Source organism: Hemitrygon akajei, chromosome 5 (genome assembly GCF_048418815.1).
Source record: "Hemitrygon akajei chromosome 5, sHemAka1.3, whole genome shotgun sequence".
Lineage (NCBI taxonomy): Eukaryota > Metazoa > Chordata > Chondrichthyes > Myliobatiformes > Dasyatidae > Hemitrygon > Hemitrygon akajei.
The window spans coordinates 122,929,174-123,185,205 of NC_133128.1; the positions used below are offsets into that span (position 1 = coordinate 122,929,174).

At 42.4% G+C, this 256,032-nt stretch overlaps 1 protein-coding gene and 1 pseudogene across 3 annotated transcripts; one reads left to right on the top strand and one right to left on the bottom strand.

The window, feature by feature from the left end:
* Positions 1 to 63,617: 63,617 nt before the first annotated feature.
* LOC140727367 (large ribosomal subunit protein eL42-like) lies at positions 63,618 to 64,022 on the bottom strand (annotated as a pseudogene).
* A 12,047-nt stretch (positions 64,023 to 76,069) lies between these two features.
* On the top strand, positions 76,070 to 242,106 carry trpm2 (transient receptor potential cation channel, subfamily M, member 2). Of its 3 annotated transcripts, XM_073046350.1 has the most exons (35): positions 76,070 to 76,288; positions 82,410 to 82,649; positions 94,714 to 94,925; positions 98,980 to 99,068; positions 102,086 to 102,251; positions 104,065 to 104,245; positions 109,221 to 109,387; positions 110,066 to 110,246; positions 120,930 to 120,991; positions 124,142 to 124,342; positions 129,373 to 129,475; positions 132,510 to 132,631; positions 136,889 to 137,218; positions 146,572 to 146,688; positions 150,820 to 150,949; positions 157,566 to 157,711; positions 158,129 to 158,241; positions 160,495 to 160,587; positions 168,108 to 168,324; positions 176,511 to 176,629; positions 179,327 to 179,459; positions 185,268 to 185,439; positions 188,277 to 188,457; positions 189,708 to 189,889; positions 194,507 to 194,639; positions 195,128 to 195,218; positions 201,756 to 201,843; positions 205,444 to 205,592; positions 209,540 to 209,607; positions 215,980 to 216,054; positions 217,012 to 217,098; positions 223,973 to 224,072; positions 227,471 to 227,572; positions 233,883 to 233,984; positions 241,153 to 242,106. In XM_073046350.1, the coding sequence occupies exons 3-35, from the start codon at positions 94,758 to 94,760 to the stop codon at positions 241,330 to 241,332; spliced, it is 4,548 nt and encodes a 1,515-aa protein (XP_072902451.1). In that variant the 5' UTR covers positions 76,070 to 76,288; positions 82,410 to 82,649; positions 94,714 to 94,757; the 3' UTR covers positions 241,333 to 242,106. The 3 variants fall into 3 exon arrangements, with proteins under 3 accessions (XP_072902451.1, XP_072902452.1, XP_072902453.1); XM_073046351.1 differs by lacking the exon at positions 82,410 to 82,649; XM_073046352.1 differs by lacking the exons at positions 76,070 to 76,288; positions 82,410 to 82,649; positions 98,980 to 99,068 and having other exon boundaries at positions 94,809 to 94,925.
* Positions 242,107 to 256,032: the final 13,926 nt, after the last annotated feature.

Below are 256,032 nucleotides of genomic sequence, written 5' to 3' on the forward strand. Positions count from 1 at the left end.
CAACTAGTACATCTTTGGACTGTGGGAGAAAACTGGAGCACCCAGAGGAAATACACACTGTCACAGGGAGAACACACAAACTCCTTACAGGCAGTGACGGGAAATGAACCCGGGTCGCCTGTACTGTAAGCGTTATGTTAACCACTGCGATACCATGCCTTGCTGAGTTTTAGTCTTTGCAGGGCTGGTATTATATTTTATTTTGATCGCTAATGAACAATTTACTAAATCACTGGTTAATGGTTAAACCTTTATAGTGTCCTGCCAAAGGATTTCAGCCCGAAACATTGACTGTACTCCTTTCCATAGATGCTGCCCTGGCCTGCTGAGCTCCCCCAGCATTTTGTGTGTGTTGTTTAGATTTCCAGCATCTGCAGATTGTCTCTCGTTGTAGATATAACTTGGTGGGTTTGGAGTCTTAATTAACAAGAAGCTGCTTTGCTGCCATAAATGAGACAACAACTTAGCCCAAACTATTTTGCTTTGTGTACAAAAATGATGCACATCTCTGCAATACCTCTTTTTATGTTTTCATGTTACTTGTGTTTCTGTGGAGGTGGAGTGTGACTGCTAACATGGCTGGATTATCCGCCTCGGTATACTGCCTACATACAGTACCTGCTTTCCTAATTATCAATGGACATGTGTACCCAGAGATCCTCTCTGCTTGAATAATTGAAGGAAAATTATGTTCTTCCAACCACTTGATTGTTCAGTAACTCAGTAAAATGCAGTCCAATTTGTTAAGCTTGTGACAATCCGAAAGTTTTGAATATGAACATCAAAACAAGCAGAAGGCCCAAAACATCTTAACATTTCAGTCTGAAATATAGGTTCAGCTACAGACTGCCATTAATCTATTATTTCATCTAGGAATTTGATGGTTTTCCTTTACTCCAGCTCATAAGTTAAAAGAAAACCATGTTTGACTTCAGGTAGACAAAGGAAATGTCTCCTTAAGGGCAACAAAGAAAATTCAGCAGGCAGTATGTTATTCGGATGAAAATACCATTTATACATTGATGTTGTTGGTAATCTAAATGTCACTGCATTGTCTTCTACCTGCAAGCATTGAACTGAATAGAGTTTTCTAATGGAGTTCATTTACCAAATACCAGCTCAAAGTCAAAGATTAGGAAATAAAGTTTGAAGAGGTGTGTAGGAAAGTAAAGAGAGACACCCATCAGAATCAGTCCATCATGAAATCCTACTGATTTCATCAACAGCAAATCACCATCGTAGCAAAACACTTGGAAAAATATTTTAGATGACATTCATTTTTATGACTGATTTCTAAAAGTACAGACTAGGGCTTATAACTGAAACTGTTTTATACTACATATTATATAAGCATGAAGAACCTTGACTGTATGTTTGAGCATGTACTGTCTTATTTTCCCTGAAAGATTTGAGAACAAGTAGTTAAAAAGTGCTGCATGAAAAAAGCTGGCAAAACCCATGAAATGGATTGCTTTTGTATGTTAAACTACTTCCAACAATGCTTTCCACGCAAACATGAAAGATTGACAAAAGCCAAAGCTGATGGGATATTCCAGATGACTGACAGCAAGGTTGACCATTCCTTGTCCTAAGGGATTGCCTATCATGGGTTGTCAATCACTTATCAACCTGCACTGGACTTAGTCCAGGATGTTAGGGTGCATTCTCTTAATGGAGAACACCTGTGTGTGACTTTAACAAAGGGAGGCTGATGGGCAGGCAGCCACCACACGGTCCTTGACAAAATGGAGTCAGGGTCCAGTAGCATGGCTAGCAAGATGACTGGAGATCCTTCACTGCTGCAGCCTTACTCTGTCTTTATTTCCATTGTGATGTGTCACCAACTTCTGCCAGCTACACCGCAGAGGTCCTGGCTGGGTCGTTCCTTGTCTGGAGCCTCTCGCTTGATCTTACTGCCATAGGTGACCCTACCTGGAGCTAAGTGCCGTATAGCTAAACTCCAGATTGGCAGGCACCTCTCAGTCTCTACCCGGCTGACAGGAGTGACCTGTCACCACACACAAAACGTTGGAGGAGCTCAGGCAGCCTCCATGGAAAAGAGTGAACAGTCAGTGGTTGGGGCCAGGACCCTTCATCAGGACTTTCATGAGTCCTGTTGAAGAGTCTCGGCCCGAAACATCGACTGCACTGGAGAAAAAAAAACTGAGGAGTAGATTTTAAAGGTGAGGGGGAGGTGAGAGAGAAACACTAGGTGGTAGGTGAAACCTGAAAAGCGAGGTGGATGAAGTAAAGAGCTGGGAAGTAACTTGGTAAAAGAGACAGAAGGCCATGGAAGAAAGAAAAGGGAAGAGGAGCAGCAGAGGTCAGAGAGGGAAAGGGGGATGGGAAATCGTGAAGGAGAGGAGGGGTGGGGGGTATTACCAGAAGTTCGAGAAATTGATGTTTATGCCATCAGGTTGGAGGCTACCCAAATGGAATATAAGGTGTTGTTTCTCCAAACTAAGTGTGACCTCATCACAACAATGGAGGAGGCCATGGATGGACATATCAGAATGGGAATGGGAAGTGGAATTAAAATGAGTGGTCATAAGACTATAAGATATAGGAGCAGAAGTAGGCCATTTGGCCCATAGAGTCTGCTCCGCCATTCAATCATGGGCTATCCAAGTCTACCAGTCATCCATACTCCATTGCCTTCTCCCCATACCCTTTGATGCCCTGGCTAATCAAGAAGCTATCTATCTCTGCCTTAAATGCACCCAATGACGGCCTCCACAGCCACTCGTGGCAACAAATTCCACAGATTTACCACCCTCTTGACTAAAGTAATTTCGCTGCATCTCTGTTCTAAATGGCCGTCCTTCAATCCTGAAGTCGTGCACTCTTGTCCTAGACCCCCCTACCATGGGAAATAACTTTGCCATATTTAATCAGTTCAGGCCTTTTAACATTTGGAATGTTTCTATGAGATCCCCCCCTCCCACTCCATTCTCCTGAACTCCAGGGAATACAGCCCAAGAGCTGCCAGATGTTCCTTATACAGTACTCCTTTCATTCATGGAATAATTCTGGTGAATCTTCTCTGAACTCTCTCCAATATCAGTATATCCTTTCTAAAATAAGGAGCCCTGGGAGATCCCACTTTTTCAGGTGGATGGAGCATGTGTGCACAGTGAAGCAGCCTCCCAATCTATGTCGTGTCTCACCAATATACAGAAGGCCACTCCAGGAGCACCAGACACCAACAGACTCACAGATGAAGTGTTGCCTCACCTGGAAGGACTGTTTAGGGCCCTGAATGGTAGTGAGAGAGGAGATGTAGGGGCAGGTGTAGCACTTGTTCCGCTTGCAAGATTAAGTGCCAGGAGATAGATCAGTGAGGAGGGATGAATGTGTAGGGAGTTGTGTAGGGAGCGATCCCTGCAGAAAGTAGAAAGTGGGGGGGAAAGGAAAGATGTGCTTGGTGGTGGGATCCCGTTGGAGACAACAGAAATTTCAAGAGAATTATGTGCTAGACATGGAGGCTGGTAGGGTGGTAGATGAGGACAAAGAGGATAAGAGATTTTCTCTTGTTTGTGAGGAGTGACTTGCCATTTGTTTCTAAATTATCAGCTGAAGCCATTTAAACCCAACTCTCATCCACAGTCCTTGTTCAATCATATGAATCAGTCAACCTCAACCAGTTGCTCTTACAGTAGCTTTCAGTTACCTTGTTGTTTTAAGTATCTGTTCTCTCTTGTTTTGTTACTCCTCGTGGCTTTGTTAGTTTGCAGTTCATTATTAAAGTTATCGCCCACTGCTAAATTGTCTCTGCTGCTCTGCCTTTGTGCCAAGCTTCCTCTACATTTCCTGACAAGCTGAGTCAACCAATGATTGACCCAGCAGAGTTTGCTCTCCTAAAGGAAGTTATCCATTGGCATGAGCACATGATCCTGAAGCAGTAGAAAACCATTAACCATCTGCTTGCCACTCTGAACTGACTCCCCGTCTTGATACAGCGTCTCCATGCCAGCCAAACCTCCTCCCTTGGATCTCCGGATTCCAGTTCCCAAACACTTCGCCAGATCCTCACCCCAATGCACAACTTCCTGTTCCAGTGCATCTTACACTTTGAGCTCCAGCCATCTCTATATGTTACAGATTAAGCCAAAATTGTGTTTGTCATTTCCCTCTTGACTGGGTGAGCTCTGACCTGGGCCACTGCTATCTGGGACAGTGAAACCACCATTTGTTACAAGTATGAAGATTTTACTGCTGAGGTATGCCAGGTTTTCAACCATCCGGGAAATGGATGTGAGGCACCAGATACATCATCTGCATCAGGCTCATGCTTGGTGCTGGATTACACCTTGGAATTCAAAAATCTTTGATGGAGTGGAGATGAAAAGCTGGTCCATTATCATGGCCTCTCACAGCACTTGAAAGGCGATCTGTCTACCTGGGGGATGCCCACCAATTTCAAAAGCCTCTGGTCTTCCAAATTGACAAGCATCTTATGGAACAACCCTCCAGGTCATCAGCCAGAACCTCAGCTCCATTGTTAGAACTATTCCAGGTTGCAATACCCTCATCATTAATGACTCCAGAACACATTCAGTTAGGGAGGACTCCCTTAATCTCAAAGAGTGTGAGAAACAACTTGTGCGTTTACTGTGGAGCTGCCGATCACCTACACCTCAAATGCCCACTGCATCCAGGAAAATAGCATCACCAAGGGGACAACGGGTCTCCTATCTGGGAAGCTCCCTCCAGCCTCTTGTTCCAGCATCATAACCCAACTAATTCTCTCTGTTCTCCTCCACACCTCGATGGCTCTATGTGCCCAGGAGGCTCGGGTGGATTCCGGTGCAGAGGCATCTTTCTGGACCATACTCTGTGTGTGCAGCCTGGACTCCCTGCTGAGCCTACCTTTCACCCCTTTCTCATCACGGCCATTGATGGACGTCCGTTGGGGTCTAGGATGGTCAGAGCGTGCACACAACATGTGCATATGAGCATCGCAGAGCACTGCCAGGTCATCAAATTCCTCCTCGTCCAACCCTCCTCTCGTCTTGGGTTACCCCTGGCTCTCCACCAATGACCCTCACTTCACCTGGTCATCCCCCTCTTTGTTGAGTTGGGGACCCCCCTGTTGGACCACCTGCCTGCATCCTCAGATGACTTCATCCCATAAGCCTGAGGAGACGGAAGAAACCTGCCCTCACCAAACTCCTGCAGGAGTTCCATGACTTAGTCATTGAGTTCAATAAAAGGGAATACAGCAACCTGCCACTTCTCAGACCAGAAGACTGCACAATCGGCCTCCTCCTAGGCACTACCTTCCTCAAGGTAATCTGTTCTCCTTCTACCTTCCTGAGACCCAAGCCATGAATGACTACATCACTGAAATGCTATAGCATGGCTTAATTCGAACATCCCATTGCCAAGGTGAGGGTCTTCATCCTCGCATTGACTACCGTGAACTCAACAAAATTACAATTAAGAAACGCTACCCGCTCCCCTTGATGGATAGTGCATTTGAACCATTCTGCTGGCCCCAGATCTTCACCAGACTGGATCTATGCAGTATGTACAGCCTGATCTGCATCTGCTGGAGGGGCGAGGGGATGAGAGGAAGACGGCATTCACAACACCCACTGGCCACTACAAATACCTGGTGATGCCTTTCAGACTTTCCAACCTACAAGTATCTGGGAGTACAGTTAGATGAGAAGCTAGACTGGACTGCCAACACAGATGCCTTGTGCAGGAAGGCACAGAGTCGAATGTACTTCCTAAGAAGGTTGGCGTCATTCAATGTCTGTAGTGAGATGCTGAAGATGTTCTATAGGTCAGTTGTGGAGAGCGCCCTCTTCTTTGTGGTGGCGTGTTGGGGAGGAAGCATTAAGAAGAGGGATGCCTCACGTCTTAATAAGCTGGTAAGGAAGGCGGGCTCTGTCGTGGGCAAAGTACTGGAGAGTTTAACATCGGTAGCTGAGCGAAGGGCGCTGAGTAGGTTATGGTCAATTATGGATAACTCTGAACATCCTCTACATAGCACCATCCAGAGACAGAGAAGCAGTTTCAGCGACAGGTTACTATCGATGCAATGCTCCTCAGACAGGATGAAGAGGTCAATACTCCCCAATGCCATTAGGCTTTACAATTCTACCGCCAGGACTTAAGAACTTTTTAAAGCTATTATTAATGCTTTTTGAGATGGTGATTTAGATGCATATCATATTTTTTTTACTGAGTTAAGTATTGTATGTAATTAGTTTTGCTACAACAAGTGTATGGGACATTGGAAAAAAGTTGAATTTCCCCATGGGGATGAATAAAGTATCTATCTTTTTATCTATCTATCTAACAGTCCAGCTATTTTCCAAACCTTAAACATGAGAACCTGCAAGTCACACTATAGGTTCTGTGTTGGTCTACCTTGATGATATCTCCAAGGACCACCAAGACCACTTCTGTCACGTACATTCAGTCCTTCAGTGTCTCCTCAAAAACCAACTCCACTGCGAGTTAGAGAAATGCCATTTCCACACCCCAGTCATTTCCTTCCTGAATTGTGCCCTTGTGCCCTCTTGTCATGCAAGGTCAACTCCACAGTGCACCATTATGGAGTAGGAGACAGGGAGCTACTCACCATTAAATGGGTTTTGGATGAATGCAGACATTGGCTGATTGGAAACTCCGAGCCCTTCCTCCTTCCTGATCTAGACTGGCCACCAGAAATTCATACCCATACAAAAGATCTGCCAACTCAATCTATGCCAGGCTCATTGGACCCCCATCTTTGAGTAATTCATCTTCACCATTTCCTATTGATCTGACTCCAAGAACACTAAGGTGGACAATCTGTCTGGTCAGTTTGACCCAGCTGAAATGGAGATTGACCCTAGCTCCGATTGTCTGGGAGCTTAGGAACCAGATCCACCAGGCCCTAAAGCATGAGTCTTCTCTGGCCAACACATCTGACAACTGCATGTATGTGGTGGCAACAAGGCACTGTGAGGGACTCCTGTGGGCCCCTCCTCACCCTTCTCCAGTCATCCAGGTGCATGACAGACCCTGGATTTTCTGTGACACTGGTTCTGGTGGCCCACTATGATCACAGATGTATATCAGTTCATCACTGCCTGCCTTGAATGTTCCCAGTCCAATTCCTCCTGCCAGCATCCCCCTAGGCTACTGCAGCCCATACAGGCCCATTGTCCCACATCACCATGGATTTCACCATGGGTTTGCCACTTTATGATGGGGCCGTAGTGATCATGGCAGTGTACTTGTTCTCCAAGGTAGCCCACTTCATCGCCCTTCGCAAACTTCCATCAGCCACTGAGATGGCGGACCTGGTTCTCCAGCACGTAGTGTGCCTCCATAGCTTCCTGGACATTGTGTCAGACTGGGGCCCACAATTCATTTTCCACTTCTGCTCCCTCATACACACCTCGGTGAGCTTATCCTCTGTCTATCTTCCACAGACCAATGGACAGTCAGAAAGAGCCAATCAGCAAGTGGAGAAGTTTCTCCGAAGCTTTGCTGCCTCTAATCCTTCCACACAGAAGTGGCATCTGCTCTCGGAAAAGCTGTCATATCAACTCTGACTAAGGAACACATTTCTCTGAGAGTATTTGGCTGGAATTATGTCGAATGATGAACATCAAATGGTCTTTCCATTGTTCACAAGCACCCAGAATCATCAGGACAAGTTGAACAAGTGAATGAAACTATCAAACAACGATTGACTAAGTATCATAAGCAGGTGTACCATGGCCTATGGTTCTTCCTATGGTCTAGTGTAGTATCACAGCAATCCCAAACAAGAAAGCTAAACTAAGACCAATGGAGGTGGTAACAGGGCATCCTAAGTCATTGCTGGGAGCCCTTGATCTAAGAGAGGCTGATATGCACATCATGGCAGACAGTTTAGTTAATTATTGGGTGAAATTAACTCAAGCTGTACAATCTGCTTCTCAGCAGGTTTCTGTTGTCTGGTGTGATCCAACAGAAGGATGACACACCCTGATTCCTGGTGAGTGAACACGAATTAAGAAACTGCATAAGGAACCACGGGCAGTTGGATGGGAAGGTCCTTATCAAGTGCTGTTAATTACCACCTCGGCAGTGAAAGTAGAAGGTAAAAGTAAGTGGATATGCACTAGCCACTGCAAATGGACTAAAGTGGTACCCGATGAGGACAGCATGCACTGTGGTTAATGTGCTAGTAACATCTGACCCAGTGCCTACACTGCTGGATTACAGTGAGCAAATCACTAACCAGCCAGAAGACATCAAAGCTGAGAATGACTGGACATTATGGAGGTTTTTCTAATATTATTTGTTATTCTTTTGCCAATTTTCCTCACTCATAATGTATCAGCTGACCTTACTCATAACGTATTCTTGCACGAATTTGCTGATGACTGTTAATGATTCTAGCTGTTGAGTATGTCGACATATATTGCACACTTCAAAATATTCTCCAATGCCTGGCATTCCTGCAGTTCCAGAATGAACATGTTGATATTGCGCCTATGGTTCATTATTCTCAAGAGAGACATAAATATACAATGATCATGCACCCCACATACTGTCTTAACTGGATCATCTATGTAAATATAATCAGCATGATTTAGGGAATATCATATCTGACCCCATTCATTTCTTATCCTGGGATATATCCACATGTAATGTTCATGACAAAAATATAAAATCTTTTCATGTGTTCACTCTAAATGCTACTTTTTGCTTGATTTCAGGACGTAGTATTTCAGTAGGACGAAGTTCATGCAATTACATTCTACATTCTGTCCTAAACAGGGTAATGACTTTGGAATTTTCATTAATGTTCGGAAAAATATTACAAGTCAACAAAGCTTATGTCAAGATGGCAGCGAGCTTGCAGTGGCCACTCCGGAGATGATCATCTGTTATTTGTGAAGTGGGGTGCCGTGCGCAATCATAATCGATTGAAAACGGACGTGGGAGCATGGAGGAACATCGAGAAATCTTCAGGAAGACCTTCTTCATTGCTGCTGCTGCTGTGAGGGCTGGGACTCTGCTGGGAAGAACAGGTCCCAGTCCTCGGAGTCGCGTTGCCAATGGCCGTTGACGGGGCCATCTTAATACGCTCGGCAGAGGATGGTGCTCGGAGAAGCTGTGCCGGAGGGGATGGTCGGAGGCTCGGAGGTTCAATGGACTCGGAGTCAGCTGCGGTCAGGTCGCTTTCGGTGTGTGCTGCGTCTGCGAGGCTCGTTTCGACGGAGCTTTCATTGTGTGCCGCGTCTGCGAGGCTGAGTTGGGCGGTACCATGGAGGTCCATAGCGGGGGTATTCCCTTCTGCCGCCGGTGTGGGATGACGAGTCTATCGGGTCCCTGGAGACTTGTGGAAACTGTGGTGATTTCTTTTGAACTTATAGTCCTTTAACATTTTGGACTATTTTTACTGTGCCCATGGTCTGTTTTTTTTTATCAATTATGCTATTGTTTGCACTGTTGTAACTATGTGGTTTTGTGCAGGTCTTGTAGCTTTAGTTTTTGGTTTTGTTTGTCTGGTGGATTTGGAGTTCCTTTCCAGGGAACGCGCTAAGACGGTAACGCGATATTAATACGCAGCAGCCTCTCCGGACTCTGGATTGGAGATTGCCAAACATTATGTGGATTTTCTGGTGTAGTCTGTTTTGTCATATGCTTTTGTGATATCATTCACGTTGTCTCATTTTTTAACTGCATTGCATTTGTGGTTTCTAAATGACAATAAACTGAATCTGAATCTGAAATGGTCCAAGTACCGGGACCAATACGTACTTTATGTGTGGAAATTGAGCCTACACCTCTCTTCCACATACCCTTATTACTTAGGGTATGTTTTCCCTGCTCTAAGATGTAGAGACACTTTACCATTATTTCCTGAGTCTAGAAGTCAATGAAACATTTCAGAAAGAGATTATTTAGCATTGATGTTGTTGCCATTTTATGGTGTTGCAATGTGTATAAGAAAGATTAAATATGTTGCAGCAGCCTTAGAAAGATTAAGCAATGACACCATGGAAGCCTTGGGAAAAGTAACAATTGAAATTCTCACCATGTGTAAGATGGTCCTTCAAAATTATATGATATTATATATTCTCCCAACAATTGAGTGGGAAGCATGTGCAGTTATAGACAAGGAGTGTTATACTTACATGCCTGACATGTCTGAAGATATGACTAATTTGGCTGATCATATTTGTAAAGAAGCAGCTAAAAATTATCAGTCTGATGGATGGACTTCCTTTGACTGGATTCATTTAGGTTTTGGAAGCAATACCTTGACGATGGGTGGAATGGTAATGTAGCGGTTAGTGCTACATTATTACAGGGTCAGAGTTCAGAGATCAATTCTGGCATCCTCCGAAAAGAGTCTGTACAGGTACTTCTTCCCTGTGGAATGCATGGGTTTTCCCTGTGTGCTCCAGTTTCCTCCCAGAGTCCAAAGACATACCAGGTGGGTTAATTGGTCATTGTAAATTATCCTGTGTTTTAGCTATGGTTAAATCAGAAGTTGCCGGGCAGTGCAGCTCAAAGGACCAGAAGGGTCTATTCTGCACTGTATCTCAACAAATAAGTAAATAGATAGATAAATCAGTATGTAATATACCTTTCGATGTTTCATAACTTAAGTAGTTTTTCGATTATTTTAAGTTTAACATAGAGAACACAAGTTTTCCTGACTCTGAATTCTTCAGATGTTATGATTCTAAATGTGTGATTTAGAATCAAAGGGGGGGGGGGAATTGTTGGAACTGTTTAGATTAAAATATTTAATTGATATTTTCTTTGCAGTTTAACAATTAATTATCCGCTTGTATTTTAAGTAGTTCTTTTATATATATAACAGTTTAATATATGTACCTGTAGTGGTTAAACAATGTATAATTCTAGAAGACTCTAGAAGCTTTTTTGTACTGCATTATTTGAATAAGAACTTTCTAATTGATTAAGTCTCTTTAAAAAAAAACTCACCCAGCAGAAGGCAATGGCAAACCACTGCTGTAACTTGCCTTCTACACGATTTCCCAGTACGTCAGAGTGGAGTGGAAGGAAATGACCCGCTAACTGGAAAATTCTGGATGCGACATACCTTTCCTTTCCCTGTAGCTATCAGTGCTGCCACCAGGAGTGAATTAGTTTCTCTGTAACTGCACAGCAACAACAATAAGATCCTTTTGCACAGGGAAGCTACTTTGCCACATGCAGTGATCTACCGCAAAGCAGAATCTCACTGACTTTGGCTCAGTGCACTCAACACCCTGTCTGCCCTGTGTTCCGCTCCCAAGCCACAAAAAAGTATAAAATATCAACAATCAGAAACATCACCTCTCACGTTTCAATTTACCAAAATAATTTGTTGCAAAAATATAATGCTGTATATTGTAGCATTTTGATGAAAATAAAAAGAAAATGACACTGAATGAAGATGTTCAAAATGTTTTGATGTAATAAATAAGGAGTATGTCAATGATCATAAAGGTAATGTAACTGTCAAAATAATACAGAATTCAACACTAGTATACACTGAGGTTACTAAGTGCAATATAGTGCTCGTGGAACAGTAATAACTGGTAGGGACTCAGTAGCTCTGGAACTCCACAGCACTGAATCCAGACCTTGTAAAATCTCATGGCATTAGGACAGACAAAATAATAACCACCTAATGCCCACTCCAAGTGATGAGTTAGTACTTTCCCTGGTGGGTCATGATCTTGGAGAATCACTGAGAGTATCAAGGACTCAGACATCCATCACTATAACCTAGTTCATAAGCTTGCAGTTTAAAATCTGCTGAAATAAATACAATATTTAAAATTTGCAAAGTAAACCACTCATGATCCCAGGACACAGCCTCTAAGGAGGCTGAAGAGAGCTGGACCCTGCACATCAATACTCTTGTCCTTCTACTGATACACAGTAGGGAGCAACCTAACATTCTGCGTCACTGCATGGTTCAGAAACTGCACTGCGGCAGACAGGAAGACTCTGCAATGGGTAGTTAAAACTGCCCAATGCATCACCAGCACCAGCCTACCCACCATCAAGGACAGATATACAGAGGGGTGCTGGAAAAGGGCCAGTAACATCATGAAGGACCCCACCCACCCTGCTCATGGTCTGTTTGTCCCACTCCCATCAGGGAGGAGGCTATGTAGCAACCACACCAGTGTCAGCAGACTCAGAAATAGTTACTCCCCCCAAGTATTTATATTTATTGTTATTTTTAAAAATTATATTCTTCAGCTTATTATTTTTTTTTGCTGTTGCATCAGATCCACAGTAACAATGATTTCATTCCCCTTTACACTTGTGTACTGGAAATGAAATCTTAAAAAACTGAAATAATGAAATAGCATATAATTAAAACTCTTCTTACAATACAAACAAATAATTAAAAAATAAAGGTAACATAGATATATGAGGGGTGATTGATAAGCTTGTGGCCTAAGGTAAAAGAAGTCAATTTTAGAAAACCTACCACATTTATTTTTCAACATAGTCCCTTCCTACATTTACACACTTAGTCCAGTGGTTGTGGAGTATACAATCCCTTCTTTGAAAAAGTCAGCGTCTTGGACCTCCAGAAGTGGTCGACAGCAGGGACGATTGATAAGTTTGTGGCCTAAGGAGATGAGTTATTAACTTCAAACTTTCTGCATGATCACGCAAGACTCTGGAAGCTTCTTTGTACTGCATTATTTGAATAAGAACTTTCTAATTGGTTAAGTCTTATCTATAAAGCTGAATAGAATTTACCTTACTTATGGGTATAAAAGTAGCTGTTGTATGCTAGATGCCATCTTAGTTCCTTTGTCTTTTTCTTTGCTTAGTACTTATTAATCACTGTATGTTCAACTGTCCTTAGTTCTTTTTTTTCTTCTTAATTCTATTTTTCTGATTTTTTAAAATTAAATTTCACATAGGAAAATACAGAATTCATAAGGATACATATTATGAATCAAAAAAAGATAGAATAATACAAAATGCTCTATATTTAAATCATGCTATTGCAATCACAGTACCCCATATTCATAATCAAACCAATGAATTAAATTGAATTATAATAGTTTAATTATAATTCAGTTATAATAGTTATAATGTCCTGTCCTTTGTTCTATCAACTCTTAAAAAAAAACTATCATGAAGTACCAAGTTTTATGTCTCTTTCATGATGTCTGAAAGAAACTTGGACCAAAAACATCAAAATCCAACAAGGAAACATTGCGGTTACTAAGTGAAGCATGCACCTTGAAGCTCTGGAGCTTCATATTAGAAGGGAGACTGAATTTGTTGTACTACGGAAATCAAAGGAAAAGCAGGAGAAATAGCAAGCAGTGCAGCAACCTCGTGGAACTATTAACTCGTGGGAGGGAGGAGATCAGCAGGGAGTATGCTTTTCAGAGGTACCTCTCTACACGCAGAATGGGCAGGCAGAACTTAATCTTTACAGCTGAAGACTAATGTCACCAGAGGTTCAGCCAGGGATGGACATTAGCAGATAACTGTAATGTGGGTATGATTGCAAAAGTCAACTCTTTCAAATTTCTGACCACTGGAAGCATTCAGATTTCCCCCTGGAGAGATGCAAACACATGAATTAGAAGTAGTAGTAATTGGCCACTCAGTCTGCCATGCCTGCGCTGCCCCTCCACAAGTTCATGGCTAATCTGATTGTAATCTCTATTGCACATTCCTGTCTACCCATTATAACCTTACATTCCTTACAAGGTAGAAGGAGATGAGTTATTAACTTCAAGCTTTCTGCATGATCACGCAAGAGTTGAACTGCACGTGTATGTAACGAGAGCTGTATAACTCATCTCCTTCTACCTTAGGCCATGAACTTATCAATCACCCTTTCTGTGGACCACTTCTGCAGGTCCAAGATGCCAACTTCTACAAAGAAGGGATCCGTGTGCTCCACGACCGCTGGACTAAGTGTGTAAATGTAGGAGGGGACTATGTTGATAAATAAATGTGCTAGGTTTTCTAAAATTGATTCCTTCTACTTTAGGCCATGAACTTATCAATCACCGTTCGTAACTTAGACCACTTTTGGAATATGGTCATCTCTTGTCACTTTATAATAGCAAAGTTGTGGAAGCTTTAAAAAGGAGATACTGTACACTGTTCTGATCACCTTACTACAGGAAGGATGTGGAAACTATAGAAAGGGTGTAGAGGAGATTTACAAGGATGTTGCCTGGATTGGGGAGCATGCCTTATGAGAATAGGTTGAGTGAACTTGGCCTTTTCTCCTTGGAGTGACAGAGGATGAGAGATGACCTGATAGAGGTGTATAAGATGATGATAAACATCGATTGTGTGGATAGTCAGAGGTTTTTTCCCAGGGCTGAAATGGCTAAAATGAGAGGGTAGAGTTCCTAAGGTGCTTGGAAGCAGGTACAGAGGAGATGTCGGGGTAAGTTTTTTACACAGAGAGTGATGAGTGTGTGGAATGGGCTGCCGGTGACGGTGGTGGAGGTGGATATAATAGGGTCTTTTAAGAGACTCTTGGATAGATATATGGAGCTTAGAAAAATAGAGAGCTATAGGTAACCCGAGGTAATATCTAAAGTAAGTACATATTCAGCAACAGCATTTTGGGCCAAAGGGCCTGTCTTGTGCTGTAGATTTTCTATGTTTCTATGAGATTTACCGAGATGCTGCCTGGACTAGAGGGTGCATCTTATGAAGATAGGATGAGTGAACTGTGGTATTTCTCTTTGGACCAAAGGTGGATGAATGGTGATAGAGGTTATGTGCAAAGTGATAAAAGCCATAGATAGAATGGACTATGTGACAGGGTGCAAACTGAATGATACCCCTTGACAGGAAATATGTTATCTTACAAGAATAAGAAATCTTTCACAATGATTAAATCAAGAAAGAATGTAGTGTATTTAATATATCAGTAATATTTGAGTAATGTATGAGTAGGTTTTCAAAACTTGCAGAGAGATTTAGGCTAGTTAGAAGAGAGGGCTAAATGATGGCAGATGGAGTTTAATGCTGATAAGTGTGAGGTGCTACATTTTGGAAGGAATAATCAAAATAGGACATACATGGTAAATAGTAGGGCATTGAAGAATGCAGTAGAACACAGTGATCTAGGAATAATGGTGCATAGTTCCCTGAAGGTGGAATCTCATGTGGATAGGGTAGTGAAGAAAGCTTTTGGTATGCTGGCCTTTATAAATCAGAGCATTGAGTATAGGAGTTGGGATGTAATGTTAAAATTGTACAAGGCATTGGTAAGGCCAAATTTGGAGTATTGTGTACAGTTCTGGTCACTGAATTATAGGAAAGATGTCAACAAAATAGAGAGAGTACAGAGAAGATTTACTAGAATGTTACCTGGGTTTCAGCATCTAAGTTACAGAGAAAGGTTGAACAAGTTAGGTCTTTATTCTTTGGAGCATAGAAGGTTGAGGGGGGACTTGATAAAGGTATTTAAAATTATGAGGGGGATAGAGAGAGTTGACGTGGATAGGCTTTTTCCATTGAGAGTAGGGGGATTCAAACAAGAGGACATGAGTTGAGAGTTAGGGGGCAAAAGTTTAGGGGTAACACGAGGGGGAATTTTCTTTACTCAGAGAGTGATAGCTGTGTGGAACGAGCTTCCAGTAGTAGTGGTAGAGGCAGGTTCAATATTATCATTTAAAGTAAACTTGGATAGGTATATGGACAGGAAAGGAATAAAGGGTTATGGGCTGAGTGCAGGTCGGTGGGACTAGGTGAGGGTAAGCGTTTGGTACAGACTAGAAGGGCCGAGATGGCCTGTTTCTGTGCTGTAATTGTTATATGGTTATATATGGTTAATATTGTAAATATATTGTTTGATTAAGCATTCTTGTTCTTTTAAATAATGCACAATGGGTTATTTGTAAAAATATGTGAATTACATACTGCACACTACCATGTGATATGTGCATGCCTCAAAAAAGTTAAAAACCCTGTTAAACTTGCATTTCCACACCCATGTCTTACTTTTAATTGGTTTAATGTTACAAAACATAACAGAAATGGCTCATGCAGTGGGGGGGGGGAATGTTAAGGTGATTTGAGGAAAGTATAGGGGGGATGTGATAGGTTGGTTCTTTACAGAGTGTGGTGTATGTGGAATGCCCTTCAAAGGTGGTGCTGAAGGCAGGTTCTTAATGTATTTTTTAAAGCATCTTAAATAGAACATTTAAGGTACTCTGAGATAGGCACATGGATTACAGAAAATGAAAGGTTAGGCAGAAGGGGTGCGTGAGATTGATCTTAGAGTAGATTAAATGATTTACGTGTTGTGGGCCAAAGAGCTGTACTGTGTTCTGTAAACCATGCATTCACTTCTCTTTTCCCACAGTGTTGATGACCCCATTCAATACACTGGCCCGCTATGGTATAAACTAGAGGGCGGAATTCAAAGTAATCTTTTCCATAGTATTGTGTCCCCTGTCCACAAAGTTCAAAATAAAATTTATTATCAGAGTATATACGTGTCACCATATAAAATCCTGAGATTCTTATTTCTGCGGGCATACTCAGCAAATCTGTAGAACAGTAACTGCAAATAGAATCTGTAAACTGTAACCATCAGGAACTATAAACTGTAAACAAACTGTTACAGTTAAAGCAGTAAATAACGAGCATTTAGTAAAGAAACGTAAAGTGTCTTCATGTCAAAGATGAGTCTTTTGGAGGAAGAAAATTCGAGCTTTAAGTTTTTTTATATAGGCAAAGAACTTATTACGTTTCAAATGATTATTGAGAACTTTTACATTAAAACTAAGGATTTCAAAAGTGAAATCCATCATATAACATAAAAATAATCATACAAGAGAGTAATAACAAACATCTCTCGAGACAAGTTAGCGACATACACATAGTAGACCCCAATGACTTCGAAAAAAGTCCCCAACCCCTCTCCCTCCACCCAAAGATGAAAAAACAGCCAAGCGAGACTGCCTACTCACCCTATAATGCCTAACCCTAGCCATTGCTGGTTATGAATCAGTGTAAATAAAATATTGCTATTTCAACTGTCTTTTTTCAAAACAAAATGGAAAAAAAGAAAGAGAAAAAAAAATTAGAGGTAAAGAAACCATAAGGATACTGAGAAGTTATAAACAAACAAAAATATAGACATAGTAATTACATATGTAACCCGTAGCTAAATAGAAAGATAGTGGACTTCAACTCAATAGATAAAGAGTATAACCAAGTAATGTATCAAATTAACAGTTTAAAAAAATACAAAAACCTTAAGAGAATAGAAAAAATAGTGTGAAAATTACTCCAATATGAGAAATTCAAAAAAAATTTTTAAAAATAAGGTAAAAAAAACCCATGAGTATAGAATAATATTTGTAAACTAATTTAAAAGAAAGCTTCACAAAAAATACAAAGAAAAACCTTTAAAGGGCAGATAGTAACAGGAAGTACCCAGAATAAACCTGTATTAACAGAAGAGTTCGCCATTAAAAAGTTTCAGAAAAAAATTCAAACATAGTACTAAAGTGAAAAAAAAGGAGAAACATCAAAAACACATTTTAATAGTCATTAAGTCTGTCAAACTTGGTTTTTAGAAAAGGTTTCAGCTTTTTCGAGGGAATTGAACCACTTTTCTTCGCCGTCGGGAGAGGTAACTTTTAGCCGACGGGGATCTTTCAAAGTCGGTTTAAACCCTTTATGGTAGAGATCTTTCATCACATTTCGGAATTTCATGAGTGCCTTATAAACAGCCGGTGGATAGTCTTGGACAATTCTGAGTTTTTGATTTTTAAATTTGAGAATTCCAATCTTCCTGGCTTCACGAAGTATAAAATCTTTAGTTTGAAGATTAATAAAGTGAATTAAAATGGGTCTTGGAGTATTAGAGTTCGTATTAGTTGAGGCTCGATGCGCATGTTAAATAGCCTCTGGAGTTAACAGCGCAGTCAGGAAAAGTTCTTTCAGCATTTTGGTAAAAAATTCCAGAGAGGAACCAGTTTCTGAACCTTCCAAACCTTCAACAAGACATTTCTTTACTAAATGGAATGGAATGCAATTTCATTCCTCATTTCAAGTCAAATCAAGAGGGGTCTCTATTTTTATAGATGATAAGATCCCTTTTGCTGTACATGACCTAATTTCTGATAAAAATGGTCACTTTGTTATACTCTCAGGAAGTCTAGAGAATAAATCAATTATATTTGCCAATTTATATGCCCCTAATATAGACGATCCTATTTTATTTTCAACATTTTATCTACCTTCTTCCTGATTTAAATCGTTATTCCTTAATTATGGGGGGAGATTTTAACTTCTGTTTAGATTCACTATTAGACCATTCTCACCATAAAAACTCTGCTCTTAGTAAATCAGTTTCACTTTTTAATTCTTTTTTGAAAGAATGTGATATTGTGGATGTTTAGCATTTTCTTTACCAACAGAGAAAGGAATACTCGTTCTTCTCACATGTCCATCATACATACTCTAGAATTGATTACTTTTTTATTGATAGACACATGATGTCTTCAGTTAAATCCTGTGAATATAAAGAGATCGCATTGTCTGATCATGCTCCTGTTCTTCTTGTGTTAGCTTTACCTGTTAGATCGACAATAAATAGAACCTGGCGCTTTAACCCAACCTTATTATCAGATAAAGAATTTTTAGACATTTTGGAGAAGCAAATTAATTATTTTTTTCAGGAGAATATCCAGGAAGAGACTTCTATCTTGATTGTTTGGAAGGCCTTCAAAGCCTATATTCGAAGACAAATTATCTCTTATTCCTCTAGTGTTAAGAAAAAAGCTGATGGAGAAAGAGATGTATTAGCACGGAAATTGAAAGCTTTAGATTTAAAGTATGCTACCTCCCATGCCCCGCATATATATTAAGAATGTGTTGAAACTAAGGCTAAATATGACTGTCTTTTGACATATCCAGTTGAAAAAAAAATCCTGCTAAGTAATAAAAGTCAATTTTATATAATGGAGACAGATCAGGTAAATTGTTAGCCAATCAATTATAGTCTTCAATAGTTAGCAGACAAATTACAGAGGTTGTTAAGATTGACGGCTTCAAGACTTCAGATCTCTCTGAAATTAATGATACTTTTAGAGAATTTTATTCAAGGCTTTATAGTTCTGATTCCTTTTCAGATGACACAGAAATGTGCAGCTTCTTTAGTAAAATTGATATTCCAGTACTTTCTGATCCTACCTTGTCCCAACTTGATCAACCCATTTCATGTGCCAAAATTACCGAGGCTATTGCGGCTCTTCACTCTGGTAAAACTCCAGGACCAGACGGTTTTCCTTGTGAATTTTATAAAACCTTTTCTAAACTACTTATACCTCAATTATCCGCTGTTTTTTCTGAATCTTTTAAATTAGGTAAACTTCCGCAATCCTTTTATCAAGCAACTATTTCGCTTATTTTGAAGAAAGATAAAAATCCTGCTGAATGTTCCTCCTATAGACCAATCTCCTTACTTAATGTAGATAGTAAAATTCTGTCTAAAATTTTAGCCCGCAGGCTTGAAAATATTTTACCGTTCATTATACGAGAGGATCAGACTGGATTTATTAAAAACCACTATTCATATTTTAACATTCAGTGTTTATTAAATGTGATGCATTCCCCCTCTAACAAGGTTTCAGAATGTATATTATCTTTAGACGCAGAGAAAGCCTTCGATAGAGTGGAATGGAATTATCTATTCAAGACTTTATTAAAATTTAAATTTGGACTTAATTTTATTTGTTGGGTTAAACTATTATATCTCTCACCTACAGCTCAGGTTCTTACTAATTCTCAACTCTCTAAAGCATTTAACCTATATCGAGGTACTAGACAAGGGTGTCCCCTTAGTCCTCTATTGTTTGCTTTGGCTCTAGAACCTCTAGCCATAGCACTCTGTAATTTCAAGGATATTACAGGTATCACCCAAGGTAATACTATTCATAAAATATCTTTATATGCAGACGATATTTTACATTTTATTTCCAATGTGAATGACTCCTTCGCTTGCACTCTTTCTTTATTTTTTCAATTTAGTCAATTCTCAGGTTATAAGTTGAATTTATATAAAAGCAAATTATTTCCTTTAAACAACCTGATACCAATAAACACCAATCTTCCGTTTAAAATTATGACTAATCAGTTTACTTATCTTGGAATAACTAATACTAAAAATTTTAAACATTTGTATAAAGCTAATTTTCTTCCATTACTGAGTTACCTTAAAAGGCTATTTAGTAAATTGTCTCCTCTTTCTTTATCCTTGTTAGGGCGTATTAATTCTATTAAAATGAATGTGTTACCTAAATTCTTATATCTTTTCCAAGCATTGCCTATTTTTATTTTGAAGAGTTTTTTCAACTCTTTGGACTCAATTCTCTCTTCTTACATATGGAATAATAAACAACCCCAGCTGAACAAAGTCTTTCTTCAAAGGAAAAATAAAGATGGTGGTCTAGCTTTATCTAATTTCAGATTCTATTACTGGGCAACTAATATAAGGAATATCACGTCCTGGTCATATTATATCAAGAGGGACGACTGTCCACCATGGACTTTACTAGAAGCTCAATCGGTTAAAAATGCCTCAATTATTTCTCTTCTTGGATCTTCTCTTCCTTTACCCTTCAGTAAAATTACTGATAACGCAGTTCTTAAACATACTTTGAGAATCTGGTCACAATTTAGGAAGTTTTTTGGTTTGTCTCATTTTTCCCTTTCTAATCCTATTCTTTGTAATTATTTTTTTCTACCCTCTACTACTGATAAAGTTTTTATAGAATGGAACAAATTGGGTATTTGACAATTTTTGGATTTATTTGTTGATGGGAACTTAGCGTCGTTTGAGCAGTTGTCCATCAAATTTGGTTTACCCCAAACTCATTTTTATAGTTACCTTCAAATTAGAGATTTTCTGCGTTCTCAATAGGCTACCTTTCCTTCAAGTTCAGATAAGAATCTCTTAGATGATATTTTAAATTTGAAACCATTTTTTGATGGATCAATCCCTAATATATATAATAAACTGCTTATGTTTAAGCAGCTTTCCTTACATAATATTAGGCAAGCTTGGAAGCATGATCTGAATATGCAAATCTCTGATGAAGATTGGAATGCCATTTTGAAATTAGTGAATAAGTCATCTTTGTGCGCTTGCCATTCTTTGGTACAATTTAAAGTGGTACATAGAGCCTATTTGTCTAAAGAGAAATTATCCCATTTTTATTCTGATATTTCTCCAACTTGTGACAAATGTAATTCAGCCAATGCTTCATTAATTCATATGTTTTGGTTATGTCCCAGCTTAGAAAAATTTTGGAAAGATGTATATTTCTACTTTTTCTCAACTTTTTAACACTAACTTTGAACCTAATCCTCTTATTGCTCTCTTTGGTATTCTCGGAACTCAAGATATAACTTTAACTCTCTCAGACTTGTACGTTCTAGCTTTTATCTCACATATGGTGAGAAGACGGATTTTGCTCAAATGGAAAGAAGCAGTCTCTCCTACTCATATGCAGTGGTTAGAAGACATTATGACTCATCTTAGTTTGGAGAAGATTCGGTGTTCTGTTTCTAATTCAGTACAGTACTTTTAGACGACATGGGGTCCTTTTATGAACTACTACTCTAACTTGTGAAAGGTTTTTTTCTACGTAGATGTTATTAATTATGTTATTCTTTGTTAACAACTTAGCGATACTTTAAAAAAAATTTGTTTTCCTTGTTCTTTCCCATTGGCTTTCTTGGTAGGGGCTAGTTTTTTTATATATATAAAATTCCTAATGTATTCTCTTTATAAATTTGCAGTATTAGTAATCATTACCAGAGTTCTATATACACGTATGTTACTCAGTCCTTTACGTTCAATTTTTCTATTGTCTGTATTCTGTTAATAATTTTTTAATATATATACTCTGTATTTGTTATATATTCTTGTATACATTAATAAAAATATTGAAAGAGAATAAATAACAAGCATGAAATAACAAGATAAAAGAATACTTAAATGAGTCTAGTTATCTCCTTTCATTCAGGAGCCTAATGGTTGAGGGGTAGTAAGGGGTAGATATCTACAGGTACCCTCACTATAGGGAAGTTATACTGTATTCACCTACTCCTCAAGGATTACTTTACATCCCTGTTTGGCCTCTGCAGCAAGGTCTAGCTGCCAATGTCCATTGCTTGATAGTGGGTCCCTCGTCCCTACCAAGGAGGAGATACTTCCAACTCACCAAAGAGTTTAAATACAGTTTATTTTATTTTTAATGATACACATTTAAATTTAGACACATAGTTCTTAGCATACATTTAACACTGGCAAAGGATTCCTGGATTATATAAGATTTCTGAATTACAAAAGATTTGCTGGCTACAAAGGTTTTCCAAACATAGGTACAATTCTTATGAACTTACAGAAAGTTCATTGCAATGAGTTGCAGATGAACATGTCATCCATCGCCGAAGCTGAAGGCTGAGGAATGAATTCTAATTCTTCTTTCTGTCATCCCCTCTTCCATTAATTCTCTTTATCATTCCTAACAATATCTGATGTTTCTAAAACTTATAAATACAAAATATTCTGCAGATGTTGGACATCCAAAGCAATACACACAAAATGCTGGAGGAACTCACAGGTCAGGCAGCATCTATGAAAGTGAATAAACAGTCAACATTTTGGACTGGGACACTTCATTAGGACTGGAAATGAAGGGGGATGATGCTTGAATAAAAAGGTAGGGGAGGAGAAGGAGGAAAAGCTCATAGTTGATAGGTGAAGCCTGGTAGGTACAGCAGGGTGGATGAAGTAAGAAACTGGGAAGTGATAGTTAGAAAAGACAAAGGGCTGGAGAAGAAAGAATCTGATAGGAAAGTGGACCATGGGAGAAAGGGAAAGAGGAGAGGCACCTGGAGGAGGTGATAGGCAGGTGTGGGGAAGCCTTGACAGATAATAAGGGGAGGTGATAGGCAGGTGAGGAGAAGATGTAAGAGGATCTGGTATAGGGTCCTGCCACCAGATAACATGGTCTAAATGCTTCTCAGGACAGTGGTGCAATGTAGGCCAATTAACATAGCCCTTTGTCTTGCACTTGGCTAATCAGATGAGAAGTCTCATGGTCACTTTGTAAACTACATCTCTTAGCAGCCCAGGTATTCTGTGAATTTTAAACAGATTACTGTTTACAATTTATATTAAGAACTAAAGACTGGTTCTTGTTTACAACAAGAAGTTGAACAAGGAATATTTGTTAAAGTTTAACTTTGTCAGAGTTGTTTAACTCTGACCCTCTGAAAAGGCCATCTTGCTGTAATAGAAAAATCTCTCTCTCTCCCTCTCCCTCTCCCTTTCTCTCTCTCTCTCTTGTGAATACACCAGTCAAAGCCATCTCCTATGTGCCTGCTTTTATTTAATTGATATGTAGTTGTACAGACCCAACAAATTGACAACCAGTACAAACCTGACTGTCATAGAATAACACTAACTGCCCAATGTTTCAGAGGAAGAGAGAGACAGCAAGAGGAAAGAGTTAACAGTATGGAGTAGGCTGTCACAGATGCTAACAAAAGGACGTGTGAGTAACTACATAGTACACAGTGAAAGACGCACAACTAGCAAAGTTGAAGTGAAAATAAAGTGATGATGGCTTTTTTCAGGAAAGATGACAAATTTAATAGTGCTAATGAAGGCTGGGAGTTGTATGTTGAGGAGGTTGAACTGTACTGTAAGGTGAGCAACATAAATGAGGAAAAGACATCCCCCACCCTTCTTAGCTGAACGGGTGCTAAAATGTACAGGCTCTTACGCAACCTAGTAACTCCTGAGAAGCTAGCAAGCAAGACATTTGATGAAATTGTTGCAAATTTACAAAATCACTTGAGCCCTAAACCGCTAGTAATAGCTGAGAGATTTAGATTTCACAAAAGGAACCAAAGGATGAAAGCATTTCTGAATACATTGCAGAACTGTGCAAACTTTCCCAGTACTGTGACTTTAGAGATGGACTTGCTTATGCATTAAGGGACAGGCTTGTATGTGGCATGCAGCATCAAAGCACTCAGAAGAGGCTACTGTCAGAAAGAGACCTATTCTTAGAACAGACATTGACATTACAATATTATAAGAGACTGCAACAAAGGGTGCAGCAGAACTACAGAAAAAGAGTTTAGAATGTGAAATGCACAAATGTCCCTGAATGGAGCAAAAAGCCAAAAATGTTATTGATGTGAGAAATCTTTCTGTGATGCAAATGACTGTTGGTTCAAAGAAAAGTTGGCAGAAAGTGTCACAGACAAGGTCACATGGCAAGTGTGTGCAAGGCAGACAAAAAACACAATCAAAGAGAAAAACCACACCAAGTGAAAAGTTTCAAACACAAAACTAAGCAAATGCATAAAGTGACTGAATGTGAAACAGAACCAAACAACACAGAGTCTGACGAAGATGAGCTGTCATGCCTCGAACTGTATTACTGAACCAGATCACAAAATCATATGGTTCATGATAGGTGTGTCTGGTGTAAAACTGAAAGTGGAAAATTCAGAGGCTGACTACAACAGACTGTTTTCTAAGCTACCATTAGAGAAGACCTCAGTGATGCTGAAGTCCTACACAGGTGAGAAAGTGTCTCTGAAGGCAAACTGTTAGTGAACGTGACATATGGAGGCCAAACACAGCAGGTAGATCTTTATGTGTTGAAAAGTGGAGGGCTAGTACTTTTTGGATGTGAATGGTTGAGAAAAATCCAACTAGACTGGCACACTATTAAAGCTCTCAATGTGTCATCAACAGGCAACTGCAGCCCAAGTGGTAGCCCTAACCAGAGACTATCAGAGGTGTGTAATGCTAATGAGGTGTATGAGAAGGGTATTGGTAAACTCAAAGGATGAAGATCAGAATTGAATTTAATGAAGCAGCAACATCAAGATTCCATAAAGTGTGTCCAGTGCCTTAAGCACTATATCCTAGAGTGGATGCTAAACTGCAGAACTTGGAGGTTTCTGGAATTCCCTCCAAGATTGAGTGGAGTGTTTGGGCCATGCCCATTGTCCTGGTGATCAATAAAGTGAATGCCGGAGCAATTTGCATATGTGGGGATTTCAAACTGAGCATCACCCCAGTGCTGTATACTGTGCAGTATCCCCTGCCATGAATAGAAGACAATTTTGCATCTTTGGCAGTGGGAAAAGGTTTTCAAAGATTGACTTGTCATAATCCTGTCTGCAGATGGAAACTGAGGAGTCAAGCAGGAAGTTCCTCACAATCAGCACTCACAAAGGACTGTTCCAGTACAATCGTCTCGTCTTTGGCATCACATCAGCTCCAGCAATTTGGCAAAGAGCAATGGACCAAGTGCCCAGGAACACAATGTTACCTTGATGACATCATAGTGACTGGAAAAATGTTGAAGAGCACCTCCAGAGCCTTAGTAAAGTGCTTACCAGTCTGAGTAAGTATGGTCTGTGCACAAAGAGAGAGATATGTCAGGTTTTCAAGGTTGAAATCTCATATTGTGGACATATCATTGACAAGTCTAGCTAACAGTAGTCACAAGAGAAGACTAAGCAGTGCTGTAGGCACCCAAACTGTCACAACTCAGGTTACACTTGGGCCTTTTTAACCACTACCACCAGTTTCTCCCAAACACTGCTACAGTGCTGCACCCAATGAATGCATTGTTGCAAACAGGGGTAAAATGGAAATGGTCAGAAAGATGTGAAAGAGCATTCAAGAAAGCAAAGAGACTAAGAACATTAGACGAACTGCTCACACACTATGACCCATCCCTGCCCAGCAGACTGGAGAGTGTGGTGCATCCCCTTATGCTGTTGGTGCTGTTTTGTCACACATTGTGAGAGATGGACCTGAACACTTGATTGCATTTACTTCAAGATCACTGATGAGTGCAGAACCCAACTACGCACAGATTGACAGGGAGGCCCTTTGTCTAGTATGTAGTTTCACCACTATCTCTACGGATAAAAGTTTATGCTAGTGACAGATCACCAGCCCCTTCTGTCCATTTTCAATTCCAGGCAGACAATTCCAGTGATGTCTGCTACCTGGTTACAAGGTTGGACATTGTTCCAAGGAGCCCACTCTCATGACGTAGAGTTCAAGGGTACCAAACAGCACAGCAATGCTGACGGTTTGTCATGTCTTCCGCTGCTGGCAACTGAAGAAGAAAAGTCCGTGACCCAGCAGAAGTGTTCCACACAGCATTGGTGGACCAATTGCAGCTAACAAATCATGAAAGAGAAACAGGACATGACCCAACATTGTCATGAAATCACCATGCAAGGATGGCCAGCTCATGATAGCCCTATCTTTCCAGAGTTCTCAGTGAGAAGAGACCAACTGTCGGTACGTCAAAGAACGCTGACATGTAGATCTCGTGTTGTAGTTCCCTCTGAACAGTGCACCAGAGTGTTAGGGAATCTGCGTGAAGGACACCAGAGTGCAGTCAAGATGAAAAGTCTGGCCTGGAGCTATGTGTGGTGGCCGGGAATAGATAAACAGATTGAAGGCTTGGCTGAATGTTGTTTGAGATGGCAAAAAGTTCAAAGTGCACCCCCACAGACACCATTACACCTGTGTGAGTGGCCATTGTCACCATGGCAAAGAGCACATATTGACTTTGCTGGGCCATTCATGGGCTTCATGTTTCTGATTGTTGTGGATGCTCATTCGAAGGGGCCAGAGGTCATATGAATGAAGTCAACCACATCATAAAAGACTCTTTCTGCACTGAGGACTAACTTCTCCAGAAATGGCTTACCAGAACAAATTGTGAGTGATAACAGACCACAATACATGTCAGAAAAGTTTGGAATATTCATGAAGGACTTCCGGTAAGATGGCGACTGTTTAGCTGCTCCGAACTTTTGCTCCGTCATTCTCCCTTTCTTTGCACTAAATGTCTCCATTCTTAAACCTTAGTTAGGTATTTTATTAGGTTTCTTTTACTTGCCTGCGAACACATCTATCTTATAATGTCTACCAAAAGTACTAAAACCGGGAAAAAGGAAACTACGGCTTTGCCGGCTGACATTCTCTATCTATCTATCTATCTATCTTCTCGCTGCATTGGAACAGCATCGACAAGATATTTTAAAGGAATTTAGAACTTCTTTCAACCGGCTGGATGTCAAATTGGATCGGATCAACGCTAGAGTGGACAAACATGCTGAACATTTATCTCGCATCGACTCAACTTCTGAAGATTTAAAATGCCGTGTCCAATATCTGGAAACCCTCTGCTCCAGCCTAGAGGAGAAGAATTGTAAACTTTTTTCCAAAATGGTGGATCTTGAAAACCGGAGCAGACGTTGCAATCTACGAATTCTTGGTTTGGCAGAGACCACCGAACAGGGCTCTCCTGTGAAATTGTTTTCTGATTTTCTCTGTGAGATTTTTGGGAAAGAATTTCTTCCGACTCCACCTGAGCTTGAAAGGGCACACAGGATCTATGTTCCCCGTGTAATTCTGGGTTCCCGCCTACGGCCAGTAATTTTGTGCTTTCATCAATACCAGGTGAAAAACCGTTTGATTATGGAGGCACACCGCAGAGGTACTTTTGCCTTTCAAAATACAGTCATTCGTTTTGTGGAGGATTTTGCCCCCCAGGTTCTGAAGATGCGTGCTGAGTTTAAAGGTGTAATGAAAGTGCTTTTTGATCGTGGACTTAGACCCTCCCTTCGAAACCCAGCCGATCTTTGAATTACGCTTGCTACTGGAGAATATAAGTGATTTAAATCAGTGAAGGAGGCTGAGGCATTTGTTGGAAGTCTTCCAGCCAGTCCGTCTCATTAGGAACCCGGTCTGACCTTCTAAAATGGTGGATAAGTACCTCTCATAGTAAAGCTATTTTTTCCGGACTCAGACTTTACTTGAATAATTCAGTCATTATCTATTGAAACTCTAAGGGCTGTAGACAATCTCTCCCTGGACTTGGTGCGTTTTTTCTAAATGGATAATCCGAGTTTAATGTTTCCCTGCGGACATTTAGACTGTACTTGTGTAATCTATTTTATTCTTGTATAACTTTATTTATAGAGATCTACAATTGACTCTAACTTGTTTTGGAGGTTTGGAGTTTTTATTGAAGGCCTCCCTGTTGGTTGATTCATGGTTTAAGTTTTGCCTTTTTTTTCTGTAAATGGTTGATAAGTACTCTCTTCGAATCTATAATTTCCCCCTTTTCTCCCTCCCTTTTTTTTCTTTTAATCTTCTATAATCTTTCGCGGGTAGGTTAGTTTTGGCTTTCTTCTGATTTTCTTCGTATTAAGTTTTATACTTCTGTTGAAGTTGTTCCGATTTGTAATTATGTTTTCTAGTGCATAACCTAGTTACCATTTGCTATACTATTTATACGGAACTGTTGTTAACGACACAGAACTGGAAGTCATACTTGGGTTAATTTTTTTGGTAGAGCTAGCTGCTCTTTTTGGTAGCCGTCTAGTTTTGGGTTGCGAGGGTGGGGCGGGTTCTCCAGTTCCAACACTACTCACTGTTTCCTTTGCTTTCCTGTGTTACTCAGGACATGTTTCTGTTTTGATTCTACGAATCTATGTTTACATTTTTGCTCCCAGACTGTTATTGTACTGCTTGACTTTTTATATGCCTGCTGCCTTCTACACACTAACAATTGATAATGGTTAATACACTTAAATTTGTGAGCTGGAATGTAAAGGGATTGAATCACCTTGTTAAAAGAAGGAAGGTCTTCTCACATATTAAACAACTCAAAGCGGACATTGCTTTCCTTCAAGAAACTCATATTCGTTGTTTTGATAACTCCCAGCTTTTGTCAAAGTAGGCGGGTCAGCATTTTCATTCATCCTTTGCCGCCAAAGCTAGGGGGGGGGGGGGGTCTCCATCCTTATTAACTCAAATATTCCTTTTGAACTCCATAATAAGATATCTGATACAAATGGCCATTTTATTATTGTTTCTGGTAAACTATACAATACTAAAGTTGTACTAGCAAACCTGTATGCCCCCAATTTTGATGATGTTAATTTTTTTGAACGTTTTTTTTCCTCACTACCAGACTTAAACTCATACTCTCTTATACTGAGTGGTGATTTCAATTGTTGGTTAGATCCTAGTTTGGATCGATCGTCCTCTGTTACTAGACCACCTACTAAATCTGCCTTAGCTATTCAATCGTTTCTCTCTAATTATGGTATCTCTGATATATGGCGTTTCCTTCATCCTACTGAGAGAGATTATTCTTTTTTTTCATATGTTCACCATACCTTTACCAGAATTGACTACTTCTTACGCGATAATCAACTCATTCCATTTGTCTATTCTTGTGATTATCAGAGTATACTGATTTCTGACCATGCCCCAATTACTCTGTCTTTAAATTTTCCTGGTCTCCCTCAGAGGAATAAACACTGGCGGTTTGACTTGACTTTATTATCGGATGAGGATTTTCTAAAATTTATCAAGGATCAGATAACCTTTTATTTTAACACCAATACATCACCTGAAGTGTCATCCCAGATTGTCTGGGATGCCATGAAAGCATATTTGAGGGGTCAAATAATCTCCTATACAGCAAATCTTAATAGAAAGTCCTGTGCAGATCGATTAGACCTCATTAATCAGATTAAAGAATTGGATCAACTGTATGCTCAAACTAAGAATCCTGAACTATACAAGAAACGTGTAGAACTTCAAACTAAATTTAATCTTCTGTCTACTCAACTTGTCGAACGTCAACTTCTTGAAAGTAAGAGTCGCTTTTATATTCATGGTGACAAATCTGGTAAATTTCTAGCCAATCAGCTGAGGCGTTCCAAAGCCAAACAATATATTACAAGGATCCGGAAGGAGAATGGAGACTTTACATCGGATCACTTAGAAATCAATGACGCATTTTAAAATTTCTATTCTCGACTTTATTCCTCTGAATCTTTGAATGACAATATCTCTATTGATTATTTTTAAAATAATCTGAATATTCCTTTACTTTCATCTGATTTTAAAGCCAAACTTAATGCACCTATATCATCAGAAGAAATATCTTTTGCAATTTCTGCATTGTCCTCAGGGAAATCTCCTGGACCTGATGGGTTCCCCATAGAATTTTATAAATCATTCTCTTCACTTCTTTCTCCTCAGTTACTCTCAGTATTATCTGACTCGTTTAACTATGGCAAATTGCCACCCTCTTTTAATGAGGCATCTATTATTCTTTTATTACAAAAGGGTAAAGACCCAACAGAGTGTTCCTTGTATAGCCCGATTTCTTTGCTTAATGTTGATGTTAAAATCTTGGCCAAAGTTTTGGCTTATAGATTAGAAACTGTTTTTCCCTCTATTATTTCTGATGATCAAACTGGTTTTATTAAAAACCGTCTTCCTTTTTTTAACATTCGACGTTTATTCAACATTTTATATTCACCTCCAACTGGGATTCCTGAATGTGTTATTTCCCTCGATGCGGAGAAAGCATTTGATCGTATAGAGTGGAACTACCTTTTTGCAGTTTTAGAAAAATTTGACTTCGGTCAAAGTTTTATCTCTTGGATCAAATTGCTGTATTTGTGTCCTACTGCCTCTATTTTAACTAAAATTTCAGAAATCCCAGTTATTTAACCTCAAACGTGGCACCCATCAGGGATGCCCTTTAAGTCCATTTCTCTTTGATTTGACTATAGAACCTTGGGCGATAGCTTTTCGAAATTGTCCTAAACTGACCGGGATTTGGAGAGGGGGTGTTGAGCATAAAGTTTCTCTTTATGCTGATGACTTATTACTTTTTCTTTCAAATCCGTCTACATCCTTACCTCCAATGTTTTCACTTCTTGACCAGTTTAGCCAGTTCTCTGGATATAAACTTAATTTACATAAGAGCGAACTTTTCCCAATTAATAAAGAAGCACAAGAATTAACATTTCGTGATCTCCCTTTTAAAGTAGTCCACAATCAATTTACTTATCTTGGGATTACAGTCACAAGGAAGTTTAAAGATCTCTTTCGTGAAAATTTTGCCAATCTTTCATATACTATTAAACAGAGTCTGTTACAATGGTCACCTCTATCTATGTCTTTGGTAGGTCGTATTAATGTTGTTAAAATGTATGTTCTCCCTAAACTTTTATATTTATTTCAATCAATCCCAATTTTTATTCCTAAATCTTTTTTTGATTCCTTAGACTCTATTATTTTGTCATATCTGTGGAAGAATAAGCACTCTAGAATTAATAAAGTTTATCTCCAAAAATCTAAAAAAGAGGGTGGCATGGCTTTACCTAACTTTCATTTATATTATTGGGCAGCCAATATACGTTGTGCTACCTTTTGGTCTTTCTTCCATGGCCAACCCGAGTGCCCTAATTGGGTGGCAATGAAGTTGAGCTCCACTAAAGAATTATCTATCTCTGCACTTCTCAGCTCTGTACTCCCTAGTAGTTTGTCCAGATTAATAGTTAATCCTCTTGTTAGACACACTTTGCATATATGGGCTCAGTTTAGGAAATTTTATGGTTTCCATGGTTTTTCCTTTTCTAGCCCTATCTTACATAATCACCTTTTTTTTACCTACTACGTATGACTCAGCATTCCATGATTGGTATAGGAAGGGCATTAGACATTGTGAAGATCTTTTTATTGATTATCGCTTCGCTTCTTTTCAACAGCTCTCTGCTAAATTCAATCTGCCCAATGCTCATTTTTTTAGATATCTCCAAATTAGACACTTTATTACTCCTTTAATCCCTAACTTCCCTGAAATGCCTGAGAAAAATGTTATGGACTTATTTCTTTCTATTAATCCACTAGGTAAAGGTTTAATATCATTTATTTGTGATAAATTAGCAGCCTTACGACGTGCCCCTGTGGATAAAATTAAAATGGCATGGGAGCATGATTTAAATACCTCCTTATCTGATGAGACTTGGGACTCGATTCTCAAATCGGTTAATTCAACCTCTCTTTGTGCTCGCCATTGCCTTTTACAGTTTAAGATTGTTCATAGAGCCCATATGTCTAAATCTAAATTATCTCAATTTTATCCTAACATCAGTCCGCTTTGTGATAAATGCAAAAGGGGCGAGGCCTCTCTCATTCATATGTACTGGTTTTGTCCTAGCTTGGAGAAATTTTGGAAAGATGTCTTCATAACGTTATCGTATGTTCTGAATCACCACCTAGAACCTAACCCTTTAATTGCTTTGTTCGGTTTCTGGGGTGAGACAGATTTACGTCTGAGTTCGACTAAGTGTCAAATATTATCTTTTGCCTCTCTCCTGGCTAGACGTTTAATCCTCCTTAGATGGAGAGATGTTGCCCCACCCACGCATGCTCAATGGCTTAACGATATTATAGCCTGCTTAGACCTTGAAAAAATTCATTATTCAGTTCTTAATTCGGATATAAAGTTCCATAAGGTCTGGGGACCTTTTATTGAGTACTTTCATAACCTTCCTCTTAACTAAGGTTTTTTTTTGGTCCCTTGCTTTCAGCTCCTTTTTTTTTGGTAGTAGGCATTAATATCTTCTGTTGCTAAGTGTATTTACAGTTTTGGGGGTTTGATTGTCTTGATTTATATTCTCCATATTGTGTTGTGGTTGGTCTGGAGTTTTTTTTTGTTGCGGGGCTTGGGGAGGATACTAATTTTACATGTCTTCAATTTGGGTGCTTTCTCAATTATCTTTCTTTGTATCATATTATTATTGTATGTTTATTTTTGCACTGTATCAATGTTCTTCATTTTGATCTGGGTTTTTTTTTATCTGTAGCTATGTAGAAAATGTATTAAAAAAACTAATAAAAAGAATATTCATGAAGCACAATGGCATCAAACATTTCAAGTCAGCCCCTCACTACCCAGTAATAAATGGATTAGCTGGAAGATTTATATAAACCTTCAAAAATCCATTAAAGTGATGGACATGGAGGACATTTCTCTACAGCACAAGGTGGAAAACTTTATTTTTGTGTATCACATGATGACAAATCAAAATCTTGCAATGCTGTCCATGAGCAGAAATATGAGATCTCACATAGACCTCCTGAAACCAGATCTACAGAAGGAAGTGCAGAATAAACAGTTCAGCCAGTTGGCAAGGGAAGCAGCAAGGAGCTTCAAGATCGGATAGGTAGTCCTAGCATGTGATTACCAAGAAGACAAGTGGACAACCTGTAAGATAGCTACAAGAACTAGACCACTGATGTACACAGTGAATGTTGGAGATTATACATGAAGAGGTCATGTGGACCAAATACTGGATGCTCAACTGAAGAACACATTTGTTTTGACTGCATCCAACAAGACGTTAAAGCCACCAGACTTACTTCTCTGTGATGAACATGTCACTAACAGAAACATGACACAGGCAACCAAAAACATTGTCTTTGACAAGACACCTGTGACACCTGACAATAGGCTTTGACTGCTAGACTTAGGATCAACTTCTGGGCTTCAATATTCAGTACGTTGATGACGGGACCCCAAACTCCAGATGCAAACTTCAAGTTTGCCAACTGACTGCCCTTGTACCTCCTGCTTGCACAGATAACCAATCCCAGAACTTGTCATAGTTCCATTTGGCTGTTCCCCTTTAATGCTCCTTTCTTCCTGATTATGTCCTAATTTCAGTCATTAGATTTCCAATTACTGCTAGTTTACTTAATTACATTACACCTGGTTTTCATCAGAGACAGTGAAATAAGTACGATGGCGTCACTATCACAGGTTGCCAGTTTGTTGGTCTATTCTCGTGTGATACTTCGTTCCCTTGTCTGATTAGAACCGTTAGTTCTAAGTTCTGCTCTAGTTTCAAGATAGTCCCTGTAAATCCCGTCTCCTTGTCAAGATTCCTCCGGTTTGTTGTTCTACGTTCACATCTACGCCAGCATCCCCAACTCAGTCGATGTGTTGGTGTCCTGCACTTGGGTTCTCTTCCATTGCCCCATACAACAGAACCCGCCAGACCTAGGGTGGGTCCTAGTGTGGACGTGTACTGTACTTTATCACCCATCCACATCACTTCCCTTTGAGCACAGAGGGGAGGCTTATACTCTCAATGACTGTGACCTCTATTGTGTAATTGTTTCTTGTTGTTCCACAGTTTTGTAATTCTTCTTTAATCCTTTTCGCTCCTTATGGAGCATAGGGCCTCAACAAAAGTCCTCCACTTTCCACGATCTCTAGCAGATGTTTTTACAGACTCCGAAGTTTGGCCGGCGGCTTTCAGTTCATCCAAAAGCCTACGCCTCCAGGTTTGCTTTGGGCAAATTGTTACAGAAACCGTCAACAGTTCTGTAATATTGGGCTAGAAATTACCCCCATGGGTTTTCATTCCATTCATGCAGAAAGGGGGAGTCAAATTGTAAATTGCTCTTAATGTGAAGGTAAATGAATTGCAGGAAAGTTGGCAACAATAAACTAAGATTAGTCTAAATGATGGCTTGATAGATGTGGATCTGATGGGCTGAAGAACCAGTTTACACATTCTTTGACTCCATGACTCTTTGTGCTGACCCAGGACATGAAGACCAAAAGGAGAGAGTGTGATATCACCTCCTGGAATTAAATCTGCATTGTGGGAAGTTAGACCAGAGTAGGACATACACTGTCCCAGAGAGCACTGTTGAACCGATGACTTGGGATGCAAGTATATAGTTCCCTGAAAGAGGTGACAAAGATCAACAGGTTGGTGAAGAAAGCATATGGCACACTTGCCTTCATTGGCTGTGACATTAAGTACAGGAGTTGGGACTTCATGTTGTATAAAGCGTAGAATAAGCTACACTTGGAGTATTATGTACAGGTCTTGGTGGATGTACTATAGGAAAGATGGGATTAAGCTGGAGAAGATGTAGAAAAGATTCACAAAGACTGGAGAGACTGAGCTACAAGGACAGATTGGTTAGGCTGGGAGTGACCTTTCAGAGGTTCATAAAATCGTATAAGATGATAGTGACAATCTTTTTCTCGGGATAAGGGAGTCAAAAACTAAAGGCTTAAAGTAAGCGAGTAAAGACTTCAAGGCCCTGAGTGGCAATTTATACACAGTTGGGGATAAGTAGATGGACCGAACTACCAGAAAAAGCAGCAGAGGCAGGTACAATTATAACATTTATATGCAATTTCTAGTTATACAAATGAAATATGAAGAAATTGAACAAATGTTTCAGTAGGAATGGTATGTTGCCATACCTTTTCCTCCAAGTTCACAAGAAGCAGGATGGGGTTGAAATAAAGTGACAAGCCACCAAAGGTCAAAATGGACTTTGACAAATATCTTTGCCTGGGGTCTTCAAGTGGTCGGGGTCTGAAAGAATCACACACTGTTTAGTTTTACAAAGTCTCTAACGTGTGATTAAGCAATTGAGTTTTATTATTGAAAAACATTTATCCTTATTCCTTTGAACTTCACCACAATATTCTTCATGTCTATTAGGTATTTCATCAGAGAGACAGAAAATCATGCTCTTAAAATGTCCGTAGGTTACATTATGGTGCAGTGCAGATTTAAGTGAACTGGAGAATGCTATGAATGTGGTGAACATTCCTTTCCACACTGGTGAACTTCGGTTGAGAACAAAAAAACTGGAAGCCGTCTGCTTTGCTACTGGGAGTTATTAAAGTAATTATATTTGATAAGGCTGTTACAGTGCAGAAACAAGGTCTATATTGGGCTTAGATCGTATAAGGAAAGTGCCTAAAAGATATCGCAACAAAGGGACATACACGAATCAGTAGTTAGAGATGATGTCATGCAGGGACTTATTGAACTGCACTTCCATTTGGCAACAAGCACAGGTCACTTGAGCCATACAATGCGGTAGGCATCATGATGCAGTGTTGCTAATTGCTTTAATCTGACTCTTACTTAGATTTGCAACCCAGAAGCCAGGTATAGAATAACCCTGACCAAAGCAAGAGCTTTGATGGCCTGTGGAAGCTGCTTATTTTTTTGAAGACGTGCCAAAGTAAGGGCTCAGAATTGTGCTGACATTTATTACGTTGGAAGGAAAAGAAGTGCTTTTGTGGAAGTGTGAGCACTGTGCATTTCCCTTCTGGCTTTCACAAAGCAAAGTTCATGGTCAAGTTCACTTTCTAAAGATGCAGAACAAGAAGGAAGTCTTTCTGGGAAGATGTGAAATTTCAAGGCTTTTTGTAAGCCTTGTCATCTTGAAAGCAAGAAAACACCATGGAAATTTACAATTCACCACAATGTTGTGGGGTGCAGAAAAGATTGCACAAATCCTGTAGCTATGATGGGGATAGAAACAAGGGAATTGAAACTAAAGTTATGAAACATTTTTAAAAGAATTATTCCAAACCAAACCTTCAATTTATTCACCCTGGACAAAATATATTTAACCCTTATATTTATATAGTTGTGGACTGATAGAAAACTGAACATATTTAGCAGTGGTGCAATGTATTTTTGCAACCTTCCTCTAGTCTTTGTCAGACATCTGACTGTGTCCTGGAAGGCAGAATTTGTCTGGATATTGAATCTGCTGTACAGTGCACAGGTACAGCATAAGCCAGGTTTAAAGACAAATAAGAATTTAAAACAGAATTATTTTTCTCATATTTATACCAAAACAACAAGAATGAATCTAAAACTGTGGCTAGAAAACAATTTGAAAATCCCTAAGAGTTTAACGACATGAAAACATTGCAATCTCTCCTTTTACTGAAACTTCAAATCTCATTATTGTTTGCCTACCCTGCCAGTTATTTCTTCAAAGAATTCCAATAGATTTGTCAGGCAAGATTTCCCTGAGGTAACCGCGCTGACTTTGGCCTATTTTATCACATGCCTCCAAGTACACTGAATCCTCATCCTTACTAATGGACTCCAACATCTTCCTAACCACAGTTGTCAGGATAACTGGCCTGTAAATTCCTTTCTTCTGCCTCCCTCCCTTCTTAAAGAGTGGAGTGTAACTTTTGCAGTTTTCCAGTCCTCTGGAACTATTTCAGAATCTGGGGATCCTTGAAAGATCATTACTAATGTCTCCACAATCTCTTCAGCTACCTCTTTCAGAACCCTGGAGTATAATCCATCTGGTCCAGGTGACTTCAGACCTTTCTGCTTCCCAAATACCTTCTCCTTAGTAATAATATTAAATTGAATTAAATTGACTTTATTTCTTACATCCTTCACATACGTAAGTAAAAATGTTTACACTATGTCTCCATCTAAATGTGCAATGTGCAATCATAGTAATTTATGATAAATAGAACAGTCAATGCAATAAAGAGTACCCTCAAATCAGTGTGAGTTCATCAGACTGATGGCCTGGTGGAAGAAGCTGTCCCAGAGCCTGTTGGTCCTGGCTTTTAGGCTGCGGTACCACTTTCCAGATGGTAGCAGCTGGAATAGATTGTGGTTGGGATGGCTTGGGTCCCCAATGATCCTTTGGGCCTTTTTACAGACCTGACCTTGTAAATATCCTGAATCATGGGAAGTTCACAATTATAGATACACTGGGCTGTCCACATCACTCTCTCCAGAGTCCTGTGATTAAGAGAGGTACAGTTCCCCTACCAGGCAGTGATGCAGCCAGTCAGGATGCTCTCAATTGCAGCTACATTCAGTTCTGTCCCCGACTCTCTCAAAATTCTGGCATACTGCTTCCATGACAAAGTCTTTGACCGCCAGTTCTTTTATATTCTTGGCTAGCTTACTGTCATATTTTATCTTTTCTCTCCTTCTTTGTACCAGTACCAACATATCAGTCCATGGCTTCCTTTTGTGCCAAGATGAGGCCACCCTTATATTTTGTCTTGGTAGCCTCCAAACTGATGACATGAATATTGATTTCTCCTTCCAGTAAAAAAAAATTCCCTCCCCTCTCCTCTTCTTCTTTTCCCCACTCTGGCCTCTTACCTCTTCTCACCTGCCTATCACCTCCTCCTTTCCTTTCTCCTATAGTCTACTCGCCTCTCCTATCAGATTCCTGCCTCTCCAACCCTCTAGTTCTCCTACCCACTTGGCTTCACCTTACACTTTCTAGCTAGCTTCCTTCCCCTCCCCTCACCTTTTAATTCTGGCACCTTCCCCCTTCCTTTCCAATCCTGAAGAAGTGTCTCAGCCTGAAACGCTGTTTGTTTATTCATTTCCATATGTACTGCCTGAGTTCCTCCAGCATTTTGTGTGTGTTTTTGGTTTTCCAACATCTGCAGAATTTCTCATGTTTATGATTTAGTTGCCTTCTGTTGGTCTATAAAAGCTGCGCAATCTTCTAATCTCTCACTAATTGTTGCTCCATTATACGCCCTCACTTTTGCTTTTATGCTGTCATTGACATCCCTTGTCATCCACAGCTGCCTCATCTTCCCTGTAGAGTACTTCTTCATCTTTGGGATGTAACTATCCTACACCTCCTGAACTCAGTGATACCCACAACGTCATACCCGCCAATCTTTAACTGCACTACAAGATCATTTGCCTTATTGAATATACTACATGCGTTCAAATATGACACCTTCAGTCTTGTATTCATCACCCTTTTCCAATTTTCTCCCATTTCTCAGCCACACATTCAAAGCAATATAAAGAAACTGCTGGTAACATTAAGTTAAAATCAAAATAAGTCAGCCAATGTTGAAAATCTGAGATCAGAACAGAAAGTGCTGCAAACTCTCAGCAGTTCAGCCAGAATTTTTCAGAACAGAAATGATATTTCAGTCTGAAGTCCTTCTTTCCATAAATGCTGCCTGAGCTGCTGAGTGTTTCCTAAATTATATCACACTGCTGAAAGGGGCATTTTAAATTTTGTGCCTGTGCACGTGCAAGCAAATAGCCTTTAAAATATACACAAAATGCTGGTGGAACACAGCAGGCCAGGCAGCATCTATAGGGAGAAGCGCTGTCGATGTTTCGGGCCGAGACCCTTCATCAGGACACTTTAAAATATAACCTGATTCTTTGCTACATAATTTAACAGATACTGTAGTTGCTTTAAAAGAAGGTAAGCGTCTGGGGGGTCAATTTTTGGGGTTTTTTAAAGTAAAGAAAGATTTTCATTTTTATCACGGGTTGGAAATTCCAGTGACATTTTAGCATCAGGTTCAAGGTAAGCTTAGTTCATGCAGGCTGTTAAGTTATGGAGCAAAGATTCAGGCTATATCGTAAAGGCTATTTGCTTGCACACGCATTTAATCACTAACACCTACATGCACTTGTTTGCACAAGCAGGGTGTTTATTAAAATGTGGAGCTTATCTAAAGAACAGCCATAGTTTTCCCAGAAACATTAAAGATTGTGAAATTTGCTAGCGTCTTTTGGTATGTCAACAAAAGACTCCAGCAAATTTCTGCGGGTGCTTGTGGGGAGCATTCTCACTGGATGCATCACTGTCTGGTGTGGAGGCTCCAAAGCATAGATGTGGAGAAGTTGTAGACTCAGCTACCATGGGCATGATCCTTTCCAACAGTGAGGGTGCTGTGTAATAATACTTCAGTAATTTTGTAAACACATCATTGATTAAGCATTCTTTGTTTGTTTAAATAATTCTTTACGGATTATATGTAAAAGTGTATAAACAGAATACATCATCACTCCTCTGTGTCATATTTACACGCCTAATGAAGTTAGACTCACATTTCGGATTCACATCTTTTCCATTCTATTAATTTAATGTTTTGGAGTTAAAGCAGTGGTGATGAGCAAATTTTAAATGAACTCGAGACTACAACCTACCTATTGAAGGCAGTGGGACCTTCAAGTTTCTTTAAAAAAGTGTAGCATGGTTTCTTCAGAAAAGAAGATATAGTTGAGTTCAGAAAAAGGCAGAGAGAAGATAAATTCACACACTTGAGAACAGTGAGTACCAGATGATAACAATCATAAAAAATGGCTGGCTACATCTGTTGTTCATTTGCTCAACAGATAACTGGCCTGTTTGCTGAGCTAATTGAGCTATATTTTAAAGCAAGTGAAATAGACAATGAGAAGAAAGTGTTGAACGCATTGAGTTTAAAGTTTGCTTAGAAATTTAACTGCTCCAACCAAACCAACAGAAAAGAGCTTTCTGATATCATGAAAGTAATGCAGGAACAGTTAGAACCAAAATCTTGTTGATTGCAGAACACTGAGGGTTGGAATCAAAGGAAAATAGTCCGTTTCAGCATATGTGGCTGAAATGAAGAAGTTGCCTGAGCATTGTCAGTTTGATAATGGGCTTAATGACGCACTGAGTGATTGGTTAGTTTATGGGATCTTAGAAGGGAGCATTCAAAAATGGCTTGTAACTGAAGTACAACTTACATTAACTGGAAACAACAGATAGAAACACAATTGAGTTGCAATCAGGAATGAAAGTGAGCATGAACAAAATTGCAACATCCAATCAGAAACTGGCCTGACTGAACAAATTGTGTTACTGCTGTGACATCTTTAAACCAAGTCCTTAATTGAGGGATACACCAGATCATTTTGTCGATGAAGATAGGGATAAAAAACAAAATGAGTAAATAGTAAGGTAAGATGGTGTTAGTAACATGCACTAATACAATAAGTTGCATATTCCCATGTTGTGAATAGTAGTCTAGGCAAGATATAATCAATAATATTAATTATAATTAATGTGAAATGTTCATCTATATAATTCTTGATCAATAATCAATGATAATTTATAGATTTGTAAGTTACCTAGTAATTTCAGTGGTACACAGTAAAATACAAAGAATAATATTCAATATCGAAGATAATTTAATAAACTGGTAATTAAGTTGGGCAACTCTGATTTAAGAGAAAAAGCCTGTAATTTAACCAATTGTTATTATAAGCATGGGGTGTGTGGAATGTCCAGGGAGAGGTAGCACCTCTGGAAAAGGGGCTTGTCATATACCATTAGGTCAGCTCACTCACCTTTGATTCCCACTGTGGTTCCAAGCAGCTGTCTGCATGCGCCAGCACCCAGCCTCTGGTACACGGCTTCACAAGCATGCTAAGCCTAGTGAGGATAGCTGTCAGGCCTCATACCCTGGTGAAATAGGGACATGGGGAAATAGGGTCTGTCCTAGAATGTGAAGTCAGTTCTGGCGGACTGAGCAGATGAAATCAACAGTGGGATCCAACACCCAGGAAGGTGGTTCTGCAACACTTTGTGGAGAGCTAAAGGCATGACAGGGTACAAGAGAAGGCATGGATACGCAATGCAACCAAGGAAAACTCCTGTTCATGACAGTTATTCATTCCACTGGATCCAGACTTCTAAGGTGAAGATTGTGGAATTATTTCAGTGTCATTTTCCCATGAAAAAGCCTCCCAAACAGGTCTTCTCTCATGGTTGGACCTGACAGATAACCAGCAATTATCAGCAAGAAGAGCTTTTGAACTTTTCCTTCGAAAGTTTGGATTATGCAACCTAATCCTCAGACACAAATGGCTAAAGACCTGACAAATCCTTAAAGAAAATGAGGCATTAAAGTCATTTGATTTTTAGTTAAGCATAATCTGTTCTACCACTAAATTTATATGAAAAAGGTGAAATTGAAATTTGTGGCTCAATGAAACATAAAAGAAATATTCTATACTAAAACCTCAACTCATACGGGTTTGTAGTAAACCCATTCCAGGAAATTCTGACTTCCTGGACAGTTATCCTTCATATGTTCCGCTCACTAAACACAAAACTGAAATTGCCCTCATGTCACATTCGTAGACAGTGGAGACTGAGTCACTGGGGTGAGAGAGATTGAATTACAACATGATGAATGGATTTTTCTGACTATTATTTCCCATTGGTTTCATGTTGGTGGAGTAATCACCAAAAGACAACCCTAGCAACTTGTTCTCAAGTGCTTGAAAGACAGATGCCCGTGTCCTTGAAATAGTGTTGCTGCTTCTTCTGAGCTTCACTCTTGTGTCTAAATCAGGCAGTGTGTGATGGACAGTGTAGAGGGAATTTCACACTGTGTCTAAATCAGGCAGTGTGTGATGGACAGTGTAGAGAGAGTTTCATTCTGTGTCTAAATCAGGCAGTGTGTGATGGACAGTGTAGAGAGAGTTTCATTCTGTGTCTAAATCAGGCAGTGTGTGATGGACAGTGTAGAGGGAATTTCACACTGTGTCTAAATCAGGCAGTGTGTGATGGACAGTGTAGAGAGAGTTTCATTCTGTGTCTAAATCAGGCAGTGTGTGATGGACAGTGTAGAGAGAGTTTCATTCTGTGTCTAAATCAGGCAGTGTGTGATGGACAGTGTAGAGAGGGTGCCACTCTGGGCCTGATCCCTTTTTATCTCCTTGTCCAAAGGAGGTTTGCTCGGTGAATACAGCATCACATCATTACAATATTATAGTACACCACCACTGAAAACCTATAACCAAAATCTTATAAGCTGCCCATAAGTCCATATGACATAGGAACAGAATTACACCATTTGGCACATTGAATCTGCTCTGACATTTCATCATGGGTAATTTATTCTCCCTCTCAATACCATTCTTCTCCATTCTCTCTGTAATCTTTGGCACCCTGACTAATCAAGAACCTCTGTTTTGAATATACTGAATGACTTGGCCTCCACACATTCACTACCCACTGGCTAAAGAAATTCTAACTCATCTCTGTTCTAAATGGACATCTGTCTACTCGATGTACCCAATGTAGGAAATATCCACCTCATATCCTGTCATCCTTCTAAACTCCTGTGAGTACACATCCAGAGCCATCGAAAGCTCTTCATCCGTTAACTCTTTCAATCCCAGATCATTCTATGTGCACCTCCTCTGCTCCAAAGCCAACACATCTTTTGGATAAGGGGCCCAATACTCCAAGTGCAGTCTGACCAATTCCTTACATCCTTGCTCTTGTATTCCAGTCCTCTCAAAATCAATGCTAACATTGCATTTGCCTTCTTCACCACTGAATCAACCTGCCAAGTTAACCTTCAGGGAATCCTGCACAAGGACTTGCTCTTCAGATGTTTGAATTTTCTCCCCATTTAGAAAATAGTCTGTGCCTTTATTCCTTCCAACAACATACAAGGCCATACACTATATTCCATCTGCAACTTCTTTGCCCATTGTCCCAATCTGTCTGAATCCTTCTGCAGGGTTCCTCCTTCTTCACCATTCCCTGACCTCCACCTGTCTTCATATTGTCCACAAACCTGGCCGCCAAGCCATCGATTTCATCATCCAAATCATTTGCATATGACATGAAAAGAAGTGGTTATAACACCCACCCTACGGAACACCACTAGTCACCGGCAAGCAACCAGAAGAGCTCTTTATTCCCACCCTTTGCCATCTATGAGTCAGCCAATTTGCCACCCACTGTCTCTCCCAAAACACAGCCCCAAAACCTTGCAAATTTAAACCAAGCAGAAAACATTGCAGTCCACTGCCAAAAATGAAATCCTATCTCTCCCCACTTTCCCTATAGCTATTCCTTTGGATTTGTGATCCTGTAACTCCCTGCTCAACAGGACTGCTTCTCTCTGTATCTGACGGTGTAAGAGGGAGCTTACCTGCTGACTGGACTTGACCTCCTGAGCCGCAGTCCCCTTGAACTCCCGACTCAATCACACTCCTGTAATATCAGCCCTCCCCTCCACTGCTGCCACCTCTCTTTTCTAACTACCACTCTGGGGCATTCAGTTGCCTTCCTCACAGCCTCCCCCCGTAATGTTCATGTATTCATGAGATCATGTCCATTTCCTTTGACCACATGCCAGGAATGCACCTGAACTGCAAAAATGGTTTGTGCATTCAGGTAAGAAGCTGTTAATTTTAATGTTATATCTTCTCTCCAATGACCCTGTTCCACTCATTTCCACAAATTATTCACTTCCTTCTCTCTGCCATTCCCTCACTGCTTCCTCCCCTCATACCCATGTTACTTTCCCCTCTTCTTCTCCTGTTCCCTCACTGCTTTATTTTTTACTGTCTCACCCTCCCTCAGTGCCTCATGATCCAGGCCACTCACATGACCGCTCGCTGCTTCACCTCTGCCATTTATTGAAGAAGTGAATTCTGTAAACCATCTGACTGATCAGTCTCCCCATTGAATTCTGGAGAGGCCCAGCTCCTGACTGCTGTCACCTCTGCCTCACTCACAGGGAACATGTCTACTTGACAATTCTTTGCTGAGCTCGAACCAAATTTGATCCTTCCTTGTCTGCTGGTTCTCACCAGCTCACTTCTCATCATCGTCATGGTTTCCATTTTGATGCCACGTGACATCACTGCTGTTTAAATTTAAGTTCAATTCCAATTCCAATATTTGGAAAACAACCATGAATCACCATGGTAACAGAGACCAGGAAACAAGCGAACTGTGGTAAGAACAGGTCCCTCAGGAGATCTCCTGTCCTCACCCAGTCCAGATCATATGTGACTCTTGACATTCAAGAGTGTCAGAGAAGTGAAGTTTGTGCAGTGAAAATTATGACTGAGAAGGTGTTCAGGAAGTTTAGTGGTCTGAGGGTGAATAAATCTCCTGGACCTGATGATATGCACCCTTGGATTCTGAAGGAAGTAGCTGGAGAGATTGAAGAGGCATTAACGATGATCTTTCAAGAATCAATAGATTCTGGCATTGGACCATATGACTGGAAAATTGCAAATGTTACTCCGCTATTTAAGAAGGGTGGAAGGAAGCTATGGACCGGTTAGCCTGACATCAGTGGTTGAGAAGTTGTTGGATGTTAGGGATGTTAGCGATTGTTAGGGATGAAATTACAGAATACCTGGAGGTACATGACAAGATAGGCCAAAGCCTGACTAACTAACCTACTGCAATTTTTTGAGGAAATTACAAGCAGGGTAGACAAAGGAGACACAGTAGATGTGGTGTACTTGGATTTTCAGAAGGCCTTTGACAAGGTGCCGCACATGAGGCTGCTTAGCAAGATAAGAGCCCATGGAATTACAGGGGAGTTACTAACATGGGTGGAGCATTGATTGATCGGCAGAAAACAGAGAGTGGGAATAAAGGGATCTTATTCTGGCTGGCTGCTGGTTACCACTGGAGTTCCACAAGGGTCTGTGTTGCGATCACTGTTTTTTATGATGTATGTCAATGATTTGGACTATGGGATTAATAGATTTGTGGCTAAATTTGCCACAAGGAAGGTGGAGGAGCAGGCAGTGTTGAGGAAACATAGAGCCTGCAGAGAGACTTAGATAGTTTAGGGAAAAGGGCAAAGAAGTGGCAAATGAAATACAAGTGTATGGTCATGCACTTTGGAGAAAGAAATAAACGGGCAGACTATTATTTAGATGGGGAGAGAATTCAAAATGCAGAGATGCAAAGGGACTTGGGAGTCCTTGCGTAGGATACCCTAAATATTAACCTCCAGGTTGAGTCAGAGGTGAAGAAGGTGAATGCAATGTTGGCATTCATTTCTAGTGGTATAAAATATAAGAGCAAGGATGTGATGTTGAGTGTGGTCAAACACACTTGTGAGACCACACAAATTATTGCATGCAGTTTTGGGCTTCTTATATCAGAAAGGATATACTGACATTGGAGAGGGTTCACGCGAATGATTCCAGGAATGAAAGGGTTACTGTATGAAGACCATTTAGCAATTCCAAAGCTGTATTCACTGGAGTTCAGGATAATGAAGGGGGATCTCATAGAAACATTCTGAATGTTAAAAGGCCTGAACAGATTAGATATGGCAAAGATATCTCCCATGGTAGCAGAGTCCAGGACAAGAGAGCATAACTTCAGGATTGAAGGACATTGATTTAGAACAGAGGTGCAGAGAAATTACTTTAGTCAGAGGGTGGTAAATCTGTGCAATTTGTTGCCCATGATTGAATGATGGAGCAGATTTGATGGGCCAAATAGCCTACTTCTGCTCCTATATCTTATGGTCTTATGGACTCCAGACACAACAATCTTTTGACAACTTTAAAACTGGCCCAGCAAGATACTCTGCTATTCCATTACAGCATCATCCAAACAGGAACCTTTGAAAATTGTAATACACTCACTATATTTGTAGCTACTAAAGTTCAAGTTTACTGATATGAGTAGATATATCACGGTACAAGTCCCATGAAAATCATGACAAACATAAATTACATTAAACTGCCCTCTGTTCACCCACTCATTCACCCTGTCCACATTCCACAAAATCTCATAAACCACCTTTGAGTGAACTGATTCCAACTTCGACTATACACAGTACTTCAAGTGTGACCTTATGATAAACTTATGCAAAATAAAAGAAATTATAAGCTTTTACACAGATGTGATATCCATATGAGTTGGTGAGCCTTTCATTATGGTTAGGAAATTATTGGAAAAGATTCTTAGAGCAGAAATACATGGACTTATTGGGGAATGCATATAATGTGTGGTAATATCACGTGTCACGTGCAAGAACGTGATTGGACAGAGTTTGGAGCATGCGCAGAAATGACAATGATTGAGAAGCTTGTATGGTTAAAATGTGGTTGCTGTTTGCTGTTAAATAAAAATTCTAGTTTCAATTCTTCCAGAATATGTTTCTTTATGAGTACCCCACGGTACACAACATGGTGTCAGAAGTTGGTCTGGAAGAATAATACGTTTCACTAACATGGGAGAAGCGAAGATAATCAGAAAAAAAGAGCACAAACTGTTTTGGGTGTGCTAACAGTTTTAAAAATGGAAGTTTTGCAACCCCCATCGACAGTTCAGCTGACCAGTAATGCAGCAGAGAACTGGAGATTTAAACAGCGATTTGAGATTTATTTATTGGTGATCGGAGCAGATAAAAAATCAAAAACAATGAAAGCAGTAATCCTATTCCATGAAATAGGGAATGACACAATTGAGGTATATAACCATTTTAATTTTGAGAATGGAGATAGTTTGAATCTAAAAGCGATAATCGACAAGTTTGAAGCATTTTGTGTACCAAAGTGCAATGTGACGTATGAACGGTACTAATTCTTTACGTCCAAGCAGAAAGCTGGTCAAACGATTGATCAATTTGTTATGGAATTGAGAAACCACAGTAAAACATGTGAGTTTGCAGAGCTGATGGATTCTCTCATTAAAGACAATTGTTTGCGGCATTCTGGATAATGCTCTGAGAGAAAGACTCTTAAGAGAACCAGATGTAGATTTGGAAAAAGCTTTGATTCTTTGCAAAGCTTCAGAGACTGTAACATCTTCAGAGACTGTAAAGAGCTTTTTATTGAGAGATGCGTAGACACTGTGGAAAAGCTCGAACATGTTAGAAAATATAATAAAACGGCAACAAAACTAACAGAGAGCAAGACATCATCTAAAAGAAAAAAAAGCTTTGTGATCGCTGTGGGCAGGAGCACCAATCTAAAAAGTGTCCAGTGTATGGAAAATGTGCAATGACTGTGGTAAGAGTAATCATCTATCACACTGTTGCAGAAGTAGAAAAGAAATAAAACACGTAAATGCAGTGCTTGAAAATGAAAGTGAGGAGTTTTATATCGATGTGCTTTGTGAAAACAAACAAAGTAAGAATGATTGGACTATTCCTCTGCAAGTGAACCAAAACAATATTCTGTTTAAACTGGATACTGGAGCACAAGTAAATGTTCTTGCAAAATCTGAGTTAATGCATTAAAGCCAAGACCAAAGTTACATCAGACAAATATAAAAGTGACCGGGTATTCAGGTGCAGACATTCCAGTTAAAGGAACATGTGTGGCAAAGGTATCACACACAAATATTGAGCACACGCTTTCATTTGTGGTAGTGCCAAAGAATGTACAGTCAATACTGAGTTTATCTGCTTGTGAGAGACTGAATTTGGTAAAAAGAGTATTAATCCTGGACAGTGACACAGAGTCAGAATACAGTGACTTGATGAAAGAGCGAGAGAGAACAGAATTTGATTCCAATGCGGTAAAAGTAAAAGAAGTCATAAAGAAAAATCCCAGACCCATCCCTTTGTTACTGGCACCTGACAAAGCATTGCCACCAAATTCAAACTTGCCGGTACAGTATAATATGGATCTGAAGCCAAAGAGTGACAGGAATCAGGATCCAATTGAAGAAGTGAAAGCACAAGTGAAGGAATTGAAAGGTTTTATTGAAATGATGAAGTCTCAGCATAAAAAAGTGATTACACAGTTAATGAATGAACTGTGATCTCTTCATAAAGACCTCAAGAAAGAGCCAACTTCAGAGTTTCAGACAAAACATGAAATTAACACCAAAACACAAGAACTGTGTGAGCCACTGAGAAGGTCTACTCGTGTTCGTAAACCCCCAGAGAGACTGATAGAGACATGTTAAATTATGCATTTGTTTTGATTAATGTTGCTAATTGATTTTCTTTTTAAGGAAAGGAAGATGTGGTGAGATCACGTGCCACATGTAAGAACGTGATCGGACAGAGTTCGCAGCATGCACAGAAATGACAGAATGATCGAGAAGCTTGTATGGTTAAAACATGGTTGCTGTTTGCTGTTAAATAAAAGTTCTAGTTTTAATTCTTCCAGAATATGTTTCTTTATGAGTAACCCACGGTACATATAAAGAACACAACATAATGCATATGTCTTGTAAACTTGATTGTTTTTCTGGGGGGTGGTGACAAAGGTAATTGATGAGGGTGGGGCCATGCACATTGTCTACACAGGTTTTTCCAAGGCTTTTGACAAGCAACAATGGTGGTTTGTCTGACAGGGAGAAGGCGATGTGTCTGACGCCTGAGGGGGACTAGTCCACAAAGCTGGACTGTTCATGTCCAAAGTGAAATTGCTGCGTGCTCCCTCTCACAGTACGAGTCTCACCCATTGTTAATCCTGAGGAACCCCACCTCTCTTTAACCCTCTCACCTTCAGTCGGTCAGGTGTTGGTCCAAGCAAAGACAAGTTGCGTTCCCATTGTGACGTCTGGAGTTGGCTGGACTTTAGGAGCAGACAGACAGAGGATCTATGATGGTGCTCACTCTTTGGGCTCACCCCAGAACATCTGCCCTTACATCATCTCACCAACTGCTGCCAGGATTAGGAGCTCTGTGAAGTCACAGAGAGGAAAACGTCCAAAGATAATTCCCTTTGGTGGCTTGTGAGGGGGAAGGACAACATGAAAAAGGGGCCCAATTCTCTCTCCTTGAAATACAGGCTGGACCTGCCTCCTACCCACCACAAACCAACCCCTCCACAGATTGTCCACCTATCACATACAGATATTATTGTTCAATATGTGGTTGAGGAGCCCTTTTAGACCAAGTGGGGCCGACACAAGTCTGGAAGAGACCCTAGGCAGATTCACCTCAGGAAGGTTTAAACTAGGGTGGGAGGGGTTTGGGAAACAGTGCTGCAAGTCAGAAGGTGGACAGAATACAGAAGGTAAGAGTACGTCTAAGGGGAAAGACAGCTCAGGAAAGGTTCAGTAATATGGAGAGACTGATACGAGGAAGTAAGTTTATTTCAATGCAAGGTGTATTCCAGCTAAGGCAGATGAACTTAGTACATGGATCACTGCACAGATCCATGATGCTGTGTACATCACAGAGACATGGTTGTGGGGAACATGGATTGATAGCTCAACGTTCCAGATATCAAAGTTTCAGACATGATGAAAGCCAAGGTAAATGTGATGGAGTGTATTACTCACCAGAGAGTTTCAATCAGAGAAGATACACGGGGGGGGGGGGGGGGGCTCATCTGCTGAGTCAATATGGATAGTTTTAAAACAAGATTGTTACACTGGCTGACTTTCATTTCCCCAGTATTGCTTAGTGTAAGAGACTTAGATGAGACAAATAAATTAGATGCATTCAAGAGGATGGCTTGAAACAATTTGTGGATAGTCTGTACTGAACAAACCCGTCCTGAACATCGTCAGCTGGTTTTTAAATGCTTCCCAAATGTCTAGTGTGGACTTGCCCAACAATATCTCCTCTTAATTTACTCTCCCAAGCTCCTGCCTAATAATGCTGTCATTTGTACTACCCTGTACAATACATCCCTGAAGTCCAGATTTATCCTTATTCATAATTTTAAAACTTAAAAGTTTGTGCTCACTGCCTCCCACTAAAAAGTCAGTCTCCTGGACAGGTTCATTACACAATAAGTCCTCTTCTTATTGGACTATCCAGATACTGTTTCAAGAAATCCTCTTGGATGCATCTAACAAATTTTGCCCCATTTTAATTTTTACACAAAGCAAATCCCAGTCAATATTGGAGAAGTAAAGATCACCCACTATAACAACCCTGATGCTTTTAAGTCTTTCCACAATCTACCTACATATCTATTTCCCTGTCTCCAAGTACCTGTTGGGAGATGTATGGTATTATTCCATCAGAGTGAATGCACCTTTTGTATTTTGAGCTCTCTCCATATTGACTCAACGGATAAGCCCTCCAGTGTATCCTCTCTGATTGAAGCTGTGACAGCTTCCCTGGTGAGTAATACAACTGCTCCACCTCTTTTACCTCATTCTTCATCATGTCTGAAACATTGATATCTGGAACGTTGGCCTGTCAATCCCATCTCCCTCAGAACCATGTCTCTGTGATGCCTCCACCGTAATGGCACTGAGCCATGCACTGTTCATCTGCCTTGCCTGGAATACTCCTTGCATTGAAATAAACTTCCTTCCTCCCATCAGTCTCACCATGTTTCTTAACCTGTCCTAGGCTGTGTTTCCCCTTCAGACACAGAATGCAGAGCATAGAACTGTACTGCACAGGAGCAGGCTTTCCAGCCCAGAATCTTGTGCCAAACTAGCTAAAAAGCAAATCAAAAATGCCCAAACACTAATGCTTTTTTACTACAAGGCGTACTTATCCCTCCATCTTCCTCACGTTCATGTGACCATTTAAATGTCTCTTAAAAGTCTCCAATGTATTTGACTCTATCAGCATACCAGGCATCCACCACTCTCTGGGTAAAAAACGAAAGCCCCACATCCCTTCTGAACCTATCCCCTCTCACCTAAGATGGAGCTGAACGGCAACTCATTTGCTTGCATCTTCAGAAACAATTCTATTTCAATCTTTAATATCTTTATTTTTCCTTTTCAGGGTTCTTTTGAAGACCCTGACCTGGAGTTACACACTGACTTCGGTTCTTTGGGGGAATGGGACCCATTATCAGGGTTTCAGGACTGGCCGTTGTTCAGCACACCAAGGGTTTGGCCTGAGAATCCAGCTCAGATTTGGAAGCCTAAGATCTAGGGGCTCTGGAGACAGGTGGATTGAGGGTTGGTGTCACGGCAGGAGACCCGTGTGTCGTCAGGGGTGTCAGAAAATCTACTGCTGTATGCCCAAAGATCCGGGATCTTTGCAATCTTTGGGAACAGAACTTGGAAAAAGCGAGGAACGGATTTTTAACATCATAAACCAGCGAGCTGTTTGTTATGTCTCCCAGCTCGCTGGGAAATTGAAGGCACCTCCTTCTCTGTTATTAGGGAGAGACAGATTCTGTGGTATGTCGAATGCCAGGTGTAACGCAAAGTCTTTGGGGTAACTACAAGTCTGTGTCTTTGCTATTGCTTTGCTCATGTTTGAGTGCTTGGTGCTGGTACCGATTCTTTTTTTGCCGGTGGGGGGGAGGGGGGAATGTTGCTTGCTGCCGCTTACCCGCAGGTAGGAGGGGAGCTGTGAGGAACTTTGAGGTTGTTACATTTAACTGTCTGTCATTCTTTGGGGCAGTCCTCTGTTTTCATGAATGTTTGTGAAGAAAAAGCATTTTAGGATATAAATTGTATACATTTCTCTGACATTAAATGTACCTTTGAACCTTTGAATGCATGCCCTCTGGTATTAGACATTTCAACCCTGGGAAACAGATACACGCTGTCCACTCTATCTATGCCTCTCATCATCTTATAAACCTCTATTAGATCTCTGCTCAGCTTCCACTGTTCCAGAGAAAACAACCAAAGTTTATCTAAGTTCTTGTGATAGCACATGCTCTCTAACCAAGCAACTTCCTGTTAAACCTCATCTACACTCTCTTCAAACCCTAAACATCCTTCCTATACTGGGGTAACTAGAACTGTATGCAATACTCCAGATGTGGCCTAAGCAGAGCTTTAAAAAGTTGCAAAATAACGTCCTGGCTTTTGAACTCAATGCCTCGACTAATAAAAGCAAACAGTTCATAAGCCTTCTAAACCACCCTATTGATCTGTGTGGCCACTTTCAAGGAGCTATGAACTTGGATACCAAGATCTCTCCACTCATCAGTGTTTTGTCTCCTTGCACTTGTCCTACCAAGGTATGACTCCTCACATTTATCTGGTTTAAACTTCATCTGCCATTTCAATGGTTCAAGGGTTCAAAGGTTTATTTATTATTGAAGTATACAAATTTGAAATTCTTCTTCTCCAGATAGCCACAAAACTAAGAATGAAAAGAACAGCAACATGATCATCAACCCCCATATCTCCCCTCCCCCAAACAAAAAATTGAACAAATATGTAACAGGAACATTGATTCCCATGTTCCCCTCCCCCGCACAAAAATGAGAAAGATTGGGCAAAAAGCACAGAATATAAAAAAACTATAGGACTGGAAAAAAAAGTCCATAGTCCATAGTCCAAACCCATATCCACATCCAAAACACACAAAACCTTGGTTGCACCCTTCGGGCACAGCGGCAGGCCACAGAGTCTCCCCTCTCCAGCAACAGAGCCATCCCACCAGTGATCAAAAGGCAGGCAGCTGGTCCTCACTCCCCACATTTGCCTCGATGTTTCAATCTCCCTCATCGCTTTAATCAGCGAACAATGGAAGCTTTAATTGGTAAAGTGGAGTTGAAAATTGGCTCACGATCCCCACAGCCTCCTCGCCATGAGTCTAGTCTCTTGGAGACTGCAAAGTGCTGGATCACCCAAATAATCTCCAATCTGCAAATCACAGGCCCGCTTCTGCAACTGATCTATAACATGCTATATTTCTGCCAGTCTTCTACATTATCCACAACTCCACCCATCTTGATACCATTTGCAAACTTACTATCCCACCCATCTACATTTTCATCCAGGTCATTTATATACTGTACAACATCACAAACAACAGAGGTCACAGCACAGATCCCTGAAGAACAACACTAATTACAGACCTCCAGCTCAAATAAGTCCCTTCAACCACTACCCTCAGTCTTCTGTGTGCAAGTTAATTCTGAATCCACACAGCAAATTTGCTATGAACCAATGCACTTTAGTCTTCCAGATGTGCCTCCCATGAAGGACTTTATCAAATGTCTTATAAAAATCCATGTAGGCAGCATCCACTGCCCTACCTCATCAATCTCTCTCACCATCCTCTCAATGGGAAATGATAGTGGGTGATATATAGGTGGGAGATGGGGGAGAGGGAAATGATGGGGTGATATATACTGTAGATGGGAGATGGAGAGGGGGGAAATTGATGAGGGCGATATATGGATGGGAGATGGTGTTGATAGAGGGAAGGGACTAGGAGGTGAAAGGAAAATGATGTGGTTTATAGAGAGTTGGGTGACAGGGGAGTGAGGGAACTAATGCAAATGACAGAGAGCAGAGAGAGGGGAACGGGGAGAGAGGAAAATGATGGGGTGATTGGGAAGGGGTACGAGAAGAGAGGGAAATTATGAGAATGATAAAGAGAAGGGAGATGGGGAAAGAGGGAAATTATGGGTGTGATTGGGAGAGGGAGACAAGGTAGAGAGGGAAATGATGGGGAAGACAGGAGAGAGGGGATGGGGAAAATGGGAAATAATTGTGGAGAAAGAGTGAGGGTGTTGTGTATGTAATATCTCAGTAATATTTGTGCAATATTACATATTTATTACTTAAATAAGCATTCTTTGTTGTTTACATAATGCATTGCAGGTTATCTGTAAAAGTACGTAAATGGCATACATCATCATGGCACTATGTGAAATGTGCATGTCTCGCTGAAGTAAAGAACAAGCTGAGATTCCTTCATTCGCATCTCTTGGCTCTCTGGTTTCCCTTTCAATTTGTTTAATGTTTTCAAGTTACAAAACATAACAGTGGCGATGAGGTATTTTTAAAACTAACCCAAGATAACTACCCACCTGTTGAAGTGCACCAAGATGCTTGAGTTATAAAACAAAACCTCAGTGAAAGATGGTTGAGTTTTTTAAAAATACCTCAGCATTTCTTTTCCTCTTTGGAGCAAAATGTTTGCCTCACAAAAGGAATGATGATTGAGTAAAAGAAAGGCAGAAAATGTAAGAATTCATGGGTTCATAAACAGTGAGTACTGGGTCATAATAATCATAAAAAAGAGCAGAAATGGCTGGTTCTATTGAAAAGGTAGACACATTTAATTGCACAACAGATAAATGGATATCAACTATGGAGTGAATTGAGCAGAATTTTAAAGTAAATGTAATAGCCAATGAGAAATGAATGCCAGTTTTGTATATTGGGTTTGTGGGCATACGGTGTGCTTAGAAAATTAACTGCTCCAACCAAACCAGTTGAAATGAGCTTTGCTGATACTGTGAAAGTAATGCAGGAACATTTAGAACCAAAACCATTGCTAATTGCTGAATGCTTTAGGTTTCATAAGCAGAATTAAAAGGAAGGGGGTGCCCATTTTAGGTGTACATGGCTGAATTGAAGAGATTGTCTGAGCCTTGTCACTTAAATGATGGACGTAATGATGCACTGAGAGATCATCTAGCTTGTGGAATCTTACTAGAAAGCCTTCAAAAATGGCTCCTAACAACGCACCACTTATATTTTTAAAAAAAGTTGAAATAGTTGTATCAATGGAAACAGCAAATAGTGATGCAACTGAGTTACAATCAGGAAAGAAAGTGAGCATGAACAAAATTTCAACCTCTATACGGATACAGCCTGGTTGAATATATTGTGTTACTGTTGTGGCAGGGTGCACACGTACACCAAACCAATGGAGATCTAAAGGTGAAATTTACAGAAAATGCAACATAGTAGGACACGTATAAATAGCATTTCAGACAGAGAAAAATAAATTGACCGCACAGAAAAAGATAAAAAGTTAAGTTGCAGTTTTAAAAAGAGCGCTAATCTGCATGTTGCTGATGAAAAATTTGTTAATGATGAAAATGACACAGGACTGGATAGCCTTAAGATTTGCAGTGAGAAAATTAACAATATGACCTACACCAGAAGTGAACTGTAAATTATTTAAAATGGAATTGGACACTGGTTTGGCTGTTCCAGTCATTCCACAAAATGACTTTGAATGATATTTCTAAGAACTTATACTAGAAAAGGTAGCTCCTATGGGATTGACATTTATAACAGTGAAATACAACAACCAGCAACCACATTGGGCCAGCATTGTGGGGACATAAGTGGCTGAGACAACTACAGCTTGACTGGAGTTCTATCTACCATTTGAATGCCACATCCGCTGCAATAACGACAACTGAAAATAAATGATGTCACAACTATCCCCATGCTGTACACTGTGCACTGTTGCCCAACAGAAGACAGACAGTTGTTGGCGCCAACCTCTGCCTCTGGTTGGAAAGGTTATTGGACCAAGGAAAGACCATGCTGCTCTGGGGGTGTCATGAAAGATGTGTCCGACTACAACAGTTTTTGTAGGCAACATATCTGAGAAAGCTTCTGATACATTAATCAGGCAGTTACTTGCAAAGTGTGGCTTGATTTTAAGCTGGAAGATGGTTGAGGAGCTTCAGGATAGTTGCAAACATTTAGCATTTGTGAGTATAAAGAACCAGAATGTACTCTACATGAAGGTTTCTTCATGAATTTCAAGTAGGAGACAATGTAAAAGAAGATGCAAAGACCAAAGCCCAGCTGGGTGATTGGATGGTCAAAAAGAAGGAGTCAATGGAGATACAAAAACAGACAATTCATCATATGGTGTTCAGGATGAGGACACCAAGGGGAGAGATCAAATCGTAAAAGGAAGCAATAGAAGAATTACTAAGAGAATACTCCAGTGAACTAAATGCACCTTCCCAAGATCAAGATGTGCATCCTAGTCCTAGTTCGGCATGGACTAGTAGGGCCGAGATGGCCTGTTTCCGTGCTGTAATTGTTATATGGTTATATAGAAAGAAGGAAAAGGAAAGGAAAGAAGTGGATGATGTAAGTGCTATGGAAATGAAAGAGGATAAATGAGACCTCATTTCTCGAGAAAATAGCAAATTCAGAAATACAAAAAATAATCTAGATGAAGAAAAAGGAAGGTGAGAAAAAAAAAAGACAAGAAGTTGAAAAGCAGAGAAGGGGTAGAGAGAAAAGCTGAGAATGTGAGGAGAAAGGTGTCCAGAGCTGTCAGAACCACTTCCTGCAGTCTCAGAGGCAACTCCTACAACGACCACGGAGGATGCCCCAGAACCTGAAACTGTTTTACAGCCAAAGTCTCACCTGCCAAACAAAGTGATCTCCCTTGTCAGGAAAAATCTTATCCCTCAAGAGCAAGAAAGTCTCCACAGCAATTAAACCTTTAGGCCTGAATGGGACAATTTAAAATTTATTATGCGGCAGATGTCTCTATATATTAGTTGTATTACATTATAGTATATATGTATATAAATTGAGATTTGGTTAGGTGGAGCTCGTCAGCCTGGGAAGGCAGTCCATCTAAGAGAAGGAAAACTCTGATTTCAAACCTCCGCTGCCTTGTGGCCATACCCACTCATGGGAAAGGCTTCGGGAGTAAACCCTGAGGACAAATCCGGAGCTGGAGTCCCTAAGGCAGTCCAACATTGTCTTCAACCTCGTTCTGGCAACTCCTGCAACGTCACTGGTGCCGAGCTGTGTCGGCCCTTGCCCTTCCCTTGGACAACATCGGTGGCGTGGAGAGGGGAGACTCGCTGCATGGGCAACAGCCAGTCTTCCATACAACTTTGCCCAGGCCTGTGCCCTGGAGAAGACTTTCCAGGTGCAGATCCATGGTCTCGCGAGACTAACGGATGCCATATATAAGTTGAGATGCATCTATATTGAGTTGGAGTTTATAGCTAAGCAGGGAGGATTGTTTTGCATTTAATGTTTTAATAACATTGTAAATATATTCTTCGAATAACCTTTCTTTGTTGTTTACATAATGCATTGTGGATTAAGTATAAAAGTATGTAAATGGCATTCATCATTATGCCACCATGTGAAATACACATGCCTCACAAAAACAGTTGAAGTTAGACTCGCATTCCAGACTCTGCTTTTATTTTGATTAGTTTTATATTTTGGAGTTTTGATGTGTTTTGTACACAACATCACCCTCATCATTTCACTCTCTCTCCCTGTCACCCCCATGATTTCCCGCTATTCACAGTCTCCACTCTTTCTGTCACACCCCATCACCCTTCTCTCTATCTGCACCATCATTTTTGTCTCACCCTGGGTTCTTTTCTCTATGTTACCCATATCATTACCCTCCTTCCTCCATCTCCCCTATCTCTAGCATCACCATCAATTCCTTCTTTGCCCTTTCTCCCCTCTCTCTGCTAGGGCTCCTGCAATTTCTACACTTGCCTCTCACAGGGTCCGAGAGAACACCTCACTTTTATAGACTCTAGTCCGTTTCTCAACGAAATACATATGCAAAAATTCCCTGCCTCTTTTGGCTCCACATGTAGATTACCATTCTGATCTTCACAGGGCCAATTTTGTCCATTGAAATCCTTTTGCTCTTAATATATCGGTAGAATCCGTTAGAATTCTTCTTCACCTTGTCTGCTAGAGCAACCTCATGCCTTCTATTAGCCATCCTAATTTCTTTCTTAAGTATTCTCTTTCATTTCTTACACTCCTCAAGTACCTCATTTTTTCCTCCCTGCCTTTCCTTGCTATGCACCTCCAGTTTTTTCTTAACTAGGGGCTCAATATCTCTCAGAAACCAAGATTCCCGAAATCTGTTGTCCTTTCCTTTTATTCTGACCGGCACATTCAAGCTTTCTATTCTCAAAATTTCACTTCCCCTAACTAGTAATGCCACTCCTCCCCTTTTAATTTCATTCAACAAATGCACCTTTGCCAGAAAACAGCCTGTCCCAATCCACACTTTCCAGACCCTTTCTGGTACCATCAAAATTGGCTTCTCTCCAATTTAGAATCTCAACCTGAGGGCCAGACCTAACCTTCTCAATAATTACATTGAGCTTGAAAACGCAGCAAGTTTTTTGACGGGAATCGTTGATTAGAATACTGTGCAAATGCAACAGAAGTGTTCCCGCGCAAGTGTGACAAAGAACTTTTAAAAACCCAGTCTCTGTAAAAGACAGGATACCACTTGGCAGAGTGGTCATCATGAGAGTGGTCACCATCGGAGTAGTCTTGAGTCAGAGCAGTAAGGCTTTAGCTCAACAAGGCTTCGACGACAACAGATGAGGCATGGTAAGCTAATTCCTTATTTCTTATTTAACTCTAGAAAGAATAGGGAGCAAGTCTACAGAGCCAGTGTTCTGTTCCGTGTGTCAGATGTGGGATTTCCAGGAGACTCCCAACCTCCCCGATGGCCACATCTGTACCAGGTACATCAAGATGCAGCTCCTTAGAGACCATGTTAGGAAACTGGATCAGCAGCTTGATGACCTTCCGCTTGTTAGGGAAAGTGAAGCAGTGATGGACAGAAGCTACAGGGAGGTAGTCACCCCAAGGCTACAGGAGACAGATAAATGGGTGTCTGTCAGGAGAGGGAAGGGGGACATTAGATAGTGGAGAGTACCCCCTCAACATTAAATACTCCATTTTGAGTACTGTTGGGGGGGTGGGGACCTACCTGGGGGAAGCATGTCTCTGGCACTGAGTCTGGCCCTGTGTCTCAGAGGGGTAGGGAACTGAAGAGGATGGCAACAATAACAGGGGACTCTATAGTCCGGGGGGACAGATAGGTGATTCCGTGGACACAAAAAAGAAATATGGATAGTAGTTTGCCTCCCAGGTGCCAGTATCCATGATGTTTCTGAACACGTCCACAATATCCTGAAAAGGGAGAGTGAGCATCCAGAAGTCATGATACATATTGGTACCAATGACATAGAAAGAGAAAGGGAGGAGGTCCTGAAAAAGGAATAAGGGACTAAGGAAGGAAGCTGAGAAGCAGGACCTCAAAGGTAGAAATCTCGGGATCGCTGCCTGTGCTAGGTGACAGTGAGGATTGGGGTAGAATGAGATGGCAGATAAGTGTGTGGTTGAAGAATTGGAGCAAGAGGCAGGAATTCAGATTTCTGGATAATTGGGACCTCTTCTAGGACAGGTTGGACCTGTACAAAAGGGATGGGCTGCACTTGAAGCCAAGGGGGACCAATATTCTTGCAGGCAGATTCACTAGAGCTGTTGGGAGTGGTTTAAACTAATATGATAGGGGTTTGGGAACCAGGATGATAGAGCTGAGGATGAGCTAGCAGGTGTACAAGTAGATGATGAGTGTAACATGTATGTAAGGAAGAACAAGCCAATGTTTAGGTACAAATGCAGACAGAGCAAATAGTTAAATTGTACCACAGAGGCAAAATTCTAAAGAGCAAAGAATGTAGGACTGAAGGTGCTGTATTTAAATGCGCATAACATTCAGAATAAGGTGGATGAACTCGTGGCACAATTAGAGATGGGTCAGTATGATGTTGTGGGCATCACTGAGTCATGGCTGAAAGAACGCCATAGCTGGGAGCTTGACATCAAAGGATATACAAATGTTTGTACTTTGTATTGAAAGAACAGGCAGGAAGGCATAGGTGGTGGTGTGGCTCTGTTGGTAAGAAATTGAATTACATCTTTAGAAAGAGGTGAGTTACAGTCAGAGAATGTTGAATCTTTGTGGGTGGAGTTAAGAAATTGCAAGGGTAAAAAAAGCATATATAGCCCTCCAAATAGTAGCCAAGATGTGGAGTTGAAATTGCAAAGGGAGCTGGAAAAGGCATGTAATAACGGTAATAACACAATTGCAATAGGGGACTTCAATATGCAAAGGGACTGAGAAAATCAGGTTGGTGTCGAATCACATAAGAGGGAATCTATTGAATGCCTATGAGATAGCTTTTTAGAGCAGTTTGTGCTTGAGCCTGCTCAGCAAAAGGCTATCTTAGTTGGGTGTTGTGTAATAACCCAGATCTTATTAGGGAGCTTAATGTAAAGGAACCATTAGGAGGCAGTGATCATAATATGATTGAATTCATATTGCAATTTGAGAGTGAGAAATCTAACTCACATGTACCAGTATCACAGTGCAATAAAGGGAATTACAGAGGCGTGAGAGAGGAGCTTGCCCAGGTGGATTGGAGAAGGATACTGGTGGGGATGACGGCAGAGCAGAGATGGCTGAAGTTTCTGGGAATAGTTCACAATGCACATGGTAGATCTGTCCCACAGAGGAAGAAGTTCTTAAATGGCAGGGGTAGGCAATCATGGCTGACAAAGAAAGTTAAGGACTGTCTAAAAACCAAGGAAAGGGCATTTAAGGTAGCAAGCTGAGTGGGAAGTTGGATGATCGGGAAGCTTTTAAAATCCAGCAAAAGGCAATTTAAAAAGCTATAAGAAGGGAAAAGATGAAAGATGAGGGCAGACTAGCCAATAATATAAAGTAAGATACTAAAAGTTTTATCATTTTTTTAAGAGTAAAAGGGATATGAGAGTTGATATTGGACCCTTGGAAAATGATGCTGGTGAGGTAGTAATGAGGGACAAAGAAATGGCAGATGAACTTAATGGTACTTTGCATCTGTCTTCACTGTTGAAGACACTAGCAGGGTGCTAGAGGCCTGTGAGTGTCAGGGAGCAGGAGTGAGTGCCATTGCTATTATAAAGGTAAAAGTGCAAGGTATTAATGTGGATAAGTCACCTGGGCCAGATGGACTACATCGCAGAGTCCTGAGAGAGGTTGCTGAAGAAATAACGGATGCATTGGTCATGATCTTTCAAGAACCATTTGATTCTAGCATGGTCCCAGAGAACTGGAAGATTGCAAATGTCACTCCACTCTTGAAGAAGGAAGGAAAGCAAAAGAAAGGAAATTATAGACAAATTAGCCTAACATTAGTGATTGGGAAAGTGTTGGAGTCTATTAGTAAAGATGAGGTTTTGAGGTACTTGGAGACTAATGATAAAATAAAGCAAAGTCAGTATGGTTTCTTTAAAGGAAAATCTTGTCTGAAAAATCTGTTAAAGGGTGTACAAAGGAGAGGCAGTGGATGTTGTTTATTTAGATTTTCAGAAAACATTTGATAAGGTGCTATACATTAGCCTGCTTAACAAGATATAATCCTATGGTGCTACAAGAAAAATACTGGCATGGATAGCAGAATGGCTAACAGGCAGGTGGTAGCAAATGGGAATAAAAGGAGCCTTTTCTGCTTGGCTGCCAGTGACTAGTGGTGTTCCTCAGGGGTCAATATTGGGACCACTACTTTTTACATTTCTTGTCGATGATGTAGATAATGGAATTGATGGTTTTGCAGTAAAGTTTGCGGATGATATGAAGATATGTGGATGGGTAGGTAGTGTTGAGGAAGCAAAGCGATTGCAGTTTAAGACTTAAACAAATTTGAAGAACAGGAAAAAATGTGGCAGATGGAATACAGTGTTGGGAAATGCATGATAATGCATTTTGGTAAAAGGAACAATAGTGCAGACTATTATTTAAATGGGGAGAAGGTTCAAACATCAGAGGTGCCAGGACTTAGGAGTCCTTGTGCAAGACTCCCAGAAAGTTAATTTGCAGGTTGAGCCTGTGATAAGGAAGGCAAATGCAATGTTGGCATTTATTTCAAGGGAAATAGAATATAAAAACAAGGAGATAATGCTGATCCTTTATAAGACACTAGTCAGGCTGCACTTGGAGTATTGTCAACAGTTTTGGGCCCCATATCTCAGAAAGGATGTGTTAACAATGGAGAGAGCCCAGAGAAGGTTCACAAGGATGATTCTGGGAATGAAGGAGATGACATATGAGGAGCATTTGGCATCTTTGGGCCTGTACTCACTGGAATTTAGAAGAATGCAGGGATACCTCATTGAAACCTACTGAATGTTTAAAGGGCTAGATGTGGAGAGGATACTTCCTCTGGTGGGGGGTATCCTGATCTAGATGGCACATCCTCAAACTTGAAGGGTGACCCCTTAGAACAGAGGTAAGGAGGAAATATTTAGCCAGAGAGCAGTGAATCTGTGGAATGCTCTGCCACAAACTGCGGTGGAGACCAACTCAGGGCACCAAAGGATACGACAAGAAAGCAGGTGTATGGGTTTGGGTGGGATCCAGGATCAGCCATGATGGAATGGAGGAGCAGACTCGATGGGCTAAATGGCCTAAATCTGCTCCTATGTCTTATGAATTATGAACACCAGATGCAAAGCTTTCCCTTACACAAACTTCTGTCATCTACCCTGTAGGAGATAGTAGGAGATAAAATGTTGCACATTCTCTTTTTTGGGACTTCTATGTACTAGTTAAGGAAACTTTCCTGAGCATATTTGACAAACTCTATCCCATCTAGTCCTTTAACAGTATGGAAGTCTCAGTCAATGTGTGGAAAGTTAAAGTCACCTACTATCATAAATGTATGTTTCCTGCAACAGTCTGTGATTGCCCTAAAAATTTGTTTTTCTAAGTCCTGTGGATATTGGTTGGTCTATAAATAGCCATTCAGCCTCATTGGACAAGTTCTCAAGTCTGTCCTGACTGAACACCTCTATGTTATTTACCATGACTAGTAATGGCACACCTCCCCTTTTAATCCCTCCCACTCTATCACATGAAGGAAGGTTATTGGAGATTACAGGGGTTCTTTATCAATTAGGGAAGTGGGACAAGGAGTGGCAACTGAATTTCAACACAAATAAGTGTGAGATGATGCATTTTGAAAAGTCAAACCTGCATAGAACTTACCGTATGCTATGAACGTTCGGGGTCTCGGGAGTATAAGGGTACAGAGGGATCTAGGAATACAAGTAGCTGGTTTGTTGAAAGTGCCATCACAGAGTGACAGGATAGTGAAAAAGGTATTTAGTAATGACGATAGGTGTCGGGACATTGTGGAGTAGTGCATACAATTTTTGTTATCTTGTTCCAGGAAAGATGTGGTTAAACTGAAAAGAATGCAGAAAAGATGTATGAGGATGTTGCCAGACCTAGTGGGATTGTGGGCTTGAGTTCTAGGGAGAGGTTGGTCAAACTAGGTCTTTATGTTTTGAAAAGGAGAATGACCTGCAACCTTATAGAAGCGTTTATGAGAAGCACCAATAATGTGGAAGTCTATTCCAGAGGTGAGAGGACTTCAAAACTAGGGTGCATAGATTTAGGATGAAAGGGGAGCATCTTGAAAGGGTCCTGAGGGTGGTGAGTGTATGGAATGAGCTGCCAGAGAAAGTGATTGAGGCAGGTGCAATAGTCTCATTTAAAAAACACTTAGACAGGTGCATGTAGAGGCATGCTTCAGTCACTTTATACCTATGACTGTGAGGCTAAGTACAGCTCCAATGTCCTATTCAAGTTTGTTGATGACACCAGTCATGTTCACCAAATAAAAGGGTCAAAGGTGGTGATGAGTCACTATAAAGGAGGGAGATTGAAAATCTGATCGAATAGTATCACAACAATAGCCTCTCACTCAACGTCAGCAAAACCAAAGAGCTGATTAACAACTACAGAAGGCAGAAACCAGAGGACTATTAGGGGATCAGAACTGGAGAGGGTCAGTAAATTCCCTGGTGTTATCATCTCAGAGGATCTCTCCTGGGACCAGCATGTAAATGCCATTACAAAGACCTGCACCTGAACTTTTTTTTTTAAATGTGATAACTTTTATTGTGAAGTGAACTCCAAAAACCTATGTAGCTTAGAACTGGATGACTTGGCCCTTTCTCTTCTTGTCTCCTCCAAGCTCCATCTCTTGATGGCCAGCATTCTCTTGGAGCAACAGCCGGGGTCCACACACTCCAGTCTCAGCACAATCTTCTTTGTGGTCTTGGCCTTTTTACGAAAAATAGGTTTTGTCTGTCCACCATAACCACTCTGCTTTCTGTCATAACGCCTCTTACCCTGTGCAAATAAGGAATCCTTTCCCTTCTTGTACTGGGTCACCTTATGGGGCTGGTGCTTACGACATTTCTTGCAGTATGTCCTGCGGGTCTTTGGCACGTTAACCATCTTCTCCCGCTGCTGCCCTGCACCCGGCGAGAGGAGGAAAGGGCCACCTGAACTTTCTTAAGAAGTTAGTGCAGATTCGGCATGTCATCTAAAACTTTGACAAACTTCTATTGATGCACAATGGAGAGTATTCTGACTGGTTGCATCACGACCTGGTATGGAAATGCTAATGCCCATGAATGGCAAAGCCTACCAAAAGTGATGGATACAGGCCAGTTCATCACAGGAAAATCTATCCCCACAAATGAGCACACCCACAAGGAGAACTACCATAGGAAAGCAGCATCCATCATCAAGGACCCCAACCATCTATGCTCTCTTCTCACCATCAGGAAGCAGATAAGGTAGCCTTAAGGCCCACACCACCAGGTTCTGGAACAGTTATTACCCCCTCAACCATCCGGCTCCTGATCCAGAGTGGATAACTTCACTCACCTCAACAATGAACTGATTCCACAACCTATAGACTCACTTTCAGTATTTATTTATTTATTTGAGTCCCTTCTTGGTCAGGATTGACCATGGATGTCACATCCTAGCTGTCTACGAGATATGCAAGCCAGGGCAGAACAAGCAGGCTCCCCCTTTTCATGCGCTGATGAATCCAAAGGAATGGCAGAGATCGATACAGTTTTAAACAAGCAGTGTTGAACTGCTTTAGGGATTCCAGCTCCGGATATTTCCTTGGGATTTACTCTTGAAGCCTTCTTCATGAGTGGGTATAGCCAAAAAGCAGTGGAGGTTTGATCATGATTTTCCTCCTCCTAGATGAGCTGCCAACAATGGCTGACAAGCCTCATCTGCCGGAAGCCACTATCTTAAGGAACTGTTATTATTTTAATTTTTTCTCAGCTCAAGCTGGTAAAACCTGAGGTATGGGCATAGCCAAGCACACCGATTTCTCAACTGCTGGGAACATTCAGACTCTACTAGTGGTGTTTAATATTGTGGCTATCTGGAGATGTACATAAATATTGCTGTGTAGCCCTAATTGTAGTTACTTTGGAATGATACCAGTTGTAGGTATTACTATCGGGACATATTACTGTTCATGTTCCTTCAGTTTCCTCTTGATTTAGCAGACTCAGACTCTAAAACCAGATCAGCCTTGCGTTTATACTAAGGTATGGAGTCTTTTATGAGTTTTTATTTTAAGGCAAGATTTTGGTGAATTTTGTTTGCCACTTTATTGTGCCAGTGTAAGTAATCAGATTGACAAATAAACTTATTCGTCATATTTCCTCTTTTATTCAATTTTCGCTTTTAAATCAGCATACTTCTGGTGTTTTCCATTTATTGATTTCAGTATGTTATGTGTGTTTGAAATAGCTACATGTATTAAGCAAGTTGCTCTTGTTTATTTATCCTGTAATGTTATATCTGGACTGTTATTATGGGTTGTCCTATCTGTAATAATCAGTCATTTATATAATTGATAGGACTCTGACTGTAAAACTGGATCAGGCATGTATTTATAGTAAAGTAAGGTACTGTTTTGTGAGTTTGGAGTTTAAAGCAAGATTTTGAGGAATTATGCTTGCCACCTGATGGACTAGATGGGCCGAAGGACCTGTTTCTCTGCTGTACTGCTCTATACTTCCATGTCTTTATCTGAAACTAGGGTTGACTGGGACATTTGGGGTGTCTGTGATCAGGAATTTCTGGGCCTGGGACACTGGGTATGTCTGGGACACATGGAGTGTCTGGGACTGGAGACATCTGGGGTACTTGGACTGTCTGAGATGGGGGATATTGGAGATATATGAGCCTGGAACACTGAGCAACTGGGAATCATGATGTCTGGGCTGGGTCACAGGGTTGTCTAGGACAAGAAATGACTGACACTGTGATACAGGGGAACAGACATGAGGGATCTCGGGGACTGGGACAGCTTGATTATTTCTGACTGGGGCATGGAGTATGTCTGAACTGGGGACATCAGAGACTGGGACAAGGGATGTCTGGAACTGGAACTGGTATACCTAGGATATCTGGGACTGTAACACTAGGGTCATCTGTGATACTGGGGGTGCTTTTGACAGGGAATGTCTGGCATTGTGTTCCCAGGGACACCTGGGAATTGGGATGTCTGGTTCTGGCACACTGGGATTGTCTCAGACACTGAGTCTGATACTCCAAAGAGGTCGGGGCACATGATACCTAAGACAAACTGACTAGCAACATCTAGGACACTGACATCATCAGGGACTGGGGCACCGGGGTGTCTGGAACAGGGAATATCTGGCACTCTGACACTGGGGATGTCTGGGACTGGAGAGGTCTGGGACTTGAACATAAGGGACATCTGGGACTAGAACAGGTGGTGACTGGGATCTGGACACTGGGGATGTCTGGGACACGGGTGTCTGGAACAGAGAATGTCTGACACTCTGACATGTTTGGGAACGGGCGTGTCTTACTGCGGTGCACTAAGGATATCTGTGACACTGGCTATATCTGGAACATAGAAAATGAGGGCATGTAGGACTAGGAGACTAAGGCCATCTGGGACACGTGTGAGGTCTGTGTCCGGTGCACTGGGGATGTCTGGGACACTTGAGGATGTGTGGAACTAGGGCACTGGGAACACCTGGAGCTTGGGCACTGGGGCCGTCTGGGACTGGCACATCATGATTATTTTGACTTGTACCTGAGCGACGTCTGAGAATGGGACAACTTGGCCTCGTATCTCCTTGTGCAATTCGATCCTGGATTTCCACACTTGTAGACGCCAATCAGTTCAGATGGTGTAGCACCCGTGTAGTGCTTGTCTTATCTCATATGACTGGTCGTCACACTTTATGAGAAAAATCAAATTACATTGTTCTACACGAGGTGCTAGTGGACCATCAGAAGCTCTGGATATCGGAAGGAGGCAGTGAATAGAAAACACACACCACTGGACGTAAGTTTTGTTTATTTAAAAAAAACAAGATATACAAAATATCTGAGTAAGAACAATTCAAAATTCCAACATTCTCTTTAGATTCCAAATCTCAGGCATCAAACAAAAAGCAAATTCCTGTTTAATTAGAATCAGTGATATTCACTAGAATAACTCACACAAAATGCTGGTGGAACACAACAGGCCGGGCAGCATCTATAAGGAGAAGCAATGTCGACATTTCGGGCCGAGACCCTTCGTCAGGACTAACTGAAAGGAAAGATAGTAAGAGATTTGAAAGTAGTGGGGGGAGGGGGAAATGCGAATTTCGAATCTCTTACTATCTTTCCTTTCGGTTTGTCCTGACGAAGGGTCTCGGCCCAAAACGTCGACAGCGCTTCTCCCTATAGATGCTGCCTGGCCTGTTGTGTTCCACCAGCATTTTGTGTGTTGTTGTTTGAATTTCCAGCATCTGCAGATTTCCTCATGTTTGTTCACTAGAATAACCTCTGTTATTCCAATCTCTCTAACTAATTAGATCTAGTGTTATTCCCTATTTAAAGGTTTACAGACTAACCTTTGCTTTTTATTTATCCCTAGTTAATTAGAAAACTAATTGAATTCCTATTCTTGAGTATTATGGTTAACCTCAGTTTCAGTTCCAGGTCGGTATGTCTACAAATTCAAATTCAAAAATTACATATCTATACAGCTTAATTCCTCTCACAGCAATTCTCTAACATCACAACTTTTAAACAAAGTAAATCTCATTCAGTAACTTATCAAAGTTTTTAGAAAAATAGTCAGTTCTTGCAGCTAATCAAATTCAGATCCTTCGACTGAAAATAAACTTATACATCCAATTAAATCCTCTACATCATTAAATATTTCATTCCGGCACTGGTTCTTCCATCTTGGGTGGCTCATCATCTTGTTTCTTGTTTTGTTAGATGAAATAGTTGACCATCCACAGAAAGTCGATTCACAAACATAAACCAAAAAAAAACTGACCAAACACTTGGTATAATTTAATAGAACTAATTTGCAGTTTTACGTTCGAGATCTTGGACACTTGTCTCTGCTGATATTGTCTCGTTACAGCTGCTGCTTGTTATAGCTGTAGCTTCAATAACTCTTTTATCGCTATCATCTCTCATCCAGGGGTTTTCAATTAAGTAGGGTAGGGATACTCTCTACTAATTCTACTTTTAGCGGTTTTATATCCTTAGTATCTAATAGTTTGCTGTGTTTCTCTCACTTCCCCGCGCAGTGTCAGCCACGCAGCCATGCCTCGTTCTGGTATAGTTTCCCCACAGCCCCCCTCAAGTTCTTTATTTTAATTTGGCAAACCTCATCTTTATCCCTCCACAGGTGGAGCTTTCTAACATTACATCTTTAGGTTTAATTAACCTGAATTACATTGGCAAGAACATCCCCTCCACAATCTCCATCAGTGCAGGTGCACCAAAAGACTGTGTGTTCAGCCCTCTGCTCTACTTGCTTTACACTTAAGATTGCGTGGCTAAACATAATTCCTATATCATACTCCAGTTTGCTGATGACACCCCTGCCACAGGCTGAATCAAATATGGTGATGAATCAGCAGATATAGGAGGGAGATTGAAAACGTGGCTGAGTGGTGTTGTAAAAACAACCTTTTCCTCAATGTGAGCAAGACCAAGAAGCTAATTATAAACATCAGGAGAAGGAAACCAGAGGTCCATGAACTAGTCCTCTTCAGAGAATCAGAGTTGGAGAGGGTTACCAACTTTAAAATCCTAGGTGTTGTTATTTCAGAGAACCTGTCCTGGTTCCACACTTAAGTGCAATCACAAAGAAAGCACATCGGCAGCTCTACATCCTTAGGTGTTTGCGGAGATTCTACAAAAAGTATCATGGCCCAGTCCATCATGAGTAAAGCTCTCCCAACCATTGATCACATCTACATGAAACACTGTCGCAAGAACGTAGCATCCATCATCAGAGACCCGTGCCACCTAGAACATGATCCCTTATTGCTACCACCATCAGGAAGAAAGTACTAGAGACTCAAAACTCACACCACCAGGTTCAGGTCAGTAACCATCAACCAAAAGGCCCTTGAACCAAAGGGGATAACTTCACTCAACTTCACTTGCCCATCTTTGAACTGTTTCCATGACCAATGGACTCACTTTCAAGGACAATTCATATCATGTTCTTGATATTTATGTTTATTTAACCATTATTATTATTTCTTCTTTTGTTGATGCACAGTTTTCTGTCTTCTGCACTTTTGGTGGTCTGTCATTGACTCTGTTATGTTTATTATACTATAGATTTATTGAGTATGCCCACAAGGAAATAAATTTCAGGATTGTATATAGTGATAAATATGTATTTGGATAATAAAATTTACTTTGAACTTGGAGTATGGCATGACAGGTGTTTGGGACTGGGGCTGATGGTGTCTGGGATTGGGGCACGTGGGGATATTTGGGACACTGGTGGTGCCTGGGACTGAGGATGTCAATGACTGGCATACAGGGATATCTTGTCGTACCTGGACTGGGAATTGAGGTACATCTGGGACTGGGACATGAGGGATTTCTGAATGCAGGACACTGAAGTCATCTGGGACAGAGCCACTGGGGTATCTGGGACTGGGGCACTTGGTGACATCTGTGTCTAGAACAAGGGATGTCTGGGAATAGGGACGTCTGTGATTGGTGCACTGGGGATATCTGGGTCAGGGACACTGGGAATGTCTGAAACTGGGTCTTGGGGTTATCTGGCACTGAAACACTGTGCACATCGGTGAACTAGTACACTGAGGACTTCTGGGACTAGGACACTGGGAGTGCCTCGGACTGTGGCGTTATGGTCTGTAGTCTAGTGTAGTTGTTTTTTATGTAGTTCAGTCTAGTCTTTGCACTGTGTCATGTAACACCATGGTCCTGAAAAACGTTGTCTCATTTTTATTATGTACTATACATAGCAATTATGGTCAAAATGACAATAAAAGTGACTTGACTTGGCTTGCTACTGTGGCACTGGTGACGTCTAGGGCACAGGTGGTATCTTGGACAGGGCTATCTGAAACTGTGGTCTTGGGGACTTTTTTGAATGAGGATCTGGGATTGGGACACTGGAGAATTTCCCAGTTTGTAAGTTAATAGAAAAGATCATGAGAGGCAGAATTTATGAACTTTTGGAGAGGCATAATATGATTAAGAATAGTCAGCCTGGCTTTGTCAAAGTCACGTCGTGCCTTACGAGCCTGATTGAATTTCTTGAGGATGTGACTAAACATATTGATGAAGGAAGAGCAGTAGATGTAGTGTATATGGATTTCAGCAAGGCATTTGATAAGGTACCCCATGCAAGGCTTATTGAGAAAGTAAGGAGGCATGGGATCCAAGGGGACATTGCTTTGTGGTTTTGCTTTGCAGAACTGGCTTGCCTACAGAAGGCAAAGAGTGGTTGTAGAAGGGTATTATTCTGCATGGAGATTGGTGACCAGTGGTGTTCCTCAGGGATCTGTTCTGGGACCCCTACTCTTCATGGTTTTTATAAATGACCTGGATGAGGAAGTGGAGGGATGGGTTAGTAAATTTGCTGATGACACAAAGGTTGGGGGTGTTGGGGATAGTGTGGAGGGCTGTCAGAGGTTACAGCGGGAGTTTGATAGGATGCAAAACTGGGCTGAGAAGTGGCAGATGTTCAACTCAGTTAAGTGTGAGGTGGTTCATTTTTGGTCGGTCAAATATGATGACAGGATATAGTATTAATGGTAAGATTCTTGGCAGTGTGGAGGATCAGAGGGATCTTGGGGTCCGAGTTCATAGGACACTCAAAGCTGCTGTGCAGGTTGACTCTGTGGTTAAGAAGGCATATGGTGCATTGGCCTTCATCAACTGTGACATTGAGTTTAAGAGCCAAGAGGTAATGTTACAGCTAAACAGGACCCTGGTCAGACCCCACTTGAGATACTGTGCTCAGTTCTGGTCACCTCACTACAGGAAGGATGTGGAAACAGTCGAAGGGTTGCAGAGGAGATTTACAAGGATGTTGCCTGGATTGGAGAGCATGCCTTATGCGAACAGGTTAACTGAACTCGGCCTTTTCTCCTTGGAGCGACAGAGAATGAGAGGTGACCTGACAGAGGTGTATAAGATGATGAGAGGCATTGATTGTGTGGATAGTCAGAGGCTTTTTCCCAGGGCTGAAATGGCTAACATGAGAGGGCACAGTTTTAAGGTGTTTGGAAGTAGGTACAGAGGAGATGTCAGGGGTAAGTTTTTTACTCAGAGAGTGGTGAGTGCATGGAATGGGCTGCTGGCGACGGTGGTGGAGGCGGATATGATAGGGTCTTTTAAGAGACTCCTGGATAGGTACATGGAGCTTAGAAAAATAGAGGGCTATGGATAACCCTAGGTAATTTCTAAAGTAAATACATGTTCAGCACAGCATTGTGGGCCATATGGCCTGGATTGTGCTGTAGGTTTTCTATGTTCAATGTTTCTATGTTTCTAATGTTTAGCGCTGGAGATGTCTGGGTCACTGGGACTGAGTTGATAGATGTCTGGGTCACTGGAGATGCCTGGAACTGGAGATATCTAGAACTGTCTGGGTTTGAGACACTGGAGACTTCTGGGATACTGGGAACTTCTTGGACTGGTACACCGGAGAGGTCCAGAAGTGGGGCATCATGGACATCTGGGACTGGGAATGCTGATGTCTGTGAATGGGACACCGGGACAGTCGCAATTAGGCACTTCTGGGATTAGTGCACTTGGTATGCATTATTTCAGCACTAGCGGCGTATGGGATTGGAATGCTGAGGATGTCTGTGACATGAGGGATATCTGGAACAAGGGTACTGAGGATAGAGTCATCAAGTCAAAGAGCACTAGAGCACAGAAACAGACCCTTAGACTCATCTACTCTGCACTTCATACCACTTCCATCCATTTACCCATCCAAACTTCTTGGATGTCTTGGATTGGGACTCTTGGAGTACTTGGGACTGTGAAACTGGAGTTTCGTGGGACTCAGATACTAGGGTCATGTGGGAATGGGACACTGGGAGCAATTGGGTCTGGGATACCATGGGTGCCTGAAACTATGGATGTCTAGGACTGGGACCATGGGAATGTCCTGAAATGGGACACTAGTGCCATTTGGAACTGGACACTTTGGTGGTCTAGGACTGTGGTACAGGCTTGTCTGGGACCTGGGACATCTGGGACTGATATGTGTTGAACTTGAGCACTGGAAACATCTGTCACATGACGGACATCTGGGACTGAGTCACTGTGTGTTTCTAGAACCCTGGCACCAAGCCCATCTGGGACATGGGAGGGTGACTATAAAGACATGGAACAGGAGCCCTGTGGACATCTGGGACTGGGACACAGTGGTGGCTTCATGTTCCTATTTCTGCTTCTTTGCCCTTCCCTCACAATCCACATTCACAATGGCACTGGATGCAAAGAACAAGCAGCTGATATGCAGCTTTAAGCAATAATCCATCTGCAGTAATTCCAAATGCAAAGTGAAGTGAAATGGAAACCAATACTCCACGGGGATGAGCTTGCTTTTAAGTGTTCTGGCTGAGTAGCCAATAGGCTTCCTGTTTCCTGGAGGCCCTTGGGGCCCCGCACACCAGCAGACACTTCCAGTCAGACAGGCAGACTGCTCTCTCCCAGTCTCTGCCCGATCTGTCAGTGCAGCTCAGGACCGAGGGGTGGGCAGGCATCTCAGGATATACACTGGGGTACTGCTGAAAGGTAAGTATCAGCTGCCTGTACCCAATGTCTCTGTACACTGGAGTACATTTGCTGGGGTGCCAGCAGCTCTGAGAACATGGCTGGGACTGCAGACGCACTGCAGTCCTCCCTGGGCTGTGCACTGGGACTCACAGGGAGAAGGCCAGGGCAGCTGATAGACATGGTCCTGGAGCAAGGTAGCAGGAACATGGTGATGGATGGGAAGGGGATGGAAGGGGTAAAGGTCTGGAGAATGGGAAAGTGGGTTGGGACTCACACCACATGGAAGTAGCTACCAAAACTGGGACAGAATGACCTCAGTTAGCTTGCATGTTGGTCCAGCGTCTGGGGTAAATAAAGGTGGAGGGTGGAGGATTAGGGGAGGGGATTGGGAATGCCTGTTTGCATAGGGGAGTATGCAGGGTGTAGGAGAGGGTGTGTGGACATAGGGTTAGATGCAAGGGTGTAGGGAAGGTGTGGGGATGGGGGAAGTTTGTGGGGTATGAGGAGAGGTATTGGGATGTAGGGAGGATGTGAAGATATGGGAGGGGTTGTTGGAAAGTTGGGAGGGAGTGAAGGATAAGCTGTGAGGGGGAAAGTGTATCTGAGGGTGTTGACAAGGCTGGTCATGTGCAGGGAAAGGTGTGGGATTGTGGATCAGTGTGTGATGTAGTTGGGGAGGGTGTTGTGATGTCAGGAAAGGAGTGAGAGAAAAGAAGAGTGACTGAGAGCAACATAGTCAGGAGTGAAGGTGAACGATTGGATGACACAGCTGCAATCACTGATCGGGGCTCAATTCCCACTTTTGTAATTTTTTTCTGTGTGTGTTTCATCCGGGTGCCGTGGTTTCCTCCCACAGTCCAAAGGGCAGGGTTTATGGGGTTAGTGAGCTGTGGGCATGCCATGCTGGTGCCAGAACTGTGGTGACACTGACAGGCTGCCCTCAGCATATTTCGAGTGCGTTGACCGTTGCTGCAAATGACCTCCACTCCGAGTTTCAATGTACACGTGACAAACAAAGCTGATCTCTCTAAATGAGTGTAGGTCAAAGTGGAGTCAGTGGGGATGGAATGGACGAACAGCGTTCAGTCAGAAAGCGTCGGGATAAAAAGCAGAGCGAACATGTAAGGGGAGAGAAAGAGAATGGAATGAGGAGAGAGGCAATAGAGAGAGGGTGAAGTGTAGGGAGTGAAGCTGAAATGGAGGGAGTGAAGGTGAAGTGGAGGGAGTAAGAATCAGAATGGGAGCAAAGAGGAGTGAAAGCACAGAAAATGATCTTTAAAGGAGAGACGATGAAGCAGAGGGTGCAGGGGACATGGTGATAGTGACAGGGAGATGTTAGTCTGCAGTTATCCATTGGGGTGGAGGGCAATGCCTGGTTAAATCGTAGGCAGTGGGGGTCAAGGTGTATGGAGGAAATGAAGGTAAATGATGAGAGAGTGAGAGTGAAAGTGCAAAGTGTTAATGTGAGGAAGAGGGCAATGGTGAGATGTGATACTGGGGCAAAGTGTGGGTGCTGAAGGTGAAGGGGAAGGGAAGTTGAAGAAGAGGGAATGTAAGGTATAGGGAGTGAATGTGCTTCAAATGGAGTTGGAGTTCGAGGTTCCCAGTGCAGACTCCTCTACATTGTTGAGAACCAACGTTGATTGGGGTACTGCTTCATCAAATACCTTCACTTCGTCCACAACAGGCAGGATTACCCAGTGGCTAAACATTTTAATTCCACTCCCCACTCCCATTCTAACATGTCAGTCCACAGCCTCCTCTACTGCTACAATGACACCACTCTCAGGCTGGAGAAGCTGAAGCTCATCTCCAACTTGACAGCACAAACACCAACTTTACTGACCCGTTACTTTCTACCCCCTTCCTCTTCTCCCTTGTTCTGGCTCCCCTCCTACCTCATCTCTTCTCCCCACCTTTCTCTCCTTTGGTGCCTCTCCTCCTTCCCTCCTCCCAGAGTCCACTCTCCACTCCTATCAGATTCCTTCTCCTTCAGCCCTTTGCTTTCTCCACCTAGCACCTCCCAGCTTCTCACTTCATCCCCCCTCACCTACTTTGCCCCTCACTTGCCTTTACTTATCACCTTCCAACTTATACACCTTCCCCCTCCCTCTACCTTCTTATTCTGGCTTCTTCCCCCTTTATTTCCAGTCCTGATGAAATGTCGACTGCTTATTCCCCTCCATAGATGCTGCCCAACTTGCTGAGTTCCTCCAGCATTTTGTGTGTGTTACTCTGGGGATTTAAGGTCAATGTTTTGGAACTGAGAGGGAGCTGGAGGAAATGGGACAAATAGGAGGAGTGAAGGTGGGAAGAGGGAATGGGGATGAAGGAGTGGTGGTGAAAGGGGAAAGTGATTGTGATGAAGATGGATGAAGTAAGGGTGAAAATCAATGGAAAGCAGATGAAAGGGAGAGAAAATGGTGAATGCCAGGTGTTGGGGTAAAAGGAAAAGAGTGCAAGGAAAGTGACCATTAGACTTAAGCATTCCTATCTACACCTGCCTCCTCCTCCCTCACCCCAAACCCTTCTTCACTTCCTCCCTCCTTCTGCCTCACTTCACTCCCTCCTGAAATCTCTCTCTCCCACTCTACCCACTCATTCATTTCTCACCTCCATCCTCCTTCTGGCTCACAACAACCTCTCTCTCCCTCACACCACTCCATTCATCCATCCCCTCATGCGCCTCCTTCCTTCCTCACCTCACCACAACCTCTCCTCCCTCCCTTCCTTCTTCATTCCCTCATCCCCCACACCAGGATTTCCTCCCCTCACTCCCACACTGCCCTTCTCCCTCCCCTCTCACCTGCTCTTTCTCTTTCCCATAATTCACCACCCTTCTCCGTCCATTCCCCCATCTCCCTCCCTTCCACATTCTCCCTCCCCATAACTTTTCCTCCCATCCCATCTCCCCTTTGCTTCTCCCCTCTCCCCTTCTTCCTTCTCCCTCTTCCCCTCCCAGCTCTTTGTTTTCCTCCCCTCCCCATTTGCCTCCTTGCAAACCTCCTCTCCCTCCCTTTATCCCACTACATTTCTCCCTCATCTCACACCCTCCTCCATCTCCCTCCCCCTCCACTCAAGCCGCTCTCCTCTCTCGCTTCACTCTGCTCCCCTCTTTCCCCTCACACCCTTCTCCCTCTTCCTCCCTCCACACTGCTCCCCATCGCCCTCCCCTTTTCCATCTTTCCTTATCCCCTCCTTACCCTTCTGTCCATCTTCTCTTTCCTACATTCCCTCACACCCCTGCCCTTCTCCCTACCCCACCTTCCTCTCGTAGTGTAGAAGGACAGCGAGTCCTGGGAGGAAGTGTGCAGGAATATGTGAGAGAGAGCTCCAGGTGTAGATACCACTTGCTCTGTCACTATAGGAACTTCCGCAGCGTAGCATGTAGAACTGTCGCAACTGTGCTCCAGCCCGGCCGGCCCGCCCCAATTATTGCGCCAAGACGAAGGACTGCGAACTTCCCTATCTTGCGCGCTCCCAAAGAGGAGCATTCCCGGAACCTTCTGACGTCGTGACTTGGTCATGTTCTTTCAGCAAACGGTTCAATGTCTGTTTACCGGGTTAAGCAGGCCGAGCGGCGGGGTTGCTTTGGATAGCTGCGGACCTGGAGCGCTTCTTCATCCCGGCTTTCCGATGAGACCTGTTATATGACCGAGGAACTTCGAACGGTGAGTGACCTCCGGGCGGGCGTTGTAGTAGGGGTGATCCTCAGAGGCAATACGCAGGTTAACTTTGGACTTGGCCCCCGCCGGAGATAGCGTGGAAGCGGCTGGACTGCCGGTGAAGATTTTAAAGTGGAATGTCTGGGGCCAGCAGCACCTGCCCGGGATAACTGGGTTCAGTGTGTTCACTCAAGGACAGTCAGTACCCAGACAACCCTCGGAACCACATAGTGGAGCTGCAGACAGAGATAATGTTTTTGGGGTATCCAGCGACCCGTGGGACCCCTTCACGCTCACAGATGCTGGCTTTGCCGCGCTGTGGATCGCCAGGGTGTTCTGAACTGATCAGGTACCATCGGCGTGAACAGCTCCTTAGTAAAGCTCAGTTCACAGGATTACTAAGGCGAATAGCAAACGCGCGGAAAAAAAAGTGCTGGGTCCCTTCTCCAGATTACACTAGGAACAACTGCTCTGAGGCACTTAGCGGCGGTAAGGTGTCCGTGAGATACAGGGATGAGTGGCATCCTTCTAGGGACCGTGAGAAATTGAACAGTAGTTGGAGATTAACCAGTATATCCTGCAGGCAATCGTTGGTTCCCACTATTCACGGGGCGGACAAGTGAATATCCGTGGCCGACCCGGAGGAGAGGGAGCAACTTCCACCCACTCCCCGGAAAATCCAGGGATAGGCAGGCTAGTCTATGCCAACACCCAGTCTAGCCCATCAACTGCCTCCGTCTTTCTACAGCTGTGTTACACCACGGCGTGTCGTCGTCCACACGTGGCACCTGCCGCCGCATGAACCAACAACTGCTAGCTACGCTCCATGGCCATTGTATTAGGTACACTTGTACACCTGCTCGTTAATACAAATATCTTATCATGTGGCAGCAACTCAATGTATAAAAGCATGTATACATAGCACGTAGAACATAGAAATCTACAGCACATTACAGGCCCTTCGGCCCACAATGTTGTGCTGACCATGTAACCTACTATAGAAATCACCTAGAATTTCCCTACCGCATAGCCCTCTATTTTTGTAAGCTCCATGTAGCTATCTAAGAGTCTCTTAAAAGATCCTATAGTATTGGTCTCTACCACCATCACAGGTAGTACATTCCATGTGCCCACCACTCTCTGTGTGAAAAACTTAATCCTGAAATCCTGTGTGTACCTACTTCCAAGCACATTAAAACTATGCCCCCTCGTGTTAGCCATTTCAGCCCTGGGGGGAAAAATCTCTTGCTATCTACACAATCAATGCACCTCTCATCCTCCATTGCTCCAAGGAGAAAAGGCCAAGTTTACTGAACTTACTCTCATGAGGCCAGCTCTCCAATCCAGACAGCATACTTGTAAATCTCCTCTGCACTCGCTCTATAGTATCCACATCTTTCCTGTAGTGAGGTGACCAGAACTGAGCACAGTACTCCAAGTGGAGTCTAACTAAGGTTTAATATAGCTATAACATTACCAGACATAGTCAAGAGGTTTAGTTATTGTTCAGGCCAAACATCAGAATGGGGAAAATGTGATCTAAGTGACTTTGACCGTGGAGTGATCGCTGATGCCAGATGGTGTGGTTTGAGTATCTCAGAAACTGCTGATCTGCGATTTTCATGCACAACAATCTCTAGGTGTTTCCCAACCTTTTTTAGACCAATGCCCCCTTAAAGTACTTTCATATTTGCCGACATCCCTCTTAGGCACTTTGCAGTGCCCCCATAGTGTAAAAACATGTCTACCATAAACTAACATGAGAAAAAATATTCTGCTTTAAATTTTTATTTGTCTTTAAACCTAGCTTACACAGTACCTGTGCGCTGTACAGTAGCTTTGTCATCAATGTGATCCTTGAGCTTGATGGTTTTCAGCAAGAGCTGAGATATGTAGTTCATTGTGACAGCAAAAGCCTTAAGTCCCCATGTGTAACAATGTCCAAACAGTTTCTGCTTTTAGTGAGTTTGTGGTTCACTGCACTAAAGCCTCTTTCAACAAGTCAGGAGGATGGAAATGCAGTGAAGAACAGTTTGGCTCTTCTCCAAACATCAGGAAACTTCATATGACAGTGTAGCTACATAGCACAAAAGCTGACATTTTTGACAAGCATTTTTGCTTATTCATCATTCTGAATTTTGATAATTTCTTCTTTCAAGCTCTCTTCCTGTTCTTCCAACTTGCAAAGAAGTGGGTTAATTACCCAGTCTGGAATTTCCAGATCATTCAAATCCTTGAATTGATTCTGAAAATCCCTCTTCAGTGACAGCAGGTGTAAGCAGTATTCTTGCAAATTACCATCTGTGAAAGAGAGTGCCATACTTCCCATGCAGAGAAGATGTGAGAACATTCTCCTCCCAATGTTTTGCTTAAATATTTTCAAGTTTCCAATAAAAGTGGACAGTGCACTTTTTGCCTGGATTAAATGGAAATTCTCACCCTGCAGTTTCATATTTAGAATGTTCATTTTGTCATGGAGGTATGCCACATCTCCACGCAGAAGTTCAATCTTTCCAAGCCCTTGTCAACATTGAGCAAAAGTTCAACCACAGTGACAAAAAGATCAAAGAAACATTTTGAGCAGCAGCCCTTTGACAGCCAATGCACTTCAGTGTGAAGATGCAAGTATACAAACCCTTTATTGTTATCTTGGCATAACTGGTGAAATATTCTGCTATTTAATGGATGAGATTTAATTTTGTTGATATCAGGTATTACAAGAGTCATGCTTGAAAAAAGTCTCTGGCTGAGGTTTTTGGCTGTGAGATGTTGACAATGAATTACACAATTGATTGCAAACAGACTTGGAATTTCATTTCTCATAAACGCCACTAAACCAGCATAGCGACCTGTCATATATGATGCTTCATCAGTTGCACAAGAAATCATGTACCTATTCAGAATACTTTTACCTTCAATATTCCATTTGAGCTCTTCATACATTGATTCTCTACTGATTTTTGTTTTTAACTTTTTACAAAAGAGAATCTCTTCATAAACTGTTCCATTTTTGATAAACAGTACATATGCCAATAGCAATGCCTTGTTGTTTCACACAGTTGACTCAACCAGTTGTATCCCAAATTATGTTTTTGTAGCTCTGTGCATAGTTGATACTCAATCTATTCACTCATTTCAACAATACAATGAGCTATGGAGTTATTACTCAGAGGAGTTGATTTTAAAATACCAGTATCCATTTTGAGAACAGGGGTGAGCATTTCTGATACAGCAGGCATTATTACTCTTTCACCAATTGTGTGAGATTTTCCACGCTTTGCTATCATTAGGAACTGTTATAAAACGCAGTGAGACCACGATCAAGGTCATTTTTAGCTTTTCTGGCTTATGACTCAAGTGCAATACTTTTCTAAGGCTTTCATCTTCTGAAACTGAGTAATAACCATAAGTAGTCTATTCAGGGTGTCTTTTATGGAAGTGGTTCTGCAATCTTGATGGTTTCATGATTTCATTAGACAGTACAGTATTACAAATAAGACACATGGGGCATTGCTGATCTGATGGGAACAGAATAAAACTATACTCCAGACATGTAACATTGTATTGATGTTACAAGTAGTTTCTGTTTCTTAGCAGGATTAGAATTCAAGATTTCTCCACCTTCAGACTCATCGAGATCGTGCTGTACGTACTTATCTATTGTTAATGGGGCTAAATTAAAATGAAAAATCAGCACAAACTGGGAATGTCTATTGGATGTTGACGATATCAGTGAGTTGACATGGTTGGTCAGGTCTCATGCCTTGAGTTAGGGTGCTGCTTATTGTAGCCCTCCTAAGAATCTTGAATGCCCCTCAACAACTTCTATTTCCTGCAACATCCCCTTAGGACACATAACCGCCCCTGGTGGGAATCACTGCTCTAGAGTTTACAGAAAATGGTGCGATAAAATTTTAAAAATCCAGTGAGTTATTTGGGTGAAAACGCCTTGTAAATGAGAGAGTTCAGAGGAGAATGGCCAAACTGTTTCAAGCTGACAGGAAGAGGACAGTAACAAAAGTAAACACATGTTCCAAAAATGATGTGAGGAAGAGCATCTCAGAATGCACAACATGTTGAACCTTAATGTGGATGGGCTACTGCAGCAGAAGATACTGAACACATATTCAGTGGTGACTTTATTAAGTATAGTAGCCATTGAGTGTAAACTATGTGCCTTTGTTCAAGAAGAAAAATAGGTAACTTTAGTCCAGTGAGCTTCACATCAGTGGTAGGGAAGCTATTGGAGAGGATACTTAGGGAAAGGATTTCTACACATTCCGAAAGATATTGACTGCTCAGGGACAGTCAACATGGTTTTGGTCATGTCTTACAAATTTGATTGTGGTTTTTGAAAAGGCGACAGAAGGGGAAGAAAGTGGATGTTATCTACATGGACTATAGTGAGATATTTGATAAGATCCCCCATGGTAGGTTAATTCTGAAAATAAACATGAATGGAATCCAGGGTGAATTGCAAGTCTGGATTCGGTCTGGCTTGCCTATTGGAGACAGAGATGGGGTGAAAGGTTATTATTATGGGGAGTGTCTCACTGAAGACCTACCGAAGTTACACATAGGCTTAAGTACTTAGTGTAGAGTCATCAAGTTGTACATACAGAAGCAGGCACTTTAGCACACTAAAGTGTGTTCAATGTATCTATCTATACCAATCTCATTTGGCCATGTTAGACCCAAAACCTTCTCTGCCTTGCACCATAATCTCCGGACTTACAGTTCCACTCTTCTGCATTGCCTCACATCCTTTCTCACATACCTGTTAGCTTCCTCTGACTCTCCTGCTGCTGACCAACACTATTGGCATAATGCCAGCAGCCAGTTTACCTGCCAGCATATTTTTAGGGTATCTGAGCACCCGGGTGAAAACTCCCTTAGTCACAAGGAGTATCTGCAAACTTCATACCGACAGTACCTAAAGCCAGGATCGCACCTGGGTTGCTGCTGCTGGTGCTGTGTGGCTGCAGCACTACTTGCCAACTCTAAAAGTTGGGAGGTCATGGCACGCTTGTATAAGATGTTGGTGAGGCCACACTTGGAATATTGTTTTGAACTTTAGTTACTCTCTTATAGGAAAGATGTTATTAAACTGGGTAGAGAGCAAAAAGGATTGACGAGAAAGTTGCCAAGGTTTGAGGGACTGAGTTCTGGAGAGAGGTTGGATAGGCTAAGGCTTTATTCTCTGGAGTGTAGGCAAAAAGGGGTTGCTATTATAAAGGTATATAAAATCATTATGGGTATAGACAGAGTGAGTATACTCAGCCTTTTCTCCTAATGTTTGAGGAATCAAGAACTAGAGGGCATAGAGTGAAAAGATTTAATAGGAAATTGAGGGAAACATTTTTGACAAAAGGATGGTGTGTATGTGGAATAAATTGCCAGATAAAGTGATTGAGCCAGGTATAATAAAAGATAGTTTGACTGGTACAAGATTTGGAAGGTTTACAGGGATATGGCCAAAATCTGGCAAGTGAAACCAACTTGGATGGGGCACCCTGATTGGCAGGGAACAGTTGAGCCAAGGGTCTGTTTCTGTGCTGTAAAAGCCCATGACACTGTGCTATGTGATGCATGTGGTTTTTATGGGAAGCTGGGGAAGTGAAACACCAAGATCACTTGCATCAGTTCAGGCAAATAGCCATGGCTGCAACCAAAAAGAGTCAAAAACTGACAACTCAAGTTGAAGCAACAAATATTCTTAAAGGTAGACATGCTACTGGTGCCAAGGAACGTTGAAAGAAGGAGGGGACTATGAAGAAATTCCAGGGTCTGGCTCTAACTGTCACAGGCACTTGTCGCAGCTGGTGGAGAGAATGGGTCAGTGATAAAAACAATAAAACCAGATTAAAGAAATACAGAGAAATGCAAGGTTTGTAGGATTAGAGGTGGCCTGAGTAGCCATGGAGAGACATGAATACTTTAAGTTATTCGCTTGGTATCTCAATGTACCCTGAGTCCCAGGAACAAAGAATACAGGAAATAGTTAGGATGGCAGTCAGGATTATAACAAACCCAATCATGTAATGGAAGACAAGGAGGTTGTTTCAACAATGTCTAATTATACCTTGTGGAATATGTAGTATTTCCTTTCCTCTAACTCTGTTCCCAGGTGGATGTAACCAAGCAACTCAGGCACGCTCCAAGCTGTGACCATTCCACCGAGAGAATCTTAAGTGGAATCACAAGAAACACCACACTTTCTATATTGTGATTCAACAGTTCTGGCATTTCCTCAGCTCCAAGATGGATCACCAATATTCATTATAACAAGCAAGTCATAGAAGACAGAGAGCAGCTGAGTCTTAGAACACAAAGTCCTGCGACTGGAAATGACAGCTGGGATCTCTGCGTAAGTTTGACTAGACTATGTTGGAAATCCTTGTAAAGTGTGAGGCAGAGGCATCTCTGTGGCTGAGCTTTGTATCTTTTAAATCTTGTCTTTTTTGTCTGGAAGTGCAGGGATGAACCCAGCAGGCAGACACTGGGGTAAAGGGAAACATGAAAAAGTGAATGTTTAAAGCAAATAATTTATCATTGGCATCATGCTAAAGATACCAAAAACAAGAAGGTATGGGGTTAAGATGAGAGGAGTTTTCAAGGCAATCTGAGGGAAAAGTTTTAATACCAAAAGTAGTTGATATCTGGAACACACTGTCAAGGGAGGTGGAAGAGTCAGATAAAGTCACTGTTTAGGAGATACTTAGACAGCTGTTGAAAGAAGGAATGTATAGAAATATATGGACAATGAGGGCAAATGGGATTAGTGTGGATGGTAATAAAGAGAACCATGGACCAAGGTGGGCTGAAAGGCCCTTTTCTGTACAACTCTCCAACAGGAGCAAGGCATTTTGATATGTGATAGTAGTTAGATCCTGGACCATCTCTCTGTGTACTCTAATCCCTATTTACACTTGAGGATAGTCTGGTTCCAGTTTCAGGATGACTCACCTTTGTTTAGGCTCTTTCACCAGAGGAAATGGTCTCTCTTTCTCCATATTAACAAATCAGTTCTTAAACACTTCAATGAGAGATGAAGAGGAATTTATTTTGCAAGAGGGTGGTGAATCTGTGGAATTCATTTTTACAGAGACTGCGGAGGCCAAGTCATTGGATATATTTAAAGCAGAGGTCAATGGGTTCCTGATTAGTAAGGGTGTGAAAGGTTACAGGGAGAAGGCAGGAGAATGGGGTTGAGAGGAAAAACAAATAAGCCATGGTCGAATGACAGAGCAGAGTCGGTAGGCCAAAAGTCTAAATTCTGCTCCTGTGATCTTACTGTCTTATGGTCTTATGAAATCATGCCTTATAATCCTTTCCACTCAAAGCATTAGAACGTATATCTTCACAGCCTCTCTCTATAATTCATCCACTTTAGATAAAGTGCACTCCAGGGCTAAATTACCTTCCCTAAAGTGAGATGAGATTAAGTTCACTCAATACACAGAGTTGGTGTTTGCTGGATTCACTTGGAGGTGTAGCTGGGAAATGAAGCTGTACTTGGTTCCCTTGGTGGTGAGTTCAGCAGAACTGTTGTGGCTGGTGAGCTCCCCACAAAAACTTCTTAAAATTACTTTGCGATCTGCATGCCAAGGCCATTCTTAAGCACCCTTGAGGCAGTGGTGACAAGCTACCTTCTTAAACTACTGACCTTCACAGACTTTTCTATAGTGGCACTGGGAAGGTCTTCCAGGATTTAGATACAGGGACAATGAAGGACTAGTGATATACTACCAAGTAAGCACAGAGTGAGACGTCCAGTTTCAGACTAATCTACACCGAAGCATACAGTGTAATGTGGCATTTGCATTAATAGCCAACAGAAATTGGGAAGTGCTAGGGCCAGACCACAGGAGTTGCCACTCATTCTGAAAGCAACATAGCATGCCCGCAATGCCTAGCAGAACAACACAGAGCACAGCGGGCAACAAAACAGCAGTAAAGCAAGCCTCTTTCCCACTTCCCACCCAGATGCAGGGGAAGCTGCGGGTAGTGTGCTCCCACTCTGCTTTTGTCCTTCTGGGTAGTGGAGGTTGTGGATTTGGGTGGTGCCTAAGTGGTTAACTGGATGGCATTTTGTAGATGGTACCCACTGATGTGCCCTTGTAGTCGTAGTATTTACACGGCTGTTCCAGCACACTTGATGCTGCAAGATGTGGTATTGTAAATCCCACTGAATGTGAAGCAGATGGTCATTCCATTTCTTACTGGAAATGATTATTGATGAAGTAGCTGAGTGTGATTTGGCCAAGGGGATTTTCCTGATGACTTCCAACAACCTCAGCCATCTTCCTCTGTGCAAGTTACAATCCCAGCTTTAGATAGGAAAGGCTTAGAGGGATGTATGACAAATATAGGCAAGTAGGCTAGCACCTTCATCAGCATGGACCTTTGTAGACTAAAGGGCATGTTTCCATGTGGTAGAACTCTCTGCCTCATTCACTCTCTCTAAACATCAAAGCTACTAATGGTCCTTCCATTTAATATAGAGTTTTCTCTTACATCACTTCACAGTTCTCTGTATGTTTTTCACACGGAGGGTGTTTGGTATATGGAATGAGTTACCAATGAACGTGATAGATGTGCACGCAGTTACAGAAGTTAAAAGAACTTTGTGCAGGTACATGGATAGGAAAAATACAGATCTCATGCAGGCAAATGGGACAAGCTCTGGAAGGCAATTTGGTCAGCATGGGCCAAAGCATGCATTTCCATGCCGTATGACCAGCTGTCAGAGCATTTTCCTCGGATCCCCATTGACTTTTACTCAGGCTCCTTGGCGCCACACATACTTCAAGGGCAGCCACTGTCTCCTGAACTTTGGAATCTGTTCTTTTGTTCATGGCTTATAGAAAGCAATGTACAAAGGGATACTTAGAGATGAAATTAGGAGCACAGACACAGGGCATGAAGTATCACTGGTGAGCAAGATTAGACAAAAACCCAAAACACTGAAAAGCATATCGAGGGCAAAAGGGTGACCAAAGAAGGAGTGGGACCAATTACAGATAAAGATGACCAATGCATCGAGCCAGGGGATGAAAGCAAATGATAAATCAGTAGTGTTTGACTGTATCCCTTGTGGAAATCTTAGTAGTTAGAGAATTAATGGGTAGGGACATTCTTCAACATCTAGTATTCCATGGCATATGGCAGGAGTATTGGTTGTCTTAGCAGGCTTAGAAAGTGTTTTAGGGCGCTATGGTAATAGAAATTAGCACAAGGCTATTACAGCTTGGGACGGAGTTCGGAGTTTAATTGTGGTACTATCTATAAGAAGTTTGTATGTTCTTCCTGTGAGCTTGTGGGGTTTCCAGTGGATGCTACAGTTCCCCCCCCCCCCACCCCCCATCCAAAGAAGATACTGTGGTTAGTAGGTTAATTGGTCATTGTAAATTGACCTGTAATTAGGCTAGGGTCAAACTGTTGAATCGCTCAGAAACAACTCATTGAGCTGGAAGGACCTGTTATGTGCTGTATCTCAAAGTAAAAATAAACAAATAAATAGATAAATCACAGAAACAGTGGACATCTAAACCCCTAAGGCTGCCCACTATTTGGGTATGACCATGGCCAATCTGCCCAAAATCTCAACCACCTTGCTCTGCTGATTCCTGTAGTCTGGAACTCCCTGACTTGTTTTTTTTTCCTTCTCTTTTCTTTAAATATGTCATCTGCATTATCCTCTGGATTAGAGACTTCCATATACTACCCCCTTATATATCCACTAACCACTTTATTTAGTACCTCCTTTACCAAATAATGTGGCCACTGAGTGGATGTTTATGGCCTTCTGCTGCTGCAGCCTGTCTAAGGTTTAAGGTTTAATGTGTTGTGCATTCAAAGATGCCCATCTATTTACTAATGGTGTAATGTGTGGTTATGGTCACCTTCCTGTCAACTTGAACCAATCTGGCTATTCTCTTCCAACTTCTCTCATTAACAAGACACTTTCACCCACAGAACTGCTGCTCAGTGGATTTTTTGGTTTTGTTTTTTGTTTTTTCCACCACACTCCTTAAACTCTAGAGGTTGTTGTGTGTTAAAAGCTCGAGCGATCAACAGTTTCTGAATACTCAAACCACCCCTTCTGGTACTAACAATCATTCCACAGTCAAAGCCACTTAGATCAGATTTCTTCCTCATTTGATGGTTAGGCTGAAGAACCACTGAATCTCTTGACCATAGTTTGAATGCTTTTATGCTTTGAGTTGCTGCAACATGATTAGGTAACTAGATATTTGCATTAATGTGCAGATTTACAGGTGTACCAAGTAAGTCCCTTTGTATGAGATTGTCCTATTCGTAAAAGTGTCTTTACAGCTATCATGTCATGTCCCCTCATTTTCCAAAGCTTTTCTGCTTCTATGTGAAAACCTGTCTTCTATCCATGCACACTCACTTCCTCCATAACACATCTAATTCTGGTAGCTGCTTGGAATAAACAACTTTTTATACTCAGACATTAGCACAGTCAATCGCTCCTGGAATGTTTACAATGTGAGTATATCCTTTCTTAAATGAGGAGACCAAAAAATGTGCAGTCTCCAGGTGTGGCCTCACCTATGGGTTATTCAATTGCACCAATACCTCCCAATTTCCAAATGCCAATGCCTTTGTCATCTGCCTTCTTAACTACAGCAGCAGCCTGATCATTTCCTTTGTGATTCACACAGAGGGACACATTAATCCCTCTGATCTTGACTCGTGTGCAATTTCTCTCCATGAGATAATAGATTGTCTTTTGATTCCCCCACCTTCACATTTTTCCTCATTAACCTCAGTTTGCTAAATTACCCCAATTTATTAATGCTATCGCTCAACATGCACTCCCACCTGTTTTGATGTCATCAATAAACCGAGGTACCTTACAGCCTGTTCCCTCCTCCAGATCAGTAACATAACGGGTATATGATTAAGGCCTGAAGACTTGGATCCCTGGGTCACTCCATAATCCACATCTTTCTAACTCCAAATTAAACATATTTATTCTAATTCTCTGTTTCTATATGAAAACCTATCTTCAATTCAAGCTCACTTACTTCCACTGTAACAGTGTGCCCTTAGCACCAGCCTTTTATGTAGCAGCTTCCAAAAATTCAAATACACTACATCTACAGGTTTTCCTCAATTGAGTGAAGATCTGTCAAATGACAGTATCCTGGGAATTATAGGCTAGTTAGTCTGTTGTCCCTAGAAATCACTAGAGCAGAGAATTTCCCAAATTTAAAAAAATCAGATTCCATAGAAGAAAAATGAAAGTCAGCTACCCACATGTCCAGATCATTACAACGTCTTGTACAGAAGATCAACTAAAGAGCTATTGGATTGCTGGGGTTTGTGTAAGGAGGTGCCTCATAGCTCAAACAACCTAGGTTTGATACTCACCTCCACAGCTGCCTCAGAGTCTGTATACGCTCCCATATGCTGTGTTTGCCACCACATCCCAAATACATGCACCCTAATTTATCCCTGGTATAGAGGAGTGGGCATACTTCCTTAAGTGTTTGTGAAGAATAGACATGACATCTTTAGCTTTGACTAACTTCTATAGATATGTGGTGTAGAGTATATTGACTGGCTTCATCAGAGCCTGATATGGAAATACCAGTAACCTTGAATGGAAAGTGCAAAAAGTAGTGGACATGGCCCAGTCCATCATGGGTAAAGCACTCTGCACCACTGAGCACGCCTACACAAAATATTCTCACAGAAAAGCACTATCCATCGTCAGGGACACCCACAAACCAGATCATCGTTTCTTTTTGTTGCTGTCATCAGGAAAAAGGTACAGGAGCCTCAGGACTCACATCACCAGGTTCAGGAACAGTTATTACTTCTCAACCATCAGGCTCCTGAACTGGAGGGGATAACTTCACTTGCCCCCATCACTAAGCTGGTCCCACAACCTATGGACTCAAGGACTCTTCGTCTCATCTTCTCAATATTTATTGCCTATTAATTAATTAATTAGAACCGTAGAACATTACAGCACAGAAACAGGCCTTTTGGCCCTTCTTGGCTGTGCCGAACCATTTTTCTGCCTAGTCCCACTGACCTGCACCTGGCCCGTATCCCTCCATACACCTCTCATCCATGTACCTGTCCAAGTTTTTCTTAAATGTTAAAAGTGAGCCCACATTTACCACTTCATCTGGCAGCTCATTCCACACTCCCACCACTCTCTGTGTGAAGAAGCCCCCCCTAATCTCCCCTTCACCCTTAACCCATGTCCTCTGGTTTTTTTTCTCCCCTAGCCTCAGTGGAAAAAGCCTGCTTTCATTCACTCTATCTATACCCATCATAATTTTATATACCTCTATCAAGTCCCCCCTCATTCTTCTACGCTCAAGGGAATAAAGTCAGTTTATTTATTTATATTATTATTTTTTTAAAAGACTTTTTCTACTTTATTTTTGTATTTGCACAGTTTGTTGTCTTTTGTACAATGGCTGTCCGCCCTATTGGTGTGGTCTTTCATTTATTGGTGTGGTCTTTCATTGATTCTATTATGGTTATAGGATTTATTGAGTATGACCACAAGAAAATGAATCTCAGGGCTATATATGGTGACATATACATACTTTGATAATAAATTTACTTTGAACTTTGAACTTTTAAACTTTGATGAGGTAAGAGAGAAAAGATGGTGGACGGGATTAAGACTATAAGACCATGAGATATAGGAGCAGAAGTAGGCCATTCAGCCCATCGAGTCTGCTCCACCATTCAGTCATGGGCTGATCCAATTCTTCCCGTCATCCCCATTCCCCGCCTTCTCCCCATACCCTTTGATGCCCCAGCTAATCAAGAACCTATCTATCTCTGCCTTAAATGCACCCAATAATTTGGCCTCCACAGCCACTCATAGCAACAAGTTCCACAGGTTTGCGACCTTCTAACTAAAGTAATTTCTCTGCATCTCTGTTCTAAATTGACATTCTTCAATCCTGAAGTTGTGCCCTCTTGTCCTAGACTCCCCCTACCATGGGAAATAACTTTGCCATATCTAATCTGTTCAAGCCTTTTAACATTCGGAATGTTTCAATGAGATTTCCCCCTCCCACTCCATTCTCCTGAACTCCAGGGAGTACAGCCCAAAAGCTGCCAGATGTTCCTCATACAGTAACCCTTCCATTCCTGGAATCATTCTAGTGAATCTTCTCTGAACCTTCTCCAATGTCAGTATATCCTTTCTAAAATAAGAAGCCCAAAATTGCACACAATACTTCAAGTGTGGTCTCATGAGTGCATTTGACCACATTCAACATCACATCCATGCTCTTATATTCTGTACCGCTAGAAATGAATGCCAACATTGCTTTCGCCTTCTGCATCACTGACTCAACCTGGAGGTTAACCTTTAGGGTATCCTGCACAAGGAGCCCCAAGTTCTTTTGCATCTCTGCATTTTGAATTCTCTCCCCATCTAAATAATAGTCTGCTCATGTATTTCCTCCACTAAAGTGCCTGATTATACACTTTCCAACATTGTATTTCATTTGCCACTTCTTTGCCCATTCCCCTAATCTATCTAAGTCTCTCTGCAGGCTCTCTGTTTCCTCAACACTACCCGCTCCTCCACCTATCTTTGTATCATCAGCAAATTTAGCCACAAATCCATTAATACTAAATCATTGACATACATCGTAAAAAGTAGCGGTCCCAACACCAACCACTGTGGAACTCCACTGGTAACCGGCAGCAAGCCAGAATAGGATCCCTTTATTCCCACTCTCTGTTTTCTGCCAAACAGCCAATGCTCCACTACATATCTATAGAAGTTAGTCAAAGCTGAAGATGTCATGTCTATTCTTCACAGACACTTAGGGAAGTATGCAACCAGTCAGAATGCTGTCTATGATACTTCTGTAGAAATTTGCATGTCGTTGAGTATCTTCAGAAACTTCTAATGAATTATAGCTGCTGTTGTGCCTTTGTTTGTTGGGCCCAGGATAAATCCTCAGAGATGTTGACACCCAGGAACTTGAAACTGTTCACTCTTTCCACTTTTGATCCATTGATGAGGACTAGTGTGTGTTCCTTCAACTTTCCCTTCCTGAAGTCCATAATAAATTCTTTGGTCTTACTGACAGTGAGTGCAAGGTTGTAGCTGTGACACCACTCAACCAGCTGATCTATCTTGCTCCTGTACACCTCCTTGAAATTCTGGCAGCAATAGCTGTGTCATTGGCAAATTCATAGATGGCATTTGAGGTATGGCTAGCCACAAAATCGTGGCTGTAGAGTGTACAGCAGTGAGCTAGGTAATGCATCCTTGAGTGAAAAGGTCAATGATCCAGCTGCAGACAGAGGTGTACAGGCCCTGGCTTTGGAGTTTGTTGATTAGACTGTGTTGAACACTGAGCTGTGTTGAACAGCAGCCTGAGTTAGGTGTTTTTATTGTCCAGGTGATTCAAGGGTGAGCAGAGAGCTAATAAGATTGTGTCATTGTAAACCTAATGTGGCAATAGGCAAATCGCACTAGGACCAGGTACTTGCTTAGGCAGGAGTTGATACCCACCATGGCCAACCTTTCAAAGCATTTCATCACAGAAGATGTGAGTACCACTGGGTGATAGTCGCTGATACAGCTCACCCAGCACTGGTATGATAGTCACCCTTTTGAAGCAGGTTGGTTGGCACAGATTTTCAGAGCCCTATCAGGTGCATCAGGGCCTGACGCCTTGCGCCGGTTCGCCTTCATGAAAAATGTTCTAACATCGGCCTCTGAGACAGAGATCACAGGGATGCAGCAAAAATGTAGTTTTATTCTCCCTTTCAAAGTATGCCTAAAAGTTGTGGAGCTCATCTGGGAGTGAAGCACCACGGCCAATCATAGTGTTAGGTTTCACTTTGTAGGAAGTAATGGCCTGCAAATCCTGCCATGGCTGACATGCATTCAATTCATCTCTACTCTCAACTGGAATTGCTTCTTTGCCCTTAAAATAGCCTTCTGTAGGTCATACCTGGACTTGTATAATTCACCAGCCTTGAATGCCGCAAATCTAGCCCCAGCAGACTATGGTTCTCCTGGTTCATCCCCAGCTTTTGGTTTAAATATGTCTAGTATACACACATTTACACAGGTTTTGATGAAGTCAGTGACAACTGTGGCATATTTATTCAGACGCAAAGATGAATCCCTGAATATTGTCCAGTTCACTGACTCAAAGCAGTCTTGTAAACACTCCTCCACATCCATTGATCATATCTTCTTCATCCTCATCACTGGTGCTGCGGTTTTTAGTCTGGAATATACACTGAAAATAGAACAATAGCCAGGCACTCAGACTTTCCAAAGTGTGGGCATGGGATTGCACGGTACGCATTCTAGATGGTGGTATAACAGTGTGTTGGCTCCTCTGGTTCCATAGCTGATACGTTGGTGACAGTTGTTCAGAGACGTCTACAAACTGGCCTGGTTGAAATCCCCTGCACTGATAGGGAAGGCATCAGGGTGCACAGTTTGGTGCCTGCTGATTGTAATGCCCAGCTCCTCCAGTGGAATGTACACCACTACCGGGATAATGGTGTAAAACTCCCTCGGCAGATAAAGTAGATGACACTTGACATTTAGATGTTCCAGGTCAGGTGAGCGGGACTGAGACATGTTGTGCACCACAATGAGTTAATCATAAAGCATACTCCACCTCCTCTGCTTTTAAAAGACTGAGCTGTCCTGTCTTTGTGGAGAATACTGAAGCCAGCAAGCTGCAGCATTGTGTATGAAATGGCAGGGGAGAGCCACGTTTCTGTGAAGCAAAGTATACAGCAGTCCCTGATGTCCCTCTGGTACAGCAATCTTGCTCTGAGGTCTTCAATTTAATTCTCCAGAGACTGGACATTCTCCAGCAGAATAATTGGGAGTGGAAGTTTAAAGCCTCTGCATTTCAATTGAACTGGCAGACTGGTGCAGCTCCCCATTTCCATTTTCTTAAAGGAATGCTGCATTCATGACCCAAGTCTGCCATCCGAGCTTCGTCAATTTTGAGTATCGGTAGATCTTTTTTAAATGTCTTAAAATGTTGCTGCGTACCAATGTACCCATGGATATGACTATGGATTTCAGCAGTAGTAGTCCGTCATGGGAATATTTGATGATTCCCATTGGAGCTGCACTGAAACAGTCACTACATCTACTTAAAATAACTCTGATAAGAAATGATAAAGTCGTGGTGGAGGGGTTAATGAGTGCAGGTGATGATCAGCCTTACTGACTGGGGAAAGTCTTTGAGACTGGTGGTCCTGGCATAGTTGCTGTGTAGCCTTTTCCCAGATAGGAGTGGGACAAACAGTCCATGAGCAGGGTGGGTTACTTTGTTGTAAATCTTTTTTGCACTCTTTCCAGCTTGATAACATCTTTCCTATAAGAGAGTGACTAGAGCAATACTCTGTACATCTTACCAAGTGTGCAGCTCACAAGTATCTTGTACATCTGCAACAGCATTACAACTCAGTGCCTTGACTGATGTGCCATAGGCCTTCATCACTAAGCAATCTATTAGTGGTGTCACCTTAAGGGAACCAAGTACTTGCAATCCAAGGTTCCTCTGATCTACAACATTCCCTCAGACCCTACCATTGAACGTGAATGTCTTTCCCTGATTCACCTTTGCGAAATGCAACGCCTCATACTAATCTGGATTGAACGCAATTTGCCATTCCAAGTCCACTTACCTCACTGGTCTTCGTCAGTCAGGAACTGAAGATAGAAGTTGTAATGTTATATTACATTTTTGAAAGCCATATTTGGAATAATGTGTTCAGTTTTACTCATCTGCTCTGGAAAGAAAGATGCCACTAAGCTGGAAAGAGGGCAGAAAAAATGGCATGGATGTTGCCAGGACTTGAAAGAGAATCAGGGGTGAACCTATGGAGGTGTATAAAATCATGACAGGCATAGAAAGGGTAAATGTATGCAGGCCTTTTCCCAGGTTTGGGGAATCAGGAACGAGAGGGCTTGATTCCTCAGACCAGGTTGGGAGGGTTAACTTTTTCATCCGCTGGTGGTCTGTATACACAAGGAGTTGCCAGGGGAAGTGGACAGGTCAGGTACATTAACAACATTTAAAAGACACTTAGATGACTACATGGATAGGAAAGGTTTAGAAGGATATTGGTCAAGTGCAGGTAAATAACTGGGATGGTATTCAGCGCAATCAAAATGAACTATTTGGTCTAAAGGGCCTCTTTCTGTGCTGGGTGACTCTAGGACTCAAAAACAGGGAGTTTTTTTGATCCCTTATAATTACAAATAAGAATACATCATTTTAATCTATATATTGCACAGTTGTAGTGAACTACTTAACCATCTTTAATGTCTATAACAGATCTGGATAGAGTATGGTTCAATACAACCCTGTCAAGTTCATTCAACTACCATTTTCAGCTTCTAATTTCTGTCCATCTCTTGTATTATATTCCTCCTTAAGACCACATCTCAATGTAGATGCCTCTGTGAACGTTATTTTTGCCATTCCTGTACATTGATGAAATCATGGCTCTTTGAACACTTTGTTACTTTGTCATGATGGAGCGACTGTGAGTTCCTGAGAGTGATGCTGTCTGGAGTTTAGCTCCTGGTAAGGTCACCCATGGCAGTAAGGTCAAGGGAGAGGTTCCAGGCAAAGAGCAATACAACCAAGACCTCAGCAGTGAAGCTGGCGGAAGATGATGACACATCACAACCAATGTTCCCTTTAATTTGTAATGACTAGCATCTGTAAAAATCTTGTTCTGTACAATTTTTTGTCCGGTGACAACGGGTGTGCACTGAATAATTTCATCAATAAAAATGGTATAAATAAGCTGGATCTAAAATCTGCAGACCAATCATCAGAATCTCCACATTGTCAATATCTTCCGCATCAGAAATCGGAAAAGGAAATGTGATTGTGTACAATCGTGAAATATACTTATCATGCCAATGAGGTAGAGAGTGACAACCTTTTGCGAGCAGTTTAAATTCCTTTGTGTACTAGTAGAGAAGATGTGTGCTTGCACATATATTCACACTTTAGAAGAAACATTGATCACAACGGCAGTGAAGGTGGAGGAAGGCTGCAGCAGTGAAGAGTCCCAGTCATCTTGTATTCCATGCCACTGGACCCTGACTCTGATCAATAAAACTCGTGTGTTGGCTGCCTATACATCAGCTCCTCCATATTAAACAGGCATTCTCCATTCTCCAATAACCACTCATACTCAACTAGAGTCATTGCATTATGACTAAATGCTTTTATTTCTGGAGCTCCTCAAATACTAATCCCTTTTTTCTCCTTTCTGCAGTTGTAATTTTTCAAATCCTAGTGAACATTGTTTTTGTCCAATTACTTGTGTCCTGTAACAAAGGATTATCTCTTTACCATGCATAATTTTTGTCAACTGATCCAACATCCTGCTTCTTCCCACAGGTGTGACACCTGACAAGGACTACGAGGATAACAAAACTTACAGAATGTCTTCCAACGAGGTGCAAAATGTCAACAGGATTTCTCCCCTTGAGGGAGGCAATTATGTTCAACTCAAAACCTTGCAAAGCAATGAAATGTTGAAAGCCATTCAAAGAAGACCAAGCTCCATCAATAAGAGGGGATGTTCAGCAAAATTAGTCTCTGATGAAGAGGTATAGCCTTCAGCAAAGTGATCAGATGAAATGTCTCCTTTTCCCAATGTCTTGTGTAAAGTCACCAAAGAGATCTGTAGAAATGGTGAACACTCCATTCTGAGTGGTCACAATTGTACCCTACAGTTCCAGGGCAGGTGCTGTACATGATGAGACACAGGATTCAAATTTTCCACAGCATCCTATCAACACACACAGTTTCATTAAACAGCTTAGCCGTTCATGTCTTCGGATGTTCCTTGGAGCAGAGGATGATGCATTTCCAAGGTGGTTCTGTGGGTTCTGAAGTCAGTGTGGGACGTGCACAAGGCTTCCATTGGGTGAGGCAAGAGATGCTTGGTGGAATGGGCACATAGGTAGTTTGTGAGGAAAACCTCCTGCTGTTTACATTGGGAACACACCAAATTCCAGTGTAGGATCCTGAGTGCATTTACCACAGGAACACGGTACTAATGGGACGGGTTTCAAAGATGGTCAAGTGACTCACCTCGGCCACCTCCCCTCTATAACTAATGACTGTAACCTGGAATCAACAAGCCAGGGTCAGCATATGAACACAGCCCTGGAAGCTGGGAATGAGGTTAAGGCAGAATTCCACAAAATTCTGCATACTCAGAATGGAGATACATTGATTTTCCTGCTGACTTCCATATCAGAGTTGTGAATGACCAAGACTTCCAGAATTAGCAAGGGAGAAGATGGGAATACCCACTCCAGTAGAGCATGGTCTTGTGAGCCAAGTGTTCTATCAAATAAGACAGACCTCATGTCCAGGCTCTGGTGTCAAAGTTCAAAGTAAATTTAATATCAAAGTATATATATGTTGCCACCTTGAGATTCACTTTCTTGCAGGCATTCATGGGAAAAAGAAACACAATTGTATTTTATGAAAAACTATATATAAATGGACAAAAATTCACAAACAACCAATGTGCAAAAGAAGACAAGTTGCACAAGTAAAAATAGTGCTGAGGTGTTAAAAGTCCTTGAAAGTGAGTCTGGAGGTTGTGGAATCAGTTCAGAGTAGTGGTGAGTGAAGTTATCGTACCTGTTCAGGAGCCTGATGGTTGTAGGGTAATAACTGTTACAGAACCTGGTGGGGAGGAACCTAAAGCTTCTGAACCTCCTTCCTGATGGTAGTCGTGAGAAGAGGGCATGGCCTGGATGGTGGGGGGGGGGGGGTCTTTGATGATAGATACTGCTTTCTTGTGGCAGCACTCCATGCAAATGGACTCAGTGGCAGGGAGGCTTCACCTGTGCATTTAGAGATGCTCTTCTGCACACCACAGTTGTAACGTGTGGTTACTTGAGTTAACGTCACCTGCCTGTCAGATTGAACCAGTCTGGCCATTTCTCCTCTGCTGTCATTAACAAAGCATTTTTGCCTACAGAACTGCAGAACACGGGATGCTTTTGGGTTTTTTTTTGTACCGTTCTCGGTAAACTACAGTTTGTTGTGCATGAAAAATCCTGGAAATCAGCAGTTTCTGTGATACTCAAACCACTCTATTTGGCACTAACAATCATTCCATGGTCAAAGTCACTTACTTACATTTCTTCACCATTCCGATATTTGGTCTAAACAACAACTGAAACTTTTGACTATGTCTGTATGTTTTTATGCATTGAGCTGCTGCCACGTGATTGGTTGATTCGAAATTTGTGTTATCAAGCAGGTGCAAAGGTGAATCTTAAAACGTGGCCACTGAGTGTATATCAGCCATGGATATAACCATATAACAATTACAGCATGGAAACAGGCTATCTCGGCCCTTCTAGTCAGTGCCGTATGTTTACACTCACCTAGTCCCACCAACCTGCACTCAACCCATAACCCTTCATTCCTTTCCTGTCCATATACCAATCCAATTTTACTTTAAATGACAATATCGAACCTGCCTCTACCACTTTTACTGGAAGCTCGTTCCACACAGCTACCACTCTCTGAGTAAAGAAGTTCCCCCTCGTGTTACCCCTAAACTTTTGCCCCTTAACTCTCAACTCATGTCCTCTTGTTTGAATCTCCCCTACTCTCAATGGAAAAAGCCTATTCACTCTATCTATCCCCATCATAATTTTAAATACCTCTATCAAGTCCCCCCTCAACCTTCTACGCTCCAAAGAATAAAGACCTAACTTGTTCAACCTTTCCCTGTAACTTAGGTGCTGAAACCCAGGTAACATTCTAGTAAATCTCCTCTGTACTCTCTCTATTTTGTTGACATCTTTCCTATAATTCGGTGACCAGAACTGTACACAATACTCCAAATTTGGCCTCACCAATGCCTTGTACAATTTTAACATTAAATCCCAATTCCTATACTCAATGCTCTGATTTTTAAAGGCCAGCATACCAAAAGCTTTCTTCACCACCTTATCCACATGAGATTCCACCTTCAGTGAACTATGCAGCATTATTCCTAGATCACTAGATATGGGCAGAGAAATATCAGATGGAGCTTAATCCAGGCAAATTTGACCTGTTGCACTTCAGGAGATCAAATATAAAGGGAAGGTACCCAGATAATGATACTCTTAACAACACTGATGTGCAAAAAGATGTTGGGCTCCAAGTCCATTGCTACCTGAAAGTGCCACAAAGATGATAAAATGATAAAGAAGTATATAAACTGGGAAGTCATGTTGCAGCTATGTAGGTGGTTAGCTCTAGGCCATTTTTGGAATATTGTTTGCAGTTCTGGTTATTCAATCACAGGAAGTATAAAGGGGCATGGGAGGGTGCTGGTTTACCATGATGCTGCTTGGATTAGAGTGTATGATCCATAAGGAAAAAGTTGCTTATAAAATTATGGAGTCGTAGTTCCCCCATGGTCCCATGTTCACCTTGAGCCTTTCACTTTGCACCCTTTAAGTATCAGTGTTACAGGGGAGTCAAGGGTGTTAAAGAGGCATGAGAGAGGAGCTAGACGAAGTTGATTGGAAGGCCAGGGATGACGGCAGACAGCAACAGCTGGAGTTTCTGGGAGCAATTCGGAAGGTGCAGGATAGATACCTCCCAAAGAAGAAGTATTTTAAAGAGAAGATGACATAGCTGTGGCTGACAAGGGAAGTCAAGGACAGCATAAAAGGAAAATTGAGGGCATCTAATATAGCAACAATTAGTGGAAAGTTAGAGAATTAGGAAGCTTTTAAAAACACAACAGAAGACAACTAAAAGAGAAAAGAAGAAAAGGTCAACTCTTTGAGTGATTATGCAGAAAGATTGAAGTTAATAATTCATCAGTTAATAACTCATCAGGGTGATTGATAAGTCTGGGGCCTAAGGTAGAAGGAGATGAGTTATTAACTTCAGACTTTCTGAATAATCACTCAAAGAGTTGACCTGCATGTGCATGTAACGAGAGCTGTATAACTCATATCCTTCTACCTTAGGCCACAAACTTATCAATCACACATGCTGTGGACACTTTCTGGAGGTCCAAGATCCGTATGCTCCATGATCGCTGGACTAAGTGCATAAATGTAGGAGGAGATGATGTTGAAAAATAAATGTGTTAGGTTTTCTAAAATTGACTCCTTCTACCTTAGGCCACAAACTTACCGATCACCCCTCGTAAGATGAACTGACACCGAGGCAATGGGCCTTCTCCGTCTGCTCCGGGATTCGGGTCCACAGACTCAATTTGTTTCAGAAAGCTGCTGCTTGTTTCTATCGTTTGCATTATTTGTGTGTGTTTTCCCTCTTTCTCTGTGCATTGGGTGTTGGTCTTTGTTTAAACTGGGTTCTTTCTGGTGCCTGTAAGCAGACAAATCTCAAGGTTGTCTAATTTATACATACTTTGATAATAAATAATCTTTGAAACCTTTGAATATCAAGCCACTTCAGTACTAATTGGCCTTCATTACAGATCTGAAAAACTGAAAGACAGGGGAAGGGGAAAAGGGGAGGGAGAAGGACAGAGGCTGAGATTTGGGGAGAGGGTAGGTGAAGGAAGAAGAGCACGGTAATATGGGTAGGGCAGGAAGTGAGAGGAATCCACTGAGAACTCGTTTCATAGAGTTTGCTACATTCATTATTTTGTATTTTCTTCAGGGCTACTTCAGAAAATGGATTCAGGAAAACATCAGCAAGAAGTGTTGTACTCACTTTGTGAAGAGTGAGAGTGTCCTGAAAGACATGGGGTAAGAATGGTCTGTGATCCTGGGTCTGGGGTAAGATGGTTACAGTGCTCTCTGGAGTTTGATGGGCTGAGTTCATGTTAAGCTCTTGAATCATGGCCCCCTCTGGGTACAGCTGCTGCTTACCATCCCCTTGTCACGGTAGGTGGTCTCAGCAGCGGAAGACACTTGGGCAGCTCAATCACTTTGTGTCTATATTCACCCGTGAGCAGCAATCGCCATGATAAACTTCATCACGCCATATTACTTAGTACAACACACCAACTCATGAGTGCCACACATTAACATGCCAGCTCTGCTGAACATTCCTACGGCTTCCCTGCATCTGTGCTGAGAGTGTCCAAGCCTTAGATACTGCCTGTCGGTACTGGACTGACGTGCTCAGCCCCAGAACAACCCAACAGTCTCATTGTTGCTAGACTTACCTCAGTGTCGAACTTTATCAGGTTCACCTGTACACCTGCTCGTTTATGCAAATATCTAATCAGCCAATCAAGTGGCAGCAATTCAATGCATAAAAGGATGCAGACAGGGTCAAGAGGTTCATTTGTTGTTCATACCAAACATCGGAATGGGGAAGAAATATGATCTAAGTAGCTTTGACTGTAGAATGATAATTGGAGCCAGACGTGCTGGTTCACATATCTCTGAAACTGCTGATCTCCTGGAACTTTAATGCACAACAGTCTCTAGAATTTACAAAGAATGGCCCGAAAAAACAAAAGAACGTCCAATGAGGGCAGTTCTGTGGGCGGAAATGCCTTGTTAATGAAGGAGGTCAAAGGAGAATGGCCAGACTGGTTCAAGCTGACAGGAAGGCGACAGTAACTCAAACAACCACATTACAACAGTAGAGTGCAGAAGAGCATCTCTGAATGTGCAACACATCAAACTTTGAAATAGGCAGACTACAGCAGCAGGACATACACTCAGTGGCCACTTTACAGGAGATACTGAATAAAGTGGCCACTGAATGTATAGGAAAGATAAATGGCCCTCAGACACCTTTGACCTTTCACTAGCCCGCACTGTGAGTGGGGCTACACAGCTGTAACATCTTTGACTGGGATCAGAAAAACCTTAACATTTTCAAATAGAATCTGTGAATATCTGAGCCTGAGAGGTTGGGAAACGGTTAGGCCAAGAGTTAATTTGAGCTGCTGAACTGTGCCTGCTGAGTTCTCTGGGTAATTCTGGAAGGGGCCACTGTTCGGCACACAAGATGATGGCCTGTGAGACCAGGGGAACTGGGAGTTATAGAGTGATACAGCACAGAAAAAGTCCCTTTGGCCCATCTTGCCAATGCTGACCAAGTTGTCTACTTGTCTGTTTGGTTCACTTCTCCAGGTTTTTCCTACCCACGTACCTGTCTGAATGTCTTTTAAATATTGTAATTGTTCCTGCTTGTTCCATAAACTCTCTATGCTCTGCTTGAGAAACTTGTCCCTGAGATCTCCACTGGATCTTTCCCCTCCCGCCTTAAATAGAAACATAGAAAATAGGTGCAGGAGTAGGCTGTTTTAGACTCTAAAATCTGTTTTAGACTCCTCTACCCCAGGCCAAAAGCTGTTACCATCCCCCTTATCTATATCACTTATGATTTTACAAACATCTCTAATGTCATCCTTCAGTCCAGGGAAAACTGCCCCAGTCTAGCAATTCCCTCTTTGCAGATCAAACTCTCCAGCCCCAGTAACATTCTTGTGCATTGTTTCTGCACCCTTTCCATACTTGTGCACACTTGTACATACCTGTGCATACTTTCCATACTTGTGCATTGTTTCTGTACTTACACCCTTCCCAGCTTTAGAGTGGTACTTGAACGGTGAAAGTACAGCACAGGAAAAGGTCAAATAGCCCACAACGTTGCTGCCAACCCTGATGCCAATCTCTCTCATCCCATCTACCTGTACATGGTCCATATTCCTTCATTCCCTGCCTTTTGATGCTTGTCTAAATACTTCCTAAATGCCTCTATTGTGTCTGCATCCCCCACTTCCCCTGGCAGTGTGTTCTGGGCTCTGCCCACACTGCGCAAAAGGAAAGTTGCCTCATAAACTTCTTTAAACATTACCCCCCCCCCCCACCTTAAACCTATGCCTTCTAGTATTTGACATCTCCACCCTGGGGAAAAGGGTCTCGTTGTCTCTGCCTCTCAGAAGTGTATGATGATGCTGAGATAGTTGAATCATTGTCAGTAATGGGAGAAGTGCCGGAAGACTGGAGAGTGGCCACTGCTGTGTTTTTACATAAGCAGCATCAGAACTCCAGGAAAAGTGTTGCAGATTTTCACAGGCCTGCATCAGACTCCGTCCTCTCTACTCCCTTGGAGGAGGAGTATGGAATATCCTGGGATCATTCCCTGTCCTGTTCACTCCCCTAGAGAAGAGGTATAGGCTGTCCTGGGATCAGACCCTGCCTTTCCTCTCCCCATGTGTGGCTGGACCAGCTGCTTGTCAAAGTTTTCAGTGAAACTGTCAACTGCAAAAGTTGTGAAAGTAATTTCTCATCTGAAGTATATGAAACCTGGCCTTTGTAACCCCTTCATCACTAAAATCCAGGCCATGAGGAGTTTGATGTATTTAGGTTGATGTACCAACTAATCCAGTTGTTAAAATAAACACAAGAGATTCTGCAGATGCTGGATGTCCCAAGCAACACACACAAAACGTTGGAGGAACTCAGCAGGTCAAGCAGTGTCTATGGAAAGAGCTGACGTTTCGGGCCATGACCCTCCATCAGGGCTCAAAAGTAACGAGATAGATCTCAAAAAGGTCTCAGGTTGTAAAAATAATCCCTTTCTGAAGGAAGCCTTGGTGAGAGAGTTAGATTTAACCTGAGAGGATGAGCATCATGTGTGGAGGGACGTTTAGCACCAGCACTCCCAGTCTGGTTTAGAGCTCATGCTGGTTAAAGGGAGGGACTGGGCCAATGAAAATGCTGCTGCTTCCCTCCTCCAATACACTGAGCTACCATTTGATGGTAAGAGTGAGCAGTCTGCTTTGTGCCTCTCCTCACAGGCCAGTGTGTAACTGTGGATACCCGGAGATCTGCCACAGTGAAGAAGCCCTTAGAGCTGGCAGCCTACAGCATGAGAAATGGAGTTCCACAAAACACCTGCAGGAGCATCCAACCGATGCATTCGGAGACATTGCATTTGAAGGGCAAGGACAGAAGAGTGGGAAGGTACGTGGGTCTGCCAAGCTGTGTTAGAAGTCCTTTCATCAAGACCATGAGCTGGGATTGTTTTCTTTTCATTCCACTTGCATCTACATGGTGGAGAGGGTTAAAACCCGCACTTTGTCTGCAACTGCCAACACCTTCATTCAGTCTTCCTCATGACTGGATTCTTAGTGGCAAACACCACTCTTCTCTGGCTAGGTTTTAACTGTGCCTCTTTGGTTTACTCATGGCCTTGCTGGTTTGGATGGATTGTTCATACAGAAGGCATTCAGCCATCCAAATATTCCCAAACCCTGCCCCTGAAGAGCACTCTGTAAATGCCCAGTGGTACCCATCACCATCTGGTTGGTAAGAAGTGCTGCCAGTGTGGAGCACCCCAGGGATTGAATCGGGTACAGGGAATCTTGGTATAGACAACACATTGAGATCTCTCCACTATCCATTTTCGACATCAGATAAAAACCACTGATTCCCTAAGTATCGAGCTAACATTCCCAGCAATTAAAATAGAAGATGAAAGGGACTGCAGATGCTGGAAATCTGAAGCAGCTCACAAAGGAGCTAGTAGAACTGAATGGGCCAGTCAGCATCTATGGAGGGAAATGGCCAGTGAACGTTTGGGTTGTGACCCTTTCTCAGGTCTTGGTGAAGGATCCCAACCCAAATGTCAACTGCCCATATCCTTCCTGTGTAAGTCCCATATCTGCACATGCTGCAAGCACTCAGCACACGCAAAGGGAAACCCAATTATTATCTATGGGTTGGTGCACAAGAAAAGTGGAATGTAGAACAGAGAACATACAGCAGAGGAGCAGGCCCTTCAGCCCATGATATCTCACTGAAACATGCTGACCTCATCTGCCTGTACATGGTCTCCATCCCTGCAGTTCCCACCTCGCCATGCCCATGTCTAAACGCATTTTAGCCATTGCTATCATATCTACCTCCATCACTTCTCCTGAAAGCCCAGTCCTACTCTGAGTATATTTTTAAAAACTGTCTTGTAAGTATCCTTTAAACTTCCGTCCTCTCACTTTTAAGCTTTGTCCTCTAAGCACTTAACCTGGGAAAATGACTCTGTCATCTTTATCTCTGCTCCTCATAATTTTATGAACTTCTATCCAGTTGCCCTCAGTCTCCGATCACAGAGCTCTGGTAAGGAAAGCACCCTTCCACCACTTCCTTCTGTCTTCTATGGGCATGTCAAATCTCAATCCAATCTACTAAATCACTATGGATTCCCTGCATCTTAATTTTTTAGAGCCACCTACCGGGACGGAGCTGGTTGAAAGCTTTACTGAAGTCCATGCAAACAGAGTCACTGCCCTGTCATCATCCCTTCAAAAGACTTATTCACATTCCTTAGACATGATCTCTCCCACAGTATCATGCTGATAGTCTCTAAGTTCACAAATGTCCTAATACAAGCAAAGAATCCATTTTCGTTAGTAAAACAACGTGCCTCAATGATTTAGTTTCAGTTCAAAGGATCTGCCCTTTCCCTCATCACTGCTCCTCCTATCCCTACTGTATCTCCCATCCTCACAGCCTCTCCTTCACCAAAGTGAGGACATAATTTCTCTTTAGAAGCTTGGATCAGCACCTTCTTAAAAGGTTTGGTGAGACCACATTTGTTGAAGTGGTATATCTTTGGTCTCTGTACCTTTGTGGGGTGGGCACTTGGTATGACAGTGCTGGGGGGGGGGGTGGTGGGAAGGGACGTGGTAGTAGTGAGAGCTGGTCACCTTACTCTGCACCGTGCTCAGCAGCATTGATAATTGGTAACTATGTGGTCTCTGTTATTGGTCGTTTCCAGTATGTTCGAGTCTCAAATGACACATCACCAAATACAATATACCAGCTGATGACCAAGTACTGGGGCCTAAGTCCTCCGCACCTTCTCATTTCTGTTACTGGAGGGGCAAAAAACTTTCATCTGAAGCCAGACCTGAAATTCACATTCCGCAGAGGCCTCATCAAAGTGGCACAGTCAACAGGTAAGAAGAAACCGATGTTTTTGTGAGTGTGTGAGAAGATACTGCACAGAAACAGATCTGCCCCAGCTCCCCACTGCCCCTCAGTGAGTATTGATTCCTCTCTTTTACAGCTACTCAACCTCACAATCTAATTCTGTTGCTGTGATGACATTCCTCTTGAATTCCCTGTTGGATCTGCATGACCAACAGGTTTTCTGCATCTAGACTTGTATTTGCTGCAGATTTTCTTCTGTCTGTTCTACCAAACCTCTCTACAATTGTGAAAATCAATTTCAGGCCATTTAACCTTCTACGTATTATGCTTGTGATCCTTTGAAAAAAGAATGGATAACTTCTATTGTGAGACCAGGACCCAAAATTTTGTTGAATTCTGAACAGGAGAGTAAAATATATCTTTTGATGTTGGGGTAGCTGAGATACATGGAGAAATATTTTCTCTAGGGATTGAGAATCCTTGGAAATGTTCTACCATAGAAAGCTGTGGGCACAGAATCAGAATCAGAATCAAGTTTATTATTACCAGCAAGTGGCATGAAATTTGTTAACTTAGCAGCAGCAGTTCAATGCAATACGTAACCTAGCAGACAAAAAAATAATAAATAAACAAGTAAATCCATTGTGTTTATTGAATAGATTACAAAAAAAGACCAAAAACAGAAATACTGTATATTAAAAAAGTGAGGTAATGTCCAAAGATTCAATGTCCATTTAGGAATTAGATGGCAGAGGGGAAGAAGCTGTTCCTGAATCGCTGAGTGTGTGCCTTCAGGCTTCTGTATCTCCTACCTGATGGTAACAGTGAGAAAAGAGCATGCCCTGGGTACTGGAGGTCCTTAATAATGGATGCTGCCTTTCTAAGACACCACTTACTAAAGGCGTCCTAGGTACTTTATAGGCTAGTGCCTAAGATGGAGCTGACTAGATTTACAGTCCTCTGCAGCTTCTTTCAATCCTGTGCAGTACCAGACAGTGGTGCAGCCTGTCAGAATGCTCTCCATGATAGAGCCGCTGTCTTGCCTTCTTTATGACTACATCGATATGTTGGGACCAGGTTAGACCCCCAGAGATCTTGACACCCAGAAACTTGAAGCTGCTCACTCCCTCCACTTCTGATCCCTCTATGAGGATTGGTATGTGTTCCTTTGTCTTACCCTTCCTGAAGACCACAATCAGCTCTTTCGTCTTACTGACGTTGAGTGCCAGGTTGTTACTGCGGCACCACTCCACTAGTTGGCATATCTCACTCCTGTATGCCCTCTTGTCACCACCTGAGATTCTACCAACAATGGTTGTATTGTCAGCAAATTTATAGATGGTATTTGAGCTATGCCTATAGCTATGCTATGTGTATATAGAGAACAGAGCAGTGGGCTAAGCACACACCCCTGAGGTGCACCAGTGTTGATCATCAGCGAGGAGGAGATGTTTCAACAGTCACATTGAAAGCTGACATTTAAACCACAAAGTTCAAAGTAAATTTATTGTCAAAGTGCGTACATGTTACCATATAATACCCTGAGATTCATTTTCTTGCAGGCATTCAAAGTAGAACAAAGAAATACAATTGAATCAATGTAAAACGGTATACAAAACACTAACAATCAGTGTGAAAAAGGAGACAAACTGTGCAAATACATGAAAACAAATAATAATGCTATGTAATAAACAAACAAATAAACAATACTGAGAATGTGAGCTGTAGAGACCTTGAAAGTGAGTCCGTAGATTGTGGAATCAGTTCAGAGTTGAGGTGAGTGAAATTATCCACACTGGCTCAGGAACCTGATGTTTGAGGGGTAAAAGACTGTTCTTGCAGCTTGAATCCACAAGGGAGTTGGAGCAAAGAGGAGAGAGCGGGATGAGTTGTCGAGACCAAGATATCATTGACTGTCAGAGCAGGGGATGAGATTCCCTCTCCTGTTCCTGTTTGTTTTTCTATTTCCAATGATTTCTATTGTAACTGTTGAGATCATAATGCTTGTCTCCCTATAAGTGCATGAGTTACCATGGCTACAATGCATTAGTTGATCAAAACCATGCTGGCATTTGAAGTGTCAGTGTGATTCTCATTTAAAGTAAGATGGAGTGCCACCTTGGTGGGTTATTTTGTCACTGTTTCACATTATCCACCCTATCTGTGCCACTCATCATGTTATATATCAATCTCCTCTACTTCAAAGAAAACAAGCCCAGCCCATCCATCACTTCCCATCTGATACAAACATCTCACCAGTGCAAGCACATCCTTCCTCTTGCATGGTGACCAGAACTGCCCACAATAGCCTAAACATAGTTTTATATATTTGTATCACAACCTCCCTGCTCTTGTATTGTTTTCTCCTGTTTATGAAGGCCGGCTTCCCACATGCTCTTACCACTCTCATCTACATCTGCTGCCATCTCCATAGCCTCTGCAATCATACATCAAGGTCTCTTCAGAATAGATTTCAATTTTGCTCTGTGACCTAAGACTATCATCCCAACTATTGATAACACGGCCATTTTTTGTGTCATCTGCAAACTTCTGAATATACTTATCATATTCAAATCAGATTCCAGATTCAGATTATTTATCAGATGTACATTGAAAAATGCAGAGAAATGCATCATAAACACAAGAAAGTCTGCAGATGCTGGAAAACCAGAGCAACACACACAAAATGCTGAGGAATTCAGCAGGTCAGGCAGCATCTATGGAGTGGAATAAACAGTCAATGTTTCGGGCTGAGACTCTTCACTAGGACTGGACAGGAAGGGGGAAGAAGCCAGAATAAGAAGGTGGGGCAGAGTAAGGAGTACAATGCATCATTTAGATTAAAATCCAACTCAGCCAAGGATGTGCTGGGGCCAGCACACAAGTCTTGCCTTCATTCTGGCGCCAACATTGCATGCCCACAATGTTCAATAGAACTCCACAAGCAACAACATTCACAACGACTAAGCAAGACAACAGCAAAACAAGCCTTTTCCCACCCTCCTACCCACCTACCAACTCTCACACACAGGCCACCCTCCTACCCAGAACAAGCCACCTTCTGCCCTACAACCTCCAGTTCCTAGCCTGGACTCACTGAAGGGCCTCATCTGTTTTTTGTACTCTATTATAGCAACCATATGCTTTATATTTTCTCATAGAGCATACTGCACAGTGCAGGCTCTTGGCACACAGTGTTGTGCAAGCCTTTTATTCTGTTCCATACCCACTGTAACCCTTCCCTCCTGCGTAACCCTCCATTTTTTAATTATCCATGTGATTGTCTAAGATTCACTTAAATGTCTCCAATGTAGGTGCTTCTTCCGTTGCCCCCGGCAGTGCATTCCATGCACCTCTCACTCTCTAAAAGAAAACTACCTCTGACATCCCCACTATACTTTTCTCCAGTCAGCATAAAATTGAGCCCACTAGTATTGGCCATCCTTACACAGGCAGTGACAACTGTGGCATTTTCATTTTGGTCCACTGATAAATGTTTGAACATGATCCAGTCCATTCTCTCAAAGCAATTCCAAATTCGCTCCACCACTTCTGCTACCAGCTTTCCTTAGTCCTTTTCACTGGATCTGTGCTTTTTTGGCCAGTTTGTATGCAGGCAGAAGATGCACAGCCAGACGGTTAGATTTACCAAAGTTTGAGTGAGGGACAGAGTGATAAATGTTATTGTTGGTGGTAGAGCAGGGGGCAATCGTGTCTGGTCCTCTAGTATTGCAGGTGCTGAGCACCATGGTCCTCGTTGTCTCAGTTGCAGACATCTTCCCTGAAGTTTTAAATTTATACTTGTAAATGTGTCCTTAACTGCAAATAAAATCATTGTTTTTTACCTCTAATTATTAAAGCTTTTCGTGATCTTAAAGGGCTCAATTGTGTAAATACACTCACGGGAACAAACAGTGCACCCAGGTTAATTTGTCTTGAAAGATGTACTCCCCTATTCTACTGCATTGTTCCAGTGAAGTATTTTGCAATGCTCATTAATTCTTTCATTCTCTTCATGATACAGAGAACAAAATTGTTTTCAGTACTCCAAATAAACAAGGAATTGTGCAACATTTACTGAAACACATTCACTTCTGTACGCAGAGATTTTACTAATTCTTCTCTGTGCCTCCAACAACTTCACATTACATCCCTTTGTTTCACTTCCCTCTCTCTTTACTTCTACTTTATTCTCAAATCCTGATCTATTATATTCTCCTCTGTCTCAGCCACTCTCTCCTCCCTTTGGTACTTTGTCCTCCTTCAGAAGAAGGGTCTCGGTGAAGGGTCCTAGCCTAAAACATCGGCTGTTTATTCCTCTCCTTAGCTACTGCCCGAGTATCTCCAGCATGTTGTGTGTGTTAGTCTGGATTTCCACCATCTGTAGAATCTCCTGTGTTTTTGTTCTCCTTCTGTTTGTGTCCTTCTCCTCCTGTACCTCATGCCCATATCTCCTTTGGGCTCCTCTGTCTCTCTCCACTTCCTGCCATTCTTCCTTTATTTTGTTGTTGCTGCTTCATGCTCCCCTCGTTTCTTCATATTCTGCTCCTTGTCCTTGTCCCTCTCCTTTGTACTCCTCTGTTGTCGTATTTTCTGCTCATCTCTCCCCTCTTGATTGGTACTTTATTGACGTATTTTTTTCTGTTTTCTCTTCATTAAATGCTTTGTATTGGTCCTGTGTTACAGAAAGAAGTACCTTTGCATGGAGGATACAATTTTTCTTTGTTGTCTTTCTGAATATCCTGCTTAGCTCTTTCACTTTCCGCAGATATGTGTTTCTCCACCAAGAGCTCATCTGGAGCTGGGTGAGACTCAGAGAGTTGGAGAGTTGCGTTGGGACCAAAGAGTGAAGCAAGATGGGAGGAGGTGTGAGCAAATCTGTTTAAGACTACGGTGGTCCATGTCATTGCTTGGAACTTTGCTGTCTGTCCATGTGACTCAGCTTTTCATCCATATAATGTTTTAAATTATGGATTATATAAAACAAAATTTTTCTCCCAGGTGCATGGATTATCACCGGGGGTTCCTATGCTGGCGTGATGAAGTACGTTGGAGAGGCTGTCAGGCACTGTAACATGACCAGCAGCCAAAAGGAAAAGCAGATTGTCGCAATTGGCATCGCCAGCTGGGGCATCGTGCACAACCGTGAAAGCCTGGTTGATGCACAGGTGAGCTTTGGTCCTACACAAACCACAAGAGTTTGGTCAATGTACAGGTGAGCTTTGGTCCTACACAAACCACAAGAGTTTGGTCAATGTACAGGTGAGCTTTGGTCCTACACAAACTACAAGAGTTTGGTCAATGTACAGGTGAGCTTTGGTCCTACACAAACTACAAGAGTTTGGTCAATGTACAGGTGAGCTTTGGTCCTACACAAACTACAAGAGTTTGGTCAATGTACAGGTGAGCTTTGGTCCTACACAAACTACAAGAGTTTGGTCAATGTACAGGTGAGCTTTGGTCCTACACAAACTACAAGAGTTTGGTCAATGTACAGGTGAGCTTTGGTCCTACACAAACCACAAGAGCCTGGTCAGTAGACAGGTGAGCTATGGTCCTACATCAACTTAATTTTATAGTCAATAATTTCTTTTTCATGAGCAATCTACAGATCATCTCACAAAATCTCAATGAATCCCTGTTGCCAGAATTGTACCTGACGCCTTCAGGTTACAGTCTGACATTTTAATTTATGTCACACCCATGTTCCTCATGACATGGCAGCAACAGGAAATGTGTGCTGTCCTCAGTAGTGGTTTACTCTGAGGAGCTAGAGGGTGACAATGATGGATGAAACAAGCGCTAATGCTGCTTGTGGTTAACTAGGCTTATCTTTCCGAAAACAGGGCAAGTTTCCTGCAACATATTACTTGGATGAAGCAAATCAGGGCAGGTTAACTTGTTTGGACCACAACCACACCCATTTTATCCTGGTAGATGATGGGACCCATGGACGCTATGGTGTGGAGATTTCCCTGAGAACCCATTTAGAAAAGTACATCTCAAAGCAGCGAATTGGGACAGAAGGTAAGAGCTGGCCACTTGGCTGAAGACAGAGGGTTGGTGAGTAGTTGTGGAGAGAAGTTAGAAAGCTGGATTTTGAGGGGCTTCTTTTGTTTGAGGAAATAATGTGCTTAACCTGCACCCTGAATCTGGCTTCCATGTAGGGCCCAGTTGTCCTCTTTGTTATGGTTTAGAACAGGGTGGTACATGGAGAAAATCATGGTGAGTCCTCAGACAAGTCAGTTTATTTAGGTCCTGCTAGAGTAGACACTTGGAAGCACTTCAAGTGAGAGCTCAAAGATACAGTGACCCAAAAAGCATGCAGCAATTTATAGTATATGTTGCATGCTGGTCACATAATTTCATCTGTAATCCACATCTTTGCAGTATCTGATCTTCGTTTTGTCTCTAATGACCTGTTGAATGAAACTTTGTTGTCCTTTACCAGACAGCCATCCACCCCCACCCCCACCCCCAGACACACACATTCATTTTCCCTGCAACTGGGTTCTCTAGTTTATGGTCTTGTTCTTTCATCCTGACCCTGTTTATCATGTGATCAGTTCTCTGCACTTTGCTTATCTCTGCTCCAGCTAGATAATCCTTGTGACCTAAGCACTTTACTGATCTAATGACTACCTAGTTTCTGATCTCTAAGCCTCCTCCACTATCAGCCCTTTACTACCTCATCCCTTTCCCAATTTGTATGACACTTAAGTTGATCATATTGCAAACTTTCACTACTTCCTTATAATTGCAAGGATTCATTGCTCACATTCTCTGAGATTCTCTGAGATCTAGGCTCAAATTTGATACATAACAGCAAAGTGGAGATGAACGTGTATAATCTGATTATGGCTGTTAAACTTTGGTGTGTCCCATTGTTGGGAAGCATTTATTTCACCCCTTCTGTACCTGACTGTAACATCTTGGTAGAGAAAGCTGTACAAGAAGAAGCCTATGTTTAATAGGATAATGTGTCGATTGAACTCTTTGAAGAGACAACAAGGTATAGATCTGATTTGTGTGCACTTGAATAACACAAGTCCCACTTGGGAAACTGGTTCAGAACATAGTATTGAATGCATGTTGGCAAATTGAATCCAAAATTGTACTGGCAACAGTTTGAGACAGAGGGTAATAGGGAAGGGTTTCTGTTGTGATTGAATAGTTGTGACTTAGTGTTTCCCACAAAGATCAGTACTGTGACTCTTGATGTGAGTGATTAGAATGTGGATGTGGGAGTTTTTGGATGACACGAAAATCGGCAGAATTGTTGAAAGTAGTGTGAAATTGCAGAGAGTTGTTGATTTGTTCGTGAAATATACTGAAAAAAGTCAGATGGGCATTAATCCGGAAATGTAAGGTGATTCATCTTGGGAGGACTAATGAGACTCGGGCAAAACACCAGGACCTTAGGGAGATTTGAGGAACCGAGGAAATTTTACAGTACGAGTCCATAGATCATTGAAGGTGGCCATGCAGGTAGATAACATGGTTAGCAAGGCATTTGAGATACTAGCCCTAGTCAAAGCACCGATTACAGAGGTAGGGAGGGCCTGTTCCGACTTCATAAAAGCTTGATCAGGCCTCAGCTGGAGTACTGTTTGCAATTTCTGGTCACTGTGCTATAAGAAGGATGGGACAATGCTGGAAAGGATGAGCACTTGAATTACATAGGCACAGAGAACAGTGGATCAAGTGCTGGATGACTGAGGTAAGCAGAATGATACCTTCTGGCTAGTAAGGATAAGTTGGGCTGAATGGCCTGTTTCCAAGCTGTATGATCCGTTAACTGTGCTAGAAGGGTTTCATGGATCTCCTTGTCATGATGGAGAGACTTGTGAGTTCTTGAGATCCCAAGAGCAATGCTGTGTGGAGTTTTACCATCTGGAGTTTAGTTCCTGATCAAGTCATCCATGGTGGTAAGGTCAAGGCAGAGGTTCCAGACAAATAGCGATCAAACCAAGACCTCAGTGGTGGAGTTGGCGGAAGATGAAGACGCATCACAATGGCATTGAACGAGAAGGAAAGCTGTAGAAGTGAAGGATTCCCAGTCACCTTGCACTCCGTGCCTGTCTTGGGTGATGGGGGGGGGGGGGGGGGGGCCTTAATGATAGATGCCACCTTTTTGTGGCATCTCCTTTTGAAGGTGCCCTGGATGCTTTATTCTGTACTAAATCCCCACCGTAACTCTGCTGGATATGTCTGATGGCACAGTGTGCAGTGTTAAATTTGTGGCAGCACAGTGTACAACCAGTAGAGCCACTGCCTCACAGTGCCAGAGACCCAGGTGCTGTCTGTGTGGAGTTGCCATGTTTTTTTTTCTCTCTGTGACTCTACGATTTTCCTTCAAGTGCTCTATTTTCCTCCCATGTTCCAAAGATGTGCAGGTCGGTAGGTTGTTTGACCACTGTAAGCTATTGTAGCTTGCAAATGAGTGATGAATTCTGGGGGAACTGATGGGAATGTTGGGAGAATAAGATGTGATAAAGGATTCCACTATTCCAACAACATTAGGGTTAGTGTGAACGGATGGTTGGTGGCCAGCGTGTACTCAGTGGGGTGAATTCAGGATGCTCTTCATTAACCACAGATCAGCATTTAACACTATCATCCCCTCAAAACCAATTACCAAGCTCCAAGGTCTAAGCCTTGATATCTTCTTGTGCAACTGGATCCTCAATTTTCTTACTTACAAGCCTTCTCTCTCTGACTTGCTCTGATCTGCTGATTTCATACAGTAGCACTGTTAGAAATGTTTCAAGGTGCCCTGTTGAGGAAGCTTTATTCTTCGTTGATTTCATAGAGTAACTCTGCTAGAATTGCTCGTCGGGGCAGTATTGAATGATTCTGGTTTTGTATGTATTTCATGCTGTAACACAGTAACCATGATGGAATGTTTTAAGGATGGGCAAATTGGAGCTGGCTTTATTTGATAGATTTGATGTAGTGTTGTGCTAGAAGTATTTGCTTGGTTAACATTGAGCTGGTTGTATTCTGTATTGATTATGTATTGTACAGTCACTGATGGGACAGCGTGGAGCCAGTTTCATACTGTGGCTAATAGCGTGGTACAGTAAGCTGGTCCTCGTGATGCATATGCATCACACTGGGAAAAGGCCAGTAATATCGTGACGCATCCCACTCATCCTGCTCATGGATTGTTTACCTCACTCCCATCAGGAGCAGCATCCACACCAGGACCATAAATCAAAAATAGTTACTTGGCCCAAGCCATCAGGCTGTTCAACACTTTGACCTTTTAACCCACCCCACCATCACTACTTTATCATTTCCCATCAGTCACCTTATGTCCTGTGCCAAGCATCACTTCGTGTACATACAGTCAGTCTATGTATATAACCAGATCTTAACTATTTATGCTTATTGTATTCTTTCTGGCTTTTGTGTTTTTTTTATGCTGCATCAGTTCTGTATTTGATATAAACACAAGAAATCTGTAAATGGTGCATAGTTCCCTGAAGGTGAAATCTCATGTGGATAGAGTGGTGAAGAAAGCTTTTGGTATGCTGGCCTTTATAATCAGATCATTGAGTGTAGGAGTTGGGATGTAATGTTGAAATTGTATAAGGCATTGGTAAGGCCAAATTTGGAGTATTGTGACAGTTCTGGTCACTGAATTATAGGAAAGATAGAGAGAGTACAGAGAAGATTTACTAGAATGCTACCTGGGTTTCAACATCTAAGTTACAGAGAAAGGTTGAACAAGTTAGGTCTTTATTCTTTGGAGCATAGAAAGTTGAGGGGGGGACTTGATAGAGGTATTTAAAATTATGAGGGAGACAGATAGAGTTGACATGGATAGGCTTTTTCCTTCTAGAGTAGGGGAGATTCAAACAAGAGGACATGAGTTGAGAGTTAGGGGGCAAAAGTTTAGGGATAACACAAGGGGGAACTTCTTTACTCGGAGAGTGGTAGCTGTGTGGAACGAGCTTCCAGTAGAAGTGGTAGAGGCAGGTTCAATATTGTCATTTAAAATAAAATGGATAGGTATACGGACAGGAAAGGAATGGAAGGTTATCGGTTGAGTGCAGGTCGGTGGGACTAGGTGGGAGCAAGCGTTTGGCATGGACTAGAAGGGCCAAGATGGCCTGTTTCCGTGTTGTAATTGTTATATGGTTATAGATGCTGAAAATCCAAAGCAGCACACACAAATTGCAGGAGGAACTCACAATTTGAGTATGCAAGAAAGGACTGAAGAACTCACAGGACTGAAGAAAGATTTCAGCCCAAATTATTGACTGTTTGTTCATTTCCACGGATGCTGCCTAATCAGCTGAGTTTTTCCAGCACTGCTTTCAATTTCCTATATTGTCACTCTGCTGGAATCAAAACTAATACAGGAAATGTTGGAAACACAGTCAGGCAGCATGCGTGGGAAGAGAAGCAAAGTCAACGTTTCAGTTGAAGATCCTTGGTCAGAACTTGGAAACAGAAGAAAGGAGCTTCTTAAGCTGGAGGGAGGATGTCTCTGATGGGATAAAACCAGGGTGACCATGGGGATGAGCTGTAAACAAAGCTGACTGGTCAGTGAATGAATGGGAGCAGTTGGAGGCCGAGAACATAGTTAAAGGAATGCAGGAATTGCAAAGTACAGATGAAAAAGACAATGTGGAGTCATTTTGCAGGAAGACTGAGTTATGACAGTGTCTACAGTGTTGTGTAGAAAATATCCTTATCTGGCCAAGGTTGAGTCGGTGAGGCTCTAACTCTAACACAGGATGCATCAGCATTTAACTAAAGGTCCCAGGTCTACGTGGCATTATCCAGGTATGGTTCACATGTGCCTGGATTTTGGCCTATACATTATGTAGTGAGTCAGGCACCCCATATTCTCATCTCCACTCTCCTCCTCCCACCAGTCCAAATTCATGACCCCAGTATGAAGAACATTGAACGTTTCAAGTTCAGGTAACCCACATGTCCCCAACGCTCTTTCCTTTGTCTCTGACACTCACCTGTCCTCCTAGGTTTTTTCTCACTTTCTTCATTATTCCTATTTCCTGCCCCGACTGATTCCACCTACCCATCATTTCCCACACCCCCCCCCCACTGACACTGCTGTGTACGGGGGTCATGAATTTGGACTGGTGGGAGTCCAGATGCAGGGTCTCGGGTGCCTTTTGCTTCCACAGATGCTGCTTGACCCACACAGCTCCTTCAGCATTGCGCTTTTGTTCCACGACCCTCAACTTTATGACCTCTTCAATCTTAAAGACCCTAAGACATAAAGGCAGAATTTGCTCCTCCATTCCATCACATGATTCATTATCCCAGGGATTGCCTGCTGCCCCAGAACCCAGCGGAGCCCCCTGCACACATAGAGCCCCTTCCACTTCCCAGATGGTTAAAAATCCAGCAGTGAATCTTGGCTTGTTGAGTGGAGGAGTACAGAGAGAGTGAGTCAGGCGATGGTGCTGAAGGAAGGAACCTAGGGAACTTACTAGATAGAAGGCCCCTTGTCTGTACCTGGTGAAGCTGTTTCCTGGATGCAGTAGTTGTTTGTTGTATGGATGATCCAAGGCTCTGCAGAAAGCACACAGTTTGGTTCTCCATTGTGCTCATGCTCTCAGGCAGTTAAGGGTGCTTTCGTTAATTGCATGGGTTCTGGAGTCATTGATGATGAGGGTCCTGCATCCTGAACTGGTTTTGGGAATGGAGCTGGGCTTCTGGCTGATGATCTGGAGGCTCATTCCATGAGACGCTTGTCAATTTGTAAGGGGAGAGTGATGAGGCTTTTGAGGTCAGTGGGCATCTTCCAGTGACAGCTCATCTTTCAAGTGCTCCGAGAGGTCTTAATGGAAATGGGCCTGCAGCGCTTCCGCACAACATCTGCAGTCTTCCGCGAGTGTCCTGAATTCCATGTTTAATCCAGTACTGTGTGAGCCTTGACACAGGAAAAGTATCTGATCCGCTGCTTCTCCTTTCACTTCCCAAATCATCAAAAACCTGACACATCACAGCAGTGAATTCCTCATGTTGATTGCAAATGGTAGTTTTATTGTCCTGGTTAGCAGCAGCCCAGGTTAGAGCTCACCCTGTCAAGAGAGAAATGATGAAGGCAACCTTGTCTCAGTCTGCAGAATACAGAGATGGTTGGAGTTTGAAGTGTAAGATGCACTGAGACAAGAAGTTGCAGCATTGAGTTGGGGATCCATAGAAGAATTCAGGCACCAGAATGCAGAGGGAGGCGGATGACTGTTGCGAGGTAGTTGTATTGAGATGGAGAGCCAGAAGATAATCATAAGCAGATGGTCCATGGCTTTCTACTGCTTCTGGATCATTGCTCATATGAACAGACAACTTCCTTTAGACGAGCATACTCTGCTGGGTCAATCAAGGGTTGGCATCCTGTCGGGATATGTAGAGGAGGCTTGACCCAAAAGCAAAGCAGCAGAGACAGTTCAGTGGTGAGCAATAACTTTAATTGTCTACTTCAACACAACAAGCCATGAAGGGCCACGGAACAAGAGAGAACAGATACTAAACCCACAGGCAACAAGGTAACTGGAGACTAGAAGCAACTGGTTGAGTCCGGCTGAGTGAACAAGGACTGCGGCTGAGAGTAGGGTTTGAATAGGTTGCAGGTGATGAGTTGGAAATGAGTGGCAGGTAACTGCTGTTAGCTGGGTGGAGACTGGGAGGTGCCTGCCTATGTAGGTCTGACGCACTGAGTGTAGAACATAGAACAATACAGCACATCTGGTGCAAGACATTTTAACCCTGAGAAAAGGATACTGGCTGTCTACTCTGACTTTACCACCGCCCCCCATAATCTTGTAAAATTCTGTTAGATCTGTCCTAGCCTCCGCCCCTCCAGAGAAAACAACACAAATCTGTCCGATCTCTATTTATAGCCTATACCCTCTAATCCAGGGAGCATCCTGATAAACCTCGTCTGCACCCGGAGTCTCCACATTCTTCCTAAGATCTCTTTGTTCATCAAAAGATTTGACCTTTAGATTTGACCTCTCAAAGTGCAGCACCTCACATCTGGCCAAATGAAACTGCATTGGTCATTTCTCTGTCCATACCTGCAACTGATCCACACTGAGTGATCACCCTATAAGAGATCTCTGTACCCCTTGTACCTAATGAAGTGGCCACTGAGTGTGTGTTCATGACCTCCTGCTACTGTAGGAGGTCATGGTCAAGATTTGACGTGTTGTGCATTCAGAGTTGCTCTTCTGCACACCACTGTTGCAACCACAATTGAGTAACTGTTGCCCTCCTGTCAGCCTGAAGCAGCCTGGCCATTGTCCTCTGCCCTCTCTCATCAACAAAGCGTTTTCACCCACAGAACCACCTCTCACTGGATGTTTTTTGCTTTATGCACCATTCTCTGTAAACAATAGAGACAGTTGTGTGTTGAAATTTCAGCAGGTTTGGAGGGACTCAAACCACCCTGTCTAGCACCAACAATTATTCCATGGTCAAAGTCACTTGGATCACATTTCTTCCCCATTCTGATGTTTGGTCTGAACCTTTTGACCATGTCTGCATGCTTTTATGGATTGAGTTGCTGCCACATGATTGGCTGATTAGATGTTTGTATTAAGGAGCTGGTTTACAGGTGTACCTGATAAAGAGAGCACTGAGAGTTCAGATATGCCCTCTTCATTCTTCATGTATTGGGTATAGGTGTACCTAATAAAGTTCACCTAATGCAGTGGGAGTTGTTATCCTTCTGCATCCTTTTGCAATCTTCTACACCATCCACAATGTCAATAATCTCCATATTGTCTGCGAACTTATTAATTAACCATCAGCATTTATATCCAGATCCATTCATAGACCTACAAACACAGCAGTTGCAGTTCCTCTTTCTGAAGTTGGCTTCCTTCCAAAGGCTGCAAAGACACTTCCCTTATCTCCGATTCCTCACACAGCCGCTTTCCACTGCAGCTCCTCAAGTACCACACATCGTATGTCTGGGGCATAGAGATTCTTCATTCACCCAACTACTTTTATTCTATATATTTATTTTGTGTATATTTTTAAAAGATTTCTTTTAAACTACCTTCATTAAGAAGCAACAGCAAATGGCTTGCTACAGTGAAGGGGCATGGTGTTTCACACGTGGTCTCATCTCCAACATTTCTCCCAGTTAATACAGCACAGAGAAAGTCTGCTGGCACTCACAGGTCAGTGGCTCTTTGACCATGAGGAGTGTGCCATCAGTGCCCATCCACCTCTGAAGAAGACCAAGGAATAGGTCTGCATAGACAGAATAAGATGTAGAGATCATCCAGTTGATGGCTTAATGGGGCAGTTTGAGAGACAGAGTCTAAAAGGTTGAAAACTGCTGGGTAACAAGATGTGCCCAGTGTGTCTGGCTGTGCTGAAAGGGAGCTTTAGCCAGGGTTGGATGAGTTCTGGCAGGATGGGCAGTTCTGACAGACGCAGGGAGACCAAGTTGCCCAAAGTTGAGGCATTCCATCCTGAGACCAAAAAACTGCAACCAGCTGACAATGACAAGTTTCTGCCCCTCAAGCTTTCATTGGTGCTGGTTGTGATAGTGTAGGAGGCCACAGACCAAAAGACTGGTGCAGGAGTGAGATGCAGACTTAAAGCGGTAGGGAACAAGAACCTCTGGGCAAGTCCTGTGGACAGAGTGCAACTGCTCCACAACTTCTTTATTCTCCTCTTTCCCTTTGTCATAGTCAGGTGCTGAATCAGGACCCAACTGCAGGACACAGACACTGGAATCCCAGAAACAGGACGAGACGGAACCCAAGGACGGGACGGGATACAGTCTAGGCAGGGGAAGCAGGACCAGGATGAGGGATTGGGAACAAGGAGCCTTGGGTGGACTCTGAGCCCGAGACTGGACAAGGACCCAGAACCTGGGTTTTGCCTCGGGCTCGGACCCCCAAACCCAGGCGAGGACATGACGAGGCTTGGCTAGGCTAGGGGCTTGGGTCGAGCCTTGAGGCTTGAAGGTTGGGTCGAGGCTGGAGGCTGGAGGCTGCAGGCTTGGAGCTTGGGGAACTCGAAGGCTGGAGCCAGGGGCAGACTAGGAACTGTACATCAACATGGAGCCAGGACTTGTCCTCCGACAAGCCGGGACTCTTCTATAACTCCACACCAAGGTGGGGCAGGACCATCCATCAGGTAGCAGCAGAACGGCCTGACATACCCAACGGAGGCAAAGACAAGACAAGACAGATTCTCCCTGCTGGGCAACGACAGAACAGCCGGACTTACCCCACGGGGGCGAGGACAGGAAGAGACAAACACCAAGGAACGACAGACAGTTCCACCTCTGCATCGGGGTAGCTCCGAGTAGCTGTTACGACCGGCAGCCTTGGCTGGCTATGGAAGCAGCCGGATCCCTACCTAACTCAAAGTGGCTGACAGCCACCCAGTTGGCCCGGGAAACAGCTGAATCCATACCGCAATGTCCACTCTGACTACTACCAACAAGGCTCCCAGAAGCCATGGTTCTCCAACGCGGCCCCAAGGATGGCAAGAGTCCATTCTAGCCTTCCACCAGCCATCTGTGCCATCAGTTTCTTGATGACGACGACGACGACGATGACAACGACAATGACAACAACAACAACAACAACAACAACAACAACAACAACAACAACAACAACAACAACCCCCCTCCCCCAACCACACTCAATGCCAGGGCCACTTATATTCCCAGTTCCAATATGAGCCTCAGGTGTTTCCAGTTAAGTCCAACCGCAGCAAGGGACCACCAGAAAACCCGGAGTCCACGGACCGGACCACGGACTTCGGACTGAACCACCACACCCTATCATTATTTCTTCTCAAGAAGAGGAGGACATGCCTAATCTGACCTTCTAAGCTTGCCTTCCTGCTCTGTACTCTAGCTTTCTGTGGTCCATGTTCTCACCTGGCCTTCATACTATGTTATCTCCAGGCTGCGAGTGGGGGGAGATTAAGAACTGGAGAATGTAGGTTTAGGGTGAGAGGGGAGAGATTTAATAGGCACCTAAGCAAGCTGCTAGAGGACGTGTTGGATGCAGGTACATTAACTGTATGCGGACAAGTACGTGGATAGGAAAGTTCTGAGAAAGGCTCATCAATCCAACACATTAATTCTGTTTCTGACCTGCTGAGTATTTCCAGAATTTTCTGCTTTTTAAAATTTTTCACATTCCGCAGGATTTTTTTTTCATTTTCTATGATGTGTTTCTCCAGTGCAGAGGAAGCCAGATAGTGAACTTCAGGTGCAGTTCACTGGACTGGAAGGAGTGCAAGTGAATCACTGCCAAGGGAGTGTTTGGAACACTGGATGCTGAGAAGGGAAAGGTTGAAAGGACAGGTGGTAAATGAGGAAACAAGTTGGCTGCAAAGAGGGTGATGGATGGAGGGAGGGAGAATGCATAGCTGTCTGACAGGGTGAGGACAGCGCTGCAGGGAGACACCACTCTTCAATCTGGTTACCAGTTTACTGAGGGCAATGAAGGAGAGAGAGACAACAACCAAAGGGATTGCAAGGCTGTGGAATGCAGGCCAGTCAAAGCTGTTACCAAAACCTGAAGGCAAAGGACAAGTGTTGTAATTCCACACTAAGGCCAGATTTTAGGATATTATTTCAGGCTTTGAACTTATATTGAGAAAGTTTAAATCAAGGGTAATGTTTCAATGATGTTTTAAGAAGTTCCTATAAAATTGCATTCTGTGACATCAATATTTGATTTGCAGATGTTGGAATTGAGATTCCAATTGTATGCGTTGCCCTTGAAGGTGGTCCTGGAACATTGAATGTAAGTTAATCCACACTTATATTTTCCCTTTCTTGTTTTGGGACATCCTTATCAACTCTGTCCGTTATCTCATTAAACATTTTACCCAATTGCTTCAATACAATTTACCCTGTACAAATCTATGCAGGCTTTCTATGCCTCGATCCATTTTCCTGCAGATGACTATCAATGCCATCCTGGATCAATATTTCCAAAAACTCTGCACTGCTGAAATTAAATTACCTCAATCAGAATCAGGTTTATTATCACTGGGACACACATCATGTGAAATTTGTTGTTTTGAGACTGGCTTATTGCTGCAGGGTATTTCCCTACTTTCGTCCTTGAACAAGGGATGAATGCTCATCACTCTTGAGTTCTCCAACACCATTCACATATACAGTACATGATTTCATCCCAGTATCTGGTCCTGGTGACTTATGTTAAAATAAGAGGTCAATGAAGAGTCTTATACCTATAACATAGACTACAACACCATAAGATATAGGAGCAGAATTAGGCAATTTGGCCCATCAAGTCTGCTTTCACTGGCTCCAGTAAAATCCTTGCAATGGCCTAATCCGGTATAATTTGTTTTCCCTGTTCTGTTTCATATTTTGCCTTTAATTTGATCGTTCCATTTTCCTTTGCTAGTGTAGTCCAGCTTTCTCTCTTCCTCTTTCCAATACACCACCATTGACTGGGATCTTTGATCTCCTAACTAACACCTCATGCCTCCCTTCCAACTATTATTCCCTCAGGTTCTCAAATTAGTTTGACACCTACCTACCACCCCCACCCCACTCACGGTAACATTGCTGCTCTGCCTGTTAAGGTGAAACCTACCTGGCCAGTAGAGGTCCTACCTGCTTCAGAAATGGTCCCATTTCAGGATCTAAAGCACTCTCTCCTACCTGGCCAGTAGAGGTCCTACCTGCTTCAGAAATGGTCCCATTTCAGGATCTAAAGCACTCTCTCCTACACTGGTTACAAATGTGTGCATCCATCTTCTAGGGTCCTTCTTCTGTACTCACCTACACATGGCACCGAGCTGCTACTTTTTAACCCCTTTCTATGCTCCCAAAGCTCTATCCACAAGAACCCACCTCTTTCCTTACCCATATCCTTGGCATTGATACACACAACTTCTGGCCGTCACCCACCCACCCCTTTAAGATGTTCAGTGGCATCCTTGACCGAGCTGTACCATCTCAGAGACACATCTGTAAACACAGAAATGCTTTTCTATTCCTCCCTGATTACCAAAGACCTCTCTAGTTTCTACTTCTCCTGTGCAACCAAGGCACATTCCTACCTCTGGCTGTACTTTCCTTGCTTCCTCAGTTCTACCTGCAGGACCTCTTCGGTTGCTCAACCTCTGATGTTGGGGTTAAAACAACAGCTCTTCATTGTTTCTTAGAATCATAGAGTCACTGAACTCAACTTGTTAATGCCATGGATTCACAGAGCAATACACTACAGATTCAGGCCATTTGGCCCAACATGTCCATGTTGACCATGGTGCCCCCACATTTAGTCCCAATTTTGTGCATTCAACCCATAACCCTGTAATTCACCTCACTCCATGTATTTATCTCAGTGCTTCTTACATGATAATTATTTTACCTGCCTCTCACTTCCTCTGGCATGACTTTCCAAATATTTGCCACCCTCTGAGTGAAAATATTTCCCCTCAAGTACTTTTTAAATCTGTCTCCTCTCACCCTGAATCTGTGCCCCAAGTTTTTGATTAACCTACCCCTCGGAAAAGGATACTGCCATTACTTTATCTATGACCCTCATTTTATAAACCTCTATAAGACCACCCATCATTTTCCTCTGCTCTGAAGATAAAGACCTAGCTTATAACTCAGGTTCTCCAGTCCCAGCAACAACCTCATAAATCTTTCCTGCACTCTTTCCAGTTTAACCACATCTTTCCTATGACAGAATAAACAAAACTATACACAGTCCTCCATGTGTGGCCTCACTATCAACTTATACAACTGTTCAATGCCTTGATTGATGAAGACTATCGTGCTAAATGCCTTTTCCACCAACCATTCACATGTAACACCACTTTGACCAGACTGTAGGCTCGTACTCCTAGGTCCTCTGTTCCACTACACTCCCTAGACTGCAACCATTCATAGTACAAGACTCACACTGGTTTGATTTTCCAAAATGTATCACCTTACACTTAACTGTACTGAAATCTATTTGCAGCTCCTCAGCCCACTTCTTTAACTGAGCAAGGTCCCCCTGTAATCTGTGATAACAATCAGCAATACCAGTTAATCTTGTGTCTCCTGCAAGCTTACTGATCAAGCCGTGAGTATTCACACCTGCAACCAAGTTAAAGAAATAACCAATAACAAGGTTCACAACACTGACCCCAGCGGAGCACTACTAGTCACCAGCCTGAGTTGCAACCCTCCGCTTCGTATCTTACTGACAATTTTGAATCTACCTAACTAGCTCTGCCTGGATTCCAGGGGGTCTAAAGCTCCAGACCAGCCTACTATGTGGGACCTAACAGAAGGCCTCGCTAAAGTCCATATAAACAATATCCACTGCCCTAACTTCATCTACCTTTTTGGTTACATCTACACAAGATCCAAAAACATACATCAAGCTTGATCACTTAAAATAAATGTGTGATGCTTACTATTTTTCTATCTTGGGTATGAATCATGAACATTTGATGCTTGGATTGGGGAATGTGTAAAACATGTATAAATGTATAAATGAGCGAAGGGCGCTGAGTAGGCTACGGTCAATTATGGATAACTCTGAACATCCTCTACATAGCACCATCCAGAGACAGAGAAGCAGTTTCAGCGACAGGTTACTATCGATGCAATGCTCCTCAGACAGGATGAAGAGGTCAATACTCCCCAATGCCATTAGGCTTTACAATTCTACCGCCAGGACTTAAGAACTTTTTAAAAGCTATTATTAATGCTTTTTGAGATAGTGATTTAGATGCATATCATATTTTTTACTGAGTTAAGTATTGTATGTAATTAGTTTTGCTACAACAAGTGTATGGGACATTGGAAAAAAGTTGAATTTCCCCATGGGGATGAATAAAGTATCTATCTATCTATCTATCTATCTAAATGATCACCTCTTGTTTTTTGCTCTGTGATGGTCATTCTTGTCTTGCAGACAATACATAGCGCGATAAACAATGGGACTCCTTGTGTCATTGTGGAGGGTTCAGGCCGAGCGGCTGACGTACTGGCTGCAGCAGCCAATTTACCAATGACGCAGATTACCATCTCCTTCATTCAGAAGCAGCTGCGCACGTTCTTCGCTGACTGCTACAACATGTTCTCTGATCAAGATATAATACTATGGACCAAAAAGGTACAAGACTGGCCCCTCATTGGAGCCTCCCTCATCTCGTAGGAAGATCCGACACGCTGTATGTTTCCCCTTGTACTACATGTCTGAATGTTGTGTTTAATATGCCTTTGGAAAATTCAGATACGCAACATCCACCGCAATCCAGCAAACAACAAAATCAATTCGCAGTGACACCTGAACCAGTCTCAGATTTATGGTTCTTTTATGCATTCTGAATGCTAATTAATATCATGTATCATCAGCTTCCAGATATTTGATCTTTGATCCCTGACTCAAAGTCGCTAGCATATCATTCACTTCTTACTTGATACAGGTAGGTTTCTGTGCACAATTCATTTCAGAGATATTGCCAAGGCCCTTGGCCAGCACCAGTAAAGCTGTAAGTTCAGTTCATGCCATGAAATATGGATGTGGCGAAGTTCTTTCCCATGTTGGGGAAGTCTAGTACAAGAGGGCATGACTTGAGGATTGAAGGGCACCCATTCAGAACAGAGATGCGAAGTGATTGTTTTAGCCAGAGAGTGGTAAATCTGTGGAATTTGTTGCCACGGGCAGCAGTGGAAATCAAGTCATTGGGTATATTTAAGGCAGAGATTGATAGGTATCTGAGTAGCCAGGGTATCAAAGGTTATGGTGAGAAGGCAGGGGAATGGGACTAAATGGGAGAATGGATCAGCTCATGATAAAATGGCGGAGCAGACTCGATGGGCCAAATGGCCAACTTCTGCTCCTTTGTCTTATGGTCTTATGTTTAAATCTGCTCCTCCAACTTCCTTTTGCTAACGACATCAGACCTAGTCCTCTGATTGTGACACCAAACCCTACGTTCAAAGTTCAAGGTTTAAAGTAAATTATCAAAGTACATATATGTTACCACATACAAGCATGAGATTCATTTTCCTGTGGGCATACTTAGCAAATATATAGAATAGTAGTTATAACAGGATCAATGAAAGGTCAACCAGAGAGCAAAAGAAAGCAAACTGTGCAAATGAAAATATAAGTAAATTACAAGAACATGAGATAACAAGATAGAGTCCTTAAAGTGAGATCATTGGCTGTAGGAACATTTCAATGGATAGGCAAGTGAGTGTCGTTGTCCCCTTTTATTCAAGAGTCTGATGGTTGAGGGGTAGTAACTGTCCTTGACCCTGGTGGTGCAAGTCCTGTGGCTCTCGTTCCTTCTGCCTGATGGCAGCAGTGAGAAGAGAGCATGGCTTGGGTGGTTGGTATCTCAGATAATGGATGCTGCTTTCCTACGACAGCATGCTCAGTAGTCGGGAGGGATTTACCCATGATGTACTAGGCCAACTCCACTACCTTTTGTAGGATTTTCCATTCAAGGACGGTGGTATTTCCATACTAGGATGTGATGCAACCAGTCAATACACTCTTCACTACATATCTATAGAAGTTTGTCGAAGTTTTAGATGCCATGCCGAATCTCCATAGACTCATAAAGTAGAGGCACAGCTGTGCTTTTTTTGCAATTGCACTTACATGCTGGATCCCGGACAGACCCTCTGAAATAGTAGTTGCTGACCCTCTCCATCTCTGATCCTCCGATGAGGACTCACTCATGGAGATCTGGTTTTCCTCTCCTAAAGTCTACAATCAGTTCCTTGGTCTCGCTGACATCGAGGTTGTTGTTGTGACACCACTCAGCCAAATTTTCACTCTCCCTCCTATATGCTGATTCATCATCCCCTTCAATTCAGCTCACGGTGGTGTCATCAACAAACTTCAATGTGGCACTGGAGCTCTGCTGTGCCACACAATCATTGGAGAAAAGCAAGTAGTGCAGGAGGCTAAACACACAGCTCTGTGGTGTGTCTGTGCTGATAGTGCACCTATGTCCTCTGATTGTGACATCAAGCCTATGTCCTCCGATTGTTGATCCTTTTGCAAATGCAAACAAGTTTCTTCCTTATTAAACCCTTCACAACTTATTCAATCTCTGTCTAGTTCTGAAGTTGATCTGTATGACTGAACATCAAAAGTAGCAGGAGCTGGAGTCAATTTATCACGCCTTGCCTTCGTCTGCTGACCGGACTTGCCCTGGCGGTCCGTGTTACCATCTGGCAGCGGAGGAGGTCCCCAGTCAAAGCTTCTTTACGCCGGGGTGCTTCCCCTGCATACTGGGGTCCTGGAGTGGAAGGTGTTGCATTGGGCAGTCCCGTATAACAGATTCATGAGCAGGTTCACTGACACCCCGCCCAGCTGTCTATTCTGTGGCCGGAGGAGTCAGTGTACCACGCGTACACGGTATGTGAGAGGTTACAGCCACTTTTTGAGTTTCTCAGGGGGCTTTTGCTGAGGTTCTGGCTGCACTTCAGTCCCGTGCTCCTCATATACGGGTACCCAGTGCGGAAGGCGACTGGTCATGAGGAGGATCCCCTGGTAGGCTTGCTCCTGGGCCTGGAAGATGGCCACACATGGGTCTAGGCAGCAGAAAGTGGAGAGTACTGCCCGGGTTGACTGCCTGCCCCTTTCCTGAGGATATGTCCGTGCCCAGCTGCCCTTGGACAAGGAGCATGTGGTCATGGCAGGCTTATTGGGGGATTTCCGTGAGCAGTGGTCCCCCCGCAGTATAGACTGTTTTATAGATGGTAGTAATGGTATAGAAATTTGAGTGTAACTACTGTCTTATAAATATTGATTGTCTTGTGTCTATGTGTTGTAAATAAACTTTTAGAGTTTTGATTTTAAAAAACACCATTTTTCCAGCCATACTGACCCAGATTGGCCTCTGTGTAACACCACATCTCCACCCATACTGACCCAGATTGGCCTCTGTGTAACACCACATCTCCACCCATACTGACCCAGATTGGCCTCTGTGTAACACCACATCTCCAGCCATACTGACCCAGATTGGTCTCTGTGTAACACCACATCTCCATCCATACTGACCCAGATTGGCCTCTGTGTAACACTGACCCATAGGTACAGGTACTGAAAAAGGGATGCTTTGCCTTCAATGGCCATGGTATAGAATATGAGACCTGGAATGTAATGTTACAACTTTATACAACATTGATTTGGCCATTTTTGGAATATTGAGTGCAGTTCTAGAACATCTCAGGAAGCAGCACAACTCGCCCATGCCAACCAAGATGCACATCTATTCCAATCCCGTTTGCCTGTGTTTAACCCATATCCTTCCTATTCCTAAGCCAGTGCCCCTTCAAGTAATGTACCTGTCTCTGACAATTCATTCCATACACTGATCACAAGGCGAAAGTGGAAAGGACAGCTGAGGAGTAAGTTATGGAAAACTTGCCCCTCCCATTCCCTTTTCCTTCTCACCTTAAGGCTCTAGTTTTAGGTTCTCCTACCCTGGTAAAAAGACTGTTACCACCCAACTTATGTATACCCCTCATGATTTTATAAACCTCTTTAAAGACCTTCAGTTCCATGATCTCAATCCTGATGAAGTCCTGATGAAGGGTCTCGGCCCGAAATGTCGACTGTACTCTTTTCCATAGACATTGTGATCTTCTCTGTGTGAGCCCCAAACAGAGCTCTCACAATGCCTACCAAATTATGACACAGAGGGAACTCAAGCCACTACTGCAAGCAAGATGCTGGAAGAACTCAGCAGATCACGCACCATCTGTGGAAGGAAATGGGCAGGTGTCACTTGGGTCATTGTTATCTGGCAGACTAACCCTTACCTTGTAGAAATCCATCTGCACACTCGGATACTTCCCCTTACCTACTCTGGACCACCACCCCCTGATGATTATGAAGCCACTTTGTCCCTGACCAAATCACTTCCAGAGATCTCTCCTCCACGGCCTCCAGCCTGAAAGCTTCCCAACCCCACACTGTTTGTTTCCATCTCCACCCAGCCCAGATGAAGAGTCGTTACTGAAATGTCCACTGTCTATTTTCCTCCATAGATGGTGCCTAAACCACCAGGTTTCCCCAATGCAGTCACTTGTAATTCTGCCACGAGAGATGGATTTTACTGAGACCAGCTCTGCAAAGTGAAAGTCTATCTTTCCTCTTTTTAATATTGGCTTTTTTTCAAGCCAATTTTAAATTAAACTAGGTTGAAATTCTCTTTCAAGTTGCTTTAACAGTCACCTTACTGTGAATACCTACAAGAAAATGAATCTCAGGGTAGAACACGGTGACGTATACATGCTTTGATAATAGATTTACTTTGACATTGACATATCTATCCAGCAAGAGTTACTCACAAATGCCTAAACTCACTCAGCTGTAAACTCAGTGCAGGTGTGTTGGGATTGAGTTTCTGGTTCGAACCAGGATTGGCTGCAGGCTATCCCTATTCCTGCTGAGGACAACCATCACTCCACACTGTACAGGTTCCTGATGTTTGCCTGTCAGACCTGTTACCTGAACCCTTGTACGCAGGCTGTTTAAGTCATAAGGTAACAAAAGTTCATGGTGTTACCTTAAGAGCTGAGATGAAGACAGAGCCACAGTAGCTACACGGTTAATGTAATGCTATTACGGTACCAGCAACCTGCGTTCAGTTCCGCCACTGTCTGTAGGGAATTTGCATGTTCTCCCCATGACTGCAAACGTGGGTTTCCTCCTACGTTCCAAGGACACATGAATTAGTAGATTAATTGGCTGTAATTGGGCTCATTGGGCTGGAAGAGTCTGTTACTGTGCTGTATCTATAAATAAAATAAAAATAGAAATGAAAGCTGAGGTTTACTGAGCTATGGGGAAATGCAGATCGTCTTTTCTCTTAATGTGACATAATATGGAAAGGTTGTGGGGCGTGTGGTTTAGCCTCAGGTAGTGACGGAGGAGGGGTGTGGGGTCCGAAGGAACAGAGGGCAGGTCTCTGGTAAAGGGGAAAAGAACTGGTAGAAAACTAGTGATTCTGGTGGGTAACACAAAGGCAATTACAACACTCATTATTTTATATTCAGAGTTGGTCCTGGATTTTCCCTCAACCATAAAGCTGTTGTGCTCCCTGTTTTCGAATCTGTTACCAGTCCCTCTGGTGAAATTCACCATGCCTTGTCCCCCCCCCCCTTCCTCAGGTCCAAGACATCATCAGGATGCGGGATCTTCTGACTGTATTCCAAGCAGACGCATCAGGAAACAATGATTTGGATGTTGCCATTCTTCATGCCTTATTGAAAGGTGAGTGAATGTGGGGCTGAGAGGTAGAGTGGGCGAGGCACTGGGTGGGCTACTGGCTTCATGTTGTGCCTTTAGCTCTGTGATCTGAGCTTAGTGCAGTACTGAATGGCATAAAGACTCTCCTGTACTGAGCTAGTCCCATTGGCCCATCTTTCAATCATATCCCTCTAAACCTTTCCTATCTGTGTACCTGCTCAAATGTCTTTTAAATGTTGTTAATGTGACTGCTTCAACCACATCCTCTGGCAGCTCATTCCATATACTGATCACACTGGATGAAAAAATTGCCACTCATGTCCATTTTAAATCTTTCCCCTCTCAGCTTAAATCTATATAAGTGGCCACATTATTAGGTATCCCCTGCACCTAATAGAGTGGCCACTGGGTGTACGTCCATGGTCTTCTGCAGGTGTAGCTCATCTGCTCAAGGTTTGATATGCTGTGTGTTCAGAGATGCTCTTCTGCACACTATTGTTGTAACGCTTGGTTGTTTGAATTACTCTTGCCTTCCCGTCAAGTAGAATCAGTCTGACCTCTCTCATTAACGGGAGCTTTTGCCCGCAGAACTGCCGCTCACTGGATGCTTTTGTTTCGTCTTTCACACCTTTCTTTGTAAATTCTAGAGACTGCTTGGCATGAAAATCCCAGGAGATCAGCAGTTTCTGAGATACTCAAACCACCCTGTCTGGCACCAACAATCATTCCATGATCAAAGTCACTTAGATCACATTTCTTCCTCATTCTGGTGTTTGGTCTGAACAACAACTGAGCCTCCTGACCATGCCTGCATGCTTATCGCATTGAGTTCCTGCCGCATGATTGGCTGATTAGATATTTGCATTCATGTAGAGGTGTACCTTATAAAGTGGCCACTGTGTGTATACCCTCTAGTTTTAGATTCCCCTACCCTAGGAAAAATACTGTGACCTTAACCAATAGTACATCTGCAACATGATGTCCCAACTTTGTACTCAGTGCCCCAAATGATGAAGGCAAACATGCCTTACGCTTTCTTCACCACTCTGCCTACCTGCGTCACCACTTTTAGTTCTTGTTCTTGTACCCCTATGTTCTTGTTCACCTCGATCTCTCTGTTCTACAACGTCCCAGTGTGCTGCAATTTACTGTGTACGTTCTGGCCTGGTTTAACTTCACAAAACCAACACCTCATTTGGAGGCTGAAGACAAAACTGATAGAAGTTTACATTTTTAATTACAAAACTACATGTTATTCATAATAAAATACATAAAGAAAAATAATAAGCACAGTAAAGAAAAGCTCTTTACACACTTTTTTAGTATTCTCTGATCAGTGCATTCAGTAATGTTGAACAAAGCAGCTTTGCTACTCATGTGACCCCCAGGGTGATTCAGCCTCCGTTGTATGAGGGACTTCCCCATCCAACTCATCTCTGCAGAAGGACATTAGACTGTGGCCTTCCCCAATTGCTAGAAGTTTATAAAACCATAAGGTATAGATAGGGTAGTTAGAATCTTTCCCCAAGGATAGAACTGTCAAAGACACGAAGGTATAGGTTTCAATTGAGAGCGAGAGAATTTAAAGTAGATGTGCAGAACAGGGTTTTTTTTACTCAGAGAGAGTTACGTGCCTGGATTGTGCTACCACGGAAGGTGGCTGAAGCAGATATAATTGAGGCCTTTAAGAGGCATTTAGATAAATACCTGAATATGCAGTGAATGGAGGCATGTGTATCATGTTTCATCTCAGACAATGGGGAGGATAGACAGGAGCTACAGGGAGGTTGTCAGCCCTAAATTGCAGGAGGCAGGTACCTGGCAGACTGTCAGGAGAGGGAAAGGAAATAGGCAGCCTGTGCAGAGTACTCCTGTGACTATTCTCCTCAATAATAATTAGTATACCACTTTGGACACTGTTGGGGGGGGGGAGAGGAAATTGACCTACCCAGTAGAAAACTGTAGTGAGCAGGTCTCCTGCGCTGAGTCTGGATCTGTGACTCAGAAGGGAAGTGGAGGGGGGGTGGTGGAGAAGACGCGAGCTGTGGTAATAGAGGATTTGTTGATTAGAGGAACAGAGAAGAAGTTCTGTGGGCAAGAAAGAGATTCCCCGTCAGTTTGCCAGGGTCAGGGACATCTCGGATCGAGTCCACAGCATTGTCAAATGAGCGACCAGGGGCTGTGGTTCATGTCGGTACCAATGACATGGGTAGGATAGGTGACAAGATCTGCGAAGTGAATTCATGGAGTTAGGTGCTAAGTTGAAGGACAGGACTTCAAGGGTTGTGATTTCAGGATTGCTACCCGTGCCACATGCTAGTGAGGCCGGAAATAGGAAAATCATACAGTTTAATATGTGGCTAAGGAATTGATGCAAGAGGCAGGGCTTCAGATTTTTGGATCATTGAGCTCTCTTCCAGAGAAAGTGGGATCTGTACAGAAGGGACATTTTGCACTTGAAGGGGGAATAATATCCTACAGGAAAGGTTTGCTAGTGCTACACAGGGCTGTGGCTGGTTTAATCTAGAGATGCAGGTGGATGGGAACCAAAGTGCCAGAAGTGATAGTGGAGTGTTTGTGAAGAAAGAAGTTTTTAAGCCTACATTGTCAGAATAAAAGGTAAGGATAAGGATCTTGGCCTGAAACATTGACTGTTCATTTCCCTCCATGTCTGCTACTTGACCTGCTTAGTCACTGAAGAATGCTTTGCATGTACCACGGTAGCTCAGTGGATAGTGCGATGCTATTATATCTTGGGGTGTCAAAGTTCAGAGTTCAATTTGACGCCACCTGACGCAGACTGTACATCCTCCCCATGGAGTGTGTGGGTTTCCACCCACAGTCAAAAGAATTTCTGGTTGGTAGGTTAACTGTCATTGTAACTTGTTCTGTGATTCGGCTAGGGTTGAATCGGGGGCAGCTCAAAGAGCTAGAAGGGCCTGCTCTATGCGGCATCTCTAAATCAATAAATAAATTTCAACTCCCACCAAAACAGGCTTTTCCATGATGCATCAGCCAAAAACATTGTAAAATAAATATTTTCCTTTGTGATTTCCAGCTTCCAGCTCCAGTGGGCACCAATGGCAAGAGAACCTGGATCATCAACTGCAACTGGCTATAGCATGGAACAGACTTGACATTGCCAAGAGCCACATCTTTACTAATGACAAACAGTGGAAGGTGACCTGTTATTTGTTCCTTTCTCTGACCCGTTATTCACTCTGTCTCACATGTACTGTATACTCTCTCTTGTTCCCACATACAATTATCTCTCTTCCCCTCTCCCTCTCTCTCGCTTTCTCTGGATTCGCTGGATCCTCCCAGCAAGAACCTCTCCAAATAACTGCTGGAAAATCCTGTCCCTCAAAATTCCCTCCAGTAACTTCCCCACTATTGATGTCAGGCTGACCAGCCTATAGTTCCCTGGCTTGCCCTTCCTCACAAGATCACAAGATAAAGGAGCAGAAGTAGGCCATTGGGCCCATCGAGTCTGCTCTGCCACTCCACCATGAGCTAAACTATTCTCCCGTCTAGTTCCAATTTCTGGCTTTTTCCCCATAACCCTTGATACCCTGACTAATCAGATACCTGTCAATCTCCTCCTTAAACACCTTCAATGATTGGGCCTCCACAGCTGTATGTGGCAACGAATTCCATAAATCCACAACCCTCTAGCTAAAAAAAAATTCTCCTCATCTCTGTTTTAAATGGGTACCCTCTAATTCTAAGACTGTGACCTCTTGTCCTGGACTCACCCACCAAGGGAAACAGCTTTTCCACCTCTACTCTGGCCAAACCTTTCAAGATTTGAAATGTTTCTATGAGATCCCCTCTCATTCTTCTATACTCTAATGAATACAATCCAAGAGCTGACAAACACTCCTCATATGTTAGTCCCTGCATTCCAGGAATCATCCTGGTGAATCTTCTCTGAACTCTCTCCAACATCAGCACATCCTTTCTAAGATAGGGGGGCCCCAAAACTGCACACAGTATTCCAAATGAGGTCTCACCAGTGTCCCATAGAGCCTCATCAACACCTCCTTACTCTTATACACTATTCCTCTTGAAATGAATGCTAACATAGCATTCGCTTTCCTTACTGCCGAGCCAACCTGGTGGTTAACCTTTAGGGTATCCTGCACTAGGACCCCCAAGTCCCTTTGCACTTCCGATTTTTGAATTTTCTCCCCATCTAAATAATAATCTGCCCGATTGTTTCTTCTTCCAAAATGTACAACCATACATTTCTCAACATTGTATCTCATGTTCCATTTCTTTGCCCACTCTCCTAAACTGATCAAGTCTCTCTGCAACCTTTCCATTTCCTCAACACTTCCTGCTCCTCCACCTATCTTGGTGTCATCTGCAAACTTAGCCACAAAACCACCTAATCCATAATCTAAATCGTCGATATACAGTGTAAAAAGAAGAGGCCCCAACACCGACCCCTGTGGAACACCACTAGTAACCGGCAACCAACCAGAATAGGATCCCTGTATTCTCACTCTTTGCATTCTGCCTATCAGCCGATGTTCCACACATTCCAGTATCCTTCGTGTAATTCCACGGGCCCTCATTTTATTAAGCAGCCTCTTATGTGGCACCTTTCTGTAACGGGGATGACCAAAACTGTACACAGTACGCTAAACATGGCCAAACCAAAGTTTAATATAACTTCAACATGAAGTTCAAAGTTTTATTCTCATAGAATCATAGAGTAGTACAGTATGGAAACAGGACCTTCAGTCCTGTCTGTCCACGCTGACCAGGGTGCACATGTAAGCTAATCCCATTTGCCTGCATTTGGACCATACCCTTCTAAACCCCTTATCTATTTACTTACTCACTTGTCTTTTAATATTCTTAATGTACCTGCCTCAGCCGCCTCCTCTGTCAGCTCATTCCATATACCCAACACCCTCTGCATGAAGAGGTTGTCACCTTAACTCCCTTTTAAATCACTCCCCTCTCACCTCAAGCTGGGCCTGGGGGGAGAAACTGTGTGCAGTTACCCTCTCTAAGCCCCTTACGATTTCATACGTCTCTGCAAGGCTGCCCTTCATCTCCAGTGCTCCAAGGAATAAAGTCCTAGCCTGTCAAAGCTCCCGCTATAACTCAGGATTTCAAGCCCAGATAACATTCTTGTAAATTTTCTTTGCATTCTTTCCAGCTTAATGACATCATTCTTATGACAGTGTGATCAAAACTGTACACAATACTCCATTTTGTTCAATGGCCACATAACATCCAGCTTCTATCTTCAGTACCCTGACTGCTGAAGGCCAGTGAGACAAACACCTTTTTCACCTCACTGTCTTTCACTTGTATTGCAAGCTACCACCGTTCCACAGCACTTCCCAGGGCCTAAACGTTCACTGTGGAAGTACTCACGTAGTCTAGTGTAGTTTTGTGTCATTTCATGTAGCACCATGGTCCTGGAGGAACATTGTTTCATTTTTACTGTACCAGCAGTTTATGGTTGAGATGACAATAAAAAGCAACTCGACTTGACTTGACTTCTTTGACTTCTTAAAATCCAACGCCTCACACTTTTTTGGACTGAAATCCTTTGCCAGTCCTTAGCCCAATTACCCAGCTGATCAAGATTGTCCTGTAATCGTTGATAACTTTATTCTCTGTTTTTGTTACCACCTATTTAGTGTCATCCACAAGATTACTAATTGTGCCTTATACATTCTCCTCCAAATTGTTTATATAAATAACAATCAACTAAGGACCCTGCACGGACCATTTGGCACACCACGACTCACAGGCCTCCCGTTTGAGAAACAAACTTTAACCAAAAATTTTTTGCTTCTTACCACCAAGCAAATTAGGAATCTAGCTTGCTAACTCTCCACAAATCCTAGATTAGCTTATTATGAGCAACCCTGTCAAAGATCTTGTTAAGGTCCACTCTGGACTCATCATTACGTCTTTGATAAACATTAAGAAATTCATTATTTCCCAAGCACAGATCCATGCTGACCTTCCCTAATCAGTCCATTTAGTCTATGTCTATCCAAACGTTGAAAGGGCCTGTCCTTTAGAATGCCCTCCAGTGACTTACCACACCCCCACCCCATCCCCAACTGATGTAGACTTAAGAGCACATAGTTCCTGCTTTGGCTGTGAGGTCCTTATTAAATAACGGTGCCCAGTGTCTCAACCAGTGAAGGCAAGCATGCAGTGTACTTAACTATTCACATTTCTTGCAATAACAATGAAATGTATCAATAGAAATTGAGACTGAGCCACTTAAAGAAAATTTAGAATGGGGCATGCAAGTGTTAGTCCCAAGGTCATGTTTTAACATTAGGACAAGAGGTGGTTGAAATCTGGAGCTCAGGACACAGCAGACTGAAATGCAGAAATGTAGAATTGTCGGAGAGGGGTGGGGTGGGGGTGGTGCCAGTGTTGCACTCGCTCCCGTGTAGCTACTGATGAAACCCAGAGCATGGAGATAGACAGAGCCGGAACATAGAATAAACCTTTATTCAGCAAACCATACAGCCAAAAATTGTACAAAGCATTGGTAAGGCCGAATTTGGAATATTGTGTACAGTTCTGGTCACCGAATTATAGGAAAGTTATCAACAAAATAGAGAGAGTACAGAGAAGATTCACTAGAATGTTACCTGGGTTTCAGCACCTAAGTTACAGGGAAAGTTTGAACAAGTTAGGTCTTTATTCTTTGGAGCGTAGAAGGTTGAGGGAGGACTTGATAGAGGTATTTAAAATAATGAGGGGGATAGATCGAGTTGATGTGGATAGGCTTTTTCCATTGAGAGTAGGGGAGATTCAAACAAGAGGACATGATTTGAGAGTTAGGGGGCAAAAGTTTAAGGGGAACGCAAGGGGGAATTCCTTTCAACACACACAAAATGCTGGTGGAACACAGCAGGCCAGGCAGCATCTATAGGGAGAAGCACAGTCGACATTTCAGGCCGAGACCCTTCGTCAGGACTCAGAATTTCTTTACTCGGAGAGTGGTAGCTGTGTGGAATGAGCTTCCAGTAGAAGTGGTAGAGGTAGGTTCGGTATTGTCATTTAAAGTAAAATTGGATAGGCATATGGACAGGAAAGGAATGGAGGGTTATGGGCTGAGTGCAGGCCAGTGGGACTAGGTGAGTGTAAGCATCGGCATGGACTAGAAGGGCCGAGATGGCCTGTTTCCGCGCTGTAATTGTTATATGGTTATATCGTTAACAGTGAAACCAGAGCATGACTTTTTAAAGGTCACAAGGAATGAGACATTGTCAGGAACAGAGACCAATCAGAGAAAGTCAGCCTGGGATTATTCAGCCGACTATTAGGCATTGGTTGCCAAAACAGCAAACTCCAAAGCGTTTCACTGTTTTTTGGTACATGTGACAATGATCAACCACTACGCAATTAACTGATATTCTCTCACCTCTTTTCTTCATGTCACAGTCCTCCCACCTCCACCAAGCCATGTTTGCTGCTCTTGTTGGAAATAAACCTGGGTTTGTGGAACTCTTCTTAGAGAACGGAGTGAACTTGAGTGAATTTCTCTCACAGGAAATGCTTGTCCGACTTTACAACAATATTCCATATCACACTCACTTATACAAGAAACTGCGCAAAGTGGTAGACAGTGAGAAGCAGCCACAGACCAATGATATGCTGGAGAACAAGAGGAAAGTCTTCCTTCATCATATCTCCATAGTCCTGCAGGAGCTGCTTGGTGAATTCATGGAGCCACTCTATAAGACCTCAAATAACTCCCTTAGGAAATCATTGGTAAGTATCACATTGAGTTTTTTTGGGTTTCAGGTTCAGAATTGACTTGCCCACAGCAAATGGAGGGACCTAAAGGAGGGTGTTATTCTGGCTTGTGGCCTGTGACCAGCAGTGGAACCTCTGTTGATTGCAATATGTAAATGGGTTGATAGGTGATAAATGACTCAGTGAAAATTTGCCCCGTACATTGCTGTTATGTTCTGTAACTCCAAACCATAAAACTAATTGAAAAGGAAACAAGAAAGTCGAGAGAAGCGAGTCTTGGTTCATTTTTTACTTTATACGAGGCAAACGCATATCATGTGGTGGTGTAATGACGTATGCCATTTACATACCGTTACGGACAATCATAATGCATTATGTAAACAACAAAGAATGCTCAAACAAACAATATATTTACAATAGTGCTCGAATATTACTGAAGTATTAAATATACAACACTCTTCCCTACTTAGCTATAAACTCCAACTCAGTATAGAATACATCTTAAGTATACAGTATACTATATAATACAACTGCAATAGAGACATCCACAGCATAGTAAATTTTAAATTGTCCCATTCAGGCCTAAAGATTTAATCATTGTGGAGATTTTCTCACTCTTGTGGGTAACGTCTTTATTAACAAGAGAGGTCACTCTATGTGGCAGGTGAGAGATGTGGCTGTGAAAACAATCTCAGTTGTGGTGGTTTAGGAGTTGACTCTCAGACTGTAGAAATAGTTCTGACAGCTCTGGACACCTTTCTCCTATTTTTTAACTTCTTGTCTTTCTTTTTCTCACCTTCCCTTTTCTTCTCATTTCTTGTATCTCTGAATTTGCTGATTTCTCAAGAAATTAGGTCTTGTTTATCCTCTTCCATTTCCATAGCACTTATGTCCTCCTCTTTCTTTTCCTTTTTCTTCTTTCTAGGATGTGCATCTTGATCTTGAGAAGGTGAATTTAATTCACTGGAGTATTCTCCTATTAATCCTTCCATTGTTCCCTTTACAATCTGATCTCTTTTTGTGGTTTCCTCATCTCCAACATCATCTGACAAATCCTCTCTTTTTTTATCTCCAGCGACTCCTTTCTATTTTTATTTCTTCTTGACGTTCGTGCAATGACCTTAATGCTCGCAGAGCACACTCTGGTCCTCTGTATTCATAGAAGCAGAATGCTCCCAGCTTTCCTTAAGCTACTTGAACTCTCTCCCAACTTAAAACCAAGCCAAATTTCACAAGTAACTGCCTGATTAAAATCTCAGAAGCTTGCTCAGGTATGTTGCCCTCAAAAGCTGTTGTAGTTGGACCACTGCTTTCACCCCTTTCCCGACTCATCTGAACAGCATGGTCCTCATAATCCTTCATTGGTCCAATATACTTTCCAACCAGAGGCACAGAGCTTGGTACCAATGCCTGTTTGCCCTCTGTTGGACAACAATTCATGGTGTACAGCATGGAGATAGTTGAGGCATCATCCAGTAACTTCCTTAATTTGCTTTTGGTTGCAGGAGATGTGGCATGCAAATGGTGGATGGATCTCCAACCAAACTGTAATTGTCTCAACCACTGACAACACCACAATACTGGCCCTCTTGCCTTTACCACATACAAGCCCAATATGGCTTGTTGATTGTTGTATTTCACTGTTGTAAATGTCATTCCCATAGGAATTACCTTTTCTCCAGTGCAGTTTCTTACTTGCATATCTGCAGGGTTCCGTTCAGTATCTTTGAAATACTGTTCAAACTTATTTTATGGAATGACTGAAACAGCCAAGCCAGGGTCCAATTCCATTCTAATAAATTTTCCATTCACTTCTGGTGTAAGCCATATTGCTTGTCTATTGTTACTTTTCACATTTGTAAATCCGAAGGCCACCCAGTGCTGTGTCACTCTCATCATTATCAGAGTTTTTATCAACAGCCTGGAGATTAGTGCTCTTTCCGAAACTGCGTATTGACTTTTTAGCTTCTTTTCTTCCCTGCGCAGTCCATTTATTTTTGCAGTCCGACATGCTCTTTGTATGTGTCCTGCTTGTTGCATTTTTCATAAGTTTCATCTTTAAATCTGTATTGGTCTGGTGTATGGGAGCCAGCAGGCAGGTTTCTGTTAAGACATTGCAATTTTGTTCATACTCACATTGAATCCTGACATATTCTGTCTGCTATTTTCTTTGATACAGCAATTTTAACTGCTCGTTCAAATGTAAGCTATACTTCAGTTAGGAACCATCTTTCAATGCTTTCTTGTAAGATTCCAGAAACTAAACAATCTCTCAGTACATGATTAAGTCCATTATCCAACTGGCAATGCTCAGTCTCTTCAAATCAGCCTTGTATGCTGAAATGGACTCCCGTTCCTTTTGAATCCTCTTATGAAACCTGAAGTGTTTTGCCGTCAATAATGGTTTCAGTTCTAGATGTTCCTTTATTACTTTCATTCATTTTGACTGGTTTGATTGGAGCAGTTAAACTTCCAGCAAATTGAATGCCTTTACATCCAATGCACTCAGTAAAATTGGTATTTGTTTCTCATTGGCTATTACATTTAAAATACTGCTCAATCCATTAAGTGTACAAAATCCAGTTATCTTTGGTGTAATCAACCACATCAATCTTTCCAATGTAGCCAGCCACTTATGTTTTTTTTTATGATTACTATCACTGATTCTGAACTCACTGTTTATGAACCTGTGTATTCTTCCATTTTCTGCTATTTTTTTAACTTGACCATCTGTGTCTCCTGTTCTGCAGAGATATGCGCTGCACTGCTTTTTTTTTACTCAACTGTTTCTCACTGTGCTTTTATTTTAACTCGAACGTCTCGCTGTGCTTCAACAGGTAGGTAGTTATCTTGGGTTCATTTAAAACTTCCTCATCTTCACTGCTATGCTTTGTAATTCCAAAACCTAACTCAAAGGAAAACAAGAGAGAGGGAAGATGTGTCTAAGTTTGCTTTTCACTTTAGCAAGGCGAGCATATATCACATGGTGGCTCAATGACGTATGCTATTTACATACTTGTACAGATAACCCACAATACATTATATAAACAACAAAGAATGTTTAATCAAACAATATATTTACAATATTACTCAAATATTCCTGAAATATTAAATACACAACAACCTCTTTTAAATGCATTTCCTCTAGTACTAGACATTTTTGTTCTCTAGGAATAAGATTCAGGGTGTCTGCCCTATCTGTGCCTCTGATAATCTTAGATGTGTCAGGTACTAGAGCACACACATTTAAGCTGAGAGGGGTAAATTTAAATAGATGTGTGAAATAACATTTTGTACACAGAGTAGTTGGTGCCTGGAATGGGCAGTAAGTAGGTGGTAAGTGGAAACAGACATGAAAGTGATGTTTAAGAGGCTGTTAGATATATGAAAATGCAGGCGTATCAATCAGGTACAGGCGGAAGAGAGTTAGTTTAATTTGGCATTGTGTTCAGCACAGACATGGTGGGGTGAAGATCTAGCTCCCAACTGTACTTTTCTATGTTCATGTTTATATACCCCAGGGCCGGCATAGCACAAGTTATAACACAGAGTAAAGTTCCCGTTGCCTTATCCTACCAACTAAATCCAGGTCAGGGAGAAAAGAATGTAGCCATTACGTTCACGATCAATCGGAAGCAAATCTCTCCTATTTCTCATTGCATCTCCTGTGGTCCACATCTGAAGCCCCTGCAACTGGAAAGAACCGCTTCGAAATAGAATCAGCAACTTGGCTGACTCTTAAATCTCCCTGCTGCCTGTTGGTTGATGACATAAGGAGGTCTCTTGGAATACTCTAAGTAAATGGAATATTTCACAGATTTAGATTAATTTATCACATATATCATACATGGAAACACAACCTAAGGGGGGAGCAGCCTGCAAGTGTGTCCACACCATCACAGCATGCATACAGTGTTCAGCAGACTAACAGAACACAACAAAACAAAATACATCAAGTAAAAAAAACAACAGCAAAATGAACCCCTTTCCTCTCTCCCACTCACCCACACACACTTCAACTTCAGAACAGGCCTGCAGCCTCCAGTCTCCAGCCTCCAGCCTCAGGTTTTGGCCATCGGGCTTCAACTTCCAGATTTCTGATCAACCTTCAGACTCCAACACCTGGACTAATCAATGACAGAACCCTGAAATCCAGATGAATTCCATACTCGAACTCCAGACACAGCAACTGACTGGCCTTCGTGGGTACAGCTTGCATGGCCTTCTAGCGCAGAGCCAAGTCCTTAACTGCAGAAGTCCTTTATCACCCATCCACATGTTTGGCCTTTGAGCATGGAGTGAAGGCCTGGGCGGGATATGTCCTTTTTCACAAGTTCACCACTCTCTGGCGGTCCTGGACTCGCCAGCCACTGGAATTATCCTACCTGCATCTACTCTGTCCTATTCTGTTAAAATTTCATAATTTTCCTTGATCCCCTCTGATTCTTCCAAACTCCAGTGAATATAAGCCTCATTGTACCCCATGTCCCTCCATACCTCAGTTCCTGCTTTCTCTGGAATCAGTCTGGTGAACCTTTGCTAAACATCTCCATATCAAGGACATCCTCCATTGCATAAGGTGCAAATAATACCCAAAGTATAATCCCAATTATTGCAATTGCAGAAAGACGTCTCGGCTCCAGTACCTGAATCCTCTCATTATGAAGACCAGCACATCATTTGATTTCTTTATCACTTACTGAAACAGCAACTGGTACACAAGAACACTCAAGGCCCATTGTGCTTCCCCTTTTCCTAGTCAAGCACAACTTGGGTAGATTATATTAAAATATATTTGAATATAGAACAGCTCAGTACAGGACCTTCAGCCCACAACATTGTGTTGACACCTTAACCTGCTCTAAGATCAATCAAACCCTTCCTTCCATGTTTCCATCACCCTTGTACCTACCTAAGATTCTCTTAAATATCTCCAATATATCTGCCTCTATCACCACTCCAACACATGCTGTGTAATAAAGCCTATCTCTAAAACCCCCCTTATACCTTCCTCCAAACACTTCAAAGTTATGCCCCATCATGTGAGCCCTGGGAAAAAGTCTTTGGCCATATTAATGGGATTATCTTATAGACCTAATAGACAGGTGGAGTTTAGGAGCAAATTTGTAGTCAGATTGCAAACAGTTGTAAGATGCATATTGCTTAAAAGTAGGTGATTTTAACAATCCACATATTTACTGGGACTCCTTCTGGGCTGGTTGGAATAGAGCTTGTCAAATATGTTCAAGAACGTTTTCTTGATCCGCATATAGAGGTCCCAACCAAAGAGAGTGTGACATTGGATCTCCTACATGGGAATAAGAAAGTGCACGTGGCAGAAGTTTATGTAGGGGAGCACTTAGTATCCAGTGATGATAATTCCTTTAGTTTTAATATAGTTATGGAGAAGAATGGGTCTGGTCCTCAGGTTAAGGTTCTAAAGACAAGGCATCAGAAAGCATCTGGCAAGGTAGATTGCAAAAGGTTGTTCTCTGGCAAATGGATGCTTGGTAAGTGTGAGTCTTTCAAAAGTGAAGTGCTGAGAGTGCAGAGCTTGTATGTTCCTGTTATAACAAAAGGTTTGGGAGCACTGGTTTCTGAGGGGTATTAAGGCCCTATTTAAGAAGAGGAATTGCTTTTACAACTCCTCTGAGCGGCATGGTCATTCTTTTGCCCAATATGCTTTTCAACCAGAGGCACAGAGGTTGACACCAACATCTGTTTGCCCTCGGTTGGGCCATGGTTCATGGTGTTTGGCATGTGGACAGTTGTGGCATCATCCAGCATGTTTCTTAGTTTGCTTTCAGTTGACTCTATTACAGGGGCTGTGGCACACAAATGCTGGATGGACCTCTAGTCAAGTTGTAATTGTCTCAGCCAATCACTTCCCGACAATGCTGGCTCTCCTGTTTTTACTACATACAAGCTCACGCGACTTGTTAGTTGTTGTATTTCACTGTAACAACTGTCATCCCCACAGGAGTTATCTTCTCTCCAGTGTAGGTTCTTAGATGGATATCTGCAGGCTTCAGTTCAGTATCTTTGAAATACCATTCAAACTCATTTTGTGGAATGATTGAAACAGCCTAGCTAGTGTCCAATTCTGTTTTAGTTAATTTACTACTCACTTCTAGTGTAAGCCCTATTGTTTGTCGATTGTTAGTTTTCACATTGTGAATCTTAAGGCTAATCAGTCCTACGTCACTCATTATTATCAGATTTTTCATCAACAGCATGCAGATTAGTGCTCTTTTTGAAACTGCAATGATTTTTAAAATCTTTTTCTCTTCCCTGTGCAGTCCATTTATTTTTGTCTGCCCACCATGCTCTTTGTACGTGTCCTACTTTGTTGCATTTTCTTCAGGTTTCACTTTTAAACCTGCATTGGTCTGGTGTTAGTGAGCTCCTGCCACAACGGTAACACAATTTGTTCAGCCAGGTAGGTTTCTGTGTGGACATTGCAATTTTGCTCACGCTCTCTTTAATTCCTGACTGCAACTCAATTGGGTCTCTGCCTGTTGTTTCCATTGATACAGCTATTTCAACTGTTGTTTTAAACATAAGTTGTGCTTCAGTCAGGAGTCTCTTTTGAATGCTTTCCTGTAAGATTCCACAAGCTAAACAATCTCTCAGTGCATCATTAAGCAAATCACTGAACTGACAATATTCAAACAATCTCTTCAATTCAGCCACAAATGCTGAAATGGGCTCCCCTTCCTTTTGATTCTGCTTATGAAACCTAAAGCGTTCTGCAATCAACAGTGGTTTTGGTTTTAACTGTTCTTGTATTGGCTTCACAATATCAGCAAAACTCATTTCTGCTAGTTTGGTTCAAGGCAAACTGTATGGCTACAAACCCAACACACTCAGCAAAAGTGCTACTTGTTTCTCATTGGCTATTTAATTTGCTTTAAAATGCAGCTGAATCCATTCTGGATACATATTCCAGCTACATCTTGTGTAGTGGAGCACATCAAATGGCCAGCCATTTCTGTTTTTTTTTAAATGATGACTGTTTATGAACCCAAGAATTCTTCCCTTTTCTGCCTTTTCTTTAACTCAATCTGAAGAACATTTTTAACTGGATTGTTTCTTGTTGTGCTCTTTAAAAAACTCTAACATCTCACTGCATTTCAACAGGTAGGTAGTCATCTTCAGTTTTCATTCAAAAAATACCTCATCTTCGCTGTTAAGTTTTGTAACTCCTAAACATTGAACTAATTCAATTAATAAGACGTGAGTCTGGAGAATGTGAGTCTAGCTTGGTTTTTACTTTAAACGAAGTGCACATCACATGTATCATGTGGTAGTGTCATAACGTGTGCAATTCACTTTTTTTTTACATATAACCCATAGTAAATTATTTAAACAAATAAGAATGCTGAATCAAACAATAAGACTCAAATACTACTAAGAAATTTAATACACAGCATTGCCTAAGATGACAACAGGATGTAGCTGAAGTGTGCCAAAGAATAGCAGATGGAACTTAACTCAAATAAGTATGAAGTGATGCATTTTGGGATATTAAATTAGGGTGAAAGGTGGACAATGAATATCATCTGTTAGAAGTTAGTTTGGCCTGGTCAAACGAATGAAGGTGTAGACTGTTTTCTAAATGGGGAGTGAATTCAAAAATCAGAGGTGAAATAGGACTTAGGAGTCATAGAAACATAAAAAACCTACAGCACAATACAGACCCTTCGGTCCACAAAGCTGTGACAAACATGTCTTTACCTTAGAACTACCTAAGCTTACCCATAGCCCTCTATTTTTCTAGGCTCTTAGAAGACCCTATTGTTTACGCCTCCACCACTGCCGTTGGCAGCCCATTCCATGCAATCACAACTCACTGCACAACTCACTGCACCCCTGACATCCCCTCTGTACCTACTTCCAAGCACCTTAAAACTGTGCCCTCTCATGCTAGCCATTTCAGCCCTGGGAAAAAGTCTCTGACTATCCATATGATCCATGCCTCTCATTATCTTGTATACCTCTATCAGGTCACCTCTCATCCTCCATCACTCCAAGAAAAAAAGGTGGAGTTCATTGAATCTATTCTCATAAGACATGCTCCCCAATACAGGCAACATCCTTGTAAATCTCCTCTGCACCCTTTCTATGGTTTCCATGTCCTTCCTGTAGTGCAGGGGTGTCAAACTCATTTTAGGTCACGGGCCGGATTGAGCAAAATGCAGCTTCATGCGGGCCGGATCAGTCGGACACGTGCGAACGCAGCTTTCGTTGCCTCCGTTTTTTCAGCCTGCTCTCATGTGTCTCAGTCTCTGCTATAACTACAAAGTGTTTCACTTTACAAATTCCGTTTCTTATGAAGAAGACTGCCGAATAAACACTAAAAACCCTGAAAACCTGGTACCTGAATAAACTCAGCATTAGCCATATCATACGCCATAGGCGCTTCGATTACTGGGGCCAGCTTTAATAGTAGTTAGATATTATCTCCCGGGCCAAAGATAATTCCACCGCGGGCCGGATTTGGCCTGCAGGCCTTGAGTTTGACATATATGCTGTAGTGAGACGACCAGAACTGAGCACAGTACGCCCAGTGGGGTTTGACCAGGGTCCTATATAGCTGCAACATCACCTCTCGGCTCTTAAATTCAATCCCACGGTTGATGAAGGCCAATACACAGTTCGCCTTCTTAACCACAGAGTCAACCTGCGTAGCAACTTTGAGTGTCCTATGGACTCAGACCCCAAAATCCCTCTGATTCTCCAGACTGTCAAGAGTCTTACCATTAATGCTATATTCTGCCATCATATTTAATCTACCAAAATGAACCACCTCACACTTGTAAAGGCCAGCGTGCACAGTTGAGTCATTGGTAAGGAAGGCAAATGCAATGTTAGCAGTCAGTTTGGGAGGACTGGACTATAAAGTGAGGATGTAATGTTGAGGCTCTATAAGGTATTGGTCAGACCACATTTGGAGTTTTGTGAATGGCTTTGGGTTTAAAGAATTTCTTTCGCCAGAGGGTGGTGAATCTGTGGGATTCATTGCCACAGACGGCTGTAGAAGCCAAGTCATTGGGTATATTGAAAGCAGAGGTTGATAGGTTCATAATTTGTAAGGGAATCAAAGGTTTAACAAGGGAAGGCAGCAGAGTGAGGTTGAGAGGAATGATAAATCAGCCATGGTGGAGTGGCTGAGCAGATCCAATTGTCTGAATGGCCTAATTCTGCTCCTGTATATTAATCGACATATGGCTTGAATTGTGCATGGTGCCAGCTGCATCTCTGTGCCTTCAACTAATTTCATTTACTTGCACACAGCTTCAGTTGCTGGAGCAAGAAGATGCCAGTGAAGGGTCAACTAACATGAAACTCTCATGTTTTATTCCCAGAATGCGGCAAGTATTTACCAACAGCAGGAGGGAAAACTTGAAGATCCAGTGCGCGACCTCTTCATCTGGGCAATCTTAATGAAGCGCAAGTATCTGGCTTCCATCTTCTGGGAACAGGTAAGGGCGTAACCAAAGAGGGGCTCACTGGCTTCTGTCCAGACCCTCAAAGCTGGCCTCCTTTTGGAGAGCAGTGGTTTTATTCCATCGCATGGCACAGTGCGACTGACTCTGCAGCACTTACTGTCCACCCCTTCCTTGCCCAGCACTACGAAGGAAGTGAAGAGGCAATTATGTTTATGGGGCTGGAGTTACATGTAAGAACAGCACAGCTCCCCTTGAGACACAGTGTGATCCAGGTCATTTATCTGTGAGAAACATACGATTTGATTTACAGACTCAGTGTAAGCTTGGGGGGAATACAATGGAGTGGTGTTGCGGTCCTTGGGCCAAGGACTTCGACAATTTTTTGTGTATTTCCCCAGTTACCTAGAGTGCACTTGCTACAAACTTACATGTTCCTGCATATCCTCCACCACCAGCTGTCACGAATCATAACACTTCCCTCCCCTCTCCTCGCTCCAGTTGCCTCTCATTTTTCCTCTCTCTTTGTCTGCCTCTGTCTATTATGCACCTGCCACTGTTTCCCAACAGCATCCTTGCTCTCCTTCCCTAGCTTGCACAACCTTCCTGTCATCTTAAACCCTTTCCCAATTAACTAATCACCTTGGATGCCTGACTCACCACTCGCTCCCTTCCTCTCACTCGCTCCTTCCCTCTCTCTCAGTCTCTCCCTTCCTCTCCCTTTCTCTCACTTTCCCTCCATCTCTCTTCCTCCCTTCCCTCCTCACTCTCCCCTTCTCTCCCTCATCTCCCTCCCACTCTCTCTCTCCCTCCCTCTCCCTCCTTCCCTCTTCAACTCTTCTCTACCTCTCTCTTCCTCCCTCCCTTAACTCCCTCTCTCTCCTCTGCCTTTCTCTCCCTCCTTCTCCCTCCCTCTCCATTCTCCTCCCTTCTCTCTCTCTTCCTCCCTCTTTCTTTCTTTCCCTCACTCTCTCACTCACTCCGTAGTGTATTCAATATTTCAGTAATATTTGAATAACATTGTAAATGTATTGTTTGATTAAGCATTCTTTGTTGTCTGCAGAATTCATTATGGGTTATACAAGTATTTAAATGTACGTGAATGGCAAAACTCATTACACCACCGTGTCATAAGTGCGCGCCCCTCTAAAGTACAACTGAATCGTACATGTTATCTTGGGCTTCCATGTTTTTCTTTTAATTTGGTTTTTGGAGAACAAAATGTAACAGTAGCAACGAGTAAGTTTTAAAATGAACCCAAGATGATTGTCTACCTGTTGAAGTGCAGCAAGAGGTTCGAGTTTAAAAAAAAGTGTGCTATCTTGGTAAGCCGAGAGAAATCATTGAGTAAAAAAGCACAGCAGGTTTTCTTTCTTCACAAGGGGAGAGAGATGCTTGAATTTTTAAAAGACGCAGCATGAGTCTCTTCGGAATAGGCACAGAGACAGTCAAATTAACAAAAACTCAGAAAATGGATAAAATTCACAGGTTCATAGACAGTGAGTACCAGATGATAATAATCATAAATTGAATAAAGCTGAAATAGCTGACTACATTGGAAAGATAAACACGTTCAATTGATAGTTGGATATTGTATACAGAAAGAGCTGAGCAGTATTTTGAAGCAAATGAAATACCCATTGGGAAACAAGTGCCAGTTTTGCTGAGTGGAATTCATGGAAGAGCAAACACTTTGCTTAGGAGTTTGACTGCTCCAACCAAACCAGCCAAATTGAACTTGGCTGTTATTATAAAAGTAATGCAGGAACATTTAGAATCAAAACCATTGTTGGTTGCAGAACTCTTTAGGTTCATAAGTGGATTCAAAAGGAAAGGGTGTCAATTTCAGCTTATGTGGCTGAGTTGAAGAAATTGTCTGAGCATTGCCAGTTCAGTAATGGGCTTAATGATGCAGTGAGAGATTGTTTAGTTTGTGGAATCACACAAGAAACCATTAAAAAATAAAATGGCTCCTAACTGAAACACAACTTACATTTAAAAGAGCAGTTGAAATCACTGTATCAATGGAAAGAGCAGATGGAGGTACAATTGAGTTGCAGTCAGGAATAAAAATGAGCATGAACAAAATTGCAACATCTAATCAGACACCTGCATGAGCAAAGATGTTGTGTTACCATTGCGGTAGGAGCTCACATTCACCAGACAAATGCAGGTTGAAAGGCGAAACAAAGGACACGAAGAGCATTTCGGGCAGATGAAGGTAAATGGACTGCACATAGAAGAGGAAAAGAGAAGCAGTCAAGTTGCAGTTTCAAAAAAAACACTACCACCTTCATGTAGGAGCATCCAAAGCTGCACGGAAGTAAATTAAATCAGCTGAAAACACAAAGATGCAAATGGCATCATGCCCAATTCAGGCCATATGACCATAAGATACAGGAGTAGAATAGGACCATTCGGCTAATCGGATCTGCTCCACCACTCCACCATGGCTGATTCATCATTCCTTTCAACCTCACTCTCCCATCTTCTCCTCTTAAACCTTTGATGGCTTTACTACTCATGAACCTATCAACCTCTGCTTTAAATATACCCAGTGACTTGGCCTCTACAGCCATCTGGGGCAATGAATTCCACAGATTCACCACCCTCTGGCTAAAGAAATTCCTCTTCATACCCTCATCAACCAGAAGCATCCACTTCAATCCACAGAAGAGTATTCCATTGACAGCAGCAGCACAAATGCAGAGATGGGCTCTGTTTCTTGGAGGACATAATTACAAGATCGAATTCAAGAGGATGACTAATCATGAAATTGCTGACGGTTGTCCAGTTTATCCTTGGAAAAGGGACTACCTGAGGATTCTCCTCTTGACATACTCTCCCTAATGCAAATCAATAGTCTCTCTATCAGGGCAGAGATGATCCAAAGGGAAAGCAGAAAACACCCCATACTGTCTCAGGTCTACAGGGCCACCCAGAGTGGCTGAAATATGCAGTAGAAACACAATTCCCTCATTTTTACCAGGGCTGAGATGAACTTGCCCTTGACGGAGGTTGCCTTATTTGGCGATTGAGAGTTGTACTTTAGCTTAAGAGCTAAAGTGTTGGAAGACCTACATACTGATCATCTAGGCAAGGTCAAATGGAAAGAGTTGGTATAATTCATAAAGGTAAAAGTACATGAATGGCATACATCATTATGCCTCCACATCATAAACACTCGTCTCACTCAGGTAGAAAGGAAGCATACACATTACCTCAGGTTCCTGTGCTTATCTTTCTATTAGTTGCTCGGAGAACAAAACATAACACACTTCTTCCCTCTCTCTCCCTCCCTCTCTCTCTCCCTCAGTCCCTGTCTCTCACTCTCTCTCATTCTCTCCCTCTCCCTCCCTCCCCCTCTGTCTCTCCCTCTATCCTTCTCCCTCCCTTCCTCTCTCTCACTCTCCAGCTCTCCTTCCCTCCCACTTTCTCCCTCTTCCCTCACTACATCTCTCTCCCTGCATCCCCTCTCACTTTTCTCCCCTGTCTCTCTCCCTTCTTCTCTCCCTCTCTCACTCATTCACTCCCTTTCACTCTCTCTCCTCTCTCTCTCCCTCTCTCTTTTCCTCAATCCCCCTCCCTCCCATTCACACCCTCTCACTCTCTCCCTACCTTCTCTCTTTTTCTCTCTCCCCATCTGCCTCCCACCCTCCCTCCCACTCATTCTCCCCTCTCCCTCTCCTTCCCTCATTTTACTCCCTTTCACTCTTTGTCACTCCTTCCAGTTCCTTCTCTCTCCCTCTCCCTCGCACCCTGCCTCTCTCTCTACCTCCCACTCCCTCGCACCCTCTCCCTCCCTTTCCCTCACTCCTTCTACTTCTGTCCCCCATCTCTCTCTCTCTCCGTCTATCATATCTGCTTGTAGGACGACCCCACATACCTAGTATTCAGTATTTAAAAAACTTGCCTCACACGTCACTTTTAAACTTACCCTCTCTCGCCTTAAATGCATGTCTTACATGACCTAAATAGCTCACTCCTCTAACTGAGGCAGCAAACCTCTCCAAAACTTCCACCTTGTTCCTGCACAGAACTCTCCAAGTGTGGCTGAACCAAAGTTTTACATAACTGCAAATCGCCTCCCCTACTCTTACTCAATGCCTCGCTCATCGAAGGCGAGTGAGCATCCAGTCACCTAACAACTTTAATTTTGTTCTCTAGGGCATGGACAGTATTGCTGCCTCACTGGTTGCCTGTAAGCTTCTGAAGAAGATAAATTCAGATGAGAATGACACAGACCTGTACGATGAGATGGAAGATCTGGCTCAGGAGTACGAGGATCAAGCCATCGGTATGTCGGGCTGTCAGTAGTGATTGGGCTAGGGACAGTGTGAGTTTACTACAGCCCTGAGGTTGTCCCATTAAGGATCCATTTCCAGAATGCACAGAACAAAATCACAGACACAACTTCTCTTGGGATGACCAGAGCACAGAACATAGAACTACCGAACAGAAATAGGCCCCTCAGCACACAAGGTTGTGCCAGACTATTCAGATTTGTGTTTAAATGCCTAGCTAAACTAATCTCTTCTCACTACACAATGTCCATTTCTCCCTATTCTCTCACGGATGCTAAATCAGCCACGAGGGAATGGGCTGAATGGCCTATGTTTTATGATCCTATGCACACTCATGTGACTATCTTAAATGCCTCGATCAATAGTCACCCACCACTATCTGTGTAAAAAACCATGCCTCACACCCTTCCTTTGAATATTCTCCCTCTCACTGTAAACAACCTCTAGTATTAAACAACCCTGGGCAAAGGATACCTACTGTCTACTCTTCCTATGCCTCTAAAAATCTGAAAGTCATGTATCTGGTTGCCCTTCAGTCTCCACAACTCACATTTGTCCATGTGCACGCCCTTTAATCCTGGCAAGCCTCTTCAGCACCCTCTGCAAAACCCCCACACCCATTTTATAATGGGTCAACCAGGGCTGAGTGCAGTACTCCATACGGATGATTCAGGGTGTGCTGAGATGTGACAGGAGATGAGAGCCTGCACCAGACTCACCTGCCAGCAGTTGCCTAACCTTCACCTTCTCCTCTCGAGGACCAAGTCAAGTCAAGTCACTTTTTATTGTCATTTCGACCATAACTGCTGGCACAGTGCATAGTAAAAATGAGACATTTTTTCAGGACCATGGTGTTACATGACACAGTACAAAATCTAGACTGAACTACGTCAAAAACAACACAGAAAAAAAACTACACTAGACTACAGACCTACCCAGGACTGCATAAAGTGCACAAAACAGTGCAGGCATTACAATAAATAGTAAACAAGACAATAGGGCAGTAAGGTGTCAGTCCAGGCTCTGGGTATTGAGGAGTCTGATAGCTTGGGGGAAGAAACTGTTACATAGTCTGGTCATGAGAGCCCGAATGCCAGCGTAAGTATTCATGATCTGAATGGAATTCCAAAGAAAGTAGGAACACTTTGCCCTTGGAACCTGTCCAGCCATTCACCAACATCATTATGGTTACTTTTTTCGGTATAATTTCTCAGTCACCCTTCTCGGTCTTCATTTCTTGAAGATCAGGAGAATGAAGGATGACTTTATGGATGTTTATAAAATCATGAGAGGCATAGACAAGATGGATGGTAGCAGTCTTTTCCCTGGGTTGGGGATCCCAATACTAGAGGGCATAGATTTAGGGAAAGAGGAGAAATATTTAAAAGCTAGCTGAGGGACAAGGTGCCAGATGAAATAGCTGAGGCAGGTACAATAGCATAATTGAAACTTGGATAGCCCTTGGAGGGGAAGGGCTGAGAGGGATATGGGCCAAACACAGGAAATTGGGACAAGCTGGGCGGGCACTATGATCAGCATGAACTTGTTGGCTGAAGGGCCTGTACCCATACTGTATTGCTCTTTCACTCTACTGTTCTCGGACCCTTGTCTAGAAATCCATCTGTCACCTTCTTCAATAGATTCAGTGACTTGGCCTCTGCCTTCTTCCATTGGAGACAAAACCGCAATTACCCCACCTTCTCAGTGAAGCCATTTCACCTCTTTGCAGTTACCCCTTCAGCCTTCTCCTTCTTCCTGAAGATGTACACCCTTGTTGTAGAGTCCCCAACGAAAGGAAGCATCATCAAGACCTGTCATAATTTTAGATGTTTTAATGAGAAATCCTTTTGTTTCTCTTAATTCTCTTGAATACAAGCTAGTCAACATAATCTCTCTCTATATGACAACCCCAGGGATCCGGCGATGAATACTTGCTGCACTCTTTTTATAGCAAGAGAATTCTTTCTGAAGCAAGGAAACCAAAACTGCACACAGTGCTACAGCTATGGTCTCACCAAGGCCTGTTTAATTGTAGAAAAATGTACTCACTCCAGTGGATTTTCAAAGCCTCGTACAATGAAGATCAGTGTAATATTTTCCTTTTCTACTGCCTGCAGGACTTTCATGTTAGCTGACACTCCCCAACACACATGGATGGGCAGATCCTGTTGAACATCAATGTTTGAATTCAATAATTAATCAGCAGGGTTTCTTCAATCACTATATAGATAGTCCAACAAGAGGAGAGGCCATACTGGACACATCGGACAATGAACCTGGCGGGTGACTTACATTTCTGTGGTTGAACAGTTAGGGAACAGTGAGCACAATTATAGGATAGCTATAGATAAAGGTAAGTATGGATCATGCAGGATCTCCTGGTGGCACCCATTTCAGTTCAACTTCCCATTCCCATTCAGACATGCCTGTCCACCATCTCCTCTACTGCCCTGATGAGGCCAAACTCAGGTTGGAGGCACAACACATATTCTGTCTGGGTAGCCTCCAACCTGGTGGAATAAACATCAGTTTATCTAACTTCCAGTAACTACTCCACTCTGTTCCCAGCCCCCCCACTTCAATTCTCCATTCGAGTTATCCTCTCGCCCCTACTCTTCTCCTACCCCCTCATAACCTGCACATCACCTCCCTCTGGTTTCCATTTATTCCAAAGTCCGCTGTCCTTTCCTATTGGATTCCTCCAACCTCAGCCGTTTATCTCTCCTTGCTATCACCTCCCAGCTTCTTACATCACCCCCTTGCTCTACCTATCCGCCTTGTTCCTCACCTGATCTCACCTAACACCTGCCAGATTGTACTCTTCCTCTTCCTTCTCCACCTCCTGCAACCCTTCTCCTTCTGGCTTCTGCCCTCTTCCTCACCCCCCAAACCCCCGGTAAAGTGTATCATCCCAAAACGTTGACTGTTTATTCCCCTGCATAGATACTGCCTGACCTGCTGAAATCCTCCAGCATTTCAAAGTTCAACGTAAACTTACTATGAAAATATATATACTGTATGTCACCGTATACTATCTTGTGATTCATTTTCTTGTGGGCATTCACAATAGAACAAAGAAATACAATAGAATAGATGAATAAGTACACACAAAGACTGATAAACAGCCAATTTACAAAAGAAGACAAACTGCTCAATTACAATAAATAAATAAACAAATAAATAAATACATTCTGAGAACATTAGTTATAGAGTCCTTAAATGTGAGTCCATTGTGGAATCAGTTCAGAGTTGAGGTGAGTGAAGTTATCCACACTGGTTCAGGAACTTGATGGTTGAAGGGTAATAACTGTTCCTGAACCTGGTGGTGTGTGTCCTGAGGCTCCTGTACCTCCTTCCTGATGGCAGCAGTGAGAAGAGAGCATGGCTTGGATGGTGGGGGTCCCCGATGATGAATGGTGCAGGAGCACTCCATCTAGATGTGCTCATTGGTGGGGAGAGCTTTGCCTGGGATGGGCTGGACTGCATCCTCCACTCTTTGTAGGTTCTGCATGTGTTGCTCAAGATTTCTTGTGTCTATAACCAGAGAGAGGGTAGCACCACTCAACAGTAACTGAGGGAACATGTGTTTGGAGATGGAGCATGTAGGTGAGATCCTAAATGAATACTTTGTATCAGTGACAAGAAAATCTGCAAATGCTGGAAATCCAAGCAACACACATAAAATGCTGGAGGAACTCAGCAGGGAGCGAGGGAAACAGGAATAGGAATCCCTGCCTTTTTGTTGGCTATGTGGAACAGTCTATGTTCCAAGCATACATCGGTATCACTCCCCAACATTTCCTATGCTATGTCTACGTTGGGTCTCCACGATATACAGGAGGCCACACCGGGAGCATCGGATACAATAGGTGATTCCAACAGACTTACAGGGGAAGTGTCGCCTCATTGGAAGGGTTGTTTTGGGGCCCTGAATGATAGTGATGGAGGAGGTGTAGGGGTAGGTATGGCATTTGTTCCGCTTGCAAGGATATGTACCAGGAGAGAGATCAGTGGGGAGGAACGCTGCCCCAATGCAGTTGTTGATGTAGCCTAGGAAAAGTTGAGGGATACTACCAGTGTAGGCCTGGAACATGGACTGCTCCATGTAGCTAACCAAAAGGCATGGATTCCCATTCCAATTTCCCCCGTCACCTTATCTCCTTACCTGCCCACCACCTCCCACTGGTGCTCATCCCCCATCCCTTTCATCTGAGGAGTAAAAAAACTGAGTAGATTTGAAAGGTGGTGGGGGGGGGGGGGGGAAGAGAAACACCAGGTGAGGGGGTGGGATGAAGTAAAGAGCTGGGAAGTTGATTGGTGAAAGAGACAGAAGGCCCTGGAAGAAAGTTCAAAGGGAAGAGGAGCTCAAGAAGGAGGTGATGGGCAAGCAAGGAGAAAAGGTGAGGGAGGGAAAAGGAGGTGGGAAATGGTGAAGGTGGGGGGAGGTTTGAGAAATCGATGTTCATGCCGTCAGGTTGGAGGCTACCCAAACAGAAGATAAGATGTTGTTCCTCCAACCTAAGTGTGGCCTTATCACAACAATGAAGGAGGCCTTGGATGGACATATTGGAATAGGAAAGGGAAGTGGAACTAAAATGAGTGACCACTTGCCATGGATGGACATATCAGATTGGGATTGGGAAGTGGAATTAAAATGGGTGTTGCCATGGATAGACATTTCAGATTCATGCTGTTTATGCCCATCATGATTTCATACACCTTCATAATATCAGCACTTATTGTCCTACAATGCAATGTATAAAGTCACAGCCTGCTCAGACTCTCTCTACAACTCAGTATCTTGGTTCATAGCAACTTCTTTGTAATCATGTCTTCACTCTTTCCAGCTAAATGGCATCTTTCATATTTGTGACCTAAATTGAACACAATATTCCAAATGCGATCTCTTTCACTACTGTATCTACCTGCAGCACCACTTTCAGGGAACCATGTACTTGTACTCCCAGTTGCTCTGTTCTACAACACTCTCCAGGGTCCCACTCTCATTTGTCTTCCCAAAATGTAATGCCTCACACGTATCCAAATTAAACTTCATCTGCCATTCTTTGGCCCAATTAAACAGCTGATCAAGATCTCTCTGTAAATCTTGATAACCATCTTCACTGTCTAGAACACCTCCTATTTTAGTGTCATCCGCAAACTTACTAACCATGCCTTGCTGATTGTCGTCCATAGATTTCAAATGGCAGTGAGCCTGACGCTGATGCTTGGGGACCATCACTTGTCACCTGCCTTCTGTCAAAAAACAACCTTCCATAATCAACCACTGCTTCCTGCCATGCAGCCAGTTAGCTAGCTCTCTCTGCATCCCATGCAATCTAATGTTCCATAGCAGTCTACCGTGCAAGTCTAGATAGGTTATGTCTACCAGCCTTCTCTCATTGACCTTCTTGGTTACTTCTTCAAAGTGATCAGTCAAGTTGGTGAGATGGTGAGATCGTATCTCACATACACAAAGAAATACTAACTATTCCGAACCAACACATGCTTGTATATCTTATACCTCAGAATTTTGTCTAGTAACTTACCTACTATAGATGTCAGGCTTACAGGCCTATTGTTCCCAGGTTTATCTTTGCAGCCCTTCTTAAATAAAAACGTGGCATACCTTCCGTCATTTCATCCATCACTAACAATGATGCATATATCTCAGCCATAAGACTAAAAGACTTAGGAGCAGAATTAGGCCATTCAGCCCACTCCATCAATATTGATTTACTATCCCTCTCAACCACATTCTCCTGCCTTCTCCCCATAACCTTTGACACCCTTACTAATCAAGAACCTATCATCCCTACTTTAAATATACTCAAAAGACTTTTCCTGTACAGCCCAATTTCACAGATTCACCAGCGGCCGCTCCTGCAATTTCTTCTCTAGCTTCCAGTAGTGTTTTTGGATATTCCTGGTCATCCCCTAGTGAATTATCTATCTTCATATGTTTTAGAACTTCTAGTACCTCCTCCACAGTAATGCGGACTATCTCCAAGGAACCACCATTAAATAACTCATTTCAAAGTCTAGTTGTCTTTCTCCACAGTACAAAATAGGAAAAATATGCATTCTTCTAATCTCTCCCAAGTTACTTTTTTTTTCTTAATATAGAGTACTTAAAACATTTGTTTGGATTCTCCTTAATTTTCTCTGCCAAAACTATCCCCTGCTCCTTTTGTCCTTCCCCATTTATTCCACCTGGAATTCTTTTGATCCCAGGTACTCATACTTCCCCAAGGCCTTCTCTTTTTTTGTTCACCAGAGCACCAGTATCCCATGTCATCCTTGTGAAACCTGAAATAAAAATGCTTGTGTAAGCAAATGTGCCAAAGCCCAACTTTGCATCATTCTTTAAGACTCAACATCCTGGTGTTGGCTAGCCCTCTTCTGGAAATCACCAGTAAATGACAGATACAGCAACTGGTACATTTTTTAAAAAGTGCTGAGTCGAGAGCTCAAACCTGCCTTGTTGGAAGTATCCAATCTGATCTGACTGGACTATATTGCCATCAATCTCCGCATCAGGAATGACTATGATAGTCTCAGAATATTGTTCTCTGATTTGTGTAATTATTCTCCTCTCTTTGACCAAAGGGCTTTTCAGCAAATGCTACAAGAAACATGCCAAGCGTGCACAGAAGCTGCTGGTTCGGGTTTCTTCGACCTGGGGAAATGCCACATGCTTGCGCCTGGCATTGGAAGCTGACAGCAAGAAGTTCATGGCACATGGAGGTGTTCAGGTCTGACTTGCATCTGGCTCATTGAGTGGGTGCTGAGTTTGTGAAGCGGATCACGGTGGAAGTGCAGCAACTGATTGAAAGCTCCTATGGTCTGCGCTCAACGTGTTCACCCTAATGCTATCCAGAGCTCTGCTGTTCTTGTGTGAACTGGGAGAAGAGCAGTATCTTTGTGACGTGACTTTACTCGCCCCACTGCCCTGAAGCTGCTGCTCTCTATTTCTTTCTCAGCCTCCTCTTTCATTCTGCCCTCCCATCAATTAATTATTGGTTAATCAGTATTATTAATTAATAATTATCCCTATCATTGTTTTTGATAAATACTGCCAGTTGTCCCTGTGGCGTGGTGCTAACTCTTGTTGGTAGCTACACTTTTTCCACTTTAACAACACCTGATTGTTTTTCTCTCTCTCTCTGCAGGACTTACTGACCAAAATCTGGTGGGGGGAGCTTTCTGTAGACACACATACTTGGCAGGTGCTTCTATGCTTGGTACTCTGGCCCATCATCTACTCGAAGCTCATCACTTTCAGGTAAGAGTCTGATCACTCTTACAAATCTGCCTCTGCCTGTCTCAGTCCCTCCACATCATCTTCTCTGGCCTGGAGATCTGAGCAGAGCTGGTGATGGATAGGGTGCTCTTCTTGCTCTAAGGCCAGAAATGAAGATGCAGGAACTGGGAATAGCATTTGTGGGAGGGCGTGGCTACCTAATGAGATGCCAGATGGAGCTTGGCTAGCAGAGTGATGGGGCGATTCTCTCCCCTCCATAGTTCATAGCGTGGAGAGCATAAGCTGAAATAAAGACACAGTGATTCGTAGCAGGATGCCTATCCTTTAACTGAGAGAAACCTGACAGCTTAATTTAGACCATAAAATAGCGGAGCACAATCAGGCCATTCAGCCCATGAAGTCTAATCCACCATTCTATCATGGCTGATGTATTACCCCTCTCAACCCCATTTTCCTTCCATCTGCCCATAACCTTTGACACCCTGACTAATCAAGACCCTGTCAAATTTTGCTTTGAATATACCCAGTGCTTTAGGAATAATAGTCAATGGATAGACACAAGAAATTCTGCAGATGCTGGAAATCCAGAGTAACGCACACAAAATGCTGGAGGACTCAGCAGGACAGGCAGCATCTATAGAAAGCAATAAAGAGTTGATGTTCCGGGCAGAAAAACTATTCCTGGTTAATGTGAGCTGGAGTTGCCCCATTCCCTAGGAATGCTAATGCAGTGTTGACATATTCCCAGGGAATGCTAATAGGATGATATCCACCCCAAAGGAATGCTAATGAGGTGATAACACATTTCTGATGAGTGCTAATGGGATGTTGACCTATCTAGATGGAATGCTATTGGGTTGTCAATCCATTCTCAAGGAATGTTAATGGGGTGTTGACCCATTCCCAAGGAATACTTTTGGAGTGTTGACATAGTTCCAAGGAATGTTAATGGTGTATTGAACCATTCCCAAGGGGTATTAATGGGCAGTTGACCCATTTAGATGGAATGTTATTGGGGTGTCAATCCATTCTCAAGGAATGGTAATGGGGTGTCAATACATTCCCAATGAATACTAATGAGATGTTGAGCTATTTGCAAGGTATGCTAAGAGGGAGTTGTCCTATCCCCATGGTGTGTTAATGGGGATTTGAGCCATTTCCAATTAATGTTAACTCTCATATACTCTCTCACTCTCTCTCTCACTCTCTCTCTCACTCTCTCTCTCACTCTCTCTCTCACTCTCTCTCTCACACTCTCTCTCACACTCTCTCTCACACTCTCTCTCACACTCTCTCTCACACTCTCTCTCACACTCTCTCACACACTCTCTCACACACTCTCTCACACACTCTCTCTCTCACTCACTCTCTCACTCACTCTCTCTCTCACTCACTCACTCTCTCACTCACTCTCTCTCTCACTCACTCTCTCTCTCACTCACTCTCTCACTCACTCTCTCACTCACTCTCTCACTCACTCACTCTCTCACTCACTCTCTCACTCACTCTCTCACACACTCTCTCACTCACTCACACACACCCCCTATCTACCTACCTACAAGTGTACAATATCTCAGGAAACTACACTCTCTTCCCCTGCACAGACACACTCTGGAATGGTTCTACTGAAGGCACAGTCATGAGTCTAGAGCTTACCTAGTGCATCAGGTACAAGAGCTCGACATCATGGTACTAATGTGCAAGACATTGTTGAGAATACAGCCAGAATATTCCTATCACCCAGCTATTGGAAAGGCATGATTAAACTGGAAAATTTGCAGAAAAGAATCATGATAATGTTGCTAAAACTGGATGATTGGTGTTGTAAGGAGAGACTGGCTAGGTTGGGATTATTTTCTTTCAAGCAAAGTTGCCTGAGAGGGCATCTAAGAGGTGTTAATAAAACTATTGCAGTCATAAATGGTGAAAATATTTTTCCTAGGACAAGGGGATCTAAAACTGAAGTGCAGTAGCTTAAATTATGCAAGGAAAGATTTAAATCTTTCCACACAGAGAGTGGAATGAGCTGCCAGAGGAAGTGGCTGTGGTGGGTATAATTACAAATTTAAAAGATATTTAGACAGGTATGTGGATAGGAAAGCTTTAGAGGGAGAGGGGTCAAATGCAGCTGAGGTAGACAATTTTGTCAGCATGGAACAGTGTAACCCTATGACTCTAATGAGAGCAAGGCTGATGATGGGTAATCAATCTGACAAAGGTAGCTCCAGCCTCGGTCTAAATTCTGACTGACAATCTGTTTTTTTCTCTTTCCAGGCATGAAGAACAAAGGAAAAAGGCACCACAGAGCAAGGCTGAGCTGGTTGCTAAAACACTACCTCCGCACAGCTTACCGCCAGCCCTGATACAGTGAGTCCTGGCCATTGCTCAGTAATTCACTGTACATTTGCTGATTGACTCAGTGTTTTCTGTTTGTTTATTTCTGACACCAGATTCTCAAGGGGTTTGATAGATAGCATTTCCCCTGATAGGAGGTCTCAGACCAAAGCGACTTGGTTTTAGAATAATATTTTGCCCGCTCAAGTACCTTTGCTCTGTCCGAAAGAGGATACCCCAGTGACCAACTGTTTTAATTCGAATCAGAGGAACAGATAAGAGATTCTGTGGACGTGAACGGGACACCCAGAAGTTATGTTACCTTCCAGGTACAATGGTCAGGGTCGTCACAGATCGCGTCCACAGCATTTTGAAGGGAGAGAGAGAGCAGTCTGATGTCCTGATACATATTGGTACCAATGACATAGGAAGGAAAAGCAAAGAGATCCTGAGAAGAGAATTTAGAGAGCTGGGCAGAAAACTGAGAAGCAGGTCCTCCAGGGCATTAATTTCTGGATTGCTACCTGTGCCATGTGCCAGTGAGAGCAGAAACAGGATGATTTGGCAAATAAATGTGTGGCTGAGAGCTGGTGCATGGAGCGGGACTTCAGATTCTTGGATCATTGGGATCTCTTCTAGGAGAGGTATGTCCTGTACAAAAGTGACGGCTTGCACCTGAACCCAAGTGGGACTGATATTCTTGAGAGCAGTTGGAGAGGGTTTAAACTAATTTGGCAGGGGATATGGGAACCGGAGTGAAGGGACTCGGATAGGACGGATGGTAAAAAAGCAAAGATAGACTGTCAGGAAGGGTAGGCCGACTATAGGACAAAATTGAGCATCAGTGTATTAGGGATGCAGAATCAAATACAGTACTTGGAGTGTGGTATCTCAATGCATGGAGTATAAGAAATAAGGTGGATAATCTTGTTGCACTACTACAGATTGTTAGGAATGATGTTTTGGTTATCTCTGAATCGCGGCTGAAGGATGTTTGTAGTTGCAAGCTGAATGTCCAAGGTTACAGCAATATAGTACAACTGTGGCTGACCAGGGAAGTCAAAGCTAATGTAAAATCAAAAGAGGGGGCATTCAACAAAGCAAAAATTAGTGGGAAGATAGAGGACTGGGAAGCTTTTAAAAACCTACAGAGCAACAAAAATAATCACTAGAAGGGAAAAGAATGTAAAAAATAAGAGAAACAAGTATATAGGACCAGTAGAAAATGAGGCCGGAGAAATAATAACAGGGGACAAGGAGATGGCAGATGAACTAAATGAGTATTTTGCATCAGTTGTCACTGTGGAAGACACTAACAGTGTGCCAGATGTTTAATGGTGTGAGGGAAGAGAAGTGAGTGCAGTTACAGACAGACATACTTTACTGATCTCGAGGGAAATTGGGTTTCATTACAGCCACACCAAGAATAGTGAAGAAATATAGCAATACAAAAGCATAAATAATTAAATAATAATAAGTTAATCATGCCAAGTGGAAATAAGTCCAGGACCAGCCTATTGGCTCAGGGTGTCTGACACTCCAAGGGAGGAGTTGTAAAGTTTGATGGCCACAGGCAGGAATGACTTCCTATGACGCTCAGTGTTACATCTCGGTGGAATGAGTCTCTGGCTGAATGTACTCCTGTGCCTAACCAGTACATTATGGAGTGGATGGGAGTCATTGTCCAAGATGGCATGCAACTTGGACAGCATCCTCTTTTCAGACACCACCATCAGAGAGTCCAGTTCCACCCCCACAACATCACTGGCCTTACGAATGAGTTTGTTGATTCTGTTGGTGTCTGCTACCCTCAGCCTGCTGCCCCAGCACACAACAGCAAACATGATAGCACTGGCCACCACAGACTCGTAGAACATCCTCAGCATCGCCCGGCAGATGTTAAAGGACCTCAGTCTCCTCAGGAAATAGAGACGGCTCTGACCCTTCTTGTAGACAGCCTCAGTGTTCTTTGACCAGTCCAGTTTATTGTCAATTCGTATCCCCAGGTATTTGTAATCCTCCACCATGTCCACACTGACCCCTTGGATGGAAACAGGGGTCACTGGTGCCTTAGCCCTCCTCAGGTCCACCACCAGCTCCTTAGTCTTTTTCACATTAAGCTGCAGATGATTCTGCTCGCACCATGTGACAAAGTTTCCCACCGTAGTCCTGTACTCAGCCTCATCTTCCTTGCTGATGCATCCAACTATGGCAGAGTCATCAGAAAACTTCTGAAGATGGCAAGACTCTGTGCAGTAGTTGAAGTCCGAGGTGTAGATGGTGAAGAGAAAGGGAGACAGGACAGTCCCCTGTGGAGCCCCAGTGCTGCTGACCACTCTGTCTGACACACAGTGTTGCAAGCGCACGTACTGAGATCTGCCAGTCAGGTAATCAATAATCCATGACACCAGGGAAGCATCCACCTGCATCACTATCAGTTTCTCACCCAGCAGAGCAGGGCGGATGGTGTTGAACGCACTGGAGAAGTCAAAAAATATGACCCAGGTGGGCGTAGACACGGTTCAGCAGGTAGACTATGGCATCCTTAACTCCTAGTCGGGCCTGATCGGCAAACTGGAGGGGATCAAAGTGTGGCCTAACCATAGGCCTAGTACAAGGGAGAAGGTGCTCTGAAAACTGAAAGACCTGAGGGTACATAAGTCACCCAGGCACCCTAGGGTTCTGGAAGAGGTAGTGTGAGAGATTGTGGAGGCATTAGTAATGATTTTTCAAAAACCATTGGACTCTGGCTTGGTGCCAAAGGACTGGAAAATTACAAATGTCACTCCACTCTTCAAGAAAGGACGAAGACAGCAGAAAGGACATTTTAGACCAGTTAGTCTGATCTCAGGTTGGGAAGATGTTGGAGTCAATTGTTAAGGATGAGGTTACAGAGTGCTTGGTGACACAGGACAAGATAGTACAAAATCAGCATGGTTTCCTTTGGGGAAAATCTTGCCTGATGGAATTCTTTGAGAAGACCATAAGACGTAGGAGCAGAATTAGGCCATTCAGCCCATCGAGTGCCCTCTGCCATTTCATCATGGCTAATCGCGGATCCCACACAATCTCATACACCTGCCTATTACAAGGGAGAAGGTGCTCAAAAAGCTGAAAGATCTAAGGGTAGGTAAGTCACCCGGACCTGCATTTAGGGTTCTGAAAGAGAGGTAGAGGTTGTGAAGGTATTAGTAATGATCTTTCAAAAACCATTGGACTCTGGCATGGTGCCAGAGGCCTGGAAAATTACAAATGTCACAGCACTCTTTAAGAAAGGAGGAAGGCAGCAAAAAGGAAATTATAGACCAGTTAGCCTGGACACGGTGCTTGAAAAGATGTTGGAGTCAATTGTTAGGAATCAGGTTATGAAGTACTTGGTGACACAGGACAAGACAGGACAAAGTCAGTTTGATTCCCTTAAGGAAAAATCTTGCCTGACAAACCAGTTGGAATTCTTTGAGGAGATTACAAATAGGATAGAGAAAGGGGATGCAGTGGATGTTGTATATTTGGACTTTCAGAAGGCGTTTTACAAGGTGCCACACATGAGATTGCTTAGTAAGTAAAGAGCCCATGGTACTACAGGAAAGTTGGTTAGAACATTGGCTGATTGGTAGGAGGCAATGAGGTGGAATAAAAGGATCCTTTTCTGGTTTGGTGCCAGTGACTAGTGGTGTTCCACAGGGATCGGTGTTGGGACTGCTGCTTTTTATGGTGTGTATCAGTGATTTATGTGATGGAATAGGTGGCTTTGTTGCCAAGTTTGCAGATGATACAAAGATTGGTGGAGGCAGGTAGTGTTGAGGAAACAGGCAGGCTGCAGAAGGACTGAGTCAGATTAGGAGAATGGGCAAGAAAGTGGCAAATGAAATACAATGTTGGAAAGTGCACGATCATGCACCTTGGTAGTAGAAATAAATATACAGACTATTTTCTAAACAAGGAGAAAATCCAGAAATCTGAGATGCAAAGGGTCTTGGGAGTCCTTGTGCAGAACACCCTGAAGGTTAACTTGCAGGTAGAGTCAGTGGTGAAGAGGCAAATGTAACATTAGCACTCATTTCAAGAGGTCTAGAGTACAAGAGCAGGGATGTGATCCTGAGGCTTTATAAGGCACTGGTGAGGTCTCACCTTGAGTGAACAGTTTTGAGCTCATCTAAGAAAAGATGTACCAGCATTGGAGAGGGTTCAGAGGAGGTTCACAAGGATGATTCCAGGAATGAAAGGGTTATCATAAGAAGAATGTTTGATGGCTCTGGGCCTGTACTCGCTGGAATTTAGAAGGATGAGGAGGGATCTCATTGAAACCTTTTGAAAGGCCGAGACAGAGTAAATGTGGAAAGAATGTTTCCCATGGTGGGAGACTCTAGGACAAGAGGGCACAGCCTCAGGATAGAAGGGCATCCATTTAAACCAGAGATGTGGAGACATTTCTTTAGCCAGAGTGTGGTGAATTTGTGACATTTGTTACCACAGGCAGCTGTGGAGGCCAGGTTGTTGGGTGTATTTAAGGCAGTGATTGATAGGCTCTTGATCGCACATGGCATCAAAGGTTACAGGCAGAAGACCGGGGAGTGGGGTTGAGGAGGAGGATAAAGGATCAGCCATGATTGAATGAAGGAGTAGACTTGATGGGCCAAATGGCCTAATTCTACTCCTATGTCGTATGGTCTTATGGTCTAGTAACTGGATATAACTCCACCATCTCTGGGAACTAATGTAAAACAAACTTTCTTTTTAAATCCCACTACTTGAGTGGCATGTTACAGTACTATTTAGCGCAATCACTTTACAGCATCACCGAACACAGACTGGGGTTCAAATCCTGCTGCTGCCTGTAAGGGGTATGAATGTTCTCTCTGTGACTGAGTGCATTTCCTCCACGTCCTCCAGTTTGCTTGCATGTTCCAAAGGCGTACAGGTTAGGATGAGTGAGTTGCAGGTAAGCTATTTTGGCACCAGAACCATTGTGAGCCCTAGCTTAATTCTGCTGTGTTGGTCATTGATGCAAAACAACACGCTTCACTGTATGTTTTGATGTACACATTATAAATAAAACTAATCTTTTAATCTATTTTTAAGATTTTCCTCTCGCCTTAATCTTAAGCCATCTTCTTTTTGATACCATACCATGGGAAAAAGATTCTGAATATGTAACCCTTTTTCATTTGCTCCAGGGAAAACAAGCACAAGCATAACCAAAGTCCTTCATCCTCCTGTAGGGCAGTGACCAGAACTATACTCATTAGTCAGGTGCAGCTTAACAAGTGTTCTGTAACGTTGCAACATAACATCACAACTTCTAAATTCTATGATGCAGTCAAGCATGCCGTATGCCTTCACAACTTTTTCTATCTATGTTGCCACTTACAGGAAAATAAGGACTTGAATCCCAAGGTCCCTCCTTTATTATCCCAATCTTTCTGTTCCTCCAGAAGCCCTGGCATTCATTTTCTACATTTCTTTTCCACAGGAATGTAGTCAGACCCAGGAACATCGAATAGCACAGTACGCTCTGTGTTCTAGCTCTCATAACTTTCTGATAAAAGATGGGCAACCCCTAAAGAGCACATGGCTGGTTCTTGTCACTGGGAGCTGTGTGTAATTCCCAAGACAGTGCCCCTGGTTCTTTGCCAGTGCAGTTCGTCCTTGAGGATACTTTCTGTACTCTCACTGCAAAGTCTTCGTGCTCCCTAACTCCTCTCATTCCATGGACAGACTGCTCCCCGTGCCCCAAGGGTCTGTGCAGAGTTTGTGGCTTTTCTTTCAAACATATCCCACCTCCTTGTCACCATGCTCTGTCCCAGGTCTAAACGACATGGTAGGCTGTCATCTGTACTTCCAGCTCCTGCTCTCCACATGATAGCTGGTGGGAGGAGGAGAGGATTTTGGAGGCATCTTCCCCAAGGACTGAGAGTCCTCTGTGCTGTGGCCTCCAGAGAGTCCAGCAGCAGAATGGTCCCACCCACACTGAGCTGCTTGCTCAGTGCTGGGAGCATCACCTGCTTGGTCCTCAGGAAGAAGGCATCTTTCCTGTACATTGGCAACCGCAACAGTAGCCATAGGGCCAAAAAGGTCATCCATTACCTTTGCATGAGCCTCAGTAGTCATATTTGCAAATAGCTTGTTGCTCCACTCTTTGACGTCAGCTTCTTCAGTGGGAACAAGACCAAGAAACATCCAGTTTGCTGCAGCCACGTAACTATTCCACATCCAAGAAGGGTGGTTGGCCATTAGGTAAAAAGCCACACTGACCTCAGCAAAATCAACACCAGTACAAGTAAAAACAATGCCAAAAAGTCAACTTTATGGTTGTATGCACTGGTGTATTGAAAAAGCTGCATGCAGCATTATCACAGGCATATGGCATCAGATAAGCAGCATTCACTTATATATTCACTTAATATGGATTAAATACAAATTAAATATAGTTTTTACAAGATGGAAAGAACACAATAAGTACAATCCATTTTAGTTCCAAGTGATCACACTTTTCCTATACTAAGACAGTGATTAAGGTTGTGCTGCTTAGTTCAAGAACCGAATGGTTGAAGGGAATTAACTGTTCTTGAACATGATGATGTGGAACTTCAGGCTTCTGTGCCTCCTGTCTAATGGTGGCTATGAGAAGGTGGTGTTGCCTAAATGTTGAGCATCTTTGATGAAAGATGTTGCCTTTTTTTGAAGGACGTGACCATGATGCAACCATAAGTCCCGTTGAAGGGTCCTGGCCCAAAATGTAGACTGTTTACTCTTTTCCATAGCTGCTGCCCTGGGCTGCTGAGTTCCTCCAGGATTGTGTGATGCTTTAGATTTCCAGCATCTGCAGATTTTCTCAACTTTTTAAACTTAAATGTTAAAATCGAACCAGCATCCACCATTTCATCATGCAGTTCATTTCACACTTTCACCAGAAATTCCCCCTCAAATTCCTCCTCAACATTTCCCCTTTCACTTAACCCATGACCTCTAGTTCTAGTCTCACCCAATCTCAGTTTAAAAAAAAGCCTGCTTGCATTAGCCCTATCTATACAAAATTGAGTGGTATACCTCTATCAAATCTCTGCTTATTCTCCCATGCTGCCACGGATAAAGTCCTAACCTCTTCAGCCTTTTCCCTATAACTCAGGTCCTCAGGTACAGGCAGCATCCATGTAAATTTTATCTGTACACTTCCACTCACACCTCCAGCTTCAGGAACAGTTATTACCCCTCAACCATCAGGCTTATGAACCAAAGGTGATAATTTCACTCAATTTCACATGCCCCATCACTGAACTATTCCCACAACCTTTGCACTCACCTCAAGGACCCTTCATCTCATGAACTAGATATTTATTGCTTATTTCTTTATTATTATTTCTTTTTTTTGTATTTGCAGTTTTTTGTCTGGCCTGTTAGGTGTAGTCTTTCATTGATTCTATTATGGTTAATGGATTTATTGAGTATGCCTGCAGAAAAATGAATTTCAGGATTGTATATGGTGATGTAAATCTACTTTGATAATAAATTTACATTGATATTTGAACTTTGAAATTCTGGTTTGTTTGCAGCAATGAGCAGGACACAAAGCCTTTGTCCTGTTGGCAGCAGTTGACAGCATTCTACACAGCTCCAGTGGTGGTATTTTATTGGAATGTGCTGGCTTATTTTGGCTTCCTCTGGCTCTTCTCCTATGTTCTGCTGATTGATTTCCAGAGCAAGCCTTCCTTCAGGGAGTACCTTCTCTACATCTGGATCTCAACACTGGTGTTGGAAGAAGTAAGACAGGTGAGACCCATGCATCCAGAAAAAGGAGCACCTGAACATAGTGTCATAAGGGGGCAGGAGGCTGGACCCAAGTGCAGGATGCAGGCACTGAAGTACTGGGGGTAGGACGGGAACAACTAAACGATAGACAACATGTGGTGACCATGCGTGAGGGACGTGATGTTCAAGGTGATTCTGGGGTTCTGGGAGAGTCTTAGAGTTCAGGCAGGCAAGGAGGATCCCAGAGTTCAGGCAGGGTCTAAGAGTTCTCTGGGTGGGCTGCCTAACTCCTAGCCAGGGCCCAGACCTCCCAGGCAGGAACACGGGCCTGGGCAGGTCACGGGACACCTGGGTAGGTAGCGGGGCACAACCCATTGGCAGCGAGGGATAGGAAGGGAACTAGGTCCAGGGTGACTGCCAGACTTACTCGAAGAACTCATCTTTAACAAGGGGAACTCCAAGCCAGGGCAACCAGAGGAATAGGGTAAGCAAGATAGGCAGGACAACCCCCCCAACTCCACTCAGTAGCAGAGCCCCCTGTATACACTGCCAGCCGATGGGTATCAGATGTGCCTCCTTGAGCCCCAACAAGCCAGGATGATCCACAGGTGTGACTAATTGGACTCAAGGGTGAAAGGAGGGACAGCTACAAGACCCGGTGTCCGGAGTCCATGGACCAGATCAAGACCCGGAATGCGGGCTCCGGACCGGACCATAACACATAGTGATGGGGTGCTGATCCTGGGCTTAGAAAAGTATAAAATGATTCATTTTGGAAAGACAAATTTGAAGGCAGAATACAGGGGTAATGGCAGAATTCTTCATTGTGTGGACAAACAGAGAAATCTTGGAGTCCATGTTCATAGATCCCTCAAAGTTGCCCCGGAAGTTGATAAGGTTTTAAAGAAGGTGTATGGTGTGTTGGCTTTCATTAGTTGAGGGATTAAGTTCAAGGGCCACGAGATAAGTTTGCAGCTCTATAAGCTCTGGTTAGACCACATTTGGAATATTATTTTCAGTTCTGGTCGTCTCAATATAGTGAGGATACAGAACCTTTGAAGATTTACCAGGATGCTGTCTGGACTAGAGGTCATGTTTCATGAAGATAGGTTGAGCAAACTAGGGCTTTTCCCTTTGAAGTTACAGAGGCTAAGAAGTAACTTGATAGAGGCGCACAAGATGCTAAAAGGCATAGACAGAGTGGATAGTCAGAAACTTTTTCCCATAATTTTAAAGCTCTATAAAACTCTGGTTAGACCACACTTGGGATATTGTTTTCAGTTCCAACTAATACAATGGGATATAATTTTACAGTGATTGGACAAAAGGAAAGGGGAATGGCTGAGGTAAGTTCTTTATACAGAGAGAGTGGATGCGTGAAATGCCCCGCCAGGCTTCGTCCTAAAGGCAGATACATGAGTGGCATTTAATAAACTCCTAGACAGGCACATAAAAAATATTAAAAATTTGAGAGCTATATAGGAGGGTAGGGTTAAGCTGATCTTTGAAAAGGTTGGCACAACATTGAGGGCCAAAGAGCCTGTGCTGTAGTGTTTTGTGTTCAAGTGCACACATACTGTAACTGTATGCTAAGTACAGTTCCAATGCCACACTCAAAGTTGCTGATGACACCACTGTTGAAGGAATCACGGGTGGTCGTGAGTTAGCTTATTGGAGCAGGTCGGGTTACGTGGTTGAGTGGTGCTTTAACAACAATCTCTTGCTTATTGTCAGCGACACTAAAGAGCTGTTTGCTGATTTTGGGAAGGAGAATGTGGGTGAAAATGTACTGGTCTACACTGGGACACCAGCCGCTTTAAATTATTGGGCGTTAGTATATCAGATGAGTTGTCCTGGACTAGGTGTATTAATACAATCTTAATACATGCCAGTATATTTACTTTTTTATCAGGTTTGACTTGTCACTGAACACGCTAACAAACTTGTACAGGTATACTGTTGAAAGCATCCTGATCGGTTGCATCATGATCTGATATGGCAACTCGAATGCACGAGAATGTAAAAAGCTGTAGTGATGAGTGGAATCTGCTCAGTACATCAGGGCACATCCCTCCCCACCATTAGTAATGTCTACACGAGGCGCTGCATCAAGAAGGCAGCATCCATTATCAAAGACCTCCACCATCCAATCCATGCCATCCCTTCACTGCTACCATCAGGTAGGAGGTACAGAAGCCTGCAGTGCCACACTACCGGTTTCTGGAACAACTATCTTCCACCAGTCAGTTATTGAACCAACTGGTTTGACCCGTTCAGCAATATTATGATCACTTTGGTCTCTTTGCACTAAAATAAACTTTCTCTTTGCTTGAATTATGTTTTATTGTAATATAAGTATACAATTTATGTTTCTCTTGTGAGCAAGTAGGTTTCTTGAACATTTGGAAAGCCATGGCCTAATTAGGGAGAGCAAGCATGACTTTATACGGTGCAAGTTGTGTCTTACTAACTTGAGTGCATTTTTTGCTGAGGTGACAAGGGTGATTGATGAAGGCAGAGCTGTGGATGTTGTCTACATGGATTTTAGTGACACACACATGGGTTTTAGTCAGGTGTTTGACAAGATCCCTCATGGGAGGCTCATCCAGAAGATTAAGATGCTTGGGATCTGCGGTGAATTTGTCAATTAGATTCAGAACTAGCTTGCCCATAGAAGACAGAGGGTAGTAGTCCAAGGAACTTATTCTAGATGGAAATCCCTGATTAATGGTGTTCTGCACAGATCTGTGCTGAGCCCCTGCTGTTTGTTTTGTACATAAATGACCTGGATGAAAACGTAGATGGGTGGGTTAGTAAGTTTGCAGATAATACGAAATATGATGGTGTTGTGGATAGTGTAGAAGACTGGCAAAGAATAAAATGGAATATAGATCATTTGCAGATATAGGTTAAGAAATGGCAGATGGAGTTTAACCCGGCCACATGTGAAGTTTTGCATGTTGGGAGGTCAAATGTAAAGAGACAATACGCTGTTAAGGGCAAGATCCTTAACAGTATTGATGAGCAGAGGGATCTGGAGTCCAAGTTCATAACTTCCTGGAAGTGGCTGCACATGTTAAGAAGGCATATGGTATGCTTGCCTTTATTAGTCAAGGCACTGAGATTAAAAGTCAGGAAGTTATGTTGCAGCTTTACAAAACTGTAAATTGCTCAGGTACTGCCTTCTCCAAGAACAAACGAGACAATCCATCAGCATTTCCATGATTAGTTGCCATCTTGAATTCAGTCTTATAATTGTGTCACGGAAGAAGCAGAGCCTATCTCTGCATTCGTGCTGCTGCTGTTAGTGGAACACTCTTCTGTGGAGTCAAAATGGACACTACTGGTTGCTGATCAGTACTGAGGGTGAACTCCCTCTCACACAAGTGCTGGTTGAAATGTTTTACACCCCAAACCAGACTCAAGGCCTCTCTGGAAATCTGTGCATAATTATTCTCTGCAGCAATAAGGAAATGTGATGCAAAGGATATGGAGAATTCACTTTCATCACTCATAACATTTGACAATATTTGTCTATAACATAAGGTGAGGCATCACAGGCAAGCTTCACTGGATGATGTGAATCATAATGTGTGAGTACAGTGTCAGATTTCCTTCACCTTTTGGAAAGCCACCTGACACTGCTTTGTCCATTGCCATTTCTTCCTGATCTGTAGTAATAAGTTAAAAGGGTGGAGCACAGTGGCCAGGTTTGGCGGGAACCTGTTATAGTAATTGTCAAGTCCTAAAAAGGACAACAACTGTGACATTTCCTTTGGCCTTGGGGCATCCACCACTGCTTGAATTTAGTCAGTACATGTATGTAATACTTTTGCGTCAATGGTGTGACCACAGTAAGTGATGCTTGGTTGAAAGAATTCACACTTATTGTGTTATGCTCTGAGCTCATAATCTTCTAATCTTTTTAACACTGTCCTGAGATCTTGGAGATATTCCTTGTCCTCCTCACTAGTAACAATGATGTCATTGAGGTAGTATTGGGTGCCTGGGCAGCCTAGCCAAACCTGGTCCATACCTACCTGCCAGAGTGCAGGTGCGGTTGCTACTTAAAATAAGCTGAAACTATAGTGATAAAGCCTTTTGTGAGTGTTTACGATGAGAAACACTTTGGACTCTTCTTCCATCTTCATCTGTTGGTAGGCCTCAGCTAAGTCCACTTTGCTGAAGTGTTTCACTCCAGAAAGGTTTGTAAAGATATCCTCTATCCTGGGCAGAGGGTATTGATTTACTTTCAGTACTGAATTGATGGTGCCCTTAAAATTGCCAAAGATCCTAACAGATCCATTCTTCTTGACTACTGAGACCACTGACATCTCTACTCATCTAGGAAAGAATTCTTTCAGCCTCTATGCAATCTAGTTTACTGGCTATTTAATCATGGATGGCATAAGGAACTGGATGGGCTTTGTAAATCTTGGGTGTGGCATTTTCATTTAATACTACTTTACCCTTGATGTTTTTGGGCTTTCCAGTACCATCTTTGAACATTGCTCTGGCATCATCCAGCACCCTTCTTAATTCGCTTTTAGGTGATTCTATTGCAGGGGATGTGGCATGCAAATGGTGGATGAATCTCCAATCAGGTTGTCGTTGTCTCACCCAATCATCACCCCATAATGCTTTCCCTCCTGTTTTACCACATACAAGCCAGATGTTACGAATGTCATTCCCACAGGAGTTATCTTTTCTCCAGTATAAATTCTTCGTTGGATATTTGCAGGCTTCAGTTCAGTATCTTTGAAACGCCATTCAAACTTATTTTGCGGAATGACAGAAACAGTCAAGCCAGTGTCCAGTTCCATTTTATATAATTTCCCATTCACTTCTGGTGTAAGCCATATTGCTTTTCTCTTGCAAACACGAGGAAATCTGCAGATGCTGGAAATTCAAGCAACACACACATAATGCTGGTGGAACACAGCAGGCCAGGTAGCATCTATAGGAGAAGCACTGTCGACATTTTGGGCCGAGACCCTTCATCAAGACACTTTACTTTTGTTAGTTTTCACAGTGTAAATATCAAGGCTACTTAGTCTTGTGTCATTCAAGTTATTTCTTAACAACATGCAGATCAGTGCTCTTTTTGAAACTGTAACTTGACTTTTAATCTTTCCCTGGGCAGTCCATTTATTTTTGTCTCCCAGCATGCTCTTTATCTGTGTCCTACTTTGTTGCATTTTCTGCAAGTTTCACCTTTAAACCAGCATTGGTCTGGTGTATGTGATCCCCACTGCCACAATGATAACTGAATTTGTTCAGTGAAGCAGGCTTCTGTCTGGGCATTGTTGCTTTGTTTACACCCACTTTCATTCCTGCCTTTGCGACTCTATTGTATCTCTGGCTGCTGTTTCTATTGATACAGTGATTTCAACTGCTCATTTAAATGTGAGTGTGCTTCAGTAAGGAGCTGTTTTTGGAATACTTTCTTGCAAGATTCCACAAACCAAATGATCACTGAATGCAACATTAGGCCCATCACTGAACTGACAATGGTCAGAAAATTTCTTTAATTCAGCCACATAAGCTGAAGTGGACTCTCCTTCCTTTTGATTCCACTTATGGAACCTAAAACTTTCTGTAACCAACAATGTTAACAGTTCTAAATGCTCCTGCATTACATTCAGGATATCAGCAAAGCTCATTTCAGCTGGTTTGAACAGTTAAACTTCTGAGAAAATTGTGTGTTTTTCCACCTATTACATACAGTAACACTGGCACTTGCTTTTCATTGGCTATTTCATTTATTTCAAAATACTGTTCAATTTGCTCAGTATACATCATCCACTTATATGTTGTGCAATCAAACACATCTAATTTTTCGATGTAGCCAGCCATTTCTTCTTTTTAAAAATTTATAATTCTTATCATCTGGTACTGACTGTTTATAAATCTGTGGCTATACCCTTTGCTCATTCTTTTAGTCTGTTTTCTACTTTTTTTTAACGTGAACGTCCCTTTCACCTTCCAAAGAAACATGTACTGTGCTTTTTTTTTTATTTAAACATCCTTCTCCCCTTCCAAAGAAAAAAGTGTGCTGCACTTCAACAGATAGGTAGTCATCTTGGGCTCATTTTAAAACTTTCTAGTCATTATTACTATGCTTTGTAACTGGAGAATCTAATTGAAAGGTAAACAAAGGAGCCAGGAAAACTTGTCTACTGGTTCAGCACAACATTGTGGGTTGAATGGCCTGTTCTGTGCTGTACTGTTCAATAATACTGCTATTTGCCTCTACACTGCTGCAATTAATTGCTTGTTCCTGTGTAAATATGTACGTGTACCTATGACTATAAACTTGACTTTTGATTTTTGCCTTCCGATCTTCCCTTATACCCTCTGAAAATGTGTCCAGACTAAGAGTTTCATCTCCGGACCATTCCCAGACACCCTGACCCCATTGGATTTTGTGGGGTGTACATATTATCCTGCAGTTCTCTGATTGTGAACGGCTCAATAACCTCATCTTTCATCTTTCTATAAGCATTGTGTATAATTTATGTTTAATTTATATTTTTCTCATTAATGCTGCCTATAAAACTGCTATGTTCTGTGAAGCTGCTGCAAGTGGGTTTTTCACTGTATCTGGGCAGACTTGTGCCTGTGCATATAACAATGAACTTGACCAAGATGATTTGTTATTTTGTAGCAGCAGCACAGTGCAAAAACATATATTTACAAAAAACCTACAAAAATAAATAGAATCAGAATCAGGTTTATTATCACTGAAATGCGTTGTAAAACGTGTTAACTTAGTAGCAGCAGTTCAATGCAAAACATAACATAGAATAAAAAAAATAAATCAATCTATCAATTACAGTATACATATATTGATTAGTTAAAACAGTTTAAAAACAGAAACAATATATATTTAAAAATGTGAGGTAATGTTCTTGGGATCAATTTCCATTTAGGAATCAGATGGCAGAGGGGAAGAAGCTGTTCCTGAATCACTGAGTGTGTGCCTTCAGGCTTCTGTATCTCCTACCTGATGGTAACAGTGAGAAAAGGGCATGTCCTGGGTGCTGGGGGCTCTTAATAATGGATGCTGCCTTTCAATGGAGGCACCACTCCTTGAAGATTTCCTGGGTGCTTTGTAGACTAGTACCCAAGATGGAGCTGACAAAGTTTACGACCCTCTGCAGCTTCTTTTAGTCCTTTGCAGTAGCCCCCAACACCCTCCCCCATACCAGACAGTGATGCAGCCTGTCAGAATGCTCTCCATGGTACATCTATAGAAGTTTTTGAGTGTTTTTGTTGACATACAAAATCTCTTCAAACTCCTAATGAAGTATAGATGCTGTCTTGCCTTCTTTATAACTGCATCAATATGTTGTGGCCAGATTAGGTCCTCGGAGATCTTGACATGGTGCAAAAAGGAAATACTGTAAGTAATGAGAAAGGGTTCATGCATTATTGGGGAATCTGATAGCAGAGGGGAAAACACTGTTTTTGAATCATTGAGTTTGGGTTGCCAATGATGCTGATGGTCCTTAGTGATGGATACTGCCTTCTTGAGACACTGCTTTTTAAAGATACTGCCATCCACCTTGTCCATGTCACTTATGTAGTGGATAGAAGGTGTTCACCCTACTGGTGAGACCATTGCTCAGTGACACAGAAGTAGCCAGCTGGTCTAGATGATAAATGCACAGAAAGATGCTGGAGTTGAACTCTGAAACTTTTAGGCCTGATTGCTGAAGTTTACAGCAAGTTTGTCGAAGTTTACTGGTGACCTGATCGAAGTATTTGAAATTTTACAAGGAGATGGGGGGAACTATTTCTCCTTGGTGGGAGCGGAATCTTGTCAGATTTATATAATAATAGAATAGATTAACTTCAGAAGTGAAATTGGGACCTTTTTACACACACATCAATGGAACTCTGTAGAGAGCCACCTCAGACAACAACTGAGAGTAAAGGTAGGATCAGGAAATAACATTATAGTCCAGAAATGGAAAATGCATTCAGAATTTGCAGAGAGAGCTGGGATACATGTCAGATAGAGCTGAGAAATACATAAGATAGAGCTAGGATACACGTCAGATAATACTGAGATTCACATGTGCTGCGTTCTAATGAAGTAACAATCAGGTTCAATGCTCAATGGCCCCTTACTACTATAGTTTTAGTATTCCTGCTTTAGTCTGCCTTGGGCCTTATTTAACAAGTGTTAATCTGGTTCACAGTTCTTCTACGATCCAGGCAGCTTCGGGGTCCGTAAGAAGGCACTGCTTTATATCAACAGTGTTTGGAATAAGATGGACATAGCTGCCATTTTCATCTTTATCTTGGGTCTCCTTTGCAGGTTTGTGTATGTTCTGTTCATTTCTGTAGCCTCTCATAGTTTTCTCACGTCCCTCGCCCCAAATAGGATGCACCTCTGGTACAAGCTTTGTAAGCCTTTTTGAACTCAGTCACAATGATGCAAATAATTTAACCGGTTTTTGATGTAAGCCAATTAACATAACCCTATTTTCTTACATGGATAAAATATGGGCCTACAAATCCTCATTGGGCCTACAAGTCCTCATTGTTTATATGTGTTCATCAAGAAGATGAGCAAGGAATATTGATTAGAAAGTTAACTTTGTCTGAAATAATTGTGACTGTTTGGAAAGGTCACGCTGCTATGCTAGAAAGCTAAGGTTGCCAATAACCCTCTGAGCCCCTGGAAACAGCCCGTACTTCCCTGGTAGAAAATTGTTACCTGGGGTTTGATATCCATCCTGTGGTGCACCGCCCTCTTTTGCACACTGTTCTTGCCAGTCATTAATGATTGTACTCTGTGCAGACATTATAACGTTATATGTCACATACAGGATTATTATTGTAGTCTCAATGCCAGCCACCCAAATATTCATCTTTCCAAATACATCACGTTCCACTCCCATGAATTCAGCTTTTATCGCTGTCCATTTCATGAGTTTGTTGTTAGAATGTAGGACAATATATAGCACAAGAATAGGCCCTTCAGCCCAAGCCATCTGTGCTGATCATGGTGTCAATCTCAACTAATCCTACCTGCCTGCAAATGGTCCATATCCCTCCATCCCCTGCCTATTCATGTGTCAATATAAATGCCTCTTCAATGTTCCTGTGGTATCGGTAATTCCAGCAGCACATTTCAAACAACCACTACCACTTGTGTAAAAATAAATAAATAAATAAATTTTAAAATCTTGCCCTACACAAGTCCTATAAAGCTTCCTCCTTCTCTCTCACCTTAAGCCTATTCCCTCCAGAATTTGCTATGTCCACCCTGGGATAAAGATTCTGACTATTTACCCTATCTAGGCCACTAATGATTTTATAAGCATTTATCAGGTCTCGCCTCAGTTTCCAACAATCCAGAGAAAACAACCCAAGTTAGTCCAATCGCTCCTTACAGTTCATACTCTAACCCAGGGAACATTCTAGTAAATATCTACTACACACTTTACAAAACTTAATGGGGTGACCAGAACTTCAATTTTCATTTGTGAATAACCTTCTCAAGTTTCCATGTTTCTTATTGTATCTCATCCATTAACTTCCAAACTTTTCCTGGTATCCTAAGCATAAGCTGTGAATAAATAATAAACACAAGGTTTACTGCAGATGCTGTGGTCAAATCAACACGTACAAACACGCTGGAGGAACTCAGCAGGTTGGACAGCATACGTGGAAACGAGCAGTCGACGTTTCGGGCCGAGACCCTTCATCAGGACTGCAGAGGGAGGGGGCAGGGGCCCTTTAAAGAAGGTGGGGGGAGGGTGGGAAGGAGAAGTCTGGTAGGTGCCAGGTGAAAAACCAATCAGAGGAAAGATCAAGGGGTGGGGGAGGGGAAGCAGGGAGGGGATAGGCAGGAATGGTGAAGAAGGAATGTAAGGGGAAAGCACTATGGGTAGTAGAAGATGACAGAAGACAGAATCATGAGAGAGGTGATAGGCAGCTGGAAGAGGAGGCAGAGTGAGGGTGCGATGGGGGAAGGGAGAGGGAGGGAATTACTGGAAGTTGGAGAATTCGATGTTCATACCAAGGGGCTGGAGACTACCCCTCCCTGCTCCCTGCTCCCTGCGTGTTTGTACGTGTTGAATAAATAATAACTCCTCCTGAATGTCAGAGAATCTTCAGAGTAATTCAGTGAATGGGAGGTCCCTCTCTGGCTCTGTTTCTCACTTCATCAGTTCGAAATGCTCCACTTTGTTGCTCGCTCTTCTTTATTGGGAAATAGTCCTCTGATCTTATGCTGAGGCAAGGGATCCCTCCAGTCCCTGTCCTCACACTGGGATTCTGGAGAAATGCTGTAAACTCCCAGTGCAAGTCCAACTGGAAGTAAGAGATCCCACTGCTCCACTCATTTACCCACCCCACCGTGCAAGAGTTTGTTGATTTGGGACTTCGGATATAAACAACCTCTTTCACATTTCTTTGAGGAAAAGAGCGTTTTTATCTGATTGTTAATGCTGTTTTCTGGAGAACGCCTGCCACTGCCACATGGAGAACTTCCTGCTGATGTTGTGCAGAAAGACAGTGTGGAATTTCGAGATTCAAGATTATTTACCGTTCTTCTTCAGTACACGAGTGCAAAGAAGAATAAAATGATTGTTACACTGGAACCAATGCAGCATAAAAAACGCAATAAACTTAAAGAAAAGCAATAAAAAGTACCCATAATATAAAAATAATTCTATACGGCACTATGTACAGGTGAATGCTCTGTGCGTGTACACTTCAAATGCATAGGTGTTGCTAGGTGATATACATGTAATGGTGTTCGGGTGAGTTAAAGGGTCAAGGTGTTGATCAACCTTGCTGCTTGGGGGAAGTAACTGCTGCTGAGGCTGGTGGTCCTGGCGTAGATGTTGTGTAGCCTCTTCCCTGATGGAGTGGGACAAACAAACCATGAGCAGGATGGGTGGGATTTTTCATTATATTGCAGGCCTTTTTCCTGCACCTTTCTGTGTGTGTGTGTGTGTGTGTGTGCGTGTGTGTATATACTTGAACATTTTTGCCATTTCAGGTTATTTCCTGCAACATTTTACCACGGGCGGATTATTTTGGCCTTGGACTTCATCATTTACTGTCTGCGGTTGATGCACATCTTCACTGTCAGTAAGACGCTTGGGCCAAAGATTATCATGTTGGAGATGATGGTGAGCTCTTGTTGAACATTGCCTTTCTTACTTGCGTATGAACCATGAGAAGAGCAGCTTCCCCCTGCATCTGGACAAAACGGAAACCCCACATGGTCCTCTTGCATGAGGATATGCTCACTACCTCCACACCTCCGGGAGCAGAGCAATGAGGCTCCGAGCCTTGTTCAAATCTCAAGCAATGAGAACAAGACTCGGGACCACATACCATGCCCTGCCCACAAAAATTCCGCCAAAACCTCTGCCCACTGGCAATCTTGTCAAGGTGTATCATCGCCTGAGAATTTCCAGAAATGATTCAGATTGAACAAGACTGAAATGAGCCTATATAATCTCTAAATATTTGTCAAAATATTTTTACATGATCAGAAGTAGTACAGTAAATCCAAATAGTTTAAATGACAGAATTCTGTTCCCTATCCATTTTGCTTATCACTGTGAAATACCTATCAGACTCTATAAACTGTCCTGGGATTGCCACTGTTCAAATCTCTCTGGATGCTATCACAGCTCTCACCTATCCTGGGATTGAGCTTTTCTGCTTCATACCTCAACTCCACCTTTTCTTGTCCCTTCCTATCTACATCTCAGACACCTCCCTTTCAATTCCCTGGTCCCCTTTGCCTCTGCTTCACCAGGGATATCCAGTCCCACCTCTAGTTCCAATGGGGGTTGACTTATGGTACCTCTGACACCTCTCTTCCTTTTCATGAACCACTGACGTCCACTACAGACCCACAGATTCACATAGCTACTTCAACGGCATCTGTCACGTGTAAGGACAACATGCCAGGCTCTCATTTCCTCTGTTCTCAAGATGAGGTCTTCCATTCCAGGACATCGGCAATCCCTCCATTTCCCTCACCCCACCCCACCCTGATGCAGAACAGGGATAGAGCTCCCCTCATCCTCACCTACTACTCTGCCAGCCTCTGCATCCAAAACATCATTCCTTGGCATTTCCACCAGCAACAATGTGTTCCTACCACCAGCCAAATCTTTCCCTCCCCACCCCCTTCTGTTTTCCACATACCTCCATAACTGGTCCATCCATCCCTCCCCCTCCCCAGACATCTTCCCCGTAAGTGTGGGAGGTGTAACCCCTGTACCCACACTCTCACCATCATCCAAAAACCTGAAATGTTCTTCCAAGTGAGGCCAACATTCACATGCAAATCCCCTGCTGTTATTTATTCAAGATTCAAGAAATGTTTAAGATGTAAAAGAGAATGAAGTGATTGTTACTTCAGATTTGATGAAGGATGAAATATTGCAATAAGCAGAAAAAATACACAATAAATATAATTATAAAAGCAATCCAATGTACAAGTAAATGTATATACATGGACTGATTGTATGTAGTGCATATATGATTTTATATATGTCTGTGTGTATGATTGATTATATGGCCTCTGAACCTCCAATGTAATTCCTTCTACATCAGTGAGACTGGACAAACTAGAATGCAGATTTGGCTGAGAACATACAAGGTATGGATAGTAAGCTTGTAGACGACACTAGAATAGGTAATGTTGCAGGCAGTGACAAAGTTCATCAGGATTACCAGAGGGATCTTGATCAGCTGGGCAAATGTGCTCAGCAATAGCAAATGAAGTTAGTTCAGAGAAGTGTGTGGAGTTACACTGTGGGAATGAGGTAGGACTGTCACAGTGAATGGTAGGCCCTGGGAGTGCAGTAGAACAGAAAGACCTACAACTACTTCAAGTACATTGTTCACTGAGCATAGCATCACAGGTACAGTAGATGAAGAAGGACGGTGAAGAACACTAGTCTTCATCAATCAGTGCTCTGAGTCTAAAATTGGGATATTATGTTGCAGTTGTACAAACATTGGTAAGGCTGCATTTCAAATATTGCTTTCAGTTTTGGCTATCCTACTATAGGAAAAATGCTATTAACTGGGAAAAGCTCCAAAGAGCTTATCAAGGTTTTGCCAGGACCCGGGTGACTGAGCTATGGAGAGAGCTTGAGTATATTGGAACTTTTCTCATTAGAATGTCGGAGAGTCTTATAGAGGTGCCTAAAATTATGAGGCCATAGATAGGGTGAGACTTTATCAAAGCATTGATCAGACCACATTTGGAGTATCGCTAACAGTTTTGGGCCCCTTATCCAAGAAAGGGTGTGCTGGCATTGGAGAGGGTCCAGAGAAGGTCCACGAAAATAATTCCAGGAATGAATGGGGTTAATGTATGAGGAGTGTTTGATGGCTCTAGGCCTATACTCGCTGGAGTTTAGAAAAATAAGGGGGGGGGGGGAGTCTCTCATTGAAGCTGATTAAATACTTAAAGGGCTAGACAGAGTGGACACCATTCCTATATCTGGGGAGTCAAGGACCAGAGGGCATAGCCTCATAATAGAAGAACATCCATTTAGAACAGAGATTAGAAGGAATTTCTTTAGCCAGAGGATGGTGAATCCGTAGAATTCATTGGTACAGATATCTGTGGAGGCCAAGTCATTGGATATATTTAAAGCAGAGGTTGATAGGTTCTTGATTAGTAAGGCCATCAAAGGTTACGGGGAGAAGGGAGGATAATGGAGTTGAGAAGAATAATAAATCAGCCAAGATGGAATGGCAGAGCAGACTCAATAGTCCACATGGCCTAATTCTGCTCCTGTCTTATGGTCTTATGATGGGTGAAGGTGCAAAGTATTTTTCCTTGGGTTGGGGAATCAAGAACTGGAAAGCGTAAGCTTAAAGTGAGAGGGGGGAAGATTTGATAGGAGCCTGAGGGATAACTTTTTCACCCAGACTGTAGTCAATATATTAAATGAGCTGACAGAGGAAGTGACTGAGGCAGGTGCATTAATGTAATTTAAAAGTTACTTGGATAGGTACGTGGATAGTAAAGGAGGTATATGAGTAGCTTGGTTAGGAGGGACCAGTAGGGCAGAAGGGCCTGTCTCTGTCCTGTGTAACTCTATGATTAGTCAGCACAAGCTCTCCATCAACTATGAGCTACAACTTGCCAGCAATTTTAATTCCCCTTCACATTCCCACACCAATATCTTTGTCCTCGGGCTTCTCCACTGCCAGGGTAAGGTCAAATGCAAACTGGAGGAAGCAACACCTCAGATTCTGCCTGGTGGGAATGATGAATTCTCCAACTTTCACTGAAGTCTGTCCCCTTTCTCTCTCTCTTCCTAATCTCCCCAGTTCTTCCTGTACCCTCCCCAGATCCCTTTGCCCTGATTCTCTCCTCTGCCCCATCCCATCCACCTGCCCATTACCCACACACTGCATCCCCTCCCATTTCCCCCTCCCTTTATTCCATGCTCCACCTTTCTCTCCTGTCAGATTCCATTACCTTCAGCCCTTTGTCACATCCCCCCTGTCACCTCCCAACTTTTGATATCATTCTTACTCTCCCATACCTACTTACATTTCCCTCACCTGGATCCACCTATCTGTCAGCTCTTGTTCAACCCCTTCCTTCCACCATTTTATACTGGCTACTCCCCCTCAATCTTTTCCACTCCCAGTGAAGGGTCTCAGCCGGAAGTGCTGACTGTTGATTGCCTTCCTCAAATGCCTCCTGGCCTGATGAGACCCTTCAACGGTTTTTTTTTGCCCTGTTGCTGAAGGTTTAAACTAATTTGGCAGGATAATGAAACAGAGCATAAATATGCAGCTGGGAGGAGTATGCAGTCAAACAGGGAAGGAGAACTGAGAGTCCTATGGATGGAGCAAACATGGGAGTGAGAAGGGCCATGGCAGAATGCAAGGCTAAACAGCGTCCATTTTAGACTCAGTGGTAAGTGGATAAATTTGCGGTATTAATCAGCAATGTGGAATATGATACTGTTTTCTTTCATGAGACATGACTGAAGGAAATACAGTACGGGCAGCTCCACATCCAGAGTACAGTATATTCTGATGTGATGGGGAAAAGAGGGGGCAGCATTGCAAAACTGGTTCAGGGATCCATCACCAGAGTAATAAAGGAGGAGGATAAGAGTAAGAAAGTCATGCTACAGCTATATAAAACTTTAGTCAGACCATAAGCTGGAGCGTTGTTTGCAGTTCTGGTCACGCCATGGTAGGAAGGATGTGAAGATTGTGGAAAAGATGCTGAAGAGCTTTAGCAGGCTGCTGCTAGCATTAGGTGTGAACTATAAGAGCAGGCTGAACAACATTAGTTTGTTCTCCTTGGAGCATTGTTGGCTGAGGAGAGACCTGATAGAGGTTATGAAAATGATGAGGGGCAAAGATAAGGTAAGTAATCAGAATCTTGCCCCCAGGTAAAATGTTAAACAGTAGAGCACATGATTTTAAGGTTGTAGGGAGAAAGTTGAAAGGTGATGTGAGGGGCAGGTACTTTTAACACAGAATGGTAGGTGTTTGGAATGGGTTACCAGAGTATTAGTGGAATTGGGCAGTTTGGTGGAGTTAAAGAGGCTTTTAGAGAGACACATAAATATGAAGGCAATGGAGGGATGTGGATGATACACAGGGAGAGAATAGTTAGTATAGATTGGCAGCAAGATCAGCAATGGATAGGACAGTTGTGTAGGTAAATTACAGAGAGGTGTAAGAGTATCATGGTAGAGGATTTCATCTTCCCAATATTCACAGAAGTTATAAAAGGTGCATCCAAGTTGGAAAGAGCAGGCAGAAAGGATGGGGCAGACTAGATAGTCCTGTCAGTGGATCTCGGAAATGGGCCTTTTCTCCTGAGAATATTTCCATTAAAGTAGACAACAATGATGGTTATTTTCTTCAGGAGAACTCTCACCACTGGTGGCACAGCAGTGGTAAGTGCAAGTGGTTTCGAACTTTTGGGAGTGCTCATCACACACTCCCTCTCATGTCCCAGAACACATCCTACACAATCAAGGAGGCTCACCAATGCCTCTGCTTTCTGAGGATGCTGAAGAGAGCTGTACTTTGCACACCCATACCCATGTCATTCTGTAGATGCACAGTAGCGAGCATCCTGACAAGCTGTATCATTGCTTGCACTGCGGCAGACAGGAAGCCTCTACAACAGGTAATCAAAACTACCCAACTCATCACCAGCAGCAGCCTACATGCCATCAGAAGTAAATATATAAAGGGCCAGTAACATCATAAAGGACCCCACCCACCCTGCTCATGGTCTGTTTGTCCCACTCCCATCAGGGAAGAAGCCATGCAGCATCCACGCCAGGATCACCAGACTCACTTTCCCCAGGCAGTATGGCTGATCAACACCTCCGCCCACTGCTTCATTATTTCCTGTCAATCACCTTGCATACAGCCTAGCATCACTTCATGGGCATGCAATCATTCTAGGTATATAAGCTATCTTATGTATTTATATTCATCGTTATAATTATTATTGTGTTCTTTATCTTTTGTGGGTTTTTTTGTGCTGCATCAGATCTGGAGTAACAATTATTCTGTTCTTCTTTACACTTGTGTACAAGAAAAGGCATTAAATAGTCTTGACTCTTGAATCATCCTCACAGCATCCAGCATTCCAGCCCTGTCAGAATTCTGCATGTGTCAATGAGATCCCCTCTCATTCTTCTAAGCTCCACTGAATACAGGTTTGGTTGACTGACATTTTGTCTGCCACTCCAAGAGTCAGCCAGGTGAATGTTTACCTTTCCCAGGCATGGTGACCAAGACTGCACATAAATCCCCAGGTGTCGTCTGGTTTCATTTTTTTGTTCACAGAAACAATAATTTTATCTTTAACTTGTTTGAGATGCATCTTGGGAACCTGACAGATGCTCCGGAACCTGTCTGTAATGCTGTGCGTTGGTCATGAAATCCTGATGAGTCATTTCTTTCCACAGGTGAAGGATATCTTCTTCTTTCTGTTCCTGCTGGCAGTGACGATAGTGGCCTATGGTGTCGCAAATCATGCCATCCTTATTCACAATGAAAAACGGCTAAACTGGATATTCCAGGGAGTTGTCTACAAGCCTTACCTGATGATCTATGGAGATATCCCGACTGACATCAGCTGTAAGCCCTGTCTTCAATTCAGTCCACTGCTCAAAGAAAAGTCTTGGTCTTTTATATAGCCCCATTCACAATACAGGGAATGACCAAAGGGATTTGCCTCCATGTTATAATGCAGAAAACAGTGATAAACTTGCACCAAAAAATGCCAAAGTATCATTCTCATGTGTATGGACATTGCAGAAAACAACAGGGAGAATGTCCTATTCTTGTTTGATATTCCCAAGTTACTGTCTGTGTCCAGCTGAGGGAGCAGTGCCACCCCACACAAAGCAAACATTCTGACAGTGCACCATTGAGAATGACCAGCCAGGCAGTACTCAAATGCATGAGCCCATCCTGTAATATCTCAAAGGCACGTATAACACTCAGTCATGGCTGACACATGGCTAGATCTGGTAGACTTGTCAACCTGTCAGCTCGGTGGCTCTGAAGCAGAATGCCACAGATGTGGAGAAATGGAAATAAAAACTGCACCTTGCAAACACATCAGACAGCATGTGTCATGAGAGAAGCGGGCTTGATCGAAGGGCTTTTCTATAAATGAAATAAACTAAGTTGCGGGTTTCATTGGTGAACAGACTGTGTGTAAAACAATGCATTTCATTGTATGCTCCAGTGTTTCAATGTACATGTGAAAAGTAAAGCTGACCTTTAAATCTTTGAAGGAAATGTCTGAAAGGAGACAGACTGACACAACTGGTAACCCAACCCATCTCTGCCTGGAGACTCAACTTGGTCTCACATTGAATACTTCTCTCTTATCTCCACCTCTTTGTTCCAAATCAAAGTTGTGATTATGTATCTTGCATTGGTGTGCCAGTGATGCCTCCACCCCGTGACATTATGTCAGTACTACCCCTACCTGCCACTCCCCTCCTCACATTTACCTCAATTCATTGTTGTCGCTATTCCTGTCCTCAAATGGCCTGACATCTTGATTGCTAACTTTCACAGTGCTCTCTCTTCCAAATGGTCCATTTCTGCTCTTGCCCATCTCCTCAATTTCCATCCCAGGGAACATCAGTTCCAAGCCACAGGTTCCCACAGTTATCCTTATCTCCTCCCACCTGCTTCCTGTAAGGATTCCATTCCATTCTCCCAGTTTCTGTGACACCTTCCTTTCTGCTGTCAGTGCAGGTGGTTCATTTCCTCTTAGCCACAGTTGGTAGGGCTCTCTGCAATGTCTAGCTCAATACCTCTAGCCCACTCTCACCCCCAGAACAGAGGTAGAGTTCACTTGCCCTCATCTTCCACCTCATCAGATTCACACAACAGCTAAGTTCCACAATTTCCATTCCAAGACACCTCACCAGCATGATGAAGGGCCCATATCTCACCAATCATCACTTATTCCTCTTCTAGTACCCCTACCCATTCACCTGGTCATTTCCTGATAGACTAGGACCTAAACAATCCCCGGAGGTGAAGCATCATGTACTAAGAACATAGAACACTACAACACTGTAAAGGCCCTTTGGCCCACAATGTTGGGCTGAAATTTTAACCTACTCTAAGATCATTCTAAACCTTCCCTCCTACACAGCCCTCCATTTTTCTATCATCCAAGTTCAAGTTTTATTGTCATTCAAATCTACATGGATACCCATGAATACAGCCCGTTACTCTGGGGCCAAGATGTAAAACTCAGTACCAACAGTCACACACAGCACAAAGCATGCATAACACATATAAGGTATCAGTAAAATACAGTCACACAAAAAATATATAGTCCAAAATCCTGAGTCAATGAATGTTACAGAAATCTGCTGCCAACCACAATACAGCTTGTCTTCTGCAGAGCGAACACTGGAGGGCAGCACCAACTCCAGCTTGGACACTGTGCCACACTTCCTTTATCTGCCTCCACCACCACCCCTGATGGCACGTCTCATGCACCTACCACTCTCCGTGTAAATAACCCACCTCTGACATCCCTTCTCTAAATTCTTCCAAATATTATGCACCCTCGCATTAGCCATTCAGGTCCCCAAGGTCTCCTCCACTCAAAGAAACATCTTGTCAAATCTCCTTTGCACCCACTCTGGTACTTTTACATCCTTGCTATAGTGTGGCAACCAAAATTGTAGACGGTACTCCAGATTTGGCCTAAACATTATCATAGAATCATAAAAGCATGGAAGTGAGACTTTTCAGTCCACAGGGTCCATGATGCACATCTACAACAATCCCCGTTGCCTGTATCAGGATCACGCTTCTATGCCTCTTCTATACAAAGACCTGTGACCTCAAATGTGGACTCACTTCCAAGGACTCCACCACATGTTCTTAATGTTATTTTTTATTTATTCACATTATTTTTACGGTTTAGTACTTGCACAGTTTCTCTTCTTTTGCACATTGGTCGTTTATCAGTCTTTGTGCGTATTTTTTATTAATTATATTGTATTTCTTTGTTCTACTGTGAATACCCACAAGAAAATGAATCTTGGCGTAGTATCTGGTGATATACTGTAGTCCTACTTTGATAACAAATTTACTTTGAATTTTGAAATTTGAAAGTACCTTTACAATATTGTAGATTTGTTTCCACAACCTTTTCTAGCAATTCATTTGAGGTATTCGCCATCCCCCGTATCAGAAAACCTAGTCCTCAGACCTCCATTAACTCTCACCCTTCATCTGTGCAGTCTGGCTCATAACACTTACATTCCCATCAAAATCACTGTAGCTAAACCACATTCTACTAAAACACAGATATTTACTTTTAAACAGGAAAGACGAAGAAATGCACGAAACAGATTGCACTTTTGTGAATGTGCTGATTACATTTATCAACTAACTCTGGTAAAAATCTTGTTTACTCTTTGAAAAAAAAGATTCAGGCTTTGACCTGAGTCAGTGCACCGTGAATGGCACTGACCCATACCAGCCGAAGTGTGCTGAACATGACAGCCTGGACCAGCCCATCTTCCCCGAGTGGCTGACCATCATCCTGCTCTGCCTCTACCTGCTCTTCACCAACATCCTGCTGCTCAACCTGCTGATTGCAATGTTCAAGTAAGTGACCTCGCCCTCAGTGGGTTTGGGATGGTGTGGGATACTGGGAGGAGCATGGGAAACTAAGCAGATGGGGGCCAAGTTCAGTGGGAATCTGAGCCAGGTGCACCATGGGCCATGGCGGGCATCACGTGGAGGATGTTGGCTGACTTAAGCTTCCCACTATGAGGGGTTATGAAAGGGTAAAGTGATTGGGCAGTGCACTGGGTTTAGACAAGTCAGAGGAGGCTGGAGATTGAGGTGGAGAGTGGAAATGATTTAATAAAGTAAGAGCACCAACAAGTAAAGTTAGACCATTGAATATTACAGCACAGTGCAGGCCATTCAGCCCACAATGTTGTGCCAGCCTTTTAATCTACTCTGACGTTAATCTAACCCTTCTACATAGCCCTCCATTTTTATATCATCCATGTGTCTATCTAAGATCATGCCTAATGTATCTGTCTCTATCACCACTCCTAGTAATGTGTTCTCTCTCTCTCACTCACACACACACACACACACACACACACACACACACACACACACACACACACACACACACACACACACACACACACACACACACACACACACACACACACCTCTGTGTAAAATAATTACCTCTGAGATATCTGCCCTATACTTTACCCCAGTCACCTTAAAGGTATGCTCTCTGAGAACCTGGGAAAGGGTCTTTTGCTGTACACTTGATCCATACCCTTATCATCTTTTACATCTCTCATCCTCCTTCAGTCCAAAGAGAAAACCCTGGCTCGTTCAACCTATCCTCAGAAGAAATGTCTTCCAATCCAGGCAGCGTTGTGGTAAATCTCCTCTGCAACCTCTCCAAAGCATCCACGTCCTTCCTGTAATGAGTTCCCAGTTTTGAAAGTGGTGTTTGCTGTGGTGCACTGTGTGGATTGCACTGCCAGAGGTGGTGACAGAGGCAGAGAGCATAGGAACATTTGAAAGATTCTTGAATATGCAGAGAAGATAAGGATATGAGCGAGCTGCAGGAACGGGATTAGGTTAATTAGAAGTCTTTCATTGAATTAGATCAGGACAATATTGTGAACCAGAAAGCCTGTCCTGTGCTGTAGTGCTTTATGTTCCGAGTTCTGTGTTGGATGTTGGACCTCCGATACCTAGTCCAAGGAGAAAGTGGATTTATGGAGTTTCAGACAACTAGACTTCTGCGTCTTTGGGAGAATGGAAAATATCAAAGACTGTGCTCACATCTGTCCATTCTCTGGTCATTCTCTCTTCAGCTATACCTTTCAAGTGATTCAAGAAAATACAGATAAGATCTGGAAGTTCCAGAGGTACTCGTTGATTGAGGAGTACTACACCCGTCCGCCTGCACCTCCTCCCTTCATTATATTTAGTCACGTATTCTTACTGATTGAGTGTGTAACCTGCAGGAAATCAAAACGGAAGCACAAGAAATTCAGTAAGTCTCCTCTTACATTCCCTTTTGAAGTTCAACTTCAAGTTTATTTTCATTCATCCATATTCTTAAATAGCTCCAAACAAAACAATGTTCCTCCAGACTAAGGTGCACAACACAGTACGTATAACTCACACACACAACACATAAAGTAATATTATCACAAATAAACTAACAAATAATAAGATGCATTTATGACACAAGTCAAACAGAAAATAGAATACGCTGCTGGTGCTTCGTACGTGATGAGGCCTGGGTGGTGGAAGGGAGTTCAGTAGCCTCTCAGCCTGGGGAAAGAAGCAATTTCCCATCCTGAAGGTCCTTCTCCTAATGCTCGGTAATTCCTGCCTCGTGGTTGGGGTCAAAGAGATTGTTGGATGGAGGGATGAAATGAATCAAAGTTCAAAGTACAAACTAAATTTATTATCAAAGTAATATACGACACCATATGCAACTCTGAGATTCATTTTCTTGCAAGTATACTCAATAAATTAATTATAGAGTAATAAACTTAATAGAGTCAATGAAAGACCGCACCAACTTGGGTGTTCAACCAGTGTTCAAAAGATTAAAAAACTGTACAAGTACCAAAAGCAAGAAATAATAACAATAAATAAATAAGCAATTAATATCAAGAACATGAGATGAACTGTCCTTGAAGGTGAGTCCATAGGTTGTGGGAACATTTAAGTGATGGGGCAAGTGAATATCCCCTTTGGTTCAAGAGCCTGATGGTTGAGGGGTAGTAACTGTTCCTGAACCTGGTGGTGTGAGTCCTGAGGCTCCTCACTTCCTTTTGTTATCATCTTGCACTTATTATAATTATAAAATTCTCCTAGGTTATTTATTACTCTTTGCTTACCCTTCTAATTTGACTTTTAAAGTATCGCCTACAGCTTCTCTACTCCTAAAGTTTTCAATTCTCTATACCTACCATATGTTTCCTTCATCAATCTCCAATATCTCTTAACATCTAGGGCTATTTGAACTTGCACACCACATTTTCGCCGTTATGATCACTAGGTTCTTATTATTTCACTTTTGAATGACTCTTACTGGTCTGATGAGACCTACCTGTAAGTATCTGCTCCCAGTATACTTTTGCCATGTGCTGTTTGTTAATTTTGAAACCAGCCTTTCCTCAATTCAGAACCTTCATTTCCAGATCATCCATCTCTCTTTCTATAACTACCATAAAATCTACAGGGTTATGGCCACAGTCTCCAAAGTTCTCTCATTGGATATCTCCCACTTACCCTAAGATTAGGACCAGTATTTCCTCTTCTCTGATTGGACTATTTACACTCTGTTCTGGAGGTACTTTAAAAAATCCACCCTTTCTATGTCTTTCACATGATAATAATCTTCAACCACTGTGATCCAACTAGTCTGCATTCATGATGAGTCTTAAGGTCAAAAATATCGATGTATTCTTCACAAAGTGGAAAAGCAGCTAAAGCGATGATGGAGATGATGGGATTATGGACAAAAAAGCCACAGGCCAATGCACGATCAAAAAGCAACACGAGAACGAGTGCGGAAAAACCTTTTCACCCGGAGAGTGGTGGATATGTGGAATGCTCTGCCCCAGAAGGCAGTGGAGGCCAAGTCTCTGGATGCATTCAAGAGAGAGTTAGATAGAACTCTTATAGATAGCGGGGTCAAGGGATATGGGGAGAGGGCAGGAACGGGGTACTGATTTGTGTATGATCAGCCATGATCACAGTGAATGGTGATGCTGGCTAGAAGGGCCGAATGGCCTACTCCTGCACCTACTGTCTACTGTCTATTGTCTATTGATGGCAACAGCGAGCGGACAGCATGTCCTGGGTGATGGGGGTCCCGATGATGGATGCTGCTTTCCTGCAACAACGCTCCGTGTTGAGGTGTTCAATGCTGGGGAGGGCTTTACCCATGACTGATAGGGCCATATCCATTATATTTTGTAGGATTTTCCATTCAGGGGATTGGTGCTTCCATATCAGGATGTGATGCAGCCAGACAAAATACTTCCCATGACAGATCTATAAAAGTTGTATAAATTTTAGATGTCATGCTGAATCTTCCCAAACTCCGAAGGAAGTAAAGGCATGCTGTGCTTTCTTCATAATTGCAATTATGTGCTGGGCTTAGGTCAGATCCTCTGAAATGATAACGCTGAGGAATTTAAATTTGCTGACCCACTCTACCTCTGACCTTTCGATGAGAACTGGCTCATGGGCCTCTGATTTCCCCTTCCTGATGTCAATAATCAGCTCCTTGGTCTTGCTGACATTGAGCTGTTGTTGTGACACCACTCAGCCAGATTGTCAGTCTCTCTCCTGTTTGCTAATTCGTCACCACCTTTGATTTAGCCTATGACAGTGGTGTCATCAGCAAATGACTATGGCATTGGAGCTGTGCTCAGCCACACAGTCATAAATGTAAAGCACGTAGAGCAGGGGGCTCAGCACACAGCCTTGTGGAGTACCTGTGCTGATGGAGATGTTGTTTCCAATCCAAGCTGACTGGGGTCTGCAAGTGAGGAAATCCAGGATCCAACTGCACGAGGAGGTCTTGAAGCTTGGCAAATAACAGTGTTAAAGGTCCTGCATATGCATCCTCTGGATAACCATTCCAAATAGGTGGAAGTTTCACTGGGAATAATCCACCTTACTGGGAGGAATGGAGAGGGCATCCAAAGATGATTACTAAGCAACAGAAGGTGCAGCTAACAAAGGATGGGTACTGGGTAGGCCAACAGCACATAAAATCACTTGCTCAATATAGAGTATAATCCAGGAACGGAAATAGATAGAATATCTCAGGGGCTTTGGCCATAATCTCCCAAATATCTTTAGATCGGGGAGCTAACTGAGGGACAGAATACTTCAAAACATTCAGGAAGTGTGTAGAGATAAACCCAGTGTTTACAGACCAGTCAGTTTAACCTTGGTGCCGAGGAAAATTAGTTCCATACAGAAAAAAGTTGAGTTTATTTTCATATGCACAAGCAATGAAAAGTTTACTTGCAGCTGCATCACAGGCACTTAGCATCAGATACACAACATTTATAAGAGAAACATAGATTATACAAAATTATACAAGCAAGAACACAATCAGAACAGAAATATACAATGTCCATTGCAGTGCAACGTGACCAGAGTGTTGCTGAGGTAGTGATTAGAGTTGTGCAGGTTGCACCGGGAACCAGATGGTTGGAGGGAAGTAGCTGTTACACATTGAAATGTAAGTTGACCAGAGAATTTGCAGCGTACATTTGTTTAATGTAAAGAAAAAGAGTGTTCAGTAGAGTCGAGATTTCTTTGATAACCCTGGAATTAAGTAGGCTGAGGGTTGAGCTAATGGTAGTTTGGATGGTAGTGAATCAGTGAAATTCATTGCCACAGACAGTTGTGGAAGCCAAGTCATTGGGTGTATTTAAAGCTGAGGTTGCTAGGCTCTTGATCAGTAAGAGTGTCAAAGGTTATTGGGAGAAGGCTGGAAAATGGGGTTGAGAAGGGAAAATAAGCCAGCAAAGATGGAATGGCAGAGCAGACCTGATGGGCTGAATGGCATAATCCCGTTCGTATGTCTTATGCTCTTTATAAAATCATGCAGGGCATAGGTAAGGTGAATCCTCCCAGTCATTCTCAGGGTAAGGTAGTCTAAAACTAGAGAGTTTAAGGTGAGAGGGGAAAGATTTGAAGGGATTGTGAAAGGCAAGGTTTCACATAGAGGATGGTGGGTATATGCAGCGAGCTACCTGAGGAAGTCATAGAGGTGAATATGTTTACAGCATTTAAATGACACTTAAATAAGTATGTGGGCAGATAGGGTTCAGGGAGTTTGAAAATGGAATTGCTTATTGTCAAATACACTGAGGCACAGTGAACAGATGGTCTTGTGTACTGCTCAGACAAATAAAGGCATTACTTAACACATTGAATTAGAAATATAATGGATTCCAATTCAGATTTATTTATCCATGTACATGAAAACATACAGTGAAATGTGTCTTTTGCTTCAACAGCTAACATGCCTTAAGGATGTTCTACAGCACACAAGTATCTCCACACATCAGGTACCAACATAGTATGCCCACCATCCTCAGCAGAACAACACAGAACACAATAAAACAAGCCCGCTTTCCCACCCACCTCCACACACGGACAGTCCTCCAGTTTCCAAGCTTCGTCCTTCAGGCTTGAACTTCCAGATTTCCAATCGATCTTTGGTATTGACCAAATGGGTGTAGCTCAGATAACTTGGTCAGCATGGATGAGCTGGGCTGAAGGGCCTATTTGCACACTGTATTACTTCATGACTCAGTGATACATGATGAATGAGGCAGAGCTGACGTGGCCTTCCAAAAGGCACCAACATATCGCAAAAAAATACAGGAGTGTAAAAGAGAGCCTGCTGGAAACACCCATCAGGTCAGGCAGCATCTGTAGAGGTAAAAACAAGGGCAATATTTCAGGCTGCAAATCTTACGTCAGAAGCATTGCAGAGAGATAACAGTGCAACCAATGAACCGTCATCAACCTAGCTCATTATCTTTTGTTCTTTTCACAGATGTTACCGAGTTGCCGTGTTTACTGTTGCAATTTACCATTGCTCTGCACCCATCTTTTTCAGAGAAGCAGCTAGAAGAGAAGGAGGAAGATGAAATTTTAACCTGGGAGGCTATAATTAAAGAGAATTACATTGACAAGCAGAAACGGAACGAGAGCCAGAGTCTAAATGAGCAGGTCAAGTGCACCTTGGAAAGGTGAGTACATATGCTCCTAACACCTCATCTGTTCCCCGCCCCCCCCCCCCCCCGCAACTCCCAACCCCACCCTGTCCGCAGCTTACAGCCACACACTCCGTCTCCTCCTCACTCCCTCGTTAACCATTCTCCTTACCGTCACCTCCTGCTTCCATTCACCCACCACTCGTTTGACTTATCAGCAGGCAGTCTCTTCCTCACTCCGTAAAACCAAGAGATACTGCCGATGCTGGAAATCCAGTCCCAATGAAAGTTTTTTTACCTTTCCATAGATGCTGCCATCTCTGCTGAGTTCCTCCAGGCCTGTGTTACTCTACCTCACTTCTCTTTCCCACTCTCCACACCTAGTCCTGGTGTGCGGCCTCATCCCAAAACATTGCCCAACTCCCTGCCTCCATAGGTATTGTCTGACCTGCTGTGGAGTAACCCCTGCAGCCTCTGTAGCTGCACTGCACTTCTTTGAGACCCTGTCCAATTGTATTTTTCAGGGTGGAGATGATAGCAGAGGTGCTGGACGTGAACCGAGAGAGGAACAAATTTGAGTCAGTGGAGCAGAACATCAATCACCTGGAGGCACAGGTAAATTGCAGGGACACGTAGGAGGAAGACATGGTTGGGGTGATAGCACACACCAGCTGGCAGGGGAGAAGGACATCCACTAGGTCCCCTAATCTCACCACCAGATAGAAGGGCTGAGAGGAACCTTCAGCCAGACAGGAGGTAGGAACAGAACTAGTCCAGGACTCTTTGCCAGTCATTATCAAAACTTGCTTCGACTACTCTATCCAGGCCGATCCGGTATCAGACCAGGATGGCAGTGGGCTGGAAATGGGGTAACACTCCACCAGGGCACTCCATTTGGGGTGCCACAGTAGTGTAGTGGTTAGCATAACACTAGTACAGCAGCAGTGACCAGGGTTTGGAGACCGCCTCTGTCTGTCGATGGAGTAGCAGTAATTTTGTGCTGCTCTTAGTTTTCTCTCTCTCCCCCCAGTTTAAATTTTGAATTTAACATTTTTATTTGCTGATTCTTGAAGGGGAGTAATATGCCTATGTCTACGAGAAGTGGGAAGAATCTGTCTGAACCTACTGATAAAGGTAATGGGAAAGGAAAAATGCCAAAGGAAAGATCTGATGAAATGCCATCATGGGCTGAAGATATCATTTGGATACTGAATTCAATTCAAGATCAGAATAGGTCAATTAAAGACCAACTGGAAAAGAATAATAATGAAATTAAGTCATTTCTGGGAAAACTTGAAGACCTGGAAACTCAAGTTATCACACATGAAGAAGAATTGAAGCTAACTAAGCAAAAATTGTCTGAAACTACAACCCGTTTGGAAAGATATCAAAATAAGATTATAGACCTGGAAACTTGAAAGAATATATGAATTGCTGGATTGCAAGAAGGAGCTGAAGATGGAGATTTAACTGTTTACTTTGGTGAGCTCTTTCATACTCTATTTCCTATTATTTTATCACAGCCACCTGCGATAGAAAGAGCACATAGAGCATTTACTTCGAAATTTAAGGATTCAAGTAGACCAAGATCTATTCTGGTTCGTTTTCATCACTTTAAAATTAAAGATCAAATAATACAACAGGCAAGAAAACAGAGAGGTTTTAGATTCAAGGAGTCTGAGCTCCGTTTTTATGAAGATTATCCAAAAGAAGTAATGGAACAAAGATCAAGATTTGCTTTGGTAATGAAACAAGCATACAATAAGAAACTGCTTCCCTCTTTGCGTTACCTGACAAGAGTTAAAGTTTTTCCTCCTAATTCTCCTCCTCGTACATTCTTTGATCCAAAAGCCACACTGGACTTCGTTCAGACTAAACCCACTGCCGCTACCGAATGAACTACCTGAAGAGTTGTTTGATTAGCTGTATATTATTCACATTTCGAAAAGAAGATATATGAAGGTTATTTGGAGATTTCATTGAGAGATTAATAAAAGAAGATAAGAAGACTTGTTCATTATTGCATATTATTCGATTTTTTTTGGAAAGAAGACTTACGGTTCAAGTTTGACTGTTTAAATGGCTATTCAGATATTTGACTGAGATAAGAGGATAAAGGGATTTGTTCCTTTCCTCTAATATTTGATCGGATTTTTTTTTGTTGTTTCTTAATTAACTAATTGGTAGTTTTCTCCTACTAATAGGGTTTCTTTATATATATATAGATATATGTACAAGTACACGTATCTGGGAGGGTCTAATTACTTATGATATTATTAATTAATATCTTTGTAAATTTAGTTTGGTTAAATATACTATTAACCTTCTTTTTCTCTGTTTTATTATAGTGTCTTATAACCGAATTTAAAGTTTTTTTTTAGAGATTTAAGGTTAAACTTAAGATGGCGCAGGTTTTTCTCTCTAAGAGATTATATTATTTTGGTTCTTTTTTGTTTAATAGATGATGGAATGTAAGTACTTTCCTTTGCTGAGACTTTACCGTCTTTCTTGCAAGGTCATTTTATTTTTTTTGTGTTGGCTGGGGGGAAGGGAGAGAGGAGACCAATAGAGCAGTCCTTGGCTTTGTATTCTATCTTAGTTCGCTTGCCTTTTTTTGGGCTTTTGGGAGGGTGGGTGGGTTTAGAGTTAGGAGTTTTTTCCCATTGGGTGGTTCCGGAGCATGCGTATTTTTTATGTGGTTGGAATCATCCTATCAAACGAAAACAGACTTTTAAAATTATTAATCGATTCCAACCTGATATAATTTTTGCTCAGGAGACGCATATCAGGGCGGGAGATCAAAATAGGTTTTTTTGGATGGTGGAATTGATTGCAGTTCCACTCTACTTCTCAGAGTAAAACTAAAGGCCTGTCTATCTTTATTAAATCTAATATATATATTTAAGAGGATATTGAATTAGATTCTAATGGTAGATTTCTAATTGTTAAAGGAGTGATTTGTAATAGAAAAGTTGTTTTGGTCAATTTGTATGGTCCTAATTTAGATGATCCTTTTTTTAAAAAAGGTATTTGCGTTATTGCCTGATTTAAATGAGTATGTGTTGATAATGGGTGGGGATTTTAACTGTTGTTTAAATCCTATGGTTGACAACAGCTTAACTAATCAGCGACTTCCAAATCCTTCCGTGTCACTTATTAACTCCTTTTTGATCGATTTTGGGTTTTTCGAATTATGGAGGCATTTGCCCCCCCGATAACAGAGAATATTCCTTTTTTTTGCATGTCTATAAAAAATATTCGAGGATTGATTATATTATAATTGATCCCCACTTTTTGCCTAGTATTAAAAACTGTGAATATGACGCTATTTCTATATCTGATCATGCGCCTTTGAGTTTGTCCTTTGAATTTGATGATGTCATTCTTGCTCATCATGCATGTCTCAGACTTTATTGCAAGACTCTGATTTTGTTAGTTTTATTGAAAACCAGATAAAAGAATTTTTTTCTTTTTAATGATATAGGGGGTACATCCAAATTAATTATATGGGATACATTTAAAGCATTTTTACATGGTCAGATTATTTCTTATTCAGCTAAACTTAAAAAACAGACTAAAGTAGAACTAGATAAAATTTCAAAACAAATTAAAGATTTAGATATCTATGCGACTTCCCCTAGTATTGATTTATTTAAACAAAGGGTGGAACTTCAATCACAATATAACCTATTATTAACCCATCCAATTGAAGGCTATTTGCTTAAGTTAAAGAGCCAATTTTATATGTTTGGAGATAAAAATAATAAACTACTTGCATCTCAATTAGAATTGGTTGGAGCCAAAAGGTAAATTTTGAAAATCCGTAGAAAGGATGGTACCCTGGCTCGGGAATATGAAGAAATTAATAAGATTTTTCAAGATTTTTATACTGAAATTTATAAATCTCAATGACCAGTAGATTCTTCTGAAATGAATGCTTTTTTATGAAAGATTGCTTTTCCTAAAATTTCTGCTGAGGATCAAAAAACTCTTGATGCCCAAATTACTGAATCCAAAATTCATAAAGCTATTTTTTCAATGCAGTCTGGTAAGGCTCCGGGACTTGATGGTTATCCTGTAGAATTTTATTAAAAAATTGGAAAATTGCTTTCTCCATATATGTTGGAGATGTTCAAAGATTCTTTTGTGAAAGGTGATTTACCCTCTACTTTTTATGAGGCTTCTATTTCTTTAATTCTCAAAAAGGATAAAGATCCTACTGATTGAGCCACATACAGACCTATTTCATCATTGAATGTTGATGCTAAGATTCGGTCAAAGATAATGGCCAATCGGTTGGAGAGTTTTTGGGCAAAATAATTTTTAAAAATCAAACAGGCTTTATAAAGGATCACTATTCTTTTTCAAATGTTCAGATACTATTTAACATTATATATTTGCCCTCTTCTAAAACTCCACAATGCATATCTTTGGATGCTGAAAAAGCATTTGATCGGGTCAAATGGAAATATTTATTTAATGTTTTAGAAAAATTTGGTTTTGATGTTAATTTTAATAATTGGATTTAAATGATATATAAAGCTCCTATTGCTACTGTTGTCACTAACAACTGTAGGTCTCCTTTTTTTCAGCTATCATGGGGGACAAGACAAGGTTGTCCATTAAGTCCTTTGTCATTTAATTTAATATTAGAACCCCTTGCTATTGCTCTTTGTGAAGCCAAAAATATTCATGAGATTTTTGTGAATGAGACCTTGCACAAAATCTCTCTTTACACTGATGATTTATTGTTTTATATATCTAAGCCTGATGAATCTATTCCTGCTTTGCTAAAATTATTTAACAAATTTGAAGATTTTTCAGGATATAAAATAAATTTTAGTAAAAGTGAATTGCTTCCTTTAAATGAATCTGTCTCTATATATGATAATATTCCCTTTAAAGTTACAGATTCTTTTAGATATTTAGGTGTTATAATTACTAAAAAAAAAATAAGGATCTTTATAAAGTCAATCTTGTTCCCTTAGTGGACTTTATGAAGTATTCATTTAGTAGATAGAGTCCACTTACATTTTCACTTGTTGGTCATATTCATATAGTTAAAATGATGATTTTACCAAAATTTTAATTTTTTTTCAGAATATTCCTGTTTTTTGACCAAGAAGTTTTTTGATCAGATTGATTCTATTAATCTATCTTTTATTTGGAATAATAAAAGACCAAGAATTAGTAAATGTCATTTACAAAAGTTGAAAGAGGATGGAGATCTTGCTTTGCCTACTGGGCTGTTAACTTGCGATACATGTCTTTTTGGTTATATTGGGTTGATAGGAATGATCAGCCAATTTGGATAGACCTGGAACTGAGAGCTGTGAAACAGTTTTATTTAACCTCATTATTGGGAGTTGCTTTACCTATACAATTAGCTAAAGTTGTTATTTTAAACCTATATCTGGTGATTAAGCACTCTTTACGAATTTGGCTCCAGTTCCGCAATTTTTTTTGATCTTAAAAGATTTAAACTTTGTAGCTTAATTTATCGTAATTACTTTTTTAAACCTTCTTTGAGTGATCCAATTTTTTTACTTTGGAAAAATAAAGGTATTAGTTCTTTTTTGGATTTATTTAAAGAAGGCAGATTGATGTCTTTTGAACAATTAGTCAATAAATATTCTCTCTCATATTCATACTTTTTACAATATCTTCAAGTTAGACATTTTTTACAAAAATATTTAAGTAATTTTCCTTACATATTGGAGGCTGACCTGTTAGATACTATTATGAGTATGAACCCTTCAATGGCGGGTTCTATTGGAAGAATTTATAATTTATTATTACAATGGTATAAGCGTCCTTTGTTTAAGATTAAACAGGATTGGGAAAAGGAACTTAATTTGACTTTTATATGGGAGGATTGGACACGGATTCTGAAGTTGGTTAACTCTTCTTCGATCAGTGCTAGTCATTCACTGATTCAATTTAAAATTGTACATCATTACCATTTGACGAAGGAGAGACTCTCTAAAATATTTCCCAATATTGATAGTTATTGTGATAGATGTAAAACTGAGATAGCTACATTGACACATATGTTCTATACTCGAACAGTTCTGGAAGTCAGTCTTCTCGACAATTTCTAAAGCACTCAGAATTAACCTACAACCTAATAAATTGACTGCGCTTTTTTGAATAATTCCTCAAAATATCCATGATATTTCTGTGTCTGACCAACATGTTACATTTGTTACATTGATAGCTAGGAGGGCCATTTTGTTGAAGTGGAAGGATATATCTGCTCCTACTTTGTCACAATGGTTCTGTCAAGTGATGCTGTGTCTTAGTCTGGAGAAAATTAGAAGTCGAACCTTTGAACCTTCATGTGACTTTGAGAAAAGATGGGGCTCATTTGCTCGCTATTATCATTTGAGCTAATTGATAGATCTTCTCCATGATCTAATTGTAAAATTTTTTGATATATTTTTCTTTCTTGTTGGCGGTTTGATGTTTATTTTTAGAAGCTTTTTGTATGACGCAAGGCTCCAGGTTGTACCCCTAATGGGTTTTCTCCCCCACTTTTTTGCTTAGTAGGGTTTTTGTTTTATTCACAAAATTTTCCAATGTTTAAGATAATTTCTTTATTTTTCCTTGAGGCATTGTAAGTGTTGTTACTTTGACGTACTTGTGTTATTCTTGAATAATATAATAACTAATAAAAAGATTTGAAAAGAAAGCAGTGACCAGGGTTCAATTCAGTTCCTGCTGCTGCCTGTAAGGACTTTGTACGTTGTCCCTATGACCGCATGGGTTTCCTCCCAGTGCTCTGGTTTCCTCCCACTTTCCAAAGGTGTACAGTTTAGCAGGTTAATTGGTCACATGGGTGTAATTGGATGGCGCTGACTCGTGGGTGAGAAGGGTCTGTTACTGTGCTGTACTTCTAAATGAATGAATTATTCAGTTCCGGGCTTTCCCCTTACTGAGGGGGGAAGGGGGTCTGAATGCTCCCCAGACCCTGCTCTCCCAGGCAGTGTCTGGATTCCAGCACTTGGATCTGCTGAGCTGGACGACTGATGTGGCAGCTCCCACTGAGTCAGGGCTTTAGAAACCCATGTCCCACCACAGGAACCTCGTTCCTACTCATTATTAAACAACAGCTGGGCCCGGCTCACAGATCCTCACCTCTTATTTCTCTAGATGCTGCAGAGTATGCGGGCCTTAAACTGGATCATGAACGCTCTGATAAGCAAAGACTTTGGGCCTCGGGACAGTGCACCAGCTCTTGGTACGTATCTGCCTCAGTCTGCACACACAGGGAAAAGCTCATCAGGACAGGTTTATTCTAAACCATCCCAGGCGGTGGGAGATTAACGGATCCCATTTAAGACTGGATGCTGGTGGAGTTGGAAGGGGTGGGGGGGATGGAAGGGAGCATGAACCAACAGCAGCAGATGAGATAGCTCCTGTTGGACTGATGGGACTGAGTACCAGGGTGCAGCTCGATCTATGGTTACCTTTTTGAGCCTTGTACCATGTCCTTGTAGCCCCACATGCAAGTGCGGGGAGATGCCAACAAATTTAACTCAAATTCAGCAGCAGTGTTGAAGTAATTGTTACCACACATCACTCAACCAGCTGCCTTATCTCCTTCCTGTGCACTGCCTTGTCAACTACCATATTTCTGTCAGCAACAGTGGTGTCATCAGCAAATGTGTAGGTAGCATTGGAGCTGTGCATGGCCACACAGTATTATGTTCAGAGAGAGTATGGCAGGAAGCAAGATATACCACCTGGAGGTGCACTAGTGTTGATGGTCAGTGAGGGGGAGATGAGGGCTTCCAGTGAGGAAGCTGAGTATCCAATTGCAGAGGGAGCTACAGAGAGCCAGGACTTGGAGACTGATGATACATTTGGACAGAATGATGGTGATGAACACCTAGCTGTGGTCAATGAACAGTTGTACAGGTGATCCTAAGTAGGCTTATAGTAAAAGTATCTGCTGTCAGTCTCTGTGGTGATAGGGGAAATAAATGTGTCCAGATCCTTCCTGAGGCCAGAGGCTTTTCCAGTGACCAGCCATTTTAATTCCAATCCCCATCCCCATTCCAACATGTCAGTCCATGGCCTCCTCTACTGCCATGATGAGGCCACTCTCAGGGTGGAGGAGCAACACCTCATATTCCGTCTGGGTAACCTCCAACCTGATGGCATGAACACCAATTGAACTAACCTTACCCCTCACCCTTCTCTCTCCTTCCGTTCACTATTCTGGCTCACTCTTACCTCTTCTCTTCTCACCTGTTTATCACCTCACCTGATGTCCCTCCTCCTTCCCTTTCTCCCATGGTCCACTCTCCTCTCCTGTCAGACTCCTTTTTCTTCAGCACTTTACCTTTTCCACCTTTCAGATCCCAGCCTCTTACTTCATCCCACCTACCTTCCTCCTTACCTGACTTCACCTGCCACCAGCCAGATTGTACTCCTTCCCCTCCCCCACCATTTTATTCAGCAGTCTTCTTCTTTCCTTTCCAGTCCTAATGAAGGAGCTTAGCCCAAACCATCAACTCTTTATCTCTCCCCATAGATGCTGTCTGACCTGCTGAGTTCCTCTAGCATTTTGCGTGTGTTACTCTGTATTTCCAGGATCTTTTGTATCAGGGTTGATTTGCACCATAAACAATCTCTGGAAGGACATTGTTTGAGACTGCCTAGGACAACATAATGCATTTGTATGAGGACTCCTGCCTGGCTGAGTTAGGGTCTACATATGGGTGCCACGTGCAGCATATCAATAACAAAGTCATTCACATGCTGGAACTCAGACATGAGCAGGAGCATTCAGAGATTCTACTGGAGATGGAGATCAGAAGCTACTGTGGCCTTTCACCCAGTCAAAGAGAAGAACCCTTTCTCCACATCTGAACCTTTGCTGAGATCTCTATTCCTTGTCTATCCCAATCTTTTTTACTCAATTACTTTGCAATATACAGTTATGGTCACTAAAACCAAAATGGTTCCCATGGACACTCCCTCCACTTCACCAGCTACCCAGCTACACTCCCCATGACAAAGATCAGTAATGCTGCTTTCCTCATTGGGGGCTTATCAATTTACTGTGTCTTCTGGACTCACCTGAAGCATTCCGCCCCCTCTGAGCAATCCCATTAATACTTGAGAAACTGATATCCCCAAGTACCTCGGGGTCCACATTCATAGATCCTCCAAAGTTGCCAGAGAAGTTGATAGGTCTGTTATCAAACTTATGGTGTGTTGGCCTTCATTAGTCAGGGATTGAGTTCAAAAACCACAAGGTAATATACAAGCTTTATATAACTGGTTATCCCACTCTTGAAATATTGTGCTCAGTTCTGGTCACCTCATTATAGGAAGGATGTAGAAAGCTTTAGAGAGGGTGCAGAGAAGATTTGTCAGGGTTCAGGCTGAACTAGAGGGCATGTCTAATGAGGATAGGTTCCCACTATGCACTTGCCAATAGGTGTTCCTAATCTACATTTGGCTGATTGAGTATCATGAGGTAGTGGCCGAGGGGACTGATGTGGGCCTGCAGACTTGGTGGGTGGATGTTGATATGCACTATGTTCCATGTAGGTGTGCTGTAAGTGGAAGCTTGTTTCCAGAACATCTCCAGGGTGCCCAATAGTTGAGCCATTGCTTCCGTAACTTATGTTAATGATTTCTGATTTGCATGCAAGGGGCAAAATAAAGGTCTCGGCCAATGATAAAGTGATCATGTGTTGAGTGTACGAAGGAAGAGTTGGGCAGAAGAGTAACAGACAAAATTTAATCCTGAAAATAGGAGGGTGAGGGGTGACTTGATAGAGGTTTACAAGAGAAGGGAAATAGTTTGAGTGGGCAGCAGAGACTTTTTCCCAGGGCAGAAATGGCTAATATAAGGGGATGTAAATTTTGAGGTGATTGGAGGACAGTATAGGAGGGATGTCAGAGGTAGGCTTTTTTTACATGGAGCGTGGTGAGTGCATGGATCAAGCTGATGGGGTGGTGGTGTAGATTGATACACTAGGGGCACTTAAGAAACTCTTAGGTATACACATGGAATTTAAAAAGATGGAAGGCTACGTAGGAGAGAACTGTGAAAGAGGTTGAAGGATCAGCACATCGTGGAGCGAAGGGTTTGGACTGTGCAGTAATGTTCTATGCTCTAGAAATAAAAGAATGAAGAATGTACAACAAATTGTGAGATATTGAGTAAGAGATTTTGGAGTTAATTTCTACTGATCAAGAAGCAGCAGAGCTGGTCAGTTGGGGTGGTTAGAAAGATGTGGGGTGTCCTTGCTAGGCAATGACCGGGACACCAGAGCAGGGAGGGAAGGCAACAGTATATAGATCCAATTAGGCCACAGCTGGACAACCGTGGACAGTTCTGGGCACCGCATTACAGGAGCAGTGTGACTCACTGGAGAGGGCTCAGAAGAAGACTCCTTGGGCTGGAATGTTGTAACTTAAGGGGAAAATTAAAGGCTGCAATGATTTTTCTTTGGTACAAAGAAAACTGTGGGAAGACTTAATTGAGGTGAATAAAGTTCTGATGGACTCTGATAGATGTAATAGCAAGAAGCTATTTCCCTAAAAAAAAACAGAGGGTAGAGATTAGAAGTCATGGGTTGAAGGGCTGGAACAAAGAGGATGATTTTATTTTTCTCTTGAGAAGATACTGGAACTGGCAGTCTGTTGAGGGTGGTGGGGGGAAGAATCCCCCAACACATCTAAACAGGCTTGGTTGTGTACTTGTGGAGCTGTGATCTGCAGTGCCCTGTCATGGACACTATGGGATGGGTGACCTCCTGGGTGCTAGCCTTCCTGCAACATTCCTGATGTTGTTCACTGTTGTCTACTTCTGCTACAGTAATTACTGACCATAGAAACATAGAAGAAGAAGCTGTTGATGAAGAGAAGGAATTGAAGCCCCTGTACCACATTAAAGCTCGCGACTTGATCTATCCAGACAGCAACGTTCAACGCTTCCCTGTGCCTGATGAGATGGTCCCCTGGCAGGTAAGGAACAAGTCTGAGATTAAGACTGCCTTCATTCCTCTTTCCAGACATTGTTGTATTTGAACGATTCAATTTTAGAAATGGGGAATACTCGAAATACTCAGCAGGTCAGGCAGCAACTGTGAGGAGAGAGGCAGAACTCTAGCAAGAGGGCATGTGCTATATAGAGAGAGGTTGAGCAAACTTTGGTTGTTTTCTCTGGAACGCTGGCGGCTGCAGGAAGACAGTAAGGCCATAAGGCCATAAGACATAGGAGCAGAATTAGGCCATTCAGTCCATCAAGACTGCTCTATCATGCTATCATGGCTGATTTATTATCCCTCTCAACCCTATTCTCTTGCCTCCTCCTTTTGATGCCCTTACCAATCAAGAACCTACCAAACTTCATTTTAAAAATACCCAATGCCTTGGCTTCCACCACCATCTGTGGCAAAGAATTCTCCAGATTCACAACATTCTAGCTAAAGAAATTCCTCCTCATCTTTGTTATAAATTACGTCTTTCTATTCTGAGGCAGTATCCTCTGGTCCTAGAGTCTCTCACTAAAGGAATCATCCTCTCCACTCCACTCTATCTAGGCCTTTCAGTATTCAATAACCCCATAGAGGTTTATATCTTCTCTGTAGTTATCTATAAGATTCAAACTAGTGTGGCAGGGAGATGAGAACCAGAGCACCAGCTCAGAAAGTGGAGGTATGGTGAAGAAGGTCAAGGCCAGTAAAAGCAAGCAGCAAGAAATTAATAGACATGCTGGGACAGATAGCTTAAAGTGTGTGTATTATGGGTAAAGGTGATGAACTTAGAGCATGGATCAGTACATATAAATATGATGTTGTAGCCATTACAGAGACTTGGTTGAGAGTGGTGCAGAAATGGGTGCTTAATGTCCCGGGATTTTGATGTTTTAGGAAAGATAGAAAAGGAGGTAAAAGAGTGGAGAGGTGCATAGCTGCACTACTAATCAGGGACAATATCACAGCTACACTCAAATGGGACATAATGGAGGGCTTGTCCACTGAGTCTATACAGGTAGAACTCAAAAATAGGAAAGATACAATCACTCAATGGGATTGTACGACAGACACCCCACCCACCCCAATAGCAACTGGGACATCGAGGAACATTGCAAGCAACTAGAGGGATATGTAAGCAGTTTAAGGAAAGGTGTAAAAACAACCATATTGTTGTCATGGGGACTTCCAATTCCCTACTATAAACTGGAACCTTCATATTGGATGAGTTTTAGATGGGGAAGAATGAGTTAGATGCATTCAAGAGGGTTTCTTCATTCAATATGTAGATGGTCAACAACGGGAGGGCTGTACAGGACCGGTAATGGGTAAGGAGCCTGGCCAAGCGACTGACCTGTCAGTGGGTGAGCAGTTAGGAACTGTGACCAGAACTCCTTAAGCTTTACCATTGCTAGAGATAAGGATAAGTATGGACCTTTCAGCAGAGTATTAAACTGGAGCAGGGCAAATTGTGAGAGCATTAGGCAGGAGCTTGGGAAAGCTAATTGTTTCTGGGCAAGTCCACATCTGACATGAAAAGGGTGTTTAAAGACCAACTGCAGAAAGTACAGGACAGATATGTTCCAGTCAAAAGGAGGGGCAAGGATGACAAGGTAAGAGAACCCTGGATGTCCAGAGAGGTGAAGAGTTTAGTCAAGAAGAGGAAGGAAAAGTGTGTAAAACTTAGGAAGTTAGAGCCCTTGAGGATTATAAAGAAACTGGAAAAGAACTCAAGAGAGGAATTAGAAAAGCCAGAAGGGGCCACAAGAAGTCCTTGGCAGGTAGGATTAAAGAGAATCCAAAGGCATTCTATGCATACATCATGAGCAACTAAGGAGAGGGTAGGATCGCTCAAGGATAAAGAGGGAGCATTTGTTTGGATGCGGATGATGTGAGTGAGGTCCTTAATGAGTACTTTGCATTGTCATTTACCAAGGAGAAGGACATGGAGGATAATGTGATCAGTGCTGAATGGATTAATATGCTAGGGCATTTTGAGGTAAAGGAGGAGGTAGTCTTAAAGAGTAGTTAGGTGGATAAGTCCTCAAGACATGATAGGATATACCCCAGATTATTGAGAAAGGCAAGAGATGAGATTGCTGGGTCCTTTGTGTCCTCTTTAGCCATAGGCGAGGTCCTGGAGAACTGGCAATTAGCCAATGTTGTTCCACTATTCAAGAATGGAACCAGGGATAATCCTGGAAACTAGAGTCACATGTCAGTGGCATGGAATTTACTGGAGAGAATTCCTAGGGATAGTATTTATGAGCATTTGGCCTACAGTAATTAGGGGGACCGAGCATGGCTTTGTGCAGGGCAAGTCGTGTCTTAGTAACTTGATAAAAGTTTTTTGATGAGATGATGAGGGTGACTGATGAAGGAAGAGTTGTGGAGATGTTGCTTATTTGGATTTTAATAAGGTGTTTGACAAGGTCCCTCTTGGGAAGCTCATGCAGAAGATAAATGTGCATGGGATCAGTGGTGGATTGACCAGTTGAATTCAAAACTAGCTTGTCCATAGAAGATAGAGTAGTGGTTGAAGGGACTTACTCTAGTTGGAGGTCTATGATCAGCAGTGTTCTGCAGAGATCTATACTTGGACTTCTGCTGTTTGTGATGTATGTAAATGACCTGAATGAAAATGTTGTAACTTTATAGATGATACAAAGATTGGTGGTCTTGTGGATAGTGTAGAAAATTGGCAAAGAATACAGCAGGATATAGATCAGTTGCAGAAATGGGTGGAGAAATGACAACTAGAGCTTAACCCAGTCAAATGTGAAGTGTTACACCCTGGTAGGTCAAATGTAAAGAGACCATACATTGTTGAAGGCAATATCGTTAACAGTGTTGATGAGCAGAGAGATCTTAAGATCCAAGTTCATCGCTCCCTGAAAGTGGCTGCACAGTTAATGAGACCTATGGCATGCTTGCTTTTATTGGTCAAGGTATTGGGTTCAAAACTTAGAAAGTTATGTTGCAGCTTTATAAAACTTCAGTTAGGCTGCATCTGGAATATTTTCTGGTCACTTCATTAGAGGAAGGATGGCAAGACTTTGGAGAAAGGGCTGAAGAGGTTTACTACGATGTTGCCTGCGTTAGAGAGCATGTGCTTTAACAAGAAGACGTACAAACCTGGGTTGTTCACTCTGGAGCAGCGGGAGGCAGAGGGGAGATCTGAAAGAGGTTTATAAGATTATGGGAGGCATAGATAGACAAACAGTGTATTTTAATCCAGGGTTGAAATGTCTAGAGGGCATGCATTGAAGGTGAGAGGGGGTAAGTTCATTGAACATGTGAGGAGCAACTTTTTGACACAGAGTGGTGGGTGCCTGGAATAAGCCTCCTGGGGTGGTGGTAGAGGCAGATACATTAGGGATTTTTAAGAAACATTTAGATAGAGAGGTGAATGTGTGGGAAATGCAAGGATCTAGTCAATGTGTTGGGCAGTGGGTTGAATTTAGTCAGCCATTGGCTCAGCACAATATTGCGGGCCGAAGAGGCTGTTCTAGTGTTGTACTCTTCTGTGTTCTATGTTCTTTTTCTCAGGGTTGAAATGTTTCTTTTAAGGTGAGAGGGGGAATGTTCGAAGGAGGTATATGGGGCAAGTGTTTTTTGAGAGAGGAGGATGTCTGGAATGTGCTGCAAGGATGGAGATGGAAGCAGATGGATAACAATGTGTAAACAGACACGTGAGATAGATAGGGAAGAGAGAGATGTCAATCATATGCAGGCAGGTGAAATTTGTTTAGACTGGTGCTATGCTCAGCATAGACATGGTGGGATGAGGGGCCAGTTCCATGCTGTACTGTTCTCTGTTCTACAGGTACACCATATGGAGATAACTGATGAATCAAATTTAACCCTTAGTTCAATATTGGCAACATTCCTATAATTCTGGAAATTCCATAATCATTCCATGAATTCCTTTTGCAGGTTCATTTTCCTGAGTACAGTCCACCTTCTTACACGGCAGAAATGGCAGAAGGCAATTGGCCGAGAAGGTAAAGTGGAAATGAATGTAATTTCTCCTGTGGATTATGGTTGTGGGTGCACAGAAACCTCATGGAGGATATTGTTTGAACTGGGAATCTCCTTCGGCAGGACAGGCACAAAATCAGGCCAGTTCAGCTCAGGGTTGCCAAGCTCACCAGGGATGGTGTGGTGGATTGCAGGGTAGACGGCAAAGGTCGTGACTGCCCTTGGGATTTGTGGTTGACAATTGGGCAAAGACAATGGGAAGAGTTCTCTTCACCTAGACTTTTGCTGAGGGAGTTGTACTCTGCATCCAACTGGGATTTGTTTTGCCTTTACCTCAAGGCTCCCATTTTGTGTCTTTGTTTATTTTTATATAAAAAATAATTTTATTTACCATTGAATGGGAAAGCAGTTAAATAAAACCATTGCCCTCCTTATCTAGATGCCTTTTTTTATATCCTTAGTTATCCAAGGCTGCATTTCCTCACCTTTCCTGTCGCTTTTAACTGGAATATACTTTTGTATATTCCATAAAAAAATTTATTTGAATGTCTTCCACTGTTTCTCAACTGCCCCACGTGTAGCCTGTGTTCCCAGTCTCCTCCCCTCCTTCACCCTGTTACAGACTCTCTTGTTTCGGCATTATACACTGGTTTTAAATTAAACTATTGCACCCTCTCTTTGTATGAGAAATTCATTCATACCTCATACTGTGATCACTCTTTTCAAGAGGATCCCTAACCTCAAGATTATTGATTTTATCTGGTTCATTGCACGATAGCATTTTCCCTTGTAGCTTCACTCTCTTGCTGCTCAAGAAGGCTATCATGTATGCATTCTATGAAGTGCTCCTCAAAGCAGACTTGATCAACCTGATTCACCCATCAATGTGCAATTTAAAGACCCCCCTGGCAACTGCTGTTCCATTCTTATGTGCATCTTGGTTTCGTAATCATGCCAGTGTAATGTTAATATTAGATGGCCCATAGACAACTCCCGTCAGTGATGTTTTTCTCTTTGATATTCCTAATTTCTACCCAGATGGACTCAACATTCTGCTCCTCTCACTATCATCCTGATCTCATTCTGAATTAAGAGTGCCACCCCTCTGCCCTTACCTTACCTTCTATCCTTCTGAATTACCCGATATGCTGGGATATTTAAATCTCAGTAATCTCCAACTTGCAATCACGTTTCTGTAGTGGCCACTAAATCATACCCCTTTGTAATGATTTTTGTCACAAATTCGCTGACGTTGTTTTGAATACATTTGGGAATACAAGGTGGCACTAGTGATCGTCAGTGATGTTCTGTGGGCTACAGCCAATTGTTCCAAAATTCTTTTAAATATATCTTTTTTGAATTACTCTCACCACAGCTTTCAGCATGTAACTTCCGTCAAAGCAATGTACTTTAAAATCAGTTTAATAATCTTCAGATCTCAGGACCTTCTGAAGGGCACTGTGGGCCATCCAGGTAACCCACTTTTAAGAGAACAAAGGTCATCCCCATGGCCGGAAGAGAGGTGGGGAGGGGGAGGACTGCAAGCCAGGTTGAAATGCAGAGAGATGACGCCTCCTCTACCCAGCATCTTGTTGGCATATGTGCTGTTGCTAGAGAACAAAATTGAGGACCTGAGGGCAAGACTGATGTATCAGGGAAAAATGAGATCCTGTTGTATTCTATGTCTGATCGAGATGTGGACTTCTCCAGATATGCGATATAAGGTGATCAGACTCAAAGGTTTCTTGATTTACAGAATGGACAGAACCGCTGATTCAGAAAAGGAGGAGATTGTGTTTTAAGATAAACTCCCATTGGTGTTCCAAAGTGACGTTTTTTTCCAACATGGAACACCTTATGATCAAATGCCATCCATTCTGTTTATCTAGGGAGTTCTCATTCATGATCTGACTGCAGTTTACATACCACCAGCGGTCGCCTATACTGCATGATGCCGTCCCCAAACAAGAAACAGTTTACCCCAACACATTTCAAATCATAGTCAGAGACTTCAACCAGGCTTGTTTGAAGGAAGCCCTGCCTAATTACCATCAGCATATAACCTGTACACCAGATGTCCCAACATACTAGGGTTGCCTACTGTTCCATACCCAGACCACATCTCAGGAAATCTGATCACTCGGCTGTCCTTCTTCTACCTGCATACAGGCAGAGGTTAAAGAGTAAAGCTCCAGAGATTAGGACAACAAAGAGGTTCTCACAGGAGGCAGAAGATGAGCGATGGGATTGCTTCAATTGGTGGATGGAGCTGTGTTCAAGGACTCATCCAAGGATCTGAATGAATGCACCATAGTTGTAACATACTTCATTAAAACAGCTCCCCACAAAATCATTCAGAGTCTTCCCCAATCAGAAGCCCAAGATGAACCATATGATCCAAAATCTGCAGAGCTAGATCAGAGGCATTCAAGTCTGGTGACCGAGAAAGTTATGAAAGGTCCAGGTACGATCTCCAGAAAGCCATTTTACAGGCGAAGTGGAAATTCAAAACCAAACTTGAATCAACAAAGGATGCTCCACGGTTGTGTCGGGGCTTCAATACTATCACCTCTATAAGGTTAAATAAACCAAAATAGGATACAGCAGATCTTCACCTCCAAATGAGCTGAATGCCCTCTATATTTGCTTTGACAGGGAGGAACCATGGCAAACTCCCACATCCCCCGATGATCCTATGATCAGTCTCTGAAGCAGACGTGTGAGCTGCCTTTAGGAGGGTGAACCCATGAAAAGCATCCGGCCACGTACTAAAGACCTGTGCTGATCAACTGGCTGGTGTGTTCACTAATATCTTTAACCTCTCACTTTGGTACCCACCCACAGCAATAAGGCTTCAATTATACTGGTGCTCAAGAAGAGAGTGGTGATCTACCTCAATGACTATCGTCCGGTAGCACTTACATCCACAGTGATAAAGTGTTTCGAGAGGTTGGTGATGAAACATATCAATTCCTGCCTGAGAAGTGATTTAGATCCCTTCCAATTTACCTACCAGAGCAACAGGTTCACAGCAGATGCCATCTCATTGGCTCTTTGCTCAACTCTAGAACATCTGGACAGCAAAGATGCATACACCAGGATGCTCTTTATTGTCTGGAGCTCAGTATTCAATACCATCATCCCCACAAAACTAAACAATAAGATCCAAGATATTGGCCTCAATACCTCCTTGTGCAATTGGATCCTGGATTTCAGTCAGTTTGGATTGGCAACATCTCCTCATGAGCTCCATCAACACAGGTTCACCACAAGACCTAGCACCCCGCCCCCCCCCCCCCACCCATTCTACTCGCTTTACACTTACGACTGTGAGGCTAAGCACAGCTCCAATGCCATATTCAAGTTTGCCGATGACATCACTGTCATAGGCTGAATCAAAGGTAGTGCTGAATCAGTGTAGAGCAGGGAGATTGAAATTCTAGCTGAATGGTGTCATAACAACAACCTCTCGCTCAATGTCAGCAAGGCCAAGGAGTTAATTATAGATTTCAGGAAAAGGAAACCAGAGATCCATGAGCCAATCCTCCTTGGAGGATCAGCGGTGGAGAGGATTAGCAACTTTAAATTCCTAGATGGTATTTTTCAGAGGATCTGTCCTGTGCCCAGCACATAAGTGCAATTACGATGAAAGCACGCCAGCATCTCTATTTCCTCAGGAGTTTCCAGAGTTTTGGCATGACATCCAAAACTTTAACAAACTTCTATAGATGTGAGGTAGAGAGTATATTGCTGGCTTCACCACAGCTTTAGATGGAAACACCAATGTTTTGAATGAAAAATTAGTGGATACAGCCCAGTCCATCATGAGTCCCAAGTGCAGAGCACGTCTACATAGAGTGTTGTTACAGGAAAGCAATTTCCATCATCAGGGACCCCCGCCACCCAGGACATGCTGTCTTCTCACTGCTGCCATCAGGAAGTAGGTATAAGAGCCTCAGGACTCACACCACCAGGTACAGGAACAGTTGCTACCCCTCAACCATCAGGATGTTGAACTAAAGAGGATAACTTCATTCAACTTCACTTGCCCCATCTTTGAGCTGTGCCCACAATCAAAATGGACAGACTTTCAAGGACTCTTCATCTCATGTTAATAATACTCATTGCTAATTTAGTTATTATTATTGTTTCTTCTTTTAGCATTTATAGTTTGTTGTCTTCTGCACTTTGATTGTACACTCTAGTTGGGTGGCCTTTTGTTGATTCTGTTATAGTTATTATTCTATAGATTTGTTGAGTTTGACTACACTTCTGTCACGCTCCCACTCCCAAGATCCATTGTAGGCAATCTCCCCTCATCTCTTCTTGTGAGTTAGCAGCAATGAGACAGAATCCCTCCCCTTACCTGTTCTCTGGCTAGTGGCCAGTCTTGCCATTACCAACTCTGGAAATCCAAACAGCCTGGGCCTGAGCCAAAGATGACAAGCCTCCCCTACCGCACCACCACCCACAGATCCAAAATGTGGAGAGCAATGTACCAAGGGAGTAAAAACAACACAAGCCCCCTGTGGGTTCACCATCTCCCAGAGATTTGTGTCAGAAAGAAGGACCTGACCTTTACAGGCCTCGGCCTCCTCCTCTTCTCCCAAGACACACAACCCAGAAGCAGTGGGAGAGATAGCTCCAGGAAAGACAGACAGACAGACATACTTTATTGATCCCCAGGGAAACTGGGTTTTGTTACAGCCACACCAACCAAGAATAGTGAAGAAATATAGCAATATAAAACCATAAATAATTAAATAATAATAATAAGTTAATCATGCCAAGTGGAAATAAGTCCAGGACCAGCCTATTGGCTCAGGGTGTCTGACACTCTGAGGGAGGAGTTGTAAAGTTTAATGGCCACAGGTAGGAATGACTTCCTGTACTGCTCAGTGTAACATCTCAGTGGATGTAAGTTCCCAGCCTTCCCAACAAAGGGGAACCCTCACTAGACACATGGAAGGGGTTCATCTGAAGGTGAACCCCTTTTGGCCTCCATGTTGCTGAGAGTGGATGAAGCCAAACTGCGCAGTGTTTGCTGATCCAGCCAATTCAGCCCATCCTGTTTTATCCTCTATCCTGTTATGCCAAGAAGGAGACAATGTTGGTCCTTACATTCAGTGGTGGCCAGGGCTTATGTTCACAGAGAAAGATTGGAGTTAGTTGGTGTATTCTCTGCGAAAATGTGTCTAAATGTCAATCTTTTGGAATATATTCTATTATTTGTTAATTATTTGTGGTAATACAGTGGATGTCAGTTAATTGGGGCAGCTACTTATTTAAGACAACTTTTAAGGAGCAAAGACTAATTGAGGAAGTAGCTGGATATCCCTTTGTTTATGTGGGACACTGTGTCACTTAACTGGGACAGGAGAATGTTGCTGAACAGCTTCTAACTAGTGACAGTCACATGCACTTGTGTGGCCATCAGACACCTCACCATGCTTAGAGCAAACAGTTTTTAAATAGCACCAGCTGTGGGTGTTTATGTTCAAAAAGCAGTGATTTTTGTCACTGATAGTTGGCAAGTAATATGCAGTGAGACAGTTCAGAACCGTTTTACTCACTGCAGTTTCAAGCATTCAGACTTGAGATGCCAGAAATGACTGGGTGTGAAAATGAAACAGACTTGTGACTTCAACAAGTTAGGAACTGTGAAGAATTTAAGGGTATCAACAATCATCTCGAATGTTACAATAACATTGAAGATTTGGAAGATGTAATCATCAAATGCATTGTATGAAGGCAGTCCATTATCCACACTAGGTACCTATGCTGATTTTGGTCATTTACAGTCAATCAAAAGAAGGCAGCAGCATACACTGGATGAATTCCTGTCACTATTAGGAAACAATATACAGTTTTATAATGCCATAGAGGTATTGGTAGTGTTCTAATTTATTCTGTATTTCATTTAAATATACAATTTGTTACTCAGATAAATGATACCTTTTTAACTATTTCCATGAAACATCAGCTAATTGGAGCAGTCGCTTAATTGGGCCAAATGTACCTGGTTAATGTGTTCTAATTAACCAGAATCCACCACATTCCCTTATGTGATGTGTGAGTTATCTGTACTGTGTTGTGCACCTTGATCCAGGGGAAAGTTGCTTCATTTGCAGTATACATGTATACGGTTGAATGACAATAAACCAGTAAGTTTACCATCATCGTTGCCTGTCCAAGATGTTGTATAAGGGTAACCATTTCTCTGAGCTGGAGTTAGGTACCTATGACGAGCAAAGAAAATATTACCACGTTGCTCTCGATTATAACCTTGAGTATGCCTGACATCACTGGGGTACCTACTATCACTCCCTTCTCTGTCCTCAGTGCTCTTCCTACCACACACCTACAGAGCCTCACAGAGTTCTTCTCTTTTTCAGGAAAACTGCTCCAATAGTGAAGTTTCCGGACAGTGGATTGGACAACAACTCTGACCCCGCTGAGGAACGCTGCCAGTAAGTCTCTTTCATCATGTTTGCTCCAGATCAGGGGTTCCCAGTCTGGGATCCGTGGCCCCTATGGTTAATGGTAGGGGTCCATGGCATAAGAAAAGTTGGGGACCCCCTGCTCTAGATTATAGCCATTGGCACTTCCGTGTATGGTTTGACTTGACAGAGGCACGTAGAGCACAGGATCGGTCCCTACAGCCCACAGTGTCCATGCTGACCATGCAACAAGGTATGTTCACAGTTACTGTCTGGAATCATGGAGCACTTTCCAAAATTACTCGATGACTTCTTGTGCCTAGCTTACAGCTGCAAACCCAGCATTAAAGAAACACATGAAGAGGCTGGGAATAGAGGGATACAGTGCAGCCAGTTTAAGTTGGCATCAAGGATTGCACTAGAAAGGTGGGCCAAATGGCCTGTTTCTGTCCTGTACTGTTCTATTCAATGTATTATGTAACTTGGGAATGCTGGCATAAACGTAGACGTGTGAGTAAATATATACCTTTCTTTACACTGCACTTGAAATTCAGTGTTGATACCATTGGATACCAGAGACTCATCATGGACCTTTTGTTTCCATATTCTGTGTGTCTTTCCTACTCTTGCCAATTCTCTGGCCCTTTATTCAATATTTCCATCCTTCTGGAGTGTGTTCTGCAGGTCACTGTTCACTATGTAGAAAGTCCCCTCTCTGGTTACCATCTTTCATACTCAAAGATTATTATTGCTAGTTGATTTTGTCAGAGCCCTTCATCTTCCAGTTTTCAGGAGGTCTGCACCAAATTAGCCAACCTCCATATCACTGAGAAGCCGTTAGCTGGTCCCATTGTGTGTGCTTCCCCCCCCCCCCGCCCCCACCAGTAGAGCCAGGCATATTACATTGTCAGGTTTTTGTGTAAGTCTGGCCCACCCTGTGAGGGGTGTTCCAGTGATCATTGTCCTGACTCTTTATGATCATTTCAGGAATCCAGTGGGAAGGACTGGGCTGACTGGAAGAGGGAGCCTGCACCATTTCGGATGCAACCGTGCAATGGAACCTATCATAACTCGGTGAGAAGACTTCTCTTCTTGTAGTAAGAAGTCAACACTCCCTTATCACAGGCCAACGTAAGTCAGCTCATTGAGTCACAAGGAACTGGACTACCAGAGCATTGTGTGAAGGTCTGGTTACCTACCTACAGGAAAGATATCAACAAGGTTGAAAGAATACAGAGAAAATTTACAACGATGTTGCCAGGACTGGAGGACTTGAGTTATAGGGAAAGTTTGAATAGATTAGGACATTAATCCCTGAAGCATAGGAGAATGAGGGGAGATTTGATAGAAGTATACAAAATTATGAGGGGTATGCATTTTCCATTGAGGATGGGTGAGACTTCACAGGTTAAGAGAGAAAGGTGAAATATTTAAGGGGAACTTGTGGAGAACTTCTTCACTTCTTCACTCAGAGTAGTGAGAGTAAGCAACGAGCTGTCAGTGGAAGTGGTGGGTATGATTGCAACATTTAAGGGAGATTTGGATAAGTACATGGGTAGGAGGGATATGGAGGGCAATAGTCCAGGTGCAGGTCAACGGAATTAGGCCAAATAAGCCCAGATGAGCTGAAGTGCCTGTTTCTGTACAGTAGTGTCCTATGCCTATGATTCTTTGGACTACCAACAACTCACTTACTGTCTCCTTTCCATTTCTGTTAGAATCTCAATTTGGTCATCTCTGATGATGTGGGCATACCGTGCTGAGGGTCTCATATCTGACCACAGTTGTATCTAACTGTAAAAGTGTTTTCTCTGCACTTTTCAGCTATTGTTCTCCCAATCACTCACATTTGGGCTTTGCATCTTCCTGTGAGTTTTGAAGATGTCCTTATTAACCCTGTTTTCCTGCTAAACTTTGCCCATGGCAAAGTAGTGCAGAAGGTTGATCTGTGGTCTGTTGGTGAGCTCCCGTGCTGCACTGTAGGTTTCCTTCCACGTCCCAAAGACATGCAGACCGGTGAGGTACAATGGCTCTGTAAGATAGTAGAAGTGGGAGAATCGTTGTGGGGTTAGTAGACATGTGACTGAGAGTAGTTACCAGGGAACGTGGGAGGATGGAATTATTCAGTTTGCTCGATAGAGTTATGATAGACTTACTACATCTTGTAAGGAACAAGTCTGTCCCTTTGGTCCACGCTGTGTGCACTAAACACATTTTCGAATTAAACAGAATACATGATGGATATGTGCAAACTCCCTATCCCTCCATTTCATGCATATTCATGTCTCTGTCTAACAAGTTCAAGATCAAATTTAATTCCATTCAACTATAAACATGTATAGAGCTAAACAAAACATCATTCCTCCTGGGCCAAGGTGCAAAACACAGTAAATGCAGTCACATAGAACACACAGCACATATAATTACAATAGAACATACAGTTACAAAATAATAACAGCAAATGTCCCTGGGTGTCATGGTCTGAAGGCTGATGGTTCACAGGTTCTTAAATGGCACTATCATATCTGCTTCCATGACACTTCCTGGCAGTGATTTCCAGGCACCACCACTCTCAGTGTAAAGCAAAAACCTCATCTTTGAGACCAGCCAACCTTGCCAAAGACCTTGCTGAAGTCCATGCTGACAACATCTACTGCCATCTGCCACGCAGTATCAACCAGAAGTATCCTGGTCACCCCATAATTTTATAAACTTCAATCAGGTCCCCGCTCAGCCTCCGCCAGTCCAGAGAAAACAATCCAGGTTTGTCCAATCTTTTCTTATAACTCTCTCTATCTATCTTTCTATCTCTCTCTAAACTCTATTTCTATCCACCTCTCTCTGTCTCTATCTCAGACTCTATTTAAACCATCTGATGCAACAATAGACACAAAAAAATTATTTTTTTTCACAAAAACTGTAAAAGTTTATTCACACAAAGTACAAACATTAAGCATTTACAAGACTGAATAAATTCAAATTAAAATATGATTACTACTGCCTATAGAACAGTCAGTTCTCTGGGGGAGGGCCCAGTGCTCCCGGAAACCCCCCACTGTACCCACTGTGACCGCATGCTCCCTCTCCAAGGACAGCCGGGCATGAACACATCCTCGGGCAGGCGATCAGCCCAGGCAGAGCCCTTGACTTTCCACCACCTAGACCCATGAATGGCCATCTTGGCCAGGCCCAGGAGCAATCCCACCTCTCCCGCCCCACCCCCTTCCATACTCGGTGTGCAGGGCTGAAATGTAAACAGAACCTGAGCAGCAGCCCCTTCAGATACTCAAACAGGGGCTGTAACCTCTCACACACCATATAAGCGTGGGACACTGACTCCTGCCAGCCACAAAATGGACAGGTGGACAGGGTGTCAAGCATCGAGAGCAAGGATAGAAATCATTTCATTTCAGTTGAAGGTGAAATACATGTGCTTATCTCAAGTTCAACCCAGAATTGAAAAATTTATTATGTTTGCCCTATGAGTTATTAAAATTTATGAAAGAGAAAGAAAAAGTAATTTCAAGAAATGTAAGCTAAGCTTAACTGTCTGTTTTTTTCAAGAAAGATTGGCTAAAAATTCATTCTCTACTCAAATTATTATATCTACAACTTACTGATTATGCTAACATACCAATAGCTAAGATACAATAATTAATTTTATGCAGGGGTTCCCTGAGACCTAAAAAGTACTTCAAAGGTTCCTCCAGGGCAAGAAGGTTGAGAAAAGCTGCTCTAAATGCTATCCATCACCATATATCTCTGTCGATCTCCATCTATCTAGCTCCCTATATTTATCTCTATCTCTATCTCATTTCAAAGTAAATTTATTATCAAAGTACATCTTGTATATGTCACCATTTGCAACCTGGAGATTCATTTTCTTACAAGCATACACAATAAATCCAAGAAACACAATAGAATGAAAGAAAGATTAACTGCACCCAATAGGACAGACAAGCAGCCAATGTACAAAAAACAACCAACTGTGCAACTACAAAAGAAAAAGAATAATTTAATAATAAATAAGCAATAAATACTGAGAATATGAGATAAAGAGTCCTTGAAAGTGAGTCCTTAGGTTATGGGAACAGTTCAGTGACAGGGGAGTGATGTTGAGTGAAGTTATCCCCTCTGGTTCAAGAGCCTGATGGATGAGGGTCAATAACTGTTCCTCAACCCGGTGGTGTGAGTCCTGAGGCTTTTGTACCTTCTTCATGATGGCAACAGCAACAAAAGAGTATGGGCTGGGTGGCGGAGGTCCTTGATGATGGATGCTGCTTTCCTGTGACAGCATTCCATGTAGATGTGCTCAGTGTTGGGGAGGGATTTACCCATGATGGACTGGGCTATACCCACTACTTTTTGTGGGAGTTTCCATACAAGGGTGTTGATGTTACCTTCCCAGGCCATGCTGAAACCAGTCAAAATATTCTGCATCTATAAAAGTTTGTCAAAGTTTTAGATGTTATGCCATATTTTTGCAAACTTCTAAGGAAGTAGAGGCGCTGTCATGCTTTATTCATAATGGCATTTATGTTCTGGCCCCAGGAGAGATCCTCTGAAATGATGAAGTAGCTGACCCTCTCTATCTGTGATCCAACAATGAGGACTGGTTCATGGGTCTCCAGTTTCCTCCTCCTGTTAATAATCAGCTCCTTGGTCTTGGTGACGTTGAGTGAGGGGTTGTTGTTGTGGAACCACTCAGGCATATTTTCAAACTCCCTCCTATAGGCTGGTTTGTCAGGAACTTTGATTCAGCCAACAACAGTGGTGTCATCAACAAACTTAAAATATGGCTGTGTTTAACCTCAAAGTCATAACTATAAAGCAAGTAGAGCATGGGGCTAAGCACACAACCTTGTGGTGCACCTGGGCAAATGGAGTTCGTGGAAGAGACATTGTTGCCCATTTGAACTGACTGGGGTGTGCATGGATCCAATTGCACAAGGAAATCTAGAAGCTTATTGATTAGTTTTAAGGGGATGATAGTATTGAATGCCAAGCTGTAGTTGATAAAGAGCATCTTTGCTGTCCAGATTTTCTAGGGTTGAGTGAAAAACCAGTGAGATGGCATCTGCTGTAGACCTGTTGAGATGGTAGGCAAATTGGAGCAGATCCAAGTCACTACTCAAGCAGAAGGTTATATATTCCATCACCAACCTCTCAAAGTACTTCAGCACAGTGGATGTAAGTGCTACTGGATGATAGTTATTGAGTCTGGCCACAACGTTCTTCTTAGGCACTGGTATAATTGAAGCCTGCTTGAAGCAGGTGGGTATCTCAGACTGCCGAAGTGAGGGGTCAGAGATATCTATGAACACTCCAACCAGTTGAGCAGAACAGGTCTTTAGTACTCACCCAAGTACCCCATCTTAACTGGATATTTTCCATGGGTTCACCATCCTGAAGAATGCTCTCATGTCAACCTCAGAAACTGAGATCACAGGGTCATTGGGGGCTGTGGGAGTTGGTAAAGGGGAGTCCAGTTTGATCTGGAATTGCCACTTGGTACATGCAGTGGCTTTCAGGAGACCACACTTGGCCTCTTGAATTTTACTTGGTTTCCAGACATGAATGCCACTGATCTGACCAACTGCAGATTATGGATCTCATGGTTCATCCAGAGCTTTTGGGTGGGGAAGACTCTGAATCATTTTGTGGTGACCCACTCATCTACAACTGTTTTTATAGAGTTTGTGATAAGTGTGATGCATCCATTCAGATCCTCTGAAGAGTGCTTGAAAATGGCCCAGTCCACTGACTCAAAGCAATCCCTTGACCACGCCTTTGCCTCCTGCGACCATCGCTTTGCTGTCCTTACTTCTGGATCCTTGCTGTTTAGCCCCTACCTGTATGCAGGTAGGAGGAAGACAGCCAAGTGATCAAATTTGCATAAGTGCAGACGAGACATGGAATGGTAGGCATTCCTATTCATAATACAGTAGTGGTTGAGTGCGTTAGGCCCTGCTGCTACAAGTTATACGCTGGTGATAGTTGGGCAGAGATTTCTTCACACAAGCCTGATTGAAGTCCCCAAATGATTTGGGGCGTGCTGTTTATTGTTTGGTGATGGCAGCATTCAATATATCAAGTGCCTGATTAACATCAGCCTTTGACAGTATGTAAACTGTGGTCAAGATCGCAGAAGAGAATTCTCTTGGTAAGTAGAACAGTTTGGCAGGTCAATGAAACAAGGGTGCAACAAAACCTCTGCATCTGAGCACTAGAGAGATTTTATCATGAAACATGGGCCCCACATTTTGTCTTCTCCGAATCAGTAGTTCAGTCAGCATCATGAAGGTATGCTTGCCAAATTCAGCATGTTCAGAGCAAGCCATGTCTCCATGAAACACAGAATACAGCAATTCCTCATTTCCCTCTGATACAGCAATCTTGCCCTTAGGTCCTCAATCTTGTTCTCTAGCAACTGTACATTTGCTAGCAAGATGCTGGATAGAGGAGATCCCATTACTAGGCATTTCAGTCTGGCTTGGAGTCCTCCCCTCCTCCAGCCATGGTAATGTGCCTTCGTCCACTTAAAAGGGTCATACCTACATGCTTGAAAGTTAATTCCATCGAGTCCTTCAGAACATCATTAAGATGCTTCAAAAGTACATTGCTTAATTGGAAGTTACAGGCTGCAGCTTGCAGTAAGAGTAATTCAGAAGAGGTATATTTAGAAGTTTTATATGCAACCCACAACACGTTGCCATGGTTCACTGGTGCTCTCTTGCCAAATGCCCCATCTTGCCTGATACCTATTGCTCCTTCTCTGTCTATCTCTCTATGTCTCTCTAACCTCTATCTATCTATCTATCTCTCTCTCTAATATATATATGTTTGTATGTATATGTGTTTTATATATATATATATATATATATATATATATATATATATATATATATATATATATATATTCTATATATATATGTGTGTGTGTGTATGTGATTTTATATATATAATCAGAGAGAGAGAGAGATAGACAGATATATATATGTGAAACCCCCTGGTTTCCTTGGCTGCATAAGTCTAGGGAAGACAACCTTCTGCCCCGCCAAACTTGTGAGATTGAGGCGCAGTCTCACCCCAAACCCCAGTTTGTGTGGATGCTGTGTAATCCACTACCCTGTTACAAATTGGTACCACAAAATAACAAACAGTACACAATTAAAGGAATTATATTTATGAATCTTAACTTAACTAGAGGGTTAGTAAAGAATAACAAAAGGAAAAGGGCCCATTCTAACTAAACAGTCGAATATGCACCAATTAGAGCTCATCTTGAAATTCTCTGTCACTCACACGCTGGGCTCTCATCAGCATGAACACCCACACCAGCTTCCGAATGTCGCTTGCAATCCATCTTGAACAATTGTATGCTCCGACCGGTTCTCCCCAGCATCTTCTCTCTTCATCTCCCGACAAACAAAAAAAAGCCCAAACCCAACCTTGTTGTCCCTCACCAAGAAAACCTCCCACTAATTGAATGGCACACTTTCCGCACCATCCCTTATCCTTCAAGTGTAACCCAAACAAGCTGCTCTTACAGAACTGCCAAAATGAAATACATACAGTGTAACAGTAAAAATATGAACCAGGCCATTATATATATTTATCTGTCTTGCTATCTCTATCTGTCTCTATATCTATCTTAATCTCTCTCTCTCTATCTCTCTCTCGATCCTATCTATATCCTGTGTAAACACTCAGTGAGTCAGGCAGCATCTGTGGAGAGGTTAAAAAGTTTATGTTCCAGATCAACCATACGTCAATACTCATGGTGCTTAGATTTATTGATTATAGCCTTTGTTTTCCCATGAAGAAGGGTCAGTTGTGCTCCTGCTTTCACAATTTACAGTACAATAGAGGAGTGCATGGTTTAAAGACAGGGGGCTCTAACATTTTTTTAACATTCTTTCAGTCCAATGCTTTTTTTCTGTTGCAGCTTTAAGATGATTGATAATTCGGTGGTAATGAAAGGTTCCAAGTATGTATTGGAGTTACTGGTCGTTCAATATCCAGGTGAAGACTGGGCCCTGCCCACGGTAGGTGATGATCATGAAAAGTACAGTTGGAATTCACATAATTGTACACAGATGGGAGACATGACAGCTCGGTGTTTATATGGGACAATACAGTCCAGTGTATATGCAGGCATGTGACAGTCGTGTTTGTGTGCGCGTGCATGTGTGTGTGTGCGTGTGTGTGTGTGTGCGTGCGTGCATAGGATGAGATAGTCTTCCACGAGTCATGCAGCCAGATGCTGGAATCTTGAACAGCCAACAGAAGACAGGAAGAACTCAATGGGACAGGTAGCATCTGTGGACGGAAATTATGTAAATCAGTGTCTTAGGTTGAGAATCTGCAGCTGGACTGAGGAGGAGCAGTGTATAGCAGTATGTGTGTTGGGGGGTGTGGGGGAAAGTGTTTGGGAGGAATAGAGGCTGGTATTTGATAGGTGGACACAAGGTGGGGGGGAGTAGCACAAAGATTTTGTTTATCTCTCTACACTACTTGGTTTCATCTATCACCTACAAGCCACTGTTCCACTGCCACCACACATACTGTCAAAGAATTTTTAAAGTTAAGCCTGATACCAGACCAAGTGGCAAATCGTTTATTTTATCATGATATTATGGAGAGTGCACATGTGTGTAACTTGGAGGTACGAGGAAAGAGTTTGTGTTTAAATCTAGTAGCAGACAAGTGAGAAAATCCAGCACCCCCCCTTAGATGTCAAAGGCTTGACAGTCCATTGAGACTCTTCATGATTTGCAGCTCCTTCGTCTGCACATACCTTGTTTATGCAGCTGTGTTATAGCTCTAAGTATTAGTGCCTCACACCATAATCTTAGTCATGTAGATTTGCAACTTAATTAAAAGAAAATACAGGATGTCCACAAGGTCATCTTAGCAACATGCAGATTTTTTAACCCTATATTTTCTTCCACACATATAGAACTGTTCCCTCTCCGTCCTAGTGCAGTCAAAATACTGTACTATCACTAAACACTGACTTACACCTTTTTCAACCATAGATCCTGTGAGTGTGAGTATGATCCAATGAGTTCTTCCGCTGCCCTTTTTGATGAAGGAAATACAGTAGCCTGGTGTGTACACATACGCGAAACTCGATAGCCTAGCATGTACACAGATAGGACACCTGGTAGCCTGGTGTGCACGTAGATAGGAAACTTGGAAGCCTGGCAAGTACACAGTTAGGATAAGTAGCCTGCCGTGTTTACAGGTAAGCCATACAGTATCCAGGTGTGTACAACAGATAGCCTGACGTATACACAGATAACAAGATTATCCAGATTCCCCTTTACTTGTAGAATAGCGCAGCTGGAAGATGTCAGTAAACCTCTCTGCTGTGGGACATTTTGCATCTTCTGAGAGGCGTTATGCCTGATTAGAGAAAAACACTTGATTGCCTGATTATCACTTTGCATAGACTGGGACCTCCAGCTTCTGACAAGCCTCACACACAAAATGCTGGTGGAGCACAGCAGGCCAGGCATCATCTATAGGGATCCTGTAGATGCTGCCTGGCCTGCTGCGTTCCACCAGCATTTTGTGTGTGTTACTCTTGAGGTTAGGCAGTTTTTACTGATGTTTGTTCGGCACTGATCGAGCTATCTTTGCTGACAGAAGTCCAGATCTGACCGCTGGGGTTATGTTCAAAGATGACATAGATGGAGAGAGAAAGGGAAAAATGAGAAAGTGAGGGGAAATGAAAAGCAGAACTAAATGAGCATGACTGAGAGTGTGAGAGAGATGGTGGAGTGAGTGAGAGAGAGAGGGGACAGGGAAAGAGACACTATGAGAGGGAAAGGTGGAGAAAGGGTAAATTTTCAATTTATTTATTATTGTCACAAGTACTGAGGTACAGTGAAATACTTTGTTTTGCAAGCCATCCTTACATTCATCACATTGGTACCTCAAGATATTACTAGGGTGTTACAGATAGTGTGAAAGAGCAGTGCAAGTAGACAATAATGTGCAAAGCAAAGATGAGATAGATTCTGGAGTCAAGAGTCCACCTTGTCATACTAGGGTGGTTTGTGCTTTCAGACTTTTGTATCTCCTGCCCAGAGAGAGAGCAGTCCTTGATTATATTGGCTGATTTGCTGAGACTGTAGGAGTGTAGAGAAAGTCCATGGAGGGAAATCCGGTTTCTGTGATGGGCTGAGCTGAGCTCACAACTCCCTGTAGTTTCTTGCAGTCTTGGGCAGAGAAATTGCCATAAGAAGCCATGATGGTTCCAAATGGAAAGCTTTCAGTGGAGCTTCTATAAAAGTTGGTGAGGGTCAAAGGACACTTTTCAAATTTCTTTCGACTCCTGAGGAAGTCAAGGTGCTTGTGAGCTTTCTTGGCTATGGCCTCTACATGGTTGGACCAAGACAGGCTATTGGTGATGTTCACACCTAGGAACATGAAGCTATCAACATCTTGATCTCAGCACCAGTGAAGTAGACGGAAGCATGTGCAGCCACCCCACTTCTGAAGTCAATGACCAGTCCTTTTGTTTTGCTGACAATAAGGGAAATGTTGTTGTCATGACAACATGTTATTAAGCTCTCTGTCTCCCTCCTCTACTCCGATGCTTCTTTATTTGAGGTATGACTCACTGTGGTGGTGCCATTTACAAAGACAAAGATGGAGTTAGAGCAGAATTTGGCCACACAGTCATAAGTGCACAGGAAGTGGAGTGGAGGGCTGAGGACACAGCCTTGTGGAGCTCCAGTGTTTAGAATAATCATGGTGGAGGTGCTACTGCCTGTCCTTACTGGTGTGGTTTGTTGGTCAGGAGCTTAAGGATCCAGTTGCAGAGGGAGGTGTTGAGTCCTAGGTCTAGGAGTTTGAAGATTAGTTTTCTTGGAATTTTGGCATTGAAAATGCAGCGATAGTCATGCTCATCTCTGGAACATATAAACGGTAGGGCCACCTGCGTGAGTGGAGGCCCCAGGGAGATGGCATCTGCCTGAGAGTGAGAGAGTGAAGGGGGAGATGGAAACGGTACACTGAAAGTGAGGAAGAGTGAGATCCTGGGAAAGCTACACTGAGAGTGAAAGAGAAAGGGGGAGACAGGGAATGGGAAACTGAAGGTGAGGAAGGGAGAGAGTGATGTGGAACAGGACACTGAGGGCATTGGTGTTGCTCTAAAGCAGACAGCCTACTGTCACAGGCTTGCATCAGAATGAGTTGCAGAGAATTCCAATCAAGATTTCAGAATTCAAGTTTATTTATTATGAGTACATCAAAACATACAGCGAAATGCATCATTTGCGTTAACAACCAACACACCCGAGGGTGTGCTGGGGGCAGCCTGCAAGTGTTGCCATGCGTTCCGAAATCAGAAATTCGGCAGATAAAGGGGAGAATTTGGGAAAATGTATCTGCAATTAATTTCCAGTAAACAATTCTTTATTTTACCACTCAGGGTATTCTGGATCCTGGAGAGAAATTCCCGAAGAAGCTGAAGCTTATATTAACCACAAAGATGATGAACATGTTTCAGAACCTACTGAAGAAAGCTGAAGAGGTGGGAATTAAACTTTGTAGTTACTGATTGTATGGAGGAGACGCGGTCACAATCCTATGTGGAGTTCTGTGATGCAAATTCACCCCTCGATGTTTCTATGGCCTCGTTGTAGCGTCACTCCTGTCTTCTGAGGTATCACGAGTGAATTCCTTCCAGTGTCTATGTCGCAAAGGTGAATGAACCATCAGCACATGCTTGGCAGCAGGTCACCTCCTGTTGTGTTGTTACCAGAGAAGTGATTCCCACACACTGTGGAATGGAGATTGGAGTTCCTCCAGACAAAACTAACATTGACAGGCCTACCTGGTGACACAGAATGACCTGTATGCCAAAGCAAAACAGGAAATGGATAGCAACACACACAAAATGCTGGTGGAATGCAGCAGGCCAGGCAGCATCTATAGGGATAAGTACAGTCGACGTTTCGGGCCGAGACCCTTCATCAGGACTAACTGAAAGAAGAGATAGTAAGAGATTTGAAAGTGGGAGGGAGAGAGGGAGATCCGAAATGATAGGAGAATACATCTTGACAGTAGAGGAAGCCATGGTTAGACATATCAGAATATGAATGGGATGTGGGATTAAAATGTGTGGCCTCCTCTACTGTCAAGATGAAGCCACACTCAGGTTGGAGGAACAACACCTTATATACTGTCTGGGTAGCCTCCAACCTGATGGCATGAACATTGACTTCTCTAACTTCCGTTAATGCCCCCCTCCCCTTCTTACCCCATCCCTTATTTATTTATTTATTTCCCCCCTCTTTTTTTCTTCTTTTCTCTCTCTCTTTTTTCTCTTTCTGCCCCCCTCACAATCACTCCTTGCCTGTTCTCCATCTCCCTCTGGTGCTCTCCTCCCCCCTTCTTTCTCCCTAGGCCTCCCATCCCATGATCCTTTCCCTTCTCCAGCTCTGTATCCCTTTTGTCAATCACCTTTCCAGCTCTTAACTTCATCCCTCTCCCTCCCGTCTTCTCCTATCTTTTTGGATCTCCTCCTCCCCCTCCCACTTTCAAATCTCTTACTATCTCTTCTTTCAGTTAGTCCTGACGAAGGGTCTCGGCCCAAAACGTCGACTGTACTTCTTCCTATAGATGCTGCCTGGCCTGCTGAGTTCCTCCAGCATTTTGTGTGAGTTGCTTGAATTTCCAGCATCTGCAAATTTCCTCATGCTTGCGAGGAAATGGATAGGACCAGGTCATCCCAGAGCAGGTAGTCAAGTGGTCATGAATAAGGGTGGACAGTTAAACAGCTGCCAGAAGAAGACAGCTTCAAGAATATCCCCATCCACAACAATGGCTGGGCCCTCAGGTTAACCTTTATTTTTTAGAGATACAATCTGGTAACAGGCCATTCCAACCCAATGAGCCTGCACCACCCAATTACACCCATTGATTAATTAATGTACTAACATATATACCTTTGGAATAGGAGATGAGACCACAGCACCCAGAGGAAAACCACACACACAGGGAGAATGTACAAATTTCTTACAATAATGGCAGGAGTTGAACCCAGATCATTGGCACGGTAAAGCTAACCAGTATGCTATCATGCTGCCTTATTGCTTTACATTAGTCACCCACAGTACATCTTGTTCTTGCATGAAAAATTTCAGTGCTTCATATCTTACCATCCTCAAATCTCTTCACACTGCAATATTTTGTAGTTTCACTCCAGTCAAATAATCAATTGCTATCCATTCTTCCTTCCAAAATCTATACCGTCATTATTCCCAATCTGCCAACTTCTTGCTCACTTACCTACCCTATCCATAACCCCTTCCCACACTGTTCTACCTACCAGATGTGTTCAGTGTTGCCAGCTATCAACATGTCTTGCAAATTTAGTTACCATCCCCTCTGTAAGTATGAAGTTTAGTAACATCAAGTTTAGAGTCGTGGGCAAATTTTGAATTCCACCCTGCACACGCTTAATCATTTCCTTCCTCTGGTCTGACAATCCATTTGTTACCGTGTCTGTGTTTTCTAACCTTACCTAAATTCATTTTTTCTAAATTCTGCTGCTTGAATCTGAACTTTTCATTTACGTTAACTGGCCTTTGATGTTAAGCATCCTCTCACTGACCATGTTAGTGACACAGACTCACAGAGCAATGCAGTAGGGAAACAGATTCTTAAGCCCACCTGGTCCATACAAACCAAAATTCCCATCTAAACAAGTCCTATTTCCCCTGAAAACTTCCCCTATCCATGTACCTGTCCAAGTACTTTTTAAATGTTGTTAATGTATCTGCCTTAACTACTTCCTCTGGAGGCACATTCCATATTATAGGCCATGTTTCAGTTGAAAAAGTTGCTCCTGGGGTATCTATTAAATTTCTCCCCTCTCACCTTAAACCTATGTCCTTTTTTCTTAATTCACCAACTTTGGGGAAAAGACTACTCATTTTCCTTATCTATGCTCCCTTATAATTAAAAAAAAAAACCTGTATAGAAACACTACTATGTTCCTCCTAGGTTCTAATGAATAAAGTTGCAGTCTGTTCAATCTCTCTCTAGAACTCCACCCCTCATGTCCCAACAACCTCTCGGAAATCTCTTTATTTCTAGATTAATGGCATTTTTCATATAGTCATCATCATCACGTGCCATACTCTGCCAGAGCCTCGGTGACCACTTTCTTCCATTGCGATCTGTCGGCAGTCAAACCTCTTGCATCTCTGGCGGTGAGGCTGGTCCACTTCTTGATGTTGTCGATCCAGGTTGTCCTCTGTCTGCCTTGGGAGTGGCTTCCTTCTACTCTGCCTTCAAGCACAGTGCGTTCCAGTGTGTCATCAGTACTTGAGAAGCATCCAAAACAATGAAGTTTCATTTGGATAACAGTTTCCAGAAGTATTGATTTCATGCCAATCTTTTCTAGGATGAAATTGTTGGATCTCCCTTCAATGTATGATACCCTGAGGATCTGTCTGTATGTCCACATTTCAAATGCTGTCAACTTCTTTTCATCAGCTGCTTTTAGGGTCCATGTTTCACAGCCATATAGGGTTACTGGCCAGACGAGACTCTTGAGGAGGCATATCTTGGTGTCAGTGTTCACAGATCTATCCTTCCAGATGTTCCAGAGTTTGGTAGTGCTTGTGTGCCCAATACTGAATGGAGCACTCCAATATTCCATCAGTGGCCTCACTAACATCTTGTGCAACTGCTACATAACATCACAACCTCTTTACTCAGTGCCCTGATTGATGAAGACCAGCATGCCAAAAGCCTTCATTGCACCCAGTCTATCTGTGTCACTTCACACAGTGAGCTATGTACTTCTCGATCCCTTTGTTCTGCACCAATCATCCACTGTAAATGCCCTAACTGTATTTGTCTTTCCAAAATGCAACATCCCCCTTTATATGAATTAAACTCCAATTCTCATCCCACAGCCCACTCACCTGGCTGGTTAAGTTTCTGCTGTAATTCTTGATAACCTTCTTCACCGTCTACAATACCATTCAGTTTAGAGTCATCTGCAGACTCACTAACCATGCCTTATAGATTCTCATCCAAGTTTTTGATATACACACAGTGGTCACTTTATTGGGTATAGGAGTGGAACCTGGTGTGTTCTTCTGCTGCTGTAGCCCGTCCACTTCAAGGTTCGATGTGTTGTGCGTTCGAAGATGCTCTTCTGCACACCAATGCTGTAATGTGGTTATCAGAGTCACCGTTGCCTTCCTGTCAGCTTGAACCAGTCTGGCCATTCACCTCTGACCTCTCGTTGCAAGGCATTTTTGCCCACAGAACTGCTGCTCACAAGATGTTTTTCACACCACTCTCTGCAAACTCTAGGGAATGTTGTGTGTGAAAATCCCAGAAGAGATCAGCAGTTTCAGGGATACTCAGAACACCCCATCTTGCACCAATAATCATTCCATGGTCAAAATCATTTGGAATCACACTTCTTGCCCATTCTGATATCTGGCCTGAATAACAACTGAACCCCTTGAGCACATCTGCATGTTTTTAGGTGATCAGTTGATTGGCTGATTAGATATTTGCATTAACAAGCAATTGTACAGATGTACCTAATAAAGTGGCTTTTAGGTGTAGATGACAAATAGCAATGGAACCACATCGACCCCTCAGGCCGTCAATATTCAGGGCCTCCGGTCCAAAAACAAACCTTCCACCACCTTCTTCCACCTACCAGCAAGTTAATTGTTTATCCAACTAGTTGACTATCCCTGGATCCCATGTCATCTAACTATCCATCTTAACTTCATCTACCATCCTGCCCTCATTGATCTTGACTACTTCTTTAAAAAAAATTCAGTCAAGTTTGTGGAATATGATCTCTCATGCATGAAGCCATGCTAACTGTTCCTAATCATCCCTTGTTTCTCCAAATGCTTCTCCAACTTACCCTCAGAATTCCCTCGAGTAACTTACCTACCACAGATATCAGACTTGCTGGTCTATAGTTTCCAGGTTTTTCTTTGCAGTCTTTTTTTTTAAATAAAAGCACATCAACGACATTTCCTTAATGAATAAATATTCAAAAAGGTTAGTCAATCACAATTTGCCTTTGAGAAGTCCATGCTGCTTTGTCTTCCATTTAAATTTCCTCAATTTCACATCCAGTCTAAGTGATTTATAACTTAAAGCAGAGTATCATGGATTCCCCAACTACTTTTGGGGTTTTCTTCCTGCAGTCTTGCCTCCCTAATTGCTCCTCAATTGACTCCATCTGTCACCTGACTATCTGCCTAAGAGATGCATATTGTTGGGAGTGTTTTGCTGTTGTCAGTTTTTAAATTTGGACACATGTGATACACATAGAGTCACAGAGTGATAGAGCATAGAAACAGACCCTTGGCCCAACTGGTCAAACTGACCAAGATGCCCGCCTAAACCAGGCCCACATCCCTTGAAATGATATCCTATCTACAGTGTGTCACTGTCCAAATACAGCCGGCCCTCCTTATCCACGAGTTCCGCATCCGCGAATTCAACCAACCGCGAATCGAGAAAATCCGGAAGTGCTCTTCCAGCACTTGTTGTTCGAGCATGTGGAGAATTTTTTTTTCTTGTCATTATTCCCTAAACAATGCAGTATAACAACTATTTACATAGCATTTACATTGTATTAGGTATTATAAGTAATCTAGAGATAATTTAAAGTATACGGGAGGATGTGCGTGGGTTATCGTGGATCGGGATCGAAAAAGATCGTAAGTTCTCTTACTAACTAAGTCGGAACAGGTACATTCAGTATTATTTAGCATCACTTAGTCAAACATTTGTCTTAGTATATAGTATATATTTTATCTTTCTATGCATATAAAACACTTAAGAACGTATGTTTCAGCGCCGAGCTCAGGAACAGAAGTTCCCGAGTTCGATCCAGTGACAGATCGTTCCGAGTGCGCTCTCCGTCCGTGCCTGGTTGATGTGGAGGATCAAAAACCCAAACCGCAAAACCCAATAATTAAACCACTGCGTTGCTTAGTAATAATTGTAGCTTTCATCGGGGCAGGGCCTTTCTCACTTTATCCTTTAAAATTGTTCCGATCATTGACCGACTGTAGCCTAATGCTTTTCCAATGACCGATGGCGTTTCACCTCTTTCCAATCGCTTTATTATTTCCACTTTATTTTCAATCATGATCGTGATTATTTTCGTGAACAGAAACACTGCGGATTCAGAGCTCTACCGCCAGGTCCTAATGTCCACTGCACTGAGACAGGTTAAATAAGGTCTGGGGTTCTGCTGGGTCCTAAGATCCACCGTATTGAAACAGATTAAAAAAGGGACTTGAGCATCTGCGTTTTTTGGTATCCACGAGGAGTCCCGGAACCGATCCCTTGCGGATAAGGAGGGCCGACTGTGCCTATTAAATGTTTATTAATATACCTGCCTCATTGGCAGATCATTCCATAAGCTATACACCTGTGTGGAAAAAATGTCCCTCAGGCTCCTACTAAATCTCTCCTGTTACCTTAAATCTGTGCCCCCTGTTCTTCATTCCCAATCCTTGGGATAAAGACTGAGTGCATTCACCCTAACTATGCCCCTCATGATTTTACCTACCTCAGTCTATAAGATCACCATCATGCTCTTACGCTCCAGTGAAGTCCCAGCCTGCTCAACCACTTTCCATAACTCAGTCCCTCAAGTTCCAGCAAAATCCTCAAAAAGCTCCCGTTCACTCTATCCAACTTAATGGCATCTTTCCTTTAGCTAGTAATGAAAACCGAATACAGATGTGGCCTCACTGACATGTTGCAGGTATCTGCTGCAGAGCATTGAAGCTCAGGCCAATTATACTGAAATCAGAGTACATTGTGTGTTTCAGATTCACACTGGATATGTGGATGACCCAAGGAACACAGATAATGCATGGATCGAAACTCAGGCCCTCAACTTTCATCTGGATAAAGACAATCCGTTCATAAATGTGAGTTGTTTATACCACAGTAATATTGTGTCCATGTGTTTCCAGTTGGTTTAGCTGCTCGGTCAGGGGTCTGGAGGCACTGCTTACAGTTAGTCTGCCCCACATGGCAGGTTAGCTGAATATCTTAGAAGTCAAGGAGTCAAAAAGCACAGAAACCATTCCTCTATTGTCGCCAGTACAATCTTCTGTGTTTTGGTGTGCTGGGACAATGGCATCAATACGGCTGATGCCAAAAGGGTCAATAAACTGATTAGAAAGGCTGGCTCTGTTATAGGAGTCAAACTGGACATACTAGAGGCTGCGGTAGAACAAAGAACCCTACGAAAAATCCTGGCGATTCTGGACAATGTTTCTCCCCTTTGCACACCACCTTGGCTGAACAGAGGAGCACTTTCAGTAATAGACTAAGACAACTGCGCTGCTCCAAAGAGCGCTACATGAGGTCATTCTTACCCTCGGCCACTAGGCTCTATAATGAGTCAACCTAAAACCAGGGAAGTGATGTCCCCCTCCTGTTAGACTGTTTGAGGTAACTTATTTTTTATTCTTTCTACTTCTCTTCTAATATTTATATCTGTGCACTTCTAATGTGACTGTGACACTGTAATTTCATTTGGGATAAATAAAGTATATCTGTCTATCTTCACTCAAACTCATCCATGCTGAGTTAATCCCATTCACCGACGTTTGTCCCATATCCCTCTAGATATTTTCTATCCTGTCCAAATGCCTCCTAAGAATTTGTAATTGTACCCAGTTCTGCCACTTCTTCTGGCACTTGTTCCATATGCCAACCACATATGGTTGCACCCTTAATATCCAAGGAAGGATGAACCCTTTCTCCTTAACTCTATTCCCTCTAGTTTTAGATCCCCCCTACCCTGAGAAAAAGACTGTAACTATCCAGCTTACCAATGTCCCTCATGATTTTATGAACCTCTATAAGGCTACAACTCAGCCTCTTTCACTCCAGGGGAAATAGTCCCAGCGTTTCTAGTCTATTCTGATTACTTAAGTCTCCCGGTAACATTGTTGTATGTTGTTTCTGCACCCTGTCTAGTTTAGGCACACTGTTCCTACAGGATGGCAATCACAACTACACACAATATTTCAGGCACGGTCTCACCACTGTCTTTGAAAGCTGTAACATGATGTCGCAATTCTTGCACTCGGTGCCCAATCCAATGAAGGCAAGTTTTCTTCACCAATATGTATCACCACTCTGCTTGTACCCTGAGGTCTCCCTGTTCTACCACACTCCCCAGAGCCCTATCATTCACTACCTTAGTCCTTCACTCAATGCAACACTTTGCACTTGTCTGAGTTAAGTTCCACCTCCCTTTACTTGGCCTAGTTTGCTGAACGGTCCAGATCCCAGTGTAACCATAGACAACCACCTTCACTATCCTCTTCATATCACCTATTTTGGTGTGATCCATAGACTTAATAACCATATCACCTAAGTTGTCATCCAAATCATTAAAATATATGATAAACAACAGTGGACCCAGTGTTGAGCCCTGAAGCATGCCACTGGTCACAGGCCTGCATTAAAAAACCTTGCTAAAGTCTTTGTAGGTACCGTTCTCCACCCCTTCCCCAACAGCATCACCACCAACCCCTTCGTCTTCTCTTCGTCACCTCTTTAAAAAACTCAGATTTGTGAAGAATGATTCCCTATCTACACACCTATGCTGACTATTCCTATCAGTACTTGTAGATCAATCCTGTGTCTCAAAATGCCCTGCAGTGACTTTCCCATCACTGATGTTCAGCTCACCAGCTTATAGTTCCCTGTCTTGTCCTTGTAGCTGTTCTTAAATAAAGGAACAGTGTTAGCCATCATCAGTCTTCTCTACCTCACCCATGGCTAAGGAAAATACTAGTATCACACACAAAATGCTGGTGGAACACAGCAGGCCAGGCAGCATCTATAGGGAGAAGCACAGTCGACGTTTTGGGCCAAGACCCTTCCTGTGGAGTCCTGACGAAGGGTCTCGGCCCGAAATGTCGACTGTACTTCTTCCTATAGATGCTGCCTGGCCTGCTGTGTTCCACCAGAATTTTGTGTGTTGCTTGAATTTCCAGCATCTGCAGATTTCCTTGTGCTTGCGAAAATACTGGTATCTCTGCCAAGGCCTCTGCAATTTCTTCCTTAACTTCCCACAATGTGCTGGGGTAAACTTGGTGAAATCCCCAGGGTTTATGCATCTTTATGTGCTTCAAGACTGTCTGCATAGTATCAATATGTTTCAGGATATCACTGATTTCTACATTAAACTCTATCGCTTCCATGATTTCCATGGTAATTACAGATGAGAAACATTCATTTAAGACTTCACCTGACTCCCGTGCTCCACACATTGATCCCTTAGGGATCTGATTTTCTTCCTGGTTACCCTTTGGATAGATGGATAATAATAATAGGTACTTCACTGATCCTGAGTGGGAAATTATATCATTATAAATTATTATAGATAAGTAGATACTTTATTGATCCCAAAGGAAATTACAGTGTCACAGTAGCATTACAAGTGCACAGATATACAAATATTAGAAGAGAAGTAAGAAAGAATAAAAAAATAAGTTACCTCAAAACAGTCAAACAGGATGGGGTCATCATTTCCCTGGCTATAGTTTGATTCATTATAGAGCCTAAAGGCTGAGGGTAAGAATGACCTCAAAGCATTATCAAGGATGCATCTCACCCTAACCATGGGCTTTCTACTCTCCTCCCATCCAGTAGGCACTACAGGAGCCTCTGCTCCCACACCAGCAGGCACAGGAAGAGCTTAGCAGATTTATTAGTTAAGGGAATGGACAGGAGGTTCTGTGGCCGAGAATGAGATTCTCGGATGGTATGTTGCCAGGACAGTTAGTAGAGGGGTTGTGGAGGCAGATGTTGGTAAAGCTCAGACAAAGTTAGGAATCAAAAGGTTGAACATGGTGTGACAAAATTGAAAAGGGTGAACATAGGATTGAAGGTGTTATATCTGAATGTGTGCAGTACACAGAATAAAGTAGATGAACTTGCAGTACAGATGCAGACTGGCAAGCATGATGTTGTAGGCATCACGGAATCATGGCTGAAAGATTACTGTATAACTAGGAGCTTAATGTCCAAGGATGCACATTGTATCGAAAGGATAGTCAGGAAGGCAGAAGAAATGGTGTTGCTCTTTTCGTAGAAAAAATGAAATCAGATCATTAGAAGGAGGTGACATAAGATCGAAAAGTATTGAATTATTGTGGATAAAGCTGACGAAATGCAAGGGTAAAAAGACCCTGATGGGATGTGGCCTACAAATTACAATGGGAGATAGAAAATGCATGCTAAAAGGGCAACGTTACAATTGTCATGGGGGACTTCAATATGTAGGTAGATTGGGAAAATCAGTTTGGTGCTGGATTACAGGAGAATTTCTAGAATGCCTATGAGATGGCTTTTTTGAGCAGCGTGGTTGAGCCCACTAAAGGATCAGTTATTCTGGATTGGGTGTTGTGCAATGAACCAGAATTGATTAGAGACCTTAAGGTTAAAAAACCCTTAGGGGCAAGTGACCATAATATGATCAAATTCACTCTGAAATTTGAAAAGGAGAAGCTAAAGTCAGATGTATCAATATTACAGTGGAGTAAAGGGAATTACAGAGGCATGAGAGAAGAGCTGGTCAGAACTGATCGGAAAACAACACTGGCAAGGATGATGGCAGAGCAGCTATGGCTGGAATTTATGGAAGCAATTCAGAAGGCACAGATTATATGCATACCAAAGAGAAAGAAGTATTCTAAAGGAAAGATGACACAACCATGGCTAATAAGAGAAGTCAAAGACAATATAAAAGCAGAAGAGCAAAAATTAGTGGGAAGTTAGAAGATTGGGAAGCTTTGAAAAACCAACAGAAGGCAACAAGTAAATAGTCATTAAGAAGGTAAAGGTGGAATACAAAACTAAGTGAGCCAATAATATTAAAGAGGATACCAAAAGTTTCTTCTGGTACATAAAGTGTGAAAGAGAGGCAAGAGTGAATATTGGACTGCTAAAAAAAGATGCTGGTGAGGTAGTAATGGGGGACAATGACAATGAAATGGCGGACAAACTGTTTAAGTATTTTGCTTCAGTCTTCACTGTGGAGACACTAACAGTATTATGGAAGTTCCAGATGTCAGGGTCATGAAATGTGTGAAGTTACTATAACTAGAAAGTTCTTGGGAAATGGAATGATCTATAAGTGAATAAGTCACCTGGACCAAGTGATATACACCCCAGAGTTCTGAAAGAGGTAGCTGAAGAGATCATGGAGGCATTAGTAATGATCAAAAATTCCTACATTCTAGGAAACTGGAAAATTACAAATATCTCTCCGCTCTTCAAGAAAGAGGAGAGGCAGAAGAAAGGATACTATAGACCAGTTGGCCTTAGTGGTTGGAAAGATGTTGGAGTTGATTATTAAGGTTGAGGTCTCAGGGTACTTGGAAATACATGATAAAATAGGCCATAGTCAGCATGGTTTCCTAAAGGGAATATCTTGCCTGACAAATCTGTTGGAATTCTTTGAAGAGGTAGCAAGCAGGATAGACAAAGGAGAATCAGTTGATGTTGTGTACTTGGATTTTCAGAAGGCCTTTGACAAGGTCCCGCACATGAGGCTGCTTAACAAGCAACAAGCCCATGATATTACAGGAAAGATTCTAGCATGGATAAAGCAGTGGCTAATTGGCAGGCTGCAAGGAGTGGGAATAAAGAGAGCCTTTCTGACTGGCTGCCAGTAAACAGAGGTATTCCACAGGGGTCTGTGTTGAGACCGATTCTTTTTATGTTATACGTCAATGATTTGGATGATGGAATTGATGGCTTTGCTGCAAATTTTGCGGACAAGATGAACATAGGTGGAGGGGCAGGTGGTTTTGAGGAAATAGAGAGGCTACAGAAGGACAGACAGATTAGGAGAATGGGCAAAGAAAAGGAATATAGTGTTGGTAAGTGTATGATCACACACTTCCATAGAAGAAATGAAGAGGTTGACTATTTTCTAAATGAAGAGAAAATACAAACAACTGAGGCACAAAGGGACTTGGGACTCCTTGTGCAGAATTCTCTAGTGGTTAATTTGCAGGTTGAGTCTATGGTGAGGAAGGCATTCATTTAGCATTCATTTCAAGAGGACTAGAATATAAAAGCAAGGATGTAATGATGGAACTTTATAAAGCCCTGGTGAGGCCTCACTTAGAGTACTGTGAGCAGGTTTGATCCTCTTTTCTTAGAAAAGATGTGCTGAAACTGGAGGGGGTTCAAAGGAGGTTCATGAAAATGATTCAAAGATTGAATGACTTGTCATATGAACAGCGTCTATTGGCTCTGGGCCTGTATTCACTAGAATTCAGAAAAATGAGAGGTGACCTCATTGAAACCTATCGAATGGTGAAAGGCCTTGATAGAGTTGATGTGGAGAGGATGTTTCCTATGATGGGAGAGTCTAAGACCAGAAGACACAGCCTCAGAATAGAGAGGCGTCCTTTTAGAATGGAAATGAGGAGGAATTTCTTTAGCCAGAGGGTCGTGAATCTGTGGAATTCTTTGCCACAGACAGCTGTGGAGGCTGTCTTTATGTACGTATATTTAAGGCAGATGTTGATAGATCATTGCTTGGTCAGGACATTAAGGGATACGGGGAGAAGGCAGTAGATTGGAGCTGAGTAGAAAATTGAATCAGCCGTGATGAACTGGCGGAACAGACTCGATGGGCCAAATAGCCTAACTCTGTTCCTATATCTTATGGTTTTATGGTCTTGTGGTCTTACATTGGAGCATCCATACCAGGTGGTGAGTCAAACTACTCTCCATTGTACATATGTAGAAATTTTACTAAAGTCTTTGGTGACACAACCAATTCTTCACAAATTCCTGTAGAAGTATAGCTGCTAACATGGCACCTTTGGGATTGCATCAATATGCTGGGCCCCAGGATAGATCTTCTGAGACGCTGGCACACAGGAACTTAAAGCTCCTCACGTTGTCCTCTGTTGAGGGGACTGATGTGTGTTCCTTCAGCCTCCCCTTTCTGAAGTCCATAATCATCTCCTTGGTGTTGCTGACACTGAGTGCAAGGTTGTTGTCATGATACCCCTTGACCAGCCAATCTGCCTCACTCCTGTATTCCTCCTTGTCACCATCTGAAATTCTGCCAACAGCCGCGGTGTCACCACAAATTTATAGATGGCATTTGAGCTGTGCCTGGCCACACAGTCATGAGCATAGAGAGTGTAGAACAGTGAGCTAAGCCCACATATTGAGCTGAATTGTGACGAGGAAGAGTAAATGCTGAGTGATGCACTATAGCTCAGTACATCTAACACTAAAACTCTGTGGGCAACAACCACTAGACTCCTTCCACTAGCACAGGTGAAGGGGCAGAGGTGGGTGGGGAACCCTCTGAAAAGTGAAAGGATTATCTCTTCTGGGAGTCACGAGAGGGGTAATGGTGTTGTGTTTGGTGATATTTCCCTTCTCTTTAATGAATCAGAATGAAAATCAGGTTTATCATCATTGATATATGTTGTCAAATTTGTTGTTTGCAGCAGCAATACTCTGCAATACATAAAAATTATAAATTACAATAATAAATATATTAAAAAACTTAATTAAATAAGTAGTGTAAAAATCATGAGGTAGTGTTCATGGGTCGGTTCACTGTCCATTCTGAAATCTGATGGCGGAGGTGAAGAAGCTGTCCCTGAAACATTAAGTGCGGGTCTTCAGGCTCCTGTACCTGGTAGTAATAAGAAGAGGGCATTACCTGGGTGATGGGGGTCCTTAATGATGAATGCCGCCTTCTTGAAGCATTGCCTTTTGAAGGAGCCCTTGATGCTGGGGAGGCTGGTACCCATGTTGGACCGGGCTGAGTTTGTGATGTTTTCCAGCCTGTGCAGTGGCCCTTCCACACCAGACAATGATGCAACCAGTTAGAATGCTCTCTGTGGTACATTACAGAATGTACCAATCATGAATATAGTTTTTTGCACTATTTCTATATATTATCTTTATATTATATATAAAGGCTGAAATTTAAAACTATACAATCCCTGCAGCCAGATGGGTATGTTGGGGCTGTGGGCAATTTCTAATGATGTGAAACTGATCCTCCTGCCTGTACCTCCTCTCCAACAGGATCTCACCAGTCAAGACGGGTCGGAAGCTAGCAGCGAGATCAAGCTGCCCCTCTTGCAGAATGGCTTGGCGCAGGAGGTCGTGGTTAAATGGCAGGTGGTGGAGCAGGGGGTGCCAGTGTGCATGGTCTACAAGGACTACCTACGGGTTGTGGCAGAGAAGCGCTCTGCCCACTTCTAAGTCCTGAAAACATCTGACCACGGGGATGTGTTGAATATCACCAAAGAAAGGCACGTGGAAATTAATCGTGAAGCTCTGTTCTCATCATGTGCTACAACAAGAAGTACCCAGTGTAAAGGGTCCTCTTTGGAACCGGTGCCAAACAATGTGTTCTATACTGCGACTTCCATTGTAGGGAGGGTCACACCATATAATCATTAACCCCTCTGTTTCCTGAGTCTTTGCAGTATTAAGGGAAGTGAAATATTGCACTGTGAATCTTTACACACTGGTAGACACAAACAAAAGGCAATATCTGACCTGAAACTCAAGAAAACTGCGGCAGGTCAGGTCACACCTGTGGGTAGAGAGACTGGGTCAACATTTCAGTCCGGAGAGTCTTTGCCAGGTCTTGAGGGGTCTCTTCCCACCAATGTGGCTGGTCCTGCTGAGTGTTTCCAGCATCTTGCTTCGTCTAGCTGCCCCAGCTGATGACAGCACTGAGAATGATCAAATGAAGCTTGAGAGGAAGGGATTCTAGAAAAACTTCACTTTTAAATTAATAGTGATTATAAAGTAAAACATTCACAATTTCAAATGGATTTTAATGGTAAATTGAGAGTTGATTATGAAGAATTTTGATGGAAACAGTGACAGGTAGTTATAAAAGGCTCTTAATAGTAAGTGTTGCCAGGTGATTGTAAAAAGATTTTAAAGGTCAAAGTTGAGCTGTTAATAATCACTGTGAGTGAAAATCTGCCCGTTCCCAAATCTGTAACTTGTGCAATTATGAAATTGGAATTGATTAATAATCAAACTAATTGTTTGCAAATTAGTTTAATTGTTTAATTATTTGAGTTTAATTGTTTAATTGTTTAATTATTGTTTAAATTATTTAATTATTCTTTCTTAAGAAAAAAATGTCTTCCATCCTGAGAATGTTGCTATTTGATGCTTCCAAGCCCAAAATATAGGCAGATATATGTGTAATGGACACACCCAGGATACCAACTAGTCTCCAGTCAACAAAATGCTCCTGGGAGAGAAAATAGCAGTTTCACTGCAGTGCAACTTATGGCAGAGGTACATCCAGAAGTGGAGCTGACAGTGGTGATGAGGGGAGGCTATCTTCAGTCAGGAGCCTCCGATGCAATTGGCCTCTGTTGGACATTCTCCCCCTGCCCTACTCGTGTTGCACCCTGTAAGGCAAGAACTTCAATGTAGGGTTGGGGTATTTAGGTCATGAGGGCAAAGCCTAGGCCTACACAAATGTATTTTTTTAAACTTTTTTTATTTTCTCTCTTTCAATATTTTTATTAGTTTCTGCATAGAATACAGAGTACAAGAAGAAATATATTATAAGTCAAAAGAAAAAAAATAAAATTACCAAATACATTGTATTAAAAATACAGTTACAATCAAAAAACCCTGTATTCATAAAAAATAAATTAAATCATAATATTGAAATATAATAATTTTGTTATACAGAAAAAAAATCTAAACCCACTACCAAAGTCAGAGCTGTTAGGAAAAGAAAGACAAAAGCGGGAAAACCCTTATCATATAATAAAATATTATTAGTCATCATCTGTACTTTTACAGCAAATCAAATGTTTTGAAAATAACTCAAAAATGGTCCCCACAACGTATAAAAATCTTGGCTAGATTCAAAAACTTAACATCGGATCTTCTCTAAATTTAAGCATAACATAACATCCCGTAACCACTGAGCATGAGTAGGGGGAACAGCATCCTTCCATTTAAGCAAGAGTGCCCTCCTAGCTATAAGAGAAGTAAAAGCCAGAATATGCAAATCAGGTGTCTCCAAAATAAAGTCTTTTCCTCCAACAATACCAAATAATGCAGTCAAAAGGTTAGGCTTAAAATTTATCTTGAGAAGTACCGAGAAAGTTTGGAATACTTCCTTCCAATATCTGTCAAGGATCGGACATGTCCAAAACATGTGAATTAATGAAGCTTCTCCATTATTACATCCATCACAGAAAGGAGATATACCCGAATAAAAATGAGATAGAATAAAGAAAAATTCGAGCGAAACTCCAACTTTACTATTAATTGCTTTTAACTAAAGCTTCCAAAAGCATCCTTGTACAGTTAGGGTAGTGAGGGGCTTCATAAAGGAGTTTTTTTTCACCTCCTTAAGTGTGTTAATAATGGAGTTTTATATTCAAGGATGAGAAGAGAAACAGAGTCAACATTTCAGGTCAGAGAGTCTCCACCCGCCAACATAGTCAGACATGCTGGAGTATTTTTGGCATTTAATTTCCACTAGCTGGCCTAATCAATATCAGTACTGAGATTGATCAAATTAATGCTTAATGCAGCATGAGAGAAGGTAATTCTAAAAAGCCTTCAATTATCAGGGTTTATTGATGTCCAAACTGGAAACTCAACTCCCCCTGTCAATTAAACATTTTATGAAAATAGGATGATTGATCAGAGTTTTTAAACTTGCTGGGATCATGGTTAAAGATACATCAAAAAAGATGAAAGGCTAGAGTGTCACCAGCTTTATTAATGATGCCATTAGAGACAGTGGAAAAAAAGTGGAAGTAATTGGAGGGATATTGAGTTTGACCAGAAAGCTAGGTCAACAAGGGATTGGGGTTAATTATTATAAAAGCAACCCCCAAGCTAATGGCTGGTTGAGAGGTTTAATGCTGCTTAAGCAGTCTGACTACATCAAGGCCTTGCTCTTCCGGTGAATCTTATGTCCAATAAGAAATGGTTCCTGCTCTGGCTAGACCTTGGATGATTGGGGAATGCAGAAGATGTGGGTCAACCAAAGAAACTTTATGCGGCTTATGTGCCTTTCTGTGAAGCAGCCGTAGATTCATCGACATAATAAGATTGTGGATACACTAAGTTGTAAGGTTGGCTTCATGGCCAATAAGCAATAGCCTTTTGGGGATTGTGATTGTGATTGCCATGTCAGGATCCCAGATGTTGTTTTCATTAAAGATGGAAGAGATGCAGTTGTGAATGTATCAGTGAGATTTAAGCACAATGTGAAAGTTGTGACAAGGCAAGGGTTAACACCATCTCCAGACAAGAATGGATTGCAAATAAAGTGTAGTCAGCACAGGCAGGAAAGATCTTAGAAGGGCATAGCTTTCCTTTGCAAAGCATAAGACCATAAGACATTGAGCAGAATTAGGCCATTTGGCCCATTGAGTCTGCTCTGCCTTTCAATCGTGGCTGATCATTTTTCCCCTCCTCAGCTGCACCCCCTGGCCTTCTCTCTATGACATTTGATGCCGTGTCCAATCAAGAACCTGTCAAGCTCTGCCTCAAATACACCCAACGGCCTGGCCTCCACAGCTGCGTGTGGTAACAAATTCCACAATTTCAACACCGTCTGGCTAAAGAAAATTCTCCCCATCTCTGTTTTAAATGAACTCCCCTTTATGATGAGGTTGTGCCCTCTTGTCCTAGATTCCTCCATCATAGGAAACATCCTTTCCACATCTACTCTGTCTAGGCCTTTCAACATTCAAAAGGTTTCAATGAGATTCCTCATCCTAAATTCCAGTGAGTACAGCCCCAGAGCCATCAAATATTCCTAGTATAATAATCCCGTCATTCCCAAAATCATCCTTGTGAACCTCCTCTGAGCTCTCTCCAGTCTTTTCTTAGATGAGGAGCCCAAAACTGTTCAAAACTCACAACACTCAAGGTGAGGCCTCACCAGTGCCTCAGCATCTCATCCCTGCTCTTGTATTTTAGACCTCTTGAAATTAATTCTCACATTGCATTTGCCTTCCTCTCCACCAACTCTACCTGCAAGTTAACCTTTAGGTCGTTCGGCATAAGGACTTCCAAATCTCTTAGCATCTCAGGTTTTTGGATTTTCTCCCAATTTAGAAAACATTCTACATATTTATTTCTTCTACCATAGTGCATGACTATGCATTTCCAACACTGTATTTCATTTGCCACTTTCTTTCCCATTCTCCTAATCTGTCTAAGTCCTTCTGCGGCCTTCCTGCTTCTTAAACACTACCTGCCCCTCCACCAATCTTCATATCATCTACAAACTTGGCAACAAAGCCACCTATTCCATCATCTATATCATTCATATACAACTTAAAAAGAAGCAGTCGCAACACTGACCCCTGCAGAATACCACTAGTCACTGGCAGCCAACCAGGAAAGGATCCCCTTATTCCCACTCACTGCCTCCTGCCAATCAGCCAATGCGCTAACCAAGTCAGTAACTTTTCTGCAATACCATAGGCTCTTAACTTGATAAGCAGTCTCAAGTGTGGCACCCTGCAAAAGGCCTTCTGAATGTTCAGATATGCAAGATCCACTGCTTTCCCTTTTTCTGTCCTACTTGTAAATGCGTGGCTGAAGAATTCGAGCTGGGAGCAGGGATTCAGATTTCTGGATAAATGGGGCCTCTTCTAGGGCAGGTAGGACCTGCACAAAAGGGACAAGTTGTACTTGAATCAAGGGGGACCAATACTCTTGTGGGCAGATTTACTAGAGCTATTGGGAGTGGTTTAAACTAGTATGGCAGGGGAATGGGAACCAGGATAATAGAGCTGAGGATCTACTTGTAAGCTGAGGTTTACAAGTAGATGACGGGTGTAACATGAATGTAAGGAAGGACAACACAATGATTGGGTACAAATCCAGACAGAGCAAGGAGTTAAATTGTAGCACAGAGGCTAAACTCAAAAGGTCAGAGAATGTAGGACTGAAGGTGCTGTATTTAAATGCGCGTAACATTCAGAATAAGATGGACGAACCCGTGGCGCAATTAAAGATTGGTCAGTATGACATTGTGGGCATCTCTGAGTCGTGGCAGAAAGATGGCCATAGTTGGGAGCTTAACATCAAAGGATATACTTTGTATCTAAAGGACAGGCAGGAAGGCATAGGCAGTGGTGTGGCTCTGTTGGTAAGAGAATACAATAAATTACATCTTTAGAAAAAGGTGACATAGGGTCAGAGAATGTTGAATCTTCATGGGTGGAGTCAGGAAATTGCAAGAGTGAAAAACCATTATGACGTAGTGGTCACCAACCTTTTTAAGCCCAAGATCCCCTAGTAAAAGGCGAGATCAACTAGTTCCACACATGTGCACCGGGGCAGAAAAGACCAGAAGTAAAACCCTGCAACTCGGGAGTAGAAATAATGTACAAACACCAGGGGTGCCTACACCTTTTTGCACCACGGACCTGTTTAATATTGACAATATTCTTGCGGACCAGCCAACGGGGGTGGGGGGGGATGTTGGTGTTAAACACGATCGGAATACACCGATATAGGTTCCTTATGTCCAGTCTATTCCGCAATTTAGTTTTTGCGGCTCTCGGCACTTAGTTTCTGTCCCGCTTGCTCACGTTTTGTCTGCTGAAAATTCTCAACGGGTTTGTCTGTTAAGTGCAGGGTGCTTGGACTCAGGGTGCCGAAGCCGTTTTGAGGGCTTCATTGCCTCGGACAGCCTCCCGGCCCGAACTGCAGCCTCCGCCCGCCCGCTGCCAGCCGCCAGGTGTGGCCGGTCGCGGTTGGGGTGAGAGGACAAGGTCAGGGCCGGAGGTCCCCGTACCGGGGCCGCAGTGGTTGCAATCCGGAGAGAACGGCCGACTGAGCGAGGAGAGCGACAGGCCCGCACCCGTCCGCCCCCCCCATAGGATCTATCGGTCGACAAAAGTTTGTTTCAGCAGATCGCAGCGAGGTAGCTGCTCTGATACTTACGAAACCTTGAGCCCGAATTAGGTCGTCTGCGAATATTTTAGCACCAGGTTCCCCACGAACATTCGGTGTGATGAACAGGTTCAGAGGCGGCACCTATCTGTCCGCACTCCAGGCCGGTAGCAACGGCACTTCTCGCCGGCCGCCCGAGGCCAACCAGTGATCCCTGGTGCAAGGGTATCACTGCGTTTAGACGACTGATGACCTCGCGTGGGTTCAACAATGGGCACAACAGGGAATGAGGAAAAGTGCAGCTGACTCATATTGTTTCCTCGCGGTCTGGTGGTTGGGGACCATTGAATTACACTGTGTAGTGCGGGGGAGCTATGCGCATGTGCACTGGGCAGAAAGAACGGAACTAAAACCCCGCAACCCGGAAACAATCTCTCAACAGTATTTGTGTATTTATTTTTCGTTTTTTTTTCGGGATCTACTGGGAAAGTCTCAAAGGTCGACCAGTCGATCGCGATTGATGGGTTGGCAACCACTAATTATGAGAATCATATATAGACCTCCAAATAGTAGCCAAGATGTGGGGTTGAGATTGCAAAGGGAGCTGGAAAAGGCATGTAAGAAGGGTAATGACACGATTGTAATGGGGGACTTCAATATGTCAGGGGATTGGGAAGATCAGGTTAGTGTCAGATCACAAGAGAGGGAACTTGTTGAATGCCTACGAGATGGCTTCCTGGAGCAGCTTCTGCTTGAGCCTACTCAGGGAAAAGCTATTTTAGATTGGGTGTTGTGTAATAACCCAGATCTTATTAGGGAGCTTAACGTAAAGGAACACTTAAGAGGCAGTGATCATAATTTGATTGAATTCATACTGCAATCTGAGAGTGAGAAGCATAACTCACATGTATCTGTATCACAATGGAATAAAAGGAATTACAGAGGCATGAGAGGAGCTTGCCCAGGTGGACTGGAGGAGGATACTGGCAGGGATGGCTGAAAATTCTGGGAATACTTCAGAAGGCACAGGACAGATACATCCCACAGAGGAAGAAGTTCTCAAATGGCAGGGGTAGGCAATTATGGCTGACAAAAGAAGTTAAGGACCATCTAAAAGCCAAGGAAAGGGCATATAGGGTAGCAAAAGTAATTGGGAAGTTGGATGATTGGAAAGCTTTTAAAATCCAACAAAAGGTAAGTAAAAAAAAGCGAACCAATGAAATATGAGGGCAGACTAGCCAATTACATAAAGCAGGATACCAAAAGTTTTTTTTCAGTTATATAAGGTGTAAAAGGGAGATGACAGTTGATATTGGACCACTGGAAATTGATGCTGGTGAGGTAGTAATGGGGGACAAAGAAATGGCAGATGAACCTAATGGGTACTTTGCATCAGTCTTCACTGTTGAAGACACTAGCAGGGTGCTAGAGGCCTGTGAGTGTCAGGGAGCAGGAGTGAGTACCATTGCTATTATAAAGGTAAAAGTGCAAGGTATTAATGTGGATAAGTCACCTGGTCCAGATGGACTACATCCCAGAGTCCTGAGAGAGGTTGCTGAAGAAATAATAGATGCATTGGTCATGATCTTACAAGAATCACTTGATTCTGGTATGGTCCCGGAGGGCAGGAAAATAGCAAATGTTACACCACTCTTTAAGAAGGGAGGAAGGCAAAAGTAAGAGAACTATAGATCAATTAGCCTAACCTCAGTGGTTGGGAAAGTGTTGGAGTCTATTATTAAATATGAGGTTTTGAGGTACTTGGAAACTAATTTTTTTTTAAAGTCAAAGTCAGCATAGTTTCTGTAAAGGGAAATCTTGCCTGACAAATCTGTTAGCGTTCTTTGAGAAAGTAACAAATAGGATGGACAAATGAGAGGCAGTGGATATCATTTACTTGGATTTTCAGAAGGCGTTTAATGAGGTGCCACAAATAAGGCTGCTTAACAAGATAAAATCCTATGGCATTACAGGGAAGATACTGGCATGGATAGTAGAATGCTGACAGCCAGGAGGCAGTGAGTGGGAATAAAGGGGGCCTTTTCTGGTTGGCTGCCAGAGACTGGTGGTGTTCCTTAGGGATCAGTATTGGGACCGCGCTTTTCACATTGTTTGTTAATGATTAAGATAATTGAATTGATGGCTTTGTGGCAAAGTTTACAGATGATATGAAGATAGGTAGAAGGGTAGGTAGTGCTGAGGAAGCAATGCAATTGCAACAGGACTTAGACAAACTGGAAGAATGGGCAAGAAAAATGGCAGATGGAATACAGTGTTAGGAAACATGAAAATGCATTTTGGTTAAAGGAACAATATTGCAGACTTATTATCTAAATTGGGAGAGGGTTCAAACATCAGAGGTACAGAGGGACTTGGGAGACCTCGTGCAAGACTCTCAGAATGTTAATTTGAGTCTGTGGTAAAGAAGGCAAATGCAATGTTGACATTTATTTCAAGGGGAATAAAATACAAAAACAAGGAGATAATGCTGATCCTTTGTAAGACACTAGTCAGGCTGCACTTAGAGTATTGTCAAGTTTTGGGCCCCATATCTCAGAAAGGATGTGTTGTCATTGGAGAGAGTCCAGAGGAGGTTCACAACGATGATTCCAGGAATGAAGCAGTTAATATATGAGGAGCGTTTGGCAGCTTTGGGCCTGTACTTACTGAAATTTAGAAGAATGCAGGAGGATCTCATTGAAACCTACTGAATGTTGAAAGGGCTAGATAGAGTGGCTGTGGAGAGGATGTTTCCTATGGTGGGGGTCCCAGAACTAAAGAGCACAGTCTCAAAATTGAGGGGTGACCCTTTAGAACAAGGTAAAGAGGAATTCTTTTTAGCCAGAGAGTAGTAAATTTGTGAAATGTTCTGCCACAGACTGCTGTGGAGGCCAAGTCCTTGGGTTGATCATCACCTAAGGCAGGTTGATCATTTCCTGATCAGTCAGGGCATCAAAGGATATGGCAAGAAGGCAGGTGAATGGGTTTGTGTGGGTTCTGGGATCAGCCACGATGGAATGGCAGAGAAGACTCAATGGGCTGAATGGCCAAATTCTGCTCCTATGTCTTAAGGTCTTCTCAAAGAATTCCAACAGGTGATTCAGGCAAGATTTCCCCTAAAGGAAACGATGCTGATTTTTTCCTATCTTGCCCCATGTCACCAATAATCCATAATCTCATCATTAACAATTGACTCCAACATGTTCCCAACCACTGAGGTCAGGATAACTGGTCTATAATTTCCTTTCTGCTGCCTTCTTCCTCTTTTGAGTGGAATGACATTTACAATTTTCCAGTCCTCTGGCACCATGTCAGAGTCCAATGATTTTTGAAAGATCATTACTAATGCCTCCACTATCTCTACTGCTACCTCTTTCAGAGCCATGGGGTGCCCGGGTGACTTAAATACCCTCAGGTCTTTCAGCTTTTTGAGCACCTTCTCCCTTGTAATAGTAACTGCACACACTTCTTTTCCCTCACACCCTTCAACACCTGCCACACTACTCGTGTCTTCTACAGTGAATGCTGATACAAAATACTCAGTTAGTTCATTTGCCATCTCCTTGTCCTTGTTATTATTTTTCTGGCCTCCTTTCCTAGTGGTCCTATATCCACTCTCATCTCTCTTTTATTTTTAACATACTTGAAAAAGCTTTTGCTATCCACTTTGATATTTGATAGCTTGCTTTCATATTTCACCTTTTCCCTCCTAATGACTCTTTTAGTTGCTCTCTGTAGGTTTTTAAAAGATTCCCAATTCCCTGTCTTTCCACTAACTTTTGCTTTGTTGTATGCCCTCTCTTTTGCTCTTACTTTGACTTTGCTCTTACATGGCTTTGACTTCCTTGTCAGCCACGGTTGTACTATTTTGCCATTTGAGTATTTCTTTGTTTTTGGAATACATCTATCCCGCACCTTCCTCATTTTTTCCAGAAACTCAGGCCGTTGCTGCTCTGCTATCATCCCTGCCAGCAGCTCCTTCCAACTTACTTCAGCCAACGCCTCTCTCATACCATTGTAATTTTTTACTCCACTGAATTGCTGCTATGTCAGACTTTACTGTCTCCCTATGAAATTTCAAGTTGAACTCAATCATATTGTGATCACTGCTTCCTAAGGGTTCCTTTACCTTAAGCTCCCTGATCACCTCCAGTTCATTACAAAACACCCAACCAGTATAGCTGATCCCCTAATAGGCTCAATGACAAACTGCTCTAAAAAGCCATCTCATAGGCATTCAACTGTTACGTGCCAGCAGCAATAGACCACAGACTCAGTTGTAATGTTAAACAACCTTATCTTCAGTATCTACCCAAAATACAGACTATTAAACAAATTACTCCCCTAAACAAAAATTAACAGTGCTATGCATTTGTAGCTCACAAATGGTGTCAGATTTGGGAACAGTTCTTCTCAAATCTTACTCAAACACAGTCTCAGAAATGGCAATCCAGGTGATTCCAGAAATCCATGGAAACAGGTGAGGGAAAGAAACTTGAAAATCCACACTAAGATGACATGAGGCGACGATCACAGAAAATTCCAGAGAATCCATGCTGGGAAAACAAGATAGCAGTCACAGCAGATTCCAGACGTTGCGTAGTGTTCCAAAATCCACCTAGGGATATCACAGGGTGACCGTCACAGAATATTCCTTAACACGTGGTCATCACCTAAAACACCCAAATCTATGTATAGGTTAACAAAAAGTGGTCTCCACAAAAATATTGCAGAAATCCAAGTATGGATCATGTAAAGTGACAGTCATGTGTCCAGTATGCACTGTGTGCCACTAATTATCACAATTCTCTGGACATGGAGAAGGATTAGACTCATCCGATGCCATAGCGAACTCTTCAACTATCTCCACCCAACTCACTGGTAGCTCGCAGTCTGCTGTTCCTTCTCTGCTGAATGTCCCAGAAACCTGTCTGCATCTTATTATAATGACGTCATCCACCCACCTCATCCAGGCACTTAAAATGATGCTCGCAGTAAAAAAAATGTTGACACATAACACAACAAGCTCGCTCTCTCGAGATCCATTACCAACCTGATTTTCCCAATTGACGTGCATGTTGAAATCTCTCATGACTATCATAATATAGCCGTTTTGACACAACTTTTCTATTTCCCATTAGCAGGGAACTGGAACCATTTTTAATTGAGTAAAATTAAAATACTCTGGATGCTTTCAAGAAGGAGCTAGATAGGTTTCTTATGGATAGGGGAATCAAGGGATATGGGGACAAGGCAGGAACCGGATATTGATAGGAATTGATCAGCCATGATCTCAAAATGGCGGTGCAGGCTCGAAGGGCCGAATGGTCTACTTCTGCACCTATTGTCTATTGTCTATTTTGGCTTACTGAGACAAGCTGAGAATGTAAAAGAAGGATTCAAGGAGCACACACCAACTCTTACTTTATTGGTATCAAAGTATCATCAGTTGTTGGCTTGTAGTTTCTATTGACTTTAACACCTGCATCGACAGTTGTCAATATGTTCTGTACTCAATTGCTACTCAATTCTGTATAATCTCTGTTCAGATTTCAGAACAGTGAAGTGGCAGGGACCATGCTGTTCTCTTTGTGCATGAGTAAATAAAATGCAACTGAGGAACAAGGGTGAATTTTTAGAATCCAGTTAATCAGTGATGACAACAACACTGAATGTTTGGCACTGTGATTTTAGAAAAAGCCAACAAATATCAACAGCTGGATTTGATCCTGAAAGACTATTTTAATATTGCCAGGGTTGAGTTATTTGGTTTTATAATTGGCGCTAGAGATGTGATTTCAGGAAAATAAGAGTTTTGAATCTCCTTGGAAATTAGGGTTTATTCCATGGGTTACCCTCACTGCTCTTAAAGAAAATATTCAGCTCTGAATGTTCAATTGAATATTGGAAACACAAGAGTCAGAATTAGATTCAGGTTTAATAGCACTGGTGTATGCCATGAAATTTGTTGTTTTTTGGCAGCAGTACATTGCATTACATAATAAAAATATAAATTACAAAAAGATAAATATACATTAAAAGTTATATATAAAAATAAATTAAATACTTAGTGCAAAAGAGAGCAAAAAAAAGGAAAACAAATATTGAGGACATGTACATGGGTTCATTGTCCATTCAGAAATCTGATGGCAGAGGGTAAGCTGTTCCTAAAACGTTGAGTGTGTGTCTTCATGCTCTTGTACCTCCTCCTTGATGATTGCAATGAGAAGAGGGCATGTCCTGGGTGATGGGCATCCTCAGAGAGTGTACAGATGCTGGAATCAGAATGAACAAGCTGCAAGAGGAACGTCATGGGTCGAGGAACATTGATTGGAAGAGAAGGAATTAGAGTCATAGAGCAATATAGCACAAAACAGGCCCGTCTGTCCAATGGGTCTATGCCAACTAAAATGTTCACCTAAGCCTGTCTTGTTTGTTCACATTTGGTCTATATCCCTCTAAGCTTACCCTATCCTGTCTTTTAAATAGTCCTCTGTTTGCTCAATCCATAGATAGACTACCCTCTGGGTGAAGATATTGCCCCTCAAGTTCCTATCACTCCCCTCTTGCCTTAAACCTATTTCCTCTAGTCCTTTATATCCCAACCCTGGGGAAAAGACAGTGTACATTCACACTATCTGCTGTATACCCTCTTTCTCTCATTCTCCAATGAATAAACTCCAAGACTATTCATCCTCTCTCGATACGTCACCCTCAAGCCCAGTCAACATATTTGTAAATCTCTGCCTAGCTTAATAGAAGCATGACCAAAACTGAACACTAAACATGTGTTGAACATGTGCATGTGTTGTACCTCTATTTGAAGGGCTGCAAAGCAAAACCTGGGAACTGCAGACCAGTGATAGGCTGGTTATTAGAGGGCATTCCAAGAGATGAAATATGCATGCATTTGGAAAGACAGGAAATGATTAGAAATAGTCAGCAATAGCTTTGTGTGTAGGAGAAGGTTGATGAGGGTAGGGCTGCAGACGTGGTCTAGGTGGTGATGCACCATCAATAACTCTCTCTGAGATGTGAAGGCGAGATATCGGCTTTTATTGACCGGAAGAAAGAACAAGCAGTAGTTGACCACCATACTACATCCTGGAGACTGAGGGCCGGGCTCAGGCCTCAATCGCCTTTATACCGGGGTCTGTGGGAGGAGCCACGGTCAGTGGGAGGAGCCACAGGAGCAGTCAGCAGGGGGCGTGTCCAGACAGGTATATGTAGTTCACCACAGGTGGACTTAAGTAAGAACTTAAGGTTCCATATGGCAGGCTGCTATGAAAAGTTAGACTGCGTGTAATCCCGGGAGTGCTTGCTAACTAGATGAAGAAAAGGCTTGATGACTGGAAGCTAAGTGTGATAGTGAAAGCTTGTAATTTTGGACTGATGGCCCATGACTAGTGGTGTTGCTCAGGAGATGATGGAAGGAGTAGAAAGGGTAGATAGTCAAAATCTTTCACCCACAGCAGATTTTTTTTTAAATTTCAGAGGACATGTCTTTAAGGTGAGATGGGGAGACTTTAAAGAGGGTATGCAGAGCAAGATTTTACACAGAGGGCAAGATCTATAAGGAGAATGGATAAATGTGGGTTATTTTCTCTGGAGTTTCAGAGGCTGAGCACTGCATGATAGAGATAGAGTGACAGAGTTACACAGTGTGGAAACAGGCCCATCAGCCCAGCACATCCATGCCTACCAAGGTGCCTTGCTGGGAAAATCCAATTTGCCTGCAGTTGACCTATATCTTTCTAGGCCTCTTCTATCCTGTCTCAGTGTCTTTTAAACATTGTAATTGCACCAACCTCTACTATTTCTTATAGCAGCTCATTCTATATACAGACCATTCTCTGTAAAAATCTTGCCTCTCAGATACCTCTAAATCTTTCTCCTCTCATCTCAAACCTCTGCCCTCTATTTTTAGTCTCCCTGACTCAAGGAAAAGGAATGTGACATTCATCTTATCTATGCCCCTCATGATTTTATAAACCTCTACAGGGTCAGCCACTCAGTCTCCAATACACCAGGGCAAACAACCGCAGCATATTCAGTCTCTCCTTATAACTCAAACCCTGTAACCCTGATAACATTCTTGTGAATCTTTTCTGCACCAAATCCCACTTGGTGGTGCAATAGTATCAGCAACGGACTCCAGAGCGAAGGTTCCCGAGTTCAAATCCAAATCGGGTTGAGCTTCGAGCTAGCATCTCGGCCGCGTAAAAAACAAGAATAGCTTGCTACAGAAACACAGTCAAAACTCCACTGCCGAGTTAAGGGCTATTCTTCTTCTTCTTCTTCTTCTTCTTCTTCTTCTTCTTCTTCTTCTTCTTCTTCTTCTTCTTCTTCTTCTTCTTCTTCATGAAATAACAAGATAACAGAGTCCTTAACTGAGTGTAGTTATCCCCTTTTGTTCAAGAGCCTGATGACTGAGGGGTAGTAACTGTTCTTGAACCTGGTGGTGCGAGCCCTGAGACACTTGTACCTTCTACCATGGGCAGCAGGGAGAGAAGAGCATGGCCTGAGTAGTGAGAACCTTTGATAATGGATGCTGCTTTTCTACCACAGTATTTCATGTAGATGTGCACGATGGTTAGAAGGGCTTCAGCTGTGATGTACTGTGCCAAATTCACTCCTTTTTGTAGGATTTTCTGCTGAAAGCCATTGGTGTTCCCATACCAGGGCTTCATGTAGCCAGTCAGCACACTTTCCACTACACGTCTAGAGAAGCTTGACAAGGTTTTTGATGACATTCTGAATTTTGAACTTTCGACTTTGATATCCTTTTCCTTGGTAAATACTAAAGCAAAATACTCATTAAGTACCTCACTCACATTCTCTGAATCCAAGCAAATGTTCCCCCATTTACCCTTCAGTGCTCCTCCCCCTCGCTAGTTATCATCTTGCTCAATGTGTGTATAGAATGCCTTGGAATTCACCTGATCCTACTTGCCAATGACTTTTCATGGCCCCTCCTGGCTTTCCTAATTCCCTTCTTTTTTTTCTTTTCTGGCTTCTTTATACTCCTCGTGTGCTTCGTTTGAT

What these genes read in the sequence shown, in the direction of transcription:
- trpm2 (XM_073046350.1), top strand. Translation starts at nt 94,758, where the DNA reads ATGTCTTCCAACGAGGTGCAAAATGTCAACAGGATTTCTCCCCTTGAG. An exon ending in AAAGCCTGGTTGATGCACAG is followed by an intron (nt 109,388 to 110,065) that starts GTGAGCTTTGGT and finishes TTCCGAAAACAG; the next exon opens with GGCAAGTTTCCTGCAACATA. An exon ending in TCTTCATGCCTTATTGAAAG is followed by an intron (nt 129,476 to 132,509) that starts GTGAGTGAATGT and finishes TGTGATTTCCAG; the next exon opens with CTTCCAGCTCCAGTGGGCAC.